This window comes from Vulpes lagopus, chromosome 4 (assembly GCF_018345385.1).
Source record: "Vulpes lagopus strain Blue_001 chromosome 4, ASM1834538v1, whole genome shotgun sequence".
Classification (NCBI taxonomy): Eukaryota; Metazoa; Chordata; class Mammalia; order Carnivora; family Canidae; genus Vulpes; species Vulpes lagopus.
Genome location: NC_054827.1, coordinates 60,185,002 through 60,473,359, shown reverse-complemented (window position 1 = coordinate 60,473,359; position 288,358 = coordinate 60,185,002). Strand labels below are relative to the sequence as shown.

At 47.6% G+C, this 288,358-nt stretch overlaps 2 protein-coding genes and 1 non-coding gene across 4 annotated transcripts; 2 read left to right on the top strand and 1 right to left on the bottom strand.

The window, feature by feature from the left end:
* Nucleotides 1-59,950: 59,950 nt before the first annotated feature.
* Nucleotides 59,951-62,998, top strand: LOC121488778 (translation initiation factor IF-2-like). Its single transcript, XM_041751084.1, has 4 exons — nt 59,951-60,174; nt 60,747-61,196; nt 61,506-61,661; nt 61,910-62,998. The coding sequence occupies exons 1-4, from the start codon at nt 59,951-59,953 to the stop codon at nt 62,022-62,024; spliced, it is 945 nt and encodes a 314-aa protein (XP_041607018.1). The 3' UTR covers nt 62,025-62,998.
* LOC121490281 lies at nt 61,234-61,361 on the top strand. The gene has a single exon (XR_005987601.1). It is a non-coding gene; the product is annotated as a small nucleolar RNA SNORA13 (small nucleolar RNA).
* A 27-nt stretch (nt 62,999-63,025) lies between the features above and the next one.
* Nucleotides 63,026-240,819, bottom strand: EPB41L4A (erythrocyte membrane protein band 4.1 like 4A). Of its 2 annotated transcripts, XM_041753859.1 has the most exons (23): nt 240,613-240,818; nt 168,715-168,819; nt 159,512-159,563; nt 148,252-148,330; nt 139,999-140,096; nt 138,974-139,094; nt 136,270-136,357; nt 134,456-134,544; nt 133,871-133,934; nt 122,588-122,679; nt 121,257-121,334; nt 116,635-116,750; nt 102,499-102,589; nt 99,796-99,879; nt 98,913-99,023; nt 93,405-93,452; nt 92,003-92,080; nt 83,088-83,207; nt 69,063-69,110; nt 68,429-68,497; nt 67,311-67,421; nt 66,201-66,282; nt 63,026-63,614 (listed from the first exon to the last, which is right to left on the bottom strand). In XM_041753859.1, exons 1-23 carry the CDS (start codon nt 240,709-240,711, stop codon nt 63,486-63,488), a joined length of 2,052 nt encoding a protein of 683 aa, XP_041609793.1. In that variant the 5' UTR covers nt 240,712-240,818; the 3' UTR covers nt 63,026-63,485. The 2 variants fall into 2 exon arrangements, with proteins under 2 accessions (XP_041609793.1, XP_041609794.1); XM_041753860.1 differs by lacking the exon at nt 168,715-168,819 and having other exon boundaries at nt 240,613-240,819.
* Between the last annotated feature and the right edge of the window lie 47,539 nt (nt 240,820-288,358).

The window sequence follows — 288,358 nt, the reverse complement described above, 5'->3', positions numbered from 1 at the left end:
AGAATGAAGTACTGATACATACAATAAGGGAGAACCTTTAAAACACTGAGCTAATGAAGAAAGCCAGACACTAAAGGCCACATATTATATTATTCTGTTTATATAAAAATAGCCAGAATAGGCCAGGGACTGAGGGAAAGTGTGAGGTGGGGGTAGGGCGTGCCTATTAATGGGGCTGGGGTTTCTTTTTGGCATGATAAAATATTCTAAAATTAGATTTTGGTGATAGTTACACAATTTTTAAAATACGATAAAAACATTAAATATATACATTTTAAATGAGTGAATTTTAAGGTATTTAATTATATATCAATAAAAAGCATATTCACAGTGGACCACCTGGGTGGCTCAGTGGACTAAGCATCTGATTGTTGATTTTGGCTCAGGCTGTGGTCTCAGGGTAGTGAGATGGAGCCCGAATCAGGCCCCATGATCAGCAGGGAGTCTGCTTCTCTCCCTCTCTCGCTCCCTTTGCCCCTACTCCCCTTCGCACTCTCTCTCCCCAAAGTAAATAAATAAATCTTTTTTTAAAAAAAGCATATTCATAGCAGTAGTGTTTGTAACAACAGAAAATTGAAAATAATCCAAATACAATTCATTGAACAAATAAATCAACTTAAATATATACCTTAAATGTATACCTTACAATGTCCACAGCAGCAAAAATGAGAGAGCTATGTAAGAGTATAAATAGTGAAGAACCACAAAAACATATCCCTGAACAGTAGGAAGAAGGTACAGAAGTACACAGTAATTCTGTGTATGGAATTCAAATGGGTAAAACAATCAGAGTAACTTTTTTTACTTGATTATTCACCTAAAGGGGGACAATCAATGCCATAGTTAACAATTTTTCCATATTATAAAAACTTTAATTTTAAAGTTAAAGATCATTTTGCTGTGTAAAAATACTTTCTCTCTAAAAATAAACACTATCAACATCTTAATTTCATTCCATATTTTATTTTACCAAATTCTTATTCAACAAAAGGTAAGAAAATAAATCTCTTGACCCCAGAAATGTCAACACAGGTGGTGAATAAATACTAAACATTATGAAAACACCCACTAAACATCAAAAACAAAGGGGTTAGTCCATACTCTATCCCACTGCAAGGGATGGCAGGTTAAAGGAGAACAACTGAAGGCAGGAGCCTCTATTCTACGAAAGACTTCATAGAACCTCATGAACTTGAAGATCTTCTGTTTCGAGTAGAAACAAGTTATGAAATAGAAAACCTTCACAAGTGAACTGCCTTTCAAGGCCATTTCTCTTTTCACAATTCTCTACTCGTATCTTTACAGTATGAGTAAATGAGAAATAAAGCTATAGTGCTCCCACACTTACCAATTTTCTAGGTGATTTACAAGGTGATTTGTGTGGTACCCTTCCTGAGAGAGAAGTGAGGGATAAGGTCAGTGGGTTTCTGAGTTCTACTAACAGGAGATTCTGGTTTAATGAGTTTTAAACATCTGGATATTTTAAAAGGAATCACAGGGAATTCTAAGGAAACCACTGAATTAGAGACTTCCAACTCTCAGTGCCAACTTTACATTGTAAAATATGATAACTGTGTGAAGCAACCAGTTAGTTAGCAACATCAGAGTGATACTGGGCTGGCCAGGTCATCAAACCACAGATCTTTGAATATAAACACAGCCTGGTCCAAGATATGCAGAATAGCTGCTTAATCTAGTAAGAAAAACTGAACTCACATCCCATTAGGAAAACCCAACAGGTGCTGAACACAAAATCAGTAGCCACAATGCATTGTTTAAGTAACATACATTCTTCAAGGTACTTACTCCCAGGGAAAATGAGAAATTACAGGCTAAGGAGTCCTCATTCTCTAGGTATGTGGTAATATTTACCTTTTAGATAAGTGTAAATAATCTCTATGGTGTGATTGGGTCTCAGTTTTTACCTAAAGCTTTTCATGCCTTTTTGCAAAAATGGATATTAGGAATCAAGAGAAAATCCAGATTTGTTGATTTCTCTAACTTGGCAATGAAGCAGTAGCATGGTATGCAAATAACAGAACTAAGGCACAGGTTTAACTCACATATCTTACCCATTTGTGGTTATTTAGATAATAGTCATTTCCGACAGATTTCACAGAAATTTTAGAAGTAACTGGATTTTTTTTTTAATGGGTGTCTCATAAAATTCTCACATTCCTTTTAAGGTAGATTCTCTTGGGTTTTTCATGGATGACACAATATAAGCAGACATGTATTGATGGAAAGCCAGAAGAATTACCCAAAAAGGAAGGAAAGAGGGCCAACCACAGTAGTCCAGGCATGTGACAGAGCTGAATCATCTTTGGGGTCTACAAGCTCCCATCCCCAGTACCACCAGGCCTCTCTGCAGCATGGCAGGCCTGCTAGTCTAGTCCCTCTTTCCACTAAACATCAATATGTGTTCTTGGTTTTTTTTTATTCTTTCAGGAAGAAGAAAAATAATATGAGAATAAGAAAACAAACAATTTGATTTAAAAATGGCCAAAGAGGGATGTCTGGGTGGGTCAGTGGTCAAGCATCTGACTCTTGGTTCCAGCTCAGGTTGTAATTTCAGGGTCATGAGATGGAGCCCTGTGCTCAGCACAACTGGCTTGAAATTATCTCTCTCCCTTGCCCCTGCCACCACATTCTCTCATTCCCCGCCCCCTCAAATAAGTCAATCTTTTAAAAATGGCCAAAACCTTAACAGATACCTCACTAAAGAAAATATATAAATGGCAAATAAATATACAAAGAGATGTTCCACTTCCTATGTCATCAGGGAAATACAGGTTAAAACAACGAGATACTACTACATACCTACTAGAATGGCCAAAATCTGGAACACAGACAACACCAAGTGCTGACAGGGACGCAGAGTGCAGGAACTTGCATTCACTGCTAGTAGGAATGCAAAATGGTGCCACTGCCTCGGAAGACAGTTTGGCAGTTTCTTAAAAAACTACACATGCTCTTAACACAAGATCTAGCAATTGTGCCCCTTTGTATTTATCCAAAGGAGTGGAAAACTTATGCACATACAAAAACCTACATATGAACATTTATTGCAGCTTTGTTCATAATTACCAAAAGTTGGGAGCAACCAAGATGTTTTCCAGTAGGTAAATGGAAACTGTGGTATATTCAGACAATTGAATATTATTCAGAGCTAAAAAGAAAAGAGCTATCCAACCATGAAAAGACATGGAGGAACCTTAAATGCATATTGCTAAGTGAAAGCAGCCAATCTGAGAAGGTGTGATGCCAATTATATGACTTGCAGAAAAGGCAAAACTATGGAGACAGTACAAAGATCAGTGGTTATGGGTGGTAGGAGGGCTGAACAGGTGGAGCCCAGAGGGGTTTTTAGGGCAGTGAAAATACTCTACATGATATTGTAATGATGGATACATGTCATACACGTTTGCCCAAATCCATAGAATGTACCCACCACCAGTGAGCCCTAAGGTGCACTGTGGACTCAGGGTGATTATGACATGTCAACGTGGGTTCATACTTAGTTAAAAAAAAAAAAAGCGCCAACTCAGGTGAGTTATGTTGATAAAGGAGGAGGTGTTGCATGTATGGCAACAGGGAATATGTGGGAAATCTCTCAATTTTATTGTGAGCCTAAAACTGCTCTACAATAATAGATCTTCAATGAAAACAAACAACAATAATAATAGTAGTAAGAGGCTGAATGATTTATCAGAATATTAATCTGTGTTTTTATTCTCCTATCCACAGGTATTTTCCCCTCTCCCTCGCAAGGAGATTCCTAAGCTTATGTGTTCTCTTGCCTTGCTCAGACTGTTTTGTGTCCAAATGTGAAACAGAAGCTACTGGTCACCCCGAAGATAATCTCCACTCCTGGCTTTTATATTTAAAAACTCAAACTCATGGAAGAAATTAATGCATCATTCCAGAAAAAGGAGAGAGAGGTGAAGACTTTAAGGTAGGGGAGGAAGAGGTCCTGTGTGAAGGCCCACAGCTCAACTCCACACAGATGTACCCATACACCCTCTCCCCAAAAGGTGACTCGCCCTCTGATACGCCTTAAAGACGACCTGTGGAAGAGTGATGGGCATAGCAACTACGAATCATGTCTATGGGCACCTTGGGGAAAAACCTTAGGCCCGCTCCTGGCAGAGACGTGACAATGATGTATGTGGCTTAGGGAATGAGCATTAAGGACTAAAGATTGAGGAACATAATATTTTGGTCTGTGGAGGATGCTTACAATCTTTGGGTTATCAAGATAATGATTAAGACTGGATTTCTGGGCAGCCCAGGTGGCCCAGCGGTTTAGTGCCTCCTTCGGCCCAGAGCATGATCCTGGAGCCCCGGGATCGAGTCCCACATCAGGCTCCCTGCATGGAGCCTGCTGCTCCCTCTGCCTGTGTCTATGCTTCTCTCTGTGTGTGTATCTCTCTCTCATGAATAAATAAAATCTTTTTAAAAAATTTAAAAAATAGGGATCCCTGGGTGGCGCAGCAGTTTGGCGCCTGCCTTTGGCCCAGGGCGCGATCCTGGAGACCCGGGATCGAATCCCACGTCAGGCTCCCGGTGCATGGAGCCTGCTTCTTCCTCTGCCTGTGTCTCTGCCTCTCTCTTTCTCTCTCTCTCTCTGTGACTATCATAAATAAATAAAAAAAAAATTTTTAAAAATAAAAAATAAATGGCAGCACCAAAAGTTGTGCTGAACTCCCCATTAAAAAAAAAAAAAAAAAGACTGAATTTCTTGGCAGTCCACCACAATAGGAGCTTAAAGGAAATCTATTACAGAAAAATAAAGAAGATACAGTAGTTTCTTATATTCCCTTATTATAGAATACTAAATTTTTTACAATGATATCATTGGTAGAAAAATTCCCTATATGTACACCTTACTTTTTCAGCCCAAGTTTAGATGCTAAGAACTCTTCCATGAAACTACTAACCCATGTTTCCAATTTGAGAAAATCATATATAGAACCATCAAGAGATTTGATGCAGTGGCCACAGCAGAACATACGTTGTGTATATAATACAGAGACTAAAGCACAGTAAATTGCTCCAAGTTACACATACAAGTCAGTCACTTCTCACTTATAGTGGAACAAAACCAAAGAGGAGTGAAATATAAAAATGTCAGACCTCCACCTGTGAAAGCATCTTTTGAACAGTACCTAGGTCAAGAGAAAATGTACACTGACTAAATAAAGGAAAGAGTCGCCCCAAATGAATTCAGTTAACCTGCGATGCAACTATGATTCCAGTATGATTTCCTCCTCCTTTTAAACACGGGACTAAGGAACACTCCTGGGCTCAGTCTCACTGAAATATAATGTTGGAAGTTGGGCTCCATGCTCAACTGTGTATTTAAGTGTTTGAAGTGTTCAAGTGTTTTACAGATTTATTTTGTTTTTGAAGATAGATAGATTGATTTGAGAGAAAGAGCGGAAGAGGGGGAGCAAGGGGGAGGGCAGAGGGAGAAAGAGAATCTCAAGCAGACTCCCCGTTGAGCATGGAGCCCAACTCAGAGCTCAATCTCATGACCCTGAGACCATGACCTGAGCCAAAATGAAGAGTTGGATGCTTAACTGACTGAGCCACCCAGGAGCCCTTAAAAAGAAAGCTATAGACACTCACTCTTTCTTATATCTCCTGGATCTTTCTCTCATCCTCTTGCATCTTATTCACTTCTTGCTTTTATTTAAAATTTTTCAGTTGAGTAAGCCTTAAACATCTAAATGCAAAGCTTTGAAAATATTTTCCTTTTTTAAAAAAGATTTTATTTATTTATTCAGAGAGAGAGAGACAGAGACAGAGACACAGGCAGAGGGAGAAACAGGCTCCATGTAGGAAGCCTGACATGGGACTAGATCCCGGGTCTCCAGGATCATACCCTGGGTTGCAGGCGGCACTAAGCAGCTGTGCAACCGGGGCTGCCCAATATTTTCCTTTTTATACAGGAAGCCAACTTCATCCCAGGTGGACTGCTCAAACTCACCCCACAGGGAGTGAAAACATTCTTCCAAAATTTCACCCTGAATTGCTCCTTCATTGAAACAAGAGTACATGTGGATTTAAAGTAGTTGAAGTTGCTACAAAACAAAGCCTATGTGTCTGTAATGATTTACTGCTCACATAGAACATCTCTGACTTCCATGGAACCACATGCCTGACCTCTTCACAAAGTCCAACGTCACAGAGCCTTTCCCAGGACTTGATACCAAGCATCATATATGGGTAAAATTGCAACACACAATTATGAATTAGACTAATGAGTAATCGTGGGCTGTCCCTGGAAAGAAAACAAAGGAGCATTTCTAACTCCACGGAGAAAACCCAACACTTCATAAGAACTGTCAAAGTACATATCAGGAAGACATAAAATTTCCTGAATTTCAAGTCTGAATTTGTTTTTTACAACTTTAGACACTAAAAAGCCTCCAAAAGCCTAATGAGGTAGACTTGGCAGGACAGTTGCAGCCATCAAAAGAAAAGAATGTAAAAAGTATTTATTCATTGCCTCATTGCCAAGGTCACAGAGGTTGCTACCTCTGTTCTCTAGGATTTTGATGGATTCCATCTCATATGCAGGTCTTTCATCCATTTTGAGCCTATTTTTGTTTATGGTGTAAGAAAATGGCCCAGTCTCATTCTTCTGCATGTGGCTGTCCAGTTTTCCCGGCACCATTTGTTGAGGATACTTTTTTTTCCATTGGATATTCTTTCCTCCTTTGTCAAAAATGAGTTGACCATCGAGGTGAGAGCCCATTTCTGGGTTCCCTATTCTGTTCCCTTGATCCATGTGTCTGTTTTTGTGCCAGTACCATATGGTCTTGATCACAGCTTTGTAATACAGCTTGAAGTCTGGAATTGTGATGCTACCAGCTACAGTATTCTTTTTCTGTATTCCCTTGGCTATTCAGGGTCTCTTCTGGTTCCATACAAATTTTAGGATTATTTGTTCCAGCTTTGTGAAAAATGTTAATGGCATTTTGATAGAGATTACATTGAATGTATAGATTGCCCCAGGTAGTATAGACATTTTAACAATCCGTCATTCCAATCCATGAGCATGGAACATTCTTCCATTTCTTTGTGTCTTCCTCAGTTTCTTTCATGAGTGTTCTATAGTTTTCTGAGTACTGCTCCTTTGTCTCTTTGGTTAGGTTTATTCCTAGGTATCTTATGGTTTTTGGCATTGAGTAGATCCAAATCAAAACCAAATGAGGTTAAAAAAAAAATTTAAAAAAAAAAAAAACCAAATGAGGTACCACCTCACACTGACCAGAATGGCTAAAATTAACAAGTTAGAAAATGACAGATGTTGGTGAGGAGGCAGAGAAAGGTGAGCCCTTGTACACTGCTGGTGAGAATGCAAGCTAGTGCAGCCACTCTGAAAAACAGGAGGTTCCTCAAAAAGTTGAAAATAGAGCTACCCTACCACCCAGCAATTGCACTATTATAGATTTACTCCAAAGATACAAATGTAGTGATCCGAAGGGGCACCTGCACCCCAATGTTTCTAGCGGCAATGTCAACAGCCAAACTGTGAGAAGAGCCCAGATGTCCAACAACACATGAATGGATAAAGGTGTGGTATATACATATATAATGGAATATTACTCAACCATTAAAAAGTGAAATCTTGCCATTTGCAATGACATGGATGGAACTAGAGAGTATTCCACTAAGTGAAATAAGTCAATCAGACAAAGACAATTATCGTATGATCTCACTCATATGTTGAATTTAAGAAACAAAATAGGGATCATACGAGGAGGGAGGGAAAAATAAAACAAGATGAAATCAGAGAGGGAGACAAACCATAAGAGACTTAATCATAGGAAACTGAGAGTTGCTAGAGGGGGAGGGAATGGAGGGGATGGGGTAACTGGGTGATGGGCATTAAGGAGGGCACATGATGTACGGAGCACTGGGTGTTATATAAAACTGATGAATCACCGACCTCTACCTCTAACACCAATAATACACTATATGTTAATTAGTATTCATTTCTTTAAATGGTGGGGCTGTCCTGGGAAATTGCATTGACCATAAAGCAGTGGAGACTGTGGAACACAAACTGAACTAGTAATCAAAAGTCATATCCCAGTAAAAGTGTAACTAAGACCTTCTCTGATTTTCCATCTGTAGAATGGGCATAATAGCTCCAAAGCTACCTATTTCACAAGCACATGCTACAATAGATATATGGATATATGTAAGGCTTTGTTCTTATTAATTAATTGAAGGTTTAAGTCCACTCTTTAACCATTTAGTGATCTATTTAGCTCACAAACAGGCACTTTCTTAGGTTCTCAAAATATAGATCATTCAAGAAATTTAAGTCCTATCTTTGGTTAAAGTTATTCAATGGCTTTCCTTATATACATTTTACTAAACTAAAACAATACAGTCAACAAATTACCTTTCATTTTAAACTATGATTAAATAACCTTTTGTTAGGATGCAACCATCTCTTAAGAAGATGTGTGTATGTGTATCTATTTCCTAGCTGAGCCTCCAAGAGGACCTAGATTCAGTGACACACTAGTCGCAATGAGCACATCTGGCACCCAGATCTTGATTTCTAAACACTATTCTCCACTCAAAAGATCAGGGCTCTTGGGATAAATGGTTGATTCAAAGGCTAAAGTAAGGAAAGTACAAGATGAACTCAGAATATCTTACTGTTTCAGAAAGTAAGAAGTCTAAAAATACGGTTAAAATTGGGACACTGTAAACATTAAAATAAATAATATCATCACCAGTTTATAATCCATTGGATGAAATAAAACTCTTAATTCCATGTTTTTTTTTATTTTATTTATTTATTCGTGAGAGACACGGAGAGAGAGAGAGAGAGAGACACAGGCAGAAGCTAGACACAGACATAGACAGAGACATAGGCAGCCTCCCTGAGGTAGCCTGATGCAGGACTTGATCCCAGGACCCCGGAATCACGACCTGAGCCAAAGGCAGATGTTCAATCACTGAACCACCCAGGCACCATTCTTAATTCCATGTTAAAAGAAGGAAATAAAAGAAGGAAGAGAAGGAGGAAGGGAGAGACAGGGAAAGAGAAACTTTTTTGACAGAATGCCAAATGATGAAAGTAAAAAAAAAAATCCCTATTTTTTAAACATAATAGTAACAATTGATGGATGTATTTCTGAGAGAGCTATGAGAAGCCTGGCTTTGGATGAGGAAACATGTAATCCTGGAGGTAACTGGCAGTCATATTATAACATTTTGTAGCATTTCAACATTCTTTTCAGCTCTCAACTTTAAGATAAAGATAAAAATAAAGAACCATGAAGATAAAATAGGAAAATGGTGGGGAAATGGGTCCTTGATGCTCTTTATGAGTTGGTGAATCGAACCAACCTTAACTCTGCCCTAATTCAAGACTTAGTTACATAAATCCTTATGTTTCCTGTATTCCTTACTCAGTTTTCTTACCTGCATGCAGAACACACTTACTGATACAGACTTGTGATCTCAAAGTTTAAGCTTGCCATTTTATAGGTTTCATTTCAATGACACATTTGAAAGACTCACTCCAAGATCAGTCATTATCACTACACAGACATTAGACTTTTCAGGGCCTCAGTCTCATTATTTGCTAGATGATTTTGAAAATAATAAATAGCTATAGGGATCCCTGGGTGGGTCAATGACTTAGCACCTGCCTTCAGCCCAGGGCGTGATCCTGGAGTACTGGGATTGAGTCTCACATCAGGCTCCCTGCATGGAGCCTGCTTCTGCCTGTGTCTGTCCACCACCCCCCACCCCCCACCCCCCCGCCGCCTCTCTCTCTCCTCTCTGTCTCTCATGAATAAATAAAATATTTAAAAAATAAATAATAAATAAATAGCTATAAGTCAATGGAGATACAAAATGCAAATATTGAAAACCCCATTAGTCTCTGAGTTGAGAGACCTGATAAAAAACAGCAACAGTGATTGTGTAAAAATAGGATTCTAAGTGATGTCCCTAACTCCCGGTAGACAGTCTACAATATAGTCAAAAGTTTTCTTTTACTCTTTTTTCCCCACTTAAAATTTTCCCACAGAAATACATTCCAGGGGCACTGGAGTGGTTTAGTCTGTTAAACGTCCCATTCTTGTTCTTAGCTCAGGTCTTGATCTAAGGGTCGTGAGTTCAAGCCCCACAATGGGCTCCACGCTGGGCATGGAGAAAGAGAAAGAGAGAAAAAGAAAGAAGAAAGAAAGACAGACAAACCAAAGCTCTATATAAATGTGGTTTTGAAACTGAAGGGTCATTCCAGGGGTATGTGTGTGTATGCATTGTTTTACTGTGGGAGAGAACTACAGAAGAATACAACGGCATTCTAGTCTTTGTACAACAGTTATAATCTACTCTGGAATGACTGCCACAGTTTCACCTCCCATATTTTTCCTACTTTTATCCTTTCTTCTTATCTCTTTTCCTATTCTTCTTCACAGTATTTCTTCTTTCCTAAATCTATGATGCTTTTTGGGTCATTCAACAGTTTTCATAATTCTCCTTGGAAGTTTGGTCCTTGGAACTCATATACTTTTTCAATGTCAATTAATAAAGAAGTTTTCATCAAAAAATCATTTTGTTGGCTTAAAAATATGAGAAGCAATAGAATATGAGAACAACCTATTTGGAAATTAAGCATCATTAAAGAATGGAAGAACAAATAAACCATGAAAAGTATTTACATGTCCAGTCTAAAATCCTGGCTCAAATAACCTGTTGCTGAAATAAGGATAAATAATTAATTGTGTAACTTCAGCTAGTAGGACATGTTTCTCTAAAAAAAATGAAGATAGCAAGTTGGCCTTTACATTTTAAAACACATTTTTCTTTCAAACCCAAATAAGGAAAACTCTTACTCACATTTTTTATGAGCTTATTTTGTTACAACAAATATAGTTAGGCTATGCTTTGAAAAATGTTAAGTGATGGGGTGCCTGGGTGGCTTAGTTGTGAAGAGTCTGACTTTGGCTCAGGTCATGATCTCAGGGTCCTGAGATGGAGCCTGGCAATGGGTGCCACAATCAGCAGAGAGTCTGTTTGTCCCTCTTCCTCTGTCCTTCCCCCTATTAGTACCCTCCCTTTCTCTTTCTCAAGTAAAAAATATATTAAAAAAAAAAGAAAAATTGTAAGTGATAACCTTCTCTGGATAGAGAAATGAACCCCCCAAACCAGGATTAACTGGTTTCTATACTTATTTTTGCCCTCTTTAAAAGCCTCTCTCCTCCTGTCTTGAAAGGTTCTTTAATCTTCAACTGTGTAAAAGGAAGCAAAACGTGCTAAGCAGATGAGGAACCTGAGGATGGGAGAGCCCCTGAAAAGCCAGTAAGTATTCATTGGAAAGCACTGCAGACTGACTTGAGAATGGAAGCTAAAATTGGCAGTTTCTAAATCTAAAAACAGGTGAGGGAACGAAATATCCAGTAAACTTGGAAGAGACCAAAGCAGTCTATAAACTGATCACTATGAAGTGATCAGCTGGGGCTCACCTTTCAGAGACCATGCTGGGAGATCAGATTGAGCAGGACAGTGAAAACTGAGACAGGAGGAGAAAAGGCTCATGGGAAGAAGCCAGGAATGCTCAGAAAGCAAGCCACCATATTACTTAATGTAACCTAAAAATAACCCAAGGAGGAACTATGTGAAGCTAGAAATACTATCCTGAGCCATACCTCTTAAGAGTTGAGAAAAACTAGCTTCTCATAAAATTTGGAAAGACAAGAACTGAGGCCAAATATCATATCTTATTATAAGATAAAAAAAAGAGAATAAGGAGCAGAAAAACACTACCAATAATGAAAGCATGCCAAAAGGTGTGCCCATGTATCTGATCAATACTTCAAAATGAGCAAACAGATATTAAGACCTGGTACAAGATATGAAAAGATACCAACAGAATCAGAAAAAAGAAGCTCAAAAATGTAGTGACAGTGCTCATAAAAGAATCAGAAATAAAGTTTTTAAAAAGCATTTCAGTAATGAAGAAAAAACAAAGAGCAAAACCATTTTAGTAATGAGGAATAAACAAGAGGAGCAAAAAAGCAACTAAACATAATACATAATGCCTGAAGAGAATTATAAGGTGGAAATAAACATTACATTAAAAATTAAAAAGAATGAAGATATAAATCAAAAAAGAACAAAGACAAAATTAAAAATGATTTAAGAGACAGTGACAAACACTGAACAAAAACAAAGATACCCATTACTCATAATAGGAGCTTCTGAAAAAAAGAAAATCTAAGCAAGGTTTGAGAACATTTGCTATAAATTGTAAATTCAATAATGGAGGAGGGAATGGGGAGGGAGGGTAAGAAGAGCACATGCAGAGCAAACTTCTGTTTGGAGTAATCCTGGTTGGTAATAGCATTAATATCACTACTATGAGTTTGTTGTGGTACAATGTGGAATAAATCAAGGGGATAATCATGGATGTTCAGCATGAAAGAAATGAGATGCAGGAGTGATAGAAAAGAAACTAAGTAAAAATCCTACAGTACTGGGATATCCACAGTGCTCAGATTGCGGTCTTAAAATATAATTTCCAGTAAAATAAGCCAGGGCTTTTTAGAGCATGCCCTCAATAGTGTGATATCACCACTCCTCACCACCAAGGAAGAGAAATTTGGTTGGGGGTGAGGATGAAGAAATTCTTATATTACAATAGTTTGTGGTCTTCAAAGCTTAACTCTACCTAAAAACAAAACAAAAATTTTAAAAATATTTCTTAATATTTTATTTCTTTAATTAAGGCTATATTAATTTAATTTTAATTTATCACCCCTTGGGGGTGGTGGATAATTTTTTAAAAGGCTGAGAGACACTATCTCAGAAAAAGGCTTACTCCAGGGCTGGAGAGGAAATACATAAAATAAATCTGGAATATTTTGTCATGCCAGAGAGGAGGAAGCTATCAAAGATTATTAGAGTTGTGTTAGAAGGACCCAAGAATCAACTTAAAGAGGACCCCATCTGCCAAAGATGGACAATTTGAGTTTCAATAAAGATAATAGCAATGGACTGAAATCTGCCAAATATATCGTGTCCATAAATTCATAATGGTACTAAAAAGTAGTCATTAGTTACCTTCAGGGATTATTAGGGAACTAATTCATTATTTCATATCCTACCTTTTCATTATGCACTACACCATTATTTTGTGAACTCAGTAAATTAAGAGATACAGACTACTCACAAAAATCACAAAAAACAGAGACACCCAGACATAATGTGCCTCCCACCCCCACAGTCTTTCCAAACACCAGTTAGAGTCTTGCCAAAGGGACTGAACCTGAGTCAAATCAGGCTTCTGGATCCATCTTGCAAATACTATGCCAGGAAACAAAACTGATTTTTAAAAAATGATGAGTTCTTGTCAAAAGGGCACAGAACATCTTAAAGTCTTACTGGCCAAACAGTAAGTAAATTTGAGCATCAAAATAAATAATGATAGTAATGGGTTTTAACTCATTGAATAAGATAACAATCCATGTGTCATGCTGATAGGAAGGAAGGAAGAAGGGAAGAAGAAGGAGAGGAAGGAGGAAAGGAGAGATAAAAGGTAATATTTAATAATATATCCATTTAGAATAAATATGAAAAGAATGATGGGATTAAAAACTGCTGCCATGGCAGTGACAACTGAACCATGTAAACACCAACAACAGATGCTAAAACTAATAGGATAAAGTTTGCTGAAAAACATGAAATTTACATAATCTCAATGCACCTCCCCCCACAAAGTACTTAGTAACTACAGAGGGATTAAAAATAAGTACTTTACATTAAAGAAAACTGAACCTTTACAATAACAAAAACCTTAACCAAGTGATTCCATTTAACAACACTAACAATGGGACAAATTGACACTGGATGGCTCCCGATGTGATACACACGGAGCAGAACACAGCACCTGTGTGATATTCCTGCCAAAAATGCATACATGGAATTTAATAATGAGGAAACATCAGACTCCTACATTGAGGGACATTTGATGGAAACAACAACAACAAGCCTGTACTCTCTTAAAATCTCAAGGTCATAAAAGACAAGAAAGTATTTAGAGACTAGTCTAGACTGAATAAAAATAAAGAGACAGAACTAAAAGCAACATATGATCCCAGCATGGGTCCTGAATCCACTTGTTAGAAAGGGCATCCATCCATTGGGACAATTAGCAAAATTTAAATAAAGTCCCTAGATTCGATGATAAAATTGTGTCAATGTTAATTTTCTCATTTAGATGGCTATACTGTGATTACCGAGGTTGTATTGTGGGTGTTTTTTAGAAACTGCATACTAACCTTTATAGGAAGAATGGCACATCTTGCCTATAACTTACGTTTAGTCGGTTCAGTAAAAGTAATAGTATATGTCTGTGCACATGCCCGCACATGCGGAGACAGACAGGCAGAATGACAAAGCAAATGTGATAAAATGTTAACATTTGGTAAAACTGGGTAAAGATACAGGATGGTTCTTCGACTAGTCATAACTTCTTTGAAAGCTAGATACTACTCCAAAACAAAAGGTTAAAACCAAAAACAAAAACCTCTCTGTTAAGCGACTCTTGGATCAAAGAGGAAATGAAAACCAAAATTGCAGAGTATCTTTTTTAGAAAATAATAATAAAAACACCATATTGCAGCCAGTGAAGAAAATCTATGGCCTCAAATATTCATATTAATTAAAATGAATCTAAGCATTACATCCAAGAAATTAGAAAAAGCAAGCAAAATAAACCCATGAGAAAGCAAAAGAGATCAAATAATAAACATAAAGCCAAAAGTTAATGAATTAAAAAAAAAACAGAAAATCAGTAGAACTAATAAATAAAGATCAGGTTACCCAAATAAAAACAATAAAATAAACCCGAACAGCTTTCTTCAAGGAAATACGCAGGTCACAAACAGCACATACTGTATAATCTGTGCTTTGCACTCCTGCCTCACACTCTCTTGACCCACCTCTGACCCCAGTCACTGCCATGGGGAGCACTGCGCACAGGTACGGTTGTCCCTCATCCCACCGCGGTGTGTTCTGACGCTATGGCCACGACAAAACAAGCCATCTGAGAACTTGGAGAATTCCCAACTTACTGGCCTAAGATTCAAAGCGGTATCTTACCGTGAAGGAGATACAAGAGTGGACACGAGACCACAGGCTACTAGAACACTGGGATGGCTCACTGAGGGCGCAGCTCAGGCACCAGTTCTAGAAAGGTACTGAGTGTGGCCGGGGACTGTCCTTCCAGATGTAGCTGTACGCACTAAACAGTATAGAATGTTATGCTGCCCATAACTGGAACATGCTCTTCAGGGAAACAGGGTGCAAGTAGGACAGGCCTCTCCCACCATTATTCCTATGACCCATTTGCAGAATTTGTGCTTTCTGTCAACCTTATTACTTACTGGATCCTGGCTTCCAGCAGTGCGGCAAGGATTCTGCTGAACCTGAAGCTCTGGCTACCACACAGACCTGTGAAGATAGGCAGAGAGAGAATCACCATATTGGTGGAGGTAACTGACCCTATGCACCCGGGGAGCAAGGGTTGCTGCTGCACAATGGAGGCCAAGGGGAGTGTGTTTGAAACCCAGCAAAACAACTGGGACATCCCTTGGGGTTCCTATATTCAATGTTCTGCCAAATTTCAGCTGCGGAAAGAGCTACAAATACTGCACACGTAGCCTCTATGTGAGGCAATTGTTTGACGTGTATTTTCTGCAAAATCTTTGTAACAATCCTAAAGTATAGGAATTATTTCCTTCACTTATTGTTGAGAATGACAGGGCAGAGATTGAAACCCAGGTCTGTGTAACACCAGAATCTGTGTCCTTTAACCACATCTTTCCCTCTCAGTCAGGCCACATAGAGGAATCTTGAGACATGGCCCCATCCTCATGAGACTCTTGCTGGAAAAAAGTCTCCATCCAGGACTCCCACAGATGTTATCGGCACTTGAAAAATCCTATGCAAAACACTAAAGTCAATGCATCTGGCCTCTGGAATACTCCAGCCTGTTTTTCCTGGACTGATGTAGAAACCCGCCTTTTTCAGGCTTACATTGACCTTAGGTCACCCCTTCATTGACCAGATGTCCTGCCCAGGCCTATTCCTAATTCTGTAAAATTATCTCTTCCTCCATTCTCACGTTTAGTTGAAATTACCATAACCTTGTTGCCATAGTTCCAGCTAAGTGGCATAAAAAACATTTTAAAGGCTGACTCATACTGACATGTGACCAATATACATAGCTCTGGAAACAAGTTTAAAAACAATGCTATTATATCATGACTAAAAGTGAAGATTAGCTATAATTTCCTTCATAAGACCTAAAATAGTACTACAGCATAGAGACACATGAAGATACTCTAGGGCAGTTCTATGTGGTAAATAAATTAGTCGAGCCTAGATTATTTATTTAGAAAATGATTATAATTGTCCCATGAATAAAGTTAATGAATTTGGAATTACTGCATCTCGGAACAAATATGGCCAACTTGGCAACTCAATGTGTTCCTTACCCTAGAGAAGCCAAACAAAGATGCCAGGAGACAGCAGTGGTCTTACAAGAGCACCATCTCTCTAGTAAATAAAAATTTTACATAAGAAGAAGAATGGGCAAAACAGGTATTAAGTGGCAGGAACACATCACAGCTGCAGACTAGTAGGTTCACCCAGTTTCTCACTTTAAGCCCCAGAAGGCACCATCAATTGGTCTTCTTATCCCACAGAAGAAATTAATAGTTTTCTTTGTATGTAGGCTTATGCCAAATACCTAAATAATACAATACACAAGAGGAGCCATGAATAAATAGCATGGATTCTAAAAGCTGTATAAGGTCAATAATCCGCCTTCTGCTCAGAAAACAAAGCTGTACCTTCTGGCAACATGTATTTTACTAAGTACTTATGGACACAATGTTCATTAAACAAGTATTTACTGGGACGCTTGGGTGGCTCAGCAGTTGAGCGCCTACCTTCAGCCTAGGGAGTGATCACAGAGTCCCCGGATCAAGTCCCACATCGGGCTCCCTGCATGGATCCTGCTTCTCCCTCTGCCTGTGTCTCTGCCTCTTTCTCTCTCATGAATAAATAAATAAAATATTTAAAAAACAAACAAACATTTACTGAGTACCTACTATGTACCATACCGGTCATTATGCCTAGACCCTGAGGATACAGTTAATGGTAAGAGCCTGTCCATCCCCTGGGGATCCCTACCCCCTGTTATTCATCCCATATAATCCCCTCCCCTTGAGTATGGATTAGACCTAGTGACTCCCTTCCAATGAATGAAAATGGCAAGTGACTGAATGTCACTTCCAAGGTTAGATTATGAGAACACTGCAGCTTCTGTCTTGGATTCTCTCTCTCTCTCTGAGCAGTCACCCTAGGGAAAGCCACCTGCCACGTAGGGAGGCAGCACTGGCCCATATGAATCAGCTTGGAAGCAGATCATCTAGGTGCCTGCCAACCATCATAGGAGTGAGCACGAGAGCTCCTTCAAGCCCAACCTTAGAAGAGCCCTTGAGCCGGAGCCACCAAGCTACACCACACACAAATTCCTAACCCACAGAAATCATAAGATAATAAATGTATGCTGTTTTAAGCTGCTATGTGTGGGGTTAATTTGTTAAGCAGCAACTGAAAACTACTACACAATGGTTTGTAACACAAAGAAGATGCTTACCTAAGTGCAGCTTGTAACTGAGTGGGTAGAGATGGATAATAAACACGGATATAGATAATAAAAGTTTACATAATTTTAAATGCTATGGAGAAAGTAAAGTAATGGGACATAGGGTGACGACATAAGTGAGTGAAAAGGAAGGCCTCTCTGCAGACACCAGAGTGAAGCAGACCTTTGCATTCAAGGCAAAGAATGAGTGCTATTGCAATAAATTAAGTCAAAGTAGATACAAGAATCCAACCAAACGTTAAGGAAATATGCAAAACTGTAAAGCAATGTCATTCTTTTCAATAAATTTTGTTTTGAAAAATACAGTTATTTTCATTAAAATGTTGTGTATTGGGTATTATTTTTAAATGAACTAATAAATATTTTTTAATTTTGTTCCAATTTCTAATATATTAATATAAATAGCTGTAGCTCAAATACAGTATTCTGAGGATCCTCAACAATGTTTAGGAGTGTAGAGAGGTGCTGAGACCAAAATAAGTAAGAACTACTGGTATAGAGTATTATAGCTCATGGTTTGGAGTAGGATCTTATTCTAAGTTGAATGGGACAAATATCAGCTCAAGGATTTTTAGGCAGGTTGGTATGATCTGATTTAAATTCTTAGAGATTACTTGGGGTCCCAAAAGAAGAATGGACTACTGCGGGAGAGAAATGTGGAAATCTGTCAGTACTTGGCAAATAATCACCCTCAGATGTTTTCACGTAGGCCTGAAGAGGACAGTTCTGAACTGGGGGTTGGATTTTTTACATTAGAAAAAAAAATCCTGTGTGAAAATAACTAATATCTCTATTATGCAACTCAAGATCTGCTGGTACCATATTAATTTAAAAATAGAGGAATAAACAAATCCTAATGATTTCGAATGCAACATGGAATTTCCTTTCACTTTTTCCTCAGGCCCTAGAGATTTATTTAAAGGCCTACTGTTGTACTCTGTGGACTTTACCTAGGCACACCATATAATTTCTAAGCAAAATAGCAAATTATACTTTGGTGACATTTTCTGCAAGATGAAACAATCAGAAAACAAGGCTACCTGCTGGCTACATTCGGCTTTGCATTTGCCATTATGAAATTCATGCTTCTATAAATTGGCAGTAATAGAATTTCACCTGCCTTATAAATAGCACTTTTCAAGTTGGATAAAATGTTATCTCCAACAGCGGTGTGCCACAGAAATAGAAAACAAACAAATCAAACAAAAAGCCCTCTAATTTTTGCATTGCTGGATGAAATGTGGTGGGCTTTTTTTCTGCTAAATATCAACCCACAGAAACAACAGGATCTAGTCTGAAGTTCTATGAAGTAAAGATTTCAGTTAAACTGAAATACTGTGGGTGTTTTTAATATCTTTACTGAGCTTTTCTTCCAACTCTAGGGAATACTGAGTACTGTCAATGACCAGTAAGTCCCAGCTTATATTTTACTCCCAAAGGCAATGTTTCAGGAAATATAACTAAAATATTAGGAAAAACAAAAATTATATGTCTTCCCGAATCCTATGAATTTTTCTGGCCTTATTCATAGCCTCCCTTGTGAGTTAATCAAACACCAAGGTCAGTGCCTACCGAGTATAACCTGAACACCACACCACATATCACTGTAATTTCCCTTATTCACCTCTAGAAATATAAAAAACAAAAACGAAAACAAACAGAAAAACTTCCAGTAATTTTATTCACTCTGAGTAGAAAAGTCTGCATGACAAAAGAATAAAATATAGCAGCACAAAGGAAAATGAAGATCTGCTAAGGATCTGGTGTAGAGTGCCTGATTTGGGCTACAGAGTACTATTTTAGCTTACATTGCTCATCCTGGCTTTCAACACAGAAAAGCAAGCTGAAGAAAGATCAGATTTTTTATTTTATTTTATTTTATTTGGGCCAGCCTCAGGTAAGTAGTTTTAATATAGCTATTGACCAGTGGCAGAAAAGAAATTATTTTCCTGGTTGTGTGATTACAAAATCAAATATGGAATAAATGCAAACAAATCTGGTATTAAAAGGCATAATAGCGGGATCCCTGGGTGGCGCAGCGGTTTGGCGCCTGCCTTTGGCCCAGGGCGCGATCCTGGAGACCCGGGATCGGGTCCCACGTCGGGCTCCCGGTGCATGGAGCCTGCTTCTCCCTCCGCCTGTGTCTCTGCCTCTCTCTCTCTCCCTCTATGACTATCATAAATAAATAAAAATTAAAAAAATAAAAAATAAAAAAAATAAAAGGCATAATAGCCTCCATGAAATAAAAGTGCAATTATTTTTTAAGCACTCTTTTCAACCTAATGAAATTTACCAGAGTGAATTTTAAACAGTATGTCTGAAATAGTACTTTATTTGCAGAAATTCATTTCATGCAAATTTTCAAAACTGTATTTAAAGCAAAGCACATCGGGCTTATTAAATTATTTGCATGATAGCTAGAACAAGGAAACCCTGGAAGTCAGCTTAATCTCCTCTACTTCTCTCCATCCCATACCCTTTTCTTTCACTCTTATTGACAGGCTCTCAAGTTCCTGCTCTGTAGGGTGGTAATTGCTATGTGATGCAGGAAGCTTTAAACAGAAGAGGCATTAAGCAGGCCAGGGCCAGGCTTACCTGGAGCAGCTGCTAGCATCATGTGATTTAAAAGTTCCAAAAGGCCTCCCTGTCTCCCACAAATTTTGCCCAACAGCTTCTACCTCCAAGCCAGAAATTTTCATAGCTTCTACTCATTGACCCAAGGAAGTAAAGAATATAGTGTAAAAAAACAGTATTTCGTAGGAGAGAGAACATAGCAAGTTTAGGTGGAAGGATAAAGAATGGATGTGTAAGAGTTGGGAGCTTGGCAGGCTGGTGGGAGACTCTGAAATCCAAGCAAATTAAAGCGGAAACTTCCTCTACATTATACACAGAAAAGGCGAAATGAAGCAAGTACAGGGTCAGTAACTGCAATCTTGGTGGATAAGTAACACGGTGAGTAACTGAGTGCTCTGCTCACTTTACCAGGAAAAAACTGAATCTTCTCACTGGATCAGAAATCCAAAGCCTTGAGCAAAACCGATTCAAGAGATACAGGGAAAGCTCGGCCCCCAGGAAGCAAGACAGGGATCAGCCATGAGGAACTCTGCCCTGGAGACGTCTTAAAGGCATCGTGCAACCTCATACACTGTCCCCATACACTGTCAGATGTGTGCTGGGGATAAAACACTTCAAGCAGACATGGGGAGTCACTGCTACAGTCGCTTCTGGGCCCTGAATCTCCCTACGGCACAATACCCGCACCCTCTGCCCCCTAGCTTCTCCCATGTTGCCTTGTCTCTGAAACAGCACACGACACCTTTGTCTTTCCAACAATTTTTCACCACAGGTAAAAACTGACAAGTCTTAACAAATATAATCCTGACAAAAGTACAGTTTCGAGAATAATGACAAAATGGCCATGTCCCCAGATTGCAGGAAGCATGACAGGAAAGAAGAGCTTCCGTTTTCCATGCTCCCCTCCTGGGATTCCCTGTCGGCTGAGCATGGGATACGGCTGCATCCCAGCCACGGTGACACCCCCGGACTCCCAGTCTCATTGATCACACATGTGGGTCACACAGCCATTAGAGCCACTGGGTTGACATCTTTATTTCTTTGTCAGGCTTGGGCTGCATGGTCACCCCCGTTTTGCCAAGAAATCAGTGCAGTTTCTCGGCACTTTGTTCTTATTTTGTGGGGCCTCCCACATCTACCCTTCAAATATTCACACTGCCCAAGTTTCAGTCCATCTTTTGTAGACTTTGCAGAGACTTACAGCTCCAAGCCTGGAGTCTTAGCCCTCGTCCAGGCCTGAGAGCAAGGATTAACATCTCCTATTAGACCCCAAGGCTCCCTCCGTGGCTCTCAGGCTGCCCTGCACTAACCTATACACACTCCTTTAGTTTTCTGGATGGTCTCTGGGGCTCTGGCTGTGTGATCCAGCCCCTACCCCAGGCCCATTTTTCTCTATACTTTTCATTTGACTATAACATTTTTTTATTTGAGTGTTGAAACTATTTGACACATCAGATTTTAATAAATTCTTCTCATGGTCCAAGCAACAGAGTGGGTCGTTAGCCCACATAAAGAGAAAAAAAGACAGATGTATTTTGAATCTAATATATTATTAATAAATTTCTAACGGATTACACTAGCTTCACTCCCACTTTTCAAAAGTCTCTCTCAGTCATTATTTAGGTCCTTTTCCTCATCCCACTCAGGAAGTAGCTCTTGACCAGCTTAAGTCGTTTTACACAGAGAGGCAACACGGATAATTAGTTAACTCAGGGGTACGTCCCTGACCTCCTGACCAGCAAAGACACTGAATGTTCTTGCTTCTAAACTGAGCCCTTTGTTTTTGGAAATGTATTTGCATATGTCTTTGGAATCCTCTCTTTGAATGACTTCATTTGTTGTAATACAAGTATTGATTGACTCCATAAGAAGAAAAGTTTGGTCTCCTACCTTCCTCATGTTCTTATCCTCTTAACCATCCTGAGGATGGTTACCATTTGTCAAAAACAGTCTATCCTTAGCAACGCTCTCCAACTGGCTCCCAGATCAATCACCATTCCTGTAATTTTTCTGCTTTCAGCCCTCTGCCCTCATATAAACACCCAGAGGAATAAATGCCTGTTTTTCCAACCACCTTCTGGCTCATTCATTTAGTCCCTGTTCCAAAAAATAACCAGACACATTCCCCCTAAGGCTTTCATTAAAAAACCCTTCTAAATCCTACCAATTCTCCTCTCAAACTATATGGCCTTAACAGAGCTACTGAGTCCAGCGTATGTCTAACTTGCTTCAAAGAAAAAGAAAGTAAAAAAGGGGGAGGGCGGATGGAAGGAGAGAGAGGGGGGAAAGAGAAAGAAAGAAGGAGCAAGCCCAAGCAGCAACGTCAGTCCAAGAGTCCAGGGTACCCACTACCACTTTACCCAAGACTGAGGACACACGTGTGGGTCCAGCCCTTCCCCTGAGCAAAGACTCTTAAGAATCTGCAGAATGTACACATTGACTTGATCTGCCCATGTCACAGATAAAACTGACAGGCAAGAGCTTTTAATTTTTTTTTTTTTTTTTTTTTTTTTTGGCAAGAGCTTTTAGATCACTGCATTCCCTAACCTGCAAGGTGAAGAATAATCATTTATGGCGATAATCTTCTATTATGAAAACTCAATGCACAACAATAATTTTAACTCTTGGTTTATACCCGAAGTTTTTAACTGACCTGGAAGGTTGATTAAAATTCCAATGGGTGCTATGATTTAAAGACAAGCAAGAATGACACCTCTAAGAATACATACACATCCACTTTTTTGAGTCATTTGGAAGGATTATAGAAATAAATGAACTGCACAATAAAACCAGTAGAAGTGAGAATTGGTCCCTGTGGGTGTGTGGGGATTGAGTATAAGTGAGGAAGTGATAAATTGGGAAAGGAGAACAGGATGCATCTCTCTTTAGGCCACAGAAAATAACATAGGAAACTGTTAAAGACTGTAGGAAGGGCTTTCTCCCACTTCTTTCCTCCTGCAGGAAATCGCTAATACTTTCTGAGAAAAGGGATAAGTTGTCCTGCTTTTACCCATTAGTAAAACAGCAATTTCTAGACTTTAGCATATTAGTGAGCACTCTGCTTATAAAGAAAACACCTGACTGTAATCCCTATTGTTTCCAAGGTAAACTCACCCTATTTCAAATGTAACTCCAAAACTGTGACTTTAAAGAGCAGCAAGCAGATTAATACTGGAAATTCTAAGACCTTGCTAAAAACACCTCATTGTAATAATGTGAGCCTTCTCTAGGATCAATGAAGCAAAATGGGCAGCATCAGGAAATTCAGGCTTTGGGGGCACCTGGGGAGCACAGGCAGTTAGGCAGTCTACTCTTGGTTTCAGCTCGGGTCATGATCTCAGGGTCGAGAGATCAAGCCCTACGCATCAGGCTCCACGCCTAGCATGAAGTCTGCTGCAGATTCTCTCTCCCTCTCCCTCTGGCCCTCCTGTTCCTGCTCTCTCTAAAATAAGTAAATAAATCTTTAAAAAGAATTTAAGGGATCCCTGGGTGGCGCAGCGGTTTGGCGCCTGCCTTTGGCCCAGGGCGCGATCCTGGAGACCCGGGATCGAATCCCACGTCGGGCTCCTGGTGCATGGAGCCTGCTTCTCCCTCTGCCTGTGTTTCTGCCTCTCTCTATCTCTCTGTGACTATCATAAATAAAAAAAAAAAAATTAAAAAAAAAAAAGAATTTAAAAAGAAATCTATGCTTTTAGGGAACATTTTAAGTGTGAGCACACAACATGCCAGGCTTTTTAAGAACCTCTGATAGAAGCAGCTGAGTAGAGCTACTTGTGCCCCCATTTCCCTCCTTGTAACCTCTTCTGAATGTGATCATGAGGACAAGCTGGTTCAACTCATAACAGCTGCTGGTCTGGGATCCTTAATCCAGAGCAACACTTTAAGAGGCCAGGCCAGTTTCCATGAACATCTCCCAATCTTCACTGCCCCTGGGCAGGTCCTTATTCCTCAGGCTGTCCCCAGAATTAACCTGGGGGCCCAACAATCAGAGCAGACAGACAGATTTGATCTGGTAAAAACCCCAGGCTAACTTCTCATCTCTAGCACTTAACCACCCACCAACTCGCCCGTAAGTCATTTTCACTAGGTTGTAAGGAAAAAAAAAAAAAATTTAGATCTCTAATACAATCACAACTTAGGGTTCCCAGGATTAAATAATGGCATAAAAATAAGGCATTAATAAGAATAAATAATGGCATAAAAAAATTCCAAGGATTAAATAAGGGCTTCTGATATCTTATGCCTTCTAGTAGTATGTGATTCTCTTCATAGTTCTATTTTTCCAGAGAAACAGGTTCTTAACTGCTTGGCAAATTTGGATTATTATACAATCTTTTGTAATTATTTGGAGATCTCTTCCTACATTTAAAGCCTAGAAAACTACAGAGAACTTACACTGTTGACTCCCATGAAATAAATAACATATATTCAATACAATACTATCTGGAAATTTTGGGATGGGTGTGTGTTGGTTTACACGCATGTGTTGTGACCTGAATGGAAATACCGCTACTACATGATTAAAAAGAATATCTGACTTCCATCGCCATTTGTCATGCAAGGCGCTGGAGGCCCTCTTCCCCCCCATTCTATTTCAGGATCTCTATTCTCTACACACGTGCTAACTCAGTCTGCATTGTTTTCTTGACATGTAGGGGGTGGGAGTGAGGATCTAAATCTTATCAAGTTAGCTTTTTTGCCTGCTAGGAGACTAATATCACTATGCAACATATCCATGTTTCTTGACTAATAATTAAGATCCACATTTTGGGGATCCATGGAATCTCAATACCCTAGAAATGCCATGTAGCATTAAATATTTCTATGTCTTTTTTTCCCACCATTATGGGCTGAATTGCATCTGCCCCTCCCCCCAATTACTCTACAGAAGTAATTACATTAAAGTGAGGTCATTAAGATGGGCCCTAATGCAGTATGACTGGTGTCTCTGTAAGAGGAAATTTGGACATGAACACGCATACAGAGGAAAGATGATGTGAAGAGACATGAAGAAGACAACCACCCACAAGCCACGGAGACAGGCCTGGAGCAGATCCTTCCCTCACAGCCCTCAGAAGGAAGCAATCCTGCTCACTCCTTGAATCTCAGACTTCTAGTCTCCAGAACTGTGAGAAAATAAGTTTCTGTTGCTTAAGCCACTCAGTCTGTGGTATTTTGTTATGGCAGCCCTAGGAAACTAATACACTTACCAAAGGAAGAAGAGTGCAGGAAGTCTGAAGATGCCAAAAGGACAGATTGTAAAACAGTAGGAAATGGGGAAGTTCATTAAGATGACAAGTGGGAGCCAACAGGTTACATAAGAGTACAACTGTTATGCACTCCCCATAAAGGAAAGGATTAATTTTAGGTTCTGCTGGACCATGCAGTAGGTGTAAATTAAAGAAAATTATCTCTCCAATCCTAGGCTTAAAGAAAAAAACCCCACAGAACATTGAAAAGAAATCTGCCATATTGACAGTATATTTGGAATATTGAGTGAAAATAAATAGTCCTAACATTTGAATACATAAGACATACTACAAAGATGTATGTCTTTGAAGCTGTACAGTGGCAATGCTAGGATTTCTTTATAATGCTGAAAAAAAGTCCCACTAAGGCACTCACTAGAAAATGCTAGTAAAAGCAGGCCTAGGATAATTGTAGCACGGTGAAGTGAAGCTAGTAAGAAATAGATTTCAATTAAATTTATAGAATCATTGATAATGGATTTTTCCCAATGAATTTTTTAAAATACCTATAAATTTCCTTTTACTAAACACGATAAATAAATGACAACTTGAAATAAGTCATTAATCAATCTTGGCCCTCTGTTTTCCCATTGGTAAAATGGAAAATATTTGGGTCATAGCTACATAAATATCTGAGATTCTCAGACTGAAACTACTATCTTCCTGGATAGGAGCCCTCAGAAGTGCACAAGCAAAGGGCATATGTTACATGTTACTCCTTTTGCTCTGATCATTCTCATTCCATCGTCCTGTTCACTAGGGCGGAAAAAGGTACCATCTATGTTTCACAAAAGAGAGACATTTTTCTGTCTTTCATGTTGTGGAGAAGTCCGAATTTTCTTAATTATACATTATGCTCTTGTCTTCAGCATCAGCACTCCCCTCAGGTTTTCTATCCATGAGCCAGAACACTGGGTTGATTATTACCCTGCAAGCACGCTCTTTGCCAAGGTTTACCATTATTTTTCATTAGTTTCAATTCTGAAAGGAAGGAGACAGAGACTGTATATGATGATGGATGGGGTTAAAGGCCCAAGGACTAACATGTTTGTGTAAGGAGCTCCTGCTGGGTGATATATGGACACACTGGAGTAACACAGGCTAACAGTAAGGAGGCAGCACGGAGCAGTTGGCAGGACAACAGGCAGCCTAAATTACATCATTCATTTAATAGACCTAACATATGGTAGCTATTAGAGCTCCACAACAAATGCGAGACTAACCAACGCTCTCAGAGAAAAGCAGCTTCCATTCTTAATTTTTTTTTTTTTTTTTTTAATTTATGATAGTCACAGAGAGAGAGAGAGAGGCAGAGACACAGGCAGAGGGAGAAGGCAGGCTCCATGCACCCGGAACCTGATGTGGGATTCGATCCCGGGTCTCCAGGATCGCGCCCTGGGCCAAAGGCAGGCACCAAACCGCTGCGCCACCCAGGGATCCCTCCATTCTTAATTTTTTAAATAAAAGACTTCAGGTCCGAGTTGCTGCCAATTCCAACATGATAATAATACATATTTCTAAATGATATAATATTATAGACCTTGCCAAGAAATTAACAGTTTTACCTGATAATATATGTTTAAAAATGTTAAATGCTCTTGTTTTTGTCTCTTACACACTTTTTAAGGAGCTCTGTAGGAACTCAATGGGATAATTTAATCGTTTTAAGCAGCAATTGAATTCTGTAATATATAAATCAGCTCATAATTGTTTTCAGAATGAAGGACACAGATGCTCTATATTAAAGCTGGCCGTTGCTTAAACCAAGTGAAACATATCTTCGATTCTGTCATTTTCCAATTAATCTTATTTCTGTGTTGCAAAAAAAAAAAAAAAAAAAAAAAAAAAGAAAGCTCCGGGGATCTTTGGAAGACCTAATTTTGTCCTTGTTCTACATGGTTTTCAAATAGTTACCCTACTCAGGGAAAATGGGAAAGTGTAAAAGAGCAAGATACAACCACTATCTCTCTATTAACAATCACTGGAAATTTTTGTTATACTTAAGTAAAACCTTTGATCTAGATGCCGACTCTTCTGGTGAACTAGTCTTAAGGTTTCAGGCCTCTGTGAACACTCCCGAAGGGAAAGGGTCTAGGGCTGAAGGATGAATACAAAACAACTTTGCACTGGGGCTCTTGGGGGCCTGTTGGTTAAGTGTCCAATTCTTGATTTCCACTGAGGTCATGATCTCAAGGCCTGGGATCCAACTCTGTGCTCAGGGGGGAATCTGCTGGAGATTCCCTCTCTCTCTCCCTCTCTCTGTGCTTCTCCCTCTGCTCTCTCTCTCAAATAAATAAGTCTTAAAAAAACACACATGCAGAAAACAGAAAACAACTCTGCACCAAAATTTGAACAGGGACCCAAAAGTTAACTCATTATTTATTACCTGCCTCTACCTTAAATGCTTTATCCATGTCATTCCCAGAATGACCCCAAGTACAATCCTACCTTGTCCACTGAATTTAATCCCATCCAGTTTGGTCCTTTGCTTCTTTAATCTGACTTCTCCCTCCCACCGCACCTTCCTTTTACCAATTGTCTAAGGCTTTACAACACACCCTCTGGAATATCATTCTTCTGCCCAGAAATTACCAACATTTTAAACCTTTTAAAGAATATCATTTCTCTTCCCAGTATCCATTCACCTTTTTCAAGATGCATTCCCCCGATTTTCCTTTGGGAAACAACTTCTTCCTTCTGTCTAAGCGCTTATAGAAAAGTTAACTCTTGGGATCCCTGGGTGGCGCAGCAGTTTGGCGCCTGCCTTTGGCCCAGGGCGCGATCCTGGAGACCCGGGATTGAATCCCACATCGGGCTCCCGGTGCATGGAGCCTGCTTCTCCCTCTGCCTGTGTCTCTGCCTCTCTCTCTCTCTCTCTCTCTCTCTCTCTCTCTCTGACTATCATAAGTAAATAAAAATTAAAAAAGAAAAGAAAAGTTAACTCTAGTCCTGTCTCCAATTGCTTCTCGGCCTTTTGGCTAAGATCAAGTGTAGCCCTGTCTCCAGGAGTATGCAAGAATTGAAATATAATAAATCAAGGAATTATATTCTATCTCTCTCTAACATTCATCCCTTATTTAAGGTGATGATGAGTTTAGGATGGGCATGTGAACCAATCAGATCTAATGAGATCCAAAGAGATGTTTTGGAAATGCTGACAAAGACAAATTCTGTTCTATCAGGCATAACCTGGGAAGATACAGGCCTGGAATATTGGTAGACATATTTCCAATACATGAAACCAAAGGATGAAGCAACAGCGGATGGTACAGGATCAAGAGATGGTACAAGACCATTATGAAATCTCTAAGCTGCCATTCACTTCTTTTTTTGAAATATTTTATTTACTTATTCATGAGACGCACAGAGGGAGAGAGGCAGAGGCAGAGGGAGAAGCAGGGTCCATGCAGGGAGCCCGACACGGGACTCCATCCCAAGACCCTGGGGGCATGCGCTGAGCCGAAGGCAGGTGCTCAACCACTAAGCCACCTAAGCGTTCCTGCTGCCATTTACATCTTACGTTACTATTTAATTTTCTCAGAAGTGGAATTATATATCCCTTGAGATCAAGTTCTTGAATGTTCTTGGTACCTTGACCTGTGTCTAACAATTCTATACTTGCTATAACAAAAAGAAGCAATTATATAAACATAATGATGTGTACATTATAATAAAAAGTGTGTACATCCTTGCCCCACATTCCCATTCACACCTCAAACTGAAAACTAATCTGTAAGATGTAAAATGCTCTTCCCTTGATATACCTCTCATAGTGTGAGCATCTCACTACACTGAATGTGATTCTAGAATTTAAAGAAACTTTAAAGCAATGCTGTCCCTAAACATGAGGAACACTCATATGGAGTGCAACTGAAGATTTAATAAAATTTTAAGGTAGGGGTGCCCAGCTGGCTGAGTCAGTAGAGCATGTGACTCTTGATCTCAGGGTTGTGAGTTTGAGCCCCATACTGGGCAGAGAGATTACTTTAAGGGGGAAAAAAAAGGTTTTAAGGTAATTTCCACTGTGAATGTTTGAGATAAGTTGATTTCATGACCAAACTGAATAAAATGCCATTCTCCTTTATGTGCCAGGCTCACACAGGCTCACCCGTCATACTAAACTCAGAACAGAGATTGAGTGATTTGAGGGTCTGTAGCAGAAGCTTGATATGACATTTTTGATATCGTGCTGTAGGACAAACTTGTCTACTCCTCAGCTTGAATGCTTTGTGTCCTGAAGACCATCCCTGATTGTTAGGAGTCCATGGGCAGCAGGGCAGTAACTCACAGAGAATCTGTAGTAGGAGAATGTATAAACCTCTATGTCCTTATAAGACAGTTCCTTTTCAGCAAGCCCTATACCTCTCCGAGCCTTATGGTGTTTGTCAAGGAGAGCTGATGAATAGGAACACAGGACTTGAAAGTCCCCGTACGTGATATTAGAGTAGGACCTCAGAGGTGTATCAGGGCCCCAGACTGAGACTGACCTGGAGGCACGTCCAGGCAGATGGAGCATGGACACTCACACAGATGCCTGTGTCCCAGCAGAGGATACAAGCACAGAAGACTCCAACGCCGCTAACCTGGCACAGAGAGCTACTGGAGCAGAAGGGGCCATGCGGACCAGTCGCTCAACGTAAAGACTGGAGAGAACATGGACACCAGTGTGGACCAGGCACCGTGGGCAGGTAGGACAAGGTATGGTCCAGAGATCCCAGTGGAGGAAACTGCTGCTTTAAGACCCCTGGAGCACAGGAAAATTTTAAGAGGCTGTTCTGGCCGCACCTGCCAGCCTTCCGGGGAGCCATCCCTAGGAGGCACTCGGGCACTCAGGCTCAGAGCCCCTTTCTGGGACTCCACTCGCTCCCCTCCTCCCCCTCCAGCCCACAGAGCTTTCTGTAATCTTGAGGGAAGCCCTGTTCTCTTCCTCCTCCTACTCTTTCTAAACATTTTTTCCATACCCAAAATACTCCTAGTTCCCTAAGGACTTGGGGCTTGGAACACAACTCTGGAGAGGTTCTTTCTACGCTGTCACTTCCCTTCCTGAGGTGATGAGCTCAGAGCTGACCATCTGCTCCAACAGAGAGAGGGAAGAAATGCCAAAGGAAATAAAATAATAAATCTCCAAGATATTATTCCACCATATTCTCTTCCTGAATTAAACATGTATATTCCTGCAAGTTACTCTACCCGCAAGCATTACTCCTCACCCTCACCAAACGGCCCCTTCCAAACATGCACGCACACAGGTGGAGACCTGGGCCCAAGTCCCAGAAGAGAAGTGCTGCACACGAAGCAGCCCCAACCACAGGAGTGATATTTCCTCCAGGTTCCCAAAGGTGAGATAGATGAGAATATATCCTGGGTGAGTTCTTCCCTTTGGAATGTTCCCTATCTGGGGTTACCCGGGAAATTCTCCCAACTACCATAGAGAACCCCTGGGCTCCTGCTCCCCACATTCACCCATCACTTCCACTGAACTGACAGGAGGCCTTGAGAGACTCACTTTACCGAAGGGGTGAAAGCTATTGCTGCCTTAAATAAAGCAGTCGGTGTGTGACCGGGCTCCCGACCTGAACCTTCACCATGACTTCACTCCTACAATCTCTAAGATCTCTGGGCTTCAGAGGTCTGTGAAAGAAGAGATAGAGGGATTTACTGAGCCCAGACTCCTGAGGCCACAGAGTGGCTCCATTCTCTGGTCCTCTAAGTTCTGAGATGCTTTCCTTCTACCCTCCCCAAGCAGACTTTAGCTCCAACATTAGGGCTAAGGGCTTCATTTAAGGCAATGTCACCATTAAAATGTTCTTTTTTTCCTACAAACAAGACAAAATAGGAGTGTGCTTATACTTCACGAGAGTCTTAGAAGCATCCACCTTCCAAAGCAGAGCAGTGTCCTCTCAAGGCCTGTTAAGGAGTCCTTCCTCAAAAGATGTCTGACCACGGTCCTGGCCACTGCACCAATCCGTAGCACAGTAAAGGGACACCCACTTGACAGAGCACCAGGGTTCTTCTGCTTTGGAAGATACCTTAAAAACAGCCTAGTTCAGGGCATCCCAAAAGAGCTGCTATGATAAGGGTCCATCTGTGTGGTTTGTCAGGCCTGGGCTGGTGCTGCTGGAGTCACTCCTTACTCTCAAGTCCACTGGCTAAAATTAGAGCCTGAGAAAGATGCCATGAAAAGAGTATCTCATGCACCTACCTTTTTAACCACCTTCTTGGTCCTCATAAAACTCAGATCTATCCATTAAGTTTATTAAGGTTAACATTTGCCCTCTTCCTTCTCTCCATCACCCTCCAGTTGCCCCAAAACTTCAAAACATTTTTAGAACTATTGCCAACTAAATTTCACTAGAGTTCGCAGGTTTTCCAACTCACTGGTATCTTGAGCACCTACCTTGTCTCTATATTGGGAACAAATGTTGCCCAAAATGGCTTGACCCTAATTCTGGAGTGTGTCAGCAACCTCTAGTTCAGAAAGGAATCACAGAATTCCAGACAGATACAGGTCTCGGCCCTCAAAGTAAGTGTGCCACCGACATAATACTATTTTTCTATAATTCAGCCTAGCTTTTATTTTAAGCTCCATTTTACTGGAGAGGCAAAAATTTAACCTGCTGATTTGGCAGGTCTTCCTTTCCCGCTCCCCCTTTCCTGGGTTGTAGCTAAGTCCCCAGTGACTGGTCACCTACTAAGACATCTGATGTCTTGTCTGGTTCTCTCGTCACCACTAAGACCTCCCTCACTTCTGTCCACAGGGTGAGTCCAGTGACTTCCTCCTCTTCTTCTGAGCCCTGCTTCAGGGACCCAGGAAATTCTATGAGGTCACTTGTGTCTGAAACACACCACAGTAGCAGTTCCTGTCTTGGTTCTAGGGAGGGATCTATGTCTCCTGGAAAGTGGGGCAGAGTCCTACTCTCTTGGGTCTCACAAACCTATCTGAGGTTGCAAATTCTCCAGGACATTGGAATTAAGGTTCAGAAACACTATTAGTGGCCAACTTGCATCCCTATTCAGGGTCTGAAAGATTATGTAGGGTAGCCATTTTCCACCCATGCCTGAAGAAGTAAAGAAAGCTTGTTCAGGAAAAGAATGAAGCAGGTCCCCATAGGGAAGCGGGGGGGGGGGGGGGGGGCAGAAAATTGATACCTTAGATTCTAATGGTGTTTTGGTCATAGTCTGGTTCTTCATAAGGCTAGAATGAATCCTGGCTTTTAGATGCTTTAATATAAACTTATCTTTCCATAAAAAAATTTATTTAGGAGGTATCTGTTAAAATGGATTCACATCTTACTTCAGGTTTGATTTTAAAATCAGTAGATTTTTAAAAACCACATATAGTAAAACTATCCTTAAAATACATTGCTTTAAAAAAAAAGTATGTATTTTTTTTTACAACTGCAAATTGATTTTATTGGCTGCCCTAATTTATCACTTGTGTTTCACCACTGAGTTCAATTAATTCTTCAGTTTCTTCTTCAAGAATGTGAGTAAATCTATCACCACTGACTTATCTGGTCACCTGAACAATACATTTCTTTCCATTGTCAATGATAAGAATAGTTTTAAAATTAAATCATTCATACATTATTTCCATAGGTTTTGACCAACTTGCACTATTGACTATTGACTATTTCAATTCCCTGGATTATTTAAACTCTCTCTTTTAATCTCTTTCTCTCTTGCTTTCCCTCTTCATTTGGAGAAACTTTGAAGTTGAGTAAGTTAATTATGCATATGATGAAATCCTATTATACTTGCAAACAAGCAAATTATATTAGAAATCACCTACTTTCAGGACTTTATTTTTTTTAAGCTTTTAAAAAAACTTTTTATTTAAATTCAATTTGCCAACATATAGTGTAACACCTAGTGCTCATCCCATCCAATCAAGTGCCCTCCTTCGTGCCTGCCCAGTGACCACATCTCCTCACCTCCTCTCCTTCCACAAGCCTTTGTTTCTCAGTTAGGAGTTTCTCATGGTCTGTCTTCCTCTCTATTTTTCTCCACTCGGTTTCCTTCCTTTCCGTTATAATCCCTTTCACTATTTTTTTTTCCACATACGAGTGAGACCATATGATGACTGTCCTTCTCTGATTGACTTATTTCACTCAGCATAATACCCTCCAGTTCCATCCACATTGAAGCAAATGGTGGGTATTCATTTAGGACAATTTCTATTCATTGTGCCAATGTAGAAACTAAGGCCCAGAGAGCAAGTGCTCGTATTCATTTCAAAAGTATAGAGCAGTGATTAAGAACATAAATTCTGGAATTAGCTACCAGGGTTAAATCCTGGCTCCACTACCTACTAGCTATGTGCCCTTGGGCAAGTTCCTTAACCTTTCTGGCCTCAGTCTTTCCTTCTGTAAAATGAGTATAATTGTAATGGTATCTACCTTATGGGTGTTGTGATTAAACATGAGAGTAAAATGAAGGGCTCCAGGAATAATTAGCACATAGTGAATGTTCACTATAGCAGCATCTGGCAGGCTCAGTTGGTAGAGCATGCAACCCTTGATCTTGGGGTTATGAGTTCAAGCCCCACATTGGCCCTAGAGTTCAAGGAATTTTTTAACTAAATGTTCAACATATGATAGCTATTGGTTTTTATTAGTCCAAGGACATGAAAACCGAGTAGGTGCAAGGCTAAAAGATACACTGAGCTTTCCAAGTACCTGGCTGATGCACTCCCCTGTGCTGGGTTCCTTACTGGCCAACAGTAAGAGTCAATATATGCTAATTGGATGAGTGCAGAGGTGTCTACAGAGCAAAACTACTGTGGGAATTTCAGTGACAATAATCATGAGTCAAGTGGGTTCTTGCTAAAATAATAATTTACTTAGGAAAATACTCATATTTCTATAAATTCCAAAATTTGATAACAATGCTGTTAAATATACATGTAAATAAATATGTATAATAATAATATAGAAGGGGTTCTGGATGATTAAGTTGGTAGAGCATATGATTCTTGATCTCCGGATTGTGAGTTCAAGCCCCATGTTGGGTGTAGAGATTACTTAAAAATTAAAAAAAAAATTAAATTTAATTAAAAAAAATAATATGGAAATTTTGTGCATCAAAATGTTAACACTATGGTATATAATTTGGATTGTTTTCCTTTGGAGTTTTATTCACTTTCAAGTGTTCTGCAGGGAGCTTTTTTTTTTTTTTTTTTTACCAAAAGAAACAAATAAATAAAGGTAAATGGACCTAATTTAAAGATGGGTTGAATACGAATGAAACAATTATTGACAGTATCCTTTGTCAGTAATTCTTCATAATTCCTCAGCTTCATAATACGATTTTGATGGAATTCAAGGTGAACAACTCAAGATTATGAAAGTAATTACATTTAGCTTCAATTATAATTACTAATGGGTTCCACTTCTGCTCATATAATACCTGGTAGAAGTGATGCTCAGGTGGCTGGTCCTAAATAGCCTGTAAGTGCACAGGTGCTAATTAAGAAAAAAAATGTTTCAAAACTCTCAAGTAGACCACAGCCTGGGGGTCAGAAATATCATGTTTGGCTTGAAGCTACATACCATATAATCCTAAATGAGTAAGTAAATAAATGTACAGATGAATAATAATAAGAGGTAGACACCCATACAGTATGTGACACATTGTCAAAAGTTACTGCATCCAAAACATTTAATCCATCAGGGGTTTTTCTTTTCTAGGTTTCCCCCTCCTCTTCTCCCTCTGCCCATTATAACTCACTAACTGAAGTGAGTGAATGTAATAGTGGGATACTGAGTGTGGTAGCCCCAGTTATCATCACCTCTTCCTCTTCAGAATGGCCTTCTATAACCAGCATCCCTGCCTTGAGTGTGGGCTGGACAAGTGAATCACTTGGGTTTTTTGTTTTGTTTTGTTTTGGGTTTGTTTTAAAGATTTATTTATTTACTTACTAAGAGATATACTGAGAGAGAGAGTGAACATGTGCATTTGGGGGAAAGAGAGAGGGAGAGAGAAGAGACTTTCAAGCAGACTCCATACTGCGTGTGGAGCCCAACATGGAGCTCAATCTCATGATTACAAGATCATGACCTGAGTCAAAATCAAGAGTCAGAGGCTCAAGTGACTGAGCCACCCAGGCACCCCAGTGAATCACTTGAAATATATTTATTCTGGCAATAGTGATAGGAAGTCACTTGCAAGACTGTACTCTCCATGTTGGGCACCCTCTGAAAGAAGCCAGCTGCCATATTATTTTACGACTATTCCTGTCCTGCCTGGCAAGGAACTAATGTCTCCATCCAACAGCCAGCAAGGACCTGAGGACTACCAACAACCATGTGCATGAGCCTGGGGAAGTAGCTGCTCTCAGGTCAAGGTTTGAGAAGATTACAGCTCCATCTGACACCTTGACTGCAGCCTAGTGAGGGAGCAGAGGTGCCCAGTTAAGCTACACTCAGATTCCTGACCCACAGAAACTGTGAGATAATAATATTTGCTGTTTTAAGCCCCTAAATTTTGGTGTAATTTGTTATGGAGCAACAGATAGCTAATAGACTGAAGAGCAAAATGAAAGCTTAAACTAATAGCATACAGTATAATAAGTTAATAATTATAATACGGATAAAAACTACAACAATTTGGGCAACAAATAATGTATGATCATAATACTGAATTGGATTATAATATACACATTCATTGATACTGACATAAATAAACTATTGAAGAAAGGAAGGAAGAACTGTCTTAGAGAAAAATTCCCAATAGTACATACTAGCTTCCCCCTGTTACAAGGAAGTATAGCTTAATCTCCCACTTCCTTGGGTGTAGGATGAACTTAAAGACTTGATTCTGAAGAATATAGTATGTAAAGAGGAAATGGTGACTTTACAATGGAGACACTTGGAAAACCCCACTTTATCTAAGTGATCAAGACTAACATGAGCAGGGATCCTAGCACTTGGGTGGCTCGGTGGTTGAGCGTCTGCCTTCAGCTCAGGCATGATCCCAGGGTCCCGGGATCGAGTTCCCCATTGGGCTCCCTGCATGAAGCCTGCCTCTCCCTCTGCCTGTGTCTCTGCTTCTCTATGTGTATCTCTCATGAATAAATAAAATCTTTTAAAAAAAATGACTAACATCAGCAGGGATAAATCATACGGATATATATACCCTTTACCTTTTATGATTAGGGGGGCACTACATCTCTGTGGTATTCGTCCCCAGAATTTATAATCCAGTCTAATCATGAGAAAAATAGTAGATAAACTCATAGTAGGGGATATTCTATGAAATACCTAACCAGTACTGCTCAAGACCATCAAGGTCATGAAAAATAAGGAAAGACTGGGAAACTGTCATGAACCAGAGGACACCATGGAGGAGGCAACGAACGCAATGTGGTGTTCTGGACTGGATCCTGGAACAGAAAAGAGACGTCAGAAAAAGGAAAAAAAAAAAAAAAACAATTCAGGCCTTCTCCTCTTCTCCCTGTATGTCTCTCCTCTGTGTCTTTTTTTTTTCCTGTGTGTCTTTTACAAGGACACTTGTCATTAGATTTAAGGCCCAATCAGATAATCCAGAATAATCTCATCTTGAAATCCTTAGTTTAATTATATCAGCAAAGACTCTTTTTCCAAATAAGGTAACATTCACAGATTCCAGAGTTAGGATGTGGACATATATTTTGGAGGCCACCATTCAATCCACTACCGATGTTAAAATTAGGGGAAGATGGATGAGGTGTAAATAGGACCTTGCTGTATTGTCTTTTCAAGTTTTCTGTACATAAAAAAATCATTCTAGAATAAAGTGTATTTAACTTTTATTTTTAAGCAAAGCTAGCTTATCTTTTATAAGGCCTTATTTATTAAGAGAGAGAGAGAGCCAGTATGTGTGCAAGTAAGGAGAAGGGTAGAGGAAGAGGGAGAGAAAGCATACTAAGTATATTCCATGTTGAGCACAGAGCCGATGCAGGGCTCAGTTCCACAACCCTAAGATCATGACCTGAGCTGAAATCAAGGTTCAGATGCTCAACTGAGCCACATAGGTGCCCCAATTGTCAAAGTTAGCTTATGACATAAAAATTTAGAGACTGAAATAGCAAAAAGAGGTATCCGCAAACAGACATCACTTTGAGGATGGTAAGAGTGGTGGTAGCAGTTACCTATAAATTTGTAACAAATAACACTTAGATTAATAACAATATTGTAGAAGACATCTGGATTGTATTTTGTTTTTGTAAGCGTCATCTAAGTTACCAAAGATGGAAAACCATTCTGATCTTTCAAATATCTTTAACCAGAACTTAAAAGAATGTGAAATTGCTTTCATGTCTGGTTACTTTTCCTACCTTTTTTAATTATAGATTTAGAAGAGGATCAATCACTACAAACATATTATTTGCAGATTCAACAACTCTTTGATTTTGAGTACTTGTCACATCGCAGTAAAATTCCAAACTCTACAAAATCTGCTCTAGTTTATTCAGTGCTTTGAACAAATGCAAGATAAGCAGTTCCAATGGCTGATCCTCCTTCTGTATTTATCAACAAAGGCATTCCTACAGCTCAAATCTGTGATTTAAAAGCTTAAAATTATTATGTGAAGATGCCCTATCCAAAATTTTTTTTTGGTCTCCTTTCTGAGGTACATTCTTATCTCAGGATTTTGACCTATTTTCTTTTAATTTATTTGGGTTTTTTACTTAATATAATAAAATGGGGGTCTGTTTTTTCAAATGGTTTATGTTGAAAAGTGATTTCAAGTTTATATAGAATCCTCACCCTTGTGGCTAGAACTCTGCACCTTTTTGGTGCAGGGGGAAAAGTCTGCAGTCACACGACAGTCAGATATGGACAAAATCCCACGGACATGGAGTACAGGAATGTCAGGTTCCACAGTTTTGGGATCCAGTCCTGACTGCAGACCAAACTTCTCCAACTCAGGCACAAGGACCACCCTCTCTTTCCAGAGTCATCCAGGGCCAGATGGAGATTAATAGAAAAGAGGGGAAATTGATTCTTCATTCCAAGTTTTTCAGTGCTTCTGAACACAGACCATGCAAACCCCCTTAAAACAAACCACACAGGAACCTCATCAGGGGGGTGCAGTCCCTGGCTTTTTTTCATACCCCGCCTTTCCTTATCACCAGGTTCTGAAATTAGAAACCATTCTGCTGTTTAAAGTGACGTATTTACCGTGTTGAAAAGATGAAAATAAAAGATTTCATGATGTTTAAAAACTATACATATCACCTTTTCCCCTAATAGTGAGCTTATGAGTCATAAAACCATCTATTTTCTTTACCAATCCTTAGATATCCTCCGACTTATCCTTTACCTGTCTCACCTGAACCATGTGAACACTCCCTGCCCTTATGCCTATATCCCCTCAAAATAAATGACCTCTGAGAAGTTCCTGAGCACTCAGTTCTACTTGCCTGGTGTTACCATTGTTTCTTAGGAGAGAGAGAAAGAGGGTGCACATGCACGAACAGGGAGGGAGGGAGGGAGGGAAGAGCAGAGGGAGAAGGAAGGAGAATCTCAAGCAGATGTGCTGTTGAGCAGGGAGCTTGAGCCCATGACCTGAGATCATGACCTGAGCAGATATCAAGAGTCAGAGGCTTAACCAACTGAGCCCCCCAGGCGCCCTGACCTAGTATTACCTTCTGAGAGAGGGCCTTGCTTCCACCGCAGGAAGAAAGCTCCTGGCAGTTCTCTCCCTTCATTTCCCACCATCTGCTTCTTTCTATGCTCTTCCGAACTTCCTTTCTTCACAGCAATCATGCATTTTAATCATTGAATTTCATGAGACAAAGTTGCCTATGTGACCACCCCCTCCCATCAACACCCTTAGGACTGTTGTAGAGGAACAATTATAACACTCAGACTTTTAAGCTAGGCATGCAAGGAGGGTTTAAGCTAAACTATTTTGAGAGAGGCACAATGTGGGGCATCTGAGTCTTGCAATGCAATACCAGGCTCTGTACACTGTCTCTTTTCCCCATATTCGATCCTATTGAGGATCCTTAGGGAGGGCTGTCTCTGGACTATTCATGAAGGCTTTCACACTAGGCTATAAGATTTCTCAACTTAAATGGTAGCTACAGCCACTACTACCCTTCCTAGAATCCTACAGGATTGAAGTTCACTGTCCCTTGCCTCCATTTGTTGACAGCCTTCTTCCCATTTACAGATCTCACCATCTTCCAGCTTCCCATTTGCCTGAACTCATTGTTTCCTCATCACATCTATGTATTGTTTAAGAATTTACTGGATACTACAAGTTATTTTATCTATTCTCCCAAAATAACATTTGGTATTTCAAAGCATAGCCATGATGCAAGATGAAAATATGAACTTCCTTTTCTTGTGGGTATAAATATGAATGGAAATGCTTATAAGTGTGGCTCAAGAAAAACCTATTCACGGAAAGTCAATAGCTTTGTTATAATAAACTCTTCATAATAACTGAGAAGTCATTCAAAAGTGATCTAAGAATAGGTCTTTGGAAACTAAGTTGTGACAACTGGACGACACAGATCAATCAGCAAGAAGAGAGAAAGGCTGGAAGAGTGAGCTTTTCAGTCAGAAGATTAAGGCTCAAGTCCTGTCTCTGCTACTTAGTAGCCATGTGACCTTGAGTAAATTTCTTAACTTTTGAAGTATATGCACCTAATACCTTTTTCAGAAAATTAGTTGTGCTCTCATGTTTTCATGCCTCCTTATATCAATTCCCTTTGACTTTCAGGTCCTCCAATTAAAAGTGGAGATTATTTCCTCATTCCCTGAACAAGGGTTGGCCTTGTACTTTGGTCCACAGAATGCAGGAGAAGCTGCAAAATGCGGGAGCCTCCATGCCTTCATCACTCTCCTGGAACTCGGCAACACTCACGTTCAGAGCCCAGGCTAGTCTGCTTGAGACACAATGTCCAGGCGCTCCTGTGGGGCCCAGCTCAGAAAACCACCAAACTCCAGACTTACACATGAGTCATCCCAAACTAGTCAGTCCCCAGAAATCTGCCAGCTTATTGTAGATCCAGGAGTAATCCCATGTGCGCTTAGCTGAGCCTGACCTACATCAGAACAATCACCCAACCCAGCAACAGACTTGGGTTAAATACACTCTTATTGTTTCAAGCCACTAAGTTTTGGGACAGTTCGTTACCCAGTGGCAGCTAACTGATACATACACTACATAGGTTGTGGTAGAGTTTAAATGAAAATAAAACAGGCTCCTGGGTGGCACAGCTGGTTAAGCAACTGCTTTCAGCTCAGGTCATGATCCCAGGGTCTTGAGATCAAGCCCTGTATTGGGCTCCCCGCTCAGTGGAAAGTCTGCTTCTCCCTCTATCCCCAACCCTCTCCTTCTGGCCCTCCCCCCTGCTTATGCTCTCATTTTCTCTCCAATGAATAAAGAAACGTACACAGAATGTACTGATAGCCATGCTTAGCACCTGGAAGATGTTTGATAAATTACAGTTACTTTTCTTATCACACCAAAATCATCTGTATTTTTAGGCTTATGAAGTGACATTTCATAAAAGTGTGTTTTCTAATATTTCTGTTTGAAGTCTGTATTAGGATACAAATGACAGAAATCCAAATCAACTTAGAGGAAACAAACAAGCTGTGGTTTATTAGAGCTGACATCAGACAGACCTAGAGCCAGACTGCAGACAACACTGCCATTCGCCTCCTGCCTTTGTCTCAGGGTAGGCCTCACTCTGACGACCAAGGCTTGTTCCACAGGATGGTAAAATGAGCCATCCTCAGCTACCCTCCCAGTTCTGGGAACAGAGAAGAAAGGCAGCTTCCCCTATTGCCTCCACTCTGAGTCCCAGACTCGGGCTCTCGTCAGCCCAGCTTGGCTCACACGTCACGTCTGAATCAATTACAATGGCCAGGTGATGGGGCGCTCTGACCCCAGCAGGGCTTTTGCTGATCCTCATGTAAAGAAGAGCAATAGAGAAACTGCACTGAAAGAGTAGGAAGAGACAGGCAATGTGCTGGGCTGCAAAAATACTACCACCAGAGGCCTGGAATAGTAACACGTGCAGTTGCCACCCTCTAATTCATTATGTGAACATCTGCCCCCTATTACCACTGGCCTAGATCTTTGGATGTGGTCTGGAGTTCAGGAAGGTGGAAAATAAAGCGCCCCCAGAAATTGAATTCAGGGCTCTTTGTTTACTTCTTTCTCTGTAATCACTCCTTATAATCCTCTCAACCACCATGATATGGAGCAGTTCCAAAAACGCAAGGGAATACTGAATGCATGTATTTTTAAGGAAAGACACCTTGTTACACTTGACTTCCATTCTCTTCCCAACATTTAAGTATCCTCACTGCGTCCTAACAGAGTCTTGGTGTTCTGGATACCAAGATTTTAGAGGCTTAAGCTGCCACAGCTGAATTTATACCTAAGCTTTAAAGATGATGCCTCTTGTGAGCTGAACCACAGGACTGCGGAGAGAGAACTTAGAGATCATTTAAACCTATATTGGGTGAAAATAGCAGAGACATCTCAAGTTATGGGCTTTGGAGCTACGGGTGCCGCAGTTGTTGGTACTGCTGTTCTGGTTCAGTGTAGGACACAGACGCTGCTATGCGTATAAATATGCAGTCCACGTGCAGTGCTCAGCTTTGAAAACCCCTCCTCAGCTATCACTGCAGAGACTGAATGTCTTAAAAATTTTAAATTAACAAATACACTATCTAGTATAGTTTATAACAAACTATTGCTACTGCTCAAGAGATCAATCCCTGCTCAAGAGAAGGATTCCAGCAAAGGACTGAGCAGGTTAAGATAGATGTCGCCTTCTCCTTTTGTCTATTTTATGATGTTCTCATCTCTGTGTCTACTTTTTATTTGGACGAAACAGAATTACTGTATACTTACTATATAATTTCAAATAACTAAACTAGTTAAAGCAGTGATTTGGTTGTACCAACCCTTTCTGGAGCATGTCAGGGACTCAGACAGGAATTTACAGAAAATTACATCACCTTCCAGACCAGTGTTATGAGGAGCTTAAAATTCAAGGGCAAACTAAGTCTATTTTTTGTTGCACACATGAGTAGGAATGTGCAGAACTATCTCACGAATTCCAAGAGGTCTGGGGGATTTTTTAATATTTAATTGTATTTAATTGACTTTCCTCTTACCTCCTTCAGTTGAGCTTGCCTGTGACTTTTGAGCTATGAAAGTGTAAAAACCACATGTAGACTGAATCGGGAGAATTAATATGGGTAAGACTCTTAAAATATATGTGCTCAAAATGCCATCTCCTACTAAAGCTTATCTATATAAAGTTTAGCAGAGGAAAACTACTGGAGGAACACAGGAGGTAACCTTAACACTGTATTCAGGCACAAAGCCCAGTCAGTATGCCAAGAGAAAATGCAATTCAGCTAATGAAATCTTTTCAGAAAAAAGTTCTGGGTATAAATAAATATATGTAAATACTAAATATATCTATATATATCTACATATTTATAAATACTAAATATACCTGTATATTTATAAGTATCAAATACATCTATATATATCTATAAATATTAAATGTATATATCAATGGAAGATATGCTTTGATATTTAGTATTTATGAATGTTTATATATATGACACATATTGCATATGTTGCCTGTGAAGGAAAATGGAAACAGAACCACATGGCTACAAGGAAGCAGGAGATGTTGTACAGGTGAAGACACTTGGGACCCAGAGAGGTAGGGTGACTTGCTATGGACATGGCTACCTGGTGACAAAACCATGTCTAGAATCCGTCCCTGGCCGTGACTCCAGCATTTCCACTCTCTACTAGGTCTGTCTGCACAGGATGCAACTAGAAGGCACCCTTATTCCTTTTCCACCGTCTCTTCAAACCTGCTCTCTGGACTCCTTTTTAAACCCTTAAATGGAAGGTCTCCTAGGTCTCTATCCCTTTAAGTTGCATGAATAATCTTGAGTATTTTAAAAGTCTCTTGTTTACTGTCAAAATTCCAAAATCTTACTGAATTTAAATTGGCTCCCCTGAGCCATCTTCCTAAGACACAGGCCTTGGGTTAGATTCTTGTACCTTTCTTGCTCTACTCCTGCCTGTGATCACACAGCAAAAAAGCAGCAGAGCCAGGATCTGAACCTAGCCTAGCTGGTCTGGCTTTAGTTAATCCTGTTAACGTCTTCCCATTGGCCTCCTGTCCTGGCCTGTCAGTGGTCCCCCCAGCAGCCGATCACGGGCAATCCACCCTCTAGGCAGCCCTGCTGGGCAGTCCCCTCATACATAGCCCCACTTCTGGACTAAGGGACACCTTTGTCACAGCTCTCCCGCGGTGGGGAAGACGGTTCCCAACAAAGTCTTCTGTCCCTTTGGGGCCACTGCCAGGCATGGGTAACCCCCGCCACAGTCTCTTAGTGGCCCTCAGAATCCTTGAACCTCTCAAATCCCAGGGCAGACACATCAGGTTCTCCCAGCACTTCCCCACAGAGCACAGGTTGATCACAGCAGGCCAAGGACTCTCAAACACTCTTCAACTCCACTCTTCAACACTGCTGACTCTTGAACTCCAACCCCAGAGCTGAGTCCTGGGCTAATATGGCCAGAACTGGCTGCCCAATCATTTGACATGACCTGCTTAGGTAATTCCTCTAGCATTTGGAAGTACTTGGTACCTATTGTGTTTACCTTGGCATTGGGGCACTGACCGTATCTCTAAGACAACAGGAATAAAGGTCACGTTTGAAAATCCTGAATTGCCTCTGCCAGCTAAAGAAACTGAAAAGAAAGAAAAAAACCCATATTAGGCTTATTGGGATAAATTAATATTGAGAACTGCTCAAATGTGCCTTTTCTTAAGGATTCCTTTTAGCTCAATAATGGGTCAAGAAGATAACCACAAATCCAGAACTGGAAGAGACCCTTTTAAGTTCACTTAACCATGTCTCAGTTGCTAAGACAGTTCCAAGTTCTTACCCGTCCATGCTCGAACACAGTAACGACGGAGAAATCATCTTTTGAAATAGTTTGTTCCCACCTAGGGTTGCTTCTAACCGTCAGAGCCTCACTACACAAAATGCAAAACTGTCGTTGTACAACTTGACCTTGACCTTAACTTGAACACAGAGCAAGTCTAATCCCAGTCTCGCCAGGCAGATTCCAACATGCAGAGCCAGTGTCGCTCCATCCTGATACTGGATTTTCTAATAACCAGTTCCTTCAGCCGTGCCCCCTATAACAGCTTCCACGACTCTCACTGCCGTGCCGTCCCCCTCCTGAACCGTCCCTAGCCACCTATGCCCCACGGGAGGTACAGCACCCAGCGCTGAGGCAACAGTGGTCCCCCCCCCCCCCCCCCCGCCGGGAGGACAGGGAACCTCCCCTCTCTCCTTTGCCAGGACACACGTTTTGAATGATAAAACCTAAATTAACATTTACTCTGCTGACAGCTATGGTACACAGCTGACTGATACTATTTTCACGGCCAACTATCTCCCCTTAAGTCTCTTCTAGGTATGCTACAGCTAAGATAGGACTTCCCCTGAATAGTTGCTCCTGATTTTAGAACACAGTAGCCTTTGTAAATATTCCCTTTAAAATCATTCTGCTAAAAATAAAAATAAATCATTCTGCTACTGCATGCCAAGTTCAACCAGCCTAAGACTTCACAACTCTGATTTGACCCCTTAATTAATTCTAATTTCATGTCATCTCAAATTGTATCAGTCTGCCTTCTACATCTTCATCCAAATCATGAATAAAAAGGATCAAAGAAAAGAAGGCCGAAGACATCCCTAGAGGCATGATTTGACATCAATCTATTAAGTGGCATCACCTTGGTAGCTAATCAATCGTCAACGTACATAATGACACCTAGACCTCACGTCAGCCAGAGGTGTGTCATGAGAGACTTCACCGAGCGCCTTGTGGAAACTAAGGTTTCTGGGGTTTTCACACTTATCAGCTCTGGATACTTTGCTGAAAAAGAAGGTTTGCTGTGATGGGTGCTGAGCCTGTTCTGGCTTCTCATGAGTGAGTGATGCTCCTTCCAAGGCCTCACCACTCACTCATTTCATACAACAGAATTCAAGCCACGTCTGTTATTATAAGACCACACTTGATGGAAATCACATCTCCTCCTGAAAATCTGAAGGATTAGAATCCTCGGACTTATGTCCTTTAGGCCCTTCTGGGCTCTCCATGATTTCTCACAGGTCCCCACAGAGCCATGGGTGCTCACTTTCAGGTTGTCTCAATACGGAGGACTTAATTTATTCTGTGGACAGACTTCCCATCTCTAATGGAGCAACTAGAAATTCTCTCTCAGTGGCTAAAACAAATATTAACACTAATATAGCTAACACCACTCATTAGAATCCCAGGTTTGGGATTTTGAGCTGTTTGAGCTATTCAATGCCCCTCTGGAGCGCCTGTCTTACCAAATATCCTCCAAAGCTGCCATCCACTCCCCCAAAGAAAGACTCCAGCATCATGAAAGAGCAAAGTTACTGATATGGAAACAGACATCTCTAAAAATACCCCTGGAAGTGCAGGGACATGAAACACATGCCATATACATTTAGTCATAAAAATTTAAAAAAATAAAAATATTTTTATCTAGCAACTATTTATTTCCAGATATGTGACTTAGTACTGCAATCAAGTCATACCTGACTTAAAAAAATATAGACAGACTGAGCTGTCTAACCCACCAAAACAAAACAAAACAAAACAAAAAACAAAACAAAACAAAAAAAACTGTCTATGAATAATTCAACCCCAATTGCCACATATATTTCCTGGCAGGCTGGTTCCTGACTACAGCACCAGCTTTATTTCCCTGATTGGCTTAGGGCTGCAGTTCTGTGGCACAGAGAATCTCACCACTCAAAGATGTTTCACTTTTGTCTGGACTGGAATCCATAAGATGTTCTTTTGGGTTATTCAAAAGAAGATATTAAAACAGGTCTTTCCTGTGCAATGTGACCAGAGTAAAAAAAAAATCGAAGCTTCATCTCTGAAAAACTAGTTTAAAGTCAGATTTAAAAAACACCAAGGAAGATGGGGTGATTCCAGTTAAATATGGATATTCTATTACTAATTTCATTCGAGTTAAAGTACCACTGTGAATTATAGCGATGGTTTTGCGCCTGGCTTGTACTACCACCTGGTGGCACCCAGCTGCTACTAAGTCAGGCCCATTGGATTTCTCAGTATTCAGTTAGCAGTTTTCAGGACCACTGTCATCAAAAACTCAGTACTCTATAAAATGGTGGTGCAGAGACAATTTTACATAAGTTAACCAAGATCAACCACATCTTACCCAAACACACCATTAATATATAAACACATTAAGCATTAATAATTAGTACATTCACAATAAAAAAAATCTGAAAAAAAAAAACTGAAGCCCAATCACACTTTCAAAATATGAACAAAATTAAAGAAAGAGTCAGGCCTCTCTAAACATAGACATGCTTTGCTTTTAGTTAAAAAAAAAAAAAGTCGCATAAATATCAGAAAAACAAATTGGAAATTTAGGGGTCATTGTATATATTACAAGTCAGTAGTGTTACAAAAATATTTTCATAAGTTCCCTTAAGGCACTGATACTTCTTGGTATGTTTTACAATTCATGTTTCTCTTTTATAAAATATCTTTTTTTACCTTTGATTCTACTGGATTCTCACTGTTCACATGGATTAACACGAATTATTTTATTGTTAAGGATTATATTTGTTATACTTACATTTATTATAAGAATTTAGCCTATTTAATTCATGGAAGTTCTAATTATTATAGAGAAATTTTAAATTTTTGCTAAATTAAGATTATCAGCTATTTCCATACTCCTTCCATTTATTTTTAAAATCAATTTTATTTATATTATTTTGAAAAGGAATGCTTTCTCATGATCAAAAAGTCAGATAAACCTCATCATTCATTGTAACCAGTTTCTTGCCACCTTCCAGATAGAGCCATTGATTTTTAACGTTTAGTAAATCCTTTTTATAATCAAGCAAATATTTTTACTCAGCCCTTCTCTGTTAATTTGGCAAGTTTGCTTTAAGACTTGCCAAGATTTAACAAATACTCAGAATAGTTATGTGTTATATCTTCCATTCAACTGACAGATGAGTACCTATGCCATTATCATACTCTAGTTATCTTATAGACTTTAAAATATGGTGTAATATTTAATATTAAGGAAGGAGTCAGTCATCCACCATTACTATTCTTTTTTTAAACTGCTCCAGGTATTCTCAACAGTTTTTATTCCAAAAAAAGAACTTCAGAGTAATTTTGTTAGGTTCCCACAGAATTTGACCAACTTACTTTAAAAGAGGGACCTGGTGAGAATTGCTCTAAATTATAAATTATTTTGGGAAGAATTACTACCTCTACACATAGCTTATTAGCAGAAAAAGCAGGATTAGTGATAAGCTCTTCTGATGTTCTTAAGCTGGATGGTTTTTCAAGGAATAAATTGATGAAGAAACTTAAAAGGTGTTTCATGCCTGCAATATGGCAGGAGAGATATGCAGGAAAAGCCCCTAATTCAGAATAATTAAAAATGCTGGATAGTGTTGCTGTTGTTGTTGTTGTTGTTATTATTATTATTATTATTATTAAGTTTCAGGGTAGTTTGGTGATTCATCAGTTGCATATAACACCCAGTGCTCATTATATATCAAGTGCCCTCCTTAATGCCCATCATCCAGTTACCCCACCCCCCCACCCACCACCCCTCCAGCAACCCTCAGTTTGTTCCCTAGAGTTAAGAATCTCTATGGTTTGCCTCTTTCTCTGTTTTTATCTTACTTTATTTTTCCTTCCCTTTATCTATGTTCATTTATTTTGTTTCTCAAATTCCACATATAAGTGAAATCATATGGGATTTGTCTTTCCCTGACTGACTTATTTTGCTTAGCCAAACACCCTCCAGCTCTATCCATTTGTTGCAAATGACAAGATTTCATTCTTTTTGATGGATGAGTAATATTCCATTGTGTGTGTGTGTGTATATGTATATATACACACACACACACACACACACACACAATGTCAACAATTGCCAAAATATGGGAAGAGCCCAGATGCCCATTGACAGATGAATGAATAAAAAAGATGTCTAAAAGTGTTCCCCGGTTAGCAGTAATACCCAAATACCAAATACCCAGCAATAACAAACATATAATCCTTTCTAGAACAGACCCAAATGGCAGCCACAACTTTAAAAATAAATCAGAAACCTATGAGAAAACAGACAAGTGATAGTGAATTGAAACAAAGACTGCAAATTTTTGACCTACAGAATATCAAATGAGTATGTTTAATGTATTTCAAGAAATAAAACAAGGTATATTGCAAAGGAACAAAAGATATCACAAATAACCTGTATCTTTGAAAAAGAACCAAAAAGAAAATCTAGAAAAAATAATTTCTAATAATTGACACTAGAAACTCAATGTCTGGATCTGATTCAGGATGGCAATATAGTAGGCTCTTGACCTCCCATCCTCCTATGAGCACATCAAATCTACAGCTACATATAGAACAGTGCTTCTGAAAGAAATCCAGAAACTGCTTGAGTGGCTCCTACACTTTGGGTAAATGAGAAAAGACCTCAAACCAGATAGGAGAGGCTAATAAACCCCAGCCCTGGTGCAGCTACACACAACGAGGCGGGAACCTACAACTCCAAATTTCTGAGAAGTTAAATTTTATATCTGAAGTTAGATTTTATATCTGGTGTCCCAACTCTTAAAACCTCCACCTGAGAAATGGATGCCCCAAACACCTAGTTTTGAAAGCCAGTGGGGCTGGCATCCAAGAGACCAGCAAGGTTATAGGAAACTAAGAGACAGTTCTTAAAGTACTCATGAGAATTTACCACAGCAAACTCCCTAGGGACCAGCACAGACCCAGAGAATTTAAATGTGCCCAGTCTTTCTGTAAAGGGGGTCTTTTTGCATAGAACAGTAGCTTCTGATTGGCTACAGCCTTCTAATAGGCTTCTAATGGGCTGACTACAGTACTCTCCAGAGACCAGGGAGACTGGTAGGCACCACTTATATGCTCTCCTGATGCCTCACTCCAGGTTGGCGATATTTCTAGGAAAGGGGCTTATATATACATCCCAGTTTTTGTGGCTGTCATCCAAAGGATGCCCTTCTATCACCTGGCTCTGGTGGCCAGTAGGGCTTATATTTGCAGGTCCCACAAAACTAACAGAGAAGGAGTTCTTGGCCAGCTATCCCCTCAGGGCACTTGCTGATGAGGCCAGACAGAAATGCCCATATCCCAGGCTTCCCCTGAAAGAGGCATATTTGCATATTTTAAAAGCTGCTGCCTCAAGGCCAGCTGCCAATGAGCCTGAATCTAGGTGCTGACTGAGATCCTCCCCTTTGGGACACTCACAGGTCTTGATACATCTTCAATACTGTGAGCTACTAAGAACAAATAAAACTGCTTAGACAATCACAAAGATTTGAGAGACAACCAATAGTTAGGCCAGGTTGAATGATAAGGTTCAACTCCCACATGAGACTGCTAGGAGCTGTGGCTGTTTTGTCTAATGCATAGAAACTAGCACAGAGTCAGGAAAAATGAAGAAACTGAGGGATACATTCCAAATGAAAGAACAAAACATCAGAAAAAGACTTAATGAAACAAGTGATAAACCTGCCAAAGAGTTCAAATGATGGTCACAAAATGTGCACTAAAGTCCAAAGAACAATGCATGAACAAAGTGAGAATTTCATTTTATTTTTTTTTCAAAGTGAGAATTTTAATAAAGGGATAGAAAATATAAGCAAGCACCATTCAGAAATCACAGACCTAAGGAATACAAAATCTGAACTGAAAATTTCAATAGAGGGGTTCAACAGCAAGCAGACTGATTGCAGTGGAAAAAATGATCAGTTACTCAAAGACTGAGTAGTGGGATTGATCCAATCAGTGGAACAAAATACAAAAAAAAAAAAAAAAAAAAAAAAAAAAAAAGGACAAAAATAGCTTATAGGACTTCTGGGATATCATCAAGCCAACCAATATTTATATGATAGGGGGTCCAGAAGGAGAAGAGAGAAAGGGGTAGAAAACTTATTTGAAGAAATAATGGCTGAAAATTTCCCTAACCTGGGGAAGGAAAAAGACATCCAGATTCAGGAATCCCAGAGAGGTCCAATAAAATAAACCCAAGAAGATCCACACCAAGACACATAATTAAAGTGTCAAAAGTTAAAACTAAGAAGAAAATCTTAAAAGCAGCAAGAGAAAAACAATTTTACACAGAAGGGAATCTCCTTGAGACTATTAGCAGAAACTTTGCAGGCTAGAAGAGAGTGGCATAATATATTCAAAGACTTAAAGAAAAAATTGCCAACCAAAAATGCTCTATCTACCAAAGTTGTCCTTTGAGACAGAAGAAGAGATAAAGAATTATCCATACAAGCAAAAGCTTAAGAAGTTCATCACCACCATACTGGCCTCATAAGAAATGTTAAGGTGACTTCCTTAGGCTAAAATTAAAGGGCACTAATTAGCAACAGGAAAACATTTGAAAGTATAAATCTCACCAGTAAAGGTAAATATGTAGTTAAACTCAGAATAATCTAATGTAATGATGATAAGTTAATCATTTATAAATCAAGCATGAAGTTAAAAGACAAAAGTTGTTTAAAAAAAAACCTATAACTACAGTAATTTCTTAATGGCTATATATGTAAAAAGATATAAACTATGACATCAAAAAATACAAAACAAAAACAGGGGGAGGTAAAAATGTAGAGTTTTTAATGCATTTAAACTTAATTGGTATCAGCTTAAAATAGACTGTTATAACTCTAGGATGTTTTATGTAACCCTATGGTAACCACAAAGCAAAAGTCTACGGTAGATACACGAAAGATACAGAGAAAGGAATGGAAAAGTATCAAATCACAAAGGAAGAAAGCAAGAAAAGAACAAAAGAACTAAAGAACTACAAAACAGCCAGAACAAACAATGAACAAAATGGCAATAAGTCTATAACTATTAATCTTTGCTTTAAATGTAAATGGACTAAATTCTCTGATTGAGAGATAAAGAGTAGTTCAATAGATCTAAAAAAATAAGACCTGGACACCTGGCTGGCTCAGTTGGTAGAGTGTGTGACCCTTAGATCTCAGGGTTATAAATTTAAGCTCCACATTGGGTGTAGAAATTACTTAAAAATAAATTTTTAAAAAATAATAATAACAAGACCCAACTAAATGCTGCCTATAAAAGACTTACTTCAGTTTTAAGGACACACATAGACTGAAAGTAAAGGTATAGAAAAAGATACTCCCCAACCTGGGGAAGAAAAGAAACCAAGGGTAGATATATCAGACAAAACAAACTTGAAGACAAAAACTAGTGAGAGACAGAGATGGTCTTTATATAATGATAAAGTGGTGAATCCAAGAAGAGGATGTGACAATTGTAAATATTTACAGACCCAACATAGGACAACCGAGATATATAAAACAAACACTAACACAACTAAAGGGGGTAATAGACAGCAATACAATACCAATAGGGGATTTCAATATCACTTTTATCAATGGATAATCCAAATATATATATATATATATATATATATATATATATATATAAATTTCAGACAAATGCAAATGGAAATACAACAACCAAAACTGATAGGACTCAGCAAAAGCATTTTTAAGAGTGAAGTTCACAGCAGTAAGTGCCTACAGTAAGAAATGAAAAACATCTCAAACAACCTAACTTTGTATCTTAAAGAAATAAAAGAAGAACAAATGAAACCCAAACTTAGTAGAAAGAAGGACATAAGTTCAGGGCAAAAATAAATGAAACGGTGACTTAAAAGACAGTAGAAAAGATCAACCAAACTAAGAGCTGGTTCTTTGAAAAGATAAATAGGCAAACCTTTACCTAGAACCACCAAGAAAAAAAAAAGAGAAGACTCAAATAAAATTAGAAATGAAAGAGATGTTGTCACAACTAATAAACAGAAATACAAGGATCATATAAGACTACTATGGACAATGACACACCAGCAAGTTAGACAACCTAGAAGAAATGGGTAAATTCCTAGAAACATACAACCTACCAAGACCTAATCATGAAGAAACAGAAAATCTGAACAGATCAATTACTAATAAAGAGATTGAATTAATAATCACAAACCTCTTAATAAACAAAATTCCAGGGCCAGATGGCTTTACTGGTGAATTTTACCAACCTTTTTTTTCTACCAACCTTTAAAGAGGAAATTAATATTGGTTCTTCTTAACCTCTTCCAAAAACAATAACGACAACAACAACAAAACACAGAAGATGAAGGAGCGCTCCCAAACTCACTTAATGAGGCCAGCATTACCTTAATACTAAAACCAGAAAGGGGCACTATAAGAAAAGAAAATTACAGGCCAATATCCCTGATGAACATAGATGAAAAAATTCTAAAAAAAAAAAAAAAAATTAGCAAACCAAACTCAATAGCACATTATAGGATCATATGCCATGATCAAGTGAGATTTATTCCAGGAATGGGAGGATGGTTCAACATCTGCAAATCAATATAACACAACCTATTAACAAAATGACAAATAAAAGTCATATAATCATCTCATAAGATGCATAAAAGGCATCTGACAAAATTTAACAGCCATTCATGATAAGACCCTCAATGTGGCTACAGAGGGAACATATCTCAACACAATGACACCATATGCCATTCATGCTACACATGACGAGCCCCTAGCTAACATCATCCTTAACGGTGAAAAACTGAAAGTCTCTCCTCTTGGAACAGGACCAGGATGCCTCGTCTTGCCACTTCTATTTAACATAGTATGGGAACTCATAGCTAGAGTAATTAGGTAAGAAAAAGAAATAAAAGGTATCCAAATCAAAACAGAAGAAATAGAATTGTATTTACAGATGACATATATAAAAAGTTCTAAAGACCATTAAGAAACTTAGAACTAAGAAATGAATTCAGTGAACCTGCAAGATACTAAATCATTATACAACTATCAGTCATGTCTTTATACACAAAACACAAAAAGAAATTAAGAAAACAATCACATTCATTGCATCAAAAATAATAAACCAGGGCAACCCAGGTGGCTCAGTGGTTTAGTGCTGCCTTGGGCCCAGGGCCTGATCCTGGAGACCTGGGATGGGGTCCGGCGTCGGGCTCCCTGCATGGAGCCTGCTTCTGTGTGTGTCTCTTGCGAATAAATAAATCTTAAAAAAAAAAAAAAAAGAATAAAGCACCTACAAATAAATGTAACCAAGGAGATGAAAGACCTATATGCTGAAAACTATAAGACATTGGGTAAACGAAGCTGAAGACACAAATAAATGGAAGGATAGTCAGTGCCCACAGATAAGAATTAACATTGCTAGAATGTCGGCATCACGCAAAGTGATCTACAGATTCCTGTCAGAACTCCAGCAGTAGTTTTCAAAGAAATAGAACAAACAACCCTAAAAGTTGTGTAAAATCACAGAAGACCCCAAAAAGCCAAAGCAATTTTGAGAAAGAACAAAGTTTATGTCATTGAAGTGACTCTTGGTGATCTCCCTTGGTAGTTTCAGGATTGGGGCCGCTTGCCAGAGGGACCAACCTCATCACTAGAGAGCTACCCTACCCCAGCCCTACCCATCCCACACCCTGTCTCTGGAGACATGGACAAGTGGGTCCAGTAACCAGTGATTTAACCAATCATGCCTGCATTGTGGAATCTCCATAAGAACTTCTAAACAAGGAGGTTCAGGGAGCTTCAAGCCCAGAAAAGGCATAGAAGCCAAGCCCACCCCACCCCACCCCTTGCCCTGCGCATCTTATCCATTCGGCTGTTCCCAGGTTATATACCCTACAGTATACTCGTAGTAGTTTAGTGAAGTGTTTTCTGAGCATGACTCATTGTAGTGAATTACCAAAACTGAGGGGGGGGGGGTCATGTGAACCCTCAGATTTCCATCTGAGCAGAGGTGTGAGTAGCCTGGCCACCCCACTGCAGCTGGCAGTGAAATGGGGCAGCCTTGTGGGAGTGAGTTCTTAACCTGTGGGGTCTGGTGCAATCCTGGGGAATTAGTGTCAGATTAAAAAAACCGAATCAGTACTTTAAATTCATCTCATAAAAAAAAAAATCAGACCCGGATAGTTTTAAAAGGATGTAATTTATTTTTTAAAGTAAAGAAAAATTAATTCTGACATTATCTTAAACTTTTTGGAGAAGAGCGAAACAAAGAGTTGCCCAAGTAATTTGGTAAAGCCATTTCAAGCACACATCGCAGAACACTTCCCTGATCGATGTTTTCCCAGTAAACTCTCTCTCATGGTTAATTCTCCAACACCATACGTCTACCTCTCTCAGAACAACATTTCAGCCGAGATTCATGGAGGAAATATTGTATTCAGCACTCCCACAGCTCAATACAACATTTTTACCAGTAACAACAACAAAGGCGTAGGAAACGCCTCGCGCTGCATCACAAACATCTGGTAAAAGGTCCACATCTTGTCAGCAAATCAGAAAGCATTCTAACTGCCAACAAAGGGGACATCCCACATAGATGCCACTGGTGATGAAGAAAACATTAAAACGTGGTCCTCACTGTGAATCACCCTCTGCCATGATTCCACGGTGTCGTTCATATTCCCTATCGCCTTTCCTCCCTAGTTTTGTAGAACAAGAGCTGACAATGTTGAGAAAGTGTTAAGGGGGTTAATTGAGAAGGAAGGAAAGGAAGCAGAAAAGCAGCGACAATGAGAGAGAATGTCACTGCTGACGTGCAACCGTTTGTTAACGACACTATTGTTCGGCAATTCAGGAAACAGAGTCCTGAGTATCCACATCCCAATGCGATGCTGTGTTAGTCAAAAGCACTTCGTTTACCATGTTTTACTTACACTTTAGGAAACCGGTCTGGATTAACAGGTAACATAGCACAATTTTACCACTTAAAATAAAAAGAACTAGGCTCCCAGTTAAGGTTTCTGCACAGAACACCTGATTTTCAGAAACAAATGACTAATATTAACTTGATATCTGTATATAATTTTACATCTAAACCTATCAGAGAGAGTATGAGAAAGACAACCATGGTCCCTTTTCATCCAAGTACATAAGTGTAAAACTTCTAAATAAAAATTTTTGAGGTGACAAATTTGGTTTCTTTCCAAAGAGAAAGACTGGTTCAACATCAGAAAAATGCATTAAAGTGGAGCACCTGGGGCAGCCCCGTGGGCTCAGCAGTTTAGCGCCGCCTTCAGCCCAGGGCGTGACCCCGTGTTCTTGGGATCGAGTCCCACGTCGGGCTCCTTGCATGGAGCCTGCTTCTCCCTTGGCCTATGTCTCTGCCGCTCTGTTTCTCATGAATAAATAAAAATCTTTAGAAAAACTGCATTAAGGCAAGTCACCTCAGCAAATTATAAGAAAAAACATATTCATCTGAACAAAGGCAGATAAGACATCTTAATAAAATTCAACATTCATTTATGACAAAAAAAAAACTATTGGCAAACTAGATATATATGGAAAGTCCTCCAACCTCATGAACAATAGGAAATGCATAAAACTGTCATCCATGTCACACACACGAGCTGAAACTTTAAATGCATCCTATTAAGATGATGGACAAGAGGATGCCTGCTGCCATGTTAGACACCCTCGAGGCCCCAGTGTGCACATTCTTTGTCACACACACACACACACACACACACACACACACACACGGTTTAAGAATCAGAAAGGAAGAAATGAAGCTTCTGCAGACGATATGATTTTTAAAGAAAAGGACCCCCGAAGAACTTACAAATGCCCTTACGTGGTAGGAAGTGTTCACATCACTCAGCATCTGCTGGCCGTCAGCTCAGACTCATAGCCTCCCCCACCCACAGCCGCAGCCCACGCGGTCCGCTAGCGGGGAACCCCCTTAGCTCTTGATGAGGAGGAGCCCGCTGGGGCGGCAGGGGGCAGGGGGGCAGGGGGCAGGGCGGCAGGGGGCAGGGTGGCAGGGGGGCAGGCAGCAGGGGGGCAGAGCGGCAGGGCAGCAGGCGGCAGGGGGGCAGGCGGCAGGGGGCAGGGCGGCAGGGGGCCGGTGGCAGGGGGGCAGGCAGCAGGGGGGCAGGGGGCAGAGCGGCAGGGGGGCAGGGGGGCAGGCGGGCAGGGCGGCAGGGGGCAGGGCAGCAGGGGGGAGGGCAGCAGGGGGGCATGGGGCATGGCGGCGGGGGGCAGGGGGCAGGCGGCAGGGGGCAGGGGGGCAGAGCAGCAGGGGGGCAGGGCGGCAGGCGGCAGGGGGGCAGGCGAGCAGGACGGCAGGGAGCAGGGCAGCAGGGGGGCATGGGGCGGGGGGGGAGGGGGGCATGGGGCAGGGCGGCAGGGGGGCATGGCGGCGGGGGGCAGGCGGCAGGGGGCAGGGGGGCAGAGCGGCAGGGGGCACGGGGACATGGGGCAGGGCGGCAGGGGGGCATGGCGGCGGGGAGCAGGCGGCAGGGGCAGGGCGGCAGGGGGACAGGCGGCAGGGGGGGCAGGGGGGCAGAGCGGCAAGGGGCACGGGGGCATGGGGCAGGGGGGCAGAGCGGCAGGGGCAGGGGGGCAGGCAGGCAGGGTGGCAGGGGGCAGGTGGCAGGGGGGCAGAGCGGCAGGGGGCAGGGTGGCATGGGGCAGGCGGCAGAGCGGCAGGGGGCACGGGGGCATGGGGCAGGGTGGCGGGGGGCATGGGGCAGGGTGGCGGGGGGCAGAGCGGCAGGGGGCAGGGGGGCAGGCGGGCAGGGTGGCAGGTGGCAGGGGGGCAGAGCGGCAGGGGGCAGGGGGACAGGCGGGCAGGCGGGCAGGGTGGCAGAGTGGCAGGTGGCAGGGGGGCAGAGCGGCAGGGGGCACGGGGGCATGGGGCAGAGCGGCAGGGGGCAGGGGGGCAGGGTGGCAGGTGGCAGGGGGGCAGGCGGCAGGGGGGCAGAGCGGCAGGGGGCAGGGGGGCAGGCGGCAGGGGGGCAGGCGGGCAGGGTGGCAGGGGGCAGGGCGGCAGGGGGGCAGGCGGGCAGGGTGGCAGGGGGCAGGGCGGCAGGGGGGCAGGCGGCAGGGGGGCAGCCCGCCTCGTCGTCCGCCCCGCACGGCGCCACGAACGGACACTCGGCAGCGGAGACGACGCGGGCGCCACGCGCGTCTGCGAGAGCCTCGCTCGCCAAGGCCTCCGCAGCCCGGGCCTTTCCTGGGGCCTCGGGGTCCGCGCGCTCGCCGACGCTGCGGGCGGGAGAACCCTCCGCGCTCGAGGAGACCAGGCGTGGGGCCCGGAGGTCAGCGCAGCGCAGGGCTCCGCCTGCAGCCGCTCCCTGCCCGGGGCCCCACGCTGCTCCCACCTGCCCTCGCTCGGCTAATGCGCGGGCAGCGGCCGCCCTGGGGACCACCGACGGGCCGCCGCCCGGGGCACGCAGCCCGCCCACGCCACACAGGACGCCCGCCGTGCAGGCCGGGGCACGCAGGCCGGAAGCCGCCCGCACACCCGCACGTGCCGCCCGCAGACTGGGGGACACCCGTCGTCCGGGCGGAGGCAGACGGGGACACGCAGGCCGGAAGCCGCCCCTGCGTAGTGGCTCGCGTCCTTGCCCCGCGCCTGGGCCTGACCGCGGGCGTCCCCGAGGCCGTGCGAGGCCGTGCGGCCTGCCGACGGGGACACCGACGCGGTGCCTGCCCCTCCGCGGCCCTCGGGCCATCCGGAAGTCGGCAAGGAAACACGAGGGCGCGAACGGGAAGGCGCCCGGTGCGGGAGCAGGGCCACGCGTTGGAAGCCCGGAGCACACGGGCCGCCCCTGACGAAGGGCCCACGCGCGGAGGCCGGAGCTGCGCGTCCCTGGGGAGGCGGGGCCGGGCGCGCGACGGCCTGGGTCCCTCAAGCCCCGGGCTGCCTGCGGGGCGCCGGGAGCAGCTCCTTTCCGTCAGGCACAGCGCGGAGGCCGTACAGCCCCGGGAGGCAGGGCCAGACCCGCACGGCGGGCGTCGCTGTGTGCAGACGCTGCCCCCGGGGCGTCCTGCTGCCCGGGCCCGGGGGGGGGGGGTGCCTCGGCGGGGTCGGGGCCTCACAGCGCCTGCCGCAGCCGCGCCGGCCTCGCGTAGTGAGGAGAACCTTGACCGAAGGGCCTTGGCTGGTTCCGCCCGCTCTTCTGCCGTCCCGCGCCCGCGGGCCTCCAGCTCCCTTAGGGTTCAGGCCACCCTGGTGCGGGGCCTGGGCCGTGGGCGGGACGCGGCGTCTTCCTCCCGCCCGCTCTCTTCGCGAGCCCCGCGGCGAGGGAAGGTGCGGGGTGCGCTCCCGGGTCTGAGGGGGCGCTTCCGGTGCGGGGTGCGCGCTCAGGTCGGTGTGAGGGGGCACTCCCGGTGCGGGGTGCGCTCTCAGGTCGGTGTGAGGGGGCACTTCCGGTGCGGGGTGCGCTCTCAGGGTGTGAGGGGGCACTTCCGGTGCGGGGTGCGCTCCCGGGTCTGAGGGGGCGCTTCCGGTGCGGGGTGCGCTCCCGGGTCTGAGGGGGCGCTTCCGGTGCGGGGTGCGCGCTCAGGTCGGTGTGAGGGGGCACTTCCGGTGCGGGGCGCGCCCCCAGCTCGGTGTGCGCGGGCGCCGCAGCCGCGGGCTCACCTCGCTGCCGAGTCCGTTCCGCGCAGGAGGCTCATGGGGCCACGAGCCACCGACACGCTCTGCTCTCCTCTCGCGGCCATCGCCGCGGACCCTTCGGCCCAGGATCCCGCCTCCCGCTGCCCCACCCGAGGCTCCCTCACCCCTGGGCGCGGGCCCCGAGAGCGGAAACGGCGGGCGGCAGGCGCATGCGTCGCTGCCATGTGTCCCGGCCGAGCGGCTCACGACGTCGACGCCGTGTCGCTTCCCGCACCCCGGAGCCTACCCGGTGCTTCTGTCCGTCTCGGCGGCCGGAACCGCTGCGGAGGAGCCCGCGGCGCGCACCCACCGGCCCGAGCCTGCCTGTCCGCGCCCAGCCTCGGTCCCGCGGACAACGCCGCCGACCGTCCGACTCCTGCACACCTGATGCCCAGGCCGAGGGCGGGGCCTGCCGCTGCCTTGGACCCCACGGCCCCACGGCCCGCTCCCTGATGACCGACCTGCCCGCCCGGACGCGGGGACGGAGCCCGGACAGCACGATGCTCCGCCCTGGGGGCGCCACTTGCAGCTCCCGCAGACCACGGGCCCTGGGGGGGGATACCTCCATGTGTTGACCCGGGGGACGGAGAACGCGGACCACAGTGAGGACACCGCTGTGTGCCAACCCGGGGATGGAGGACGCCGACCACAGTGGGGACACCCTGAGTGCCGACCTGTGGGCAGAGGACGCCGACCACACCTGGGACACCCTGTATGCTGACCCGGGGGACGGAGGTCCCCGACCACACTGGGGACATCTTGTATGCTGACCCGGGGACAGAGGATGCCCACCACAGCGGGGACACCCCGTGTGCCGACCTGGGGGACGGAGGTCCCCAACCACAGCAGGGACATCCTGTATGCTGACCCGGGGACGGAGGACGCCGACCACAGTGAGGACATCCGGTGTGCTGACCCCGGGGGATGGAGGACGCTGACCACAGTGAGGACACCTCTGTGTACTGACCCGGGGACGGAGGACGCCGACCACAGTGGGGACACCTCTGTGTACTGACCCGGGGACGGAGGACGCCGACCACAGTGGGGACACCTCTGTGTACTGACCCGGGGATGGAGGACGCCGACCACAGTGGGGACACCTCTGTGTACTGACCCGGGGACTGAGGACGCCGAGCACAGTGAGGACCACCTCTCTGGGCTGAAGCACGGGGTGTCTAGCATACAGGGGCTGTAGGGACCCCTTGGCCCACCCCCCCTTTCTGGAGCTCCGCCCCCCGCCTTGCTTCCTCCAGGAGCCCTGCCCTTTTTCCTCCTTCCTCCGGATCCTTGTCCCACCGCCAGTGTGTACGCTCCTTCCTCTTTCCTCCCGGGGCCCCGCCCCCTTCCGCCTTCCTCCCGGAGCCTCGCCCCGCCGCCAGCCTTCCTCCGGGGCCACGCCCCTTTCCTCCTACCTCCCGCAGCCCCTCCCCTTTCCTCCCGTAGCCCTGCCCCCTTCTTCCTCCTCCTGGAGCCCCGCCCCACCGCCGGCCTTCCTCCGGAGCCCCACCTCCCCGCCAATCCCTATCCTTCTTCCTCCCGGAGCCCCGCCCCCTCAGCAATCCTGTCCTTCCTCCTCCCAGAGCCCCGCCCCCGCCAATCCTGTACGCCTTTCTCCCGGTGTCCCGCCTCACTGCCAATCCCGACCCCCAGCCAATCCCTGTCCTGCTTCCTCCCGGAAGCCCGGCCCCCCGCCAATCCCAGTGCTCCTTCCTCCGGAGCCCCGCCTCACTGCCCATCCTGGGCCCTACACCCGCGCGCCCAGCGCTGCGTCTCGCGAGAACTTGGCGGCCAGTGGTACAGTCCGTGCCCCCCGCGCGCCCCGGACGGTGGGCCCTTCCGGTCGTAGAAAACCATTGTGGGAGCGGCGCGCGGCCCTTCCTGTCTCTGCGCCCGGGCAGGGCGGCTGGGCGGAGGCTCGGGCGCCGCGAGTCCCGGGCCCGGCCACGTGGGCCGCGGGCCGCGGGGGGGGGGAGGGAGGGGCGGGTCGGGCGCGCACGGGCAGGAGCGCCGCGGAGCGTGGGGCGCCGCAGGTGAGTGCGCGGCCGTCCCGCGCGGGGTTCCGCCCGCGGCCTTTGTGTTGCCCGTTCACCTTCGGAAACTGGTGAACGCGGTGTCAGAAAAGGCGTAAAGCAAGCCCCGGGCGGCGCCTCTTGCCCGGACCGCGGGTCTGGGGCGCGCGCCGCCCGGTCACAGTTCGCGCCCACGCGGCCCGCGTCTCCGTCGTCGGGTCGCGCGTCCCCGCGTCGGCGCCGCGCCTGCGGCCTGACGGGCGGCGTGGGAGGCGGGACGGGCGGCCCGCGGACACGCGCCCTCCAGCTGACCTTTGCCTTGCGTTCTAGGGAGTCCGCGGAGAGGAGGCGGGCGAGCGGACGCCGCGGCCCCGACCAGCGCACCGCACGGGGCCTGCCAATAAGCGTGTCGTCGCGCCGCTCGGCTTCGTGGCTGGCTGACCACCGGCAAAGAGCATTTTCACCAAAACCCCGAAGGGAAACCGGGTGTGTGTGTCCGTCCCCCCCGCCCCCCGCGACTTCCGCGCGGCGGGAGCCCCGTAGGGAAGGCCGTGAGGTCCGGGAGACGGGCCCGTCGCGGCCTGCGGAGCCCCGCGGAGCCCCCGCTAGGCGGTCGGCGTGGGTCACGGCCGCTGCGCCCGGACTGTCCCGGGGGGTAGGCCGCGGACCTTCGGCACTCGCTTTGCAGGAAAGAGTAGCCCGAGCGTTCAGACAATTAATATTGAGTTTTCCAGGGACACACTAGGAAGTGGGAACGCGCGGGTGCGCAACACAGTTCTGCCTTCGGGAGGAGCGGCCGGAATGGCGTCACGGACAGACTCCCCTCGTGACACCGGCCCCTGCAGTTGACCGAGGAGGACACCTGAGCAAGCGCGTGAGCCCGAGGGCGGGGGTCACCTTGGCAGGGCAGCCGGCCCGTGGCCGCCGTCGTTTAGCCCCTACGCGCCCTGGAGGAGCCCGGAGGATGGCAGTTGGGGGCCCGCGGTGCTCCGAGCCTGAACGGGGAGGGGAGGGGCCCGCCTGCCCCCCCGGAGGCCGCTGACAGGGGAAATCAGGACAGGGCTGCAGTGGGCCCTCCGGGAGGCAGGAGGCCGGCCCCTCGGACCAGGGCGATGAAGCCGGGAGAGGAGGCTCGGGGGGCAAAGCTCGCCGGACTGTAATGGGGTCAGGGACTGGTGTGGGGTCGTGCGTGGTCACCAGCCACGGGTCCTGAGTCCAGCCGGAGCAGCATTTTAAAGCAGGGGAATTGGGATTGCTTTTGGGAGATCCACGTGGGACTGTGGACACATTGGTCCTGACTGAGCTTTAAGGTTGTGGCACAAGGGAAAGGCACCCAGAGGGACAGGGCTGAGAGCCCAGCTGGCCAGGTAGGAGGTCAGAACCATAGGAACCATGAGAGCCCACACGTCAGATGTCGCAAAGCAGCCCCAAAGTCCCTGCTGGGATGTGGGGACAAGGTAGTTTAGCAGGGGCTGTGCTGGAGCAGTGGGGGCCAAGCCTATGCACTTCAGGGAGCCTGGGGAGCGGAACAGCTGGCGAGGGATCTGTGGCCTGAGAGTTGGCTGCTTTAGGTGGGAGAGTTCACAGATGAACACCTGGGAGAGTGGGCTCCAAAGCACAGGTGCAGGGACTGGAGGAGAGGGTTTCCTGTTGGGGCAGCTGGGGTGGGGGGGCGGACGGACGTCCTGCAGGACGACTCCTACTCCCTGGTACAGCCCCTTCCCAAGGAACTAGTCTGGGGGTCCTGGGAGCTAGGTGGGCGGAGGACCACTTGTGACCAGGACCACAGTCTGTGAGCTCAGGTCAACTGATCCACACATTCTCTTCTGAAAACACAAGGACACTAGAAATTCAAAGCAACACTCAAAGCTTTATACATTTGTAAATAACCGGTGGGGCTCCCGCCACACACAGTATCCCGAGAACAATTCTCTGCTGAGGCCTCTGCAGCCCAAAGGGGATGTCGGTACATCCGCACACAGGCCGAGACCCACCTACGGTTCACGGGTGGTGCGTCCTGCAGCACCAGCCGCACACCAGTGTCCAGAGCTTCAACCGAGGCCTCTGCCCTCGCTGGTGGCTGCAAGGTGGTGGCAGTTTCCCGGAAGAACAGGGCATCCAGTGAATGAGCTCCCAAGCCTGTCCGAGTTCCCCAATAATGGCCTCCAGCACACAGGCTGCTTGGCCTTTAAAAGATGCAACAGGTTCAGTCTTTCTGATGAAACCTTGCAGGTCCAAGAGGATGTGGATCCTGGATTCACAGTTGGGAAGTAAGGCGGCCACCCCTCCGGCCCAGGCCCTTCCCCAGCATCAGGTCTCCGTCCTGAAGCGGGAAGCTTGGACAGTTTTCACGGTCTTTGCTGTGTGCTTTCCAGCCAGGTTGCTTGTAGAGATCTGAGATTTCTCCTCCATCAGGCTGTCCTTAGATCCGTTCCTTGTCTAGAAGGAAATAAAAGGTTCAGAGGAGAAAATGGCAAAACCAATTTTATTAATTTCAGAAATCAAGTTTTTCTTACATTTAAGACCTTGGACAACAAATGCTCTAGTTACAACAACGTGAAGATGGTTTAAATCTTTCAGGTGGAACCTGGTAACGTAATAGTGCAGGGGAACCGGTTGTGTATTGTACCAGGTGGGTGTCAGTTCTCGCCCGGGTTCCTCCTAAACTAAGCTCTAAGGCAGAATCCAGGGCATTCTAGGGCATGATGTCTAGATAATCCAGAGAAGAGCCCTGCAGGGAGCCAGTAGGGAGGGGACCAGCAACGTGGTAGGTGGCGTCCGTCCCCCCGCCAGCACCAGCTGTGGGTCAGTGCACAGCACCTGTCCTTTGCCAGCGGATCTCTGGGAAGTACAGGGAACTGGAGCCCAGTCACGGACTTCTACAGTTGCTGAGCAAGGCGAGGCATGGACAGGCCGTGCCGCCACCACAACTCAGGCACCGCGGCGGGAGGAGGAAACGGGATTTTCCTGCTTCCCTGTGTGGGAGATCTTTCTCCACGGGGCAACTGGAGCAGGGTTTCCCTTTGGCACAGAGTAAAATCCACACTCTGGTGTCTAAAGCCTGGCTCCTGCCCGCCCCGCTCAGGCCACAATGGCCTTCAGCCCAAACTCCCTTTACATGTAGCTCTGTCTCACGATCCCCCCGCCCCAGGGTGGCTCCCACTGCAAGGTCAGTTTTCCACCCGGCTCTCTTCCACCACGGTCTCTGTCACCTGCTGACCTGACACGCTCTTCGTTTCTCCGTGATGCCTACTGAATACTTAGACTTTGCTGGTTCACTTCTGTGTGTTCCATGTCTAGGCCAGGAGTCCGCAAACCCTCTTCTGAGAAGGGCCAGACTGTGGGCTACATCTGCTCGTTCCCTGTTTCCCCCCCTGGCCCTGGCCCCTTATTAAAAACCACCCTTTAAAAATGTCAAAGCCAGGGTAGCCCCCGTGGCGCAGCAGTTAGGCACTGCCTGCAGCCCAGGGTGTGATCCTGGAGACCCAGGATCAAGTCCCACGTCAGGCTGCCTGCATGGAGCCTGCTTCTCCCTCTGCCCCTGTCTCTGCCTCTCTCTGAATAAATCTTTTAAAGAAAAAAATGTCAAAGCCACTATTAGCTACTGGGCAGTACAAAAACAGACTGCACTTAGCCTGTAGACCAGTTGGCAGACTACGCCCCATCATCCTAGCTGTGCGCATGGGATGTCTGTGGCATTCAGTCAGGTGACTGAGCAGCTCAGAAGCCGAGAGCCACTGATGGAGGTGCATGGGCTCTGCTCTTGTATTCAGCAAAGTGAGTTAGTCTATGAATGTGCATAAGTGTCTTGAGATTCTTAAGTGTTGGTGATGACGGAGTCCAGAGTAGTTGGAAAAGCAAAACTACAATAAAATGAAATCCTTACTTGTATTGAATCCAACTTTGAGTTTTTAGACAAAAAGTCCTGAAAAATCCTCACAGTAAGCCTAAACAGGTTATTTGCCTACATTGCATGAAAACTGGTTTAGAAGTTATTTGTCCACAGTCCTACAAGTCAGACCAGACAAATGCCAGTCCCTCTGAATGCAAACCGTAAACCACTGATCTTGAATATAAATTTTTAGAAGATTATCGACTTGAATGATTTGGACAACCTGTTAGCTGTCCCAGACTAATCTAAAATGAGGCAGACTAGTGGAGGTGGTGACCGAGCACCCAGATCTCCACCTGGACAGAGGCATCCGTCTGCCGCGGCGGGGAGTGCTGGCTCCATACGGCTAAGACCTGAGCCCTTCCAAGGAAGGAGCCTCAGCTGAAGACAGCCTCCGCCTGGCACCTTTTTTCCAGGGACTTGGTACGTGGGGAGTGTGACTATGCAAAGGCCCAGCAGCGTTGTGTCCAGGTGGGGGCCCTGGATGGGCTGTGTCAGTGCTAGAGCTCCCTGTGCCATACACATCAACCCTGGCCTTTCACTTCCCAAGTGTTGATCCTAGGAGCTTTCCAACAGACTTCTTCCTCCAGGCAGACCTCCATCTCTGCATCTCTTCCCAGAGAACCTAGCAAATTAGCATCAGCTTTCTGTCTCTGCTCAGTCAATGACAAAATGAATCAGGAGAAACAACGGGTAGCATATGACGAGTATGGCTAAGTCGGTTTTCTTAGGTTGTCCATAAACCCCCTGAGTTTACATAGAAAACTATGTATGTGCTTACATGCATTTTTATGGGAGAGAAACAGCAGTTGTACGTGCTTAAAATATACTTAAAATTACAGGCTCTCAGGGCAGCCCAGGTGGCGCAGCAGTTGAGCGCCGCCTTCAGCTCGGAGCCTGATCCTGGAGACACGGGATCGAGTCCCACATCCAGCTCCCTGCATGGAGCCTGCTTCTCCCTCTGCCTGTGTCTCTACCCGCCCCCCCCCCCATCATGAATAAATAAACCTTAAAAAAGAATTACCGGCTCTCACTGGAGTCTGAGATTCATTGCCCTACGTCCCCAAGAACTTTCAGAAAAGCGCTTCTGAAAAATTGTCATCAGTACCAACACCTTAAAACATTTGACCAACCTGATGAACCGTGGAGCCACCGGAACCCTGAGCGTCTGAAGAACGGGTCACAGGAAGTGGGGGTACCAGTTCGGTTTTTGAACTGCAGAGAATTTGTTTCAGAATTAATGATTAGATAGAATTAATGAATCCTGAGCAGAGCTGGAAGGTGGTGATGGGACAGCACGTTCTACACCCCTTCGTATCCCTTCCAGGGCCGGCCACCATGGTTTACTGAGGGGGCGGGCGGAGCTTTTGGATTACGTTGAGCAGGTCAAGTAACTTGCCCCAAATCACAGCAAATAAACAGAAGAACCAAGAACAAAACAGGTGTGGTTCCCTTGTGCTTTTGTTACTGTGACATGTATAAATGGCTTTTTTTGTTTGTTTCCACAGAAGCATTTTCTTGGCCATTTATCCTTTTTCTATAAAACCATGGAGCTATAAATAGCCATGCTCTACATTTTACAAACAAACAAACAAAAAAATACACAAAACCTGGCCTCTACCTCTCTGCTGGGTTAGCCTGTCTTGCAACCTACTGATATTTACTAAAATTTTGAGCCTTAATTCAGAGTTCAATGATTCACATTCCTACCCAACAATACCAAGTACCTGATGCATAGTTACTTCAATAATATATTCATTTAAAATATGCCACCTATTGTGACCATATGGTGAGATATGGCCACTTTCCTCAACAGGAAGACTAAACACAAAGAAATGACTGCAACATATGATATCTGCTGTAGTAACAGAAAATGTTATCAGCTCAAAAAGAAACATGCCGCTTCTCTCAAAGAAGGATGCATTATTTGTAACAGAATAGTTCATATATATATATTTTTTTTTTCTAGAAGTTGCAGTGCACACCGTGGAGGTGCCATGATTTAGCCTAAGTATGGTCTAGATCTGTGCCATCCAACATGGTAGCCACTAGCCACACGGGGCTATTTAAACTTAATTCAAATTGATAATACTAAAATTTCAGTTTCTCAGTCACATTCGCCACCTTTCAAATAACAGCCACAGACACAGAACATTTCCATCATTGCGGAAAGTCCCATGATGCTGTGCTGCTCTGGAGCTGGAGCCATGCAGGTGATGACGTACGCAAGTTTGCCCACTTACTTCATCTCCGAGAGGACAGACCGCTCTCCATCTGAACACTGGGACCGGCGATACTGGCGGTAGCTTCGAGGCGAATGGGAATGCCTGATGCGGACTGGATCGCCTTGAGTCCTGAACAAGCAACCAGAAATGTGAAAACAGACCATGCGTCAGAACAGGGTAATTTGGAATTTTCACTTTATATGGAAACCACAAAGGAATAAGACCTTGAGAGTTTAACAAGAATTTGATCCCTCTGTGTTTGGAAAGCCTAAGTGACTTAAATTTCCCAAGCTAACAGTAGAAAGCTGCTCCTTTGACCACACTTGAGAGTGAAACTTGAGTATTTGTACGTGTGTGTGTGTATTCAATGAAAAAAAAATTGTAATGAAACTTTCCAACAGTTGAATTTTTTCCAATACCTACAATGGAAGAAAAAAACCTACAATGGAAGAAGAAAAAAAACCTACAATGCAGACAAATGGCATTCCATTGGTTGGTCCTTGTCCTACCTGTTATTAAGAATTCAATGTCTGGCCTAAAGACAAGGAGGTAGGAGGGGGAGCCGGGGAGGGTGCATACACCTGCCATCTGACCAGAGCACGAGGCCAGTACAGTCATGGCAGGACATAAAGCAATGAAGTAGCATCCCACCATCGCTCAGCCAGCGGGTCATCGTATGCCTCACCCTACACTGGCTGGGAGACTTGTCGGGCTTCCAGGAAGCATGTCCAGTGTGCTCAATCTACAACTGGGCCCATCCGATGGGATTTGTGGCCAGCGTGCTTCTCCCCAGGCATTACAGTGATGAGTAAGAAGGAACACTGTTCCCAATCAAGGACTGCCTCAAGAAATCTTTCCTTTTTAATTTTAAAACGGACATTGATCATCAACAGCCCCTCTGGAGCTACCCCACAAACAGGCAGCTGATGGGGGGGGGGGCAACAGGGGCTGTAGTACAGAACAATAATCAGCTGTAATCCCCCCTTTCCTCCCTCCCTCCCTAGAGTTCTAATTTTAGTTAAAATGCAAAGGCGTATTACAGCACTGCACAGAACACCACTGACGAGTCAGAATGGATCATTCACTTATCAGTATTGATAAAACTCCTGTGGAAAGATTTTCAAAGACATACGCACTCTACTTTAGTATATGGAATCTCTTTTAGTTGTTCTTCAGACAATCCAGAAGGGTCCACGAGTTCCTTTCTAGAAGGAAATGAGCAAGAAAATTAAGGTTATGATGCTGACATGAATACTAGTAACTTTCATAATGGGCAGATGAGTTTTCCCTTCCTAATCTTGTCCCAAAACACATTAGTAAAACTAACAGAAACATAAGCCAGGAACAAAGACTTAAAAAACTAGAATGTCTTCAAGGAAAAATGGGGGGAAAGCTTTTTTGTAGCTCTTCTACCTTTTTCCCAGTTTTCCTATATTTAGAATGTAGATGCCTCTCCACCCATCGCCTCCCTACAAAAGATCTGCTTCTCTCCCCCGTGGTAGGCATCTTTTTTCCTTCTGATTCTCTTTTCCTTGGTATTTATTTGTACACTGTTGGCGTGTCTGAGGCCCATGAGGCTAACTGGTCCAGGAGAGGAGGCCTTGGAGCTACCGGTGGGGGCCGCCGGCATAGAAGGCACCAGCAGAGTGCGGGATCCCTACAGTGATGGCAGTGAAGACTACGTGACAGGCCTCAGCCACAGATTGCCCTCCACGCCGTGACACTACCCAGGTCATAAAACAATAATAACAAGAGAACGATAGTACTTACTGAATGTGCTTCCATAACTCTTCTTTCGCCTGGATATCGGGGCTCCTCCTATAAACAGAAAACCACCACTTGTGTCTGCAAACATGCTTCATCTAATGACCTCATGGCTAGCGCTAGCAGAGTGACACGAAGAGTCTGCCGATGGTGACGGTGTCAGCAGGACGGGGTGGGGAGGGCCAATGTGGGATAGAACACGGTGCCGCATCATTCGTCTGCTAGCTCCGCTTTAGGACAGTCAGAGGAACACCAGCCAGGGCTTTACTGGATGAGAGCCCCGAACTTTGGGAGCACCCATACCTCCGGGGTGAGGTGACGATGGTTCAGGGCCTGTTCCTGCTCCTTCGGGCTATCTCTAAGGAAAGGCAAAGAATTCCTCCTGATTCTACTCATGTTAAAGATTCCCAACATGATCCGGGGTTCCCCAGAAGCAGCAGCGACCACAGGGAAAGGACATGGGCCGTCCAGGCCTGCCAACAGTGCCCCGGACCCACCTTTCCTCCTACCGCTGACGTCAGGTTTCTGGGCCGAGGCGAGGCCCCAGGAACGCCAGCACCTGTGCGTGGCTCATATGGTCACCCTCGGTGTTTCTCCATCTCCCTATGTGCCCCACCAGTCTCTTCTCCAAAAACCACTTGAGTGGAAATTATAACCCTACTTTTAAGGCCCTCGGAGGAGAAGTCTGAAGTCAGCACGCATGCATCCACCCTCCTCGTAAGAGCAACGAATACTAGAAATCCATGGTCGCTGCCATTGTTTCTTTCCTACTGAGAAAACGATAAGCTTTTGTTCATCCTTTCAACAGAGCCAAGGCCCAAAGAAAGGACCCCAAACCCTAACAATTAAAAGGCCTGGAGGTTTGCAGAGCCACTGCTGTGCTCTGTCTGGTGGATTTTACCTTCATAATCTCTATCAACATTTTGGGGCTCAGTACCACTTTCAACATACGATATTATCATTGATTTAATTTTTCTCAGTTACTGAGGCATCGCTGAGGCATTCTGGTAGGGCTTCCTGAGCCCACAGAACACAATGAGCCAATTTTCTAGCAATTAAATAGACTAAGTGGGGTTTCGGGTTTTTCCCCCCTTTGTGGGGAAAAAAAATTGCAAAGGTCTTTTAATCAACTCAAAGGGAATCAAAATACAGAAGATAAGAGGAGGGAATGAAGCCTTGGTCCCAAACATATAAAACGTGCTATTGTTAAATGCTGATGTTCTAGAATAAAACCATATGCTTAAAAAATCTGTGTAAAAAACCTGCCTTTCCTCTATCTGGCTGGTGTGATCCTCCGGTCCATTAAAGACTCTGCCAGAGGAGGTGGTGCTGGCAAAGCATTAAGCTATCCAGCCCATTTCCAGAGGCAAGATTCTGTTCTAACTCAGCAGCAGCGTGGGACGCTCTCAGAAGGTCCCCAGTAATGGGAAGTGCGACATCTGAGCTCGGTGACAGAGCCATCCTACTGATAATCATTTTACCTCTGAAGGAGGCAACAGTGAGGCTGTCTGACTTGGGCCGGCTCCTCAGCCTTGGTGCCAGTGACATTCGGGGCATGTGTTCTTTGCTACGGAAACTGTCTGGGCGTCGCAGGATGACCAGCAGCACCTGCGTCTCCCTGACGACGCTACAGACCTCCCCAGCACGACACGCAAAAATGTGTCCCAAAATTGGCAGACATCCCACAGCGGGCGCACCGGCCCAGACTAGAGGTGGCTGGTCAAAGGTTGACCGAGGAGCCGCGAGGCCAGGTCTCTGGAAAGATCCATTATGTGGACATTATGCGGATAATGGGACAGGGCTGGAAAGAATGAGAGAGGGCGGAAACGAAATATTAGAAGAAGGAAGGAAGGGACCCAGGGCGCAGCTGATGAGTTACGACAAGTGGTGTGATTTTGGTGGCATGAGTTTCAAAACCAGGTGCTTCGAGGAAGGAGAAAGAGGAGGAAAAGCAGAGGGGCAAGTGGGACGTGCCTGCCCCCGCAACCTCCGGACGGTGGCGGGAGGGGGTGAAGGTGAACAATACAAAGAAAACCTGGTTAACGCTGGATATTTCCCAGTGTTGGAATTGCAGGGAATTTTATTTTATTTTATTTTTTATTATTGGATATTTTATTTATTCATAAGAGACACAGAGAGAGAGAGAGAGGCAGAGGGAGAGACAGGGTCCATGCAGGGAGCCCGACGTGGGACTCGATCCTGGGTCTCCAGGATCAGTCCCTGGGCTGAAGGCAGCACTAAACTGCTGAGCCACCCGGGCTGCCCGGAATTTTACCTTATTTATATGTAACCTATCTTTTCTGATTTATTTTTAGCCAAGGGAATTTCTAACTTTAGTTACCAGGGGAAAAAAATAACATACATGTATTTTCATGCTTTAAAAAATTACCATTGTTGCAATTCCAGAGGCAATGCCTTACATTCCCATCTTGTAAGAATTAGCAGAAATGTTATCTTAACCCAAATGGGAACATGAGTCCTTCCAGCCACAAATACTGACCCTAAAAGATTCAGAAATTTAGTCTATATGTTTAAGTTCTATAGTATCTGTAACAGTCATATATTCAAGTTAACTGAGTTCTGAAATGGCCACAAGTTTCAAGCTACTTTAGGGCAGGGAGAAGTTCCAAAGCTAAAGAAACAAATAGAAAAATCTAATTTCCTCCAATTCCTAGACCACCTGTGATTTAACAGATGTAAAGACAGGCAACATACTAATGAGGAATGTATTATTTTTAAGCTTACATCTGCACACATTTAATCAATAATTTAGGATGGATTCATGAGCTGCAGCTCATCACTTTGTGGATTTAGAAAGCTGTGGGATTTTTGACAGCCATTTTTCTTAATTACACAGATGTTTTACTTGAACTCTCCAAATAATTCCTAAGGAAATGGAACATATATAAAAAATACACATGAAGTCCAATATTAGTCCAGTATTATCTCAAAAGCAAAACATCTCTCATCCACGCCTTATACCAATGGTCCAATTTAAATAATTCATTTTTCAGAAAAATTTGTTTGATGAGTTATCATTTAGAATCAGCCTCTTCCTTTCTTCCAAAACCCTAAAATAAGAACACTATTTTGTAAAGCTCCAAAGGGTTTATTTTTTTAAAGTATGTATTTATTTTAGAGAGAGAGAGAGAGAGAGAGAGAGATAGAGACCATGGACAAGTGTGAGGGCAGGCAGGGGAGCAAGTCTTCCAAGCAGAGCCCCCGCTAAGCAGGGAGCCAATGAGGAGCTGGGCCCCACGAGGTCACGACACCTGACCCACGAGCCACCCAGACCTTCGAGATGTCCCAAGCCCCTCAGCATCTGCCTTCCAGTTATATTAACTAGGGGACACTGCATGCGATGCTCGAGGGTACAATACACTACATTATGGGAAAAATAAATGTGGTAGCATTTAAGTTATTATTTTTGTGATCTTACTACTAAATACTGCTGTAAAAGGAAAATTAGAGTTGAAAATATGTCACTAAGAAACCTCTACGCTTACGAAACATCTTTATTTTAAACCTTAAGCCCTTAACAAACATCTCCATCATTCCCGGTCAGTCCTGAGCAGACTGGTTCGTAGCGAGCCCAACCTGCCCCTTCTCCCCATGTCCCTGTGTCAGAGGCAGGGACAGGCGGGGAAGCCACGGGCCAGCCACCCAGGGGTCCCCTGCCAAAGTGCCCTGCTACCTCAGGAGGCACAGGACTCTGCGCCCCAGAACCCATGTCCCCCGACTCACATTGTGCCGGCAGTTTTCTTTTTCTTTCTTTTTTCTTAAGATGTTATTTATCTATTCATGACACAGAGAGAGAGGCGGAGACCCAGGCAGAGGGGGAAGCAGGGACCCTGCGGGGACCCCGACGTGAGACTGGATCCCAGGACCCTGGGGTCACACCCTGGGCCCAAGGCAGATGCTCAACCCCTGACGCCCCCCCACCCCCACCGTGGCCCGTTGGCATCTTTCCTGTAAACACAGTGAGACCGTGTTGCCAGCAGAGGGCGCCCGCGCCCGCTCACCCCAAGCTGAACCTGAGAGAACTGCGGTTTCCACGTCCAGGCAGCTTCCAAACACCCCAATGAGTAAAGGTTCACTCACAGAAAAGCAGCTTCATGAATGTTTTCTGATGCTACGTAAACCAGACGTTATGGCAACGCAGCTGCAAAATGTACTGGAAGGAACCATACTTCTCAAGACTCTGTAGATGAGATCCAACCCTATTTTACTTAAATGGGTTCTTAGGAGAGAGAGGTTTTTGTATTGTATACTATTGTACGTCTCTGGTATTTATAATAAACACAATTTTCTAGCTTTTCATTGCAAATTTAAAAAATCAAAGAACAAATACAATGAATGAAACATGCGTGAATGACATACCGCAGCATTCTCCCCCCCGCGGGTATACCCCCTCCGAGGTCGGTTATGCACATCGCAGCAGGAATTCAAGAATATGGGAGTAACTGAGAGAGAACTGCTTTACTGTCTATTGGAAACACCAAATGCAAGCATATGTGAGGAACAATTTTACTTTCTCAGATGTTGCTCTAGGCACGACTCCCATTTTTTTTTAAAAAAAAGCAGTAGTGGTTCCTCAATTTGCACAGAACCAAACCCCAATCTTCATGTGAGTTGGCCTCACCCTACTCTCTTCATAGCTTCCCTCCTCATCTCAAGGGGGAAAAAAAATCAATACCTTACAGTGTTTCTGGGGATTAAGCATGATCTGGAGAACTTACAGTAACTGTAGTTGCAAGTATGATGTCACAGGTACTTGAATTCAGACCCGAGTTTTCAGCAAAACTCTATCAGAAAGGTATTATCTATCCTTAGAGATGGCGCTGGAGTTCACGGGAATTTAGCAGCCAGCTACCACGAGAGTCCAGAACGCCAACAACGGTCCAATAGCATCTCGCAGATGACTTCCTTGTCAATAAACTTCAGGTTTTTAATATCATTGCTCAAATAAAGGAAAGCCCAGCTTGTCCAATACTGTCATCCTGCAGTGTTCACAGCTTTATCTAGTTGCCTACTTGACATTTCCATTTGATTGCCCACCTGGTTTCTCGAATCTAATAGAACAAAAATCTCGACGCTCTCTCCCCTCACATCTCCAGCTCATGTCCCCCGACCGCACTGCGACCTCATGCCTGCCCACTCCACTCATCAGCCTCAAAGTGCAGATTCATTCAAAAGACATCCAGTGGCCAAATCCATCACCACTGCTTCCACAATGTGTCTTCATCCACTTCTCACCATTTCTACCCACCACCATCTTCTGAGCTAAAGCCACCTCTCACCCTAGCCCATCACAGAAGTCTTCCAATTGCTCTTCCTGTTAGGAACATCTTCTTTGTCAATCTGCTTTTTTCCAAGGACGCAGAGCAACTTCTGAATGAACCACTCTTCAAACAGACGTCTTCCCCCTTCACTTGTAACTCTTATAACTGCACTTTGGCCCTATCAGCTATATAGTTAGTCAACCAAGTTCCGTTACACAGTCACCTCAAATATTTGCTAAATCTCCTTATGGTTTGCTTTAAAACTAAATTCCAGGAAGATACACATCAAACTCCTCATGGGGTTCTCTAATATAATTGTATTTTTCTGAGATAAACCTCTATCCGATCTTATATTTTTATCATGTAGATAAAAATAAAGGTAAGTAAGATTTTAAGTTTAAAGTGCCATTATTTTCTGATGTCAGCTGATTTAATAAAAGCAATACCCAATTTAAAGATATTTCTCTACGGGGGCATCTGGGTGGCTTAGTTGGTTAAGCCTGATCTCATCAAGCTCAGGTCTGGAGTTTGAAATTATTTCTCCACCTCAAAAGAGTATTCCTGAACTTCTGCTTCAGGCCACAACTCAGGAACTAGTATCAGAAGAACCCTTTCTCAAGAATTATAAAGTAAAACAAAATATAACAAAGCAACTGTTTTGTATTGGGCAGCAGACACGATAAGCCTGTGATATGAGAGACAAGGGAAGCACAAGGCAAGACCCCCAGTGCTTCAGTCTGCGCATGGAAGCTCCTTCCCAGTGTGGTAACGGGGAAGTGAAACTCAAGAGGCCAGGGAGGCAGAGATCAGAATGTGAGGCTATTGATAAGGATGGAATTCACAGTGCAGAACAAAATAAAAAAGGGGGGCTCCAGCAGTCTGTATGGGGTTTTCCTTAAGGTTGGTCGAGTATGTGCCCTACACTTCGTCTCTACATAAACAGAGTAAGACTAGGTGAGGTCTAACAGAGGGCAGCTGCTGCAAGGCTTAGGGCTGGAGACACTCCCCAGGGTGTCCAGGGTATGCACACAGAGTGGTAGGGAACAGTGTTCTGACGCTATGGAAAAGCCATGCTGAGCGCTGTGTGCCTTCAGTCAAGACTCCACGAAGGCGGGACGCCTGGGGGGCTCTGAGGTGGAGAGCCTGCTTTCTGCCCAGGGCGTGACCCCGGGTCCCAGGATCGAGTCCCATATTGGTCTCCCTGAATGGAGCCTGCTTCTCCCTCTGCCTGTGTCTCCGCCTCTCTCTCTCTCTCTCTCTCTGTCTCTCATGGGTAAAAAAAAAAAAAAAAAAAAAAAAAAGACTCCATGAAGGCCAGGCTTTAGGGATAAGGACCCAGCCTAAAGTAAAGAACGCATCCTAAGCTAATGACAAAGTCTCCAAAGTCCCACCACCCTATCAAAGCATAAAACCAAATGTACAAAGTAAGATCAAGAACAGCAGCTCAGTCCGTTAAGAGGCTGACTCTTGATTTAGGCTCAGGTCATCATCTCAGGGTCCTGGGATCTAGCCCCACCCCAGGCTTGGCTCAGCATGGAGCCTGCTGTCCCTCCCACCCCTCCTCTGCCCCTCCCCCTACTCGTGTACACACTCATGCGTGTGCGCTCTCCCTCTAAAATAAATACAATCTTAAAAAGAAGGGTAGCCAACAATAATACAGCTGCCTGCCAGAACACAGTTTGACTCCTCAGAGAAAGACAAACCTAGATATTACCTAAAATTTTCGGCATATAATAAAAAATGACTACATATGTAGAGAGATAAGAAAATATCTAGAAAACAATATAACAGTCAATAGAAACAGATTTTGAAAGACACGGATGTGGGAATTCACCTACAAGGATTTAAAACATCTTGTACAAATGTGTGTAACAATTTAAAGGAAAATATGGACATCATAAATTAATAGATGGTAAATCTCAACAAATAAATGAAAAGTCTAAAAATAACAAAATTAAAATTCTAGAACAGGAAAGCATGAAGTTCAGAGTGGCTTTAAGAGCAGACTGGACAACACAGGGGAAAAAGTCGACGAAGCTGAAAACAAGTCATGAGAAATGATCAAAATTTAAAAGGAGAGAAAAAAAGATTTTAAATATTAATGGAAACTTGCTTGTGGGACAAAACTAAATGGTGTAGCACATATACAATTGGATGCCCAAGAAAAGAGGAAGACTGAATAGATCAGAAAAAAGAACTTGAAAAATAATGCCCCCCAAACCCCTGAAATTTGGTGAAAAAACCCATCAAATTACAAAAACATAAATGATAAATACGAAGAAAACCACATATAGCCATATGATACTCAAACAGATAAAAACTAAAGATACTGAAAAAAATCATAAAAGTAGCTAGTGAAAAAAAGACAAGCTCCACACAGGGCCTATAGAATGAAGACTGACCCATCGGAAATGACAAAACCGGAACACAACTGAACAACCTCTTTTACCCATCAACTTGCAATCCTACGGCTGGTGAAATTATCAGCCACAAATAAGGGTTAAAATAAAAACATTTTCAAAAAAAACTGAGAGAATGTATCTGCAGTACATAGGATATGCTAAAGGAACGATAGAGCGTCAGCTCTAGAGGAAGAAACAGAACACCCGGGAAACAGTAAATACATGGGTAACTGTATTCATTTTCTAGGGCTGCTGAAGCCAATTACCTCAAATTAGTGGCTTAAAACAGCACAAATCTCTTATCTTACAGTTTTGAGGATCAGAAGTCTGACCAAGGTCTCACTGCACCAAAATTGAGGTGTCGACAGAGCTCTATTCCTTTCTGGAGGCTCTAGGAGAAAATCCACCTCCAATATTGGAGGCTGGACCATTCTTTAGCTCACAGCCCTTTCCTGCATTTTCAAAGCTAGCAACAGCAGATTGAGTTCTTCTTGAATTGAATCATTCTCCCCCCTCTTCTGTCCCTTTTTCTACTTTTTAAGAACCCATGTGATGACTCTGAGCCCACGTGGGTAATGCAGGAGAATCTTTCTGGCAGAAAGTCAACTGGTTAACATTCTTAATTCCACCTGCGACCCTATTTCCCCTTTGCCATCTAACATAAAATATTACAAGTCTTAGAGATATCTTAATATGGACATATCTAGGGGACACTTTCTGTCTACTACATTAACTAGAACTTTTTTTGGATTCTTTTAAAAAAAACTTACTGTTTAAACAAAGATAATATTGTAACATGGGGCTACTAACATGCAAAAATAAGATATGTGACAATAGCACAAAGGACAAAGGGGATAAATGGAGCTACATTTTTCCAAGATTTCTAAGTTTTACATAAAATATTATGGCATTAATCCTAAACATGCTATGATAAATTAAGGAATCATACTGTAAGCCACTGAGAAACCAATAAAGAAAAAAATAATAAAAAGTATAGGGAAGATGTTAATTAAAAGTAAAGCGGAGTACCAAAAAATATTCAATTAACACAAAATATAATAGGAAAGGAGGAACAAACCAACAAAAAACAGATTCAATAAACAGGAAAAAGAGCAAGATGGTACACTTCAACCCCCAACTGCAACTACAAATATACTAACATTGATTTTAAAAGATAGAGATGGCCAGACTAGATTAAAAAAAAAATCTAACTATACTACAAGAGATCAGGAGATTGATTCTAAATAGAAAGATGTACTGCGGCTAAAAATGAAAGTATTGAGAGGATATAACATGCAAACAGCGAGCATGGAAAACACGTAAAGGCTCTACACGTATGCATCAGAGTTTGGGCGTGTGTGTGTGTGTGTGTGTGTGTGTGTGTGTGTAGCAGACACAGAGAAAGGAGTATTACCAGCATAAAGAAGACACTTCATAATGATAAAAGGGTCAATTCATCGGGAAGACAAAAGAAAAAAAAAAAAAAGCAAATATGTAGGTACCTAATACCAGAGCTTCAAAATAACTTGAAGCAAAAACTGACAGAGCTAAAGCATAAAACAGACAAATCCATAATCCTTACTGGACATTTTAACATCCCTCTCTCAATGACTGAAGAGTAAACTAAGAAATCGGAAAGGACACAGACCACCTGAACATCACTATCAGGTGACTGGATCCACTCGACATTTATAGACAGCATCCAGTGCCTGAGAATACTCATTCTTTTCAAGCCCACCACATCATTTATCATGGAAGATCATACACTAGGTCATAAAACGAGTCTCAAAATTCAAAGGACTAAAATATTACAGATTACTTTTTTATCACAATGGAATTAAATTACAAATCAGCAATACTCATGGGATATCTAGAAAATCTAGTATTTGAAAATTAATCCATACACTACTAAAAAAAAGTTTAAGGTCAAAGAAATCACAAGACATTAAAAATAATCTGAACTACATGATAATGAAAACATTTATCAAAATGTGAGATAATTAAAACTATAAATAGGCTTGGGGAAAATCTGAAACTTCATACTTATATTTAAAAAGGATAAAGGTTTAAAATCAGTGTCACCTTAAGAACATGAAAAAAGAACAAATAAAAGAGAATTAATAGAAGGAAGTAATAAAGACTGGAAATCAATGAAATGGACAACAAATAAAATCAGCAAACCCAAGATTAGTTCTCTGAAAATGTAGATTAAGGGGAAAATTAAGAGAAAACACAAATTATTCACATCAGGAATAAAAGAGGTGATATTACAACAGATGTTAAAAAGATACTAAAGAATTACTGTGAACTAATTTTTGCTAAAAGATTTGACAACTTAGATAAAATGAACAAATTCTTAAACCTATACATAACAAGTAAAAATCTGGATAGCTCAATCAATCAGTATCTGTTCAAGAAACAGATTGTAATTGGTAACTTTCCATAAAGAAAATTCCAGGCAGAGATGGTTTCACTGGTGAATTATATCAAATATTTAAAAGGAAGGAATAATGCTAAGTTTTTACATTAAGTCTTTCAGAAAGTGGAGAAAAAGGGAACACTTCCCAAATTATCTTAAATGATCAGTAAAAGCCGGTTACCAAAAACCCAACAAAGATAATACAAGAAAATTACAGACCAGTATTTCTTAACAAAATAATATCAAATAGCATCCAGCAATCTAGGGAAGGGCTAATACATCAGGACTCTGAGGGCTTATCTCAGGAACCCACAATGTATCCTTCAGAACTGAATCACTGCAATTCTCACTAACAGAATAAAGAAGGAAAACCACATACAGTCATTTCCAATGCAGAAAAAGCTTGTAACAAAATTCAAAACTCATTCATGATAAAAACTCTTACACTAGAAATAGAATGGATCTTCCCCAGTGTTACATACAGCTAGCATCGTACCGAATGTGACAGTAAATGTTTTCCCCTAAGAAAGAGAACAAGCGACGGAGGTCTTTGTTCTTACCCCTTGTGTTCAACACCATAATTCAACACTGAACTGGAAGATCTAGCCAGTGCATTAGAGGAAAAAATATAAATAAGAAAAAAGGAGATTAGAAATAGTGGAGAGTGGTCTCTGGTCACAAACAACAGGATTTTAAGTGTGAAAAATCCTAAGAAAAAATTTTAAAAAGCTTCTGGATATATGAAATCAATTTAACAAGATTGCAGGGTAGCAAGATACAATAGTAACATAAAAAATAATCTGCGTTTCCATCGACTAACCAACAATTGGAAAATAACATTTTTAAAGTACAGTTCAGTGCTATTAAAAATATCAAGGGACACCTGGGTGGCCCAGCGGTTGAGCATCTGCCCAGGGTGTGACCCCGGGGTCCTGGGACCGAGTCCCACATCAGGCTTCTTGCATGGAGCCTACTTCTTCCTCTGCCTGTGTCTCTGCCTCTCTCTGTGTCTCTCATGAATAAATAAGTAAAATCTTTAAACAAATATATTAAGCAGTTAGGATTAAATGTAACAAAACAAATGCAGTAACTCTGTACTGAAATCCAAGGAACATTGCTGAAAGATGTTAAGAGGCTTAAATAAATGGTTAAGAATTTTCTCCAAACTGAGCTATAGATTCAACATATGCCTAAAGTCCTTTTTTGGGGGGAGGGGGGATAAAATCTTTTATTTAAATTCTATTGGCAAACATATAGTCTGTCACTAGTTTTAGGTGTAGAGTTCAATTATTTTTTTTGGTAAAATACAACAGCTGATTCAAAAATTCCCATAGAACTGCAGAAGACCTAAAATAGCCAAAGCAATCTTAAAAATAAAAAAAAACAACAACACTGGAGAATTTACACTGCCTGATTCAAGTCCTACTATAAAGCTCCAGTAACCAAGACAACATGGTAGCTTAGGAATAGACAAATAGATCAATGAAGTAAAACCGGCCCACATCTAAGCAGTCAATTGATTTTTAACAGAGGCCCAAAGGCATTTCAATGAAGATAGTCTTTTAAACAAACGGACCTGGAATACTGCATGAGCTACCTGGAAAACACTTCTCAATATCTACCTCTCGCTCATACCTACTGAACAACACACCCTAGAGGGATGGCAGACATAAATAAAAAGCAAAATCTATAAACCTGCTAAAAAAGGGTAAGGGAACATCTTTGTGACCTTGGGGTAGGCAAATATTCCTTAAGATGTAAAAAAGCCCTAACTATAAATGAAAACAAAGTGATATCCTGGTCTTAATCAAAATTTAAAATGTCTGCTTATCCAAAAACAATATTAAGTGCGTGAAAAGGAAAAACAACACTTAGAAATACACAGTATACACATCTCTGAAAAAGAACTTCTATCCAGACTACATAAAGAACCCTACAAATAAATAATAATTAAAAAAAAAACACAATTCAAGTACAATGGTCAAAAACTAAACACTTTAAAAAGGAAGATATGTGAATAACCAAAAAGCACTGGTTAACATCATTAGTCATCAGGGAAATGCTCATTGAAACCAAAACAGGACAGCACTTCAAGCCAAGTAGACTAACTTGGGACAAATTAAATAAGATAGAACTAAGTATTTGCAAGAATGAGGCAGAATGAGAACTCGCGTCCATCGCCAGTGGGCGTGTAAAATGATACAGCCTCCTTGGAAAGCATTTTGGTAGTTCATTATTACACTTAGTGTGCTAGAAATACCTCTAACCCAGCAGTTCCACTCAGGTATTTATCCCGGGGCACAAGAGTACATACGCGGCAGATATACTTGGACAGAACATTGTAGAAACTTCTAACACAACAGGAAAGAGTGGAAACCATCCATATGTCCACCAAGAGGAGAACGGGTACAGAAATAGTGGTATCATCATATCAAATTTTGCATATTGCTTCCGGGAATTTTTTTTTAACTTCTTCAACATTTATATATAAAACTTTTTCCTCAATTTTATTTTCCCTTTCTAATAAATGAAATTTATTACTGGTATTTAATGGAGTTTAGAATGCTTTAGGAATTATTAGAAAAACTAAATGCTGTTTTTAAGATTTAATGTCAGGTCACTGAGCCTCACGAATCACAAGTCCCTCGTAGAAGAAGATCCCGTGACGGAAAAGTCAAAGTGCAAGATTCACCCATGGGTGTGCTACGTCCTGATCCTGGGATTCTGTGCCTTTTGGTCAAACTGTCAACCCTGATGTCTTGATCCTCCTCCCAGCCCTAAACCTCTCAAAGTGCAGTATTCAAGACAAAGGGAAATGTATCCACTTCTGCTTCAAACTGTAGGTTCTCATCAGGCTCCAGAACAAAGACTTCATGAAGCAACAGATACATCTCTAAGGGTGTGGTACGCCGCGACACTGTTAGAAAGGAAACAGACATCACACCTCCCGATGACCTGCTACCGATAAAGGCAGAAACACACGCTAGGATAACTTCAACTAAAAAAGTGGATGTCTAAGACTGAGAAGCCTCCCTTAGAGCCACACCAGGCTCTGGGACATGTCCTCTAGCCCTCTCCTGGCCTCCTGACCTCAACTGACACCCTGTTGCCTGGCTCCCCGGGGCCCCATCCCCTACCCCCGCCTACCTACAGTTTGTCTCTGCATCCACCCCTTGGCATCCTCCCACCACCCTGTTGAACACCCTGAGCCACACCAGACCTCTAACCACCTAGGGTCACAACGCAATGGGTAGTTAGTCCCATCTCAGACATAAAAGGTACGCTCTGGGAAGGGGCGTGGAGATGGGGGTGTCTAAATCTGGATGATGCACACATTAAAAAAAAAACCTAGAAATTTTATCAGCTCAAAAGAAAATTAATTGGGGGGACTGGCAATCTCATCACGATGGGGTAATTGTGCTCAACATGGCATTGCCTAGCAACAGAAGGTGCAGGCGAATCCCAACACCGGGGTGTAATGAATCACTCACTGCCTACTGCTCACAAATGGCAATTTATTAGGAAGATACTCACATATGGTTCAATCTCCAACAAGACTTCAGAGAATTCTACAGACTCATATTGAGAGAAGCATCAGGTATTTTTTGCCAACAGCCAGGCTCCAGAACAAAGACCGTTCCTATTTACCTGGCTGAATGTACGCTTTGTTTGAAAACAAAACCCAACCTGGTCTTGACAGCCTTGCTCCTGACATTTTGTTTTGGCCATGCTCCAACGTCTACGGCTTCAGGTGCGGTTAATGAACGTCACAAACACGGGATGGTAAATATGACTGACGACGGGATAATCACGGTGGAATGAAAACCACTTTGAGAGACCTCCAAGAGACAGCCCAGTCTGCCCTAGGATCTGCATGCTGCTCCCAGCAAGTGTTGTTTTGAAATAAAAGTATAAAGAGTCCACCTACGAGCGAGATCTGTGTCTGGATCGTCTGTTGTTGGGGTCTGCCTGAGTTTTTTCCTTTTGTCTCCTTAATACAGCTTCCCACTGAGGCGCTGAATCAACCATATCGTTCTCCTGCCGAATTCTGAAAGACAAGACCGTTCATCTCAAGTTAACATTCGCACATGCAGTGCTCTATTTTTCAGCTCATCCTAAACTTGCTTTTAAATTTTTTTAAAAAAATTATTTATGATAGTCACAGAGAGAGAGAGAGAGGCAGAGACACAGGCAGAGGGAGAAGCAGGCTCCATGCGCCGGGAGCCTGACGTAGGATTCGATCCCGGGTCTCCAGGATAGCGCCCTGGGCCAAAGGCAGGTGCCAAACCACTGCCCCACCCAGGGATCCCCCTAAACTTGCTTTTAAAAGTTAAGAAGTCATCAAAAAAAAATACATGAATAAAAAATTTAAAAAGTTAAGAAATTATTAAATAAGTTATTGAAAAGCGATTAAGAAACTGAAAATTATTTAAGAAGTGATTTTATTAAAATCACTTAAAGCTAGAATGTATTGATTGTATTAACATATCCCTAGCAGGTATACACACGCATACATACGTGTGCTAGAATATTAACACAAAAACACAGAAGTAGATACTAGTTTCAGGCTTTTATCTTTGGCTTACAATTTTCTAAGAATAGGCATGTCCAACAATAAACTCATTTAAAACATAGTTAAGTCTGCTACAGGGTTGATCTTAAATCATGAAACTAAGTCTTTTAAAACATACTGATCAAAAAAAAACCATACTGATCAAAATAACAGTAAATAATCTTACTTGAAATGTTCTTAAGAATTCAAATTGTCAGAGTTTTCGTGGACCACAGGTGCCATATATAATCCCCCCTCCCTTTTTTTTTGAGAAGGGGGTGGGGAGAAGGAGCAAGGGGGCGAGAGAGAATTCTGCACAGGCTCTGTGCCCGGTGTCCCCACCCTGAGGTCATGACGTGAGCGGAACTCAACAGTCCAATGCCGAACTGACTGATCCCTCCCATAATTCCCATTTTTAAAAAATATTTTATTTATTTATTCATGAGAGACACAGAAAGAGGCAGAGACCCAGGCAGAGGGAGAAGCAGGCTCCCTGGGGGGAGCCCGATGCGGGGACTTAATCCTGGAACCCTGGGGTCACACCCTGAGCCCAAGATAGGCACTCAACCACTGAGCCGCCCGGGCACCCCTATAATTCCCATATTTAAGAAGGAAGAGCAGAAGTAAGGAAGCCAACGGTGGTGCACGCTGCCAGGCCCGCTGGGTGCTCAGGGCACTCGGGGACGCAGGGATGGAAGTCAGGGACTGCTGTGTCGCACAGCAGTCCTGTGTCCTCACAGGACAGTGTTTCCAGAGCCACTCATTTCTACAGGTAACCTACAGATTTGGGCTTTTAAAGTGACCTCTTCCAGTTCTTGGGTACTGACGCCCCAGTCTGAGTGTCACGGTGCCGTCGGGGCCCAGTGCTGGGGTCCCTGGAGCGCGCGACAGCGGCTCCCACCGTGAGCAGCAGGGCTAGGCGTTCTGGAGGACCAGGGAAGGCGCCCGCTGGAGGCCCGGCTGAAGGGGACGCACCAGGCGGCTGTGAGCCAGGAGCATTGCTTGTGGAAACTAAACACCTGCTGCTTGAACATTTAACCTCTGACCCACACAAGCCCCTCAGGGGGCCGCCCTCCGGGGTGAGCAAGCAGCGTGGAGCCACAAGGGCATCGGCACCAAACCGACGACGGGAGCACGACCGCTTCAGAACCAAAGTGCAAAGGGCAGACAAGGCTGCAGACACCTGTGCTCGGAACAGGTGCGCCTGGAGCGGCCGTGGCTCTGGGTGGGCTGCAGACGCCCCCCCACACGTAACCTGAACACAATGCAACGCGCATCCTAGTAAAAGGAACAGCAGCTGCTGGGTGAACCTCTCTGTAGCACCGTCCGAGCCCTTCGAGCTGTTTCCTCACTGAAGCTTTCATCTCCCAGAGGCTGTGGCACAAACACCTGGACGCACGGCCCAGCGCCTCACGGAGTCAGCCTGCAGCCTGCGGCATGCATGGAGGGCCGGGAAGGCAAGTCCACGCCATGGGCTGGGGCACCGGGAGCAGGTGTGGTGCCAGGACACGGACGCCATGAGGTCCCAGTGACTCGTCCTTCCCCCAAACAAGCGGTTGCACTGGAAGCTGCCCCGTGTGCATGCGCGCGTTTTTGCAGCCAGAACCACGGGTTAGGGCCCTGGGACCCCGCCGGTCATTCCACATGGGTTAGGGCCCTGGGACCCCATCGGTCACTCCCCCCAGGTTCAGGGCCCTGGGACCCCGTTGGTCACTCCCCATGGATTAGGGCCCTGGGACCCTGTCAGTCACTCCCCGTGGATTAGGGCCCTGGGACCCCTTCGGTCACTCCCCCCAGGTTTAGGGCCCTGGGACCCTGTCGGTCACTCCCCGTGGATTAGGGCCCTGGGACCCCTTCAGTCACTTCCTGCGGGGTAGGGCCCTGGGACTCCTTCGGTCGCTCCCCCTGGGTTTAGGGCCCTGGGACCCCATCGGTCACTCTTGGTGGGTTAGGGCCCTGGGACCCCTTCAGTTGCTCCCTGTGGGTTAGGGCCCTGGGACCCCTTCGGTTGCTCCCCATGGGTTTAGGGCCCTGGGACCCTGTCAGTCACTCCCCACGGGTTTAGGGGCCTGGGACCCCATCGGTCACTCTTGGTGGGTTAGGGCCCTGGGACCCCTTCGGTCGCTCCCTGAAGGTTAGGGCCCTGGGACCCCATCAGTCACTCCCCACGGATTAGGGCCCTGGGATTCCATCAGTCACTCCCCGAAGAAGACACAGGTGCTGGGTGCAGAAGGGACAAATGAACACAACCGTGCTCAAGCCTCAGGAAGCAGCAGTGACTATCCTATGCTGAGAGAAACACGGACCGTTAAGCACAGGGTGCCCCCATACCAGCTCTGCTGCGTGTCCCTATCCCCAGGGGTGGGAGAGCCAGAGCTGCTTTTTCGCGCCTCTCCTGCTGCACTTTGATTGTGACGTAGGGACTGACATTCTGAAGGATGAAAACACCAACATTAATACCTTCTAAAAAGTCAAAATGTCATAGGACAGGTAGGCATGAGAATGACAAGGGGAAAAAGGAGTCTGCTGCCGGTTACAGCGGGGATGTGCTCATTTCCAAATGTTGCATTTAAAGTGAACCTCAAGGGCTGCCTGGGCAGCTCAGGGGTTGAGCGTCTGCCTTCAGCCCAGGGCGTGACCCCAGGATCCTGGGATCGAGTCCTGCATTGGGCTCCTGCATGGAGCCTGCTTGCTTCTCCCTCTGCCTGGGTCTCTGCCTCTCTCCCTGTGACTCTCATGAATAAATAAATGAAATCTAAAACCAAAAACCAACAACCTATGTTTTCTCTTGAGGAGGACACGTGACATGATGAGCACTGCGTGTTATACAGCTGCTGAATCACTGAGATTCTGAAATGAATGATGTACTGTATGTTGGTTGACTGAATTTAAATAATAAAGCAAACACCTCTATGTTTTCTCTATTTATATTTTACCTCCAAGCCAGTGCGACACACTGAAAACCACCTCTCCCGTTCAGCTCCAGCACAACGGTGCAGACGACTGCTTCATCGGCCACTCCACCGCTCACAATAAGCCGGCGGGTCCCAAGTGACTGTGGACCTGTGTTTCTCATCTACTCGTTCATTCCTGGATCGCCTGCTATAAACTAATTTTCATCTATTTTTTCAGTAATTTTTCTTCCCTGGGGAAATTTACGTTGGTTCCAGGCATCTGTCGACCTCTTCCCTGAAGACCAGTGAGCAAGAAATTCATTTGCTTTTCCCAACCTACCCACATTGTCGGTAAATCATTCTCATTTGCCCTTAAAAGTGTTTCTGTCTCTTCCACTTATTCCTTATGCTCTCCCTACAAAGATGCGCTACCTCTGGTGCAAATTCCCTTCAAAGTCTGTTTTCTTGATTTTGTGGCCTGCGATGCCCTCGCTCAGTAATCAGACAGCACTGCTCAGTGGCTGCAGCTCTGTACTCCTAGCGTCATCTCTGTCAACTCTGGTTATGCCCTGCAAGCCCTCAATCATCCGCATTCAATACCTAATTCTTTTTTTTTTTTTTTTTTTAGAGTTATTGCCTCCACTTTCTCTTTTCTTCCTCTTTCTTTTTTTTTTATTTTATTTTATTTTATTTATTTATTTTTTTTTTATGATAGTCATACAGAGAGAGAGAGAGAGGCAGAGACATAGGCAGAGGGAGAAGCAGGCTCCATACACCAGGAGCCCGACGTGGGATTCGATCCCGGGTCTCCAGGATCGCGCCCTGGGCCAAAGGCAGGCGCCAAACCGCTGCGCCACCCAGGGATCCCCTCAATACCTAATTCTTGATCGGACTTATTCAAGTGGAAATCAGGAGCCCTTGCAATCTGTACTACGGTGAACACTGCGGCTTTGCAGGAACTGCCCTCTGCAGACCCACAGATTTCACCTCGTTCGCAGCCCCCACTCAAATCAGGGACGGGGCAAGGAATGCTCACAAGGAACCTAACGGCTCTTTTATTTTATTTTTTTGATAAATTTATTTTTTGTGTTCAACTTGCCAACATATAAAATAACACCCAGTGATCATCCCGCCAAGTGCCCCCATCAGTGCCTGTCACCCAGTCACCCCCAACCCCCGCCCTCCTCCCCTTCCAAGACCCCTTGTTCGTTTCCCAGAGTTAGGAGTCTCTCATGTTCTGTCTCCCTTTCTGATATTTCCCACTCTTAAAAAAAGAAAAATGAGAGACTGTGGGACGTATTTCATATTTAAAATCCTCTTACCCCAATATTCAGATGTACATTCTAAAGACATCTAAGAGCAGGAAGAAACGCTACCAACACTTGAGGGACAACGGATTCGTCAGGAACACTGAGTTTTTGTGGAAGGGGGCAGGCCCACTCACAGATGTATGGGGGCTCTGGGTACACGGAGCGGGCTGGGGGCTCACTGAGCTGACAGCATCACTCATGTGGGCACGGTCTGCCTCCGCGGCCCTCCTGGCCTCACCAGGTTGCAGGGCACACACCATCCCCTGTGCGGCCCGGAAATGAAGACTCGGCCAGGAGACCAACCAGCCACACCGCTCTTCCCTGGAGGTCAGGGTCACATCGCCGGCTCCCTCCTCCTGTGCTCTGTTCTATTGTGTGCACACACATGCATGCACACGCACGCACAGAACCCCACATACGTAACTCACGTGTTGGGCCACACGTGCCCCAGGATGAACGAAGGGAGAGGCCCAAGTGGTCCTGCTGCCTACTGCTTCCTGCCGGCTCCCGGCTCCCACCTGAAGCCTCCCATTTCTCTTGCTGCTGTAACCGTCCCCCCGGCTGCAGCGCAGCTTCCAAGTACGGGGCAACTTCCCCCTCCCCGCCCAGATCTCCACACCTCAAAGCCCCACAAGCCTAGCAACCCATGGAAGCTGACAACCTAGCAGTCCACTGGCCCTCGCCTGCGAGCACTCATGGCCCGACTGCCTGTTTTCATCAATAGCACAAAGGATATTTTGCAGCCTCATTTCTTTGAATGTTAAGGGTATTTCATTAAGCCCAAGGTATTTTAAGGGGAATCTTGGCTTGTGAAAGGTTTCACTCAGATCCGACTCCTTCCTTGGTTCTCCGTGAACGTAGACCCTGGACGCGTCCAGAGCCAGGCCCACAGGCTCAGACCCAGGCACATAGGCTGGCCTTCTGACCAAAATTCTAACTGGTGAAAATGGACATAATTGCATTTTCACACAGCCCATTAGCTCCATACTGCCTTGTACTTGGGAGGTTCCCAAGTTGATGAACTTAGTAGGACCGACTGCTTCACAAATCAGCAGAGCAACGTAAATCATCTCCAAAGAAAACCGAAGTATTTTACTGGTTAATCCTACCAGTGACCTGGACGCTCAGTTTCATCTCCCAGAATCCATCCATCCTTCACTCTTTCGATCGTAACGACCACCGTATAGATGTTTGGGGCCACAGACCCTGTTACCAGAAAGCCCTACACTTGGAAACAGAGAAGTTTACCTACAATTTCCTGAGCCCTCTAATAGAACCTGCTGATGAATCAGAGAATAAGGAGGCCTGGTCGGAAAACCAAGTCTGTAAAGGCAGGGAGGTGGGAGCAAGGAAGAGGAGACAACAGGAAAGTGAAGGAGCTGGCAAGGGTGGAGGCAAGGGGGGAAAGGCCCAGAAGAGGCCCGACTTCAAGGCCAAGTGTCAGACCACGTGGTTCCATTGTCAAGCGCTCTCACTTTCTAGGTTTCAAGTGAGCTTTACCATGACCCCCCAGACAACAGAGGTCAGTGTACACCCCACCTTAAGGATGAGCATGCTCAGGACTAAAGCAGTTTCAAGGGGCACCCAGGTGGCTCCACGGTTGAGCATCTGCCTTTGGTTTAGAGCATGACCCCGGGGTCCCAGGATCAAGTCCCACGTCGGGCTCCCTGTGTGGAGTCTGCTTCTCTCTCTGCCTGTGTCTCTGCCTCTCTCTCGGTCTCTCATGAATAAATAAGTAAAATGTTAAAAATAAATAGAGCAGTTTCAAGAGTTGCCCAAGGTCAAATACCAGGACACAACAGAATGGAGGCCCTGACCCACATCCTTGGGAGTTTTTTCTGATGTTTCTCTGGCTCCTAAATGGAGGCAGAACTCGAAGACAAGAAAAAGTAGGAAAGAGTGGAGAGAACCTAAGAAAAGAAAAAAAGAAAGGAACTGAGTGACGAGAAACAACGTGACAAAGATATAAAAGGGAGGCAGGAGGACAAGGATGAAGATGAAGATACGGGTAGGGCTGTGACGGGAGAATGAGCCTTTGTCATCTTAGATGTCACAACAGCAAAGGGTGCTGCAACTCCCAGCTCGTTATAAAAAAGAAAATGAGGGATCCCTGGGTGGCGCAGCGGTTTGGCGCCTGCCTTTGGCCCAGGGCGCGATCCTGGAGACCCGGGATCGAATCCCACGTCAGGCTCCCGGTGCATGGAGCCTGCTTCTCTCCCTCTGCCTATGTCTCTGCCTCTCTCTCTCTCTGTGACTATAATAAATAAATAAAAAAAAAAATTAAAAAAAAAAAAAAGAAAATGAAAAACTGTCCTTTCAAACCTGTAAACCTAGAAAACCGTAGGGTAGCCGTCCAGATTGTAGAAACAGTAAAGGAAGAATGACTAGGATGGAAGGTGTGAAGACAGACATCAATGGCTCACCAGGCAGAGGAGGAGGTTGAGCCGTCTGGCTGCAGGGACGGCATGGAACGGGGCACAGGAGTCATCTGGCCATGGGTACCGCATGGAAGGGGGCGCAGGGGCCATCCAGCGCAGGGACCGTGTGGAATGGAGTACACAGGGGTCCTCTGGCCATGGGGACAGCGTAGAACAGGGTGCAGGGGTCATCCGGCCACGGGGACCGTGTGGAATGGGGCACACAGGGGTCGTCTGGCTGTGGGACTGCATGGAATAGGCGCAGGGGTCGTCTGGCCACAGGGATGGTGTGGAACGAGAGCAGGGGGCATCTGGCCACAGGGACCACATGGAACAGGGCGCAGGGGGCGTCTGGCCACGGGGACCACGTGGAACAGGGCACAAGGGTTGTCTAGCTGCAGGGATGGCGTGGAACGGGAGCAAGGGGGCGTCCAGCCGCGGGGACCTTGTGGAACGGGAGCAGGTGTGAGCACACAGCCAACAACAGGGCCCTCATGCATGTAGCCCCTAAAGCTCTGGACCCAAAGGTCGGAGAGGACGTGTTTACCTACAATCACACTTTTCTAGATAGGAGGAGAATCTGTTACCCGCTCTTGGCTTTGTCTGTGTCGTTGACGGGGGCACGGCATCCGTGAGAGGAGGAGGGGGCACTGAGGGATCTTCCCGCAGGTCACCGTGCCTTGGGCGAGGCGCCTGGGGTGACCCCGGCCCCTAACTGGGCTCCACAGAGAACGTTTCCCAAGGAGATGACCCCTACGTGGCGTCTGCGCTCCTGTTGCCCAGGCCTCCCCACAGGGCCCAGCGTGTGCCAAGGACGAGGGCTGCAGCAGCCGCAGGACCCTGGGTCACGCCAGCTGACCACCTCGTTTTACAGACAGGGAAGGACCCAGAAAAATACAGCAAGCGGGCCAGGCTGCCCCCTGGGGTGGTGGTGGCTGCCGACACCTCCTGGCCCAGACGCCTTGGTCGGGGAGGTGCTGTCCTCTGTAGCACCCGGGCCGACGGCGGCCCCCTGCCCAACCGGGACGATCAAAAACATCTCAGGAAGGACATTGCCCCGCATCCTCGGGGGGGGGGGGGGGTGAGGCACGGCAGACGTGCCTCCGGCTGAAACCCCCAGCCAGACACGGAGGCGGCCGGCACCCCTGTGCCCCTCCTACGTGGCGCTGCTTCTTGAGTAAGTACTTGGGGAGTACGGAGAGCTGATGGCCATGTTGTCATCACTAAAGCCGGTCGCATACCAAGCTCTCAAGGCTGAGCCCTAAAGAATGAGTCTTGATGACAGGAGCCACCCGAGTGTCCCCATGTATGTGCCGCATGTGAACGTAGACACCTATGTTCACGTACACGTATGAGGCGCAACCACGAAACCCGATGCCATGGGTCTCCCGCTTTGGCCGGACACGACACGGTACCGTCCCACACAAAGACGGTTCAGGGAGAAATCCGTCAAGAAATGGTCAAATTCTTACCATCCCCACACAGATTCCCCGCAACGTTGTCCCTAAATACAGATCTTCTTAATTAACAAGAAGGGACCCTCGCTGTCAAGTTATTTAATCATCTCGTTATCTGAGTTGTGCAAAGCTGTGGCTCCCCGACCCCGGGCTCCAGGCCCCGCAGACCCAGAGCAGACAGTGGGGCTGAACCCCGCGCAGCCCGGGCCTTACCTGTGTCGCTTCTTCCGGTGCTCTCTGTGGGAGCTCTCGGACTCGCTGCCGCTGCTCGTGTTGCAGCGAGAACGGGACCTGCACACGGGACACACAAAGGAAAAAGCCCACATTTATGACAAATGGAAACACTTCAGGGAGGCTCACGACAGTTCATCAGGATGAGCCCTGCAGTGACACCAGTGACCCCGACCTGGGGAGCCCATGACCCTGACCTGGAGAGCTGCTGACCCTGACCTGGGAGCCTGTGACCCTGACCTAGTGACCCTGTGACCCCAAACGGGGGAGCCACTGACCCAACCTGGGGACCCCATGACTCCTACCTGGGGAGCCCGTGACCTCGACCTGGGGAGCTGCTCACCCCGACCTGGGGAGGCCATGACCCCGACCTAGGGACCCCGTGACCCTGACCTGGGGAGCCCGTGACACTGACCTGGGGAGCTGCTGACCCCGACCTAGGGAGCCACTGGCCCCAACCTGGGGATCCTGCTGACTCTGACCTGGGGAGACTGCGACCCCGACATGGGAAGCCCCCGACCCCGAGAGCTCCTGACCCGAGGAGCCGCTGACCCCGGCCTGGGGAGCCGCTGACCCCGACATGGGGAGCCTGTGACCCTGACCTGGGGAGCCCCCAACCCCGACCTCGGGAGCTGGAGCCACCCCCCACCACATTGAGGTGGTCACACACCCAAGTGAGTCTGTGACGACCCGTGACGGCAGATGAGGGCCAACATCCCGGGCTCCCCCAAGGGACACAGATGCAGACTCCTGGTGGCTCTGTCACACGGGGAGCCCCGACCCAGTGTAGCACATGCGGCCACACCAGCCGTCCAACAGGGGGCAGCTCACTTCCCTCCCCTGAACCACATCCTGCGACTGGCTTTCCTGATGCACAGACACGGAAGGATGCTGCCATTCCAGAACCATCTGTGTGTGTGGGGGGAGCTCCCGTCTCCTCCCACCTCCCCCTACCTCCATCCCTACAAGCCCGGGGAGGGGACCCTGAGAGAAGGAAGCCCCAGGGCTCCTGCACTGTGCCACACCCCTACTGGGATGGGAAGGGCCACGCCCCTGCCACCTGGCGGCCCCGGGGAGCACCCTGCTCAGCCAGCTACTCCTCAGGGTGGTCGTGGTTCCAGGGCAGCACGCTCCCGAGCAGCCTGACTGGGACAGGTAACCCCTGTGGCCCCCTGGGCTACATGGACGCAGGAAGAAGGAGAAATCGCTAAGGAGGAAGGCTGACGACCACCCGCACCATCGGAAAACGCGGATTTCTTTTATATTGACCTGAAAGTGTCAGTAAAGCACCAAAATCCCCACTCCTGCTTCCAGTCTGAGGAGCGCTAGCCTGCCTCCCACTCCCTGACCCTCCTCCCGTTTTTCTCATTATGATTTCTCTCACCTCCTCCTCTGCTTTAGATCCGAGTCTTCGCCACTGTTCTGGGCCTTCCTGCAAAAAACAGAGTAAACGGAGATGTTAAAGGAAACGGGAAACCACCAAGGGGGTGAGGACAGCACAGCAAGGGGAGTCTCCCTTCAGTTAAGGTGCGTCATCTGTGGCCCCACGTGCATCACACAGCACACCCGGGCGGGAGGGGGGGGGGCATGACACCAACCGGCCTCCGGGAGCCAGGAGCCAGGGGGGCCGCAGGTGGCCCATCGACGATGGCACATGTGTCTGGGGGGCCATGCAGCCAGCCGTGGGCTGTGCGCCATTCCTGGGCCGCAGCCCCGCTGGGTCAGGCCCGCCGTGACCTGTCACTGCTGCCCGTGCAGATGCCGTCTCTGACCCTCTGGCCTCCGGGTCCCTGGACTGTGACTCCAGTCACTTCCGCACAACAGCCCAGCAGCCCACAGCCTCCCAACGTGGGTCTGTGGCTCTGTCCACACCCCTGAGCGGCTGCGATGGGGCCTCCTGGTGGGGCCGACCGCCCGGAGGAGCCCAGCTGCTGCTCGGACCAGGGGGTGGGATGGCAACAGTGACTCCCTGTGCAGAGCCGGAGCTTCCAGGAAGTCTCCGTCCCTGAGGATGAGCCAAGTGCACGGACACCCACAGTCCTCGGGGCGAGGGGCCCCGAAGAGGGCACGTGATGGCACAAGCACTGGGTGTCACACTATATGCCAGCAAACTGAATTTAAAAAACAAACAATAAACAATGGAATTCCATCCTCTTCAGTTTTACAATTTTCTGTCGACTTTTCCACGTACCTGTAGGTCACTTCCCTTCCTTGTTCTTACCCCAAGTCTTCATCCAAACTCTCAGAACTGCGAAAAGCCTCCTGGCTGGGTTTGCGAGGAGCTCCCCGACCTCTCCCAGCACCCGAGCCCTCCCCCCCACATCCGGACCATCTGCCCCAAGCCGGAGCACTGCCATCACTCCCTTCTCTAAGCTCCGGGAGGTTCCTGCTGCTTCTCTGCAAACGGAGCCTGTACCTGCAGGCCTCATGACCGCGGGTTCCGGTTTGGAGGGACGCATCTTCCACTTACTAACACAGAAGGTCTGCCCGGCAGGTATTTTATTTATCTTTCCTTCTTTGGGAGCTGGGACTCCCCAAAATAATTTTGGCACCTGTAATTACCGTTTTTCTGGGCTTAGAATCCTGAATTGAAGAGGGTCTCCCCTCAGCGTTTTGAAGACAGCGCTCACCACCGTCTGCACTGGCACTGCTGCCAGGGAGCCCTGCCATCCTCCTGACTCATCGACCCTGGTGCACCATGAACTTCTGTCCTCATGTTCCTCCCTCACTCCTCAGAGTAGTAAAAATTCTCTTAACCTATGATGTTTTGAGACGTAATGATAACGGATCTCACTACGCCGAGTGCTTCTATGACATTTGATCGTTCGCTCTGGGATATTTTCTTGTATTATGTCTTTAACAGTTTCCTCATCTGCATTTTCTTAGCAATTTGATCACTCAGATGTTTGATATCCAGGTTTGATCACTGTTTATCCTCACGTCCATGTACCTGTTTTAATTTTGTTCTACTTTAGGGGTGATCTCCTAAAATTTATCTTCCAAACCTTCTACTGATTTATTTTAAATTCCACCACCGGGATTTGAAGTCTAAGAATTCCTGCTTGTTCGCCTCTTCTTCAGATTTTCTCTTTCTCAAGATCATTGTACTTTTAAGACATTTTTTCTTTCTTGCATCGTCTCTATTCCTGTGGGTCCAACATGCCTGCTGCTGTGTGTTTCAGCCTCTGTCTTCCCAAACATAGAAGCTATGTTCAAACGCCCAGTGGCTACGGCTCTCTCTTCATATTTAAGATGTAGGCACTGGGATCCCTGGGTGGCTCAGTGGTTTGGTGCCTGCCTTTGGCCCAGGGCACAATCCTGGAGTCCCGGGATCAGGTCCTGCATTGGGCTCCTGGCATGACGCCTGTTTCTCCGTCTGCCTGTGTCTCTGTCTCTCTCTCTCTACCATGAATAAATAAATAAAATCTTAAAAAAAAAAAAAAAAGACATAGGCATTAAAAAGCCTGGAGTCTCTGGACGGTGCAAGAATATTACCTGATGGTTTTATTGCAGAGGTTGGAACAGAGGGCCATGCATGGTGTCAACCGCTTCCGTGGAGGATCCTTGCAAAGTTGGTATGTGCGTGTCTCTTCTCTTGGATCCGTGTTTTTTATGCTGCGATTCTCGGAGACCTAGACCTGGCTTCCCGCTCAGGGGTGAGGAAGGAAGGGAGTTCTCCTGAGTCTTCCTACGGCCACAACTTCTCCGTCTCTTTCCTCTGGAAGTAACTTCCTCCGAAGGTAACTGTCTTCAGCGGAGGCCCAAGAAATGCTGGCGTTTCCCCAGCTCCGTCATGGCCTGATCTTTGCACCCCATCTATACTCTCTCCAGCCTCATCGTGGTCTCATTGGTTCACTTACAGCCTTGAGATATTTGCATTTTAGCCAAGAGCCAATCTACATCCAGACTTACAGCCAACAGTCCCTGTGAATCCCGCACATGGGCTTCTCCAAGATGCCACAGACGCAACATGCCCAGAACCATACTCACCGCTGTCCCTTCCCGGCCTGTGATGCCCCAGGGGTTCCCATTTCAGCGCATCACACTTCAAGTCTGGATTTCATTCCTGACGTCATCCGTCCTCCTCCCATCTTCTCAAACCTCCCAGTCCTATTGCTGTTACCTCCCAACGGGTCTTACCACCACCCACCTCCTTAAATCCCCGCCTTGAAATCATCGCCGTGGCCCAAGCTCCCATGAGCCTTTGCCAGGACTCACATGGCAGCCGCTGGCTGGTCCCTGTTTCCACTGCGGCCTTCTTCCACCTTTTCTCCACAGGACGGTAAGGCTCCTCTTCACACAACACAAAAGCAATCTTGCAACCAGTCCCTCTTCTAAAACCTACTGAGTCTGACAACCCAAATCCTCAACAAGGCTCAGGTGCCCTGAGAAGCGTTTCTCGTGAATGTTCCCGCTCCCTCCCATCCCCAGGTCTCTGCATGCGCTGGCTCCTGCACCTGTCTTCACTGGTCCACCTCAGATGCCGGCGCAAGCATCCAGCCCCCGAGCGCATTTCCCTCAACAAAGCTTCCCACAATCGTGCTGTGCTACCTGTACAGGTGCTTGGGTGGCAAAGTCATCAAGCAGCTATTCTTGGGACACACGTGCTTTTCTGTACACCTGTTAGCTTTCAGCAAAAGCTTTTTCTTACGCCCCTAAGCACCACGTAACTCCCTCAGAAATATATAAAAGTTATATAAGCATGTGTGCTTTTGTAGGATTCATACAAGAAGATAAAGCAAGACTGCCCAGGCAGGGCACTCAGGGCGCTCTCAGCAGAGATGAGCAGAGCACGAGCGTTAACGCTTCCTTGCTGCATGGGGCGAAGGCTATGCCCCCAAACACGCACGCTCAGGAACTCGTGACATCAAGGGACGCACATACACAGATGGACGGCTCCGTGGCTACGGGGACACCAAGGTTCTCTTCCCCTGGACTGTGCAGTCAAGGTCCCGTAGGCACTCTGCACAATCTCTCGCCGTGTTTCACAGGAAGCAACAGACAGCAGCATCTCACCATAGAAGCGTTACGTCTAGATTTCAGAACGTACAGGCTCCAAACCGTTTTGAGCATTTAGGTCGGGGAAAAAATAATGTGAATTTTAGTATATTTTAGCAAAACTTGATAAATTCATTTTCAAGTATATTAACATCAAGATGACGATCCGCTCAACATGTGCAGTTACTGTATTTGGGGGTAGCTATCAGGATACACTAGTGACGAGGGACGAACGACTAGTGGACGAAAGACAAACCTACTCAGCAGTAATGAGGCAGTGCCAGACCCTTGGACCCAGCGACTGCCACTGCCCACACCCCCTCCGCACACGCACAGGGTCACTGTAAGGAATTCCCAGGGGCCTGCCTGGCTGTAGGGGGCCGTCCAGGTTGGACTACTCCTTGACGGAGACAGCAGGAAACCTCTCCACCTCCTTTATCTAATGACTCACTATCCCTGCCTTCTACAGACGTACAGGCCTGGATCCAACCATGAGGGGCCGTCACCTGCGTATCTGCCCCCCTGCCCAGTCTCTGTTCTCCACTGGTACTCGGCCCCATCCCAACCCATCGGTCATCTCCCCTATTCCTTCAAGCCTGAAGCCTGACGACCGTTCTCAGGCCCCTTTGCCAGCGGGGCTGCACCTCCAGAGGTGCTCAGCTGCCCCCTTTCCTCCTGCCTCCAGGTCTCAATCTGGCTGCTGACACCCTTGTGGCGCCCACTGTGCACGGCTGAGTGCAGGGGCCCCCAGCGGCATCAGCAGGAGTCCTTGCAACAGGGTGGTACCTGCGGCGACACTGGCAGGGCCAGCCCAGAGGCAGGGACAGCCTTGATCCCCCAGCCCAGGGGCAGGTGGCACCCAGACCCTGGGGCACCTCCCTGCCTCTGGTGCCTCAGCACTTGGAACACGGTGAGTGTCAACTATTATCATGTCTGGGGGGGTCAAGACGGAGCTGCCCCTTCAGACCTACGAGGGGATGCGGTCACCGACCTCTGTCCTGCACCATCAACAGAGGACCTTGGGGACATGGGGGCCGGTTTGAGAAAGCCAGGGTCAAGACTCCAGAAACTGGCAGAAGGCAAACGACATGAAACAGGGAGAGACCAGGGAGCACGTGTCCACAGGGGCAGAGGAGACAGGAGGGCGGGGGCTAACGGCACCTGAGGACACCGTAAATGTCATGCACGGCGGCCCGTGAAGGTCCCTGGGCAGCACAGCCCTCGGGATGGAGGAGTGGACGGAATTCACCCGCAGGATTTCCAGGTCTTCTCTGGCACCTGCCGTGCTGCCCGACCCACTGAGAACCCAGAACTCCTAGACGTAGACTGTTTTCTTTTGTTATCTTAAGTCTGTGCAGATATAACCAGGAAAACCACTTTACCTGCTGGGTCAACGTAACAGGACCCATTTCCCTGTGTTTTCAAAGGGGTTTTACTCAAGTTTGTACGACATCCTTTTGGAGAACAGGGCGCTAAAGCCTCAGCTAAGGTTCACCTGTAAGCTCGTCCTCTCGGGTCACGACAGTCACCATCTTCTATATGTAAAAATACACCCAGATGTGTATCACGTATGTCACGTTGCACAGACGACACAACAGACATCGTTAAAGATACAGATGTAATGCAGGACCTTTAGCTCATTGGTCTTCGTTGTTGTACAAAAAGCAAGTTTCCGACCAGTATTTTATGAAGTTCTCTGAAACCCAGGCTGTCTAAAGAGAAATCCTTTGGGATCTCTAGCTCATTTTACCTGCCCCCACCCCCCCAGGAAAAAAATCATCTGTGATCTTAGGAGGACAGTCATGATATTCTGAGGATAACTCGACACAAAAATGTGCCCGGGACCCGGTGCTCCTGCTGAAAATGCAAAACCGAGGGGCAATGTTCAGCTCACCTCCTCCTCATCGGCTGCACGGAGTCATCGCTCCCACAGGACGGGTTCCGGCGGCGTGCGGACAGGAACTTCGGGGATTTCACGCGGTCCCCAGGGGAGTTGTAGAGGCCACTGCAGCAGAAGAGGGATGGTCAGTGACACCGCAGGGCCTGGCGGGACAGACCCCCGGTGTTCCTGCTGCCAGAGATGGGGAGCTACTGAAAGAAGAGGGGGTGAGGTCTGGCGAATCAGATCCTGAGTCGTTATCTTTGGGGACGGGCCTGTCACTGACCCCCGATGGCTGGAGCACACCAACGATGGCCATGATGATGATCTGCGTTGGTGACAAAGCTGCCTCCTCCAGGCACACCTCCACACTACGGGCAGGCCCCGAGGTGCCATCACCCGGCCACGTGACAGTAAAGCACGCAGAAATTGGGGACGCTTAGCTGGGGGCCCAAGTAAGGCGGCTGTGAAGGGGAGGACTCAGGATCCGAAGCCCTGAGATGTCGTGTCTGTAGTCGCCATACCCCGCGCCACCACGGGTAAGGCGAGTCAGCACTGGTCTGCGGGTGTGGACGTGGAGAAACTACATACGAGGATGTTCTTCTGGAGCCACTATCCAGGAGAAGCTGTTCAGAGCCCTAGAGCAGCGGGGTCGCCATCAACGGGTCCTGCCCAGGCCTAGACAGTCTCGGCCCAAGACCTGGCCTGGCAGCGTCCCTCCCCAGCCTCACGCAGGGTACATCCCAGGCACTCCGACTCCGAGGGCCTGGGCCCAGGATGTGGGGAGCTGACCACGGCACCACCCCCTGCAACGGCATGCGGATGCCACTCCCTACGCACGGCACTCACACATCCTGCTTCTCTCCTCTCCTTTACAGAGACACTCCCTGCTCCTTACCTCTGGGGCCCATTTTCATCCCACGGCGCCTGAGATTTACTTCTTTGGGCATCAGGGCTGTTTTCATTCTTTGCTTTCTTAAAGCTTTAATTCAAAAAAGGAAACAAAAAACATGGTAAATAAATCACCTAGAGAATAAAAGTTAACTCACATGTTTACTTCTTCCACGAAACCATTGAACAAATGTCTTAAGAACACATTTTTATTTATACCCATGGCTCATTCCACAGAGAGCACGAAGGGGCTGCCTGAAGACATTCCACGTCTCCAGCAAGTACTTTTGGGCTCCCCTCCACCTTCTTTTTTCTAGTTTTATTGCTTTCGGTCAACAAAAGCCAGGTCATCTGTTGTTAAGAAACTTTGAAGAGAGGGGAGCCCGGTGGGCTCCGTGGTTGGGTGTCTGCCCTTGGCTCAGGGCATGACCCCAGGGTTCTGGGATCGAGTCCCGCGTCAGGCTCCCTGCATGGAGCCTGCTCCTCCCTCTGCCTGTGTCTCCGCCTCTCTGTGTCTTTCATGAATAAATAAATAAATAAAATCTTCTAAAGAAAGAAAACAAACATTGGAGAGAGTTCCGCTGTGCGGGACAGGAAAGAACAGCAAGTGTTGAGGCAGGAAGAGAAGAATGCGGACACGGAAGGGCAGCTCCTGAGGCTGGCTCCCTCTGGACTCGGGCCTAAGTCCCTGCAGGCAGGTCAGCTCTGCACAGGTGACCCAAGGCAACCTTTCCGGGCCCCCAGCGCCCGCCAGTCTTGGCTCATCTTCCAAACCAGAACGACTTCCAAGTGCTGCTTCCTGACCCAGTATCGTCTTTCTGCACTAGAAGGTCAATGCGACTGGGCTGCTAGTGGACCCCAACGAACTGCTTCGGACACGCAGAGAGACGCAGAGGAAGGGACAGCCGTGGGGGCAGGAGCCGTGGGCGCATCACCTCTCACGTCCCCGGAGTTGCAGCCTGAGGACAAGGCGGAGCAATGGGACTTTCCAACCACGTCTAACCCTGGCTTCTGAAGCATCCTCTAGGGACTATCCTCGCACATGGTCATAACAGGGCTCTTCACAGCAGCCGACCAAGGGGCAGAGGGCAAGCAGTGAGGCCACTTCCCACAGGGGCACACGGGCCGTATCCCGGTGTCCTGCACCCGTACAGGGATTCCTACGCGCCTACAGAACCACGGACCTGACAAGGGCCCCGACTCCTCGCACTGGCATACAGCAGGGTCACGTTTTAGTTTTTGACCCCCATTACTTGACTAAACTTGACCTTTCGGAGATCAAACGCCCCAAGTAACATCTTTCTTGTGAAGTAAGAAGAGGTAATAAGTACGGGGGACACACAACAGGGCAGTAGAAAGCGTGTGTTTAATTTAAGCGTGTGTTTTCCTTCAGATAGAAAAAGGGAAAGGAGGACGGGGGTGGAGACACTGGGCAGCAGACAAGAGGGGAACTGGGAGCAGGTGAGGTCGGAGGTGCCGCCTGCGCCCTGAGCCCGAGTGGGGAGCCCTGGGCCCCTCGGGCACCCCCCCCATCAGCCAGACGGTAGCGGGGGGGACTGAGCCCCCCCCACCACACATGGGCCGCTGTGCTGGGAGTGGGGTGGCCAGGGGCCCACCAAAAGGCATGCAGAGGCGAAGGCCGCCTGTGAGTGAACCCGGAAGGGGCCACCCGGAGCTGGACAGGGGGCAGCGTAGGTGGATCCCTCGGAACTGTGCGCCTGAACCATCTGCAGGAGGTGCCAGGCTGTGTCCGTCCACGCAGCCCAATCAGGGAGGAAGCCAACGCCGACCGCGGCATGGGGAGCGGGTGACAGCAGCAGCGCCGAAGTCCTGGCCTGGAGCATGGTCACTGTGGGGTGTCACCTGCTCACCTCCCGGTGAGTGCGAGGCCGCCGTGGGGCCCCGAGTGCTGCCCCGAGCCTGACGGGGGAAACACGGGCGCTGCCGTAGCTGACGGGACCAGGGCCACACGTGTGTGGACATGACCTGGTGACACTGGGGAGGCCGGGGCGGCTGGGCCAGTGGGTGCGCCAGCGGGCGGCATCCCCCGAGGCCCCGGGTCGCCGCCAGTGCCCTTGGGGTGACCGGCAGCGCCCTCAGTGCCAGCCTGGAGCCCCTGGGCCTGGGCCCCTCCGGCGGCGGGTGGGCCTGCGAGGCAGCCGTTCAGGGTGCTCGGGGACCTGAGAGGGGACCTGAGAGGGGGCCTGAGGGGGGGCCAGAGAGGGGACGTGAGAGGGGACGAGAGAGGGGACCTGAGGGGACCTGAGAGGGGGCGTGAGAGGGGGCGTGAGGGGGCCTGAGAGGGGGCCTGAGAAGGGACCTGAGGGGGGATGTGAGAGGGGGCCTGAGAGGAGGCCTGAGGGGGGGGCCAGAGAGGGGACGTGAGAGGGGACGAGAGAGGGGGCCTGAGGGGACCTGAGAGGGGGTATGAGAGGGGGCCTGAGGGGACCTGAGAGGGGGCCTGAGAAGGGACCTGAGGGGGGATGTGAGAGGGGGCCTGAGAGGGGGCCTGAGGGAGGGCCTGGAGAGGGCTTGAGGGGACCTGAGGGGGGGACCAGAGAGGGGACGTGAGAGGGGGCCTGAGAGGGGGCCTGAGGGGGGGTCCTGAGGAGGGATCTGAGGGAGGATGTGAGTGGGGGCCTGAGAGGGGGTCTGAGGAGACTCGGAGAGCGTGGACGGCGCCTGCTGCGCTACCTGGGCGCCCACTGACCTTTTCACTGGTGCAGGTGCAAGAACCCTGGCGGCTCCTCCGCCTCCTCCGTCCTCCGCGTCTGCCGGCCCCCGGGAGGCGCCTTGCGGTCCTAGCAGCGAGGGGGGAGGAGGGCACAGCGGTGAACTCGGGCAGAGCAGCCGCGGCTCCGCCGGCAGGCGACTGCCAGCGGGTGGGCCCCTCGGTGGGCCCCTCCTCCTCCCCCTCCCCTCCTCCTCCCCTCCCCCTCCCCTCCTCCTCCCCCTCCCCCTCCCCTCTCCCCCGTCCCCCTCCCCCTCCTCCTTCCCGTCCCCCTCCCCCTCCCTCTCCCCACGGGCCCTGGAGACCCCGGCTCTCACGCGGCCCACAGCTGCGGCGCAGCCCCTGGCACCGGGCTCCCACGGCGGCCTCCCTCCCCCCCCTCCGTGCCTCCCCCAGGAGCCCCCGCCCCGCGCCCCCCGCGCCCGCGGCCCGCGCTCAGGAGCCGAGCCTCGCGGCCGGGCACTATGGCAGCCGCTCCCCTCGCGGGGCCTTGACACGGGCCAGTGTCGTTCCGCCCGGAGCACAGCGCAGCGTGGGTCACGCGTCCGCTTCACGGAACCCACGCGGACCCCCTGTGAGACGAGGGGCGCCCCAGCACGGCGACCCCGCCCGGCCCCAGCCCCGGACCGGGAGCTCCGCCGACGGGAGTTCGCAGACCGTCCGCACCGGCCCCGGCCCCGTACCTGTGCGCGTCCGCGCGGGAAGCACCGCGGCCCCAGGACGTCGTGCGAGCAGCACCCCGCGCCCTGCACCCCGCGGGCCACGAGCGTGGGGAGCGTGGGCCGGGGCGCTGGGCTCCTGGGCGGGCCGTGCGCGCCGCCCCCCTGCGCGCCCTCCCCGAGAGCCCCCCAGCTCGGCAGGGCCGCGGCCGCTCGCTCTGGAAGCCGCGAGCTCCTCCCGTGGCGCGGCTCGGCGACCCACGTGCGCGGTTCTCAGGCACAGAAACACTCTGCGTTCAAACGGCAGCCGAGCCTCAGACACGTGTGGCTCTCGGCTTGACACGTGTCAGCCCAGACTACATTTCTGGCTTTATTATTTTTTGAAGCTTTTATTTATTTATTCACGACAGACAACGAGAGAGAGAGAGAGAGAGAGAGAGAGAGAGAGAGAGAGAGAGGCAGAGACGCAGGCGGAGGGAGAAGCAGGCTCCATGCAGGGAGCCCGAGGCGGGACTCGATCCCGGGACCCCGGGGTCACACCCTGGGCCAAAGGCGGCGCCAAAGCGCTGGGCCACCGGGGCTGCCCAAATTTCTGGTATTATTTACATGTTGCCCATGCTTTTAATTTACATGCCTTTAATTTAATTATCCTGGGCAAGGAGATAAATATGCAACATTAAGTGAGAAAAGACATATTTTGCAAGTGACAGTGTCTTACTCGGTTATATGAGGGAAAGGACAAAGAGCCAGTAAGTAAAGCAGGATTATCATACATAAATGATTCATTTTAAGAGCCCTCTTCTCTATTCTAGACGTTTAGGTTAAGTTTCATGCCATTTATTCCCATTTTCTTACCTAAACTTAAAAAAAAAAAAAACCTAGATCTGATGCTGAAGGCACATAATCAGGACAGATTGTAACTATTCCCAACACAATTACGTATTACATTTCAGGAAAACTAATCTGGTTATATTACCGAACCCAATGCAATTTATCAGGGAAAAAAAAGATATTCATGAGTTAAGGAGAAGCTAGTAATTGGAAATGCAGCTTAGCTCTAGTTGTCACGCCGATGATACATAGTCACTCTGCCTTGGTCTCACCGACTTTACGGCACTATGGAAAAAATGACAAAGTTTAACAGGTCCTGACATAACATTTTCCTAATTTCACAAATTATGGTCAAATAGGAAAATTTGGCAGAACAGCCACTCATTAAATCAGGTAAAACAAAACTGAATCTTGAAAGACAAAATTTGGAATAAACGACTTCTTCAGCATCCAATGGCTAAGTCACTGAAGCTCAAGTGCCTGACTTCAGCTCATTCACTGAAAAGAGGCAACCAGGTCCCTGTTTGGTGGTTTTACTTTTTCTTGTTGTTTTTTGGGTTCTTTTTAGGAGGAGGAAGGGCAGAGGCCGAGGCAGAGAGAACCTTGAGCAGGTTCCATGCCTGCCTGGAGCCTGATGCAGGGCTCGATCTCACAGCTCTAAGATCGTGACCTGAGCTGAAATCAAGAGTCAGATGCTAAACCCACGCAGGCTCCCAGGTGCCCCAAAATCCCCACTTTTCTTAAGAGTTCTGCATTCAAAAATCCCAAGGGTGGAATTTACCATAAATATACAGACTTTTAAGACACGGATTCTGCTTCATGTCAACTGCAAGATCAAACAGGGCTTTCTGCTAAAAAGCTGGAGGGCAGATTAGAAAGAATTGGGCGTGGATGAGAAAGATGCTAGGAAAACACGTCTACACATGAAAGATCCTTTCTCTGGTTGGTCTGCTTCCAATTTTTTCTTCCCCAACCCCGTCCTCTCCTGGATCCCTAGGATTTCCTCATTTCCAAAATAATCAAGTGGAGAGTACATGCTGGAAGGCCTCTGGCGGAGTCACCAAGGGACGCATCCTGAGAGGCAGCCCAGCCACCACATTCGTCCTCCTGGGTCAGGGCGCCAGGTCCAGAAGCAAGAAAGGCACTTGTGGGCCTGGCAAGTCAGCTCTTCAGTCCCCGGGGTGCTCAGAGTAGAATGAGGCCTTGTGATGGGCTCGCGTCGCTGGAGCCCTGCTGGACATGGCGGCGGCGGGGCGCCGTCTTCCTTCCGATGACAACGCCCCCCGTGAGCAGCCGGCTGCAACCGAGAGGGCTGAGGACAGCATCCAAGGGGGAGGCCTGCGCACACGCTCCGTCCTCCCGCGGGCCTCTTGCCATCCCCCCGCCCCTCCAACAGCACCACGCGGCCTAAAGCAACAAACAGCGCATCTTCTCCGGTCGGCTTCTGCCAAACGACTTATCTCACCTGGAACAGGCAGGTGGGCAGTTCCATCTCTGACCTGAAGCTGCTTCTGTTTCGGAGGACTGTGCTAGACCCCTGCTTTACGGGTTTTTATTGGCTGCGATTATAATTGTACATAAGATGGATACAAAACACACATCATTGTATATAAAAGTTGCTTCAGAAAGGGTTATTTAGCTAAGGTGCAATTGGGAAAATTCTTATTTTTTCCCTGCTTCTATAATTAAGCTCACATCTAAGAGGCCTTAACTTAATGTCCTTTCAGCTTTTTACCCAGTACTCACTACAAGAACCTGAAATACTGTGGTGCCTCCGTGTAGGCGTCTAAGGTGATAGCTAACATTTTTTTTTTTTAATCAAAACTTAAATAGCTCCAACTTTGTATAGTGACAAATGGCAGCTAGACTTACCACAGTTGTGAAATGTACTCTATACATTTCATGCTGTATAAAAATATCAGATCACTACAGGTACACCCGAAACTAACAGGACACTGTATGTCAAGCATACTTCACTTTTAAACAGAAGGTTTAAATAAGGCCAAAGAAAGTCATTTGCAGCACATAGTAAATACGACACTTTAAAATGGAATTGTTTCATGACTCTCTTCAATGTATCCAACGCCATAGAATATCATGGGAATTTGATACCCACAATCACCCACTTTAAAAATAGAAGAAATGAGTTTACATTTGGGAATTTCATGGCATTCTTCTTTTCTTCGTGTATTTGAATTTCGATTTCACCCTCTTTGGAAAAATTCATCCCAGAGTAATACGTGTTTAACACCTCAAAGTTTTACTTATCACTCTCTCTCACCTCTCTGTGGTTTAAGAAAGAAAGAAAGAAAGAAATGAATTTAGGTTTTAGTTCCCATGACCCTAAAGCTCTAGAGGTTAATAATTTCTTCTAAGTCATGACAATTACTAATAGATCAAGAGCATAGTAATGCTGATAAATAATTATTACAAGTGAAAAGTAGACATTTGCAAAGTGATTCTTCATGAGATGACTGAGGTAGTTTTGTTTTCTCAATGATAACATTGGTGATATGCAGTGAGGAATATTATTCTGTGTTGAGTCAAACAGTTGAGCAAGAATTCTATTCTTGTTTTTATTTGGATAGATCTCAAGGCTGAGAAATCTTGTTCACCTAGAGTTGTCTGTATTCTGTTGTGAACACGATGTCTTTAAAGAAATCCTAAGACTCGTACGTCCAGCAGCAATATATTATCTACAATTATTTCAAATGTTCTATCCGATGACAAAACAGGTCCTCCTTCAATTCCGTTCAAGGTCAAAATGAGGAAACGACTTAGAAAAGGAGGGCTCGTCGGGGCGTGAGGTGGCTCAGTGGGCGACTGTCTGCGTCCTGGCTCCAGCTCAGGTCGTGACCTCAGGGTCCTGGACGGACCCCTGCGTGCGGGCGGGCTGCCCACCCCGTGGGGACTTGGCGTCTCCTCTCCCTCCGCCCCTCCCCTCACTCCTGCACGTGCTCTCGCTCTCTCTAAAATAAATAAATCAATCTTTGAAAAAAAAGGAAAGGAAAGGAAGGAAAGGGCTGGTTCATAGGTGAAGCTCTTTTGTCTCCAGACTCTAACTCAGGAGGTTTTCATCGTTTAAGCACACGACAGTGGGACGATCCTGGTCCACGTCTTCTGGACAGCGGGAAGCACAGAGAAGAGCCAGCAGGCCTGCTCGGGCTCCGCTCACTGACTGAGCGGAGACTGACTCTGAGGAGCGACTGCATCACAGCTGTCACCTCCACACACCCTCCCAGACGGCCTCCTGCATCTCCAGCAGCACCACAGGGCTTGCAGCCGCGCCCAGTACCCTCCTCCGCGTCCTCGCTCCCTCTGGGCACCCCCCACAGCCTGGCAGGCCCTGCCCACGCCGAGTACGTCGTTGGCCTCTCTGGTCTGGGGGCATGCTGGAAGGCCCCACGCTGAAGTCTCCCCTCTGCCCACTTACCCACCGGGTGCTCTTGGACGAGTTATTAAATCCCTCTGGGCTTCCGACTTCTCATCAATAAAACACGGGCATCACTAACTACTTATAGAGCGAATATGAAGATTAAATAATTCATAGCAAGTGCAGGGGCACCTCGCTGGCTCAGTGGGGGGAGCACGCAACTCCCGATCTTGGGGTAGTGAGTTGAGGCTTCTCACTGAGCCCGGAGCCTACTGGAAATAAAATAATAATAATAAATAAAAGAAACTGTCTATCGCAGTGCTGGGCTTTTAATAAAGCAAAATAACTGCTTTACTATTTTTATACAATGACTTTCCCCTGGATTGGGGTCCACGTTTCATTCATTATTCTGTGCTCCATGGAAAAGGGTCTCACGTCGTGTTTTGTTCAACACCTACAAGCAATTTGATTCTCAGAGGACGGACTACTGGGTGGCCTGGCATTTACCTTCTACCTGGAGCGAAGGTCAGACGGCACAGGTGAACGGTCGGTCCTCAAGGCGGCCCCTGCTCCTCAGGGTAATTTGCTAGAAGGCCTCACAGAACTCAGAGAAACAGCTTCCTTATTATTAAATCCCCAGTTCATCCTAAAAGGATGTAACTCAAGAATGGCCAGATGGAAAAAATGTGCAGGGCAAGGGATGAGCACAGGGCGCCGAGCACGACTCACTGCATCTCCATGAGTTCTCTAGCCCTCAGAGCCCTGTCCTCAAGGGTTATGTGGGGCCTTGGGACTCGGGGGTGACTGCTGACATCCTCAAACTCAACCCAGAGGCAGGGGGTGAAAATGCCAGCTCCTTAACTAGAGGCAGTTCACTTGGCGACCAGCCCCCGCCCTTGGGGCTTCCCCAAAGTCACCTCCACACCTACGCTCAGGTACCTATGAGGGGCTTCCTGTGAATCACAGAAGATGCTCCTACACCTTTAGTGCTCTGGTCACTTAGGACAGGTTTTAGGAATAAATGGAAATGAGGACCAAACACATGTTTCTTACGCCAAACAGGGGCTCAATAAATTATTTTTTTAAAGATTTTATTTATATATTCAAGAGACACAGAGAGAGAGGCAGAGACCCAGGCAGAGGGAGAAGCAGGCTCCCTGCAGGGAGCCCGATGCGGGACTCGATCCCGGGACCCCAGGGTCACGCCCTGAGCTAAAGGCAGACGCTCAACCACTGAGCCACGCGGGCATCCTTCTTCCCCCTTTTAAAAAAGATTTTATCTAAAAAATTCTTATAAACGGAAAGGGGAAAAACACCATTTATGGTAACTCAGTGAAGCTACGCTATCTCATATACCACAGGCCTCTCATCTTGCTTTTCTAATTCCCGCAGCTGTGCGTGGAATGCTGAACGTGCAGGGGAAGCATGAGCTCACTGGCTTCTTAGGGGACATGTAACCGTACGTGCCGCGCATTCAGGACCCTCTACGGAATGAAAATATGCCCCAGCTTCTGGGCAGAAGGGAACGGGGTGCCCGGAGGAGGGGTGCCGTGGGCACTCGTCCCCAGCTGGAGGATGGCTGGATGTCCCTCCTGGCACACTCTGCCTCTGCCACCCCCGCCTTTGTGGCCTAACGCGTCCCAAGGAACTTAGCCACTTTCTTTCCCAACAAACAATGGTGTGACCGGCTGCTGCTCTGCGGGCCTCCAGGGACGTGTACGGACCCCGGAGCCCTGGTGAGGTTGCACCCGGACAGCGGGAGGGGCTGCGGATGTACCCCGAGCAGCTCTGGGCCTCCCGCCTCTTGTCCGCCCGCTTCCCCTCTGCACCGAACATGCGGGCTCGCAGCCTGGCGCCACTTCCTGGCCTGTGTCACCCTGGATACGATTGGTTTCAGGGCGTCCGTGTCCCCACAAGTCAAACGGGAATACCCCCACCTTGCTCATGGGGTCACCGAGAAAGCGATGCTATCGCTGCTCGGGGGCGAGGACGGCAGCTGCTCACATTGGCCTGGTCCTCGGGACGCAGCGGGAGCTCTCAGACCAGGACTCCGGGCCCGTCCCCCTAGGGCTACATGTGGGGCCCTCTGGGGCTCCGCACAGCCGGCCACTCTGCTCTTGGGCTGCAAACCACTGTATGGGGCTGGGCCCGCGGGTGCCTGGGCCGGGACAGTGGGCCCGTGGGCGGCTCTCCCCGCGGGGCTCCGGTTCCGCGTGTCTGGGCAAGGAAACTGGGAGGCTCCTCAGGTGCCCCTGTTCTCCGGGCTGGCCGAGCGGCAAGGCCCGCGGTGTCCGACGGCCCAGTAGGGCAGCTGCTGCCCGAGAGAGCTGGGCCTTTTCCCCTTGCCTCATCCCCTCTCCCATGCCAAGCAAATGGCCCTGAGCTCCGGGGACACCCACCGTGTCTCACGCTGGGCTGATAAGCAAGAAGAGCAGGGGACAGAAACCAACCCTGGGTCCCCCTGGGTGCCCCCGGGCCCCGAGAAGACGCCGACACAGAAAGCACTGTGGGTTGCGAATCCGATCGTAAAACGAGTGCGTGAGACCTTCCAACGCCGTCTGCTCAGCAGATCCACCTGAGAACACCCCAAGCAGTTGTCAGACGCCCCAGAACCTCCATCCGTCCATAAAGAAACGGGGGTGAAAAAGCAGAAAAATCTACCTAAGCACTTTGTGAGATAAAGGCAGAGCCTCAGGAGCTGTGACAGCAAAGCACGGCGCGGGGGGAGCCAGGTCACAGCGCCGACTTCGGAGTGACAAGCAGCCTCGGGAGGGGACCAGCCCTTGGTCACGCTCCGGGGCCAGCAGCCGGGACCACTGTGCACCCGCCTGTCCGCAGGCCCCTCCTTGCCCGGCCTGAGTCCGCACCTATGCAGCAGGGACAATCCAGAGTCATCTGCTCAACTCTGACTTCAAGAAGAGCCTGAAAAACCATGTTACAGCCACGCTCGTTGCAGCGAATTTCGTTCAGTTTGTCGGTAAGAATTTCATTCGAACTTGAGTTTCAAAGAGCTTTTGTATGTATAAGTCTCACACCAAAATGTGGTCTATTTCCAAGGAGAAACACCTATTCCGTGGCCTGGGCCGGTATTTCGTCCGTGAGGCCTCTGAAATGACGATCAAGGTCAAGATTCTCACAGGAAGCTTTCCAAGATCTTTTTTTTTTTTTTCATGTTTGGTCCCTTTAACTCTAGGACGGACAATCCCAAGAAGAAAAAGAATTTTCGCAAGAAGAGGGCTCTCGGGGCGCCTGCGGGGGGTCAGCGGGTCAAGTGTCCGACTCCTGGTTCCGGCTCAGGTCATGATCTCAGGGTCGCAGGATCGAGCCCTGGGTCAGACTCCACACTCAATGGGGAGTCTGCTTCTCTCTCTCTCCCCAAAAATAAACAATTAAGTTTAAACATAAAAAAGGAAGAAGAGGGATCTCTAGAGTTTACGTAACCAGTTCCTTTATCTTACGGCTAAGCAGAGGAAAGATGAAGATGCCGACTGACGTTACAGGTCGCGGCCAAGCATGACCAGGAGCTGCGATCTCCTCAGGTCGGGCGCACATTCTCCTTACCTCCCCCCTGACCACGTGCTTCCCTGCCGAGCCCCGAGTATGGAAGCTGTACCGATTTCTTCCCTTCGTGACCTCCGCTGACCCAGAGACGACCAACTGACACCAGCGGCTCTCACGTCACTTCCCTTCCATCTGCTTCTGAAACCTTCCAATGCAGCTGTGATGCCATGGCCAAGCGGGCTCCTGCAGACATCACGTGTCCCCGGCACGGGCAGGAAGGACCCGACAACCACCACCGGCTCCCGCGGACCTCACATGTCACTGGCGTGGGCCGGAAGGACCCACCAACCACTACTGGCTCCACGGTACCTCTTGGCAGCGGCGAGCCACGTGCCGCACCCACGGCCTGGACGTCACTAGGCAAGGGCACATTTCCGCATCTCCCGCTTCAGGCCTCAGGTCACCAGGCGGCTGCCCAGGCACGGACCATCCCCATGGGGCCCAGAGCCGGGTGGACCTGCTGATGGCAGGAAAGCGGTTGTGCCAGAGTCACCAGGTGTTGGGTGCCACGCGGTGATGCTTACAGGGATGCGGGGGGGTCCCAGAGCGAACCCTGGGCGGAGCGGCTCGGCACGCACAGTGCCGTCAGCTGTCAGCTGGGGTCCCCGGGAGGCAGCCCTTCTGCGTCTGGCCTCAGCAGGTTCTGATGCAGCACACGGGCCTTCCTTTAAGGTGAGATTGCCGGGGCGCAACACTCCGGAAGGTTCACAACAACACTCCAGCAGTACGCTTCCCTGAATACGGGATGGTCTGGCAACACTGAGCGCCCTTCTGCAGAGGGACAAGTGGTCTGGGCTGCACAGAGGGGGCGTCCACGCGGACCCGGGGGGCCCACCACCCTTGGGTGTCATGGCCGTTGCCCCCAGGCCTCCCTGGATGCCCAGTGGGGCCCAGGCCTGCACCATCCTCCCCAGGTGCCCAGTGGGGCCCAGGCCTGCACCATCCTCCCCGGATGCCCAGTGGGGCCCGTGCCTGTACCATCTTCCCTGGATGCCAAAGCACCTTGCTTCTCAGTTGCTCAGGGACCACACTGCAACCACTTATTTCTCTGCTGGTCAGCACCGTGTCTTCAAGACCCTAAAATGCTCCTCAGACCATCCGAGCCCTGTTTGACCAGCCCCAGGGGCTTCAGCCAACCCTTCCTCTCAGCTGATTGTGGATCGGAGCCGCGTCCCGTCCACACCACCTCCCTGCCGAGACCCTGATGAGAACCCACCCATGTGCTGCCAGGAGGTGGTGGGAGAAGGGGCTGCACAACCTGCACTTCTCCCTCCCGTCTGTCTGTCCTGCTGCACCCGCCCCTCCCGGCCTGAGGCCCTGCAGGAATGCTCTGGCGGCCTGCCCTGCCCGGGTGCACCCCTCTGGGCGTGGCCTGCTGCAGGGCCTGCTCCGGAATGTGCTTCCTCCTCCGGGTGCCCAGGCCTCCTCCTAGGACTGCGGTCCAGGAGGTAGAAACACAGTGGCGTTTACCTAGGGGGCGGTTATCACTGGAGATGGAGAGGTAGGAAAAACAAGGTATTTTAAATACGCAGACAACCAAGATGCCAGTTACGGGGAGTAGTCACTGAGACTGGATTATTTTGACTTAAGAAACAGAAGAATGTCTTCTATGGTAACATCTCACACACTGTTTTATGAACTAACAAAAAACAAAGAAGCCTCTTACCACACATTTTTATTACGTACGAATGGTAAATGGAGGTATGAATTTAAGCCTATTAACTCCTGAAACTGTAGTTCTAAAATCTTGTTTTATGGGGAACATGATTAGAATTTAATCTATGAAAATTAACAGCCGCTCTGTTTAGTGTAAAAAAAAAAAAAAAAACCTCCTATTTAAATTTTAACTTCATTTTTGCCAAATCCAATAAAACCTAACCAACCTAACAAAAAACAAAACAAAAAAAACAAAAAAAACCTTTTATTTATTCCTGAGACACACAGAGAGAGGCAGAGACCCAGGCGGAGGGAGAAGCAGGCTCCACGCAAGGAGCCCGATGCGGAACTCAATTCCGGGACCCCGGAGTCATGCCCTGGGCTGAAGGCAGATGCTCAACCACTGAGCCCCCTGGGGATCCCCTAATCAACTTTTCCTAGGTCTCAAATTCAGCTGTCACTTAAATTTTCATTTAAAAATTTGGACAATCACATTAGCTGTGGCAGCATAATTTATGAACATATTATTTTTGTTTTCCTTTGGTCAGTAAAAAGTAATTTAAAAAAAAATAATAAGAGCTATATGGTTCCTTTCCTGCTCTGCCACCCATGAGTGAGTCTCAGGAACGGGGAGCATCTGGGGTGGGGCTGCCTGGGGCTGCTGGGTGGGTGGGGAGGGGGAGGAACAGGTGGGGGAGCTGGAGGGCCTTCGGGGTGTCGGGGGGACCAGAGGCCCGGCCACTCCCTCAAGCATACCCCCCTCACCCGGTAGGCCCCGGGGGGGTTGGTCTCCTGGGCTGGCCTGACCCTGAGCCCCTGACCCCGAGTCCCGCAGGCCCAGGCCCTCTCACACATCCCAGCCCAGCTTCTCGGGGCCGGGCGGGCTGGGACAAGGGCACCCTCTGCACGTACCCGGCTCCAAGTCTGCACCCCACCCTGACCTCCGAGGGCGCACGGCTGAGACTCGGTCACCATGGGCTGGGGCCCACTGGGGCCCAAAGCAGAGTACCTTGAATTAGAGGAGAAAGAGGAAAACTGAGATTTGGAAAAGCTGAACAGCACTGATCCCCGGGTCAGCCGCGTCCTCCCGTGCGTGTGAGCAAGTGCAGCATCGGTGGGGGCCCTTGCTCCCCGGGACAGCCACATCATCAGATGGCACATCCCGCCAGGATCCCAGGGGGCCCTGGAACCCAGGCTGGACAGGTCAGGCTCTGCGCACTTCATGGTCAAAGTGGCACGTGCACACAGCAAAATCCTAGTTTCCAAACACACCATTAATCCCTTTGTAGATTGAAAATGATGCAAATACACTGTTGCTTAAAGGACACGTGATAAATCAGCACGGATGCTTGGAGTCCTCGCGTGAAGGACATTCACGCTGCTTATTTCTAGTCTTTGAAATTTCAAGCAGCAGAAACCCCCGAGAAGTAAGGAGCATTGCATAAACCACGTCCTGTCTACACATGTGTGCCTGGGTCTCAACGTGGTGCTGACAACACTGCAGAAGCTATTAGAGCACACGCAGGACACCCGGGCAACGAGAAACGTGGGTCGTAAACGGCCACTATCCTCGCTTCTGCAGGAAAGACGCACAAACACCCGGGAGGCTACGTAATAACGCGCTAAGGAGCAGGACTGGATGGGACAGGCTTGTCCTCTTGGCAGCAAAGGTTCTTGGGCTCCCGACTTCCTGTCCAACAAGCGTGTCCGCGTGTATTTTCATGTCAGCCCCGCGCCCACGTGGGCCCCGAGATCAAGAGCTGAGGCTCCACCCCAGCCAGCTAGGCCTCCGTGATGACCGGCACATCCTGGGCTGCACCTGTTTGCTTTAAGCAGACTGCACACCCGGCGTGGAGCCCAGCACGTGGGGCTACAGTCGCCACCCTGAGATCAAGACCTGAGGTGAGGTCAGCATTGGACACGCAGCAGCCTGAGCGCCCGGTGCCCCTTCTCGGCTGTGCTCTATGAGGCCCCAGACGCAGAGAGGCAGCCCTTGTGCAGCCGGGCCGTCCCAGAGCCACATCATTCCTCCCTGCCACGGGAGTGCCTGACGACCACACAGGGCCCGTGGGAAGGAGCACGCGAGGCTGTTCTCTGCCCAAGATAAAACCAGAACCATAGGGCGCCTGGGGGCTCGGCTGGTCAAGCGCCTGGCTCTCGGTTCCAGCTCAGGTTGTGGTCTCAGGGCCGTGAGATCGAGCTCCGGGGTCGGGCTCTGTGCTCTGCTGGGGATTCTCTCCCTGTCCCTCTGCCCCTCCTGCTCATGCTCACTCAGCCTCTCTCTCAAACAAATAGCAGGGCAGCCCGGGCAGCCCAGCGGCGGAGCACCTGCCTTGGGCCCAGGCCGTGACCGGGATCCCGGCATCGAGTCCCACGTCAGGCTCCTTGCATGGAGCCTGCTTCTCCCTCTGCCTGGGTCTCTGCCTCTCTCTCTCTCTGTGTCTCTCATGAATAAACAAAATTAAAAAATGAATAAATAGTAAAGAGAGAAAGAGGGAAATGAAAGCAAAGACTCCGTCCTTAACCAGCTCCGTGTATCTGGGCTCCAGGGCAGGGCCGCACGCTCACACGCACAAGCGTCTCAGAGGCGAGCTCTTCGTAGGAGCCGCTCCGGGGAGAAGGAGCAACCCGGGCAGGTTTGCATGGAAAGCACGTGTGAGTCCCGCATCTCGAACAGCGCAAGGTGCTTGAGGGGAGGAACGCGTCTGATGCCCCCGCTGGCCCGGGCCCCTCGGGTGGCTCGGCCCTCAGGGGCAGCCCAGATCTGCAGCCTCCCTGCGGAGTGCAGCGCGTGCACCGGGTCTGAGCGGGGTCTGAGGCTCATCCACAAAGATGAAGACAGAAAAACCAAATAAAGGCATTAAAGCCCCACGGCCAGGCTTCTTATCCTAAGCCAGCTACTTCTCACACGACCCCGGACCAACTGCCTTAAGATCTCCGCTTCCTCCTGGGCCACATGGGTGCAGTGACGATGCCCGTGTCAGGACGTGACCTGAGCCCCGTCGTGTCTTGTTTGTGCTGCCGCAGGACCAGCAGGGAGAGTCGAAGTCCCTCCCAGCTCAGGGGCACGGGGGGGGGGGGGGGGGAGACCCAGCCTGGGGCCCGGGCTGTTCTGCTCTGGGACACGGGGCCCAGCACCTTGGCCGCCCCCAGGCTGCGCCGAGGCTCTGTGGACACGGTGTCTGGCGCTCGGCCGCGCAGGTCAGGCCCTCGGGGTCGGCACTGGGCCGTGGGCTGCAGGCTCCGTGTGGAATGGGCTTGGCCCTCTGCGCCCCCGGCCCCGCACCGTCGCGTGAGGACATAAAGCCTAAAGAGAAGGTGCACAGAGCTCGTAGACGAGGTGACCAACAGCAGGAAACCAAGTGCAGGGACGCCGCGCCACAACTATGAGCTCTGGGCCGGGACACGCACTGGACCCGGTTGGGTGCCCTTCTCACAGAAGCAGCCGCCCTGAACGACCCCGTGTCCACCCCAAGACATAGGATAAACAGGAGGCCGCGGCGGGGAAGCTTCGCAGCGGGGAAACGGACGCATGTTTAGCAAGTGCTGCACTGCACGTGGGGAGCGAGGAGCACCCATGGTGTGCCCGGGACGCATCCCCCGGATGTCGGTGGCAGTGGGACGGGGCCACGCGGTGCTGACAGCGCAGGAGGAGCGAAGGAGGTGGGGACCAGAGCCCGGCAGCCCGGTGGGGGCAGGACCCGTGCGCGAGTCCACTGTGCCATCTACACACGTGTCTCCCAACCAAAGAGCGACAATAACAGATACCCCACCGGGTCCCGTCACCGGTGCTCCCGCCAAGCGTCAGCTCCAACCTCAGGCCCCCGGAACGAGGACGGGCCTCGGCTGGGATTTGAGGGAACCTCCGCAGAAAGCAGGTGTGGTCCCCACACAGCCCTTGGGGATCCCCCAGCCACCCCCCGCCCCCGACCGCCAACCACCTGGGCCCCTGCAGGGTCACCATGAGCAGCTACTGTAAATGCAGGAGACGCCTGGCCGGGTCACTTGTCCCCATGACCTTGTCCTGTGACTTACCGGCTCGCTGTGTCTGTGCTGCCCTCTTGGGGTAAGTTTTGCTCCGACTTCTCGCCACATTCTGATCCGGCCGTGGAAGCTCCACGCACAGACCTCGACTCCTCTGCGATGCCGTCCTGCCACCGGGAAATGCAACACGTCCGTTAAGGCGGGTGGGGCGCGGCCGCAGGCCCGAGGCAGGGCTCCGAGAGGCGGTGGGCTCACGCAGGGTTTGCAGGGGGTTCCTGTGCTGCGTGGACCAAGGGCCCCGGGGGCCCCGCTTAGACTCAAGGGCGATCCCACACGGCAGGCAGGCCGGATCCAAGCAGGTGGCGAGCATGGAGTATGGGGCGCCCTGGCCGCCGAACGACCATCACGCGGGGCCAACGTGTCTTGGCGGCCCGCACCTCGGGGCACCTGGGCCCTGGTGTCAAGGACCTGAGCTCCCCGGGCCGCTGGGGCCGGGCCTCAGTGCACGTGCACCTCCCCGAAAGACCCAAGCACAGCCACTGACACCGGAGCAGCGAACAACCCCGAGGTTCACAGGAAAGACACACCTGTGCCGGACTCGTCACAAAAAGAGCCACGTGTGGGACAAGGACGAGAAAGGCCTTTTCACGGCCCCAGATCCTCTTCCCGCCCTTACAGGGTACGTATCAGCAACTCTCCCCGGAAGAGGCGAGCCTCACGGGCAGAGCCCACCCATGAGCTTCTGTGAGCAGCCTCCCTTCCCATTTCCCAGTCACCTCCACAAGACGCAGGAAGATGCTGGAAACACTCATGGCAGCGGCTCCTGCTCGGGCTCCAGGGGCCCCGGGGACTCACGAGACCGCCCACGAGCCACGGGAGGAGGCCTCCAATAGTCCCTCCTCCCCTTGAAGTCTAGCCTGTTTCTAGGGGCTGTAGGGAAGGGCCCCAAATAGCAACATTCCTGTCCTGGAATCCCAAACCAAAAAATCCCGTATAAAAAGCAAAATTCCATTATTATAAATGGTGTGAGTTCTAAAGAGAAGAGTGACCTGCACCAGGGGGTCTCCGTTACCAGCTTGGGCAGCACGCGCCTCGCTCGCACTCGGGACCCCACCTCGTCACTCAGCTCTTCCTCAGGGGTTCCCGCTCGGGAACAGGGAGCGAGGGGAAGCCACGTGACGTAGCCAACGAGAGCCCGGCTCCGAAGCCTAGGGTGGCCTCTGTCCAAGGCCAGCTCTGCCCCAGAGCGTGGGCTCCTGCAGACTCTCCCAAGGGCCCCGCGCCTCACCTGCCTCAAGGTGGGTTCCTACTGACTCAGCCTGGTCCCCGGCAGAAGGACATGCAGTGTCCTCACCACCCCTGGCACCAGGGAGGCCCTGAGCGATGGGCAGCATGGGGTCCTGTGTGCCCAGGGACCCCGAGGCGGCAGTTGGGCCCCTGCCCCGGCCCTGCAACCAGGGCACAGCCGGCCGCCAGTGGGCAAGGGCTGCTCAGGGTCCAGGGTCTTCGGTTGTGGCACCTTAGGGGGCTCACAGGAGTCGTCGCACAACAGGCCAGGGTGCAAAACCTCACAGGGGGCCGCGCAGACCCCATAGCACATCTCAGGCACCTGACACAGAGGAGGTCCTGACGACAGTGTGGGCCCTTGACACGGGAGGAAACGCGGAGAGCTCCTGCAACGCTAGCCCCACACCTGGGCCCCCAACGGGGATTTCTCAGGCCAGATTCTCACTTCTGGGGTATGAATTCTAGGGGCACCTGGGGGCTCAGGGGTTGAGCATCTGCCTTCAGCCTGGACGTGACCCCGGGGTCCTGGGATTGAGTCCCGCATCAGGCTCCCTGCATGGAGCCTGCTTCTCCCTCGGCCTGTGTCTCTGCCTCTCTCTCTGGGTGTCTCAGGAATAAATAGATAAAATCTTTAAAAAAAAAAAAAAAAGCCTTTTATACAAGGCGCTGATTCATTATCAGTAGGAGCCACCTATAACCTTAACAGGTGGAGGCTGTTAGCGTTCGAAAGCCTCGGAGAAAGAGCTACCCGTGGGCAACCAAACACTTCACCTACGCCAGGCTATCGCTCTCTGACCATAAAACCAGCACCCACAACTCCTGAGGTTCTGGAAGGCCAGGCCATCACTTATCACGAAAGACATCAAACGTTTCCCTTCTTAACAACGGGTTTTTCTAAAGAGACGGCGGCGTGTTCCGGGCCCTGCGCGGGCCCCGTGCGGGCCCCGTGAGGCAGGGAAGGCCGCAAAGAGCGAAGCCGCCCCCGCCGCGCCTGCACCCACCTCTGCAGATGCCCGCCCGCTCGCCTGGACCACGCGGCCGCCCACACGCATGCCCCAGGCCCTGAAGGCCATGTCCAGGGCTCTGCTCCTGGCCTGCGGCACCCCAGGGACCCTTATCCCGCAGCATAGGGTGCGTGCTCCAGGCTGGCTGCCCGTCCTCTCGCCCCTGAGGGCTCCCTCACGATGCTCCACAGCAGCCACAATGCTTGCATTTCAATGAATTTGAGAAGCCAGGTTTGGGTCAACGTGTGGAGACCAACGCAGCGTGTGTCAGACAGCATGATGATGGTTTTAGCAGTGCAGACACGGACACGAGCCTTTGCGGCAGCTTCGTTTCAGGGACAAGGGGCCGACTCACACGTTCTCTCCACAAGCCTCAAAACGTTTTATGTCCCAAGTGGAAAAACAGCCCAAAGGCTGACCAGCAGCTCTCCTTCTAAATATAAAAGTAAACATACTCTTCCCGCAGGTCCCCGATGATCCCATCACCTGGGGAAGAACCTCAACGGCCCAAAGGTCAAGCTCTCAGGTATCCACGCGTCAGCCTCCGACACAGGTAAGGGCACCCGGGCAGGTGAGTCGTACGGCATCAGAGAGCAAGCCTCCAAGTGAACATGGGGCCATCAAGGCGATGAGCGCTTACTATTAGTCGCTCTTTTACTGATTATCTCTGGTTTCGAATTCAGGACCCAAACCCAAAAGTGGGTCGCAGAAGGGGTGTTACAATCCTAACTCTGACCCTGACCCTAACCTCAACCCTAACCCCAGACCCTGACCCCAACTCTAACCCCTAACCCTAACCCCAACCCGACCCTGACCCTAATCCCAACCCCATCCCTAACCCTAACCCCAACCCTAACCCTGACCCTGACCCCTAACCCTGACACTAACCCCGACCATAACCCCAAACCTAACCTGACCCTGACCCTAATCTCAACCCCAACCCTAACCCTGACCCTGACCCTAACCCCTACCCCTAGCCCTAACCCCAACCCTAATGCCAACCCTGACCCTGACCCTAACCCTAACCCTGACCATAACCTGGACTCCTACCCTGACCCTAACCCCTAACCCTAAACCCTACCTCAACCTCTAACCCTAACCCCTGACTCTAATCCTAACCCCTACTCTGACCCTAACCCTAACCCTGACCCTAACCCCAACCCCAACCCTGATCCTGACCCCAACTTCAACCCTTAACCCCAACACTGATCCTGACCCTAACCCCTAACCCTAACCCCAACCCTAACTCTGACCCCGACCCCAACCCCTAACCCTGACCTCAACCCTCAGAGGACAGGCTGCCACACGCCTGGGCTCTGCAGGCCTTGGGACCTGCTGCACCAACCGCATGAGGCCCCACCGCTGCAGCGTAGCAGTGCTGGGACGGGGTTCCCTGTGCCCCTGGGCACCCACTACCTCGCCCTGCGCGGCACAGGCTCCGTCTACCAACAGGACGCACTGAGACACCACGAATTCTTTCTCATGACACAAGGTTCCCGCTTCTCGCACGGATATTGGAAGAAGACCCAGTTGGCCCCGTCCTGCGACGTGCTTGCGTCAGCCTCAAGGCCAAGAGTAGGGACTCTGGAGCTGGGCTGCTGGACAGGGACGCTGCACCCGTCCTGCTCCCGGGCTGGGTCCCCTGGACACAGACCCGGCCTCCCGGAACCCTAGCGTCCTCGCACGTCATGGAGGATACCGTCGTCAAGACAACTGCCACGATTCTGTGAAGCAACGGATGGAAGACCTTTGGCATGACACGTGGCACCGGGGGCACTGGGGACACCAGGCAGCTGCTCAGCAAGGTCCAGGCACGGCCACCGTGTTGCACCCCGCAGGCGGGCCCTGTGCTGCAGGAGACCCGACGGGACCCACAATGCAAGGTACCCCCGGGGGGACGGCAGGGGATCAGGCTGCGCCCAGGGCCAGCACAAGCCCGCCTGGGGATCACGACATTGCTACACACAGGGATCGTGGCAGCAAACGGGCTTCTGAAGATGGTGAGCTTTACCGCATCTGGGAAACCCTAAACTGAAACCTGAAAGGCCATTTCGGTCAAGTTTCTTTTGTTTTCTCCCAAAGATGGGGAGGCAGAGGGCTGGGTGGGGGAGAGGGAAAGAGGGCACCCTGAGCCGTCCACAGGCAGCCTGGAGCCCGTGCAGGGCGCAACCTCACGACCTGACCCTGAGCCAGGACGCCCATCCGGCCGCACAGCCAGGCGCCCCACCAAGGAGCGTTCAATCAACCCCTGTCATGCTTCTGCAGGGAAACCGAGGAAAACAACGTGAGCCCTGGGCCCCGGCGCGCAGGCACGTGGACAGTGGGACTGAGCATCATTCCCTCCCGGGCGCGCCCTCCCCCCAAGGGGAACTCGCCCCTTACCTGCACCGGTGCTTGTAGCCAGCGGATCCGAACTTGCTGAGCCTTCTCGACAGCGAGCTCGATTCATTTTCTGGCATTCTACGCATTTTTAAAAGAAAATCAGACACAGAGGCGTCAGTGTAGGTGCTCAGAAGATGCTACGTGGACAGCAGGGCCGCCCTGGTTCTCGGCAGCTCACGTATTCACTGACACGTCGGCAGGAACCCGTGAAGGCCGCAGCTGCCTGACGTCTGAAGTGCGGCCCCCGGGGCTCACGCTCGAAGCACATGCAAGCGCTCAACATCTGCACCCTGTCGGGCCCATCCTGTCCTTGAAGTCATACCCACCAACCAACTTGCTTTCTCTCCTTAAATTGGGGACCTTGTCCCTGTGCTGAGTCCCCCAAGGCCATGGTCTTCACGCAGACATGACGGTCTCATGCTTTCCTACCCCGGGGCTCGCCTGCTGACTCCTAGGAGGTGACTCGGTGAGGCCCTGCTAACGGCCAGCGATGCCTCGCCCCTGCCGGGCCACCCCCTGCCCCATACAGACCCCGTAAAGGACGCGGGGTATCACATCCGAGCACTTCTCCAGCATCCGGCCGCTTGGTCTGAGCAAACCAACTAGGAGTGAGGGGAGCGACCGAAGCAGCTTTAGATTTAAAAGCAACACGTGAAGCTCGCTACCTCGCCTCACAGGATCCGGGTTTGTCTCTGCAGCGCACGGATGCGAACCCGCAAGAGCCACTACGGGGCAATGGGCCACCCTTCGCCTCGTCTCCCTCAGCCTCCGAGGAGCGCACCACGCGGTCGCGGCCTCTGACTCTCCCTGCCGTGTCCCTCCCTGCTGGCATCGGCCCGTACACTCCCCTGGTCTCGCCTCATCCTCCTGCACTGGCTCCCGCTGCCCTCAGTGCGCTGGGAGGACCCCACACGCAGGCCACGGCACCTGCTTCTGTCCTCGCGGCCTCACCCGGTGCTTCTGCGTCCCCCGGCACGTCTGCGGGGCCAGCACTGGTCCCCCCAGGCGGCCTGCACACCCAGCCGCCCTCCCCACACCTGCACTTGCACAGCTAGTGAGCGGGAGATTCAAAGCTCGCAGGCCCGCAGGGCGTGGAGCCTCCACCAACACCAAAGCTGCGCTTTATCCACATATATATGAACGTCCTTGACCGACCCCTCCTCGAAGCTGGAGAGAAGGAGGGATTGTGTTTTACCGCGCGCCAGAAAATTAGCTCGCTGAAAAAAATAGAGAAACACATCTAGATTTCCACTGCACACAAAAGAACTGTCATAAACGCAAATCGACGTTCATTTGTGAGCGCGACGCACAGAGCCTGCGCAGCAACGCACCTGAAGAACGTGTGATGTTCCACGCTGCACTTCCAAAGATGCTTGCAGGCCGTTTTGCTTCGAGCTTCAAAAAAGAACGAGGTTTCGTTGCACTGGAAGTAAAAAAAAGAAAGAGAATACGAGTGACCGGGGGCCATGATCGCATCCCGATGACAGCAAGTGGAAACCGACCCCTGATGCCAAGGGGATGCCCGTGAGCCCAGGGCTCCACTGCCCTGGTATAGGACGTGCAGGCCAGGTCTACATGGATGACTAGGGATGCCTGGGGGGCTCGGCGGTTGAGCACCCGCCTTCGGCCCAGGGCGTGACCCCGGGATCGAGTCCCTTGTCAGCACGGAGCCTGCATCTCCCTCAGCCTGTGTCTCTGCCTCTCTCTGTGTCTCTCATGAATAAATAAAAATAATAAAAATAAAAATATAATAAAATAAAATCTTTAAAAAATAAATAAAAAACAAACCGATGACTAAAGAGAGTCAGGAGGGGCCGACGTGAGCAGTGCCACCCGAGCAGCTGCAAGGACGCTGGATTCCGCGTCCCGCAGCCAGGCATCAGGTGAATCAGAGGGGATGACGACGACGACTGGATCCCGCGACAGGGGTAAAGTACGTCACGGAACACATTGAGCGTCAACTAGTACTTTAGCCCGGTGGTCACTCACCTACGTCCGACACATAGGAAATAACTCTAATTGCTACACTCTTGAAAACTGTTAATTGTTGAAAACGATTGTAATTGAAGACTCTGATTGTTATATTATACAAAATACTATTTTTTTTTTAAGTGACTGAAACGCAAGTACTCGAATAAACCGCAGGATCTGTGAAGCTCCGCAACGGGCTTTCACCTGACACGGACCTTGCGAGCTCACGTGCAGACGCGCCCCGGGACGTGGTTCCTGCGGGCGTGCGGACACAGAGTTGCCAAGGCCAGGGTGACTGGATGGGCCTGCCCACCCTCTAAGAAGGACACGACAGCGCAGGCATGAGTCTCCCCCACGTGCGCCCGAACGAGAAGCTCATCTGCAGGATGGCAGGCCAGTCCACGCAGCCAGCGGCAAGGCCACCCGGAGCCCCAGAACCTCGCGCGGCCGGGGAAGGAACTTCAGACAATCCCGGGGGTCCGTCCTGGGAAACGTGACCCAGTGAGTGAAGGATCGGGGCTTGGGGTGGCAAGGGGATGGGTGGCAAGCTCAGGCTGCTTCGATTTTGAGGCGCCCACGGACGGGGATGCAGACGCACCGAGCAGCCCCCACCGAGGACCCCACCACGGGCCTGAAGCCCGGCTGCAGGGTGAGGCCACGCGGGCTCCGAAAGGAGGTGACGAGTCTTCAGGGGCGTTCATGAAAGGGGCAGGGATCAGGAAGTCAGGGCTGCGGGGGAGAAAACTCCATGGATTCACAAAGGGTTTCTGCAAAAGCAAGGGACTCGGGGGGCGGGCATAGACGGGAAATCACGGCAGGTCTTGGGGGGCTCTTGGGGGGACGGGAACGCTGGCAGTGGAGGGCCTTCCTCCTCTGCTTCCCTTCCCTTTAACACACAGTGGACGCACACGGTGCCAGTGCCGGCAGTGATCCAGGGGCACGCGGAGAGCCACGGCTGCCCCCACCGTCTTCATCCCTGACGCGGCCGCTGGTAAGACACCCGACCACGACAGCCGCGTGTTCTCGACTCACTGGGTCACCCCAAGAAATGACGCACGGCTGTTCGCTCTAAAATGATTTTCCCTGTGATTCGTCGTCAGCATAAATGGCTAAGAAAGTGCGTACAGACGGGCTGTCCCGTCCACTGCCCAGTCACCAGCTTTCAACGGTGACAGCACCGCCGGGGCCAGGGTGTATGGACGCAACCACTGGGGCTGGGGAATCAAGGATGCACCGCCGGGGCCAGGGTGTATGGATGTGACCACCAGGGCCAGGGCGTGGGAGACATGATCACTGGAGCCGGGGTGTATGGGGATGCGACCACTGGGGCCGGGGCGTGGGAGACGTGAGCCCTAGGGCTGGGGTGTATGGACGCGACCACCGGGGCTGGGGCATGGGGCATGTGAGCACTGGGGCTGGGCCATATGGACGTGACCACCGGGGCCAGGGTATATGGACGTGACCACTGGGGCTGGGGCATGGGAGACATGAGCACCAGGGCCAGGGCGTATGGATGCAACCACAGGGCTGGGGTGTATGGACGCGGTGGCCGGTCAGCGGAGCTCTGCGACACGGACCCTTAAACACTGTAGCAAGAGTGTCCACAAAGGCATTGAGACTCACATGCCCGGGAGCAAACTGCCAAACAGTCACCTCATTACCTATCACCCAGATTTCCAAAAATGGAGGAGAAACCAAAAAAAAAAAAAAAGATTTCATCTTAAAGCAGATCCCCTCACATGTCTCTCGGACGGGTTTTCATTTTATTCTCCATAAACGTCTATATTCTTGTTCTTTTCAAGCGGAGACGCAGGCACAGGACATTCTTATGTTTGTCCCGCCTCCGAGGTCACAGTGGTGACCTTGGGTCCACGCATCGGGAATCGTTCTGGAAAGATCAGTGCTTCTAATGGCAACAGTAAGATGCGGGCATCGTGGGTCCTGGAAGAGCCAGCGGCGGGGCAGGGGTTGCCAACCCCCAGGATCCACGGAGGTCGAGGGGAGGGGACCGGGAAGGCTGAGGGATCCAGGCGACAGCTCGCCGGTGCCTGCACGTACTTGCTGCATGTCCGGAGCATGGCCTGGGGGCCCGACGGCCGTCAGCGGGGACACCACGAGGCAGCCCCCTGCTGGGAAAGCAAAGGCGAGGACCGGAACTTGGGACAGACGCCAAGACAGACGCTGAGACATGCCCTGGGGCCTACGCATCTTGAAAAACGTCACGCCAAACAGCAAGCCTGAATGAGCAGGGTTGAATGTGGCAGTACGGGGGGAAAGTGGGCGCCATACATGACCCCGCGGGCCCGTGAAGGGCCCAGAGCGCGTCCCCCAACACAAACCACCTTCTTCCTGGGAAAGGAACTCGGCGAACTGTCCTCTTACTCTTTCTTTCTGTTTTCCCGTCCGGGGAACTGACAGCTGTGGTGTAGAGCTCATCCTGTGTCCTATTTGAAGACATTCATGGACGCAAACCCAGGAATCCAGACGGGTTCCGGGTTCCTGTCACTCCATCTGTCCCTGGGCTTCTCTTTAGAGAAACCACGGCATTCACTAAAGCGTTGGCATTTCTGTCTGCTACTTGCGGGTTCATTCTTTTAAAAATTTTGTTTCATTTAAGTTCAATTACTTAACATGTGTCAGTCTCGGGGGTTCAGACTCACCAGCCTCCCACGGGACCTGGTGTCCCCCATCACCCCATCACCCCAGTGCTCGTCACCCAGTGACCCCTTCCCCTCAGCCCCCCACCCCCTGGAGCGGCCTTTGTTTCCCAGAGTTAAGAGTTTTTAGGGTTCGTCTCCGTCTCTCGTTTCATCTTATTCAGTTTTTCCCTCCCTTCCACGTGATCATGTTTTCTTCCTACAATCCCACACGAGTGTCATCCTGCGACAACGGCCTTTCACAGATTTATTTTCTTTCTTTTTTTTTTTTTTTTACAGATTTATTTTCTTAAAGGTACCCTTTACTCCCAGTTTACAAACATTACAGGTTCTTAGATAATACGTGTTACTCAAGCTTGTTAAAATGAAGGCAAACCTGGTAAAAATCTACCGACGCCCAATTTAAAAACGTCTTCCAGCAGAATTTTTCCTCCCCCAAAATAAGCGGCCTATGTGATTTGATTATAGAGAAGGTCAAGACATGTAACAGCAAGTGAAGCCGAGGTGAAAACCAGGCGCCGTGGCTTTCCCGCCGTGGCGCCGGCTACCCTGCAGCCCAGACTGGGCCAGACCAAGGGGCCCCAGCAGCCCTAAGCCTCGTGAGGCCAAGACAATCCTGATTCAGAGCCGTGGCCAGGAAGGCATCTATTTTAATTCCAACTTCAGACTGGGAGCATTCAACCTCAAAACAACCCTGAAAGGCAGACTTTGTCGCTCTCACTCTATAAAGAAACAGAAGCGGACAGCGGGGGGGGGGGGGGGCTCAGCGGTTGAGTGCTGCCTTCATCCCAGGGTGTGACCCCGGGGTCCTGGGATCAAGTCGCGCATCAGCATGGAGCCTGCTTCTCCCTCTGCCCATGTCTCTGCCTTGGTCTCTCTGTGTCTCATGAATAAATAAAATTTTTTAAAAAAGAGGGGATCCCCGGGGGCTCAGCGGTTTAGCACCTGCAATCCTGGAGTCCCGGGATCAAGTCCCACATCGGGCTCCCTGCATGGAGCCTGCTTCTCCCTCTGCCTGTGTCTCTGCCTCTCTCTCTCTCTCCAGGTCTATCATAAATAAATAAATAAATAAATAAATAAATAAATAAACAAACAAACAAACGAACGAATAATCTTTTTTAAAAAATAAAAAAAATAAAGAAAGAAATAGAAGCTACACATTACCTGGTGAATCGTCCAAAGTCAGGACAGCAGGAGGCCTGGACCTAAGCCATGCAATTCGACCACAGTCCTAGCAGCCACCACCCAACCTGAGGGACGCCCCGTGGCTGTCATGTGGCACCACGACCCGCACCCCAGTAATGGGGCCACGCTCAGGAACGCCTGCGGGAGGGCGTCACGTCCTCACACGTTGTGCGGGAAACACAGGAGGGCGCAGGAGCTCCAGCCGGAGGAGGGGACGCGGGAACACCTAACAGAGCTACGCGGAGCACTCACACCCACTCTGGGGAGCTTACCCCATAGGCACTCCTGCGACAGGACACACACACGCAAGCACAAAGGCACTGGAGGAAAACGTATGATCGCAAAGTGCCGAACACCAGCTGCCTATGTGCGCGTGAGACACGGAGCGCATGGACTACGTATGCGCCCCCTAGGAGCCCCGCGTCGCCGCACTAAAGGACGGGGAGCGCTCGATGGACTGGACCGTAGAGGGCTCTTACGGCCTGAGAGAACGCAAAGCACCGAGGTGAATGGCAGCACTGCCCTGCGGGCAGGAAAGTTTTCCGTGTGCTTCGCTGAGCAGATCGAAGCACAAGAGGGATGAACCATCCAGCACGGAGGCTGGCGACCCACACACAACGGTCAGGAAACAGGGACGGAGGATGGGGATTAGTCACCCTGCTCTGTGCTTTTGTGCAGGTTTGGCTTTGGGAAGCATGTCAGCCCCGGCCCCTGAAACGGCCCAAAGTCACCCGTGAGCAGTGACCACACCTAACACCCAGATGTGCACCTTTCCCCCCCGTAGACAGAACCAGGGCTCGCTGGAGACGTGGCTGCTGATGGGGTAGAAGTGGGGCAGGCGCACAGTCGGTACAGGATGCACCCGAAACTCCGTGGTGCACCAAAAGAGGGAGAAAATTATGCAAAAAAGGCCAAGGTTAGGTCAAAAGGCCCAGAAGGTCCTGCTGAGCACGTCTATGATGACCTGGGAGCACACAGGTGCGGTCACGGACTGCACCCCCGGCGGGGGAGGCAACCAGTGCTCGTGCAGGTGGGGCAGGGGAGGGATGGCGTGAGGCCAAGGGCTGACTGGTGTGTGGCAGGTGCACACCAAGGGCGGTGGGGGGCGGTCACAGCAGGGGCAGCCCTCAGGGGCCCCTCGGCTTACAAGGAAGTGCTGGAGAGGGCCGGGGTACTTGTGCTGAGTGAAATGACCTCCCCGCGGATTACTTACTGACTGTAAGGGAGGAAAAAGGGAACCAGGAACTATTCAGCGCAAAACGGAGTCGACGTCCCAACTAGGTGACCCAACCCCATGAGACCAGGAGACAAGTGTTCGCCACGTGGCTGCAGACGCAACAGCCCGAGGAGGGCACGGCCGCGGATGTGGCTGCCAGTCGGGAATACGGGACATGATGGGTGCACATGACGGGAGAAGTTTCCTGGTTTGGTTTTTAAAGATCTTGTTTATTCATGAGAGACAGAGAGAGAGAGAGAGGCAGAGACCCAGGCAGAGGGAGAAGCAGGCTCCATGCAGGGAGCCCGAAGCGGGACTCGATCCTGGGACCCCAGGGTCACAGCCAAGTGTCCTGCGGTTCCACCGAGTGCATCCTGCCCTGGACCCACTGAAGCTTTTACAGTTGTGTGACCCCGAGACCCCCGGATCACCCAGAAAACAGCCGTGTGTGGGGAAGGAGAGGAATGGAAAAGGGAAGGCAGTGAAACCCTAACAGGGACCAGATGGGAGGCCAGGGGCGGGACCCCATCCTCTGCAGTACTTTCATTTTTGCCACTTTGTATGGATTTGGCGTTACCGCCACAGGACAGAACATCCGTACATGTTTCGTTCCCCCGAGGGCGTGAAAGCCCGTGAGGCGAGCGAGGTCGCTGGGCTTGTTCACAGTGCAGTGCTCTGGCCGGGACTCCGTGGGGCTGCTCCGCGCTGGGCCGGGCCGTCTCCGCACCGTGGCTGCACCTGCCGCGGACCCACAGGGTGTTCCTCACCCAGCACCTCAGCTTCCCTCCAACCCCCGCCGCCGCCCCAACGTCAGTGGCAGCTGATGGCCTCCATGCCCAGGTCTCTCACAATAGGGAACGTTCCCTGCCCCACCTTCCTGCCTTCACACGGGGTGACGTCCTGGTGCCCCCTGGAACCACGGCCTCCAGACCCCAGCTGTCGCCCCCAGCGTCCAGGGCTGTCCTTCCAGAATCCTCTATGCCGCCGTCACCGAGGTGTTGGATGGACCCTCCTCGTCACAGTACCCCTGGGCTCTTAGTTCCTCCAACTTAAGAAACAAACTGAAACCTCCTGGCCCACTGCCCCGATGGCCACGCTCCCACGTGGCCCCATCACACCGAAACTCAAGAGCTGCCAGGTCACCCTCGCCCGGTCCCACCCCATCCACTCTCCAGTCTCTCCCTCAGAAACACGCATCCGGGGTGGTCTCTCCTGGGAGTGCTGCAAGCACCGCGGCAGGCTCACATCTGCAGGGGGACCCCGCCTGGGGGTTCTCAGGGGGCGCAGCCTGGGGCTCCCCCTGCAAGCTGGGAAAGTAGTCCCATCCACACCCTCCCACCTTCCTGCGTTCAGCAGCTGCCCCATCCCCTCCCGACCTGCCACCTTCAGCCTTGGCCACAACACAGGGCTGTGGTTGGCCCACCTGGTCCAGCCGGTCCCCCTCCCACCCGCCCGGGTACTGCCTCTCGGCCTCCTCCGAGTCGTCCACCGGGTGGCCCAGTGGCCGGCTCTGAACTCCAGGCTGTGCCAGCACTGCTCAGTCTCCGCATCCTGCCCGGGATCTGGTTCTGAATGCCAGACTCGTAGATCCCACTCATTAAGTATCTTCGCTTAGGGACAACGTCTGCCGGGGGGCCCAGCGTGGAGCACCCGCCTTGGGGTCAGCGCGTGGCCCCGGGTCCTGGGATCGAGTCCCGCGTTGGGCTCCTACAGGGAGCCTGCTTCTCCCTCTGCCTGTGCCTCTGCCTCTCTCTCTCTGTGTCTCTCATGAATAAATAAATGAAATCTTAAAAAAAAATAAATGAATACACGTCTCCCCTCACATGCCTAACGGGATGTCAAATGCAACGTGTTACACGTGGGACCCCTGGCCTTCCTCCCCAACCCTGCTCTACCCAAAGCTCCTTGCCTCGCCGGCGAGCAGCCACAAGCTTCCTGTCTTCTGGCCGAACACCGTTGCGTCAGCAGGACTCCGCTGTCCACACCTCCCCACACCCGGGAAGCCGTGCAGCTGCATCCAGAAGCCACCAGTTTCTCAGCACCTGACATGTTGCTACCTGGTCTGAGTCATCAGGCTCTTTTGTCTGGGAAAGAGCATGATTTATTTTTTATGCATTATTTTTATTTTTATGTATCATGTTTTTAAGATTTTAACTAATCCCTACACCCCACAGGGGCTCAAGCTCAGGACGTCGAGCTCGAGAGCTGCTCGCTCTACTGACTGAGCCCCCCGGGCGCCCCTTGTCTGCATTCCTTACATAAGCATGAGCCGCTCAACGGGTGAACAGACAACAATGTTCATACTCCAGGAATTCTCTGAAAAGCAACCATTTGAGACTTTAAAAGAAAATGTAAACCACTTCTAATAAACACGTATCCTTAAAACCAAATGCTAACACATAAGCGGTGAAATAGTGATATTTTCATTAAAATCACGACCCAATCAAGGATGCCGTATATTACTAGATCATGTAACGCCGTTCCGTAAGTCGTGACCAACGCGATGAAATATGAAACATCAACAGCAGAAATGAGAAGATGAGTCGCATTTTTACTTGCAAGCGACATCACTAGATACCTACAAAAATATATGAGAATCGAATTAAGAACCCTTGGCTAGCACCCAAGAATCCAACAACACAGCCAGGGCTGAAATCAACGTAAAATTCCATGATTTTTGCTTCCAGCAGCAGAAGCAGTTGTAAGACACAACAGGAGGAAAAACTGGATCCACGAAATCAAGGGAAAAAAAGCCAAATGCATGAAACTAAAACACATTGTCAAACACCGTGCAGGCACATGTGAATAAATATAATAAAAAAGGACACGGATCCCCGGGTGGCTCTGCAGTTGAGCATCTGCCTTCGGCCCAGGGCGTGACCCTGGGGTCCCGGGATTGAGTCCCGCGTCGGGTCCCTGCATGGAGCCTGCTTCTCCCTCTGCCTGTGACTCTGCCTCTCTCTGTGTCTCTCGTGAATAAATAAATAGAATCTTAAAATAAATAGACAGATAAATATAAATAAATAGAATCTTAAATGCTTATGAAAGGATATTAGATACGAGACCTGTGTACAGAACCGCGTAAGAGGCAGCCTGCCTACATATGCAAGACGTGTGCTAACGGGGCAAAATCTGAAAGGAGCTGCACCAAAATAACAATCACTGCCTCTGACTTTGAAAAAGTGATTCTCATGGTCTTTGTATTTCCCAGACTTTCTACCATCACCATGGAAGCCCTTTCTCCTAAAAGACTTTATTTTCTGGGAGGTACTACTGGAGGCACAGGGCCAGTTCTGAAGCCTAAACAATGCACAGGAGCATGATGGTAACAAGCCGCTGAGCCCGTCAGGCGACCTGGTGTCCGCAAAGATGGGTTCTGAGCCGCCGACAACCGTCGCTCCCTTGAGGACGAACCACCAAACTCGAATGGGACTCGGTTATACCCAAGGAAGAGGGAACCCGTCACTTGCGAGTGGAGGGAGGGTCAGCTCATGCTGGTGCATGCTCCGCGGATCAGGCTGCATCATGCTCTGGGAGACACGCAGTCCTGACAAGCGGGGCAGGCGGTGCTGGTGGCACCGCGTGAGCCCGGGCGGCCCTCCCGTGTGCTGGGCACCCACAGCCTCCCTGCGCACCCGGGCCTGCTGCCTGGGCTGCCGGGGCAGGAAGCAGAAGGAGCGTCCCAGCTGTGTTCAAGCTCTTGGGGACTCGTGGTCCAGGGCATGGGTCCGGGGGGGGGGGGGTATATTCAACCTACGGTCCCCATTAGGCCTAATAATCAACCTAATGCTACGGTTAGGTAAGCGGCTGCCTGACGGAGAGACACCCCAGTGGCGACAGAGGCAGGCTGCCCAACGAGACGGCCCAGGACACGGAGTGCTTTGCTTACATGACTGTCCTAGGGTAAAAAATAATAATAATAATAAATTCCCTTTGATTGGAGCCTGAGTTCAGCACCGTGCAAGGGATTGATGGCACCAGGTAACACGCAGCAGCACGCGACGTCTCAGGCGGGCCCCAGTACCCACTCCTTGTGCATGCTGGGCCAGAGCCGCGTGCGTGGAAACGAGGTCACACCGTGGACACCGCCATTTAAAAAAAAAAAAACACACACAAAAAGTACCAGTTCTGTTATTTTTGTTTTCACCAAATAATGAAGACTCTAAAAGACATTGAAAGTTCAAGTGTGGCTGCAACTACGGTAAAGTTGCAAGGTCTTTCTGAGTCAGGAGACCTTTTAAGGCTGCCTTAGGACAACATAAAAGTGGTTGACCAAAGGGCCCCAGTCATAGCACTAAGGTATACGGGGGAAAATGTCCGTGAATAATAGTGGTGCTGCCACAAAAAGCCTTATTTCTTATAACATTCCTACCAAAAACATGACCTGGTTTTTCCAACACATGGAGGAGGCCTTCCTCCTTGCAGTGAGTCCCGTGAAACCAGGGGCAGGACGGGGGAAAACCACGCGGCAGATGGTGGTTGATGATGTCCTACTCCACAGATGGTTACCATTCAATCCTACAGCGCATCTTTTAAGGTTGACACGTCCCATCAGCAGTTGAACAGAACTAGACTGTTATAGGCTATTCGGACGTGGGTGGATCATTTTCTTTAAAATCTGGAATTTCCCCTCCTTACATGTTAAAACTCATTCCAAGATCCACGTTTAATCTCATCAACGAACAGCCGTCAGTCACAGCTGAGTGAGGGGTCGGGTTTTGTGGGTGCACAGGACACAGCGTCCACATGCCGGGTCAGCGATGGGGGCACGGGCTGCGTGCGAGCACCTGCTACCCATGAGACGTCTGAATCTCAATGTCCATTCGATGCCATCCACTTGGCTGTTTGGTCCACACAGAACCACTACCAAAGCCACACAAGGATGAGTTCTCACACATGGTATTTTCACTAATTTATCCCATAAATGCAGCTCTGAGTAACAGCCCCTCCAGGGAGCGTTACATTCACAGGCGGATTAAAAGGAAGCTTTCACATCCTCGCCATTTTTTTGGCGCCGTTTCTTAAGAGCTGCCTGTCAAGGCCTGAAAGCGGCCGCGGGCTCCCGCAAGTACGTGCCCAGTACCCCAGCGATCCCGTGGGATGCTGCCAAGCTTGGGGCACCTCTGCCTGCCTCACACTCTCCTTTAAAAGCATCCAGGATTTCCCATGCGGTGCATCTACCACACTCAACTAGGGAGACAACAGAGGTGGGACTCCCCACAGGTCCTTTAATGTAGTTTGGGACAAAATCAGGACCCTCTTCGTCTCATGTGCAGCTGCACGCTTCCAATGATACGATCCCACCTTCGTAGATAGGTGACTCTAATCATGACGATCATCTCCTATTTTCTCTTGTGCCCTTGGAAGGGTTTTTTCCTCTTTGCCTAAACTACCAACCGGCTCACTCACTCGTACTCGCTCCCCTTTCCCTTCCTGGACAAGAACTCGTGCACCCGAGTCGATTATCCGGGCTCCACACAGCCGAGCCACAGAACACGGCGGTTCTACTTCCCAAGGCCTTTCGCGTCATCAGGGGGCAAAAACCACTTCCCTCCCATTAAGCCACGCACTCAACGGAAACTTACGTCTTTTCCCAGCACTCTGAGTTCAAACTGTGTCTCCTTGAAGTGAACCTTTGTGATCCGTGGCCTGAAAAACAAAGCAGGTGGTGGGGGTGGCCTGGTTTTGTAAGAATCAAGCTTTCAGCAGTTCGGGGAAGCTTCCGGTAGAAATGAAGGGCTCATCCCCGCTGCTCTGCACGAGGAGGGCAGAGGGTTCCCTGCGGGTCACGCGCTCTGGACGCCTCCTCGACGGGGTTCCGTGCATTCTCCTGGGCTGCTCCAGCGATGCACACAAGCCTGCAGCCCCAGGCCCGGCATGGGCTGCAGTAGCCTGCCCGGCCTGAAGGCCTCCCTGCACAGCGTCAGCACCTACACTGCAACGGGGACGGAACCCGATCCCCCGCAATCTGCAGGGCTGGACAGTCCGGAGCCAGAGCACCCAACATCCACAAGGAAAACGCAGACCGAGATGCACCCGGAGAACACTTACCCGGATTTCACTCCATAATCCATCGACCCCTGGAAATGGTCTTCCCGCCAACGAGCCCCCCGACGCCCGCATGCCGCGCAGGATCCCAGTACCGCCGCTGCCCCCCAAGGTCTACTCACCAGAAATACTTCCCCACTTGCTTTTTATTCTTGTAGACGACGACACCAACTGGCGTTAATCCTAAGAAGTACTCAGATTTGTTTTCTCCCTGCAGAAACAGACACGTGCCTATAATCGACGAATTCATTCGCGGCAAAGCCCTTTGTCGAGCTGAGTCTGGCTGTAATACTGGGTCGAGCTTCTCAAAGACTAGCTAAGCTCTCGTAGTCGCTAGCTTGCTGCTCTTTTTTGTTTTCCAAATTTATAACGAAACATTTTCTGAGTATATTCACCATTCGTGACTTTAAGACGACTCGAAAGAGGTAAAGATACCATCTCCCGTGCTAAAGACTCAAGGCCCTCACTTTGCAGGTAATGATAAATCCTAATGAAGAAAACGAGATTCTGAAATGAAAAAGTCGGGAGTGGGCATGAAGGACAGGCACGCGTCTATATGGGTTTTATTTCTACTCTGAGGTCAAATAACAGCCTGCAAAGTCATATTCCCAGGGAACATAAGGCAACCAATGTGTTTTGAAAGAATACCAGCTGTTGCCCACTTTTAGTTCTAAAAATTCAATCTTAAAGGAACGTACAGAAGATTCTAATGAATCCCGTTCGTTTGCCATGAATTCCTAACATCCACAAAAGTGTTTATGAATCGGGATAAACATTACACAAATGCTGAAGAATTTTGCCGGACGTTGTTTCTTTACACATTTCCTACAGAATGTATTTCTTAAAAAACTAAAAGCCTGATGTGGTTTACAGGTGTCTCTTAAATGGCAGTGACACAGAGCATGTAACAGGTAACGAGACTGGAATCTAAAATATCTGGGAACTCCCACTTCCCTGAAATACATAACTTCTACTTCCATGTAAAAGTACACTCGGGGATGCTGCTGACTCCTTACAAACAACGAGACGATTTCTTGTTTTAGGAAACTCTGATGTGTACAAGACACACTGAGAAATGAACGCACGAATGCGTTACTCGCATTGCGGTTTCATTAAGGTTCCCTAAAAATCACGTAATTTACTGGCCATCGTGCACCCATAACCTGGAGCCCTTCATATTCCTGTAAAGAAGGCGGCACCTGGCTCCTTGTCTCAAATCATTAAATTTGACTGTCTCTAACTAAACTCTTTCATAAAATGAAAGGCGGGACATTTCGACCTCGCTGGCAAAGAATTAACAATTGGTGACCTTAGAGAAGCGGCTTTGGGGCTAAGACTTGGGTCTAGAGCACCCAACACGGACCCGGTGTGACTGTTCGCCGACTGCATTCGGCAAGCTTTCATCAGCTGCTGGGGAAAATCTGCAAAAATGTTTCTACTGCTGCGGCGGCAGTGACTGCAAGGAAGCAGCGCCCCTGACACTTAGGAACCTGCACATCCAACACAGGCCCACCAGCTGCCGCACCCGTACTGGTGCCCAAAGCCTACTTCTCTGGAAGGTGATCTCATGAGTGTTTTTCAGCCATAAAGTCTACTTTTGGAAAATCCTCCTGTTTTCCGTCTAATGCAATCAATTATAGACCCATTTTAAATGGCTCTGACGTTTAGCTAAGCCCTCCAGAGCGGTTATCCAGATTGTGTTTTCAAGCCCAGTTAATTGTCTCCTACACGTGGAAACGTAATCACAGACTTTTAAACAAAACTCATTAGGGTTGAATCCACGCAAGAGATTCTTTGTGCTCAAAGAGCACTGATGGAAAAGCATCACGTGCTTGCTAACCGACAGGATGGCAGCTTTCCTTTGGGGGTTTCGGTGACTTTTTAAGAAAAATGTCATCAGCTTAAAAATATCTCGTGTTAATTAAATGCTACTCACGTAGACAGGATGGAGGTCAACGCCGTACATCTCCAGGGACTTGGCGGTCCTCAAGTAATTCAGTTCTGCCTCGGAAGGAGTCTGACCCCTACACTCAGCATAAAAACAAAGAGTCTGACTTTACTCAACGGTACAGGACTTACAGGCAACGTCCACCATCTTCACCCCAGTCACCAGAACAATAAACCATCCTCTGTGTGAAGCAGACTTCAGTCTTGGTTATTTCAAGAAGCCCCTTACCTTCGTGGTGACACTTGCACTAAGTGCATCTCGTTCACCAAGCCCAGTTTTGCTCAGGATGGCCAATCCCAATGTCCCAGCATCTATTAAGAATTTTGTTTCAGAAAACCCCAAAGAGGTTAAGAATATAAGCACTTGAATTAAAAAGTTCCTCCTTTACAACGAGCTCAGTGTCTCCACCAGGACAAAAGGCGTAAGAATGGTTGCGGGTGGGGAGAAGAGGGTGGGCTCCCCGGCACCTCGCTGGGGTCTTGGGAGACTCTCCTGGGTGCGTACGTAGTTTGAAAATGCGCTAGAATTCATGATTTAAAAAAAAAATAAACTTGCCATTTTCTTGATTCAAAGTATAGAAATCATCCCCACATCTTCATTGGTGATAATACACGTAAATGGTACTAACGAGCATGAGCATCTGCCAGGAATCGCCACAGATGAGTGGAACCGTGTGTGTGTGTGTGTGTGTGTGTGTGTGTGTGTGTGTGTGAATGTAACTAACACAGGAAAACAGATTTTTGTTTAACAAAAGGAGCTATGAAAAAAAAATTTTTTTTTTGATTTTTAAGTCCTGCATGTCAACCACGGTACTCTGCAAACCCAGCAACCACACCGTGATTTTGAAAATCTGTGAAGAATCTTCATTACAAATTAGACACGAGAAAGCTCCCCAATCTCGATCGGGCTTTGATTCTCTTTGAAATAACAGACTGTCAGCACTGTCACAGAAAACACGTAAGGCCCTTTACCCAAAGCTCCTCGGTAATTAAAAAAAAAAAACCCACGTAACTGTCCTTTGAAACTGCAAGAATTAGTATTGTCACGAGGTGCCGAACACCCTGCTCGCTCACGTTGCAGCAGGTGCTCCCTACGTGTCCACCTCAGCGAGGCCTTAAGGCCAAGGGCTCGGTGATCAGGCCGGAGAGCTTCCCGTGGCTGCTAATAAATACGACAGGGAAAGCCTGGGTTCCCTGATTGCGGTTCGGCGGCTGACCTCTGCTGCTACTCACTGCGACACATCCTTCAGGCAAACATTTTTTGTTGACCAGATTAATTCTACATTTTCCCCCCCTTCACTGCAACAGATTGGAAACCAAGCAAACTCAGGAGAGAATGCTGCATAGGAGGCAATAAAGCAAAGTTAATCAGCATAGAGGATTTAACCAAAATAACTATAATTAAATTATAACTCCAATGCTGCAGGCCATTAATTGAGAATCCTGCTAGGGGAGCGTGGATGGTCTCGGAAGCGCACGTGATGTTAACATAACACCCTCCAAGGCTCCACACTGGTGTCGTCATGATTTCCAGATTCATTGCTATCGACTGAGTAGGACTCTGCTTGTAACTGCAAAGGATTTACACACTGCGGACAGACCAAATCCAGAAAACGCTAAGGCTTCTGTGGCCATAAAATAGAGGTTTACAGCTGGAAGAATGAATTTCACAAGTTACTGATAACTGGTAAGACAGAAAATTGTAAAATACAATATATACAGAATGATTTCATTTGTGTGAAATCATACGCACATAAATCCACACATAATAAATTTTCCCCGTGGGAATTTATGCATAGAGAGGGGTCTGAAAGGCCATTAATCAAAAATATGTTGACTTCCAGTATTGAGATTTCCTCTTTCCTTTAGATATTTTATTCTACTTTATTTTACCCTGTTCTATTCTATTTTACTTATTTGACAGAGAAAGCGAGAACGCACAAGCAGGGGGAGCAGCAGAAGGAAAAACAGGCTCCCCGCCAAGCAGGGAGCCCGATGTGGGGCTCGATCCCAGGACCTGGGGTCATGACCTGAGCTGAAAGCAGATGCTTCACCAACCGAGCCACCCCGGGGCCCCTCCTTTACGTTGTTTAAATTGCTTAGGTTTTCTATGAGCATTTTTCCTGTTATAAGCAGGAAAAAAAAAAAAAACTTGAAAAAACACTAAAATGTTCAAGGCACAGGTGAAAATTTTTTCATTCTAGAAACTTTGCATAAGACTGCCACTAGCATGACTGATGGACAATGCCACGTAAGACATGATTTGTTTTCTAGTTTTGAGACACAATTGACACAAAACATCGTGGGATTTTAAGGCGTACAATGTGTTGATCTGATACACTCGTACACTGCACGATGACTACCACCACCCGGTTAGCTAACTCCTTCGCTCCATCAATAAGTACCATGTCTTCTTGCGGGGAGAACATTTAAGATCTCCTCTCCTAACAACTCTCAAATATACCGATCGTCCTTGAGGCCGTTACCCTGAGTGAAATAAGACAGAGAAAGACAAACACTATGACCTCCCTTGGGGTGGAATCTAAAAAAGCCAACTTCCTAGAAAAAATGGCAGTCACCACAGTGAAGGAAATAGGGGCACGTTGGTTAAAGAGTATGAACTTCAGTACAACGATGCTCTGGGGATCCCATGGACAGCATGTTGATTATAGTTGATAAAAAATGATTCTTACATTAAAGTTTTATGAATCCTTTCTATGGCTTCTTCAAGTTCTTCCTTCTGATCAGGAACAAACCGGTACTCCGACACATAGCCCGCGGTGTGTTTATATGGGTCATAATCTCCAAGCTCAGCTGAAAAAGAAATTGAATTTGTTTCCACTTTAGAAAAATATCCCTAAAAATGTTTTAAAGCATTGCCATCATGCAGAAACATTTTCTTCAAGTGTTTATTTTTAATAAATTCATACACAGCTTCCGTTAGTAGAAAACTGTAACGGGCATGTGTGAGTTGTATAAATAAAATCTTGTCTTAAAAACCTAAGTTCTGTATTTTTCCTTTCTGGAAGACTGTAACTATCATCATTACATTATTAAAATTATTACATTACATTATTAAAATTACATTATTATATTATTATTTTATTATTGAAATTACATTAAAATTTTCCTCCCTATGGTAATCCACCTTCCAAGCCCAATCCAGTTCATCTACATGACAGTTTCCTAGGATATTATTTTTTTCTAGACTCTTCTTGGTCTGCAAGTGCCACAAAGGCAAGGACAGGCAGTCTCACTGCCCCCAAAATGACAGTGCAATCTGGAGCTGCCCCACATGGTTGCCATACTGATGCCAAGAGCTGCAACGCAAGGAGTGCCACACGCTGAGCTGCAGCTGGTGTCTGACCACATGGAGTCCCCACAACGGCTACCTGAGGACAGCGTGACCTCTGGAGCATAGCAGCAGGGGGCAGGGGTCAACAAACCAGGGGGGATGTAGAAGAAAAGGGATTTTCAAACCCTCCCACTCGATCAAGAATCAACGCGATTCCTGAGACCAGAACTCCAATGTGACCTGTCACAGGGGCTCGTAACTGGCTTCATTTTTACGTCTTCTGAAAAGACACTGATTAAAATTTGAATTTTGACTACAACTTCCACTAGGAAAATGTCAACTCGATTGGAGGAATTTTTGGACACGAGCTTGCTTCCAAAGAAAGATTCATATTTGTTCTCCGTGTGCTGGAGTGGAGCCTACCCTGGATGGCATATGCTCCCAGCTGGGCAGCAGTGTTGACAGGGCAGGGCAGCCGGCCCTGAAGCACATCTTGCTTGACCTGCAAGAAAAACTGGTATCTAAAAGAGAAATGGGGAAAAAAAAAAAAAAAAAGATCAGTGGCATCTTCCAACACTCGGACCTGAAGTTTCAGACCCTGATAGTCATCGGCAACAGCCCTCCATCACCATTAGTGGAAGAAAAGCCACTTCCTTTTGGTGAGGGAGCTGCTGAGCACACAGGAACTACCGAGACACCCCTGCTGGGGCAACACCGGGGCCGAGGAGTGCGGGCACGCCGTCAGAGGGGCTGCGTGGCCTCCCAGGCTGGAGGTCCCCAGGCAGCCCATCTCCCTGCCGCGCTGGGGCGGCGAAGCGTCTACACCCGTACGGTTAACACGCAGGCGACAATCAGCCATTCTCCGTGCTCCCAGTACTGCCGCCACCATGACCACTACGACTGGCCGTACCTGGAGGCCCGACCAGTGGGACCAGCCTACACGACGAGCTACCTCCAGGGCCACAGGTCATGGGCGCAGGCCAGACAGGCCATCAGGGCGCAACCGCAGCCTGTGGCAGGCCCACTGTCCAGGGCGCTGGCTCGACGCACAGGCAAACCCTCGCCCTGCTGTGATAGTGCCACCCACTGGCCTCCACATGGTAAGTGACCCCTTCCCACATCCAATAGCTCATGGAAGACGCTAGGTCACTACTATCAACACCTCATCGCATGGATGGAGGAAGTAACAGATGCAGAAATGACATCGCTCATCCAAGGAGCAGAGCCCGAGCTGAAACCCGGGCAGTCGGAGCCCAGGGCCTCGGCAGCAGGAGGCTTCGGCTTCACCCGCCCCCTTCACTCTCTTGGCTGGGGCCGGGGGCTTGTGAGCTGCCCACACTGCCCTCAGCTGCCATCACACACACACACACACACAGTAGTCGGCCCGTCGTGGCTTCTCTTTCTTTGGAAGCTGACTCTCGAGGTCACTGCCGAGGGCAGCAAAGGGGCAAAGGAAATGAATCCTAAAGCTCTGCAGTGACAGCATCTCTTCTCTAGATGCTCGCCATCAAGGCCCCCAGTGAAGGAATCCACGAGCCAGATCCTACCTGTTATTACTACTGTTTCTAGAAGACAGATACCAAGTTCAGCTCCCTCACAAGCTCCACATCTGTGCTTCCAGTCTGCCCATTCAGGGGGGCAGCACTGTCTGCAGGGGTCCAAGCAGGAGAAACCGCCCAGCGACATATAACCTGCGCCCACATCCAACCCCCAGGGCTGCTGCCTTCTGGAATCCACACACCTGTCCATCGCCTGGGCTGGGTCGCTGTCCACAGGGCTTCTACGACCTTCCGTGCCCTGCGTCACTCACACCTATCTCCCTTCCAAACAACCTCCTAAGAGGTAAGTGGAATCTAAGAGAAACACGGGATCCCATCACGGCCATGAGCAACAGACACAAGCTTTAAAGACTTCACTTTACTCTCAGAATAAAGTCCGGACCTTGGTGACAGCAGAAGCAAGGGCAGCGTGGTCCTAGGTCGGCCTCCCCATGAACGGACTCCGGGGCCCGGGGTCACGGTTGCAGCCCGCCACATGCACCTGCACGCGGAGGCTGCTTTCACGGGAAATCCCACTGTGGCCCACGGCTACACGGCCGGCGTCCCAAGGCCCAGCTTCATGGCCCTGGTGACGTGGCTCTGGGAGCCAGGAGAAGCTGCTGCGAGCAGCCCGGTTGAGTGAGAGCGGCTGCCAAGCGTCAGGAGGCGTCGGCAGGCCCTAGGCGCCCCAGAGCCCATCTGCAGCCTTCCCCCAGGCAGGCCGGCTGCAGGAGGCATAGGCCAGTGGGTGCTTTTACAGAAAAACACCAAAAAGCAAGTCGAGAAGATCCACTGTTTCCTCTTCAAGTCACACCCACGCCTTCCTGACACCCCATAACGGTGTGTCTTGCACCAAGTGTAAAACTCCAAACAACCAGTGGGAAAAAAAAAAAAAAGGCTCACAGGGCTTGTGCTTCCTGAGCCAGGTCTTTCACCACTGACAGTGACCACGGCAGCTCCCTGACCTCATTCACCTTCCCAGCCTGCTGCGACCATGCCCCAGGCCTGGACGCCCATCCTGGGTACCGACGCCCTTGGTTGCAATCCTCAGTCCTCCTCCCCGAGAGGAGAAAAGCAGAGGGAAGCACAATTAGCAGAATGTAAACGCAAGAGCATATGAACTAAGGAGACGCTTTGCCGGAGTTACTAGTACTGGCTGGAAACCTGCATTCAGTGGCACACTTTCTCTGCTAACTGGGAATTTCTTTGCCTGAAGTGGAATTTTATTTATTTATTTTTTTTAGGAAATGGGTCACAGACACACACTTGTCTTGTTCTACGAAGGCGTTTATAACATCTGACTGAGCAGTCAAATCACTCGCCAAACACAGAACCAGAGGGACCTGATCCACCAGAGTTTGCTTTGAAGGAAAAAAAAAATTGACAGAGATGAAGAAACAGCTTCTCAGCTGACACAGAGAGAAAGGCAAACAGAGAGAAAGAAACGGGGACCCTATCCCATCGGGGATGACAGTCCCAGTGCACAGGTCTGGGACATAGTAACTTCTCAGTAAGCAGTTGCTGACGTGGATGGACATACGAGTGAGCAGGAGACAGATGGCCAAAATGGAAAACACCCAACATTGTTTGCTGTCTTTGAGAAATTCCCAATGAAAAAGAAAAAAGGGGTCTGTTCGAACTTCCCCCAGACAGCCTGTTTCTCAAAGATACCAGAGATCGTAAAGTCAGTGCATTAAGGAAAAAAAAATCCACTAAAATCAAGACAAACTATTTTTAATTAAGAATTTGATTAATCTTGGAACACCTGGGGGGCTCAGCAGTTGAGAGCATCTGCCTTCAGCTCAGGGAGTGACCCCAGGGTCCTGAGATGGAGTCCCACGTTGGGCTCCCTGTATGGAGCTTGCTTCTCCCTCGGCCTGTGTCTCTCATGAATAAATAAATCTTTTTTTAAAATTCTGGAAAAATAAAAGTGTGCTTAATCTGTACCACAGGAAGCATCATATTACTTTTTTATAAGATAAATTTAGAATATAATAAAATTATACTTTCATATGCTGAACTTATACATAACTAACTGCATATGACTTATTTTGTCAATCTTACGGGACTCACAGTCTAATATTTTATTTAAATCACAGATTTAGGGCTGTTGAGTGTTTGCCTCTGTCACTCTAAGCTTTGACTGGATCTCGCGTCCTTGTGTGTCTCTGGTCTTGACAAGGGGGGCCTGCACCCCAGTGGGCCCAGCAGAGCCCTGCTCATGAGCGCTACACAGGCGAAAGCGTGAATGATTCCCCTCCAAGGGTCTGGGTTTGGACGGTCAGTTATGGGGTGGCCCTGGTTATCCTGGGCCCTTACTGGGAGGAAAGAAAATGCTCCCTAAAGATGAGCCACTCACTAGGGACGATTTCCAGACTCATTCTGGCACAAAATGGAGGCATTCTCCAGTTATCCCACGTTCCCTGAAGAGGGCTGCGCTGACACCAAGGTCGCTCGAACCCTTGAACCCCACTGACAAGTGTTGGGGAGAAGCGGACGGCAAAGGAGGTTTGCTTGAAGAAAGGGCAGAGAGACCCCGTTCTGTTCCAGAGCCCAAACCTCAGAGTTCTCTGGGATCCGGAAGCCAGGGGTGCCTTAACCTCCTCACCTGAGGTGGGCCCTCCAGGGATGGGAGGCGCGGCTGGGACACGTGGAGGTGTGACCGCAGTGCCCAGTGTGCCTGACGGAGATGAGCTAAGAGGACGGCAGGATGGATTTCTGCCTCTGCACAGATGGGGCCTGGCACGTGGCCGGAGCCCAGTCGTGACGGGCGATGCCGAAGGGGGGACAGGGGAGACAGCGCGTGTGGCCCGAGGAGGACAACGGTGGAGGGAGCGCATGCTCATGCTCAAGAAGAGGGACCAAACCAGGAATAACGCCTTTGCCTCAAGAGGTAACACTGATGATTAAAATACAGGAACAATCATCTTACATGTGTGCAGTGCTCTGGAACCCACAAATTCCTCTTGCATCCCTACCAGAAGGTGACCCTCGTCCTGACTCTACTGCGCTGTTCAGTTAGAGAAGGAGGGCCGGGCTCTGGAAGCAGATGCGCAGCTGCAGCTCAGTCAGGGGGCAAAGAAGCTAGAACAAGCTAATCCTCACAAAGTGAAAAACAGGGATCACCATATTAGAGTCATAAAATTTTAGAAATAATTGATTAGCTTAAGGTCAGCCTCAAAAAAAAAAAAAAAAAAAAAAAAAAAAAAAAAGCAAACAACTCCAAAAAAAAAACTAGAAAGCACTGCAAACCAAAATCAAAAGCAAGTGCCTATTTTTAAAAACTAGAAAGTACCCATCGGGTACAATTTGTTTGGAACATTATTTTCCTTTTTGGAAACGGTTCCTAGATCCTTAAAGGTTCATTAAGATTTCAATTCGCAGACAGGACAGTGTGCACGGAATGGACGGTCGCTCTGGCTGCTCCTTCCGGGAGGACAGGACCCCTCCCTGTGGTCCCCGCTGCATCTCCCTCGTACCCAGAGCACCGCAGCACCCAGCTCCACATCACTACCGAGCGAAGGTGGGTGGTTGACTGAACTCTGTCCTCAGATACAAGCTCAGGAAACAGGCAACAGGGCGGCTGTAGGATTCGTAATTGAATGAACAACTACACCCATAAAGTGGGGTTTCAGGGGCTGATTTCAGGCTGGAAGACCCACCTCAGGGCTCCACGCTGGTCTTCTCCTCCCTAATTTTTGAGTCAATAACTTGAAAACATTAACTACTTCTCATCCTTTTCACTCTAGCTGTCCCCACCACCCACTGACACATTTTTGTGTCACGGTCACCACTTGGCACGTGTTACCCTATGCATTCCTCTCATCGTCTCTCCCCCTCCCTTCCTCTCATTGTCTTTTTGAAAACAATGATTTCTTTTTTATGGATGAGAAAATCAAGACTTTAGAAGGTTACACAGCTTGTTCAAATTTGCACAACTACTGAGAGGCAGAGAAAGGACACAAACGTCAGCCTGACTCCGAAGCCTGTCTTCCTTTTCTTTTTTTTTTTTTTTTTTTTTTAAGATTTATTTCAGAGAGAGAGCGAGAACACGCACAGGGGGAGGAGCAGAGGAAGAGGGAGACAAGCAGACTCCCTGCTGAGGGGGGCCCGACACAGGCTCCATCCCGGGACCCTGAGGCCACGACCGGAGCCAAAATCAAGAGTGGGACGCTCAACTGGCTGAGCTTCCCGGGTGCCCCCCAAAGCCCGCCCTCCACTCGCTACGCTTACCAAGTGCGCGCGGGACACAGAGCTATAAAGGACCCAGAGTACGTGGAAGGCTCTTGTGATTGTCTGAATCGGGCCTGAAAATAAATTTAACAGACGAGGGCATAGACTATTTAGACGGTCGGCAAAGAGAAGAGATGTTGGGTTCATTCTGCACGAGCCCAGAAAGAAAACCCGGTGCCTACAACAGAAGCGGCAGGATTTCTCACTGGATTTCCCGCCGCTCCCCAGACAGGAAGGCACCCTGTCTTTACCGTGTTTACAAGGAAGCCGACCGAAGCAGCAGGAATGTTGTAGAAAAGGTTCAGGCCAGGGCACAGGAGTCCTAAACGCAGAGTCGTCCTCGTAATCTCCCAATCCTGTTCGTTTCTGAGACCTTTCAGGCCGCTGAGCAGCTACTCCATGTTCGTGTGCTTCTAGTCACTTCCACATTTTTCGTCTCCGGGACCTCACTTCCCTGCGTATCACACTCACCTCTCGTGTTGTTTCCTAAGCTCCACACCCTCCTGGAAGGCTGCGTCTACTATGGGCTACGTACCTGAGACAATTCAAGGCCGGTGGTATCTGTAGTTTTAAAAGAGAACCATCCCCAGGGGCAGGGGTATATAAATCACGGAATACTATGGGGGAGTAACAGACGGGCGAGGGTGGGGAGGCCCGCACAACACGCGTGGGACGGCGTGACGGTCAAGGATGCTAAGCACGTGGAAGGACGGGCACGGGCATGTCGCGATGTTCACTGCAGTGTTACTGCTTCATGCCACAACTTAGTGACCACCTGAGCGCCAATACCGAGTAGGCGAGAACAACCTTCCAAAGAACGGAAGCAGGAGCAATACTCATCGTACGCATGCTGGCCTTGAGCACGGTCTTCCTCCATGAGCAGATACCGCGGGATCTGGGGCTCGGGTCGTAGTTTCTGCTTTTGCCAAACTCCTCTCACGCAACTGGCTCCCTTATCTGCTCGCTTAGATGAACGTGTCCATGCGAGCTGGTGACCTTCTCTTCAGGACACGCTGCAGAGCTTATACACAGAGATCACGCTGGACACACTTTCAACTTACCTAATTCAACTACGTGTTTTGGGCAATGGAAGCCAATTCTTACAGACAGCGCAACCTGGTTCTTGGCTACGTGACCTTGTCTGATATTTGAGGAAGAGCAGGTGTGACGGACATGCCGTGAGGCTGCTTGTTACACAAGTCTATGTGTCTTCCTGACGGGCTGGTAGATTCTGAAGGGAAGGTTCTGCTCATCAAGATCTGGCGAGCAGATTTAAAGTCGTGTGTCGTACGACACTCGCCTTCGCCCTATTAACAATAAACCGAGCACCTTTGGGAAGCCAGCCCTCATTCAAGGTGTAACTCCCCTGAACTGCCAGAGTCAGGAGAGGATGAAAGCCTACCAGGCGCTTACCGACCCAGACACAACGGGCGACCCAAGGCCGACGTTAGTCGCAGCGCCCTCCAGTGCCTACGAAACCTGGTGGGACAGGTGTCTCCAATCTTGCAGCCAAGGAACATGAGGCACGGAAAGTGAAGGGCTTTCCTCGTGTTTTCATAAAATGTTATTTCCTTGCAATTTCCTAATGAGTTACCCTGATGTGTGTGCATGTTTTTACCCCTTGGACTCAGTTTCCCCATGAGCCCACAGCTCAGAAATCCCTCAACTGCAGAGACGACTCAGGAAACTCTAAGGTAAACGTGACCCCTCTCCCAAACGTCCTCCCAACACAGCGGCCCCTCCCCACGGAGGTGTGCCCCCCTCCCCCCACCCTGGTCAAGCAGTTGCAGCAACGTGGTGGTGGGAGACATGAACGCAGCTTGGCACAGTCCTGAAAGGGAGGCCTCGTCGTGCACTGCGGGGGACAGGAAAGGTCCACCCAGCCCTCACTCCTCTCCCTCCCGTGTAAGTCAACAGTCTGAGGAAGAGATGAAAGGACAGAACAGGAACAAAACCACAGGCCGCCCTCATGATGGAAGACGTGATTTCCAATGTTTCCAGTAACACATTCGGCTTCCCCTGAGCCTGAGACAGGAGGTCACTGGGAAAACCGACCACTTAAGGCGTAAGCTGCGGAACAGCCTTCTGCTCGCGGCTGCCTGGCCTTCATAAGCCACCTTCACATGTTGGCGTGGACTCCTTTAACAACATAATACCAATTGGGGATTGTGCCCTAAACAAAATAAAATATTTGATGACGAAGCCCTTGGGTGGCTCCATGGTTGAGCGTCTGCCTTTGTCCCAGGGTGTGACCCCAGGGTCCTGGGATCGAGTCCCACGTCAGGCTCCCTGCATGGAGCCTGCTTCTCCCTCTGCCTGTGTCTCTGCCTCTCTCTCTGTGTCTCTCATGAATAAATAAATAACATCTTTTAAAAAATAAAATATTTAATGACAAAGGTGAAGGAATACATTGTAAAACATTGTGGGGTTTTTCTTTTTCTTCCTTTGTACTAAAAGCAAGTATCTTTTCATTTCCTACACAGGTACGTGAAGGCCCTGGACCACTGATAGGTAAGCTATAACCAATTAAAGAGAAACAACTGGCTGTTCAAACCTGTATTTACACATGCAACCAGAGCCCTAAAATAGCTTTCCTTTCCGCGGTTCAATGACTCCTTTCACATGACTTCAAAGGCTGAAAGCAGTCTTCACAACAATGATACAGAAATATCCCATCACAGCAGATGCAACATCCATCATCACGTCACCCGGGTTCATGCCATTGTCCACACACATCCATCATCGGGTGCTGATTTGCCTCACGTGATGCTAGTTTAACTCTTTTCGTGGAGACACATTACAAAGCAAGCCAGACACCCACCCACTGTCTGACCCCAACTTACATTAAATAAAGCCTTTAGTCTATGCCGCACAGGTACTGTTCAAATGCAAAGTTAATACATACCTGGTTATTTCTTCTTTAAGCTTACACGGATCTTCAGCGTAGAATTTAATACCAAAATACAAAGTATATGGAGGTCCAGCTAAAATAAGAAACAGAAATTAAATTTCATGTTATAAGTTACTCAAAGTAGAAGCGTGATATTTACAATTACTAAAAACTATGCTCACCAAAAATATTTGTAAACTACCTATTGGATAAGGGGTTAATATCCAGCATACACGAGGAGCTCCTATGACTCAATAGCAAAAAAAAAAAAAAAAAAAAAAAAATTAAAAATGGGCAAAAGAATAGAATAGGCATTTTTCCAAAGAAGACACACATAAATGTCCAACAGATATTTATTTATTATATAATTATAAATTATTTTTATTATGAGAAGATGCTCAGCATCACTAAACCATCAGGGAAATGCAAATGAAAAACCACGAGATCACCACCTGACACCTGTAAGAACGGCTGTCAGCAAAGGACAAACGTGTCGGGGAGGATGTGAGTGGAAGGGAGCCCCGTCCGCTGTGGCTAGGATCACAAACTGGTTCAACGACCACACAATCGGGCCATCGCACTACGGGGCACTTATCCGAAGGAGAGGACGCCAGGATCCCGAGGCCGTGTCTTCCCTCCGCTGTTCACGCAGCTCTAATCACCATGGCCAACGTACAGAAGCAAGCCCAGCGTCCGTCGGTGCACCAGGGGAATGAACATAGATGCGTATACACCCAGTCGATGCCTTATCATCACTTCTGCATGGTTGAGCATGTGTGTGTGTAGGTGAGGGTAACACGCACACAATAAAATAGTATATAGCCAGAAAAAAAGAAGAAAATCTTCCCATGTGAGGGGACACAGATGAACCTGGAGAACATTACGAAGGTGACACGAGCCAGACAAAAAAAAACACAACCGCCCGATGTCACCTCCATGCAGAATGTAAAGGAGTCACACGCGCAGATGCAGAGGGTAGGACGGTGGCACCGGGGAAGTGGGAGGGAGAAATGAGGATGTGCTGGCCAACGGCTACAAGTCTCGGTCACACGAGATGAATCAGCTCTGGGGGCCGAGCTGCACGCTGAGACCTGCTAAGACGACACATCATAGATCTTCTTGCTCCCATGACACACACATGCCCACTATGCAGAGGGGACACATTACATCTTCAACTTGCCTGCTGACCTTCCCTCACTGAATACGTGTATTGAAGCATCAAGTTCTGCATCTTTAATGTGTATCATTCTTATACATTAGAGGTACCTCAATAAAGTTCTTTTTTGTTGTTTTTAAAAGATGTAGGTGCTTATTTTGGCGACAGAAAGAGAGTGAGGGCTCACGTGGAAGGGACGGGCAGAGGGAGAGGGACAGGAAATGCCAAGCAGACGTCATGCGGAGCATGGGACCCAGCACCAGGCTCCATCTCACGTCTCCGAGATCTTGATCTGAGACGAAACCAAGAGTCTGGCGCTTAACCACCCGCGCCACTCAGGCGCCCCCTCAATAAAGTCTAAAAAAATCATAGTAAGAACTTCTAAAAGCACAAGAAAATAGAAAATTAAAGACAGGACAGAGAATTGTGTAACAGCAGGACCTCAAGTCTGCAGATATCTGTGCAGGTTATGGGTTTACGTGTTCATAGACACAGGGAAAAAGATCAAATATTTGAGGATGTTGCCTGTTCTTATCCCTAGTGAGGTCATGCACAATTTCCATTTGTTGATAACTTCCCCACTTTTCATGTTTTCTACAACACGTGTTTTTTACACAATGAAGAAAAATCAATGATAGAACCGATGGTTAAAAAAAAAAAACCAAAAAAGATAAAAGAAAAAATTTTAAAAAAAGAAAGAAAAAACCCACCCACCTACTAGTATTGCAAAAAGTACAAAAAATGTATCCGCCTGAAAGCAAGACACAAAAAAATCGGTAGAGCCTCGGAACGTCAATGCTTAGCAGTGGGAGGACCACTGAGGTCTACACAACACACACATACGGTCCCACGACCGAGTACACGGCAGAGGGGCACTGGGTGCTGATTGGGAAAGATGTGCCATCGCCTTCGGGCGCCAGAGGTATGATCCCTTTTTGGTAAAAAAGAAGGTCAGCTATTCAAATATGTTTTCCCCCCAGAAGAATACAACAGAAACGACTAACACCGGCCGGCCTTGGGGAGAACTGGGCCCCCCAGGCCCCGGCTTCCACGAGGCACAGTCCACACATCACGCTGGGATAGGTCTCGAGTGTAAGGTGCGATGGTTCGGGGGGCGAAGGGAGTCCCCCCGCCAGGCTGTGTAGCACACTCCTCCCTTGCGTATTTATTCCTGCATGTGCGTGAGAAAGTTACAGTCCACGCTTAACCAGAGTGGTCATTTTCTTTCCATATATATGTCTCCCTTTTTTAAGAAAAAAAAAAAAACCCACCAGGGAGGCTGTGCGGTGGGAGCACGGGCAACACCGGTGTCACCCCCGCCCCCTCCTAAGAACGTGCCCTTGTGCATCCAGGGACACGAGAACGGGGCTCGGTGGATGGAGCAGCAGAGCCGAGCCACGAGGCCAAGCCAGGGGACACCCCGAGCCTGTCGCCGCCGGCCCACAAGCCTGTTTCTGAAGCCGTTGCCCTGGAAGGCCAGGCACCGACGCCCAGGACCCCCTGAACAGACCCCGGCGTGGCCACTGTCGGAGGAGCACAGGCCGGGCCGCAGGGTGGACCCAGGAGTCACCAAGGCACGCGGCCATGGCCCGAAGGAGGGCACCGAAGGCCGCCGCAATCGCCTCACTGCCGGCCGCTGCCCCGGGGCATAGGGCTTCGAGTGTCCAGAGGTGCCCTGCCCAGGAGGAAAGCCGGGGAGGTGGCGCCAGCAGTGGCATGGAGGATTTAACGCCACCCCACAACAGCTGCGTGGTGCATTTTGTGTCAAATGTTTTATACCTCTAAAAAGATAATTTAGGAGGAGGGGCGAGATGGCGGAAGAGTAGGGTCCCCAAGTCACCTGTCCCCACCAAATTACCTACATAACCTTCAAACCATCCTGAAAATCTACAAATTCAGCCTGAGATTTAAAGAGAGACCAGCTGGAATGCTACAGTGAGAAGAGTTTGTGCCTCTATCAAGGTAGGAAGATGGGGAAAAAGAAATAAAGACACAAAAGGCCTCCAAGGGGGAGGGGCCCCGCGAGGAGCCGGGCTGAGGCCGGGGCGAGTGTCCCCAGGACAGGAGAGCCCCGTCCCGGAGAAGCAGGAGCTGCACCAACCTTCCCGGTGAAAAGGGGCCCGCAGGGAGTTGGAGCAGGACCCAGGAGGGCGGGGATGCCCTCGGGCTCCCGGGGACACTAACAGGCACCTGCGCCCCGGAGAAGTGCGCCGAGCTCCCTAAGGGCTGCAGCGCGCACGGCGGGACCCGGAGCAGCTCGGGGGGCCCGGACGGCGGCTCCGCGGAGGGGGCTGCAGGGCGGGAGCACGAATCCAGCAGCACAGGCTCCGGAGCACAGGGCGCCGGGACACAGCCCAGGACACTGGGACAGGCAGAGGCCGGGAGGGCCCAGGACAGCAAGGACCATCCTTCCCCGAGCTGAGCAGATCAGTGGCCCCGACCCGGAGCCTCCAGGCCCTGCAGATGGAGAGCCCCAGAGCTACTGCGGGAGCTGACTCCAGGGCTGCAGAGCTGGGCCCGCCACTGCGGTTGTTCCTCCTGGGGCATCAGGGGGTAAACAACCCCCACTGAGCCCTGCACCAGGCAGGGGGCAGAGCAGCTCCCCCAAGTGCTAACACCTGAAAATCAGCACAGCTGGTCCCTCCCCCAGAAGACCAGCTAGAAGGACAAGTTCCAGGGGAAGTCAAGGGACTTAAAGTATACAGAATCAGAAGATACTCCCCCATGGGTTTTGTTTTTTGTTTTTTTTTTTCTTTTTGATTTCTGATTGCTTCCCCCACGCCCCCTTTTTTTCACCTTTCTTTCTTTTTCTCTTTTTCTTCTCTTTTTTCCTTTTTTTCTTCTTTTTCTTTTTTCTTTTTCTCTTTTCTTTCCTTCTCTCTCTCTTTTTCTCCTTTTCCCAATACAACTTATTTTGGCCAATCTACACTGAGCAAAATGACTAGGAAAACCTCACCTCAAAAGAAAGAATCAGAAACAGTCCTCTCTCCCACAGAGTTACAAAACCTGGATTACAATTCAGTGTCAGAAAGCCAATTCAGAAGCACTATTATACAGCTACTGGTGGCTCTAGAAAAAAGCATAAAGGACTCAAGAGACTTCATGACTGCAGAATTTAGATCCAATCAGGCAGAAATTAAAAATCAATTGAATGAGATGCAATCCAAACTAGAAGTCCTAATGACAAGGGTTAACGAGGTGGAAGAACGAGTGAGTGACATAGAAGACAAGTTGATGGCAAAGAGGGAAACTGAGGAAAAAAGACAAACAAAAGTCCATGAGGTTAGATTAAGGGAAATAAATGACAGCCTGAAGAAGAAAAACCTACATTTAATTGGGGTTCCCGAGGGCGCTGAAAGGGCCAGAGGGCCAGAATATGTATTTGAACAAATCATAGCTGAAAACTTTCCTAATGTGGGAAGGAAAACAAGCATTCAGATCCAGGAAATAGAGAGATCCCCCCCTAAAATCAATAAAAACCGTTCCACACCTCAACATCTAATAGTTAAGCTTGCAAATTCCAAAGATAAGGAGAAGATCCTTAAAGCAGCAAGAGACAAGAAATCCCTGACTTTTATGGGGAGGAATATTAGGGTAACAGCAGACCTCTCCACAGAGACCTGGCAGGCCAGAAAGGGCTGGCAGGATATATTCAGGGTCCTAAATGAGAAGAACATGCAGCCAAGAATACTTTATCCAGCAAGGCTCTCATTCAAAATGGAAGGAGAGATAAAGAGCTTCCAAGACAGGCAGGAACTGAAAGAATATGTAACCTCCAAACCAGCTCTGCAAGAAATTTTAAGGGGGACTCTTAAAATTCCCCTTTAAGAAGAAGTTCAGTGGAACAATCGACAAAAACAAGGACTGAATAGATATGATGACACTAAACTCATATCTGTCAATAGTAACTCAGAACGTGAACGGGCTTAATGACCCCATCAAAAGGTGCAGGGTTTCAGACTGGATAAAAAAGCAGAACCCATCTATTTGCTGTCTACAAGAGACTCATTTTAGACAGAAGGACACCTACAGCCTGAAAATAAAAGGTTGGAGAACCATTTACCATTCGAATGGTCCTCAAAAGAAAGCAGGGGTAGCCATCCTTATATCAGATAAACTAAAATTTACCCGGAAGACTGTAGTGAGAGAGGAAGAGGGACACTATCTCATACTTAAAGGATCTATCCAACAAGAGGACTTAACAATCCTCAATATATATGCCCCGAATGTGGGAGCTCCCAAATATTTAAATCAATTAATAACCAAAATGAAGAAATACTTAGATAATAATACACTTATACTTGGTGACTTCAATCTAGCTCTTTCTACCCTGGATAGGTCTTCTAAGCAGAACATCTCCAAAGAAACAAGAGCTTTAAATGATACACTGGACCAGATGGATTTCACGGATATCTACAGAACTTTACATCCAAACTCAACTGAATACACATTCTTCTCAAGGGCACATGGAACTTTCTCCAAAATAGACCACATACTGGGTCACAAATCGGGTCTGAACCAATACCAAAAGATTGGGATTGTCCCCTACATATTCTCAGACCATAATGCCTTGAAATTAGAACTAAATCACAACAAGAAGTTTGGAAGGACCTCAAACATGTGGTGGTTAAGGACCATCCTGCTAAAAGATGAAAGGGTCGGGATCCCTGGGTGGCGCAGCGGTTTGGCGCCTGCCTTTGGCCCGGGGCGCGATCCTGGAGACCCGGGATCGAGTCCCATATCGGGCTCCCGGTGCATGGAGCCTGCTTCTCCCTCTGCCTGTGTCTCTGCCTCTCTGTCTCTCTCTGTGTGACTATCATGAATGAATAAATGAAATCTTAAAAAAAAAAAAATAAAGCAATGCTGCCTAGTAGAAATTTCTGCAAAGATGGACTGTTCTACAGCTGCACTAATAGGCTGGTCACTAGCTTCATGTGGTCATTAGCACTTGGCTAGTATAGCTGAGGAACTGAATTTAAAAAAAAAAAAAAGATGAAAGGGTCAACCAGGAAATTAAGGAGGAATTAAAAAGATTCATGGAAACTAATGAGAATGAAGATACAACTGTTCAAAATCTTTGGGATGCAGCAAAAGCAGTACTAAGGGGGAAATACATCGCAATACAAGCATCCATTCAAAAACTGGAAAGAACTCAAATACAAAAGCTCACCTTACGCATAAAGGAGTAGAGAAAAAACAGCAGATAGATCCTACACCCAGCAGAAGAAGAGAGTTAATTAAGATTCGAGCAGAACTCAACGAAATCGAGACCAGAAGAACTGTGGAACAGATCAACAGAACCAGGAGTTGGTTCCTTGAAAGAATTAATAAGATAGATAAACCATTAGCCAGCCTTATTAAAAACAAGAGAGAGAAGACTCAAATTAATAAAATCATGAATGAGAAAGGAGAGATCACTACCAACACCAAGGAAGTACAAACAATTTTAAAAACATATTATGAACAGCTATACGCCAATAAATTAGGCAATCTAGAAGAAATGGACGCATTCCTGGAAAGCCACAAACTACCAAAACTGGAACAGGAAGAAATAGAAAACATGAACAGGCCGATAACCAGGGAGGAAATTGAAGCAGTCATCAAAAACCTCCCAAGACACAAGAGTCCAGGGCCAGATGGCTTCCCAGGGGAATTCTATCAAACGTTTAAAGAAGAAATCATACCTATTCTACTAAAGCTGTTTGGAAAGATAGAAAGCGATGGAGTACTTCCAAATTCGTTCTATGAAGCCACCATCACCTTAATTCCAAAATCAGACAAAGACCCCACCAAAAAGGAGAATTACAGACCAATATCCCTGATGAACATGGATGCAAAAATTCTCAACAAGATACTAGCCAATAGGATCCAACAGTACATTAAGAAGATTATTTACCATGACCAAGTAGGATTTATCCCCGGGACACAAGGCTGGTTCAACACTCGTAAAACAATCAGTGTGATTCATCATATCAGCAAGAGAAAAACCAAGAACCATATGATCCTCTAATTAGATTCAGAGAAAGCATTTGACGAAATACAGCATCCATTCCTGATCAAAACTCTTCAGAGCATAGGGATAGAGGGAACATTCCTCGACATCTTAAAAGCCATCTACGAAAAGCCCACAGCAAATATCATTCTCAATGGGGAAGCACTGGGAGCCTTTCCCCTAAGATCAGGAACAAGACAGGGATGTCCACTCTCACCACTGCTATTCAACATGGTACTGGAAGTCCCGGCCTCAGCAATCAGACAACAAAAAGAAATAAAAGGCATTCAAATTGGCAAAGAAGAAGTCAAACTCTCCCTCTTCGCCGATGACATGATACTCTACGTAGAAAGCCTCCACCCCAAGATTGCTAGAACTCATACAGCAATTTGGTAGCGTGGCAGGATACAAAATCAATGCCCAGAAATCAGTGGCATTTCTATACACTAACAATGAGACTGAAGAAAGAGAAATTAAGGAGTCAATCCCATTTACAATTGTACCCAAAAGCATAAGATACCTGGGAATAAACCTAACCAAAGAGGTAAAGGATCTATACCCTAAAAACTATAGAACACTTATGAAAGAAATTGAGGAAGACACAAAGAGATGGAAAAATATTCCATGCTCATGGATTGGCAGAATTAATATTGTGAAAATGTCAATGTTACCCAGGGCAATTTACATGTTTAATGCAATCCCTATCAAAATACAATGGACTTTCTTCAGAGAGTTGGGACAAATTATTTTAAGATTTGTGTGGAATCAGAAAAAAACCCGAATACCCAGGGGAATTTAAAAAAGAAAACCATAGCTGGGGGCATCACAATGCCAGATTTCAGGTTGTACTACAAAGCTGTGGTCATCAAGACAGTGTGGTACTGGCACAAAAACAGACACACAGATCAATGGAACAGAATAGAGAACCCAGAAGTGGACCCTGAACTTCATGGTCAACTAATATTTGATAAAGGAGGAAAGACTATGCACTGGAAGAAAGACAGTCTCTTCAATAGATGGTTCTGGGAAAACTGGAAATCCACATGCAGAAGAATGAAACTGGACCACTCCCTTGCACCATACACAAAGATAAACTCAAAATGGATGAAAGATCTAAATGTGAAACAAGATTCCATCAAAATCCTAGAGGAGAACACAGGCAACACCCTTTTTGAACTCGGCCACAGTAACTTCTTGCAAGATACATCCACAAAGGCAAAAGAAACAAAAGCAAAAATGAAATATTGGGACTTCATCAAGATAAGAAGCTTTTGCACAGCAAAGGATACAGTCAACAAAACTAAAAGACAAGCTACAGAATGGGAGAAGATTTTTGCAAATGACATATCAGATAAAGGGCGAGTATCCAAGATCTATAAAGAACTTATTAGGGGATCCCTGGGTGGTGCAGCGGTTTGGCGCCTGCCTTTGGCCCAGGGCGCGATCCTGGAGACCCGGGATCGAGTCCCACGTCAGGCTCCCGGTGCATGGAGCCTGCTTCTCTCTCTGCCTCTCTCTCTCTCTCTCTGTGACTATCATAAATAAATTAAAAAATTAAAAAAAAAAGAACTTATTAAACTCAACACCAAAGAAACAAACAACCCAATCATGAAATGGACAAAAGACATGAAGAGAAATCTCACAGACGAAGACACAGACATGGCCAACATGCACATGAGAAAATGCTCTGCATCACTTGCCATCAGGGAAATACAAATCAAAACCACAATGAGATACCACCTCACACCAGTGAGAATGGGGAACATTAACAAGGCAGGAAACCACAAATGTTGGAGAGGATGCGGAGAAAGGGGAACCCTCCTGCACTGTTGGTGGGAATGTGAACTGGTGCAGCCACTCTGGAGAACTGTGTGGAGGTTCCTCAAAGAGTTAAAAATAGATCTGCCCTACGACCCAGCAATTGCACTGTTGGGGATTTACCCCAAAGATACAGATGCAATGAAACACCAGGACACCTTTACCCCGATGTTTCTAGCAGCAATGTCCACAATAGCCAAACTGTGGAAGGAGCCTCGGTGTCCATCGACAGATGATGGATAAAGAAGATGTGGTTTATGTATACAATGGAATATTCCTCAGCCATTAGAAACGACAAATACCCACCATTTGCTTCAACGTCGATGGAACTGGAGGGTATTATGCTGAGTGCAGTAAGTCAATCGGAGAAGGACAAACATTATATGTTCTCATTCATTTGGGGAATATAAATAATAGTGAAAAGGAATATAAGGGAAGGGAGAAGAAATGTGTGGGAAATATCAGAAAGGGAGACAGAACATAAAGACTCCTAACTCTGGGAAACGAACTAGGGGTGGTGGAAGGGGAGGAGGGCGGGGGGTGGGGGTGAATGGGTGACGGGCACTGAGGGGGGCATTTGAGGGGATGAGCACTGGGTGTTATTTTGTATGTTGGCAAATTGAACACCAATAAAAAATGAATTTATTATAAAAAAAAGAAGTGGTCAAATTCTTCCAAGCAATTAAGGGGGGAGCCTGTGGCCCAGAGCGAAAAATGGCAGGGATTTGAGGATAATGGCATTTGCAAATTTAATATCATAAAGCTCTTCCTCTAAGTTTTGGTCCCTGCTGCTTTCTCAGGTCCACTGTGAGACACAGGTTGTAAGCTTTACTGCTTGACCCCAATAATTGGAATCGGGTCTGGAAAAGAGGAGGCAGGCACCAGAAGAATCAGTCACAGAGAAGGATGTTGTTATAGGCTGGATCATGCTCTCCAAAAATTCATTATGTTCAAATCCCAACCTCCAACACCTTAGGAGGTAACCATGTTTGGCCATCACTTATTTGAAGTGGTGATTAAGTTAAAATGCGGCCAATGGAGTTGGGGTCCTATTCTAATAGGACTCGGGTCCTTATGAGAAAAAGAGATTCCAAGGATGTGTATAACCAGAGGAAAGACCATGTGAGGACACCAAGCCAAGGAGAGAGGCCTCAAAACCAAACCTGCCAACATCTTCATCTTGGACTTCTGGCCTCCAGAACTGTGGGAAACAGTGATTGTTGCTTATACCAACCAGGGTGCGGTACTCTGCTATGGCAGCTCTAGCAACTAATATAAGATGTGAATAAATATCCATGTTTCATTACAAAATAGTACTACCAAATTCTAAAAACTGCCAGTTATTTTTGTATGCTAAAATTCCTGTCCCTTTTATTGATTAGTTCTTGTGTTTCGATCTTGTATGCACCACATTTGTATTGTATTTACAGTAATTCACAATAGATTTGATTTTGCTATTCTAAGATGCTTCCTGTTTTGTTTTCTAAATATAACCAACTGAATTTTTCGAAGGGTGTTTTAGGAAAGATGACATTTAGATCTCAAATTCCACATGCTGACCCAGCAAATTCAACCCAAGACCCTGCATCTTTCTCACAGATATGTTTAGGCTGATTAATTAGATGCTTACCACTTCAAGTATCTGACCTTGATGAAATTAATATAATGAAATACTAAAATATGATTAAATATTAAATTTCATTAATAGTTATAAAAAAATAAAAAATAAAAAGATAATTTAAAAAAAGATGACTCCGCTGCACACCCAGGGCCGGCCCGCAGGGACCCACATGCGCGCATCCCTGTGAACAGAAACCTGGGCCCCGGAGGCCGTAGTTACAGAATATATGGCCTCAATGTGGCACCCAGCGACTGCAGAAGATCCCTGCTGGTAAGACCCGAGGCCCCCAAAAACACAGGGGGCCCCGAAGCCATGGAAAGCCCTCGGGACACAAGGGCACATCCGAGCATGCGAGACACAACACGCTCTCGACCCTGAGGAGCTCCAGCTCTTGGAAGGTCAGTGGTTGACCCTTTTCTTCAAATCAATGCCTCTCTGCCTTTTTCTTTTTAAGGTGAAAATATAAAGACAAAAAAAAGTTCTAAAATCCCTGGCAAGTCAAAGGCGGGCAAAATGGAGTATGAATATCCAAAACGTCCCCAGGGTTAGAGGGGGAGTCTGGCCGCGCCCACGACACCCACATCCCCACCCTGGGGCCCGAGCTCATCCCCGGGGCCCCGCGCCCAGCCACCCCAGGACGCCACAGTACCTCCAACACCCCTGAACAAAATTAACACGAAATACCTACTGTTGATCAGTTCTTTGTGTTCAGCGAGGGTTCTTGCAGGATCCAGCCAATACTGTGAGGGGGGAAAAAGGGTAAAATTGTACGCATTAGTTGTTTTTCAACAGCCTTTACTTCAAGCATGCTTGCAAAGTGTTATTTTAAACGACATTGAAATAATAAATATTTGGCTTATCACATGCACGGAAAAATGCAGGTGAGAGCTTGCTGCAGCTCGGACACCAAGAGCAAGACGTCGATGCTCAGCAAGGAGCAGAGGAGGGAACAGCACTCACAGGCCCTCGAGGACGCTCCCCTAGCGACCCAGGTCAGGAACACCCAGGTGCTGGCGAAGGCTGCCTGCAAAGCCTCCCCGCCCCCCGTCCACCCCGAAGGCCCTGCACCCGTTGCTCCTCCTGGGATGCGCTCATCCTCCTCGCTCCCCGTCCCACCCCTTCCAGGCAGCACCAACGGGCACCAGGAAGGGGCTGCAGGACACCAAGGAGAGGCGCTCAGCGCAGCAGCCAAGCGTTGGCGTCCCAGACTCTGTATCTAAATCAATACAATTTTTATTCTCGACCTAAAATTTTCAACACGAGCACATAGGGGTTTTTTTATTTAAATTCAATGAGCCAGCATTCCAGTTTTCAACAATTCATCAGCTGCATATAACGCCCAGGGCTCATCACATCACAGAGCACATAGTTTTTTTAAAAATCTGGAACATCAGTACCCTTAGGATGTTTTTTAAGTAAGAACAGGTCTAGGGAAGCCTGGGGGGATCAGCAGTTGAGCTTGTTGCCTTGGACCCAGGGCGTGACCCCAGGGTCCTGGGATCAAGTCCTGCGTTGGGCTCCCCACAGGGAGTCTGCTTCTCCCTCTGCCTGTGTCTCTGCCTCTCTCTGGGTCTCTCATGAATAAATAAATAAAATCTTAAAAAAAATCAAACAAACAGGTCTGGAGGGTGAGGGTGAGCTGGTGATGTCGGTTCTGAACACGCCGCATCGCAGATCCCACCTGAGACATGTGCAAGAACACTCTTACTCTAGAGCCAATACTTTCCACCACTTGATAGCCCCGGTCTGCATGTTTTCTGCAGGCTTCTGGAGGCCTGACTACTATCCCTTAAAGTGGCTACTATCAATGTCACCACTTCATAAATGGGGATACTGAGGCACAGAAAAGTCAGGAGGGTCGCCCGATGCCGTACGGCCGTCCCTGGGGGTGGGGTATAGATGACTGCAGACAGTCTGGATAAAGAGTCTGCTCCTGCTTTCTGAGACGTGTGGGGTGGAGATGCACCTGGGGGATCACCTGAGCCCTTGATGCACCTGGGGGATCACCTGAGCCCTCGACAGGCATAGAGATATGGAGCTGACGGAGGAGGTGGGAGAGTGCAGCATACCTGACAGTGGGAAATGAGAGCTCCGCCCGGACAGGGGCTCCAGCACAGTCTAAGCTACACAGTGTAATGGTCTGAGGTCAGAATAAGTCACAGCCTTCACCCCTCACAGTTGTTTTTCTCGTGATACGAACTTCTAAGAGCCTCCCTCCCGGCAACTCTCAAAGGACCAACACAGCGGAATCCACTGCGGTCACCATGCTGAGCACTGATCCCCAGACCTCATAACTGGGAGGTCTCACTTTCTGTCCACCTTAACCCCCTCCGCTCCACACGCCCTGGAAGCCACCAGTCTGTTCTCTGCATCTAGGAGCCTGGTGTTTGCTTCTATTTTTTTATTTTTATTTTTTTAAAGAATCAATCGATTGATTGATTGATGATTGATTGGAGAGAGAAGGTGCACGTGCAGGGGGCGGAGGGAGGGAATCCTGCAGCCGACTCTGCACTGAGTGTGAAGCTGGGTGCAGGTCTCCATCCTACCCACCCTAGGATCATGGCCTGCGCTAAAGTCAAGAGTTAGATGCTTAACTACGCCATCCGGGGGCCGCTCTGCTTTTCAGACTCCACGTATACGTAAGATTATACAGTATTTGCCGTCCTCTGTCTTATTTCCCTAGGCTCAATGCACTCAAGGTCCATCCATGTTGTCACAAGCAGCCTATGAAATATGCCATTTTTACAACTGCATGATATTCCATCCTGTATGTGTGTTACATCTATAATCAATCCATGACATACGAGTGTGTGTATATATATATATAAAATCCCACATCTCCATTCATCCAATGATAGATGCTCAAGCTGTTTCCATGTCCTGACTACCAAAGTCTCAATCTGTAATAATCCAGCAGGACAGACTTCCTGTCGTCCTTTCCAACACAGAGAACTCACATCATCACTCACACATCTTATCAGTCATTATAGACACTTGCCAGAACATGAGGTCAGAAAGTGAAACCTCACACTGCAAAATACAGTGAAATCAGGGTTCAAGAAAGAACACCCTTTACCCACAGCGGGGCCTGCCTGCTAGCGCCCAGCAGAAGGGCCATCTCTGCTCAGTAACACTCCGAGTGTTTGGGGGCAGTGGGAAGGATACAGACAAGCACACGGTTTCATATTTTTGATGGAATTATTTCAGGGACAAATAGTGCCAGAAGCAGACACCTTACACGGCCTGTATCCAGTTAGCGCGTTGGAAAAATGACTGACAAAACCATTATGGTGTTTAGGACGAGGCAAAGGAAAAGTCATCATCCAGACTAGATAGGGCTAAGCAGAAGAAAACCTGAAAAGGGGAAAACAGGGGAACTGCTCTCATGGGAGCAAAATGAGATTTTCAAGGACTCATCAGGGTCAATTGAACCCGCAGGTCAAGAAAGGTAAGTGCTCCAAGTATCACTTGCACTTAAGGGCAAGAGCCCCTGAGGACAGTTCCAGTGCCGGGATGGCTACCGACGCTGAACCCTGAGAGGTTTAGGAATGAACAGGCTTTGGGAAGTGGAGACCATGCTTCGTGGTCACACGTGACGTGTGACACGGAGGGATCAATATGGCAGCAGACGGATGAGTGCATGGGAGTGGGGTAGGGGTCCTTTAGCTGGGAGGGACCTGAGCATGCCCAGACCCTGAGCGCAAGGAGGGAAATGCGGGAGAAGCTAGAGATACAGGAAAGAGGTGGTAAGACCCAGGCCGGGGGCACTGGGCTCTTGCATCGCGAGACAGGAAGGAAGGGTGGGTGTGTGCAGAGGACCAAGGAGCTGGGGAGCTACCAGCTGGCTGTTTCTATTGTGTCGATGAAGGAGACAGGAGGTCCCTGGGGGGAAGAGGACAGTCACATGCCGGTGCATCTCTAAGCTTCCCCGCCCCCGACCCCTGACCCCTGAAGTCGTGGGGCAGGAGATCCAACACGCTGGTCCCCAAAGCCAAGCTGAATTCCATATCCTGAGAAAAGCTCTATATATCGAACTTCTGCCCTTGACACAGCAATTTGTACAGGAGCCCCCAAGTCAGACAGGACGACTGTTCATTTTGAAGCCAGAAGCAATTCTGGGACATCGCACTTCTCATTACTGCCTTCCATACCAATTCAGCGCATCTTCAGAAACCTCCGGAGGTCTTCAGGAGTCCGGAGCAGATTTGATCTTGCCTCTTCTATCCTCCCGACTGTTTCCTCCTTTCCCCTCCTCCACCATATATATATATATATATTATATATATAATATATATATATATATTTATGATAGACATAGAAAGAAAGAGGCAGAGACACAGGCAGAGGGAGAAGCAGGCTCCATGCAGGGAACCTGAAGTGGGACTCTATCCTGGGTCTCCAGGATTGCTCCCTGGGCCAAAGGCAGGCTCTAAACCGCTGTGCCACCCAGGGATCCCCATCCTCCACCTTTCTAAACAAGTACCACCAGCAGTAGTTTCCTCCAGCCTAGCTTCGACATGAAAGCCCTTCTCTAGATTCCACACCTTATAATCTACAAAGAGCCTTCATGTTTTCTGTAATTTGGTCCCGTAACCATCTTGAGAGTTAGCAGGGAGAGGAGGCATTATTCTCCTCAACATGCAGAAAAAAAAAAAAATACGTGACTTGAACATTCAGGACTCAGACTTGTATTGTGACTCCAAAGGCACTTACCTGTTCTACTTATAGCAACTTCGGAACACCCAAAGGGAGGCTCAAGTGTCTGCCAGCCTCCGAGTCATTTCAAATTCCCCAGTCTGCATTGTAATTTCAACTCGCTGCCCATCATGAATAGGTCTCATCATCCCTCTCCCAGAGTAAGGAACCTAACTCATCTTGGAAAAGCCACGGATACTGCTCACAGACACCTGGGGATGCATGCACAGCCCTAAACATGGGCGACTCCTGAGTGCCTGCGGGAGGGTGTATACTATTATCATCGAGGCAAAATAACCCTCTTTCGGGTTTCTGCCGAATCGATGAATCCAAACAAGAAAGCCCTTGTATTTCCACTGAGCAAACAAAAATAAAATGCTTCCCACTGTACCCGTGCGTATGAGTCTCTTTTTGCAGTTGTAACAAATTACCATAAACTTGGCCTAAAACAACACAAATTTACCATCTTACAATTCTCAAGGGTCAAAAGTCCAAAATGGTCTCATTGGGTGCAACGGACTGGAATGTTGGTGCCCTTCCCCACCAAATCCATATGCTGAAATCCTAATCCAAATACCTAATATGCTAGAATTTGAAGGTGGGGCCCTTGGGAGAGAATTAGGTCAGGAGAGTAGAGTCTGAGGTCAGGGAGCGACCAAGTGCTCTTCTTTGCCACGTGAAGTCACAAGGAGAATTAGACTGTCTACAACCTGGGAGAGGGCCCTCACCCAAGCACACTGGCACCCTAATCTCATTTTTCCAGCCTCCAAACTAAGAGAAATCCATATACCGTGTTCATGGCACCCAGTCTCAGGTGATTTGTTACAGCAGCCCAGCTCAGCCACGGGGCTGCGTTTCTTCTGGGAGCTCCAGGGCAGGACCTGCTTCCTTGCTTTTCTGGCCACTAGGAGCTGCGTGCACCCTCTGGATCAAGGCGCCCTTCCAGTAATCATACGGCCTTGCCCTCTGCCTCCACTGTGATGCTCCCTCCGTCTTGTAGAAGGAGACTTCTCGTTACAGTGATCCTACGCCAATGACTTCGGGTGATCTCCCTGCACAAGACCCTGAGGCACACCTGCAAAGTCCCTTCTGCTGTGTATGGTGACGTTCACAGGTGCTGGGGACTGGGAGGCTAAGCCAAGAAAAGGCTGCGGACCCATCGAGGCCAAACCACACCGCGGTGAGCTGCGGAGCTTCAGGCCTCAGGCCGAGAACGAGATGGTGCTTCTGCCGAGCGAGCCGTGAAGCTGGCAGCAGGTACTCCGGGAGCTCTGCTGTTCCACATCCAGGGTCGGTACTTGAGGAAATTGTAAATATTTACAGCTAGTAAGTGGCAGGCTCCTTCAAGGAGTCAGGGACTCTTTGACTCTTACATGTGTTCATATAATCCCTCTCATCTACCTTAAATCAGGCTGGGAATTTTCTGTTCTGATGAACCAAGGCCCCGATTGAAAAAAAACCAAAAACAAAACAAAACAAAGAACAAAGAGCTACATCCCCTGCACAGACCAGTGTGGATCAAGACAGAACCAGGACGACACAGGCCAAAGCGGAGCAGAAAGCAGGCGATGCGGCCGCTAAGTGCTCTCCGTTTGTCTTTAGGGAAAGGAACCACGGTGCGTGAACCCCACTGTGACTCTTTAAGGGCCTGTCTGATACAATAAGCCTAAAGTAACACAGGCAGCACGGTGTTGATTCAGTCTCAAGAAGCATGTCTTCACTTCCTAGAGGGTCTTTCACAGACCCAACCTACGAAGTGAAGAAACCATGGTGCCCAGCGTGCCCCACACCAACCAAGTCAGCTTTCTCCATGGAGAGCTTCTCCCTACCCAGGCTTATTTTTGCCTCGCTGTTACTCTGCACACATAGGTGACACCTGAATCCTATGCATTTGTTGCATGAATTTCCCAGGACTTGGTTTTATGAAACCAACTAAGAAAACCTGTATGTTTCATTTAATATTCCAAACAGCAAACTCCCCTTCCCCTGAATTCCGGAGACTATGTGAAAAACAGAGAAGGCTCTAGCATCGGACCTGCACATATCAGGCATTCTTTGCATTGCTACTGAGCAACTACATGAAGGCATAAATACGAGGCCTAAATAAACTCTCTTGCCCAGGTCAATCTGAGAAGTCAGCTTGTTGGAAAATAGCATCTAACTCCTCTCAACAAATCTTATGCAAATTGCGTACAGAGGGAAGCCCTTAGTACCTTAAGTCTGTAGGACCTTTCCATCCTGCATCCAAGTCAGGATACAATAGTGGCTGAAGGTGCCGGGGACATGACGACTCAGGTCTGAATTCCGGTCCTAACACTTGCTGGCTATCTGACCTCGGGGAAGTGGCTTAACCTTTTTAGCTTCCGTTTCTTCATTGCTGACGGAAGGGTGATAATATTTAGTTTGCACAGTTGTTTTGAGCACGTAATGACAGCATATGAAAATGTTCCACAGTTTCTGGTGCATCACGACGAGGATGGTGATGGGTGGTGGTGGTGATGACACATCTAGATCCAGCCTCTTGGCTACCCTGCTCCTCCAGGACAAACAAGTTCCCAGCTCCTGGGAGGTCCATGTGTCCCAGGGACACGCCCTCCGCTCACACCTAGACACAGTTTGGCCTCAAGGCATAATCCACTGCCAGGGAGAAGGGGAACAGGAACCTGGGGCTTCCTGTTGGTATCTCTCTTCCTTTTACCCCTAGCTCTTCTCCTTCTCTTTATCTGCCTCAAGAGTTGACCTAAGATGTCTCTCTTAGGGCCTCAAAGTCTTTTCCACATAGATCTTATTTTAAAGATGGTTACAAAGCTTTAAAAGTAAACTTTTTGATGCAGAAAAGGAGCAAACCAATACACAAAATCCAATCTAATGGATTGTAATTCAGGCATATTCATGGAAATCGTTATTTTTAAAGACAAAAATTTTTCACTGCATCCTGAGCCATTCTAACACAGGGTTATTCTTTAAACATTTGCCGTAAGTAACGGAGAGCTATGTGGGCCTGCTCCTACTAACACAGAGAAAAGGTAGAGAAATAGGATTTGGGTTCATTGACAACGTCCCTAGAAACAAAGCTGTGCCTTGGGTGGTTGCTCTTCTGGAATGAAGGGCCTTCATTGGCCTTTTCCTTGAAGGAAATCCTTAGTTCTGCCTCAATGCCCAAGAGAAGCAAATCAGTAACGGAACCACCTTTCTTACCCTGGTACACGATCAGCCCTCCAGTACGCTTTGACGAGATGATTACCTGGGAGAGGGGCAAGTTTTCATGACCTCCTTACAGCTTCTTACAGTTATATATATATATATATATATATATATATATATATATATATATATATATATAACAATAATATATATTAAAAATAAGTATATATTAAGTATATTTATATATACATTTATGACAATACATTTGAACATGAAAAGACTAGGGAATGTCTACAAATCACCTCTATTTTGTCTTCGTTCACTAGAAAGAACTAAACTCAGGAGGCAAAGAATAGTTTTATGTGATTTGCACACCTGATGCTCTTACAGTATCCAAAAAACATGACAAGAGCTTTCTCCTTCTAACTGTAATTTCTTCTAAAACCTGCATTGCAACCATATCACAAATGCCAACCCTCAGGAATAAAGGTAAGAGGAGAAAAAAAATTTGGTTTTAATATAAGCCCTAGAAAACTGTGAATCAATACCAATTGCTAATTCTTTTTGCAATGATACAGTCCATTGTTCGAATTCTCTGGCAGGGCGCCTGGGTGGCTCAATCGAAATTCTTTCTCTGGCTTTTCATATATATTTTTCTTCCTTTGCAAAGTTTAAAAAAGAGAGAGAGAGAGATAAGGTGTACATAATTTTAGCAAGATAGTCAATCTTTCCAGCGAAGTCTGACATACTAGATAAGATCAGGAAACAGTAGTTTTCTCTACTAGGAAAAATGTTCTTTCAAAACTATGAACGAAATGCAAGACAGCTTCTATAGCCTTCAACTCAACCTTTGAGTAGAGAGTCACAGTCCCTGACCTACGGCCTGTGCAGGACACAAGTCTGGGCGCTCCTGAAGATGCCCATTTCCCTTCCCTTGAAGTGTGCCTTAATGGCCGTTTGCTTTTAGAAAGCCTCTCCTTCCTATGGAAAGCCAACCAACACACACCCCACTTTTTATTCCTGCTTTGTGAAATCCTCTGTGAAACAAAACGGATTATGAAAGTGGCTCAGGGAAAACCACAAGTTACCACCGTCAAGAGCGTCTCTTCTCACCCTAGCACATTCCTGTGACAGGGCACAAAGACCCCACCCAGACCATCAGGTGCCTCGCTGAACAGACCCTGCATGACCCCATGGAGACCCGGAGAACTGATGAAGTAGGAAGAGGAAATCTTGACCCCAACAGGCGTTGAGTAACACACAAAGTAGAAGTCAAACGGGGTCTCTAAGGTGGGCGTGGAAGTGCTCTGCATAGTAAGACTGTGTTGGAGGGTAAGACCATCCTTACGCTGAACTAAAGGTACCGGTGAATGTCCTTTCATACCCCAAACTGTCACCTCCAAAGTCTTTGTCCCCTGCTCATTACTGAAGAAGTAGCTGTTCAGCCTGACACCACACAGCGTCCACCAGCCAAGATCGTGAGCATCTTAGCAACTCTGCCATCCAAGCAGCTAGGAAGAGGCTATATCCTCACGATCAACATCGAACACCAAAGCTTTGGTTTCCTTTATTACCCTTACTCCTTCAAGCCCATGAGCGGAAACTGCTACTTATTTATTTTATAGTTACTCATTCAGCTTCTAAATCTTAGATAAGCACCTTTGTACACTGTGTTTTATCTCTTTAACCATTTATTTTCCAAAAGGCAGGTGAGCAGTAACTGCGGCTCCGCGAGACCAGCCACTTGCCTCCCGACTTGTCTCAGTGGCTCATTCGGTTCTCCTAACAGCATAGAGGGAACGTCCTCTCTGACAGGGGTGCAGACAGGAAGACCTGGGACGTGTTCTGCAAAGAGGAGCGCACACCTGACTCTACACTTTTGGCAAAAGAGGAAAAAAAACGCAAAAAGCGACAGTAAGGAAAAACATGTTCAAAGTTCCCGAAGCCATTTCCAGTTACGAAGAAACGATGTGCCTAAAAGCACGTCGGGGAAGGCGCAAGAGAGGCTGAAATGTTTAGCCACGTGGCCTCGGAGGGAGGCGCGGTACTCACTGTCTGATGGCTTCTGTCGCAGTAACGCAGCCCAAAGTAGTCGATCTCTACCAGGTTTACGTGACGGAACACGTGGTCGAGGACAACGGAGCCTTTCGTTGACTTCTGCAAAAATAATCCAGTCTTAGTTTCTCCAACGAGGTGGGCCGCAGTCCCTACCAGCCTGTCCTCTATTAGCTGCACCCGCAGTTCCTTCGGTTCCGCCTCGATTACAAAGCAAAGTAGGGTTTCACATAAAGTGTATTAAAGAAATTCCCTTGAAAAATGATTTTTAAATTGCAGTGGGTTTTTAATTAACATAAGCCTTTTTTCTTAGGAGATTGTAAATTATCTTCAGGACAAATTTCTCTTAATAAAGACAATCTCTTATGTGAAGAGCATCTGATGGATTCCTTAAAACCCACTCACTGTGGTTAAAATACCACAGTTCTTTCGATTTAAAGACCAGTTTTCACCTACTGCTGTTACTCTCACAACTAACACAGCAGAGACGCAGAATTAAAATAACAATAGCTACGGCTTTTATTTTTAACCCGTAGATAAAAAGTGGCCGAAGTTAATGTCCTGAGAAGCCCTGGTGAAGAAATCCTACTTTATCTCCTGCACATAAGCACGGATACAAAGGGAACATCCCCCGGCTGCTGGCTGAGAGCCAATAGGTTAACTCCCAGTGACAGCATATTACCTGGCCGGGGGACTAGGGGTCGCACAGGTACAACTGGAGGGAGAGAAGGCCCGAGAAATCACACGTGGTGTCTGCGAAGCAGGCTTTCCACAGGGAGTCACCAACATGCACTTGCTCACCCCCGGAGAGTACCCGGCCCGGCACTGCTTCTAGAAAATTGATTTGAGACGTAAGGGCAATGTCTGGACTAAAGGCCTCATCATAACATGGCTAAGAGGTGATGGAAGCAGATGCTGGTGACAAATCCCAGAGGTGTTTGTGTTCTCTGCTCAGTCCCCGTGGTGAAACCTCATCGGGGTCTTCCTCACACTACACCAGACAATTCACAGAGGCCCCGCCACGACGGACCTCTGGTTTGGGACGCGCGCCCCTGAAGCAGCAGTGCCACGCACGGGACCTGTCTCTGTGCTCATGTCCTCCCGTGACGAGCCAGGTCCACGACTGGATGGGACAGCACTCTGAGGGTGCCACACTCCAGGTTACAGCGGGCGCTGCCAAGAAGGCCATTACGACGTGTGCCACAAAGGTCCATTTGCCCACCTTTGCCCAGACCGGGTCGAGCGACACTTCCTAGCTGAGTGAACGAGGAAGAGGGGAGAGGGTGACTTCTGACGTGCACTTTCCTGATACCCATCCGAGTGCCCCACCACCCACTTTCCAACCAGCTGCATCTCTGAGCCCTTGGCCAGGCAGTCTCTAACTTGGCGTCTATGACAAACTCTCCTAAGCACTTATGATACCTGTACTGGTTTTATTTTTTTAAGATTTATTTATTTATTTTAGAAAGAGAGCAAGTGGGAGGGGCAGAGGGAGAAGGGGAGAGAATCCCAAGCAGGCCCCATGCCCAGTGCAGAGCCAGAGGCGGGGCTCGGTCTCACCACCCTGAGATCCAGACCTGAGCTTAACCGACTGAGTCACCCAGGCACCCTTGTGTGACTTCATTTGGTGTCGTTAGCTCTTCATTCTATCTGTAAATTATTTTCGTGCTGAGATAAGGACCTAACTTTGTTTCCAAATGGATAGACATTTTACTGAAAAGGTCATCATTTCTCTTTTGATGTGATAAAAACTTCATCATCTACTAAATTAGCCCTTACTCTACCCCATGGATTATTCCTGAACCAATCCTCCAAGATTTGAATGATTCGGTTATAATGTAGTAGTGGTGGAAGGGGAGGTGGGCGGGGGTGGGGGTGACTGGGTGACGGGCACTGAGGTAGGCACTTGATGGGATGAGCCCTGGGTATTATTCTATATGTCGGCAAATTGAACACCAATAAAAAATAAATCTATAAAAATTTAAAAAAATGTAGTTTTGTTGGTATCCACCTTTCTTTCCTAAAACTGTCTTTGCAAATTCTTAGACAATTTCTCTATTAGAAGTTTAGAACCAGGTCGCTATTTTCTTAAGTTTTTATTTAAATTCCAGTATAATTAACATACAGTGTTATATTAGTTTCAGGTGCATAATACAGTGATCCAACGCTTGCAACACTGGGTGCTCATCACAACAGGTGCCCTCCTTCATCCCCATCACTTATTCCCCCCATCAGAGGTTACTGCCTGTGTTTAAGGTCTCAGATTTAGGTCTTTAATCCATTTTTAAATTATTTTTATGTGTGGTGTAAGAAAGTCATCCAGTTTCATTCTTCTGCATGTGGCTGTCCTGTTTTCCCAGTACCATTTGTTGAAGAGACTGTCTTTTTTCCATTGGATATTCTTTCCTACTTTATCAAATATTAATTGGCCATATAATTGTAGGTTTTTTCTGGGTTTTCTATCCTGTTCCACTGATCTATGTGTCTATGTGCCAGTACCATACTGCTTTTATTACTCCAGCTCTATAATATAACTTGAGGTCCAGAGTCGTAATGCTCCAGCTTTGCCCTGCTTTTTCAAGATTGCTTTGGCTATTTGGGGTCTTTTATGGTTCTTCCCCAGAGCCTTCAAACAAGCACTCAACCAACACCTTGATTTTAGCCTTCTGAAATTAAGCACAGAACACCCAGCCACGCTAACCTGGATTTCTGACCTACAGAATGGTGAGATAACAAATGGGGGTAGATTTCAGCTACCAATTTGTAGAAATTTGTTATGCAGCAACAGAAAACTAATAAAAGTTTATTCTTAGCTATTTTATAGTTTTATTGTTGTCACACTTTCCGATTTCCAATATATTAACAGCTAATTATTCCATATTGGTCTATTTCATAGCCATCATCCTAAACTTGTATCGGTGAGAAGAATTTGTCTGTGGAATCTTTTTAGATAACCACATTTTCTACAAATAGTAAGTTGTTCTAGTTCTTTCTTTTCCAAATTCCTCCTCCATATTTCTTCCTTTTTCTTACTGCATTAGCTGGGGCCTCAATAGGATGACTGGGATGACTGGTAGTTGTGAGAACAATAATCCCAATCTTCTTCCTGACTTTAATGCAACTGCTTCTAAAATTTCATCATTAAGTATACTGGCTGCTATGTATCCCTTGTATATACTCTTTATCAAATAGGAGGTTCCTTTTATTCCTACTTTCTAGGGTTTTGTTTTTGTTTTGTTTTATTCTGTTTTGATTTTTAATTAAGAATGGTTGATAATTTTATCAAGTCATTTATGGGAATCTGGAAAGACAATAAATCTTGTAATATCTATGAGTTACATTAAAATAATTTTTTTAAGATTTTATTTGTTCATGAGAGACACAGAGAGAGAGAGGCAGAGACACAGGCCAAGGGAGAAGCAGGCTCCACACAGGGAGCCTGACGTGGGACTCGATCCCGGGTCTCCAGGATCAGGCTCTGGGCTAAACCGCTGAGCCACCCAGGCTGCCCTAAAAGAATTTCTAATGTCAAATATTCTTCATAAAGAATTTTCCAGTTTAATTCTTTTGTTCTAGTTATGTAATATCAAACCTGTTCCCTATTTGGAAAGAAGCCTAATCATGTGAGTCTTGGTAGATGCAAGAAACAGACTCCATTCCACAACTTGCAGCAGCTGAGCCACAGCACATGACCTGGTTTCAGCCAAGGACTCTGATTTCTGAGCAACTGATGCAAAGACAGAGGAAAAGACTTGAGAATGCAATTCCCGACACTGGTTCCCACTGGTAGGGTGTCCATCGGCAGAGGCATGTGGAGATGAAATCAAGTGGGATAGACAGTAGTGACGACTGATTCCTAAGCCAGGTTTCCCAGCATTCTTGAGGTACTAAATAAAGGGAAGCAGCCAGGCAGTCCACCAGCTTCTCTTCCCTTGCCCCACAGGAGCACTGATTGTGTATATTTGGACCTAAGAGCCATGCCAGGGTCCTCAGTAAAAATCCTAAGAATACAGAAAACTGGGTCCAATGGTATACTAAAAATATCATGAAGACTAACAGTTTCTCGTAGGAATGGAAGTGCAACAGGCAGATCCCCTGGTTGCCAACAGTAGCAGTTGACGCTAAGTAGCCACGGGAGGAGTTCACTGCGAAGACCCTGGTTATCTCACAGCCTCCATGGGCCACCCTGATGGTCGCTTGGGTCTCCTCCTCCTGCCAATACAGCCCCAATCGGTAAGCATGGAGCCACCCTTCATCCATCGCCACCTCCCTCCTGTGATCCTCCTGCCCATATTTTGGGCTCCAGTCTTCACCTACAATTGTTTCCTATTTGCCTTTTGCCTCAGGAATTTATTTTTAAGATTTTATTTATCCATGAGTGACAGAGAGAGAGAGAGAGAGAGCGGCAAAGACACAGGCAGAGGGAGAAGCAGGCTCCATGCAGGGAGCCTGATGTGGGCCTCGATCCCAGGGCCCCAGGATCACACCCTGGGCTGCAGGCAGATGCTCAACCTCTGAGCCACCCAGGTGTCCCTGGGAATTTTTTTTTTAAACCACTTCTGGCTGACTGAGATCTGCCTTTTTTATCTTCCAGGCTGTTGTGGAAAATGCGTGCCTATCTTCCAAAATATTTCTGGAAGGCTGACATACGAGCTAGAGTTCCATCTCCGTCTAATCTCTCCTCCAGATCTGTCCTCCTATCCAGACGCAGACAGGAACAAATAGAGTAACTAGAGCAAGTAGAGCAGCACAACTCCACTGAATTCCTCTAACCCAAGCAGGGGGAAAAGGGCTTCATGCACAGAAGAGGAATGAATTGCCTTGAAATTTCAGCATTGAAATGGGGCAGAGTTTTTAGAAAAAAAATTATGTGTGTGTGCATATATATAAATACATAAATCAAGGCCATCTTCATGAAAAACACATTATGCCTATAATCCCACAAAAATGTTCGTTTCTTCATACATATAAATCTGTTTATAAAGCATAAATAATAGTCTACACATACCAAAGAAAGCTTGGAAAACCAGCTTAGCAGTTTGGGAAGTACACGGAAATAGCAGAAGTTTTGTGCACAGAAGGAATCACCATTTGCCAAAACCATCCCTCCAAAAATATCAGAACATAGTCTGTCAATCCTCTCTAACAGTTTTGTTTGTGCAGAATCTGGTGCTGAAACTTCTTTACGACAGTCACCCCTTAGCCCCTCGTTGTCCTCTACGGAGAACCCCCAGGGAAGCATGTAGGGCCACACAACGAGTCCAGAGCTGACCTATGAAGAAACGCCACTATCTCCTGATCCCCCCTGTATGTTGTGCAGCGACACACGAACCTGGGGCAGAGGCGGGTGGACCTCAGAAATACTACACTTCGGTCACCGCCTCCAGCACATGTGCACGTGAAGACCACCTCCCGTACTGTGACATGACGTGGGTCTAGCCATGAGCGCCAGCAGCCGATGGGGCGCCGGCCTAGGGGGTCCATGTCACCAGCTCCCATTTCTCCCAGTCCTGCCCTAACTGGCCACTGCCAATCACCCTGGCCCCAATTTGTATTCCATTATTTATGTCTCCTGCTCTTATGGGTAATTGTACTCTTCCCGTAGATTCTTCGCAGAGGTTGCCTGTGGCCTGTATTTTGCAGCTGAGACTGATGGCCTTCCGGTTCAGAAGAAACCATCCTTGAACAGAGAAGTTAACAGAGAACAGACGTGGGGGCCAAAGCAAGAGCTAGAACACTGGGCAGGGAGCGGGCCAACTGCAGGACTTATCTCTAGAAAAGGACACCACCACCCATGATGCGATGAAAGGGCCAGGAGATACGGATTGAGCACCCGTCCCATACCAGCAAGCGCTTAGGCCCCGGCAATGGGAGCAGCGCGCTAAGGAACGCCCGAGAACACGATGCGCCCAGAAGGTGATACAAAGCACGCCAGTGAGGGAAGTAGGTCCTCAACCAGTGGAACCTTGGGGAAGTCCTGGGGCTATGCAGTAACTAAGAAACTCCTAGGAAGTGGGACAAAGGAGGACTTGGTTATCAAGCTTTTTCACACATTTGATTGCATTCTACTTGCATTAAAATAGGCTTTAAAAGAAAAAGGATGCCAAGTGGGAACTAGTCATTACCTGCTTTTGTTCACAGAGGTAGCTGTTCCACAGACTCGGCTGATGTAGTGTGAGGCGTTAAGGAGGGAAAAGGTACAGAGCTGACCGGGGATGCGGTGTTGAGCGTCAATGTTGGTTTTTTTGTTTTTTTTTTTTAGATTTTATTTATTTATTAATGAGAGACAGAGAGAGAGAGACACAGACACAGGCCAAGGGAGAAGCAGGCTCCATGCAGGGAGCCCGACATGGGACTGGATCCGGGGTCTCCAGGATCACGCCCTGGGCTGAAGGCAGCGCTAAACTGATAGCCACCAGGGCTGCCCTATGGTGATAGATGAATAATTCACACTTTCCATCCACCCCAAAAAAGCTACTTTCAGCCTTTTTGACCTGACTTCTTCCCGAGCTCTCTGGGCAGGTAGCCCCAATCAGTAGAGACCAACATGTACCCTTGTGGAGGCTACACATCCCCAAAGTCCCTAAAACACTGAGCCATGGGGCTTCACTCCTATGTCAGATGGGTTAGTTTCATTTTAAGTTTAAGGAAATTTTTTTCTTCACTTTACACCTCTTTGAGTACTTGGCAAAAAGAAAAAGAAAAAGAAGCCAAGAACGGGATCGTGTTTAGCACCATCAGTTTTTTTTTTTCCTGATCATTTCTAGAAGTCTCTACCGAAATAAGAAACTCATCAAGATGCTACAAAGTAAGATAAAACTGCGATCACAGCACTCCGCAATGGGTCGGGGGACTTCCACAAAGATGAATAAATTCACAGCATGGGCTCAGGCACGTGATGGAGCTCGCCAAGCAAGACTCGAGAGAATGAGCTGAGCGGCAACACAGCTATCAAGAAAGGAAGCGGCTTGCCTGGAATCTCTCTCCTGCCCTGGCGTCCTCAAAACCCCGCTGAATCCTTCAAGATCCAGTTCAGATGTCACCACCCCCACGAAGCCCCTCTTTATCTCCTCCACCTTGGGCCTCTCCCTCCACCCAACCTCTCATGCTTGCCTGCCTCTGAGGCTTAAACTATTCTCTGCCTTTATTAAAGCTACTGCATGCTTCTCTTCACTTTCCTAATAATATTTAGACATTTTGAAAGCAGGGGCTGAGGACACACTCCCTTTCCACGCAGTTCAAGAACTTACGCATGGTAAGAACTCCCTAAAAATTCTTTGAATGACCAGTCGGAGCCAACAACCAAGAAGAGGGCCGGGAAGGGCTGGGGACGTGGTGGCCTGTGACTCCACCTCGGTCCTGTCCGTCATGAAGACTGCTATCTTCCTGACCAGTCACACCTACGAAGGCAAGAGATGGATGGATTCACTTATCCTGACCTCGTTGCTCAGCTAAGTCAAAGCTGCACGGTTTACTTTTAGTCAAACATTTGTTTCAGTGTCGTGTAATTCCAACAAACTCAATGGACTCCAAAGGCAGTGTAAGAAGGAAGTCTTAGATTTGAAATTTATAAGCGATGGCAAAATAAAGGGGCCCTGTTTACACTTTTATATAGAAATCTTATACAGAAATATATATTTTTCTTTATGCAATAAAATAAATATGATAGGTTTTTTGTTTTTCTATCATAAGGAAGTCGAAAGAGATTGGATAGGAGGCAGAGAACGAAGAAAATGAAGAAAAGATGGACCTGGCTTTTTCCAACTCCATTCGGGAAAAAATTCACTTACTCTTACAAGATATTAACTTAGTTTTCAAATGAGAGTAAATGCCTGTGACATATTTCTGGATTGTGGGTTAGATGCCACTTAAATCTCAGCAAATAGAGACAGATTACTTTTATTACTGACACACCAGCAGCATCCTGGAAAGAACAGAGCTACCAGAGGCTTAAAATCTTGAGAAAGACTCCCAAACAGGACATGTTTCCTTGGAAAATACCATGAGTGAGGCTTTCAGCCAGAACAAAGAATTCTTCCAATGAGTAATAACACCTTTGCAGATTAACATGACATTACAAACCAGAAGGGCAGGTTTTTACCAGCTGCACAGAACGATAACTACTGCATTTCAGGCAGTTTGCTCATTCACAAAGGAGAAATGAACCCTTTAAAAAATTCTTTAATGTTACGCCTTTAGAAATGCACTATATTCTTATTTAGTGTTTTTAACATAACATGTTCCAGGTTCTGCGGGAAAACATAAACCAAGTTACTGTTCTTAGCTTTTTTTTTTTTTTTTTTTTTTTCCAGTTCAGGCCTGTTAGGATAAGGTAAAGTGGGAGCATGGGGGAGAGACCCTCAGGCACCGCTATACCTGCTTCTCAGACCAAAGACTGTTAACCCCCATCTGACGGGTTTTGACTAAGAGTCACCTTTACCCTGTAAGTGACGAATCTAGAAGGAAAAATCCCTTTTAGTCATTTAAAAGTAAAATGTTTAGAGACGCCCGGACGGCTCTGCAGTGGGGCGCCTGCCTTCAGCCCAGGGCATGACCCCGGGGTCCCCGGATCGAGTCCTGTGTTGGGCCCCCTGCGTGGGGCCTGCTTCTCCCTCGGTCTGTGTCCCTGCCTCTCTCTGTGTGTCGCTCATGGATAAATAAAAGAATAAAATCTTTTTTGAAAAAAAAAAGTAAAATGTCTGTTCCTTAAGGTGCTACGTCTGTTTTCCACACATCCAAGTTTGTCGGCGGCGCTCACCGCTCTGGGGCGGCCCACGGCCTAGGGCCCTGTGCACCGGGGAGCCCGCGGCCTGGGGCAGGGCTGCATGTGCCCCCTCCCCACCCCCGGCTGCCTGAGGCCTCCGTCCTCCCCTCGCCGCCTCTCTGGACGGCCTCCCTCCCCGGAAGCACAGCCCATGGAGCCCGGGCCCTGTCGCCTCCTGCTCCGGCCCGAGACCCCACGGGGGGGGGGGGGGGGGGTGAGCTGGCGGGGGCAGCATCCTCAGCAGGAGCCTGGCCGCTCTGGCCCAGCGCCCGCCCCACTGCCAGCCCCTCTCCCACTCCCCCCCTCGTCCTCAAGCGCAGCAGAGGCGGGAGGGTGGCCGCACCGGCCGGCATGTCCTGGTGTCACCTCGTCCACCCCTGGAGGGCTCAGTGAACGCGGCGTGTTTATCCCCATTTTACAGACGGGCCGCAGGGGAAGGCGCTTCGGCACCCAAGCTGGCCCCCCACACCGCCAGCCCCGGCGCGGGGCTACCTGGGGAAGGCAGGGCCCAGCCCACAGAGCAGAGCCAAGGCCCGGCTCCCTGGCTTCCACCACCGGCGCCTCGGCCGGGCTCCGGGCCGTGCTCCAGGAGCAGGGCTGAAACTGAACTCCCCTCAGTTACTTATCATTTCTCTCTCACCCAAGCATAGAGTTTTCCAGAGGCTGCGTGGCGTACGAGCTCACGACACACAATGCACGAGGCAGATGTGCCCATCAGCCATTTTCTATTAACTGAGTCCTAAAGAAATTTGCAAAAAATGTAAGAATAATGTCCCTCTCCTTATCGGAAATTGTATTATTTTGGGAAATACAACTATCTTTATAAAAATATTTATATTGGCATGTAATGGGAATCTATAAAATGAATTAGTTTAGTTGTTGTTTTTTTTAATTTCTCAGTTTTAACTTCTGGTACCCTCACAGCCAAAAGTTCTGTAAGGTCCTCAGGAATTCTTTTTATTTTTTATTTTTTATTTTTTTAAGATTTATTTGAGAGAGAGACAGGACAAGAATGCATGCACAAGGAGAGGGAGAAGGAAATAATCTCAAGCAGACACCCCACTATGCACAGAGCCAGAATCAGGTCTCGATCCCACAACCCAAGAGCACAACCTGAGCCAAAATCAGGAGTCAGACACTTAACTGACAGCCACCAAAAGCCTTGGTCGTAATTCTAAGGCACATGAGGAAATCCTGAGACAGAAAAAGCCCGAGAACTGTTCTCCTATCCCAACGAGGGTGCATTCTTGATGACACGTACTGCAAAATAGATTCTCCTTGATTCTCATGTATTTGGGGAGACACGTGAACCTTCCTCATTTTATAGAGGAGGATACTGGGGCCCACGAGGTGAGAGAGCTGCCCACAGGTCAAGGGCTAGCTACCTGAAGTTCTAGGAATAGAACCGATGCCACTCACTGTCCTCGAACAAACATCTACTACCTCTGCCTCTTACAGATCTTGTCAACGGTTCACAAAAATCTTGTTAGTAACAAAACACAACCAAAAGAAGAAAAACAAGCCATCCACAAGGAAGCTCAGAGACCAAATAATAGAAAGCAGCATTCTCTGCCGACAAAAATCAGAATTTCCAGACTAGGGAGCTATTTTCAAAACTAATATAAAGCAGACTTCTTAGTTTCATCCAATTTGCATTAAACAATTAAGTCCAAGAAATAGATATGCCTATAACACAACTCAAAATTTTATATTTCTCCTGTATGGCTCGAACGTCTTCTAAGGGTCTTCAATTCATGAATGTTATGAATCTCAAAAATTAATCTTTCTAAATGCACTATGGTATTCTGAATTAGATTCTGGACGGAAAAGAGAACATCAGTGGAAAAACTTGAAATCCAAAAAATAATCTATGGTTTACTTACTGGTATTATGTACAGTGAATTGACCGTATTATTTCCTGGTTTTAATAAATACAACATGACTATATAAATGTCAACATCAAGGGATACTGAGTGAAGGGTATTCAGGAACTCTCTTACTCTTTGCAATTCTTCTTTAAATCTGATTTGAAATTTAACCTTTGAGCTAAAAAAATCTCATAGGTAATGAGAGACCCAGAAAGTGAACAGAAACTCTATCAATCCATTCTATTCATTACGGATCAGAGTAAGATAAGCAGTGAAACCTCGGGCAATATAAGACATTTCACAACCTAAGACTTGTTTTTTCTGTAACAAAAAGGAAAAATGGGTTATATATTTTCAAACTGAAATCCTTATGAGGGCAGCCCCGGTGGCCCAGCGGTTTAGCGCCGCCTTCGGCCCAGGGCCTGATCCTGGAGATCCGGGATCGAGTCCCGCGTCGGGCTCCCTGCATGGAGCCTGCTTCTCCCTCTGCCTGTGTCTCTGCCTCTCCCTCCCTCTCTCTCATGAATAAATAAATCCTTAAAAAAAAAAAAAAAAAGAAATCCTTGTGAAATCATTAACAACTTTAGGACGTTTAAGCGATCATCTTTAACCTCTTGAACCTTATAGAGCAGGACACGTGTTAAGCCAAAGATCTATGTTTAGAAATATATAACCCCTTAAGATATAATATTTAAACTTTAATTTGAATGATGAAAAGCTGATTCCAAAATTTTAAATGTACTATATTTTTTATTATTATTATTATTTTAAGTAGGCTCCACACCCAGCTTGGAGCCCAGTATAGGGCTTGAACCCATGACCTTGAGATGGAGACCTGAGCTGAGATCAGGAGTCGGATGCTTAACCAACTGAGCAGCCAATCACCCAAGCACCTCTGTACTATATATTATTAACAATTATAAACAACTAAAAACAATCGATATCCTATTTTGGTTAGAATCTTTAGGTTTTGCTGGATTTTTCTTAATATTTTATATATCTCTTTGAGAGAGAGCGCAAGCATGGGGGGGAGGGAGCCGACCCCTTGGTGAACGGAGGGCCCGACACTGGGCTCCATCCCAGGACCCCGAGGTCATGACTTAAGCTGACAGCAGATGCTTAGCTGACTGAGCCACCCAGGTGCCCCCAGAAGGTTTAGGTCTTAAAAATCTGCACACCTCAAACTCAGTTTAGTTTTTTGTTTGTTTGTTTCAAACTCCTTTTTTTTCCCAGGCATGGGGCAGTGAAGACCGCGGCCAACTTGTTGACTCTCTTCCCATCAAGAGGTGGGTCTAATTCTCCTCCTTGATTCTGGCCTCGCCTATGGCCGCTTCCCCCGATACGGCGGTCGTCCGAGCACTGCTAAGCCAGTTCCAAGGTAGCTTTTAAAACAACTGTCTGCTTCCTTGATGGTGTCTTGGAACCCTCGAGCGACATGAAAGAAGCCAAACCACCCAGCTCAAGAGACCATCCGGAGAAAACCTGAGACTAAGAAGGAATGGGGCTCAGCTGGGCCCACCCTCCAGTGTCCTGCCAAGACATCCCAAACAGCACAGCTGCACCATCAATACCAACAAGTGTCCCCAGGCAGCACCACATGGAGAAACCTCATGCAGCTGAGCCCTGCTCCATGTCTGGACCTACGTGCTTTGCATAATACATAATACAGTGGGTGTCCTGTCAAGCCGCTTGAGTTTGGGCAGTTTGTCATGCACCTGAACAACCACAGACACCCAGACAATGGTCAGACTCAGTTCTCAGCCTGGAAACACAGACTTCCGTGAAGATTAGGCAGAGCTTGCCCCCAACACGCTTCATTACTTCTTGTCTGTCGCCGCACACACCTTAGGCAACACAAGGGTTAGATGGGAAAGCTGCAACAGCTCCTGGTTAGGGAGCCCTGCGTGCCCAACCTCCCTGCACTGGAGCCCCCCTGGCACCTCCATCCCGGGCAGACCTCAAAGCCTGTCCCCGCGGATCACGGCACTAGCCTGTTATCTGGGACTCTTAGGAGTCTCCATTGTGAACATAATAAATATTTGGTTTCCTTAACTAGGAATTCCCATTTGTTACTGATGTTTCTTCCTCCCGAGTGGGGCTCCCGTTGGATAAGACAGAGCCCACGTTCCCAGACTCCTGTAGCGTCTCAATACATTATCATCATCAAGTCCTCATTTTGCTAGAATTTTTTGCAGGATTGGGAAGAGGAATTTTTTTTTATCTTGCACAATATCCACCCATATAATACAAAAACGCTTCCATTTGTGAAAAATGGAATTTTAAGAGTAAAGTGCTGGGAAATAAAAACTCCCGTACACCACACATGATACGGGCAATACAGGTCTCTGCACACACGCACACTCCCTTGTAGGGCCGCCCGCCAAGGGCCCGGGAGCAGAGGCACCTCGGTGCCGAGGACCGCAGCGCCCACACCGTTGGTTTCCAGACACCATTACCTGCCCCCTCCTTAGAAAACAGATGAATATGAGGCTGAGACAGGAAGGTCAAGAGCCCAAAATAATTTTTTTGTACAGAAAAGGGGAAAAGAGTTCTCCAAGAATGAGGGGAACCTTTCAAAAGAACACAGGAGCTAACTTGGGGGGACTCCAGTCAAACCTTGGGAAGGTGAGCGACAAAGGAAGGGAAGGGCAGGATCACACCCCCGGGGTGATTCTAATATACGAACATGTTCACAGATACACAAATCAAGAAGTAGCAGAGAGAGGCCGTCCCTACGGTGAAGTGCCGACCCACCGGCGGGGAACAGGGGCCATGGCCTGCGCTCTGCCCGCAACGCTTCTTTCAGTTCACGATTATTTCTGAATAAATGGTTCAAGAGAAGGTCTCTCCCTCTGCCATCCGGGGACCCCAAAGTTCCCGGCCTGTCCACCCCCAAAGCTCCTCGGTCCCACAGCGGCTTCCTCCCGTCTGCTCGGCCCTCGGTCTCTTCTTGGGTCGCTGTGGGGCTTTCAAGGGGCGAGGTCCCGGGGTGACCCCGAATGCCTCGCTGGAGCCGCTCCCGTGTTCCCGACCGTCCCTGCTCTTCCTTGTCACAGGTCCTTCACGCCCAAGATCAGGGTCCCCTGGCCTCTGCCGGGCCTCGGGGCCTCGAGCAAGCTGAGGTGTGTCCCGCAGGGCACTGGCACCGCAGGGGCGGGGGGCAATAGGCCACCTGGTGCCGGGCAAGGCGGGCTGGGGATGCGGGGAACCCCGGGCGGAGGCGCAGAGCCTGGGGACCCAAGCCCAGGGCGGTCCCTGCCCCGCTTCCTGTCCCGCCTTCCCTGCAAGAGCCCGGCGCCCCCCTGGCACCTCAGAGAGGGGATACCCCCCAGGAACCCTCGGGTCCACAACCCGTTGAGCCACAGGAATAAAAGAAAAGCAGAGGATGCTCTTAGGGAACCTCAGTCTACAATAACGGCCTAAATCACTACTTTGTTTTGTAAAAAAAAAATGACGATACTGGCAATCCACAGCATCCAGCCCAGGCTCGGCCCTGAATTAGCAGTACAGCCTCCGGGGTGACCTTCAGCCCTTCCAGGGTTGCCCGCTCGGACTTCTGCTTCAAGTTACAGCTTTGGGGAGCACTTCTACGGCTCGAACGCACCACAGATACAGCACTGCTTGGCGGGGCGGGGTGGGGGGTAGCTGTTTCTCAAAATAAAAAGAGCTTCTCGAAATATAACACCAACTATTAAAATAACAGCATAGCAAGTTGCTAAAAATTTGCTGAAGTTCCAGCGCCAAGGGGTTTTCAACTGACACAAAATAAAAATTATCTTTTTTTCTTTCGCCAGGTAAAGCAGCCCAAGGTATGGCTATAACATAAACACTCAGCTTCCCGACTTTAAAATTACGTGATTTTTGATGAAATTAATTTGGAGGTAATTTCGAGTTTAGAAGATCAAGTGAGGCTTTGTTAGTATTTTCATTATAGGGGTGCCCGGGCGGCTCAGAGGTTGAGCGTCTCCCTTTGGCCCAGGGCGTGACCCCGGGGTCCTGGGATCAAGTCCCGCATCGGGCTTCCTGCAGGGAGCCTGCTTCTCCCTCTCTTTCTGTGTCTCTCATGAATAAATAAATAAAATCTTTAAAACACACACACACAAAAAGGCTTCCTAAGACCAAGTAACATGACTTCTAAAATCAAAATTTCAGGGCCCCTGGGTGGCTCAGTTGGTCGAGCAGCTGCCTCAGGCTCAGGCCATGATCCAGGGCCCTGGGATCTGAGCCCCATGTCAGGCACCGCGCTCAGGAATCTCCCGCAGCTTGTGCTCTCTCTGGCTCTCACTCTCTCTCAAACGAATAAATAAAAATCTTTTTCAAAAATTAAAGTTCCAATGGACAAAATGGAAAAGGCACGGCCATCACTAAGAACCTTCAGTGTCAAAACAAACAAACACACAAACAAACAAACAAAAAAACCTTCAGTGTCCTCAAAGATCCAACATTGCAAGCAAGAGTGTGAGACATGGAAGACATAATTGGAAGACAGGACACGCAGAAAACAGGTATTCCCGGGGAAGAAACAGTAACGGATGGAGAAGAAATAATTAGAAGGGAGAGAGGCGGAGATCAAAACAAAAGAAACCTCCCTGAGCTGAAAGAAGGGCCGAGGGCTCCCAAGCAAGCTCAGACAACACTAACAAGGCAACAAAAGGCACGTGCCCAGGCTTGTGAACTCCTGAAGCTGAGAAGGAAATTCACCTGCAACCACATACCCTGGTGCGTGCGTTACCGTGATTCACCATTTCAACAAACTCCAACCCAGGAAGGTGGAAGTTTCCCAAAATCTTACTGTTTGTTTCCAGAACTTTCCAAAACCCCGTCCATCTGATAAACAGCTCAACTGCTCTTCATTTGAGTCAACACTCCTTCCTCAGCCTACCAGGCTTAGGTCACCTCACCCAACATCTTGTCTGGTTCCATGTCCTTGCGCTGAACCACCTGTCACCGAACCCTAATAAACCCTATCCATTCCCCATCTCTGTCCTCCCTCGTCTGAAGCGTGCAAGGTCATTATTGCTGCAGCAAACAGTCGAGGTGGCTTGGCCTTGCCTACACGTCATCCTGCAGTCTCGGCAGAGCCAGCGGAGATCCTGCAGATTATAGTCATTCCAGCAAGTTGAACAGAGGACGGACGAAGAAAAATCAGATTAGCACCAGACACCCTGTGGGCAACGCCATAGCCTAGGACAGTCAAACAGGCTCTACGGACAGAAAAAGCCCGACCACCGCGCTCTTCGCCTGTCCTGGAAGACAGAGACCGTTTTCTGAGCATCCGGGGGCTACGAGATTACCAAACCAATAGGCCCGACCCCAGGAAATCTTGGGAAACGTGCTCCACCTAAATGGAGAGCTCGCGACACGGAAAACAAAGGGGGGAAGCAGATGTAACAGGATGAAGTTAACATGCCCAGGAACTTACAGTTTGTCATTGCAATGTTCATTAAAACAGCTACAGGGAAAAAGCAAAACGAAACAAAAAACGATCAAGAAAAAAAGAAAAAAATTCCGACCTGTCTCAGTAAAATCCAAGGTGAGGAAATACTATTTTAACCTGTAAATGTTGATCTAGGATGTTTGATGATTGCTGCTCTGGGAAGATCAGGTGAGAAAGGAACCGCAAGCAGGACGGAAAGGCGAGGACCTCCGGGCTCGTGAGGAGAGGGGTAGAGACACGAGACCACGTAGGCAAACAGAGGGACGGATGATGAGACGTGAGGAACAGCGGGGTAACGGGCGGTGGAGGAGCAGTGGCAGTGCTCCCGGAAAGCGCCTGGCCCCGCCCGCAGGGCCTTCAACAGCAGAGCTCCTGAGTACGGGAAGGTCATCCACCAGGTGACAAACTGGGCGACAAGAGGATAAGAAGTGTTGGATACACGTGCTGAGTGGACCCGATGCCTAGAAGGAATTTCACTTAAATTTCACAAAAGCAAACTAGTGACTTAAATGGCTCATGAGGAATTATGAACTTTTTTCTTTATGCATCTCTGGTTTTCTGGCTTTAAAAAAATTTATTTATTTATTCATGAGAGACCCCGAGAGAGAGGCCAAGACACAGGCAGAGGGAGAAGCAGGCTCCATGCAGGGAGCCCGATGTGGGACTTGATCCCAGGACCCTGGGGTGACGCCCTGAGCTAAAGGCAGATGCTTAGCCGCTGAGCCACCCAGGTGCCCCTTCTGGGTGTTTTTGTTGTCATTTTTACTTAGTACAACAGCATGTTTTGCTTTGGTGACCTCAAATTTCGAAATTTCAGATTTTTCAATTTCTTGAACATCTAGAACAAGAAAAGAAGCGGGGGCAGGGAGGCCTCTGGCGGCAGGAGAGCAGCACGGGGTGGTGTCCAGAGGCAGCTGGAGAGGCGCCGGGGACCAGGGTTCAGGTCGCTCTGCTCCTGACACCCCTGTGACCTCAGGCAAGCTGCTGAGCCCCTCAGGGCCCCTCCAAGCGGACGCCCAAACTGAGGGCAGCATGCAGCTGCACCCAGGCCTCGGGGAACCTCCCCGCGCACCTCTACCGGCAAGCCCCTCCGGGATCTGGCCCTCCTGAGGGCACGCCTCACCCCGCACCCGGGAGGGATCCCCCCGAGTCCCCAAGATGACAGCGGGCCTCCACGTGGCCACCACACCCTGCCGCTCAGCGGAGCCCTGTCGTCAAGCAGGCCCTCCTGGTTCGTAGGAAAGGCAACGGCCACCCTCGCCTCGGGTGCCACTGGCCGTGCCGTCGTCCAGAGATAATTTTAGGAATTTCTTTTCACCTCAAATTTCTGAAAGCACAAAGGGAACAATCACTCACCAACGGCTGCAGCCGTGCACGCCCCGGAACTCCCCATTCGTCCGCGGAGGGGTCCTGGCCCCGCGCCCGCGGCCTCCTGGCCTCCCCCGGGCTCGGCACCCTGGCCCTGTGCAAAGGCTGGAGCTCCGCTCACGCCAGCCAGCTCCCCGTCTCCAGGCCGACTTCGTCATTCCCTCCCCTGCTCCCCAGGTTCAAGGCTCTGCCAGGTGGATGACCCACGCTGCCTCCACGCCTGCACCGTTCTGCGAAAACCTCAGCAGCAGTCACGGGTCGTGGTTAGGACCCGGGCTGGAATTTTTAGAAAAGCCTTCCTTAAAGGAAAGAAAGTCCGTTTCATTCTGGAACCAACGAGACTTTTTATAAAGAAAGGACTCTGCATGTCGAGGGTCAACGACTCTGCGCGTGGACAGTTTTCTAAAGCTACTTCTCAAGATGAACCGTCCAAACTACAGAGCTGCTCAGCAAGACATTCTTTCTGTCAGAGCAGGGACCGCACACATCAGACGTCGGTCGTAAACGGAAGCACCTTGACCCCAGCAAGTGGCCAGCACTCGGCCGAGAAACGGAGAGCGAGGGCGGGTGGGCCGGGCGCCGGGCTGGCAGTGGGGCCCGGCTGGCCTGCTCACCGCGGTGCACGGCTGTCACGTGCCATCTGCGTTAGCCATCTGTTTTGTGTTTGGCTCATATCCTCATTTTATTTCTGAAATTTGGGCAACTTACAGTCCTTTAAAAAGGTGTTAGAAATTAGGAGGGAAAGATTATTAAAATAATAAAAAAAATTAAAATAATCCCCACTTAACAGTTTGACTTTCCCAAAGAAATGATATAAGGAATAAAGAGGGGATCCCTGGGTGGCTCAGCGGTTGAGCATCTGCCTTTGGCTCAGGGCGTGATCCTGGAGACCCGGGATCGAGTCCCACGTCGGGCTCCCTGCGTGGAGCCTGCTTCTCCCTCTGCCTGTGTCTCTGCCTCTCTCTCTGAGTCTCTCATGAATAAACAAATAAAATCTTAAAAAAAAAAAAAAAAAAGGAATAAAGAGCTGTAGTCCGGGGTGGAAAAGGGCTGTGTATCTGATGACCATTTGTTAATGATTATCTCTAAACTCATTTAAAAAAAAAAAAAAAAAGGAAGTGACTTTGGTTATTGCTATGCAAAGAACGAAATAGATCTAACCTAAGCAATTTGCCCCAGAACAGATCCCACCATCCCAGTCTCCCACCTGCTGGATGTTCGGGAAGCAAGCGGACTTGAAATGCCTTTGGTTAACACTCTAAGGAATCCGTTCTCCTCAAATTGAAGAAAAAAAAAGAAAAGAAAAATCAAATTTTAATCAAACGATATTATAATATTAACCTTTTTCTTGAAATTTTAATACTCCTTGATCCTCAAGTAGCAACGCACTTAAGAAAAATTTACTAATTTTTTAGTAATTTTCTAATTCCTTGGATTCTTTTTTTGGGGGGGAGGGTGAAATAGTTAACACATTAGAACGAAACACACACACACACAAAAAAAATAAATGCAGTAAGTACTAAGATAAAAAAAAAAAGAAGGAAACGCAAATGTAGTAGAGGCGATTTATCACCTACAGTCACACAATGAATTATTTTTTTCATGTCAATCACTAGTTCCTACAGCACAGATTTTAAAGGCTGATTTTTCTGTGGCGCTTACGAAAACAGCCCATCCAGTCTCTCCATTCTAAAGGGTGTTAAACCAGAATGTTCAGTGAAATGCTGACAAAAGCCAAGAGGCGCGGTCATTGTCTCCAAACAACGTGGGAAATGTGCCTTAATCAGCTGCCGCCATCCGAGAGCTCGGGGCCCACGCGGGAGCCACAGGCACGGTCCGCCACCGCGCCCCGGAAACACCCCGAAGGGACATGTGCCGCAAACACAAAATACAAAACACAGGCTTGAGGGCGGAACAGAGTCACGGTTACCCGGATACACGCTGAAATATCTTAGATACACTGGATTCAATAAAATATGTCGTTAAGATTCATTCCACTCCTTTTGAACGCGGCCATGGAGAGTCACATGTGTGGCTCGTATTACGTCTTCATGGACGGCACCTCCCGAAGTGTCTCCGGAGGACGGCGCACAGGTGCCGGGCGTGGGCCCCGGGCCCAGCTCTCTGGTGCGGGCCCTCCCCACCTGCTGCTGACCCCGTGCCAAGCCCGCCCAGTGACTGGCCCCCCAGTCCTCGTCCGGCCTGCAGAGCCCAGACGCCGAGGCGTCTGTCAAGGAGGACCCGGAGCCTGCACCTCCTGCCTCAGGGTTCGTGCAGCAGCACCAGGCCCCGTGCTGACTGCATCTGGCCGTGGCCCCAGGACACGCCTCTTGCCCCAGGGGCGGCCCCGCAACACGGCCCCTCCATGCAGCGCAGGGAGACCATGGGGGCACTGAGCACCCGAGCAAGCCTCGCCCGCTGGGGGGCCTCTCCCCACCCCCACCCACCCACAGTCAGTGGCCCCAGGTCACTGCGGCAGCAGAGGGAGGCAGCCCTCCGGGCCCCCCTCCACCGAGGCCACCAGCGAGTCTGCTGAATTGTGGTCGCTCTCGGTTTCCTCATCTGCAAAATGCATCCAGGATTCCTCCCAACATGCACAGGCCGGCTCGCGAGAGCAAGTCACAGCCACCGGAGCCCCCGGGACGAGCCCTCGGGACGCACACAGCAGCACACGTGGGGGGGGGGGGGTGCCCTCGGGGCCCCCTGAGCTGCCCAGGCTCTGCGACGCTGAACAGCAAAGGTACCTCATGATACATTCACTAAATTACTTTTGAGGGGAAAAAATAAGTAGATATAGAGCTCATTATTATTTTATTTTATTTTTATTTTTTAGAGCTCATTTTTTTCAATCCAAAAAAAACCCCACAGCTCACATCCCGGCTGCGTGAGCTCCGTGCTGAGCGTTGCTCTCCCTTCTGAACAGGCTCAGATTCGAGGGGAACAACCACGTGACGGGGCAGGAAGCCGTGGCAGGACAGGACCAGCCCAATGCCTCAACCACAGTTAAAGAGAGCGAGCACCCACGCGTGAACCCGAGCGCCCACCCGCCTCCGTGTGTGCTTCGACCCGCTGTCTACACTCTCCGGGTCTAGTGCGGAGGCGGAGAGCGGGAGACCTCCTAAGCCACGGAGGGAATGCAGGCTGCACGGCCACGTGGAGGGCGGCGCGGGCTCCTCGGGAAGCCAAGACGGCAGCTACCCTGCGGCCGGCAGGTGCACCGCGGGGCTTTATCCAAGGGACACAGACACAGCCACTCTACGGGGCACCGGAGCAGCAAGGCCCATGGCAGCTAGGCCACAGGACGAGCCCGGACGTCGCCGACTGTGAGCGGACGGAGAAGAGGTGGTCCGTACGCGACGCAATACCCCTCGGCCACGTCCAGCCCCCAAGGACCAAGAATCAACAGGAAAGGGTGGACCTGGTAAAGATTTACATGCAGAAAATATCACCACTACCATTCTCATTTTGGGGACCCTATCAATCTAATCAAAACAAATGAGAAATATGAGGAAAAAAAATCACTTGAGCAGGGTTAGGTGCTTGTAGACTTTAACCCATTAACTCAGGGCTGGAGCCAGGATACGAGCGTCCCTGTCCCCATGCCCCGGGCCAGGCACCGAGGCGGCCGCTCCTCCACACATGGACAGGCAGGTGGAGCCTGTTTCACACCGCGTCCCCTGCCCGGATTTTCTATCGTTCCTGACACTGTCCAGGAATCACAGACCACGTAGGTGAGCAGCCACGACCGAACAGCACTGCGCGAGGACCATCTCGGTGGACATCTGGACCCACTGCCATGGCTATGACCATGACCATAACCCCGACCCCGTGACCCCATGGCCCGACCGTGACCCTGACCCCTGACCTTGACCCTGACTGTGACCCTGACCCCAACCATGACCCTGACCATGACCCCGACCCCCAACCATGACCCTGTGACCCTGACCCCGACCATGACCCTGTCTGTGACCCCGACCGTGACCCACCCCTCACCTGGCTCTCCACCTCTGTCCTCTGAGGCTAGAAGTGCGGTCACACCAACTCTCAGAGCAGGAAAACCTGAAACCCACAGACTAAGTGACTTAAAGTCAAACAGCCAGCAGGCCACGGAGCCGGGACTCAAACACAAGCCCGTCTTCCCGGCCGTCCATGTCCTCGGATGATCGCACGGCCCACCTCAAGGCCCCGAACCGCAGGCACTCTAAACCCACCCAGCGGGATGCCAGGAAAAGGCCTCCTCGGGTGGGGGGACCCCGACCTTCCCCGGCCCCAGCTGAAAGCCGACAGTGCGTCTTCCATGTTCGCTTTTAAGGAAGCGTCCTCAAGTTCTACCCACCCCCCCCCCCCACAGCTCCAGGGTCCCCCTCGGAGGGCACGACCCTACACTTCAGCTCCTCAGTGACAAGGAAGCTTATTCGGCTCACGATCCTTTGGTGTCACTGTAACACAACAGCCATATAAAACACTAGGGCGGAGAATGGGAAAACCATCCTACAGCGACAGCAGTCTCAGAAACGCAGCGTGGCCACTGGGGACTCGCTCAGCCCCACGGGGCTCAGCCCCACGGGGCTGCCCCGCTGCCAAAGAGCATGTTACCCGCCTGAGGTACAGAAATGAACGACCAAATACGGGGTGTTGGCCAGACGGGGGGAGACCCAGAGGGTGCAAGGTCACGGCCCCACGGGGCCGTGTGGGCAGTGCTCTTTGCCCTCTTCTGGGCCCATCCAGCTGCCAGGATATGCAGAGTGTTTCCAGGTCTATCTTCTCTCTTCATTCTTGACAGCTTTAAAAGAAAACAAAATATTCCTTAAGGCCCACATGAGTTTCCCAAAGCCGCAGGGTGGCCTGCACACCCCAAGCCTTCCTCTCAAGGCTCCGGAGGCTCCACACCCCAGGCCAAGGCGTTGTGGGGTTGGTGGCTTCTGAGGGCCACGGAGGACCATCTACCCACGCCTCTCTCCAGCTCCCGGGAGCCTCGGCGTTCCTTGGCTGGCAGGTAACATTTTCCCCACATCTTCACGCCGTCGTCCCTCTGTTCATGTCTCCCTGTGTCCACATTTCTCTCTATTTTAAGGACCCAGTCATCCTGGATTACGACTCACCCTAATGGCCTCATCCTAACTTGGTCATCTGCAAAGACCCTGTTTATTGGCAATTAAGGTCACAGTCATAGGGCCTGGGGGTGGGGACTTCAGTTATCTCTTGTAACTACACAACTCAACCCATTAAAATGCTTAGATCACCTTCTTCCAATAAGAAAAGATTTTCTGGTTTTCATGGAAAGACTACATAGTCATAAAAACAGATCCCTTTGGGGATCCCCGGGTGGCTCAGTGGTTTAGCGCCTGCCTTTGGCCCAGGGCGTGATCCTGGAGACCCGGGATCGAGTCCCGTGTCGGGCTCCCTGCATGGAGCCTGCTTCTCCCTCTGCCTGTGTCTCTGCCTCTCTCTCGTCTCTATGTCTATCATGAATAAATAAATAAAATCTTAAAAAATAAAGAATACAATTTTTTAAATGCTATGTAATACCAGGTTAAGGTTTTATCTTTACCTTCACTAGTTCCAATACAACCACATATACCTCTCTGCCAACCTCATTTTGTGATGTGAATTTTGTTTGCAAAAAATCCACTCATTGTTTTTTTAAGACTTATTTATTCATGAGACATACAGAGACACAGGTAGAGGGTGAAGCAGGCTCCATGACCCAGGCATACCGCAAAAGATCCACTTAAAACGGTGTATACCTTAGTCCTTTATCCACTCCCTGGATAAAGATCCAGTTCAGCCAGCAAACCCAAAACATTCGCTCAGCCCTAAAATAACCCTCAATGCCGTTCATAAATCGGTATCCATTACATGTACCCAAGGGCCCCTACCTACTGCTCACTCTGCAAGGATGCTTGCTCTCTCTCCATCAATGAGCCAGATGGTTTGCCTCCTAATAACTTCATTCAGGTTCCTGTCCCAGTGTTTTTGCACCTGAAAGGCTGTCCCCAAACACTGCTCCATCCTCCCCACCCCCCAACACTCCTACCCCCTCCAACCGACTATCGACTATCGTGCATTTGTTTTTCCCTTGTGTAATGAATGGTCTCCTCCCACGGGAATGTAGCTTCAGGGACGGCTAGCTCATTGCTCTGTCTCCAGAGCTGGGCACAAGGACACTTGATAGCTTTCAGTCCAATCTATTCAATGAATCAAGTTCCAAAAATCGCATATACAATTCATTGTATTTGAGGACACTCTTCCCCCTGGAAATGGACCCAAATGTCACTTACCTCCCTCGTAACCGATTCTTCATGGAACAAGTCTACAGACACCTATGGGGTGCGTGCATGTCCATATAAAAATTTTTTTTTGGTTTAAAATTATTTTAATAACAGAGGTCGAACGTAGCTTTAAGTCTAGGACACTTCAGCTGCCAACTAAATACCACAGTAACAGGATTCCCTACCCATTTCATGACCTCACAAATTAACAAGGCATGTAAACCATTATAAACACTTCTGTTGAGGGCTCACATCTAACGATCCAAAGGTAGTTTAAAATATTAAAAGCCACTGAGGTGGACACTTGATGGGATGAGCACTGGGTGTTTTTCTGTATGTTGGTAAATTGAACACCAATAAAAATTAATTAAAAATAAAATAAAATAAAATAAAATATTAAAAGCTATATTGTGCCTCCTTAACCACGTGCCTTAAAAAATAGAATACTCGAAAGAGTATTCTATACTCTTAGATACAGTATAGAGCCCTGTATCTAAGAAGAAACACTGAAAAGTATTTTTTTGCGCAGTGATCCAAAACTCCGCATATCATCTTAGCTCAGGTGAAGACAGCGTGACAGTATCATGTACGCAAACGTAAAACAGCAAGGTTCTCATTCATTTGGGGAATATAAAAAATAGTGAAAGGGAATAAAGGGGAAAGGAGAAAAAAATTAGTGGGAAATATCAGAAAGGGAGACAGAACATGAAAGACTCCTAACTCTGGGAAACGAACTAGGGGTGGTGGAACGGGAGGTGGGCAGGGGTGACTGGGTGATGGGCACTGAGGGGGGCACTTGACAGGATGAGCACTGGGTGTTATTGTATATGTTGGCAAATTGACCACCAATAAAAAATAAATTTATTAAAAATAAAAAAACAGCAAGGTTCCTTCAAACGCCTTTATCTAAAGCCGAATATCAATGTCACCCTCTGGAATGGAACAAAAATAACTCCTAAAACAAATGCTTACCCAAAATTATCTGCAGTTAGAAACTATAAAATTGTCAGAAACATTCTTGGAAGGCACATACCAAAAAAAAAGAAAAAAAAGGTTAAAAACTTCATTTTCTAAAAAAGAGAGGTTAATTGGTAGCCCTTCTTCATTAAGGAGCGTCACCTTGGCTATATGGGCAACAGAAACCGTCCACGCCTTGCTCTCCCTCACCCTCACCAGCCCTCCACCTCTCCCTGTCCTCTGTCCTCCCGCCGCGAGGCACAGAGCCACACCATGTGCCCAGCCCACGGGCAGAGATGTCTCAGGGCTGCAAGCACCAGGCACACTGTCCAGGCCGCTCTGGGCCAGGCAACTGCCCCAAGGCTGAGTCAGTCCCCCGCCTAATCCGACACCCGTGAAGGGACCTGCAGCCCGCGGGTGGGGGGGGGTCCGCATGTTGGTGGCCTGCCGGCCTGCAGCAAGAACACTCAGCTCCAGGCACCTCGGCCGAATGAGCGCAGAGCTGACACCTGCAGGAAGGCAACCACCGGCACCCATAAGGATCTGTGGGGCGCGTCGGGCCGGCAGGGGGCTCCACACATATGGACCCCAGGCCGTGCATGGAGCCGCGGCACCTGGGACGCACCCGTCGCACGGGGCCCCTGTGGCAGCCGCCTCGGGAGCACGAACAAACGCCTTGGAACCCACGGAAGACAAATTATCTCGGAACTGCCCATGGCACTTCTGGCCATGGGAGGTTCCAGGCAGGTTTCTCAGAAGCTTTCTGTAACGTTTCAGTGACTTTAAATAAAACTGTCATGTTCGGAATGTGGCCCGTGGGACCAAAGTCCACTTCAGAGCAGCAGCCGCGCCGAGCACACACGGCCTTGAGACGCGCCGGCCCAGAACAGCCTCTTACGTGCATGAAGTTTTCCCAGGTCCCAGTTGTTCCTCCACCCGTGGCCCCTATAGTCCCAGAAAACCCCTGGCGAAGGCCGGCTCTGCGGCTTCCAGCGTGCTCAGGCTCCGGACGCACGTCTCATCCCCGTGTCCGGGAGGAGCGCCGACACCCTGGGGCTGCCACCGTCGAGACCGGGCTCTCCGGGGGCTGCACACCATGGGGCGGGGGGGGGGGGGGTGCAGCCAGCCCCAAGGGCGAGGTGGTGGCTCCGAGGGCGGCCTGTCGAGGCCAGGCTCTCCAGACCCCGCGGCCAGCACTCAGCTGGCACAACCGAGCCATGCCGTCCAGCCGAGCAGACAGTCCACCGACGACGCACAAGCCACCCAGTGCTGTCAACCAACGGCGCGTTCGAGGAGGACAACCTACGGCTCCGCAGCTACACACCAGCCGACGGCAGCGCATGGCTCTTACCTGTATCCTGGCCCCGGCTACTGAAACAGAATCTATCCCTTTCCCTTATGAAACAGGTGGCGACGCTAACATTGCCTGAATATTTTTATGGTACTAAGGAATTGCTACTAAAATCCGGGTGAGATAACAGGATTTGGGTTACAACATGTAAAAATTTGTCTTAAGCCATGCTCTCCACTAGGACAGTCACTAGCCACAGGTGGCTCTATAAGTCAGTTAAAAATAAAAGTTTAGTTCTTCAGTCTTTGTTAAGATTTCATTTATTTATTTGAGAGAGAGTAGCAGACTCCCAGCTCAGCAGCTCGTTCCCTGCAAGCAATCTCTTCCTACACACATCCCCAGCAGCTCTGTTCCTTGGGGAGCCCTAACATACAGTCTACCTCTGCCTACCTATCCTCTTAGGATGTCTTTTTCCTACACCTCACTGAGCCCCTGTGAAAGAACAGCTCGGAATACCCGACACAGTGCCTACCCCTAAGTCCCAATAGACGGCAACTATTACATTATGTCGTCACTTGCACCCATGCAATCTTATTTTGTCAAAATCCGTAGTTCCTGAGACACAGAATACTCACATGCTGTAACAACTTGCATTGCTATTTTCATTTCGACCTCACTTTATCTCTGACACGATAGGCTCCTTTAGGGGCACGTCTGGAATGGCCCTCAAGCACAGGTTCTTGAATTAAATGGAATCAAACCCAATTAGAATACATTGACACACACACACAAAATATCCACAGCTGAGTAAAAAGCTTTGTGCAATTAACTTCATAAGTCTTATTTACAAAAGCGAAGGGTTTTAACAACCAAAACATCCAATAATAGGCAACTGATTATATAAAACTGGATATATTTGGCAAATAGATACAATGTGGCTAATATACTTAAAGTACATTTAACGACATTTGGAAATTCTCGACACGATGTTAATTTTTTTAAAGTAAGCAATTACACAATGAGCACAGTTAAGATCTCATCTTAAAAAAAAAGTACTATACTAAGGGACGCTTGGGTGGCTCAGTGGTTGAGCATCTGCCTTCAACTCAGGGTGTGACCCCGGGGTCCCGGGATCGAGTCCCGCCTCGGGCTCCCTACATGGAGCCTGCTTCTCCTTCTGCCTGTGTCTCTGCCTTTCTCTCTGTGTCTCTCTCTTTAAAATCTTTTTAAAAATACTATACTATAAGGAAATATACAGAATGCTGACCATGGTTATCCCTGGACTGTGCGATTCTCTTCTGCATTACAGTACAATTTATATACAGACCTAAAGAATGCCATTGGATGAATTTGACAAATATACCCACGTAACCCACAGCCCGATAAAAAAGAGAACGTCCCCATCATCCCAGAAAGCTCCCTAGAGCCCTGAATGGTCAATGTGTACACACACATCCCAGGCGGCCTAGGATTTTTATTTTCTTGTTGCACCCTTCTGTGTTTTTCAAATTTCCAGTGTAAACATGTATCTATGAGCAGTTTGGTATTTTGGTTTTCAAAGAGTTAGGATGGTAGACAGTTCTTTGGTTTCACTGATGGGATCAGTTCATTTGCCCAGAAATCTCAAGTTACTAGAAATACTAGGAACAAGTCCATTAACCACAGCACTCCACAATTATTTTTGCTCTCTCTTTCCAAGATTCTCAGTGTTTCTATATGTCACATCATTTATTTACACAGGTATACGGAAGCGTGGTATTTTCAAACATCAGATAGAAATGATCCTTTAAACAAATTGTATGTTTTTACTTAACAAAAGAAATCAAACAAGAAACAACTCCTAAGATGCCTAAAGGTTCATAAACAGAAACCTGGCAGCCATACCACCATCCCGCAGAAATGTTACTCTCAACGCTTTATCGTGTCACTATGTTATTCCACATAGTGAAAGAAAGAGAATAAAGATAAAAAATAGGGGATCCCTGGATGGCTCAGTGGTTTAGCACCTGCCTTTGGCCCAGGGCGTGATCCTGGAGTCCCCGGATCGAGTCCCACATCGGGCTCCTTTCAGGGGAGGGATTTGCCTTTGTCTTGGCTTCTCTCTCTCTCTCTCTGTCTCTCTCATGAATAAATAAATAAAATCTTTAAAAAAAAGATAAAAATAAATTGTTTTTATTAAACAATAAATAAATTTTAGTGCATATCATCATTTCCCTGTTCTATCAATCCATGTGTTTTAGCCACAGAAATCCTGAAACTTCTCAGGCTACAGCTTTGAAAGGAAGGCTACATCTCTATGAATTCTTAAATCCCCAGTTCTCTTCATAGTTTTCTAAACATCAAGGTGGAGGATCTGAGGATGGATATCCAAGATTTGGCATTTGACAGCTGTCTTCCAAATAGCCAGCTGTAGGTCTGACCCTAACTCCAAACCAAGGTTGGACACAAAACCAGTAACCCAACTGTGTCCTGAACCACAACATGGATTGAACCACTAAGCTCTACACATAGTTCTGAAGAAACACTAAGCAAACAGCCAAGCAACTGAAGCTACAAGTAACACTATCATATAACCACAGAAGTGGGCACAAATAACCAGAGGATCATTAGACACACACATGCACACACGCACAAAGGCACTTTCACAGTATGATCCATTAGGAGGTCCACGTGGTCAAAACTGCGTTCCTAGTAATACTAAGGTGCTACTTGCCTCTTTCACTGTGTTGACACCTGCAATGATGGAAGAAACAGAATGATGAGGAAAAGGATGAGGAACATACACAAGGAATCAACTACATTTTAAAAAACTGAGGAACACTCTGATGGCTTCTGGGTGGCTCAGCAGTTGAGCGTCTGCTTTTGGCTCAGGGCGTGATCCTGGGGTCCTGAGATCGAGTCCCACATCGGGCTCCCTGCAGGGAGCCTGCCTCTCCCTCTGCCTGTGTCTCTGTCTCTCATGAATAATAAAATCTTTAAAAATATATATATATGTGTATATTTATTTTATACATATATACACACACATATATATAAAATTAAATTAAATTAAATTAAATTAAATTAAATTAAATTAATAAAATAAAATAAATAAAAACTGAGGAACACTGTGGCAATGCCCCCAGCAATGCGGATGATTCTTATCTACTTACTGAAATGCAGAATTTAGGCAAGGACTAACATTTTGGTTACAATTGTTCTCTCCATCACCAACTCTATCTCTATAGCCATGACTTTCTAGCATCTTGGGCCTTACATGGGTTATGGGCTCACCTAAGAACACATACTTTCTGTGTTCACTTCAAACATGCTTTTGGGTCTTCATGCAGCTTTTAATTATTCATTTTGTAAGTAGCTGCTCTTCTTCCCCTTTGCTCCCAAAGCTTTGGGCATCCATTTAGAGCATAATTGCTACTTGTGGAGTAGAGTAAGCAACCAAAAGACTGAACTAGTTGCAGTTTGAGGAGAAGCCTAAGTCTAAAAAGCAGAGCATCCATAGTCTCTGACCCAAATCAGAGTGGAGCACAGCCAAGGGCAGCTCGCTTCCCGCCCCCTCGGCGCTCTGCAGACAAAGCCCAGGATCAATCACCCTGGGTTAGCTAGCCCACCAGCCACAGGTGCCCCACCTCAATCCCTGCTGCCAGACGCAGCTTCCCAGTGCCCGTCATCATACCTGTCCTCCGACACCCTGAGGGGCTCCCCAGTGCCATCACATCTGCACTCCATAGGCTGGCATTTGAGGTCCTCCACTTGGTTGCTCAACTTACTCTACCACGGTTATCTCCCATTATCATCCTATTTCCAAAAAACTGCAATGATCAACATAAGCTACCACGTGCACTCCTCACCACCTTTACTCATATCCCTCCCTCCATGTGAACTGCCACCCTCACTCTAGTCTCTGCCTATTGAAATGCTTGCCCATCCTTCAGGGTCTTCCTCAAGCCACCTCCTTCTTGAAGCCTTCTGAGCCACATCCCACCTTTGTCCATGTATCACATTGTGCCTGTATTAGAATCATCACCCAAGCACTGAGGTGGGCACTTGACGGGATGAGCCCTGGGTGTTATTAGGTATGTTGGCAAATTGAACACCAATAAAAAATAAATTATTTTAAAAAAAAGAATCATCACCCAACTGCCAGCTCAAAAGCCACTGCTTTCATGTTTTATTTTTTTTATATCTCTAATAATACAGTCTTCTCAAATTGCTTTAAAAATCATTATTTTCGGGTAAGACCAAAAATAATGTGCCCACTTGAAGTAATGAGCACTGGGTGTTGTGCAACTGATGGGTTACCGAATTCTACCTCTGAAATGAGTAAGACGGTCTATGTCAATTAGACTGAATTTAAATTTAGAAAAAATAATGTGCCCAAACCCCATTTTATGGGAAGCCATTTTGTTAGAAAATATGATTTTAAAAACAAAGTAGATCTGAATGTTTCTTGGCTGCAGACAAAACCTAAAGCATCTGGGAAGTCCCCTGAGCCACCCTGCAGGGCAGGTGGAAAGTCAGCTAGAGGCGGCAGGTGTGTGTATGGGGGTGGGGGCCGAGTTCAAGGCAGATCTGCAAAGTGAGACCCTCTGTGATGAGTGAAAGGACAGGGACACTAACGAAGCATTCAGATGTGGAGACAGAAAATCTACCTTGACAGTGAGCTTCCAAACATCTACTAGAGACTGCATCTGTCCACTCAGAACCACGCGTGTGAATCAAAAACGTGTCTCAAGGTATCCCCAAACGAGCTATTTTTTACCCCGTACATAACTGTGCTCGAGCCTCACCTCATTCCATAACGTTCCTAAGCACACCATTCACACCACATGCCAGGCTTGACACGGACGACTTTTAAATGAAGAGGTGACTGAGGCGGTGTGGGGTCCACACCATATGCGGCATTAGAGTTGGCCACTCTGGGTATGGCAGGAAAAGGGAAAAATGTAAGACAATGGAGGAAATGTTCAGGACAGGGCCGATCAATGGAGGAAATGTTCAGGACAGGGCCGATCGTGAGATCCAAAATTCTACGGAAAAAGAAAGGCTAGGAGCAGCTAACAGGGAGGGACAGGTAAGCGGAGAGGCTGACTGCATGACAGTGAGCTAGAGAGAGGACAGGAGGCCCCAGTCAAGGAGGGATTTAGGAGTTCAAGGTTTTGCAAAGTAGGTAAGTTTCAGGTGATGACAAGGTCCAGGGTTTGGCCTCATGTGTGGGCTGTTATAAAGAATAATAGTCAAGGCCATGGGGTCAAGGCAGCGGGGGGGAAGAGGCAGCTTGGTTGACCAGACCCTCCAACAGACCTTCTGCAGCCATGGGAATATTCTGTCTATAGGGTCCAATAGAGAGTCCCTAGCTCCACGTGACTGTGGACCACTTCACATGTCCCAAGTATGATTGAGGGAGTTTTTATTTACTTCTAGTTCATTTAAACTTCAATAAGCGGGCACCCCCGGTGGTGCCTGCAGCCTGGGGTGTGATCCTGGGGTCCCAGGATCAAGTCCCACGTCGGGCTCCCTGCATGGAGCCTGCTTCTCCCTCTGCCTGTGTCTCAGCCTCTCTCTCTATGAATAAATAAAATCTTTTAAAAAAAATTTAGATAAGCACACACGACCAGAACCTGCCATGCCTCTACTAGATCATGAAGATGTAGAGCAATGATTCCCAACTCTGCTCAATGGAATCACCCGGAGAGACTTAAAACGTACAGCTACCTGAGTCCCACCCCTGCCCCCCAAGGACTGATTTAATCAGTTGAGCACGTATCCTAGGCATCAGTATTTTTTTTAAGTTCCCAAGTACAGGCAAGCTTGAGATCCACCGGCGTAGTCGTTAAGAACATGGAGTCTGGAGCCAGATTACAGGAGTTCAAAACCCAGATCTGCTGATTTTGACTTCTGTGACTTTGAGCAAATAACCTCCTCTGTAAAACGGGGATAATGACTTATCTACCTCACAGAGCCCTTCTGAAGATTAAATAACATATGGAAAAGTGCCTTGTAATAGTGGCTGGCACGTAAGAGTCCCTTAAATATGAGTCATTGTTATTCCAAATGGATGTTGGCATCAATAAGCCTGAGAGCTTACTAGGGGAGAACGGTGGATGGGAGCTGCCAAAGGCCTAAATCTATACTGAGGAGGGATCTGGAAGTCAGGACTTGACGGGGTAGAGGGTAAGAGAAAGCAAGAGAGAACAGTAAAATAAAGGGAAGAGAAACAAACTGGAAGAGGCAGCAACAAGGCCAGAAAATATAGACACTACTCTTTGGCAAAGTGATCTATTCCAAATGGGCAGAAAGAATGTGGGCAGATGTGTATGGGGAAAAAGCCAAATTTTAGTAAGGGAAGAACCTGGGGGGAAAAAAATCCTACCTCTCTGCCCAACATGTTAACATAAGCTAGTTGTTAGTCAAGTAACGTTCTCACATGCTCCCCCCGCCGTAGAGCTCACCATTCGTGAAAAGCATCCAGGAATGACTTCTGAGGGTGCAAACCTCATTTTCTAATTGGGACTCCGAAAGAAACAGCAACCTCTGCACCAATTAACAGTCAATAACCCGATGATTCCTACTTGATCCAGTTCAAACCTGGCTTCATAGGTGTTCAAGTCCTTGCAAACCATATATATGCCAGGGCTCCATGTGCAAACCTGTTTTATTTGCCCTTTTAACGATGTCTTTTTAAGTCTCAGGGAACACTAGCACCATTAATAAACATAGTATATTAACTCCGGGCAAGAAAAATGACTATTACGTGTGACTAGAAGTGTTCTTAGAAATTTAAGAACAGGTAGACATGGAAGGGAAAAGTAACCACCACAAATGTCTTTCTTCTTAACTTCATGCAATGAAGTTCAATGAATTTTTACTCAAATTTCAATGTCACTGCCAGATTATTTCATCAGCTTGCAAAAGAAAATTAGTAAAAAAGTTTTCAGTTACTGGCAACTAGGAAGATAAGTTAGAAGCAGCTCAAAGCTATCCCCCCCGCCCCCAACCCCATGCAACTCAAGTGGCTGAAACTAAGCAATGCAGTGCATGTAGGTTCAGTTTTTTTTTTTAATATACCATTTATTTATTTATTTATTTATTTATTTTTAAAGATTTTATTAATTTATTCATGAGAGACACACAGACAGAGGCAGAGACACAGGCAGAGGGAGAAGCAGGCTCCATGCAGGAGCCTGATGTGGGACTCAATCCTGGGTCCTTGGGATCATGCCCTGGGCCGAAGGCAGGGGCTAAACCGCTGAGCCACCCAGGGATCCCTATTTATTTTTTAATAAATTTTTCATTGGTGTTCAACTTGTCAACATACAGAATAACACCCAGTGCTCATCCCATCAAGTGCCCACCTCAGGTTCAGTGTTTTGGATCAATCCATTAGGTTTAGATTTTTACCTGAACTAAAACTAAAACTAAAAACTCAACCTGAAATTTCTTTACAGATTGGTTATTTCTCATGAGAAAAAAAAACAAACACCTAGGAGATTTCTTTTTTTTTTAATAATAAATTTATTTTTATTGGTGTCTAATTTGCCAACATACAGAATAACACCCAGTGCTCATCCCGTCAAGTGCCCCCCTCAGTGCCCACCACCCAGTCACCCCCACCCCCCGCCCTCCCCCCCTTCCACCACCCCTAGTTCATTACCTAGGAGATTTCTTTCCTACAAGTATGCCTCACACCTCAAAGTGACATCTCACATGTTCTGGGAGTGTGAAGTGTGTTTATGTATCAGCACAAGCACAGTTTCACAGCTGAAACACCATTTCCAATACGATGAAGTTCATTTCTGGGCCCTTATCAGTAGCCAGTTTGAGAGCATCCACAATATAAAAAACAAACACTCTCCCAAGCCCTCTGCAAGGCAACCACAAGCTCTGCAAGAACTGCCTTTTCCACAAGACGACCCTGCACGGAGAGCTCCACTCCTTCGGCCGTCTCCCGTAGCCACCTGCTGGAGCTGGCTCATCTCAGGGCCATACTGAGAGGTCTCATAGTTGGAACAGTGCATGACTGATACACATTCTATTTGCTTTGATTCCATCAGAAAGCAATCCTTAGTTTTCTTAAGTTAGGGTTCCACTTAGCCCTAGGAACCTGAAATACCACCGTCAACCAAAGTCAAGTTTATTGTGGTCAGGGGATTCACGATGCGTTGTCCTCCTCCATCTCACAGGGGGCCCAAGAAATTCATGGACCCCTCCGCCTCCGCAGTTATTTTGCAGGCTCTCAATGCATTAGTAGAGGAAACATCCTTGACCACTGGGACAACGCCGACGATGGCTCCCTGACCACGGAGTATGGGTCATTGTGCTAAGAACGACCAAGTGGAAGTCTCTGCACTTTCCTTCCCTACCAGGACAAGGACAGCAAACCAAAAGAAATGCCACACCCATGGGAAAAATGTGGAGATTAACACTACCACCAAAATCCTGAAAATTTTAAGGTCAGACAATTTTTATCACATTCCTGTTTAATTCCCGTTTTTGGTCTGGGCAGAAAACAGGCAGATCTTGGAAAATGGCCATGGGCTATCTTCAGTCCATTCATGCAGTGGCTCCAATGTGGCCAATTTACCAAATCAAGTACCTTTTCTGAAGCACATCTAGCCTCTAACATCTGATATGAAGCTACTAATCTGGAAAATGCTTTACCAATATGGAAGGAGCACAAGAGACCATTTGCTTTTGTTTTGCAACCTCAAGAACCTGCTTTCACATTCTTGCCGGACGGCTGGAGCAACGCTCTCAGCCGTACTCTAGTCTACAGAGATGCTGCTTGTCTTCACATCCCACAGACCATCACACGGGCCCCTGCACTGATTACACCGCTGACGGCCCCTGATAAACAGGAAGTAACAAATCCTTTAGCCGTCTTAGTGAGATGCAGTCAAGCTTAATGGTGAAAAACAAGACCATGGGGACCCCGGGGGCCTCAGCGGTTGAGCATCTGCCTTTGGCCCAGGGCGTGATCCTGGAGACCTGGGACTGAGTCCCATGTCGGGCTCCCGGTGCATGGAGCCTGCCTCTCCCTCTGCCTGTGTCTCTGCCTCTCTCTCTCTCTCTCTGTGTGTCTCTATGAATAAATAAATAAATAATAAAAATCATAAATAAATAAATAAATAAATAAATAAATAAATAAAATCTTAAAAAACAAAAACAAAAAACCATGAAGATTCAAAGACTGCAGCCTAAGTTTCTGGGAACCCAGTGATCTGGAACACGTTGGCATATCCCCTCCAAAGTGAAATGCAAGTTGCTGAACCCTGAACTGCTTGTCACTAAAAAGAGAGAAACGTGCTTCCTGGGCCTTTTTTTGCCCTTAAAAAACCATTCATACCACATTTAACACGCTGCTGATGACTTTACTATGCAACCTGTAAGACCGTCAGGGTTGAGGAGGGCCCAGTGTGAAGGGATGGCTCTGCAGCAGGAACTGCTATGCCATTTGGGTCTCAGGATGCAGCGAATCCAATTCTTGGAATCCAACAGGACCCAGAGAATCACACCACATAACTCTCAGGTTCTGGAACAAAGACAACCGTTCTGGATTGCCACTAGGCCTCGCAGACCCTGATTAAAGGTTGTGACCAGAGCTGCCTGCAGTAATCTGAGTGTTATCTCACAGACACACACACGGACGTAAGACTGGGCACAAGCGGAAGCAATCTACTACCAAAAGATGATGGTATGAAAAAGATCAGACTCAGTCCTATGTACAGGGCCCAAGAAGCTGCGTGAGCAGATGGCCCAGGGACCTCCAGTACCTCCCCCTACCGCGTTACCACACCTACAGCTTCATAGAGAGCTCCTTATGACCAGCTGCCTGAGAGGGAAACGTGGGCCCGGGTTAGACATGGTCTGCATGTTATCTGTGCACCAAGCAAAAGTGGACTCCTACAGCCTGACATCCTCAATAAAGAGCATCCCTGAAATACTCCGTGAAGGGACATCATCCAGCTGACAACCAGTATGTGTGCCTGTCCCCCCACCCACCACCACCCATATCGAGAAGTGGCCAGAACTACACATCTATAGGGTCATGGGCAAAGGCTAATGTTAACCCGGGCAGTCAAGGATTTGATGAAAAAAACAGGGAAGGAAGGGCACCAGCAGACCTAGGAGGGGTGCATATCGACTGAGCTTTCAGAGTGAGCATAGTGTGTGGAAAATCTTTTTGTTCCACGTGAATGTACCCCAAAGGCCTTGCGATGCAGAAGGGCCTCTCAATAAGCAAGTGAGCAATACGATCAACCTATGGGTGTCAGCGTCTCTCACCAGCTACTCCGGAGCTTCCTCAACAGACTTCGAGTAGAAGCGACCACGCGGCAACGGCAGAGGCTCCGTGCGGATCTCACCACGAAGGCTAAGCTGGCCCCGGTCAGTAACGGGCTTGGTGTCCAGGGACAGCCTTCCCCGGAGGACCGGTCAGCCACTGGCGGCACACAGAGTACACTGGAGCCTTTCCGTCCAGGAGCGACATGGCCTCACTGTTTGTACCCAACTTACACAAATGCACATGCATGCGTGCACATGTGCACACACATATCCACATCATTTATTTTTCTTCCCTTTTCCTTGCTCCGTCCTTTTCAAGAAGGACTGACTGTTAATCCAAAAAGATTAACTTTACAGTTTAGTGTCTAGGTCACAGAATATTGCTATGGAATTGTGAATGAATTAGACAAGATCATTTCACCCAGAGGCAAATACAATAATGGTCACCCGGCAATTAGGTTCTTTTTTTTTTTTTTTACTTTTTTTTTTTTTTTTTGCAATCAGGTTCTTAATCCGATGTCCTGATGGGAGTCCATGGTTAGTCATTAGAACGTAAATGCCCCTGCAATCATATGGGGGTAAAAAACAAACAAACAAAAAACAAGTCCCCCAACAGAATAGTAAAATTTTAAAAGACTGATGATACCAAGTGTTAGCAAGGATGTGAAGCAACTGGAATTCTCACATATTGCTTACTGGAGAGTAAACTGGTACAACCGCTTTGGACAAGTGTCTGGCAATATCGTCTAAAGCGAAACACACGTGCACCCAATGATGCAGCAATCCTACGTCTAGCCATACACGTAAGAGAAATGAGGGCATACATCCACGAAAAGAGCTGCTCAGAATGCTAGGAGCAGGCTCAGAATAACTTTAATTATAATAGCTAAACACGGTGCATCACCAGTGGAGTGGATGAACTGTACTATATTCATACAATGGAATATCACACAGATAGGACAAAAAAAAAAAAAGCACTTCTGCTATACGTAATAACATGAAAGAAGGCCGAAGCACTGCGCTAAGCCGAAGAAGTCAGAGGCAGAAGAATACGTGTTGTATTATTCCATTTATACAACGTCATAAATAGGCTAAGTTAGTGTCCAGCACTAAAGGTCAGCATACTGGTTTCCCTCCAGGCAGGTGAGTTGAGTGGAAGGGAGGGAGATATTGTTTGCAGAGACACAGGGGCCTCCTGGGGCACTGACAATACTCTGTCTTGTTCTGGATGGTGTTTCCATACTTTTATGTAGCTGTAAAAATTCATCTAGCCGCGTACTTAACAACTATGCATTTTACTATAGGTTATATATCAATAAAAGGTTTTTAAAAGATTTATTAAAAAAAGATTTATTAATATGTATTAGAGAATCTAGAGTGTCTTGTTTTGGGGGGGTTTTGTTTTTTGGGGTTTTTTGGGGAGGGTTCTCTAATGGGTCGGTGATCCAACAGAAGTTTTTTTTATTTTTATTTTTATTTTTTTATAACTTTATTTTTTATTGGTGTTCAATTTGCCAACATATAGAATAACACCCAAGAGAAGTTTAAAAAAAAAATTAGATAATTCGCCAAATTTTCAATTGAGTGCTTGATTAGAGAAACTTCCTTTCTCCTGCATCGCCAGAAGTATCCAATCATCTAACACAGGCAATTCTAAAAGCTTCCACTTGCTTATATTCTCTAATGTTACTGTGGCTGGAATAACTTATCAAGTTTTTAATTTGAAACAACTTACTCCTTGCTTGAGTTTCAGGGATAAGTAGGAAAACTGTCCATGAAAGACCTGATGAGTTTATTTTAAATGCCATGCATCATCCACTCCTTCAAAGTCATCCTGAACGCTCATGATACAGCATCTTCACTTTCCATCCTAACATGCCATGTTTCAAATCTCAAAACATCCACTTAAATGCTATAATTACTTAAACATATCCACTTTTATCCAGACTACAAAGCCAACAGAAATCCAATACATTTGTAAAACTAATTACCAGAGAAAATAAGAGGATCTGATTCTTAAAATGTTTTATTATGTGGGACTTTTTTTTTCTTTGCTGACAAGCCAACCCATCATAGGAAACTAATTTGAAACTAATTTGAATTCTTGGCTTGTTGGCAATAATAAACCAAACAGGCTAGCCTAACATTAGACTAAGGATCCTGTTTTAGATTTATAAAACAAACAGACCATTAATTTTAAAAGTCAACCAAAACATTGACCTCAGTTTGCCAATGTTAATGTCAACATTGCTCATAACTGAACCTTGGGGGACGACAGATCAGTCTGTGACACGCAAGTTCCCTAATCATTAACAATGGTCTTTACCCCACTCTTCAAAACATCACCCTCCTAAGACAACTCATCATTTTTAAAATAATAAATGTGGTAAAATGATACCAAGTCTGAGGGCTCATCCCAAATCTGATCTAATGGCTTAGGAAGCTCTTTAAGAGCACTAAATGGCTTTTTCTGTATCTTTGATTATTCTTATCATCTAAGATTTTAAAAGTTTACAGTTCAAAATTAAACTGTTATATAATGAAGCTGATGCACATTCAGCCGTTTCAATTAAAATTGCACGTTAATGTTTCACTTCACCTAGCCTAACTGGTTTCAATGATATGTGCCTCCGAATTTTCAGAGTAGGACTCTCAAAAAGTATTCGATAATGAAATTTACTTTTCAAAAAAAACTCAGCAGGAACTCAGGAAATGTGCCAATATTCTTATGCACATTTATTCTATGTAGAGCATTTATGGTGTTCATATTACATTTATGCTTCTCTTCCAGTTTTATTATATTGATCTGGAATTGCTAATACTGTTTAATTTTTTACCAGTAATACTGGCATTATTCCCAAAGTCCTATAGGATATATATCACGATATGAGCACATTCTTACTAAAAGTAAGGCAATCTGAGAAACTCAAAGCAGGAGTGGGGGCCACTTTCCTGCATACCATAGGTGTGCAGGTTCTTCCCTAAATTACTACATCTGATAAAATTACCTGATTTCTTTTTTTTTTTTTTTAAAGAAGATTTACTTATTTATTTCAGAGAAAGAGAGCCGGGATGGGGGGTGTGCAGAGGGCAGGGAGAGAGAAAATCCTCAAGTAGACCCCTTGCTGAGCACAGCACCTGCCTTGGGGCTACAGCCCACGGCCCTGGCCGAGCTTATAACCCAAGTGGAAACCAAGAGCAGGATGCTTAACCGACCGTGCCACCCAGGTGCCCTTGCAGCTGGTTTCTTAAGAAGGCTTTCTGTCTAAATCCCAACTCTGAAAGAACACCTTAACATTCTCTCACCAGACTTTAACTCCTTTTTTGTACTGGCTTAACTGCAGCAAATAAATCTGTAATATCTCCCAATTCATAATTCCCATCTGTATCTAAGATCACAGCCTCTAAGTCTAGCTCCATCTCTTTTTTTTTTTAACTTATTTATTTATTCATGAAAGATACAGAGAGAAAGGCAGAGGCACAGGCAGAGGGAGAAGCAGGCTCTAGGCAGGGAGCCCGATGTGGGACTCGATCCTGAGACCATGGATCACGCCCTGAGCCAGGTGCAGGTGCTCAACCGCTGAGCCACCCGGGCATCCCAAGCTCCACCTCTTAAATAGAACATAAACTGCAAAATAAATATGCAATATGTATATACGAGGTTAAATGTAATTTAATACATACATGCTTACATTCGTAGAACTCTTAGAACCTAATGTGAGTAAAATAAATCTGAGATAAAGAATTAAGGTAAATAGCCAGAAAAAAAACAAAAGATCCCTCTTTCTTAATGTAAAGAACCTTGTCTGTCTTCATTACTGTATTTCCACAGAAAAACAGAGGATCTCAATAGGCCTGAATTGTGCAGATTTTGTTTCACTTTGGGCCTAAATTTTATCTTCTTCATTTTTTTTAATTTTATCTTCTTCAAATAGCATAGAACATTCCTCAAGCATTACAGAAAAAAAGAAAAGCATGTAAATGTTTTAATAAAGTATTTCTGATTTAATACCGATTTACCTAAATATTAAGGGCTTGAGTCTTTTTAAATTTTAAATGCACATTTTTTAATAGTTTTCACAGTTTACAGAAAAGTGGCAGAGAGAAGAGTTCCCAAATCCGGCACCAGTTCTGTCTACCGCTGAGGTCCGACATCGCTGTGGCACCCTAGTGACCCTTGAAGGGACAAGGGCCAGCAACACTGGCACATCACTGACCAAACTTACACGTTTCATTAGGATTTCACCAGTTCTTCCCCAACGGGAGGACCCTATGCTCGATCCCGTATTGCATTTAGTCGCTGCATTTCCTTGGCCTCCAGTCTGGTCTCAGACAGTTTCTCAGACTTTCCCCAGAATTCAAACCAGTTCACTAGGATGGGCTGGCTTATGGACAAAGAAAAAAATGTCAATGTAATAAAACACTTATTTTGAGAAATGAGAATCAGATCCTCTCATTTTCTCTGATAATTACTTTCACAAATGCACTGGATTTCTGTTGGTTCTTAGTCTGGGTAAAAGTGGGTTTTTTAATTCTTAAAATTCTTGACGACCTTCACATGTAAGAAGTACTGAGCTGAGAGATGTCCCTCAACTGAGGGTCTGCCTTATGTTTTTCTCCCAAGGCTTTGATTTTGACATCATTTCCGAATGTTCAGCCTAATAACTGCCGACAGGACAAAGCACAAGGCAAACATTCTGCCCTTATCTCCCCATTTATTCAACAACAGCAAAAGCATTGTTCTGGGAAGAAGGAAACTGCAAGTTTAAAACCTGGACTGCATAGGGGTGATGGAAGGAGAGGAGGGTAGGGGGTGGGGGTGACTGGGTGACAGGCACTGAGGGGGGCACTTGGCGGGATGGGCACTGGGTGTTATTCTGTATGTTGGCAAATTGAACACCAAAAAAATAAATTTATTATTAAAAAAAAAGAACATACCTCAACATACCTTGACAAAAAAATAAAAATAAATAAAAAAATAAATAAAACCTGGATTGCAAATGGAGAATGCAACCAAGGTGACCATGCCTGGGAGACGGACCCCAAGGTCCTGGGAGAGACGGACCAAGGGCAAGAACAGGTCTCAGGAAAGCCACGTCCCGGGACCCCACGGGGGCTCCGGAAACTGCAGCCACTACCTACGGGCCACTGCGTGCCTTTGCCTGCTCCTTTGACCCACTGCGCTGTAATTGTCCTTTTTGTCATTCGCCTCATCATTTTTATAAAAAGAAGAGTCACCAGTCAGGTCTCAGCAGGAAACCAACACTGCCCAGAGTGAGTAAGAGGGCTTGATCAGGGAGCGTACTCGGGGCGGGGGGGGGGGGCGGGTGGCCCGACGGGCCAGCAGGTTGCGGTGCCCAGGTTGGTGCCCTGGGGTCAGCGGCGATGGGGCACAAGGGGCGGAAGGCCGTGCCAGGGCCAGAGGGTGAATGGGAACGGGCCACCTGACAGGAGGCTGCGGAACAAGCATCCCACCCCAATCCCTCCTCCCCCAACCCTGTCCCCCCAATGGCCAGAGCTCAAGTGTTGAGGTGCTCCCACAGGTCGCGGCCCAGGGCACAGAGCTGGGGGCGCTGGGAGGAGGACAGCAGGCCTGGAGGAGCCAGGAGTCCACCAGGTCAGGATGGGAGGCAGGCCAGGCCCACCCCCTCGTGTGCATTTTGCATGTTCAGGGGCCTCACCCCCGCCGGCCCAGAAGCTCCTCAGGGTCCCAACGGTGCTTCACGGGAAGCAGCCGGGTCCCGTGCACGAGCGTCCTGGCAGGCGCCTGAGGCCTACCTGGGACAAGGGACCCAACAGCCCCATCGCCGCAGGACTCGCTGCGGAGAGCCTGGCACCTTGGGCCCGACCCTGAAGCCCCGCGCGGGCGGCAGGTGAGGCCCCAGCTCGCAGGCGGACGGGGCCCCACGCAGACGGAGGCCCCTGGGCCCCTTCCACGGGCGGGCGGTCACCTGGCTCTGCACAGGCTGTGCCCCAGGCCCCAGGCAGAAGGTGGCTGTAGCGACAGGGACCCAGCACCGGGGACACCCCGGCCGGTACCTCGTGAGCTCCGGAGCCGCCTCTTGCATCTCTAGGTGGAGCAGGAACAAAATAAGGCCTCGGTAGCTCGTGTCCTGCCTAAGACCCTGTGAAAGCTCGCGTCCTTGAGAGGGTCCGGGCCCCGGCCGCGTCTGTGTGAGCAGCCCACCCGTCCTCCCCTGCCCACCGTGCACCTGCAGGCCCCTCCCGACACCCCACGACGCCCCTTCTCTGGAAGGTCCAGGCCGCGGCCCTGCTGCTGCACTGCCAGCTCCTCCCAGGACGGCACCGCCTCCCGCTCGGGACGGCATAGACGCGCACCACAGGCAGGGCCTTCCCATCTTCACGAGCCCATGGGCCGCATTCAGGCGCCTCCGCTCATGATGAAAATCCCTGCGCACGTTTCCAGACACGCGGGGAAAGGGGAGAGGCCAAGGCCGCACGGCACGTTCACGTCTCAGGACGGCGCTGAGCTCCCGAGCGGGGTCTCGCAAACCACGACCGCCGCGCCCAGTTCTCCAGGTGCGTCCAGCTGAACGCCACCTTCCCCGCGCAGAGGCGGTGGCTCTTGCCCTTACACGAACACAGAGCACACGGCCTAATATCGGCATTTATAAAAGGAGAATTTTGACAACCGCCCTTAAGCCCAAATGGGTCTGTACAGAGACCGTTTGGGGGGAAACAGCTCATAAAGCTTAGAGTACGAGAGGATTCAGAAGCAATGAAGAAATAACGGGTCTTTCCTGTAGCGTTTAAGTCTGTTGCTGATCCTGTTATCACTCGGTATTACCTCGGAAGAGAGGGCACGTGGGCTTTGAAAACAGACTGGCCTTTTCACGTCAAGTCTTCAAACCGGTCTCGTCTCTGCCTCTGCTTGTACGACAGTTCCCAAGCATCCCCGCCTTGCGTCTTCACCTGGCGCAGCTCACCTGAGGTCACTCCTTCCACAGTATACCTGACGCCGCTTCCTGCCCCATCTGTCGTTCCCTCTGTCACCAGCTTATGTCCAGTGACAGGTTCTCTCTTTCTAGCCCGTATGTGTGTGTAGGTGCATGTACGTATGGCCCATAACATACACCCACCTCCAACGGCGTGTATAGACAGACACGTGGATAGAGGATGGGCAGATAGACACGCGGATAGACACACAGATAGATATAGATACAAAGATGACACACAGATGGATACACAGATGGATACATAGATAGGTGACAGATGGACACACAGACGGACACGCAGACGCACAGATGCCCTGTATCTATCCATCGCCAATGACATGCTCTTTCCTCCCCCCCGAAAGAGATGGGGGGTGCTCCAGCCTCCGGCATCACGACCTCCTGCCTCCCTCTGAGCCCAGGCCCGACGCCTCCTTGCCATGGCACCTGCTCCCCCAAGGACACCCGGGGAGCTGTGAGCCCCGCCCCCGAGCCGCGCCAGCCCGTCTGGCTGCACCGGCCGGAGGGAGCCTCGCCCTCTCTGGCCCGCGGCCCCGCGGGCCACTGCCGCTTGCTGTCCGTCCGCAGTGCACCCTGTGAGTGCCATCGCCCCTGGGGCTCCCGCTGGGCCACCTGCTGCCTCCAGGCCCACACCCACAGGCTCGGTTCCACCGTCTCACCCAGCGCCACCTTCAAGGTCTCTCCTCCAGCTCCCATGTGGGCTGACGGCTGCAGGCGGCGAGCTGAAGGCATCTGTGGGTCCCCAGTGTCCCCCCCAGCCACCCCTTCCCGGCCCCCCGGCCCCCCGCCGTCCAAGTGCTGGACCACCGCACATGCCACCACCAAAGCCGCCTCTATCCAGCACAGTGCCTCGATTTCCCTTCCCGGCAGAGCGTCTGAGACCTGCTGAAGCCACAAGTGTCCTCAGCAGCCCCATCAGCCCCCTCAGAAAGCTCCCCCACCCTCCTGGCACCCGCATAAAGGTGCCCCGCGGACCCCACCTTCCTCTCCAGACCCGCCCCGCTCTGGACTTGGCCTTTCTCCACAGCACCTGGGCCCACGGCACCTGGAGCCCAAGCACCTGGCACCTGGGCCCACGGCCGGCACCGCCTGTCATCCCTGTGAGCTCACCCCGGCGGCCCAGCCTCCAGTCCTGAGGAACACCCCATGCCCCGGCCTGCTCTGCCCTGCCAACTCTGGGCTGGTGGTCTCCAGAACCGTATCTACCTCTGTTCCTGCCGTAACCTCGTCTGCTTTTTTTTTTTTTTTAAGATTTTATTTATTTATTCATGACAGACACAGAGGGCGGGGGGAGGGGCAGAGACACAGGCCAAGGGAGAAGCAGTCTCCATGCCAGGAGCCCGACGCGGGACTTGATCTCAGGTCTCCAGGATCACGCCCTGGGCTGAAGGCAGGTGCTTACCACTGAGCCTCTGGGGCTGCCCACCACGTTTGTTTCTCTGCAAACCTGGTACCATGTCCATCTTTCAGGACTTACTCCAAAGCTCTAATCTGTTAATGGCATTATAGATCTTTCTTGAATTTTTTTTCTTTCTTGAATTTTTAAGGATAATGTTTTCTTTTAAAAAAAGTCTCACTTTCTTTTTTTTTTTTTTTTTTTTTTTTAAATTTTTTTTTTTTTTAATTTTTATTTATGATAGTCACAGACAGAGAGAGAGAGGCAGAGACACAGGCAGAGGGAGAAGCAGGCTCCATGCACCGGGAGCCCGATGTGGGATTCGATCCCGGGTCTCCAGGATCGCGCCCTGGGCCAAAGGTAGGCGCCAAACCGTTGCGCCACCCAGGGATCCCAAAGTCTCACTTTCGTAGCATTTGTAAGCACACGGATGGAATGGATGTGCTCATCTTACCATATTTGTAGACCATGCTCATCAACCATCCGTCAGCTTGATCTACGTTAAATACAAATATTCATGGATCTTAGAAAAAGACTGAGTTTTCAAGTCACCAATCCTCAATTAAAAAGGGAGTTATGTTCCAAAAGTCTGTAAGCTGGTTGTCTGGAACACAGATTTTTTTTTTTTTTTTTTTGCCTGTCAGAAACGGTTTTTTCGTTCATGTGACACCGACCATGCTCTAAAGCACTATTTTAAATGGAGTCAATAAAACAGACAAGGCCCCCAGCCCTTATAGTCTCTGTGATTCAGGCAACCTTGGCTTTGAACAAAGCTTAGCAGTGGGTGAGACCTACTGACGCCCTGGCGGCCGTGACTCAGCACTACGAGCCCTCACCAGGAGGTCACACTCCTGCTTATTAGCACTTTAAACATCACGGTTTTATTTTTTAATAAATTTATTTTTTATTGGTGTTCAATTTGCCAACATATAGCATAACACCCAGTGCTCATCCCATCCAGTGCCCCGCTCAGTGCCCGTCACCCATTCACCCCCACCCCCCGCCCACCTCCCCTTCCACCACCCCTAGTTCGTTTCCCAGAGTTAGGAGTCTCTCATGTTGTGTCTCCCACTCTGATATTTCCTACTCATTTTTTCTCCTTTCCCCTTTATTCCCTTTCACTATTATTTATATTCCCCAAATGAATGAAATCATATAACGTTTGTCCTTTTAAAATCAACAGAAGGCCTGTTCATTAGCGAAGGGCCTGCTACAAACGCCCCCCTTGGGGAAAGGGACACAGGCTAAGATAGCGTGCTCGGCGAGGAGCTACCCTGCGTGGACAAAGTCCACGTCTTCAGGACAGGATGTAGAACAGCTGACAGGCCCAAGAATCTGTGACCAGTAGCCCCCGCCACGCGGTACCAGGACCTAGAGCCCCTGAACCCCGCTTCTCTCGCTCCTCACTGCCTCTGCCCCGGGAGTGGTGGGTGCTGGCTGCTCTGGTCAGCGGTGGGGAGGAAAGGGGGTCGGCGGGTTGGGAGGGAAGGGGGTCAGCAGGTGGGGAGGGAAGGGGGTCGGCAGTAGGGATGGGAGGGGGTCAGCGGGTAGGGAGGGAAGGGGTCAGTGGATGGGTAGGAAGGGGCCAGCAGAACGGGCGGCGAGGCCCCAGGAGAGGAGCTCGCCGAGCACCTCAGCCGTGATGGGAGAGGACGCTCCAGCACCAGGAACTACAGGTGCAAAGACCCCAAAGCAAGACAAACAGGAAGGGTGCAATCAGGAGATGATAGACCCATGGGGCTAAGGAAAGCGAGTGGAGGGGGCGGGAGGGGGGCGGCTCACACGAGGCCACAGCCTCGGCAGGTCCCGGTCGTGGAAGCCCCGGGGCCCACGCTCCCCCTGGAGCGCCCACGCGGGGCCACAGCAAAGCGCCCCTCCGGCATGAAGTGCCAACAGCCGAGGCTCGCGCTTCAGCATTTATCCCAGAGAAGTGAAATTGCATCCTCACGCATAAAACTCACCGAGGGTTCGTGGCAGCTTTATTCATCAGCCCCAACTGTGAGCCCGGATGCCCTTCAGCAGGTCAAAGGCTGAACAAGCTGTCCTGCCTCCAGACCACGGCCACAGCCCGGCAGTAAGTCCTGGCATGGGCAAAACCCAGAGGGTCTGCAGAGCGTGCCGCCAAGCCAAGGAAGCCAACGTAAAGGTACGATTGCAGCGACGCAGCCTTCCTGACAGTCAGCAGCTGCCAGTGTCCTGCCCGCGGGACCGGCCAGCAAGCCCCACCACTGCCTGGACGGCCACATCCTCTGTGGCTGCCACCTCTCTCCTCTTGCGCATCTTCAGAGAAAGCTGCCAAAATGCTTAAATCTAAATGCCTACGACCCTCCAGCATGTCTTTTAGACGAGCATCTTCATACGCCCTGGAAGTGAAGCCACCGGGGCTAACGACCCGTCTTCCGTGTTATAATATATGCGATTCTCCAGGCGAACACAAGGACGTGACCCCACCGCGCATCTAGGACAAGAATTCCTCGGCGGCTCAGCGCGCACTTGGACTCGGGATGCACGGCTACCACGTCCAAAACTGTAACAAAAACCATGGTAATCTTCACTTTCTACCCGCAAGGACTTAAAACTCCTCCAGACAGGAGAACCCACGCACCCCGTCTGCAGGGAGAAACAGATTCCGGCATGGAAGGCGAAAGCCTAACCTGGATGGAAAGCTCTCCAGAAGAAAAAATGAGTGGGAAATATCAGAAAGGGAGACAGAACATGAGAGACTCCTGACTCTGGGAAACGGACTAGGGGTGGTGGAAGGGGAGGTGGGCGAGGGTGGGGGTGACTGGGTGACGGGCACTGAGGGGGGCACTTGACGGGATGAGCACTGGGTGTTATTCTGTATGTTGGCAAATTGAACACCAAAAAAAAAGTAAACTTATAAAAATAAAAAAATAATAAAGTTAAAGAAAAAGAGGGGGAAAAAGAGGAAAAAAAAGAGGGGGGAAAAAAAAAAGAAAGCTCCGCAGGGATGGAGCATCTACAGCCCATTCTGATGTTCCACAAGCTCCATGTGACAAGCCATGCTGTCTTCTGTCCCGCGTCCCGCTGAACATGAGGTCTGCTGCCCTTCACAGCTGTAGAAGCTGAGCTGTGCAAAAATTTCAGCCACTCCTGAGAATGCCAGCTTGTCCAGGCCAGAGATGTAGGACATTTGATGCCAACTGAGCCAGAGCAATCCGTGAGATAGTCGGACACAGAGCAGGAAGTGTCACAGGCCACTCCTGTTCTCTCCATCCCATTTCCCGGGTGCCTCTCTTAGGTACGTGTTCAAACACGGAGTTTGATGCTAGTGGTTCAAGTGCATTTTTTGCGCAACACAAGAGCCTCTAAACATAAACCTCCTTCTTTATCTGATACTCCTAGAATATACAGTAAGGATTCCAAATCAAGAGGAAACATGGGCTGTGTCTAATGGCCAGGAGGGCAGTTTCTGTGGGGGAGCCTTCCTAAAGGGTTTTCTTTTATTTATTTATTTATTTATTTATTTATTTATTTATTCATTCATTCATTCATTCATTCATTCATTCATTCATTCATAGAGAGAGAGAGGCAGAGACACAGGCAGAGGGTGAAATGCAGGGAGCCCGACGTGGGACTCGATCCCGGGACCCCGGGGTCACGCCCTGGGCTGCAAACAGCGGTAAACTGCTGCACCACTGGGGCTGCCCATAAAGGGTTTTCTTGAGTCTAATTCTGACCAGCACTATTTTTACCTCTGGGACTGAGTCTAAACCATTCCACTGCGATGGGCCCCCCCTAAACCCTTACCTGTTCTCCTGCGACTTGGCTGTGCGCAGGACTACACAGGGGTACGGGTATATGAACAGGTTTCTAAGACGGCGGAGCACCGTGGCCAGCACCGAACCAGTGTAGACACTCGCTCTGAGCGACCAGCAACTGGGGAAGCCAAAGCCACTAACCAGCTTTCAGTGGATCGTGAGGAAGGCAAAGGCACGTTTACATTTCCCCTCAAATATTCACAATTTTACTCTTAAAATTAGTAAGAAGTATATAAGCATTTCCTTTATGTAACAAAAACTGTAAAACAGCAGTGTTAAAATATGTTCCCTACATATTATGAACACCTTAAAATGTCTTTTAAAGATTTTATTATTTGTTAAATAGAAAGAGAGAGCACGCGCACAAGCAGGGGGAGCAGCAGAGGGAGAGGGAGAAGCAGACTCCCCGCTGACCAGGGACTCTGATGTCGGGCTGGATCCGAGGACCCCGAGACCATGATTCGAGCCGAAGGAAGACGCTTAACCCGTGGAGCCACCCAGGTGCCCCTAGAATGTCTTTATTATAAAACAAGGCCTTGTATCCCAAATAATTAACAAATAAAGTTGGGAAATAATCTCAAAATATTTTGGAAAAAGGCGTGGAGGTCTGAAATGAGCTTTCTTTCATAAGGACAGGTTTTAATGAAACAAAAGGCCGGGCTGAAGAAATGCCAGCAAAGAACAGGGGGGTGGAGAGTCTGGAACAACACGGTGCGACCATCACCAGGAGTCTCCCCATAATTAAGGGGAAGAGAGAAGCATTCACGCCTAATCACTCCTACCTCCTCGTCTGTAAAGGAAGAGATCTCACGGCAGCAAACTGCATGACAAGACTGTCTGCCTGATCTCAGAGGAAACCCAACCACTCTGACTATGGGCAGCATTTCCCAAACGAACCCAGACTTTGATCTCAGGCTCAGCCAACGGCATGACACAGTCTCCAGCAGTTAACATGAGGGTATCGAGGTAACCGCCTCCCGGAACCTTTCCCAATCTAGAACCAATCACTTTTGCCAAGTTAGGATTCCTTACTATAATTTTACGGGACCTAAGAAAGGCTTTTTGAACTGACTTTTGCTCAAAGCACTGACCTACTCGAGTTTAAGACTATTTTTTTTTTAATCGAAAGCCATAGGTTTCTCTATTTTAGGATCTTAGGTAGGAGCATAAAATTTAGGAGTCAAAACTGAATCTACTCATCATCTACCTGAAGAAGTGTTATGTCATCAAAAGCATCCTTCCTAGAGGAAAGGTCAGTCCTCGTCCCGGAAAACAATGCAACAGCCAAGGAGCCAGGAGTACCTAAGAGGGTTCATACCAAATTAAGAAATTTAACCTGAATCTATGCTACCAAACCCTGAGTTTGGTAAAACCAGTTGATTAAGAAGTGACTGGGGCGCCTGATTGGCTCAATTGGTTAAGTGTTGGACTCTTGGTTTGGCTCAGGTCATGATCTCAGGGTCCTGGGATCGAGCCCCACACCAGGCTCCGTGCTCAGTGCCCTCTCCCTCTCCTCCCCTCACTCTCACGAGCTCTCATTCTCTCTCCCTCAAGTAAATCTTAAATAAAAAAAAGTTGACGTTTTCAGATTGAAAGCTTATGATTGAAAGCTAAGGAAGGCAAAGCTGCAGAAGCCATGACCAAGGTCAAGTCCTCAAGTCAAGATGCTTCCACTGGCATCTCCGCAACTGCTCCCTGCTATGGCAGGACATGTATCAGCACTGGACTCTTGGCAACCACACACAGAGTGAAAACTTTCTAAACTATCTCTCAGTCTTTATAAGATTCAAAGTCCCAGCACTTTGGTTGAGCCTCAGCCACATTTCTCTGGGCTTCCACGGTGTGAAAACGGTACTTTGTCCCCCAATTCCACACAAAGGAGGGGTGGTGCTCGGAAACCGGACAGCCTACCTATAAAGGGTGTGACAATCTAGGATCCTGAATAAAATATTTGCATAATATATCCAATGACAAGCAATAAAGTAGGACTTATTCCATAAATACATTTTTAAAAATTTATAATAATTCAATTAGTTAAAAATTTTTTTAAAAGAAGTCATTTGAAAAAATAAATAAATTAATTAATGAAGTCAATTGGTACTTAAAAAGGTATTTGATATAATTTAACATCCATTCTTGATCTTTAAACTCTTAGTAAGTTAGGAAGAGCAAGTTCGTTCTTTCATCTGACATTTTTCACCTCAATTGAATCATATTTAAAGACAAAAGGCCTTTCAATTAGTCACCACCACTTTCCTATGTCATTAGAAGGGTCTAACCAGTGGTGGTTAGAAAATAAGGGTTGCAAAATAAGAGAGCAAACTGTCATTATTTGGCAGAGGATATGACTGCATGGCTGTAAGGAAGATGGAGACTAAAATCCACCCTTGGGTGTGGCCCTTGGATGAATCCTGCATGTGTGGATCAAGCATCTGGCTATTCTTGGAAAAATTCTGACCCAGTGGAGTAATTCAAATGCAGCTATTAAGACTCAACGTTAAATATTCTATCTTACAATGCAGAAGCAATGTCAAAGAATAATGAACATCTTTTGAGTGTTTAGTTTCTCTTGAGGGGATTAGAAACTTGAATGGTGCCCAGGGATTCCGTGAAAGAGGAAAGGAGAGGGGACTCTCACCTGGGGGTCGGTAATCAGCTAAAAGAGACAGTGGATAGGAAGCAAGTGTGTCAAATCTCCTTTCTTGCTTTCTATTTCTTTTAGGTTACCCTAAAGGCGAGAGCCGATGGATGCCAATCAAGACAAATTAATTTCCAGGATCGAATGGTTTCTCTGGTGATTCTACCAAACATTTAAAAAAAGAATTAACACCAATCCCTCTCAAGCTCTTCCAGAAAGTTGGAACACTCCAAAACTCATTTTACAAATCCAACATTACGCTGATACCAAAGCCACATAAGGTTATTGATAAGCATAAGTTGCCAGATACAAAAATATATAAATTAAAAAAATCTGTTTTTTCTATACACTAACAAGAAAGGACAAAAAAAAAAAAACAGGACAGATCAATATGATGATAGACACAAAAATTCATTAAAATATTAGCAAACCAAATTCAATAGCACATTAAAAGGATCATATCTCAAGTGGGATTCATCCCAGAAAAGGAAGGTTCAACATGTGCACACAAAGTAATAACCACCACACACATTAACAAAATGAGCAATAAAAATCATGATCATCTCTATCGATACACAAAAGGCCTTTGACAAAATACAACATCCTTTCATGATAAAGACCCTCAACAAATTAGGTATAAAAGGAATATACCTCAACATTATAAAGATCATAAGTGACAAGCCCACACCCAACACATTCAACACTGCAAGGCTGAAGCCCTTTTCCTTAAGGAAAGGAACAGAGTGGCCATTAACTACCCCTGTAGTACTGGAAGTCCTAGTCAGAGCAATCAAACAAGAAAAAGAAATAAAAGTCATCCAAATCACAAAGGAAGAAGTTCAACTATCTTTGTATGCGAACTATAGGATAATAAATATATAAAATTCTAAAGACCCCACCAAAAAACCGTTAGAACTAATGAATTCAGTAAAATTGCAGGATACAAAAATACAAAAAAATCTGTTTTTCTATACACTAACAATAAAATATCTGAAAAATAAAGAAATAACCCCATTCACAATAGCACCAAAAAGAATAAAATACTAAGAATAAAATTTAACCAAGGAGTTAAAAGACCTGTACACTGAAAACTGTTAAGACTTTGACGACAGAAATTGAAGAGGACACAAGTAAACGAGGATATCCTGTGTTTATGGATCAGAAGAATGATTATTAAAACACATCATGTTACCCAAAGCCATCTATAGATTCAATGCAATCTCTACTAAAATTCCATTGCATTTTTCACAGAAATAGAAAAAATAATCCTAAAATTTGGGTGGAACCACAAAAGCCTCTAGTAACCAAAGCAATCCTGATGAAGAACAAAGCCAGAGGTATCACACTTCTTGATGTCAAACTATACTACAGAACTATAGTAATCAAAATAGCATGTTATTGGCATAAAAACCAACAAATACATCAATGGAATAGAATCAAAAGCCCAAAAGTAAAACTTCACATATATGGTCACCCAACATTTGACAAGGGAGCCAAAAATGCTCAGGAAAGATCAGTCCTTTCAATAAATGGCGCAGGGAAAACTAAGTAATCACCTGCAGAAGAATGAAGCTGGACCCCAATCTTAACTCACAAAAATTAACCCAAAATGGATCAAAGGCTTAAATGTAAGATTGGAAACTATTATAGTCCTAGAAGAAAACATATAGGAAAATCTCCTTGATATGGTGTTGGCAATGATTTTTTTGGATATAGATGCAAGCAGCAAAAGCAAAAACAAACAAGTGGGACTATACACACTAAAATGTTTCCACAAAACAAAATAAACCATCAAAAGGCCAAAAAGGAAACCTACTTAATGAGAGAAGATATGTGCAAATCATCTATATGTCAAGGGGTTAATATCCAAAATATGCAAGCAACTCATACAACTCAAGAGCAAAATAAACAATTTTAATGTAAAAAAAAAATTAAAAATGAGAAGACCTTTTTCCCCAAAGACACACAAATGGCCAAACAGCACATGAAAAAGTGTGCAACATCACTAATCAACAGGGAAACATAAATCAAAACCACTATCACCTCACACCGTTAGGAGAGTGAGCATCAAAAAGACAAGAGGTACCATTGGTGAACGTATCCTGGCACAGCCATCACAAAAAATGGTGTGAATGCTCCTTCAAGACTTAAAAATAGAATTACCATGGGATCCAGCCATCCCACCCCGGGGTAAACCTCTAAATACAACACAATCTGGGTGTCAGAGACACCTCTGCGCTCCTATACTCACCGCAACCTATGTATAGGGCCAAGACATGGAAATAACCAAGTGTCAGGGAGGGATGAACGGATAAAGACATGGTTACTCTTACAGTCATGCACAACATAAATATACGTATTAGAATATTGTGTCAAGCAAAAGAGGGAAGTCCTGACACTTGTGACAACACAGATGGACCTTCAGAGCATTACCCCAAGGGGGGTAAGTTGGAGAAAAACAAATACCGTTTGATATCACTGACACGTCGAACCTTTAAAAAGCTTAACCTGTAGAACCATGGTTTCCGGGGACTGGAGAAGACAGGGAGATGTTGGTCCAAGGGTACAAACTTCCAGTTTTACGATGAGTAAGTCCCAGGGATCTGATATACAGCATGGTGACTACAGTTAAGAAAACTGTACTATAATACTTGAAAGAGTAGATTTAAATGTTCTTATCATAAAAAAAAAAAAACACAGTAATTACGTGAGTTGATGTAGATACTAACTAATCCTGACGTGGTAACCGTTTTGCAATATATAATTTATCAAATCATCATGCTGTAGATCTTAAACTTATACATTATATGCCAATTATGGCTCAGTAAAAGCTGGGAGTGGGGGGGGGGTGGGGAGTCAACACTCTCCCCACAGGGTCCTCAGAAGTGTGTGTAGGAGGGTAAATGAACACCCTTCAGTTATGTAGGAGGTGCACTGGGTCTTTTAGGAATTTAAAGAAAGTAGGACTCCCAAAGGCTGGAAAACTTGGAATATTCAAGAAATTTCAATGGAGCCCACTTAAAGACTAAGGGCAGCCAATAATCAAGTTTAGCATAATAGAGAAACAAGATAAAAACTTTAGCCTACCTATATGCCAACAACACTCTGCTTTAAAAAAAAAAACAATGGAATAAAATAAAATTTGCATTCAAAAGGTAACTAAAGGGGCGGCTGGGTGGCTTGGTCACTTAAGTCTGACTTCAGCCCAGGTCATGATCCCAGAGTCCTGGGATCAAACCCTCCCATTTGGCTCCATGCTCAGCGGGGAGCCTGCTCCTCCCTCTGCCTTATCGCTGCTCATGCACTCTCTCTTTCTCTCTCAAATAAATAAAATCTTTTTAAAAATTAAAAAAAAAGGTAACCAAAATGTGACTTTAGGAATAACCCTAAAAAGAAAGATGCAAGACTTCAATGACAAAAAAAAAAAAAAAAAAACTATAAAACTCTATTTGGAAGACAGAAAAGTAAATGTGAATGGTCATAGCATGTTGCTGAATGCCACGTCTGAATATTTCAGTTCTTCCAAAACAAAATTACAGGTTTATCACAATCAGATTTAGATCTTAATGAGAATATTTAGAAAGAAAGGTGTTTTAAGGCTTAAAGAAAACAGAGAAAAGAAACCATGAGGGAACTGCTTAAAAACAATTCAATTAAGTCATGAGAGGAGGTGCTAGCTAAATCAGAGAGTAAAATGGATTTTAAATCAACAATAATTCAGACAACGAATGGCACAGTAACATACTGATCAATAAAGGGAAAAAAATGTGAAATAAATCGAATGTATAAGACTAAGATTTGGGGGCACCCGGGTGGCTCAGCCAGTTAAGCACCTGACTCTTGATTTTGGCTCAGGTCGTGATCTCAAGATCCCCGTGTCTGGGCTCTGCACTGGGTGTGGAGCCTGCTTAAGAGTCTCTCTCTTCCTGTCTCTTCCTCTCCCCTTGCCTCACTAGCACTCTTTAAAAAAAAGGTAAAAAAAAAAAAAATCCACAGAGAAAAATAATCATGGACATAATTACATTAAAAATTAGAACTTCTTTAACCGGAGCATAAAGGCAAAAAAAAAGAAAATCATAAGGATGTGTTTGTAATAAACAGGATAGAGCAAAGCTATTAATAAGATAACCCTGTTGTAAAACAGGTGGTCAGTAAAGTCCCTATTTAGGGCCTGAGAACTTTCTACCACAGGTAAATGTCTGCCACAAATACATACGGAAGCTGATGGGCATGGAAAGCATAGGTTACCTGGAAGATGGTATTGATATCTGCATTTTCAAACTAAGGAAGAATGAGTAACCTGCCAAAACCTCACTGTAAGCACCTTTGTTTATTAAAGAAAAAGAAAAGTCATAAAGGATTTTGTCTGGGTTTGGAGATTTCAGCATGGACAGTAAGTAAATTTTTTCCTGGGCCTCAGTAATACACAGAGCTGGCCAAGCCATACACGAGGGTGGGATCTCTGAAATCCCCACTGTGGCTGCATGACCCCATGCATGACCCCAAGAGCCCTCAGCCCACTGCGGCTTCCCACGGGTAGGAAGAGACTAGAAATAGCACATTTGATCCTTGGTTTCAGTTTCATTTATCATGAAGAGCTAGTGATGCTCCTGCAAGCGGAGGCCACCTGGTTGTAGACCCTGCTAGGTACTCCCTCTACAACCCACAACGTGGCCGGTGGGGAAGGACCTCTGATGGGCATGTGGGGCCTCTGGGGGAAATACTCAGCTCTGATAGAAAGAGCCATGCCCCTGGCAGTCAGGGCCCAAGGAAGAAACACACTTGGGTAGTTTGGGCAAAGTCTGACAAAGGCAGAGGAAAGCACAGGTAGGGTGGGGAAAACCATCAGAGGGAACTCAGAATCCCACAGTACTTAAGGAGCTTTTATCCACCGTAAACCACCATGAGAGAAAAAAGCCAAGAAACTCAAAGAACGGCCAATCCAGAGCCCTGCATTGTTAAAAACACTGAACCAATCCTGAACTGCCTGCCTCCAGATTTGTTATTTTGGGAGAAAAATAAACCCTGTCACCTAAAGCCAAAAACATAGTCAATAAAAAGAAAAGAGACAAAAACAAAAAACAAACAAACAAAAAGAGACAAGAAAAATCCATCGACCGGTCTCTGTCTCTGGATCCACCGGAAATAGCTCACTGATACTAAAAGAATTAAAATTGTGACCTAATCTAGCACATTTTAAGAAAACCCAATAGACCGAAGGACACAAGACTCAAAGAGGAAGACAAATGGGTAACAGCCAACCTCGCACGTTGTCTTATGGGCAAATCTACGTTTTTCAAATCATCAGGTACGAATCAGTCAGAGATGATGAGGCTCCAGTTTCACAAGGTCCCAGTGGGCTTCTAAAGTTCGAAGAACGGGGGATCCCTGGGTGGCTCAGCGGTTGAGCACCTGCCTTTGGCCCAGGGCCTGATCCTAGAGTCCTGGGATCGAGTCCCACGTTGGGCTCCCGGCATGGAGCCTGCTTCTCCCTCTGCCTGTGTCTCTGCCTCTCTCTTGTCTCTATGTCTATGATGAATAAATAAATAAAATCTTTAAAAAAAATAGAAAAATAAAAGGGGGCACTTGATGGGATGAGCACTGGGTGTTATTCTATATATTGGCAAATTAAGCACCAATAAAAAAAATTTATTAAAAAAATAAAAAATAAAAATAAAATAAAATTAAAAAATGAATAACGTTGATTTCAACAGATTTCAAAACGTGTACGCATCTACCGCAATCATTTTAAGGAAGGCAAAGAGATTTCTGAGGTCCATCTATGGGACACAGTATCGATTTAAAAGGACGCTCGGGGAATGAAGTTTTCCGGGTAATTGAATTTTCCAGGTTGTTTTAATCTAATAAATGATTGTTGGATTTAATGGTCAGGCTCTGAGCTGTGAGAGCCGGAAGAGATGGGAACGAGCACTAACCTCAGGACATATTGCAGAAATAAAGTCTTAAAATGAATCTCTGGTATCAGCTTTCTTCTTAGTCCTGTGTTTAGGATCAGAAATATAGGACACATGGCATAGTTGAGGATACAGATTCCAGTCGCCGGGGGCGGTCGGCTAAAGGGAGCGACCAGGCACAGGAGCTGCCTGCCCGTCAGCTCTATGAGCAAATCCCCCTTGGGACCCCTTTAAGATCCCGTGCGGCTCAGGGTGCGGTGGCGCTAAGGTCTCTTCACGTGCACCCTGCTCCCAAAGATCCCTGAACCAACTCCCGGCCTGCTGCTGCGATGAAGCAGCTGCGCGAACCTGGGCACACCGACCGCCCCCAGCGGGACAGCCCAGCTGCCACCGGGGCTCCAACGCCTCCCCCATCACTTCAGGTAATCTCCGAGGTAGGAAATGCCACTAAAAACAGGTGTCAGGCTTTGCTGGGCTGCTCCCGGGATTTCTTACCAGGTGGTGACAGTTTCAAGAAACTACATTACGTAAATTTTCCTTTGGGTCGCAAAACGACGTTTAGATTTACCACGAAGGCCTCCAAAGTGCAGATTTAGAAAGCTTCCACGTTACCAAATATACGCGATCCATACGCGAAGCTGTGAGACAGTTGTGTACACGGAGTGTGTCGCCAACGCGCTAAGGCACCATCATGCCATCACGTCAAAGAGAAGGATTAGAAATTCAGATTAACCCTGAGCTGTCTTCAGACCTCATGAAATACACTCCTAACCTTCCGCCTTTTCCGTCCTTGAGAAACGGACACGTTACACACCCGGTTTTTAACAACCACCATAAAGGGGGTGGGGGTGGTAAACCTTCTCCGTCTCCTATCACCACACAAGGCTCAGCAGAGGGAAACTTTAAGATGCCAAACCCCAAGAGTTCCTCTCTAGGGCCCATGCATCCGAGGCAGGAGCCTGGAGGGGCGCGACCACCAGCACGGCAGGGGCCCGGCTGGTCCTGGGGAGGCGCTGAATCCCCCGCCGCAGCTTCTTTCAGCTTCCTGCAAGCCCAGATCCCACCAAGCACCTGATGGAACCCGTGGCTGGGAGCTCCCTGCAGGGCTGGTTGTGCCCTCGGGGTTCGGCATCCCAGCCTGCGGAATGGGGCGAGATGGCCGCATCCGAGGAGCCTGGGTCCTGGCCGGGTGCAGACGACGCGCAGGGCCACCCGGTCCCCCTGGGGCACAGTGGCAGCGCGGCCAGTGCCGGGTCTCAGGCCGGCTGCAGGGGCTCCACGCCAGGGGGCCGCAGACAGACACACGTCCGAGTAAACTGTCGCTCGCGGGCCTCGGAAGTGCCTGGTCCTTAATTTAAGGAGCGTAAACTTACATTAAAGCAATGCGAAGAGAACCCAGAAAAGAAGTAGCCCCAGAAGAGCACTGCTGGACATGGGGAATGGGGATGAGCAGGGGGTCTAGAGCACAAGAGCTGCGGGTGGCAAGGGGGACCACGAGGACGGGAACTTAAAAAGCAAAGTTCTACCATTTCCTAATATGAGAAATTGATTTGTTCAAGACATCCCCTATGTCAGGAAACCTGGAAAGCCACGTGCAGAAGACGGAAACTGGACCCGTTTCTTACAACATACACAATAGAGACACTGGAATATTACTCAGCCACTAAAAAGAATGAAATCTTCCCATTTGCAATGATATGGCTAGAGCTAGAGTGTATTATGCTAAGCAACAGGAGTCAATCAAAGAAAGACAAATACAGATTTCATTCATGTAGAATTTAGGAAACAACACAGATAAACAGAGGGGGAGGGAAGGAAAAATAAAATGAGATGAAAACATAGAGGGAGAGAAACCATAGGAGACTCTTAATCATAGAAAACAAACAGGATTGCTGGAGGAATGGTGGGTGGGGGGATGAGATAATTGGGTGATGGGCATACAGGAGGGCACTTGATGTAATGAGCACTGGAGGTTATGTGCAACCGATGAATCATCAGACTCTATCCCTGACAGTGTATGTTAACTAAATTGAATTTAAATTAAAAAAAAAAATTTAAAGCTAATGAACTTTAGCTGTGGGGAGGCTCAGGGGTTGAGCATCGGCCTTTAGCCCAGGTCGTGACCCTGGAGACCCAGGATCGAGTCCCGCGTTGGGCTCCCTGCATGGAGCCTCCTTCTCCCTCTGCCTGTGTCTCCGCCTCTCCCTCTCTCTCTCTGTCACATCTCACATGAATAAATATATAAAATCTTAAAAAAAAAAAAAAAAAAGAAATAGCAATCCTCTTTAAAAAAAAAATGACGTAGCGTAAGAAGCACTTCATGTCACAGGCACCATGCGTGATGCTCGCCAGGATCTAGGGTTGGGAGGGGGAGGGCAGCGCCACTGCAGGGGAGGAAAGTGGGGGCACCCGGGGGCCGCCACATGGGTGTGCACAGCAAGGCCCCGACGGCCACCTCGCAGCCGGGCTCACCCGCCGAGGTCTCCGCAGCCCCATGTCAGGGTGCTCCCGCCCCAAATGGAGCGGTGGGCCTCACCGTCCCCCCACCCCAGGCCCAGCACACAGCCTGAGGCCAACAAGGTTCCGGAATCTGTGCAACGGGTGTCCGGAGCTGTACCTGCTGTGCCCCAAACTGCGGCCCAGCTCTCCCCCCACCCCGCAGCCCAGGGCCCACAGTACCGCCGGGCTCCCCCTTGGTCCCTTACCACCCTCCAGCTGTTGCCGCTGTCACAGTCTCCGGGCTCTCCCCACACGTTGCCAGCAGCCTCCCCTCCATCTCAGCTCCGCGGGGCAGCCTGAGCTCCTGCGCCCCAAAACCACACGGGGCCTCAACAGTAAGATTCAGGGCGCACGAGGTGGTGCCTCACTCGTGCAGGACTCGTCTACACTGAACCGCCCTGACGGTTTCACAAATGTTCGCCCTGCACACCCACAGCTGGCGCAAGGGGAGGCCGCGAGCCCTCAGGGCACCAGGTGGGGAGGCCCGGGCAGCGTGAGCACCTCCCCAGCAACCGCCCTTACCTGGTCCCTGACTTCAATGGCACCAGGTGGGAAGCATTTAAACACAAAGGAATTCGTAATGAGAGTTTTCAGGAAAATCATTGAGTAAAGTAAAGGTACGCCTTACGGAACGTGCACACGTTTTTCAGGAGCCCTGATTTTCATACTTTAAAAAATGTATACATATGGGCTCAGGACATGGCATCGCTCAAGCGCAGGTGCCCCGAGCGCTAAAGCTGTGCTTAACACATCAGGTCACGCAGCGTCCTCCTCCGTGTGCAAACTCCAGGATTTTTCACCTGCAGACCTGCAAGACGCCCAGGTCTCTTCACCACGACGCACGGAATATTTGTGCCGTGAGGGGACCGATGTGCTGTGAGCCTAGGGTCCACTGTCCCTCTCTCCGCGAGTCACCCTCGCACCTGCACCAATACCTACGCTTCCGTGACACCATCACAGCCTCCTCTCCCGGGCGCGTCAGGGCTTACAGGCCATCTGAAGGCAAAGTTCTTCAGGGTTTATGGGACAAATGATTCTAGAAAATAATGATTTTTTTTTAATTTTAAAGATTTTATTTATTTATTCATGAGAAACAGAGAGAGAGAGAGGCAGAGACACAGGCAGAGGGAGAAGCAGGCTCCATGCAGGGAGCCTGACGTGGGACTCAATCCTGGGACTCCAGGATCACGCCCTGAGCTAAAGGCAGGGCAACCATTGAGCCACCCAGGCATCCACGAAAATGATGATTTATCAAAGTTCTCATGGTCCTCAAAATAAGGCAATTCAGATTTTTGTATTTATTTGAGAGAGTGTGCCGTGGAGCGTACACGGCGGGGGGTGGGGCATGCAGAGGTAAAAACAGACCCCCACTGAGCAAGGACCACCGTGGGGGGCTCCACCTAGGTCCCGGGGTCATGACCGGCGCCAAGGCAGACGCTTGACTGCCGTTGCGACCCAGGCACCCTGGCAATTCAGATTCTTACAAAGCCTAAATCATCATCAACTCGAAGTCACCATCGCTGAGATGACAACCACGAAACCGCAGGTCCTGAGTCCTGACTCAGAATTCTAGTCCTACGGGGAACTGTACCGAGCACGTCCTGCCAGATTTCCAAGCCAAAGCTTCATTCTAGGGACCCAAGCAGTTGCATGGCCAGGATCACCCCACGTGACGCGGCCCCTCATGCCAGGTGAGCCCACGGACACATGCTGCCCTCCACGCGAAGGATGCATCTTCAGCCCCGACCTTTGGAAGTGTGGCAAGCGGCACACACCAGAAAGAGAGAGCGGCGGCGGGAGGAAGCTGGTCCTTGTTCCCCAGGTGGTCTCTGCCCCACCCAACAAGCCAGTCCTCGGGTCCCTAATGCGACACCAATAATAAAGGCCTTTCGCGGACTGCAAGTTGGCTCACTGTGTAGAGCCCCGTAAAGACCTCCTAAGTCATCTTTTTGCTTTTTACTCTCCCGACAGCCTTGCGCCATGTGCCTAATACCTACGGGGTCTTTGTCACATCACGCACCAGGCTCCAGCTGAGCTCCTACGAGGCTGCGGCCTCATCCCCCTCACCTCCCTGACATAGGTAAATAACCCGCCGAAGGCCCCTAGCCAGCAAGTGTTGGAGCCGCAGGACGCCCATCACTAACACTCCACCGCTCTCTGGGGCTTGCAGGAGCTTCTCGGCCATTATCACAAGGCCTGTGAAGCCGAAGGAATAACAGAGCATCGCTTTAATGTTACAAGGGACCAAGCAAGGCTCCAAAATACGGACTTTTCCCAGCTAGGAAACGAAAGCGCTGGAGCTGGACGCCGGGTTTCCTGAGCCCATATCCTCTCCTCCCGTGACACAGGCTGCCCTTTTGATTAGACGCTCCATCAAAGTATTTCGTCAAGCACAGATTATTTCTAAATAAAATTCTAGGCCTCTCAAAGCATGCCTGTGGCTCCAGATGGTGACGATTGCATCTACACCCCCCCCCCCCCCCCCCCCCCCCCCCCCCCCGGCACCAAGGGCGCTGCCCGGCACATGGCCGCTGCGCCTGGCATATTCGCACACACCCCTCTTCCGCAGCCGATGCATTCCTTGATGTCAACACCACCTTCCACCCTCAACGGGCTTCCGAGACCCAGTCCAGCCTCACAAGTCGTCACTTTGATGAGACCAAAGTCTACGTAGGTCGACACTCTCTCTCTCCACAACCCAGAACCCAGGAAGACTGGAAAACTGTGAGTTTTATCTTAAGTCGGATGCCAAACCTCAGTTGATGACTGTGGCGGTTGACCATCAAAACAGCTCCCAGTGACCCTCACCTCCACTATTCAGGCTCACACAGTTGCTCTCACATCAAGGTCAGCTGGTGAAACCAAGGGAATATGGCAGGAGAGTGATCATGTTAAAAAGACTGTGGCTTCCACCTCGGCTCTGTCTCAGCAACCAGGTTTGGTAGGGAAGCCCCACTGTGCTGCAGGAGCACTCGGAGCCCAGGACAAGGCCCAGGGGGTGGGACCCCACCATGCACGGGAGCACTTGGAGCCCAGGCAAGGCCGGGGGGGGGGGGGGGGGATCGCACGTGTGCGGGAGCACTCAGAGCCCAGGCGAGGCCCACGTGGTGGGAACCCAAGGCCTGCCAACCTGCCCGTCAGTAAGCGCAGAGCCAGCTTGAGCCCCTGACGTGATCGATGCTCACACTCAGCCTGAGGATGACGTCATGAGGCCCTGACCCTGAAGCATCTAGCCTGGCTGCTCCTGGATCCAGACCCACATTACCTGCAGGTGATAAATGTTCTTTAAACCCTTCTCCTGGCTGGAACGTGCCTCATTGAATCGGCCCCGATCAGGGGACGTGTCCGTCCCACCGCAACATGCACACGGCTTCTCAGAGTCTCTGCTCGCCCCACACGCGAGTGTGCATATCCTGGTGGTGAGCTGCCCCAGGGTCACGCGCTCATTACAAGGTAGTGCCGTGAGCCGCCGGGGCTGCCACAGGACGCGTGGTCATCGTACATATCATCTTGCCAGAATCTGTAAAGTTCTGAGTCTGGAAACACAGCCACCCAGGAGTTTGTCCTAAGACTCTATGTCACTTCCCCTAAAACAGCTTTTGTCTTAACCCTGCCTCGGCACATACGCAGCCGGGACAGCCGCAGGGGCCCCCCACCGGCCCAGAGCCCTGCACAGCCTCACCCGCCAGGCCCAGCGCATCTTCAAACACCTGCCCAAACCTGCTTCAAACACGTGACATAAAACTGTGTAGGGGAGGAAAAGTGGAAAAAGTGGCCATCCGAGGAATTGGGGAGAGTCCGCACAGCCTCCAGGTGCCCCGTAACCGCTGCAGACGGCGAGATCGGTTATGGGGCGGGGAGCCCGCCAGCGCCCTGCTGGCCCTGGGAGCCCACGGCTTCACCCTCTGCTCCCCCACAGCCTCCCTCCAGGAGCGCAAACGGTCCCTAACCAGGTTTTAATTTTCTTTCCTGAAGAGATACTCAGATCGGAGCTAGAAGGACTCAGGGTGAAAGCTTTACAAAATAAAGACCAAACAAAAACTCCAGACCTTTCATATAAATCGGCATTTTTTTTTTAAAGCTAAAAAATTAAAATGCAACAACACGGTGTTGCTCCAAAAAGAAATCCCATGTGAGGAAATTCTTTTTTTTTTTTTTCTTTTTCAATTTAGAAAAGATTCCCCGGGACAAAAGGGCGCCTCCTCGAATTATGTACCTGAAAGGAGTGCCAGAGAGCCACATTCCTCTGGAGGGCAGCAGGAAATGAGGCCCGAGAGCCACCGAGATTTAATTCAGGGAGGAGGGAGGGAGCAAGGACAACTGGGGGGGGGGGGGTGGAGGAGGGAGGAGGAGGAAGGGGGAGGGGGGAGGGGGAAGAGGGAGGGAGGGAGAGATGGAGGAGGGGGGAGGGGGGTTAGAACCTGGGAGGGGGGAGGGAGGAGGGAGGTGGAGGGAGGAGGCTCAGAACCTGGGAGGGGAAAGCAGGAGGGAGGAAGGAGGGAGGGCGTAGGGAGGGAGGGAGGACAGAGGGGGGGGTCAGAACTTGGGAGGAGGGAGGGAGGAGGGAAACAGGAGGGAGGGAGGGAGGGGGTCAGAACCGGGGAGGAGGCAGGCCTGGCAGGAAGGCCACTGGCTTTCCATCAATCCCGTCCCTGTCCTCCCCACCGGCCCCCCCTCCCCTGCCCCGGGGCTGCCAGGAGCCGGGACCCAGAGAGGCTCCTGAGGACACTGGCCCCTCACAGCCCCTCACGGTCCCTCACTGGGTCTCTGTCCCCCCAGAACAGGCAGCCCGGCGACGTGCCAGATGCGCCCCGAGACTGGCCTGCCCTCCGGCCAGGCGCCTGCTGCACACCCGCGGGCAGGGGGCCGACCGAGGGCTCGCGCCGGCAGGACCAGGTTCCAACGGAGCCTTGTCCCAGGGGGCACCGGGCAGGTCCCCAAGCGAGGTTTTCCTCCCTGGGGGCCGCCCGCAGCCCGCAGGCCACCGGGATTCCCAGGTGTTGGCTGCTCCAGCTCTGCCGCGCGGTCCCAACGCTGCCGCTGCCCCTACAGCTCCACCACCACGTCCCCATCAGTCCCCAGTCCCGGAGCCTGCCCTCCTGCCCGAAGCCCAGGAGCCAGGGCGGCGCGGTGTCCTCGGTGGTCCCCGGGCACCGATGTTGCTGTCCCAGGAGGAAACCCCGTGCCGCACTACATGGGACCAACCTGCAGCAACTCCTCGCTGTGTCTCGGGGGACAGGTCAGAGCCACATGCGTGTTCAAGGATCTGGTTCCCGGACGTGCTACATCTTCACCCGCAACAGCGGCAGGAGCACTCGGGACCCAGGCAAGGGCCGTTGTCCAGGCCTCGACCAGGCGGCCGCAGGAAGAGCGCACAGCATGAATGCGGGTCCCCTCTGCGCCACGACAGCGACAGTCGAGGGCCACGCAGGGTGCTGGGAACCCTGACCATGCAACCGAGTGAGCCCGTGACGCGGCAGGCCCAGCTCCGCTAACGCTCCATCAACCGTTCCACGCGACCCTACCTGCCGACGCCACCCACGTGCCTGGCACCCTTCCGGGTCCTTGAGGATGTGACAGTGGATACGACAGCGCTTTACTGCCCCCGGGAACTTTGAGGGATTTTTCTTTCTTTTTCTCAAAATATTACACGTCAGATTTAACAGGGATGGCTCTTTGCTAAATGACAAACACCCGTTCCCTTGCCGAGGAACTGGCAGGTGGGCCTTCGGAGCACAACAGACAACCGAGGATTAATCTTCTGTTGATTGCCGATTGATTTTCGATCCCGGTGTCCAGACGATTCGGTAGGGAGCTCACAGGCCCGGAGCTAGGGGTGTCACAGGTGGCACCTGGGAGCGAGGGGGAGCCTCGCCGCCTGTGAGCAGCGCAGGCCGGGTAACAACTGGCCCTGGGGGGCCAGCGTCACATGCCGGGGCATCCAGCACCAGCAGGGCCCCCAGCGCACGATGGATCACACACAGTGTCACGAGCTGACACCTTCACCCCTATGTGCCCACGTCGTCGCGGCCTCCCGGTCGTCCCCGGTCATCCCAAGGCAGCGGCCACAGCCCAGCTCGCCCAGAAGGGACCGACCAGCCTGTTCCAGGGAGGCCCACCCAGTCGTGGGCACAGCGGCACGGGGACACGGGCAGACACAGGTGACCGCACGCCCGCGGAGGCTGGGAGCCGCGAGAATGCTGGACGGGAGCCAACCTGACGATGACAGATAAGGCCACAGAGGCCCCAAGGCCGCCTGGCAAACTGGGCTCCGGACGAAGCCCAAGGTGGGGCCTGGAGGGCTGGAGAACCCGCAGGGGCTGGGGGCTGGCTCGGGAAGCTGCCTCGGTGTGGAGACAGTACCGTCCCCCAAGGCTGGCCAGGTTGTCACCTCCCTGCCCCCGGGTCCCCGTCCCCCAAGGCTGGCCCTGTGGGTGGGCTGGGACCAGCGGCCCCGTGGGTGGGCAGCCAGGCTCGCACTCAGCACCTCTGGCCCAAATCCCTCGTCCTAACTTCCTCCTGGCACCGCGACATCCCTGAAAGCAAACTTCTCACACATTCAGAAGCCGTTGCCAGACCCTTCATCTCCGGTGATTATTCAGAAAGCCCCCAGGGGGACCTCCCAGCAACGGGCTGCTTACAGGGCAAGGGCGATGGACTCACAGCACGGAGGAACTGTGCTCTTTGTCCCTGAGACAGCAGAACAGGGGTGCCTGGTGGCTCAGTGGGTCAAGTATCTGCCCCCAGCTCACATCATGCTCCCGGGGTCCCGGGATGGAGCCCCGCACCTGGCCCCGCACCCCGCCCCGTACCTGGCCTGCATCGGGCCCTGCACCTGGCCACACACCTGGCCCCACACCCGGGCCCCGCACCTGGCCCCACACCAGCCTGCATCGGGCCCTGCACCCGGCCCCATACTGGTCCCCACACTGATCCCCACACCCAGCCCCGCGCCCAGCCCCTCATCAGGCTCCCTGCTCAGCGGGGGCCCTGCGTCTCCCTCCCTCTGCCGGCTGCTCCCCTGCTTGCCCCCTCTCTCTCTGATATAGAACCAAAATCTTTAAAAAGCAGAACAGGAACACACACAGCTCACGGGGCCACGTGACCCGCGTGTTCTGGAACGGCACAGACTCACCCAAGTCCAGTGACAGGCTTTTCGAGTCACGAACCACCCTGGCTGGTTCTCGACCTCCGCACACCCAGGCCACAGCTGAGCAGGTCACGGCAGGTGGCTGCTTGCTCTCTGCACGCGGAACGTAGAAACCAATGTTGTGACGCAGAAGAGGGCAGCTGCCCTTCAGAACCCCAAGCAGGAACACCCGGGGGGCCCAGCGGTTTAGCACCGCCCTCAGCCCAGGCCATGACCCTGGGGTCCCGGGATCGAGTCCCATGTCGGGCTCCCCACATGGAGCCTGCTTCTCCCTCTGCCTGTGTCTCTGCCTCTCTCTCTCTGTGTCTCTCATGAATAAATAAACTCTTTAAAAAGAAAAAGGACCCCAAGTGGGCTCGCGAGGGACGTTCCCGTGCACTACACCTGCGGCTGAAACACGGGAGCCGCACGTGCAGGCTGCCAGGCCCCAGCCCCATGGAGGCCGCGGGCACGCCAAGTCCCACCCCGACCGGCCAAATCTGCTCCCAGCCTGCAGAAAAATACACGGTACACAGGAAGGAAAGACTTGTCATTTGTCCCAAAAACCCAGTATTTAACTTGTTGACACCGTGTATGCCCTTAAGCCTCAGAGCCGCGTCCGATGCAAGACAAGCGGTGGCCCCGCAAGACGGGCGCTTCACCGGCCGAGGACTCCGCTGTCCTCCCGTCACGTAGAGCAGGAGACAGGCAGGAAGGGGACTCGCGTGGCGACCTGCCCTCTGGTCCAGAAACACGCTCTACTTCCCCAGGGGTCCCGACCCTCCTCTCTAGGCTGACCTCCATCACCACCCACGCTCAAAAGCAACCAAAGATCCGTATGATTATTCTTTCCCCCAGTAAGTCTACTTCCAACACAGGGCTTGAACTCATGACCTCAAGGTCAAGAGTCACATGCTCCTCTGACTGAGCCAGCCAGGTGCCCCCTAAAAGCTCTGCATTAGTCGAAGTCTAGTTCAAAGTCAGTTTAAGCTTAGCTTTACAGAATTCAAGAACAATTATATTAATGGGACTTTAAAAAAAAAAAAAAGTGCAGTCCACCAAACATGCAGGAAATCGCAGTAGAGAAGCACAGCCGTTGGGTGCTGGAAGTAACCAGCCATGCTTCTCCCCTTAAGTTACTCTTAACTCACTCGCAAACCATGGATGATAAATGGTATGTTTAATAATGTTCTCCAAGGAAAAAGACATCTACGATTGGGGCGTTTACGGTTCGAGGACCTTGGTAAGGCTGCATCACAGAAGTTGGCTAAGAGATGAGAACTTACATGTTCCCACCACAAAAGGATGGACGTGTTCGTTACCTTAATGGGGGGATAGTGGGACGCCTCCCGCAACTTACACTCTATCAAATCACATTGTCCAATTTAATCTGATTTTGTCAATAAATAATAAATAAAGCTGAAAAAATACTATGAATGGTTTTAAAAGCAAGCAGCCATTGGTTTTTGTTTTGTTTGTTTGCAAGCAGCCACTTGAAGGAACAGTCATGCCACCGTCCGTCCGTCTCAGACAGCCACGGCACAGATCCCCTATCCGAATTTCAAAACCCAGATGCGGCGTCGGCGAGGGGCGCTTCCATCCCAGTCACATCTAACTCGGCCTCCAGCCAAGACCCGCAGCACACTCACCTTGACAGAAGCGCGGGTGCAGAACTACCTGCTTCAACCTATGGTTCCCAGGTCCCTGACTCCGGACCTTAGGAGGCGATTCATGAACGCAGGTGTTTACGCACACACGTCATCCGATTTACGAAGCGCTGGTGCTTTGCCCAGTGTTCCCAATCGTCTTAGCCGCTTTCTTCACCAGCCCAAGAAGAATGAAGTTTACAATTCTTGGGAAGTGAGATGCATATAATTTAAGTCCCCGCCTTCTAACCGTTCTTCTAGTTTATTAGGAAGTTTCTGATCAAAGCATCAACACTGACTCACAGCATTTTTTCAGAAACCTCGCGATGATTACGAAGTCACTTCATTTAAAAGTTAATGGGTAAATTGTACACTTCAACTGTGTGAATTGTATATCTCAGTAGCACCTTTAAAAAAAAAGTTAATGGAGTTTTCATCTTGCTGTCATGTTGGTTTCATTAATTTCATCAAATGCAACAAAGGGGAAAACGAGCACCTCGGTGGTTATTACATCGCCGCTCAGAGCTCTAAAACCGCGCCGAAACAAAGACATTAATCTAGGTCGTGTTTGCAGCAGCAACTTTGAGGACTAAATTTATCATCAAACCTTGTAATGTTTTCCCCCTTAGAATCTTTTGCTAATCAAATAACCACTTATACAAGTACTTTGCACCACAATCAAATTTTGCTTTTTCAGGGAACAAAAAGAAAGGTCTCTACCCACCCACCCCAGCACAGAGAACCACAAAGGACGAAACAAAAGTTTCCCTGAACAAACATTACTCAAAAAACCGAAAGACCAACCACAGCAGAAATTCTTACTTAAATAAACAACAGAGATAGCAGCATAGAACAAACAGCTAAAAGCTATTGTGGGGGCCGACACCAAACCAATAGCTTTGGGTTTATATAAACTTGGGTTCTCAAGTCTTGGATGGGGCTCAAACTGCCAACTCCGTGCCAAAGACTTCCCGCTTATCAAGGTGAGGTCACCTCTAAAGCAAGTTAAGAAGCAAATTTCTATATAACATCAATACGAATGCAAGCATATTTTACTGCTTAAATAAAAAATGGAAAAATTATTTTCCATTTAAATGCTACTCATCTTGACACATAAGATGTGCAACTATTATCTCTAGGCTAAAACGCTTTTCATGGGAGCAGACACATCAATTTTTTTTTCTAGTCGAAAGATTTTGAACTAAACTGCAGGAAATCACTTCATAAGTAACTTTTTAAAAAAATTTTCTTTCATAACTTTTTAATTTGTAATTTGGTGCATCAAAAAATCCAAAACGTGGGCTTTTCTTCCCAAAACAGCACACAAAAAAAATGTTTTTACCAAGCTTCTCTGATATTTCTTCTATCTGAATTTACGACACGCAATCGTTTTTTAAACTCACAGTAATACAAGCAAATTACTAAGTAACTAGGAATCAATAAATTTGCTTCCTTGAAGGGATGCAGGTGAATAATCTTAATGCAAAATGAACTCTCTTCATTTCATTTGAGACAGAATGTGGAGAAAGGTCATCTCAAAATGTTAGGAAACACTTTTGAAAAATAAAAAAGATTTTTGTATTTTAATTTCAGGGGAAAATGGGATAACTGACATCATATGCTTAATTATGACTTTCATTAATAATAAAAGTTACCAAGTGTACTCTCCTGGGGGAAACACCCTAATAGTAGCTATTGGCTATTCCATTTACATTTTGGTTTACTATTTCATTTACAAACTAGAGTTAAAGAAAATGCAAAGTGTGTATAGAATAATAACTTACACATATCCATTCAATGTTTGAACACCATCTACTCGTGAGATGCTGTTTGTACCTTACTGCGGTTATAAATACACACATGTGTTTAATTTAGGACATACCACAAGTAGATAGGTGCTTAACACATGCATTCAATGGTAGCCTGCTAGTCACAGATAACGTGGTTAACTTCAACAGACAGCATCTGTGTTACACATATGGCCATCAAAATAATCGTGGCATGCTGTTGTGACGCTGAAAGAGGCCAAGCCTGTTGCAAAATGACTACTTCCAACAAAAGCCTGCTTCCATTATTGTTTAGTTGAATGGCATGTATCCAAGATAACAGCATTATAAAGTTAGTTGCTATTGCCTTGGAATCACTCACCGATTTTCGATTTTCAACGTATTTGCAAAACAAGAGAAGCACCATCAGGTTATAAAAAGTAATCACGGATCAGGATTCTTTTATTCATGTTTCTTTGACAAAATCATTCCATCTGATCTCAAGTCCTGGCTGCTCTCTTGACAGAATAATGTACACGCTCCAGGCCGGCAGGGGTACGGCTTTCATGGTTAAATAGGAAGCTCACACTCAGGCTGACTTCAGATTTTGCACTTCAGAAAGATTTCTTTGTTGTTTTTGTGTCAGATCACCCGTTACCTTTTTCTAATTGTTTCTTTCCCCAAGCCCAAGAGAAGCTATGCATCATCGAAATTTTACATTTTGTGATTTTTTTTTTGTTTGCCTATTTGCACAGGACACCAAACAACTGCTATATCACCACGAAAAGTTCTTTTCCTGATTTCATGGTGGCGGGGGAGGGGGGAAGTGGAACATATAGAAAAGGTGAAAATATAAAATATGAAAATATGAAACACCCTTTTCTCAAGAGTCTTTTATCGGCCTTGAAAGGAAACAGCCACTGGGAGTGTGTTGACTTGCTTCTTATAGTTCCCGGGAAACAATGCTGCAAACACTTTCCTACAGGGTTTAACTCGCTCTGCGGCTCTGAGGGCGTAGGGCCCCTGTCCTGCCGGGGAAGGGCGTGTGAACCGCGTGCGCGGCGGGAAGCTGGGCCGCAGGGCGATGCGGGAGGCGGGCGGCGGGCCTGGCTCCTGGCCGCCCTGCACAGAGGGGGCGCCTGGGCCTGCCCGGGCTCCGGGTGCTTCTCGGGCCGCTGCGCCAAGTGTGGGGAAGAGGACAGCGGGACGTCGCGATGGCGACCCCCTGCGACCGCCTGCGACCCCCTGCGCTCGCCTGTGACCCCCTGCGACCGCCTGTGACCCCCTGCGACCGCCTGCGACCCCCTGCGCTCACCTGTGACCCCCTGCGACCGCCTGTGACCCCCTGCGACCGCCTGTGACCCCCTGCGACCCCCTGCGCTCACCTGTGACCCCCTGCGACCCCCTGCGCTCACCTGCGCTCACCTGCGACCTGCGAGCGCCGGCGGAGCAGGCGAGCGGCAGGCGCGTCCGTGGGGGGTCGGGCGCAGACCCGCGAGCCCAGGGCAGGGGCAGGGGCAGGTTCTCCGGGGCCACGGCAGCACCTGCGCTCCCAGGACCCGCAAGCGGGCGCCGGGAGGGGGGGTGCGCTGGGGCGTGGGGCGCGCTCGCTCGGGCCGGGGCGGGGCCGGGGCCGGGGCCGAGTCCGTCCCGGAGGAGCCCACGCGGCGGCGGGAGGCTGCCCCGGGACACGGCCGGCGGGCGCGCCTCGGGGCTGGGGGGCGCCGCGGGGCTCGGGGGCGGGGGGCTGCGGGGCTGCGGGGCGCACCTGGGGGCGGGCCCGCGCCGGGCCCGGGGTAAGGGCGTCAGCGGGCGCGGCGCACTGCCCTGCCCGGCCCGGGAGCTGCCCCCGCCCCGCGACGGCCCTCCGAGCCCCCAGCCCGGCCCCGCCGACCCCGCCGACCCCGCCCACCTTGATGCCCTGCTGCTGGCTGGTGAGCGTCAACTTGGCGTCGTCGAGCAGCAGAACTTCGCAGTAGAAATCCTCGGGCGCCGCGCAGAAGCAGCCCATGTCGGCCGCCGCCGGGAGCCGCGCCCCGGGCCCCGCCCCGCCCAGGCCTCGCCGGTCGTCCGCGCCGCGCGGGCCCGAGCGCCGATCCCGGGCGGGGGGGACGGGGGGAGGGGAGGGGGCGGGGAGGGGGCGGGGCGCCCGCGGCGTGAGCACCGGAGCCGCGGGGAGGGCGGCGGGGCCCGAGCATCCTGCGGCCGCGCGGCTCCGGGGCGGGGGCGGGGCGGGGAGGGAGGGGCCTGCCGGGACCCCGCCCCCCCGCGCCCCGGGGCGCGACCCCCCGGCCCCGGAGGCGCCTTTGTGTCGGGGCAGCGCGGGGCGCGCAGGGCCGGGGCGGCGGTGTCGCGCGGTGGGTCGGCCGCCTCCGCCCCGGGCGGGTGAGCTGGGGGGGGGGGCTGCCGTCCGGGGCAGTGGGGCTCCCGGGGGGGCGGGGCTCGGGCTGGGGCTCCTGGGGGGCTGGGGCTGGGGCTCCTGGGGGGGGCTCGGGCTGGGGCTCCTGGGGGGCTGGGGCTGGGGCTCCTGGGGGGGGCTCGGGCTGGGGCTCCTGGGGGGCTGGGGCTCCTTGGGGGGGCTCGGGCTGGGGCTCCTGGGGGGCTGGGGCTGGGGCTCCTTGGGGGGGCTCGGGCTGGGGCTCCTTGGGGGGGGCTCGGGCTGGAGCTCCTTGGGGGGGCTCGGGCTGGGGCTCCTTGGGGGGGCTCGGGCTGGGGCTCCTGGGGGGCTGGGGCTGGGGCTCCTTGGGGGGGGGCTCGGGCTGGAGCTCCTTGGGGGGGGGCTCGGGCTGGGGCTCCTGGGGGGCTGGGGCTCCTTGGGGGGGCTCGGGCTGGGGCTCCTGGGGGCGGGGGGGCTCAGGGCTGGGGGCACGCCGGGAGGCGGAAGCCCGGGCTGGAGGCTGGGAGCTGGGGGCGCGCCCCGGGCGCAGGCGGCGGCTCGCGGGCAAGGTCTCCCCCGGGGGTAGCGGCCCGGGTGCTCGCGCAGGGGCCGGGCGGGGGCGGAAGGAGGAGCGGAGCTGGGGGGCGGGTGCTCGGCCCGGGGCGGCCAGGGCTCCGGGTCCGGGGCCTCCGCGCTGCAGGCACGGCTCCGGGGCGGCAGCGCCCCCTGGTGGGTGCCGGGGGCGGGGCGCGGCGCCGGGCGGAGCAGGTGCAGCAGGTGCGTCTCTGGGTCGCGGGGCAGCGGGGGGTGGGGGGTGTGACGCCAGGCTTCCCGGACACTTGCCGACCTCCTACCGAGCATTAGGGCCCGAGCTTGGGCGTCCCTCCTCTACGACTTACAAGATGGTTGGTCAGAACTCACAAAATTCGCCTAAAACCTTTAAAATGTTTAAATTTAAATGGAAATGAACAATTTGCAACTTTGAAGAGAGTTTCCTTCCACGGTGATTTGCCACCGAGTACCGTCTAGGACACCGGCTCTCCCGTTGGGCGCATAAACGTGACTTAGCGCAGTCCCCTCAGGGCAGGGGCTGGACACCCTCCTGTTCCCTGTGAACTTTACCCAAAGCCAAGCAGCAGACCCTATTGCATCTTCCAAGGCTTCCGTGAAATGGAAGCAGGTGTTGAATTCCTAACGAAACTCCGTGTCCAACTTTGGGTTGTGTTGTCAGTGTTTTGCCTGCCGTGACTGACACATTATTCTGGATTTTAGCGTCTTTACCTCTAGAGGCTTTTCAGTAACACAACGTTCCTGACGTTAATTACCAAGCGTGATGGAAAAGCTTCGAGAGGGCCTTCCATCCTCCAAGAGGGTCACCTGTGCTTGCAGAAACAGAAGATACAGTCCGAGTGTAATCATTGGCTCCCCGCTTCTGAGTTTTGCTGCCATTTGTTTTTGGCCCTTTGACTTTGGTTTGTTTTGCTTTTGTTTTACTTCCAAAGGTAATGAGAAGGCTGGGGGCTTGGGGTGGGGGCAAGGATTCTGTTCCAGGAGCCTCCTAAGGGAAGATACAAAGGCATGGATTCCCATATGAATGACAGCCCTTTCTCAGTGAAGCACTTTCTCTTCCATTTCTTTCAGAGACTGGAAAAAAGAAAAAAATAAAACATTTTAACACAAAATTGGAGTTTCCTAGAGATCGTAGGAAGATTCCACAGATTGTTTGTTTGTTTGTTTGTTTTAAAAAACAGCCTTATTGAACTATATACTTGGCATCCAGTAAACTGCATATATTTAAAGTATACAGTCTGGTAAGTTTGGCGTATGTATACACGAAACCACTACAACCATCAAGCTAGTGAATGTATTCATCATCCCCTAAAGTTTCCTCCTGTACCTTTGTGATTTTTTCCTTCTCATTTCTCACCACACCTCACCTCCCAGGCAACCGCAGATCTTCTTTCTGTCACTATAAGGTCTCTGCACCTCCTAAACTTTTACAGAAATGGGGTAACAGTGACAACTCTTTTTTCCTTGTCGGTCTGGTCTGTTCAGTCAGCATGATTGAGATTTGTCCATGTTGCTGTACGCGTCGACCGTCCATTCATTCCTATTGCTCAGTAGTTCCTTAATGTGTGTGTACCACAACTTGTTCATCCATTCATTTGTGTGGTTTCCAGTTTTTTTACCGTTACAAGTAATACAAATTTTATGAATCCTGCTGTGAGGGTTTTATCAGTCAGCTCAGGCTGCCATAGCAGAACGCCGCAGACTGGGTGGCCTACACAAGAGACACTTCTTTCCTCATAGTTCTGGAAGCTGGCAGTCCACAATCAGAGTGCCAGCGTGGTTGCTTTCTGGTAAAACCTTCCTTCCTGGTTTACCGATGCCATCCCACCGTGTGCTCACATGATCTCCTTTTTGTTGGGAGGCATAGGAATTAGCACAAGCCCTACAGAGTCTCTTCTTATAAGGACACTACAGCTATCTTATCAAGGCTCCACCCTCATGACCTCTTTTTTAACCTTAATTACCTAGTTATAGGCCCTGTCTCCACATACGGTCACACTGGGAGTGAGAGCTTCAACATATAAATTTGGAGGGGACACAGTTCAGACCATGGTAAGGATCCATGTCTTTGTACAAACATGTGCTTTCATTTAAGTAAAAAAAAAAAAAAAAGGCAATTGATTGAATCATAAGGTAGCTAAATGACAAATGAGCACATGAAAAGTTGCTCAACATCATTAGTCATTAAGGAAATGCAAGTTGAAATTACCGCAAGTCACCATCGCAGACCTGACAGGAGGCATGATACCACGCCACCATTCCCAGGGTCGGTAAGGACGTGGAACAACTGGAATTCTCCTCCGCTGCCGGCGCGGACGTAAGATGGCATGAACCCTCCGGGTAACACTGACAGCTTCTCAAAAAGTTCCATGTGCAGCTTCCACCGGATTTTGGAGAGAAACTTCTGCCTATCCACAGAAACAGATTAACAAGACACTATTCGAACACAGTTTTCACAGGGAAAATAGTATCATTTTCAACATGTGCATCCCACAGTACAGTCTATTTAAAACCTTTGATCTCTCTTCAGAAATTTTTAGAAAAGTACTTTCTTTGGTCAAGATGACATTTTGTCATAATAGGCCGATGTAGGTGAGTCAAATGACAAACAAGTTCATAGTAGGTGTGATATTATGGAAATATGTAGACCATCTGTGAAGGCCTGCCCCGACCCCATCCTGGAAGAGGCAACTTCCCTCCACCTAGAGCTGGCCCCCGACCCCTTGCCGAAACGTGCACTTCAAAATGCCAGACGGAATTCTTTTGAAAGCACCGTATTCTTCTTAGGGAGATGTCTTTAAACAATCCGTGTCTTTCATCATCTTTTTATAATTTTGCATTTTCCAAACTCTGGAAAGTTAACAGTAATTTGCAAAGAGAAAAGAAAAAATCTTTAAAACATTGACAGTAAATAATATAATTATTTGACCACCCAAAGGCAGGGCGGGAAGACTCTTTAAAACACAGACTACTGGCCCCACCCCCAGAGTTTTAGACCCAGTACTATAGAAGTGGAAACTGAAATTTTACGTTTTTAACAGATTCCCAGTGGATGCGGATGCTGCTGGTTTGAGAACCACTGCTTTAGAGATTATCTTTCGGATAGATAATGAAGGTTGGACCTGATTACCTATAAGTAATTTTTTTCAAAGGGGGTGGCTCACTCTTTGCCCCCTATTAATCTATCTCATCCATCAAAATAACGCCTGTCCAAGAAAAGACTATTGAAGACCCTGCCAAGTAGGTTATGTCAGAAAGAGTAGTTTTTAAGGAAGGTAGATTACCTCGGTTTTAGTTTCAGCATACTACTGCCCGTTCTATTCAAACACTTTACTCATTTTTCTTCTGATTATAGTATGTGCTCAGGCACATCCAGTTTTAAGACCATCCTGCCTCTGACGCACTGCGTATGTATGTCCCTAACCAGCCTGCTCCTCCGCGGGGGCCTAGATCCTGCGTGCTGTGACGCCTCGCGGGTGATTTCCAGAGAAGTCACCCCCCAAGACACAATCTAAGCTGTTTCTTCATCTTTGTGCTCTCCATATAAACGTTCTTTGGGGTTTACCGAAAATCCTTACTTTGCAGTTTTCAATCCGTGTTGGCGATGCATGGATACGGCTTGTATTTAGTTTAAGTGGTTTGGAGTTGGAGCTTTCGCTCTGAGAGTCCTCTGTTCCCCCTTCACTGTTCAGATGGACACTATCACAACAATGGGGGCGGGAGAGCCGGCTGGGAAGTCTAGCCCCTTTGGGGACCTTTTATGGTTTTTGGTTTTTAAACAACTGCTTAAAGCTGATGATATTAAAGCTCTTTCACAGTCCACACACCCACAAATAAAGAGTTGTTACATTAATTCTAGTGTATGCATGTAATAGGATTTCCAGCAACTGTGAGAGAAAACGGGGTGGGTATATACGCACTGACACGGAAAGTGAGCCAAGGTAAGGAATGAGGCAAAAAAAGAACAGCTTATATAATAGTGCCTATAGAATTGTCCATTTCCGTTTGTTTTTATTTTTTTAAGATTTTATTTATTCATGATTCTGTTTGTTTTTAAAAGAAAGTTTGGATTTTTTTTACAATGAGCATGAATTAATTTAAGCAAAAATTGTTTCATGTTAAAAGACTGACATTAGTGGTTAACAAAATTAACCTTCATTTAAAAATGAACTACTGGGGATCCCTGGGTGGTTCAGAGGTTTGGTGCCTGCCTTCCGTCCGGGGCATGGTCCTGGGGTCCTGGGATCGGGTCCCTCGTCGGGCTCCCTGCATGGAGCCTGCTTCTCCCTCTGCCTGTGTCTCTGCCTCTCTCTCTGTCTCTGTGTCTCTCATGAATAAATAAATAAAATAAAATCTTTAAATAAATAAATAAATAATAAAATAAAAATGAACTACTAAAATAAATAAATAAATAAAATAAAAAATAAAAATGAACTACTTTTCTAGGTTCTAACCTGGACTCTAAGGACTGTTTTGTCCGGCTCATGTATTCGGATCATCAACTTCATTTTACTAACATCAATTTAGTGATACAGGTGTTAATCCACCTCTAGATATTTGAGGAAGCGATGGGGAAATTAGTTTTTAGTTATTCTGCAATTATTATCATTTTTTGAAAAATGAGTTGGAATAAGCCTATAACCATTGCTCTATATTGAAATGTGCACTTAGAGGCGCCTGGGTGGCTCTGTGGGTTAAGTGTCTGCCTTCAGCTCAGGTCATGATCCCGGGGTCCTGGGAACGAGTCCTGCATCAGGCTCCCTGCTCAGCGGGAAGCCTGCTTCTCTGTCTCCCTCTGCCGCTCTCTCCCGCTCATGCTCTGTCTCTCAAATAAATAAAATCCTCTTTTAAAAAAATGTACACTTTAGCCGTAGGGGTTCTCCTTGCCCTGTGCATTACTGGTTCTGCGGAGCTTGGAAGCTTTATGGGTTATTTATTTTCTGTAGAAATTAACTTGGATGAGCAATGAGGTCAGTTGTGAACGCTCTAGATGTTTGTGCAAACTTATAGGCCGGAGTTTGCCTTCAAGTTGCATTGAGTAAATACTGAATGCCGTCAGAGGTTGCACCTGAGCTGATAACCAAGCTGCTACTGCTCAGAGAGGCAGTAATCTGTTCCTTTGTTGAGGCTTCATTGAGTTGCCCAAGATGAGGAGCCATCGCTAATAATTCATTTAACTTAATCTAGGCCATGCTCTACTGAAATTATGTGGTCATTGTTTGTGACATAAAACAGAAGCAAACCAGACAATTACGTAGGACCTGTAGCCTATGAAATCTGGAAGGAACTTTACTGATCACCTAATCCACCCCCTGATTATCTTACGAATGAAGGGATCAAGACACAAAGAAATGAAGTGTCTAGCACTTGGCAGAGTTGGGTTTGACCACAGGACTCCTGCCCTCAAGTCCTAATTATTTTATTTTTTAAATATTTATTTAAAAATATTATTCTAAATATTTATTTAAAAATATTTATTTATTTTTTAGATGATTTGCCACTACTTGTAATAGAACCCCAGCCAGAGCTCTAAGAAAGTGTGAAATTAATTTAAGCTTTGTCTTCTAAACATATAATCTATATGTCACTAGTGTATATCTGAGTAGGCTTAATCCAGATCGTACATAAGATGAAGTTACATTAAAGAGATTTACGTCCAATTTTAATTAAATTACTGTATCTCATGGACACTAAGACGCCACCGATTACATTAGTGACTTATTTTGCTGTTAGGAAAGAAAAATTGACAATTAATTGAAGATACTATCAGTTATAGAAGGTAGTAATTTCAGAAATATTAACGTGAAAAAAATGTCAACTTGAAAATTGAAGAAGTATTGTGTTCATTAGGACTATGTGTCTACTACTCTCTTTTTGCTAAAATAACCTATTTTTAAAATTTTATTTATTTATTTGAGAGAGAGAGAGAAAATGCGTGCATGGAGGGGAGGGGCAGAGGGAGAGAGAAACTTAAGCAAACTCACTGCCGAATGCGGAGCCCAACATGGGGCTTGATCTCATAACCACGCGATCACAACCTGAGACGAAACCAAGAGTGAGACGCTCAATCGACTGCACCACCCAAGCATGCCTAAAATAATCCATTTAATGCTGTTAATGTCTCTATATTTGTAAATACAAGTGATGGACACGCATCACGTAATAGATGCAGATAGGAAAGAATGCATGTATGTAATAGGTTTTTTTTGTAAATAAAATGATATCAGGATGCTTTTGAAAACCCAACTTAAAGCAACCTTTAGAATTTATTGGGGCACCTGGGTGGCTCTGTTGGTTAAGCATCTGCCTTGGGCTCAGGTGGTGATCCCAGGGTCCTGGGATGGAGCCCTGTGTCCGGCTCGCTGGTGCTCTCTGCTCACTCACTCGCTCTCCCTCCGTCATATAAATAAATAAAATCTTTTATTTTTTTTAAAGATTTTATTTATTTATTCATGATAGACATAGAGAGAGAGAGAGAGGGGCAGAGACACAGGCAGAGGGAGAAGCACGCTCCATGTCAGGAGCCTGACGTTGGACTCGATCCTGGGACTCCAGGACCGCGCCCTGGACCAAAGGCAAGCGCCAAACCGCTAAGCCACCCAGGGATCCCCAAATAAAATCTTTTAAAAAAATAAAATAGTTTATTGCCTCCCTGACTACAAACTTCAAACCGCATCCAAGAACGGACTCTGACTCTCCCTGTCCTTTCACCTGTGGCCCCTCCATACATTGGTCTTGAACTCGGCCCAGCTTCTCTTGAAACAATCAGCTGCTGGAACGGCTCCAGGGCTCACATTTGGTGTCCACACCACACAGAGAAAAGGGAGCCAGCTTCCTAAGCCTTTTAGGTGGAGACCCAGGGTTTACCCTGATTGACCAGCTCCAGTCGTAAGTGGTTCAGGAGAGTCATTAGGATCATGGGTTCCAGAGCCCACCTGCCCCAGCGCGGACTCCAAGCCCCCTCACTGTGCACCTGGCCTGTGCCTCAGAGCCCCAGAGATGAGGCGTTACAATAGCACCTCCCTCGGGCGTGGGTCGTGAGGATTCCTCGGACCAACGCAACGCTTACAGCAGTGTCTGGCACTTGGTTAATAGCCTGGACATGTTGGCGGTGAAGATGACAACGCAGGTGATGGTGAGGATGCCATCCACCCCGAAGCAAGGGCCGTGGCTAAAGGGACGCTGGGCCGACTGGCTTAGCCCAGGGCGAGAGGCACCTCCAGAGCTGTAGGCAGGATTTGCTTCTGTGGAATCACACGAGTCCCCAAACAGGGGCCCTGGACGGAGTAAGTAGGCTGTTGGGGCCTAAGAACAGGCGGGCATAACCAACAAAGGTCTGCGACGCAGGTCATCGCTTAAACACGCAGGGCTGCTTGACAGATGCTGCTCTAAAGTGAACAAAGAAAAAAAAGGGGAAAAAAAGTGAACAAAGACCACGTTTTCACGGTAAATAGTCATTCGACGTCTCACGCTTTTGACAAATCTGTATTTCCATTTCCCAGGTTTCCACCTTATATAATTTAGACATTTTAGAGGCACTACCCGCATACTTCCCCTCACTCGGCCCCTCAGTCCTTGCTCATGGACTGTCCGCTGTGTGCCAGGCCTCACAGGGAGCAAAGCGGACGTGCTCTCTGGTTGCGTGAGCCTGGTGGGACGACGGCTCCCCGCAAGCACTCCTCTGCCCGTAGCTAAGTCACTGTCACAGAGACTTCACGGTCGGCCGCAGTCCGGGTCACAGACAGGCCCGTATCAGGCTCTGGGCTCAGCGAGTGCCTGCTTGCGGTGCTCTCCCTCCCTTCCCCTCTGCCCCTGCCCCACTCCTAGCAAATAAGACCCTAGAAAATCGACGTGTGAATTTCTTTTTATTGAGTATTTTTAAACAACAGTATTTATGATTATGAATGCATTTCACATGTCTGTCTTCTCTATCAGACAGTGAGCTGCCTGAGGGCAGAGGCCACACCCTATTCAGTTTTCATCTGTAACACCTAAGATACTGCCTGGAACATCCCACATATCTACAGCTTTTAGTTCACTAACTTGGCCCATACTGCAAGCAGCAGTGTGCACGGCTGGAGGGGGCAAAGGGAAGGAGGAGGCAGCTCCTGAGCTTTCCAGGAATAGTATCCAAAGCACACTGCTGATTTTGCAATTTATGACAACTTGAGGCTGAAATTTTCCTTCCCGTTTTCCACATATCAAAGCAAAATATGGCACATAATCTACCTGCGAAACTAAGCCCCAGTTGTCCGTTGGGCATTTTCTCCAAATTTCCTTTCAAGTGGTTCAGACCTGGGCCGATGAGATGAACATGTTCAATATTAAATCGTACTTCCTGAGAGTCTTTTAAAAGTCTTTAAAAAGAAGGAAGGAGGGAGCGCAATGGCTCTGTCCATCCTTCCAGTGGCTGGAGCTGGAAAGGGATCGACTGGGGTGCAAAGAGCCATGTAGAGCTGATGGTAGGGGGGCAAGAAAGGAGCCTGGATGGCGAAGTATGAGCGCAGCACTCCAGCCTGCGGCAGCCGATCTCTGGGCTTCTTGATAAGAAAGGAAGAAGGAAACATCCATCTGTTCAAATCCCTGTTGTTTTGGGGCATCTGTTTGCTCGTTTGCTATGGCGACCTAATGTAATCCCAGCTGAAATCCAGCCCGTCCATGTAACTGTGTAAGGTTAACAAGAAACCAGAGAACCAACATAATTCCTTTTAAAGACCCCCTTGCTTCTGCGCTGCACGCCACTCCTAGAAATACGTTTTGTCTATTATCGAAGGAAAATATTTAGTTTCTCTGATTCTGTGCATCCTTGAAATTAAGAAGTTTATTTTCTTGGCAACTGTGTAATGGAATCTCTTGATTCAGAAAGAACCAGAAGGGAAAAGGGATCTCTCTGTGTGCACAAGTCGCCTGTAGGAGCAGCCTGGCCTGTCGCTGCCTCTCCTGGGCCCTCTGGGCTTGGGAACAGGAAGGGGGCCCGGCAGCCGGGTTGGAGAGAAGGGAGGGACGGAGCAGAAGGACGCGTTCTGGGGCGTTCTGGGACGTCATCATGATCACCTTTAAGACCACGGCCCTTTCCTCCAGGGCCCGTTGCATAATTAACCCCACTGAGCTTCCAAACCCTATGCAAAGACAGGACCAGTCTTATGGTCCTCTCGGTATCAGGAACCCCGGGCGCAGACAGGGGACAGGACTTCAGAGCATGTGGCGCCGCCGGACCACAGAACACCTGCAGCAGTTGCTCCCACACCCCTTGCTGGAGTGAAATGGAAAACTCCCAACGGCCTGCTTCTCCTCCTCGGCCTGATTCCACGAAGGCCCCCAAGGGACCCTCCACAGTGGAGCAATAAATACCCATCCGATCGCCCCTCCTTGGGGTGCCGGGGAGGCCCGTGCATGAGGGCCCCTGAGCGAGGAGGCCCCGGCGTGGCTGGAGCCTACCCGCACTTCAGCTGCACCTGCACACGGATGGTGTCAGGCCGCTGTTCACCTCCATTGAACGTGGGCAGTGCTTCATCTATTGATTTATTTATCCAGCAGGCAATTAGGCGTCACAGAGCACGATCCTTTTGTTCTCTATATGGTTGCTGAGTATCAGAGCCTGGTAACAGCCTTCAGATGGGCCGTCCAAGCCGAGCGGGCCACGCCTGCGAGCAGCCGCTTGTCCTGGGCCAGGAGACAGGGAAGCGTGCACACGTGCACCATGGGAGGATGGGGGCATATCCGTGTTACCTATGATCATGATATGCCGGGTATGTATGGGAATAGACCATTAACGGATCCTATGTATCATTTGAGAAACCGTATATAGCATTTTTTGTAAGGTTTTTATTTATTCTTTTTTTTAGATTTAATTTAATTTTGTTTTTTATTGGTTTTTGGTTTTTATTTATTCTAAAGAGAAAGAAAGCACAAGCAGAAGGGGTAGAGGGAGAGCCCAGTGTGGGGCTCGATCCCAGGACCCCAAGATCATGACCAGACCCGAAACCAAGAGTTGGACGCTAAACCGACGGAGCCACCCAGGCGCCCCTCTTTTTAAGTAGGCGTGTCAATATATTTGCATTTTTGGTAACTTTGAGAGGCATTTGCCAACAGAAACATTATACAGGAATATTATTTTTTTTAAAAAAAAGCAACGTATTGAAGTTAAAAATGAGAAGTCCAGGGATCCCTGGGTGGCGCAGCGGTTTGGTGCCTACCTTTGGCCCAGGGCGCGATCCTGAAGACCCGGGATCGAGTCCCACGTCGGGCTCCCGGTGCATGGAGCCTGCTTCTCCCTCTGTCTGTGTCTCTGCCTCTCTCTCTCTCTGTGACTATCATAAATAAATAAATAAATAAATAAATAAATAAATAAATAAAACCAGTCTTTATAAAAAAAAAATGAGAAGTCTGAGCTTTTAGTTCACTTACAGATCTTACTACTCCGTTCATAAAAGTAGCCAAGTCTAACAAGCACTCTTAGGAGCTTTAGATTTCTGTGTTCAATTAATATATAAACTTAATTAATGAAAAATACCCTTAAGCATTTATACATTTTATTTCCAAATTGACTATTTCAGCTATCTAAAGAACAAGGGAAACCTTTTTAAGAACCTAAATTACTCTTACACGTGGACGTTAAATGTTTCTAAAATGTTTTAGAACTTTAGAACTTGGTGAGATATTCTTATGTTTTCCAGCTTGTACCACAAGTTTTTTATTTTATTTTATTTTATTTTATTTTATTTTATTTTATTTTATTTTATTTTATTTGTACCACAAGTTTAATGATTCCCTTACAGATTTGGAAACAAGGCTGCTTGTTTATTCGAAAAGGCCCAATTCCCTTAAATACGACAAAGACTCAAGTACCAAATATGCACAGGTCCCTTTAGCACAAAAATCACTGATTCCTTGGGTTCGGCCCCATACTTAATTCTGAATCTTCCTGAGGTCTTAAAAGATGCCCTAACATTAAGGACATGATGTCATCCCAAATAATTTTAGAGTTACTCTCTGAGCATGCTCGCGTTTCTCCAAGATGACAGACACTAGCTGGGATGTGAGGTTCGGGGTTCGAAATCTGCAGCACCGTTTCCCTCCCGGCCCCTTCCCAGGTCCAATCTGCTTGACAGCCTCTGTCAGCCTCAACCCCACAGGTGGCGGGCTCTAGCCGCAGCTGTGCTGCAACCCTTCCTACCTTGCGGGCCGTCAGCAGACCTGGTGCCTGAGCCCGTAACCGGGAGAAGTTCTCTCTGTCTCCCTCAGGCTCCAACCTGTCGGTGGATCCTTGCTGCGGCACCCAGAGCCCCCGAGGTGTCTGCCAGCCCGCCTCCCCGCTCCGGCTGGAGGCCTCCCCGTGGGCCTTGTGTCTAGCTACTCAGTGGCCCGCTCACTGGGACGGCGACAACCGCCTGCCACCACCAGCGCAGCAAGGCAGGTCTCCCGCATGTGCCACCCCACAGGCTGCAGCAGCAGAGCCTGCAGACGACCCGCAGATTGAAGGCGCAGAGGCTCAGAGGGTGTAAGCACGTCTCTGAGGCCACACAGCTGGAGCAGAGACAATCCAGGATGTAAGCCCAATGCTTAGGGCACCTGCTGGCTCAGCGGTGGAGCCTCTGCTGCGGCCCAGGGCATGACCCTGGGGTCCCGGGATTGAGTCCTGTGTCGGGCTCCCTGCATGGAGCCTGCTTCTCCCTCTGCCTGGGTCTCTGCCTCTCTCTGTGTCGCTCATGAATAAATAAATATCTTTAAAAATTAATTTAAAAAAATGCCTAGCAGTTCTCCACACAAGACCATCACCCTTCTCTGCCTAGGACAGTTCTACTATTTTTCAAAACTGCATTCGTGGACCCTGCCCCCGAGATGATGGTCTGCGCCTGAGCCTACTCCGCTTTCTCTCCGCCCTGCCCTCCCGCAGCCCTTCATCAGAGCGCTGGGCACGGCTCACCATGAACAGTCAGTGATGCTTCCTCGCCTTGCACTCTTGCCCAACACACTCAGTGAATGGGAGCAGGCTCCACCTTATGACTCAAGGAATGGACAACGATGTACAGTTTTTACTATGTGGCCACTGGTTTAAAAAATGCCGACTTTGTGTTTTCATTCAGTTTTGTGGGGGAAAAGGGACTCATATGTAAAGTTGATTCCTGCTCCCCCAGAATCATGTTAAATGTGGCTAACAGTGTAGGTACAGAACTGTAGTTAGTTGTGCATTTGTGATTTTTATCACTCTCTTATTTGTTTGTGGTTTTTTTTTCCTTTTTGTTTGTGGGGTTTTTTTTTCCTTCAGTTATGATCTCACCTTGTTTCTTACAAGAAAACCAGGGTCCTTTCTTGGCATGTAACATGTACGTATTTCTGAAATATTAAATAGCTGTACAGAAGCAGGTTTTATTTATCATGTTATCTTATTAAAAGAAAATGCCCAACAAGCAGTAAAACAAACAAACAAACAAACGGCTCCTCCTTATGACCCAAGCCCAGATTTTATTTCATTTTTTTAAAGATGTTTATTTATTCATGAGACACACAGAGAGAGGTGGAGACGCAAGCAGAGGGAGCAGCAGGCTCCATGCAGGGAGCCCGAAGCGGGACTCGATCCCAGGACCCCGGGTCACGCCCTGGGCCGAAGGCAGCCGCTCCACCCCTGAGCCACCAGGCATCCCAAGCCCGGATTTTAGAGACCAAAAGACTCCATCGATTCCTGGCCCGGTGACCCTGGACAAGTCATTCAACCTCTCTGACTTCCCTGCAGTGATTAAATGAGAATAACTCCTCCTGCTGCGTCACTGCGAGCCGAGTCCCAGTACAGCCACAGGGTGCATGTCAGACAATAGGGTCGTGGAGCAGCTCCTGTGACCCAGACCCTGTTTCCCCTCGCGGCCCGTAGCCGACACGGGGAGTCACGTGTCTCCCGCGGTGACATGCAGACAGACGTTTGCTGAGCGCCGACTGGATGCCCGGCACGAGGCCTCGAGGGAGGTGCGCTGGGCAGGAGCACGGGCCGTGGCCTGTGAGACATGGCTGTGGGTGTCCCGGGCCTTGCCTGGTGCACACTCGGGCTGGACGGAGCTGAGGGCCCAGCGGCTGCCAGCAAGCAGGGCACCTCCGAGGGCATGGGGCGAGGAGACCTCAGTGCGCTGGGCTGGGTGCCCCCAACTCGGGGCGAGTCCGGGTCTGCAGAGCCCAGGGCAGCAAGGGCGGGGGTGCGGGACCCCAGGCCGGTAGCCGTCTGGGTGCCCGGCTGCTGTGGCCAGACCCGGGCTCTGCTTGGGGGCGAGTCCTGCACTGAGCACAGGTCACCCCAAGGCCACCTTCAGTCTCTGCTTTTCCGCCGCCTTCCAACCTTTCCGGCTTCTGGATCTGTAGGGTCGTCTCGCTGGAGCCTCCCAACCAGATGCGGCTCTCGGGCCCGTCCTGCCCGTCACCCGTGTAGGCGCTGCCTGTGCTGCGCGCTGCGAGCCGGGCTTGGGCCTGGGCCTCCCCCAGGGGACCCGCGCGCGGGCTCTAGGGTCACCTGGCTCCTTACCTTCCCCGGGGCCAAGCACAGGACCAGCCAACACCCGGTGCTTGCTCTGGGGCGACCTCTGGCCGCAGCCTGGGGCCTGAGGCCCAGTGGGACCCGCCGGCCGCCCCCGAGACTTGGGGCCTATGGTACCCAGGTGGGCTGGGTGCAGCACCGAGCCCTGGAGCCGTCGGCCCAGGTGCCCCAAGGGTGAGGAAGTGCTTGCCGCGACCTTGAGCATGTCCACAGGTGCACCGGTGCGGCCTTCCCCGCTCGGCACCCGAGTAAGAGCCCTGCCTGGAGCGGCCATGGAGGTGCCCCTGGACCTCACTGCTGGGTCTGGGTGCCCCCCACCCCCTCCCTCAGGCCTCTCACCCTCGTTTCCCTGCGTCTGGACCTCTCTCCTGGCAGCGAGGACCCCGTCTCTGACTTCAGCGCTGCTTGCAGTGACAGCGTCACTAATCAGGAGACACTAACCTGATCTTCGGGGCCCCTGGGACTGAGCACCTGCCTGTCACCTCCAGCGTAGGTCGACGTTTTTTCATACGCTTGCTGGTGATTAGGATTTCTTCCTCCCTAAATCGCCTATTCGTAACCCTTGCTCGATTTTCTCTTGGAGTGTTTTTAACATCCCATTAATCTGTGTAAGCCCTTTGTGACATTCTTGATTTCCCAGTAAATGCAATGGTACCGTTTACTGAGCGCTGTTACGTGCTGTTTCCCCAGCCGTACGTCTTTTAATTGTGTTCACATTGCATTTTTCTCGATATAAATCAATAAATGTTTAATGAATAATAGATACATGAATGAATGAAACGTGTGAATCTCATCTGCCCCCACGGACTGGCTTCTTGATCAGATGCTATTTCACGGCAGGATTCCTCTGTCTTCTCTTGTGCCCCTTTACCTCCTTTCCCTGTCTCTCCATCCACCGTTCTCTGCCGGGGTTTTATCCAGGTAGTGGGTAGGCCAGTGACGCCTCGTCAGTGCTTCCAGAACGGGAATGCCTCTCCCTCCCTTAAATGCTGGGCTTTGGGAACCCGTGAAAAGTACGAGAAGAAAGCGCTTTCTGCTTTGTGACCTGAGTGGAGGGTGCAGCTATGAGTCACCCGAGGATGACAGGCCTGCGTGTAGAGACGCAGCCGAGCTTGGCCATGCAGTGACCGGGTCGCAGGATTTTTTCTGGAACACGCCACATCCTTCTGGGAGGAGCTTAGACTCCTCTCTGGCTTATTTATGAAGTGCTGACCAGCTCGCAGGACTCCGGAGAGATTCCTCCCTCTCCCAACTTCTACCAAAAGGAGCAAAATCTGTGACAATTGGGGAAAAGTAGGATGGCAGAAAAATATTACCCCAGAACGAGAGATTTTTACCCCCAAAGCATTAACTGGATGGTTTTCTTTTCATTTTAGAAGAGCTTTCTGTTTAAATTTACACCAGCATATGCCCCAGTGTAATTCAGGGTTAAATTATTGCTTCACGACCCCAACCCCGCTGCTCCGGCCCCTTTCGTCTCACTCTAGCCCCCCCCCACCCCGCACACATCCAGGTTCCCTTTAATGGTCCTTTCTCTTCGATGACTCACAAATTAAAGTCCGTGCATTTGGGACACACTGCGTGTTACTTGCAGATAAAACGCTTAAGTGTTTCATGTGGATTCAAGCACAGTTTCCTGAGGAAATAACTGAAATCATAGAATTGTTGAATAAGCTGATAAGCAGGTCAGCAGGCAAAAGTCATCCTTTTTTTTATTTTTTATTTTTTTTTACTTATTTATTCATGAGAGACCAGAGAGACAGAGAGAGGCAAAGGACAAGCAGGCCTCATGCAGGGAGCCTGTCATGGGACTCGATCCTGGGTCTCTAGGATCAGGCCCTGGGCCAAAGGCAGCTGCTCAACCGCTGAGCCACCCGGGCTCAAAGTCATCTTTTTTTGAACAAAGAATCTAAAACAGCTTTACAAAGACACACAAACAGCGAGACCTCCGTCTAGAAATCGCTCGTAACACAAGGCTTAGGCGATCGGAAAGTAAAGGTCTCGAGAAAAACGAAGGGCAGGGCCAGGCCCTATGAGCTCTTCAGGAATAACTACAAACGCTGCTTCCCGGAGACGGGGCCACGGCATCTGGCTTCGAAGTGCACCTGTGTCCCGGCCAGGAGCAGAGGTCTAAGCAAGATGATCAAAACCCCGGCCCTATAAGGTATTCTAGCCTGAGGATGATCGTGACCTTGGGCTTTGGCGAACCTTGAACAGGATCAATTCATTCGTCCATTCATTATTCAGTGACTATATCCATAGAGCACGGACCCCGGAACGATGCATCATGCCCTTGGTAGGGGAGGGGCGGGGATGGGGGAGGGGGGAGGGCAAGTGAAGTCCTGCAGGGGCCGCAAGGACGAGGAGGCAGGCGGCGGACCTGGGTGACGGTGGACACTGAGTAGAGGCTCCGCCTGGAAGGGCCGGCCTCTCTTCAGCTCCATTGATTGTGTCCATGAGGTGGTGGGGGTCAGCTGTGCACACGTTCCAGTTTTCAAAGAACAAGCCTCAACTCCCAATTTTATTGTGAAATTTCTTCCTTTATTCAAACATTGGCAAGAAAAATACAAACTTTAAAAAAAAATGCCATGTCAGCAAAGCAAAACATGACTGCAAGGGCACGTCTGAGCTGAACAGCCAGTTTGCAACCTCTGACGCGGAACAGCTTATAGGATTTTAAGAGCCTGAACAATGAATTGCACAGCATTGCCATTTCCTTCTCCATCTCCTCTCAACTCTTGGAAATTTATGGAATGTGGGACAGCTACTCTTCAGATAAGTTTGACATGAAGCCAGCTTTTGTAAAAAAAGATTTTATTTGAGAGACAGAGAATGAGCAGCGGGGAGCCTGGTGGGGGACTCCATCCCAGGACCCGGGATCACGCCCTGAGCCAAAGACAGATGCTCCAACACTGAGCCCCCCAGGGTTTCTAAGTGGCTGGAATACAAGTCTGTGAATCTCTCCCCCACCACCCCCACCCCCATTTTGGGGGTCTATGATTCCCTGTGCAGCCACTGAGAGTAGGAACCTCCCTGATCCAGGGCCCCTACCTCCTGCACATCGTTGGTCCTCCTGTGGCGAACCACATCCTCTGGGACCATCTCAAGATCGAGACACGTGTTCTGAAACTCGGGTGCCCTGGGCACTCTGAAGCCTCGCTCATGGCTTTTTTTTTTTTTTTTTTAAGATTTTATTTACTTATTCATGAGAGACAGGGAGAGAGAGGCAGAGACACAGGCAGAGGGAGAAGCAGGCTCCATGCGGGGAGCCCGACACGGGACTCGATTCCGGGTCTCCAGGATCAGGCCCTGGGCCAAAGGCAGCGCTAAACCGCTGAGCCACCCGGGCTGCCCCCTCCCTTTTTTTTTTTTTTTTTTTAAGATTTATTTATTTATTAGAGAGGGAGAGAGCGTGTGCAAGGTGTGGTGGGGCAGTGGGAGAGGGATGCTGAAGGGAGAGCCTGACACGGGGATGAATCTCAGGACCTTGAGGTCATGACCTGAGCTGAAACCAGGAGTCCACCCCCCAGCAACCCCTCCTCGCTGACTTTTTAAAGGGAAAGGTAAGTTTTTCCTTCTTCTGTAGACTGCCATCCTCTCTCTCTCTCTGCTCCTGGAAGGCTCCTGCTCTTGGCATTCAGGCTCAGTCAGAGGGCTGCACCCACCCTGGCAGCATGGGCTCGTACCCCAGCTGTGTGCAAATAGGACAAGGGTTCCTTGACAAGGCACTTCACTAATGCTTGCTAGAAGATGTTAGAATGTGCGTTAGAATATCAGAATAATTTAATCCTAAACATTCTCCCTTAGAGTTGTGCAGTAGACAAGCTATACGACAGCAAGGAATGCCTCCATGCCCATCCCCTCTGAGGACTTTCTTTCCAATCCATCCCCAGATCCCTTTTCCTTCAGCACCTCATAAACCCACGGCCCTTGGTTTCGGACTCCCGGTGTTCCACAATTAGCCAGGCAGTCAACAATGAAGGACCTAAACCATGTGCACCCATCCCTGCCCCAGACCTAGCTCTTGTACGGCCCTGACAGGCAAGACTCCGCTTCATTGGGATCTGTGAGAGGGATGGTTTGAACGAACTGGAACAAAGGGGAGTCAATATGACATGCGGCGACCCTCCAGGAATTCCTGAGCCCAGGCTTCAGGGAAGATTGAAAGTTGGCAACCACAACTGCACACTAATTCAATCTACCCCAAGACTGTATTTTACTTATTTTTGGTTTTGCCTGCACCTTTTTCCTAATGTTGAATATTCAAGGTTTTAAGACTTTAACCACTCACTCTGGGTGAATCAAGAAACAGGTTCTGGGCAGCCCCAGTGGCCCAGCGGTTTGGCGCCGCCTTCGGGCCCTGGGGTGTGACCCTGGAGACCCGGGATCGAGTCCCACATTGGACTTCCTGCATGGAGCCTGCGTCTCCCTCTGCCTGTGTCTCTGCCTCTCTCTCTCTCTCTCTGTCATGAATAAATAAATTAAATCTTTTTTTTAAAAAAAGAAAGAAACAGGTTCTGCCATTAAGACACAAACCCCGAGTAGCAGTGGTTTTGGTGACGTGAATCTGGCTTTCTCTCATGGGCTGTTGTTCAGCATGGACGGTGCAGGGTTAAGGTGGCAGATCCACGGTACGAGGGGCCCGGGCCCCCTCTGTGTTTTTGCTCAGTGATCCCTCAGGCGTCATCCTCGTTGCAGTGGCCCCAGATGGCAGTCCGCCACCCGGGACGGGTTCCTGCTGAGGGAGAGAGAAGGGGGGAGCGTGTGCGTTTTCAGACGTTGCACTCATCACCGCTGCTCGTCCCTCGTTGGCCACTCACTAGATGGCATCCTCAGACCGGGTGGTATACACGACCGACGCTTCTTCTCCCGGCCCCGGGGGCTGGGAAGTCTGAGATCGAGGTGCCAGCTGGTGTGGGGCTCTGTTCTGGCGAGGGCTCTGTTCTGGGCTTGCAGACGGCCACCCTCTTGCCGTGTCCTCACGGGGTGGGAAGAAACAGAGACATCTTTTCCTGTTCTTCAAAGGCCACAGTCCCATCAGATGAAGGGCCACCCTTATGACCTCCTTTAACCTTAGCTATCTCCTGAAGACCCTATTTCCAGATACAGTCACGGGGTATGTGGAGGGAGCGATAGTCATATAACGTGAACCTTAGGGGGACACAGTTCAGCCCATAGCACGTGGCCTCGCCTGGTTGGAGGGAGCCTGAGGAGCCTGGTACACGTCCTGAGCGGGATCCTATCACTAATGCTCAGTAGTCACCGGCCTGGTTCTCCTCTGCAGTTCCTTCGGCAACAGTGTTTCGGTATCTTTGTTATTTTATTTGCAGTTTTCTGAACCCCAACCCCACAGCCCTATCTACCTTCAGAAATGCACATACATCTCAGAGACCACCATGGTGATGTTTTCCTGCCCCCCACCCCAGGTCTCCCTGGGGCTATAAATGAATGTTGATTTAGCATCTCAGAAAACGAAAGTGACCGGTGAGCCGACGCTAATTCTATAAAACCATCTTAACTTAATAAACAAAGGAAAGCAGAGCCGCATTTGTTTTTCCACTAGGGACTGGCCTTGCTTCTGCCGTGTAGTCTCATAACCTGACAGAGTGAAGTAGTGTTCAAAGTCTCCTCACTTCCTCACTTGCCTCGGAGAGCAGCGCAAAAAAAAAAAAAAAAAAAAAAGCCTGCAAAATCAGATTTTTTAAATATGCAAATTAAGGTCAAACAGCTGCACATCTGAGATTTAATGGCTAATCTATTCAGACAGCTGCCTCTTAGCTATTAAATTACAAGGCGACAGGGTTCATTAAGATTTTCACACACAGCTAACTCTTCAAATTGTGTTCCGTACTTTCTTAGATTTTCATGGGCAGAGCTCGTCAGATGAGCTATGGTTATAGCAGAAAGAGCCGATCTGTCGCCGTTTGTTTTCTAATAGACAAAGGGGCATTATTTTCAGGTTGATTAAAACTGGTCACTCAAGCCAAATTCCAGGATGAGGTCATGAGGATCAGTCGCTGTGGGGCTTATTGCCGAAGGCAACTGGGGAAAGAGTCCAGTTTTCTTTGCTTAAAGACATATTGCCAAAAATTCAAATTAAACTTTAAAATTACGTTGCCTTTGTCTGTGTTTTCCTGCACGGATTAAAAACCGTGAAACCAAATGCAAATCCTTGAACACGAGCCTTATGTGTGGACATTGTTTAGTATTTACACGTCATTGGATTAGGTCAGGCATTGTTTCTTATGGTTGCCATTCTCCATCCTGTCCCCTGACAATGGAAACCTTATTTGTTTTATAAAACTACATTTATAAGCAAAATAATGTGGAACATGCTTCATTCTGCTCATACAACTCATTTAACATGATCTTATTATTAAATATGGGAGAATCTTAACAAATGATTATGTCATGACTCAAACTTTTTCATATAGAGTATAAGCCACTTTATTTGCACAGAACTGTCTGGCCAAAAAAATGAAATTACCCTGAGTTTTGAGTCTTGTACCGTAAGCCTGTTGTGATAAAATCTCACAAACTGGAAACGATAAAGAAATGGCTATTCTACTAAGTGACGATTCGTAACTGAGAAATGTTTTTAAATGCAATTATTCCTAGTACAGCACGTATGATATAGAAATAGGGAGTAAAATGAACTAACATCATATGAACCATAATTATTCACTGTTTCCACAAAACAATTTATTGGTAAAACCAGAAATTGAAAGCCCGTAGAATAAATTGTTAATATGTGAGCTTTTGATTTGAAACACGCACACACGCATGCACACACACAGTGATCAGCTTTTGATGAAACTGCCTTTCTGTTTTTTCCCTTCCTGCCTTTCTTTTCTAACCAGTAAGAAATTCACAGAGCAAGAAATTACTTCAATTAAGTAATAAGAATTAGTAATATTATTAATTAATTTAATAATTAACATTATTAACTAATAATAATAAATTAATTGTTAATTACCTTGAATTATCATGCATCCAAAATGAAATAATCACCAGACTTAAAGCAGTTCAATTGGTTCTTGGAATATAACCAAAGGAAATAAACTTTAAAAATATTGAAAAAGTCCTATCTACGTGCTTTGCTCTGTATAAGTGAGAAAAACTGTTAGTAATCTAGACATCTTTATAAGATGTGGTTACAAAGTCATTTAAAACTACACTCAGAAGAAAACGAGAGGTACATGGGAAATAATTATGATAGAATGTTTATATAAAAAAGCAAATCCTAAAAAAAAATTAAAAAAAATAAAAGCAAATCCTTAGATTTTTTTTTTTTCTCCCAAAGGAGTGAATTGCTGAGGTGGGGAAATAATTTTGGTCGTCATTGATGGAAACGATGAGAACAACCCCTGTTTGACGTCTCCCAGTCAGACTCTATAATTCTGATAGTGAATAGGGCCCCGCAAACACCAGTTCATGTTTTCCCTGGTGGGGCATCTCCTTTCCATCCGCACTCGTCACCTCCTTCTTCCAGCTTCTCTCCGGCATCCCGGCTGTAGCGTGGGCCCCACGGGGTGCAGACAGGAAGCACATTCATCTTTCTCCCACTTTGATGCTCAGATATGTCCTCCATTGGATCTCCCTTCTCAGCCCCCGGAGGAGAGCTCAGCAGATCGCGTGGATTTGCAGCCCCTTTCAGATATTAAGAGGTTGTATTTTCAGGCACATTAACAAGTCCTATGGGATACAAAGGAAAGCTTTCATCTCCCCGGCTTCTCCCTGCCTCCGTCCACGGACCAGCGGGGGCTACTCTCGTCCTCAGTTTCCCTGCCTGGCTCCTCCACCTTTCGTCTGCGCTCACTGTGGAGGAGAGGAGGAGACGGCCGGGAGGGGATGGGTGGGGGGCAGCTCACGGGTCCCAAGGAGTGACCCACAGGGGCCCCTCGGGCCCAGGGAATCCCCTGCACCATAAGGGGAGTGCGGCACCTGCGCCTTGGCTGCCACGTGGCCCTGCCCCAGAGGCAGGTCCGGAGAGTCTTGAGCTCGGAGGCGTCTGGGCAGGGGTCTGTCCTGGATGCTCCAGGCTCTGGGCCATGTGCGAGCCCCCGGCCCTCAGCACACTGCATCCACTCCGGGGCCTCGGAAGGGCTCACGGGCCCCTTCGCTGGCTCGGGGTGTGGGGGGAGCACCCTCCTGTGTGGCCCGGAGCTCCACCCCTACCAGCCCCGAGAAGGCCCCACTCAGGCCCTCACTGAAGCCCAAGCGGGGAGCAGAGCCGGCTTTGAGTCAGTCTGTTGGGATGGGCCAGCACCCCTCTTTACCATACAGGGGACACGCGCCATCTGCTTTTCTCAGCCTCGTGGACTCAACTGAAGGTAAGATAACCCTGCTTTGGCATCATACACGGTACCCTCCCCGAAGAAATCATCTTCCTCCATCGCCTCCACCTAATTCCAGCAGATTTATCCTGAAAACCAAATGGCAAGCCAGCTTCGCGGGCCTGCGGTGGCTACTCAACACCCCCAGGTCCTCTGTGCGAGTGGCCTCCGGCGGGCTGGGCCAGGGCGTCGTCGGCAGGGGCCCCAGCCCGGGTTCGACAGGCCTAGGGTGTCCCAGGATGCGCTGGCTGCAGGGGGCCAGGGGGCCCAAGTCATGGGGGGCAGGGCCCGGGCGTGGCGGGGTGCCAGGGATGCTCCCTGCCAGGCATCCAGGTGGAGGGGCCAGAGGGCAGCATGTCCCCAGTGGCCTGGGCTCCGCGGGGTGGCCATGCCCTCCGCACCCGTCAGTCCAGCTGCACCCCGAGGCCCAGCCTCTTCGTGTTTGGCTGAGCCAACGACCCCTGGAGACCCGTGAAGGGAGGAGGGAATGAGTTCATAACACCTGCTGTTGGGGGGGCAAGAACACTGTCATCCCTGGGCTGTGGCAGGTATTGCCTCTGGTGGGGTCGGGGAGAGGCTCCGTGGCGACCCCTGGCCCCGGCAGCTGCTCCAGCTCCTGATCCTGGACGGTCTGTCCTCTGCACACCCATTCCCGCGACCGTCGGCTCTGCCTCCAAAGACGTCCCTTGTCTGACAGCCCAGAACCACAGCAGTACCTGTCCCTGGGGACACTCCTGTGGCGGTGGCCCCGGGGCCCGAGAGCTCTGAGCCATGCTTCGGGGACTCCCAATCCTGTGGCTTAGGGGGCGTCAGTGTCCCGGGCTGTGAACCAAGCCTCAGACCCACCCGAGTCACAGACCTTGCAGACGGAAGCTGGGCCTTGAAATCCTTTATCCTCCCGACAGGCCTGGGTGCCAGGGACGAGTCATGGACCCCACTGGCCGCGGCCCCAGGGTGGTTTAAAACAGTAGCCAGCAGCAGGCCAGCGACCATCGATCTGTCCCCTCCCTGCAGCCACATGCAACCACAGGGAGACGGGTCGTCCCTTTGCATGGAGCAGGGGCTGCGTGGAAGGGCTCAGGGAACCCAATTTCTTCCAAGACTCATAGTATCCCAAACTATGGCTCTCGCCTCTCTCCTTTCCTTGCACCAGTGTTACACTGGAGAGACAATTTGTTTTTCGCCCCCAGACATTATAGGAAATGGATCTTTAGCTAAATTATGCACTATAAGTAGAATAGGTTTTTTTTTTTTAGCAAAGTTTTGTTTCCTCCCCCTCTACTAAAGGATTATTTATTGGAGCATCATTGTTAATTGGATGTCTAATTAGTGTTTATTACAGCTAGCTGATAGTTCATGTACTATGCATAAATGTACATCATATTTAGGGTCAACTGTATAATTTATAGAGTCCAGCACAAGGTGAAAATATGAGGCTCCGTGTTAAAAAATAAAAAGTGCTATTAAAAGTACTAAAATACAAAGCTTTTTCTTTTCTTCCATGGTCTCTTTTCTTCCGTGGTCTCTCAATTTGTCCTGCATTTTTAATTTTCTATTTAATGTCACTCTATGTAAAGAAAACTCCGATTTTTAAATTATTAGCATGAATTTTACCATTCATTTTTATATTATGTGATGCCAGTTTTCAATGCAAATATAAGAGCATTTAACTTGTATGCAGAATCACTGAAATTACAGATCAGAAAAAAAAAAAAAAGAAAGAAATTACAGATCTGTACTTCATAGCCCATCCAGAAACCTGCATTCTGGTCGTACCAGAGCAGTAGAAACAGCACAGAAATAACTGATTTATTTTGCTTCTTTTATGTGCATGTTCCATCAAAATTCTTTACCTTTGGCTTACTTATGAGGGAAGAAGGATGGAAAGGAAAACGAACTGTGGGTTACCCTATCTTTCTCTCTTTTCTCATAATTTTCCATGTAAGTGGTTTGCTACTAAGGGAAACGGGAAAGATATGACAGGTTCCTTTAGTTATGCATATTTCTTAGAACGACATTGCATTTCTTCTGCATTTAAAACAAGTTGAGAGGGATCCCTGGGTGGCGCAGCGGTTTGGCGCCTGCCTTTGGCCCAGGGCGCGATCCTGGAGACCCGGGATCGAATCCCACGTCGGGCTCCCGGTGCATGGAGCCTGCTTCTCCCTCTGCCTGTGTCTCTGCCTCTCTCTATCTCTCTGTGACTATCATAAATAAATAAAAATTTAAAAAAAATAAAATAAAACAAGTTGAGATATGAGAGAATGCTCACACTAAATGAAAATCAGGATACAGAATTGTTTATATGGCACAATTTTAGATTTATAAAATACATGTACACACACACACACACAAATCAAGAAAAACTCATTAAGGATGTTGAAAGGTCAAAACAGTGATCTGTGCAATAAGAGCTCATGTGTGGTCTTTAGTTTCTCCTTTATTTTCTTCCAAAATTTCTAAATTTTCTAACTTAACATTAACAATAAAATGTAAGTATTTTTTGAGATAATAAAAAGTATCTGTAATAAAAAAAAAGAAAAAGAAATGGGTGATGGGCACTGAGGTGGGCACTTGACAGGATGAGCACTGGGTGTTATTCTATATGTTGGCAAATTGAACACCAATAACAAATAAATTTATTAAAAAAACCAAACAAACAAGTTTGGTTCAAACAGAAAGCAGAGCCTCCGGGGGCCGTCAATGCCATCACTTACTACGTCATAGATGTGATGCGTTTACTTTGTTCCTGCCTTGACTCTTGCTCGACTCCCTTGGCCCGGGTCCACACGCCGGGAAGCCCATCTACTTACATGGTCTCAAGGGTTCCCTTGCTCTCTGGCTCTCTGTTGGGTTTGGCCCATGGGGGGAATCTGCACAAGGTCACGGGGCAAAAAGCAGAGTGAGATTAGAGTATCTTTTCCCCCTAGATCTCTTTCTACTGGGTGGTATGAAAGGTCACAGCTCCTATCAAGGGGCCGTCTCTTGATTCTGATCACTGTTTCCTCTCCTTGCCTCCAGTGGCTCCCGGTGTTACCTATCTGGGGTGCCATACCATCTCTCATGATTTCCCTATATCCTCTTCACATCTGTCAATAGTCTCTTTCTCTCTCTCTTTTTTTTTTTATTTATTCATGAGAGACACAGAGACACAGGCAGAGGGAGAAGCAGGCCCCATGCAGGGAGCCCAACGTGGGACTCGATCCTGGGTCTCCAGGATCATGCCCTGGGCTGAAGCCGGCGCCAAACCGCTGAGCCACCAAGGCTGCCCTCGATAGTCTCTTTTAAAACTCTCCCCAAATTAACCCAGATCCTTGTGCCACCCACTTCCTGCCAGGATTCTAACTGCTACAACTCCCCGCTTATTTGCTTCTGGTCAAGCATGTGCATAGGTATGTATGTTCAGGGAAATTGCATAATGTCATGACAAGTTGTGTAAGATAGTTGGGAAACTTGAAATCCATCTTATACAGTAGATGAGATGAAGAATCAAACCAATAGTCAGATCACCATTATCACAGAGCTGATTGTTGTTATATAGCTGAAGGTCATGTCGATGTTTGAAAGTAATAGAATAAGGATACAATTAAGTGAATGATTTACTATTTAACTTCATGAACGGTTTCATATATTAGTGATAAGTGTACTTTTATTATTTCCATCTTACAGTTGAGGAGAGTAAAATCCGGAGAAGTAAGTAACTTGGCCATGGCCAAACAATTAAGCAAGAGAGTTGAGATTTGAACTCAAGGCATCTGGCTCCAAAGCCTGATTTCTTAACTCCAACCACTGATTCTCAGAGCAATTACCTGCAAGAAGTTGGACCTGCAAGCAGGCTCAGGCATAGCACATATATTGGAAACCTCAGATCCTAAGTCTTGACACCAGGTGGTGTCCTCTAATTTCTCATGGTTAAGTGGAGACATCATCTTGGAGCTGGGGGAAAAAACAAACAAACAAACAAAAACAAAAAAACAAAAAAACCCAGATCTTTTGAAAACCACAGGATTCTGTGACTTTTAGAAACTTGCCACATACAGACTGAGTTAGTTCCTCCCTTCTCTGTTCCCATAACACCATGAACACATCCCTGTTGCAGATTTTATTACGGTGTTGTCATTGTTTTTATGTGTCTGTCTTCTGGACTGCGAGCTCTTCAAAGAAAGAAATTGTCTAATTCATCCTCATTGATGCCCTATAATAAGACATTTAATGAAGGACCAATTAATATCCAATCTGTTAATATCCGTATAATCATCACTTACCCACACAAGCAGCCACAATGTAGATGAGCTTCTTTGGGGTTTATTGTCATTAGCAATGATGTATTAGGACCTAATTAGTGTTTTTACTTTTATCAGTATTGAAACAAATATTAAGATTTTTAAAAATATTTTATTTATTTATTCATGAAAGACACACACACACACACACAGAGGCAGAGGCACAGGCCGAGGGAGAAGCAGGCTCCATGCAGGGAGCCCAACGTGGGACTCAATCCCAGGACCCCAGGGTCACAGTTTTGATTTGCATTTCCCTGATAATGAATGATGTTGAGCATCTTTCCATGTGTCTGTTGGCCACTGGATGTCTTCTTTAGAGAAATGTCTGCTCATGTGTTTCTGCCCAGTTCTTCATTGGATTATTTGTAGATTTTTTTGATGTTGAATTGTATAAATACATATTTTGGAAAGTAACCTTTTATCAGATATGTCATTTGCAAATATCTTCTCTCAGTAGGTTAACTTTTAGTTTTGTTGATTGTTGCCTTTCTGTGCTGAAGCTTTTTATTCTGTTGTAGTCATAATTGTTTTTGCTTTTGTTTCTCTTTTTTGTTTGTTTGATTTTTTTGTTTTGTTTTGTTTTGTTTTGCTTTGCTTTTGTTTCTCTTGCATCAGAGACATATCTAGAAAAATGCGGCTGAAGGCCACATTATGGCCTAGGTCAGAGACCTAGGATGCCTGTGCTCTTTTCTAGGATTTTTATGGTTTCAGATCTCTCATTTAGGTCTTTAATCCATTTGAGCTAATTTTTGTGTATGATGTAGAAAAGTGGCCCAGTCTCATTCTTCTGCATGTAGCGTCCAGTTTTCCCAGCACCATTTGTTGAAGAGATTGTCTTTTTCCCATTGGACATTCTTGCCTCCTTTATTGAAGACTAATTGACGATATAATCATGGGTTTATTTCTGGGCTTTCTATTCTGTTCCATTGATCTGTGTGTCTATTTTTTGTGTCAGCTCCATACTGTTTTGATTACTATGGCTTTGTAGTATAACCTGAAATCTGGAACTGTGAGACCTCCAGCTTTGCTTTTCTTTTTCAAGATGGCTTTGGCTGGGGCACCTGACTGGCTCAGTTGGTAGTGATGTGTTTCTTGAGTTCAAGCCTCATGTTGGGTATAGAGCCTATTTTCTAAAAATAAATAAATAAATAAATAAATAAATAAATAAATAAATCTATTTAGGAAAAAGTGTTTTGGTCATTCTGGGTCTTTTGTGTTTCCATACAAATGCTAGTATTATTTGTTCTAGCTCTGTGAAAAATGCTATTGTTATTTTGATAGAGATTGCATTAAATCTGTAGATTGTTTTGGGTAGTATGGACATTTTAACAATTTTGATTCTTGCAATCCATGAGCATGGAATTTCTTACCATTTGTTGTGTCATCTTCAATTTCTTTTATCAGTGTTTTATAGTTTTCAAGGTAAAAATTTTTCAAATCCTTGTTTAAATTTATCCTAAGTATTTTATCATTTTTGGTACCATTGTAAATGGGATTGTTTTCTTAATTTATCTTTCTGCTGCTTCATTATTAGTGTATAGAAATGCAATGGAATGCTGTACATTGGTTTTGTATCCTGTCACTGTACTGAATTCATCTATAAGTTTTGGTAGTTTTTGGTGGAATCTTTTGGGTTTTCTATATATGGCATCACGTCATCTGCAAACAGTAAGAGTTTTACTTCTTCCTTACCAATTTGGATGCCTTTTTACTTCTTTTTCTTGTCTGATTGCTGTGGCTAGGACTTCCAGTACTATATTGAATAAAAGTGGTCAAAGTGGACAATCTTGTTTTGCTTCTGACCATAGAGGAAAGCTCTCAGTTTTTCTCTACTTAGTATAATGTTTGTTATGGGTTTTTAAAATATAGCCTTTATTGTGTTTAGGTATGTTTCCTCTAAATCTACTTTGTTGAGGTTTTTTTTTTTTTTTATCATGAATGGATGTTGTACTTTGTCAAATGCTTTTAATGCATCTATTGAAATGATTATATGGTTTTTGTCCTCTCTCTTGTTTATGTTATGTTATCACATTGATTTGTGAGTGTCGAGCCACTTGCATCCCAGGAATAAATCCTACTTCATTGTGGTGAATGATTTTTCTTAGTGTATTGTTTGATTTGCGTTGCTAATATTTTCTTAAGGATTTTTGCATTTATGTTCAACAGACATATTGACCTGTAGTTCTCTGTTTCGTAGTTTCTTTACCTGGTTTTAGTATCAAGATAATGCTGGCCTCATAAAATGAATTTGGAAAAAAAAAGGGGGGGAAAATAAAAACAAAAAAATGAATTTGGAGACTTTCCTCCCTCTTTTATTCCTTGGAATAGTTTGAGAAGAATAGGAATTAACTCTTCTTTAGATGTTTGATAGAATTCACTTGTGAAGCTATCTGGTCTTGGACTTTAGCTTGTTGAGAAAATTTTTTTTTATTACTGATTCTATTTCATTTCTAGTAATTAGTCCATTTGAATTTTCTTTTTTTTTAATAAATTAATTTTTTATTGGTGTTCAATTTACCAACATACAGAATAACACCCAGCTCATCCCGTCAAGTGTCCCTCTCAGTGCCCGTCACCCATTCCCCCCCACCCCCCGCCCTCCTCCCCTTCCACCACCCCTAGTTCATTTCCCAGAGTTAGGAGTCTTTATGTTATGTCTCCCTTTCTGATATTTCCCACACATTTCTTCTCCCTTCCCTTATATTCCCTTTCACTATTATTTATATTCCTCTTTATATTCCCCAAATGAATGAGAACATACACTGTTTGTCCTTCTCCTATTGACTTACTTCACTCAGCATAATACCCTCCAGTTCCATCCACGTTGAAGCAAATGGTGGGTTATTTGTCGTTTCTAATGGCTGAGGAATATTCCATTGTATACATAGACCACAGCTGCTTCTTTTTTTTTTTTTTTTAGACCACAGCTTCTTTATCCACTCATCTTTCAATGGACATGGAGGCTCCTTCCACAGTTTGGCTATTGTGGACATTGCTGCTAGAAACATCGGGGTGCCGGTGTCCCAGCGTTTCATTGCATCTGAATCTTTGGGGTAAATCCCCAACAGTGCAATTGCTGGGTCGTAGGGCAGGCCTATTTTTAACTCTTTGAGGAACCTCCACACAGTTTTCCAGAGTGGCTGCACCAGTTCACATTCCCACCAACAGTGTAAGAGGGTTCCCATTTCTCCGCATCCTCTCCAACATTTGTGGTTTCCTGCCTTGTTAATTTTCCCCATTCTCACTGGTGTGAGGTGGGATCTCATTGTGGTTTTGATTTGTATTTCCCTGATGGCCAGTGATGCAGAGCATTTTCTCATGTGCATGTTGGCCATGTCTATGTCTTCCTCTGTGAGATTTCTCTTCATGTCTTTTGCCCATTTCATGATTGGATTGTTTGTTTCTTTGGTGTTGAGTTTAATAAGTTCTTTATAGATTTTGGAAACTAGCCCTTTATCTGATACGTCATTTGCAAATATCTTCTCCCATTCTGTAGGTTGTCTTTTAGTTTTGTTGACTGTATCCTTTGCTGTGCAAAAGCTTCTTATCTTGATGAAGTCCCATTAGTTCATTTTTGCTTTTGTTTCTTTTGCCTTCGTGGATGTATCTTGCAAGAAGTTACTGTGGCCGAGTTCAAAAAGGGTGTTGCCTGTGTTCTCCTCTAGGATTTTGATGGAATCTTGTCTCACATTAAATGTCTCACATTTTGAGTTTATCTTTGTGTATGGTGAAAGAGAGTGGTCCAGTTTCATTCTTCTGCATGTGGATGTCCAATTTTCCCAGCACCATTTATTGAAGAGACTGTCTTTCTTCCAATGGATAGTCTTTCCTCCTTTATCGAATATTAGTTGACCATAAAGTTCAGGGTCCACTTCTGGGTTCTCTATTCTGTTCCATTGATCTATGTGTCTGTTTTTGTGCCACTACCACACTACACTGTCTTGATGACCACAGCTTTGTAGTACAACCTGAAATCTGGCATTGTGATGCCCCCAGCTATGGTTTTCTTTTTTAAAATTCCCCTGGCTATTCGGGGTCTCTTCTGATTCCACACAAATCTTAAAATAATTTGTTCTAACTCTCTGAAGAAAGTCCATGGTATTTTGATAGGGATTGCATTAAACGTGTAAATTGCCCTGGGTAACATTGACATTTTCACACCATTTGAATTTTCTGATTCTTCCTGATTCAGTTTTGGTAGGTTATATGTTTCTAGGAATTTATTCATTTCTTCTAGGTTGTCCAATTTGTTGGCATATAACTTTTCAAAATATCCTCCTACAATCTTTTGTATTTCTGGAGTGTCAATTTTTTTTCTCCTCTTTCATATCTAATGTTTATTTGAGTTCTCTCTCTCTCTCTCTCTCTCTCTCTCTCTCTCTCTCTCACTCTCTTTTGATGAATCTGGCTAAACACTTATCAATTTTGTTGATCCTTTCAAAGAACAAGTTCCTGGTTTCATTGACCTGTTCGATTGTATTCTTTTAATTTATATTTCATTTATTTCTGCTCTAATCCTTATTGTTTTCTTCCTTCTACTGGTTTTGAGTTGTTTTTCTTTTTCTAGCTCTTTTAGGGGTATGGTTGGATTGTTTATTTCAGACTTTTCTTGCTTCTTGAGGCAGGCCTGTATTGCTATCAGCTTCCCTCTTAGAACTGACTTTGCTGGGGTGCCTGGGTGGCCTGGTTGGTTGACTTTCCAAGTCTTGATTTCAACTCAGGTCATTGTCTCTGAGTTGTGGGATTTCTTTTTTAAGATTTATTTATTTATTATTCATAGAGACAGAGAGAGAGAGAGAGGCAGAGACACAGGCAGATGGAGAAGCAGGCTCCATGCAGGGAGCCCGATATGGGACTCGATCTCAGGACCCCAAGATCATGCCCTGGGCCAAAGGCAGGTGCCAAACCACTGAGCCACCCAGGGATCCCCTGAGTTGTGGGATTAAGCTCTGTGTTGGGGTCTGCACTTGGGGGGTTGGGGGGCATCTGCTTGAGATTTTCTCCCTCTCTACCCCCTCCCATTTGTGTGCTCTCTCTAAAATAAATAAATACACCTTTAAAAAAGTAGAAATGCTTTTGCTGCATCACAAAGATTTTGGACAATTGTGTTTTGATTTTCATTTGTCGCCATGTATTTTTTTATTTCTTCTTTGATTTCTTGGCTGACCCATTCATTTAGGAGCATGTTATTTAACCTCCATATATTTGTGCTCTTTCCAGATTATTTCTTGTGGTTCATTCTAGTTTCATAGCATTGTGGTCAGAAAAGATGCATGGTATGACTCATCGTTTTTTATTTTTTTTTATTTTTTAAAAGATTTTATTTATTTATTCATGATAGTCACACACACACAGAGAGAGGCAGAGACACAGGTAGAGGGAGAAGCAGGCTCCATGCACCGGGAGCCCGACGTGGGATTCGATCCTGGGTCTCCAGGATCGCGCCCTGGGCCAAAGGCAGGCGCCAAACCGCTGCGCCACCCAGGGATCCCGACTCATCGTTTTTTAGATGAGGCTTGTTGAGACTTGTTTTGTGGCCTAATATATTATCTATTCTGGAGAATGTTCCAGATGCACTTGAAAAGATTGTGTATTTTGCTGCTTTAGGATGGAATGTTCTGAATATATATCTGTTAAATCCACCTAGTCCAATGTGTCATTCAAAGCTACTATTTCCTTGTTGATTTTCTGTCTGGATTATCTGTGCATTGACGTAGTTGGGTATTAAAGTCCCCTGATAATACTGAGTTACTATCGATTACTTCCTTTATGTTTGTTATAAACTGTTTTACGTATTTGGTTGTTCCTATACTGGGTGCATAAATATTTATATCTGTTATATCTTCTTATTGGATTGTTCCCTTTATGATTATACAATGTCTTTCTTTATCTCTTATTATGGTCTTTGTTTCAATGTCATTTTGTCAGATATGTTTTCACAACCATTTGCATGATAAATGCTTCTCCATCCCTTCACTTTCAACCTGCATGTGTCTTTAGGTCTGAAATGAGTCTCTTGTAGGCAGCATATAGATGTGTCTTGTTTTTTTTTTTTTTTTTCTGGTAATCCATTCCATCACCCTATATCTTTGATTGGAGTGTTTAGACCATTTACATTCAAAGTAATTATTGTTAGGTATATATTTGTTGCCATTTTAATACTTGTTTTATGATTGTTTTTGTAGTTCTCTGTTCCTTTCTTCCCTGGTTTCTTTTCTCACAATAAGTTGGCTTTCTTTAGTGATATACTTGGATTCCTCTTTTTTATTTTTTGCTTATCTATTACTGGATTTTGATTTGTAGTTACCATTAGGTTTGTTTATAACATCTTCTGAATACAGCAGTCTATATTAAGTTGATGGTCACTCGCGTTTGAACCTGTTCTTTATGCTTCCCCCCTCTTTGCTCCCCACATTCTGGGCATTTGGGATCATACTTTATATTTTTTTTATTTCATGAGTCCTTTGACTGATATTTACAGATATGCCTATTTGTTATTATCTGTGTGCTTCCTACTTTTCTTACTCTTGTTTATGGTCTTTCCACTCAAAGAGTATCCTTTAACATTTCTTATAGGGCTGGTTTAATGGTCATGAATTTCTTTAACTTTTGTTTGTTGAAACTCTTCATCTCTCCTATTTGACTGATAGCCTTGGTGGACAGAGTATTCTTGGCTGCATATATTTTCCTTTCAGAAGTTTGAATATATCATACTACTCTCTTCTGGCCCCTGATAAACTTAATAGGGTTTCCCTTGTATTTAACTGTCTTCTCTTTTGCTGCTTTTAATATTCCCTCTTTATCACTACTTGTTGCCATTTTAATTACTATGTGTCTTGGTGTGGACCTCCTTGGGTTGATTTTGTTGAGGGAAATCTCTGTGCCTCTTGATTTGGACTTCAGTTAAATTTCCCAGATTCAGTTAGTTTTCAGCTATTATTTCTGCAAATAAATTTTCTGTCCCCTTTTCCCTCTCTCCTCCTTCTGGAATCTCTATAATGTAAATGTTGTTACACTTAATGATATCACTGAGTTCCTAAGTCTATTCTCATTTTGCATAATTTTTTTCTCTTATCAGCTCAGCTTGACTACTTTCCATTACTCTGTCCTCCAGGTCACTGATTCATTCTTCTGCTTTGTCTAGTCTACTATTAATTCCATCTAGTGTATTTTTAATTTTATTTAATATGTTCTTCATCTCTGAGTGGTCCTTTTTTATCTCTTTGTTAAGTTTCTCCCTGAAGTCTTCCACCCTTATCTCAAGTCCAGTATCTTTATGATCATTACTTTAAATCCTCTATCAGTCATGTTACTTATATCAGTTTTGCTTAGGTCTCTTGATGTGATTTTGTCTTGTTCTTTCCTTTGGATCATATTCCTCTGCCTCTTCATTTTATCTGTCTGTGTCTGCCTCTCCATGTTAGGAAAGTCAGCTACGTCTCCTGCACTTGAAAGTAGTGGTATTGTGAAGAAGAGGTCCTGTGGTGCCCTGTAGTGTACTATGTAGAACTGGTGGAAACTGGTGCTTCTGGGGTGTCTCTTACGTGTGTTGCATGCACCCTCCTGTTGTGGCTGAGCTGCTGTTTCCTTCAGTCCAGTCATCTGCAGCAGCTGTTCTGAGCAATGTTTGGTCCCTGTGGTATTAGTGGGCCAGCCTGGGCCACCTGGGGCATAAGTTGAGTCTGACCACACATTTGCCAGAGATGCAATACCACCAAACTGCAGGGTGCTTTCCCTGTGTTGTCCCCTGAAAAGCTTTAGATGGTGGGCAGAGCCTGCAGTCAGACCAGCTGTTTGCCCCCAGTTCACTGCTAGGGCCACAGTCTGACTGTAATATGTGGTTATCTCTCCCTCTCTCCGGTGCTGGAGTCCCTCTGGAGTAGTGCAGCTTGCACTGCTGTGGGGCTGCTTGGACACTGCCAGGCTTGTGGCATCTCTTTGTGTGGACTGTGGCCGAGAGTAGAGTGGAGGGGGCTGATCTGCTGTAGCATGGAGGCATAGGGTGGCAATGTTAACAAGTAAGGTAGTGAGTCAAAGTTGCACTGATTCCCCAGGTGGCCATGTGTTTATTTGAGGGACTTGGGAAGGAAACCGTTCCTGCCAACTCCTTTGATTCTAGAAGACTCTCCCAACATCTTTGTCCCTCCTGGACATGCTCTGAGATAAGTAAAGCTCTCTCCCTCCTGTGTGCCCCAGGCATTTTTCAAACTGCTGCTTCTATGCTATATCCCTGCAGGCTCTTTGTTGTGCTGTCTCTTTGAGGGCAGGGACTCAGTTTCCTCTTATCCTCCCGTCCTCCTTGCTCTCCCAGAACTGAGCTCATTGATTTTTTAAATTCCAGGTTTTAAATCCCACTGGTTATAAGAACTCACAGAATTCAGCCCTTCTGGTTTTCAAAGCCAAACATCACAGGGATTCATCTTCTCCATGCAGTCTTCCCAGTGTGAGTCTGTTTCTCTCCCCTCTCCATGCCCCTGGGTGCCCTCTCTTGGAGCTCCTGCGGGTCTCCCTTCCTTACCCTCTTCAGTGCGATCACCTGTCTACATTTAGCTGTGGAGTTTGTTCTGCCAATCTGAGGGTCGTTCTGGGTTATTTACACTGAAGTGGGTGTGATCTGGTTGTACTGGTGGGATGAGGTGAGCTCAGCAGCCTCCTACCCTGTAAATGGCATTGTATTGTCAGTTTTGATTTTCATGGTTCACTGCAGCATCATGACCAGTGAGTGATGGTGAAAGCCCTGAATCTCTTCGAGGCCTTCTCTGAGATGGCTCTAGAGAAAGGGCAAGGGATAGAAGCCCAGGCTCCCTCCTTGGCCTTCTCTGACACCCCACTGGGAGTGAGTACTGAATGTCTCATTAATGCCTCACAAGTGTGGAAGTCTAGGCTCCTCATTTGGCCTCTGCTGGCATGCGTGGGAGTGAAGCCCTAGTGTTTTCTGTGGTGTTTGGCTGGAGTAGAGTTGTTATTGTCTGAAAGTTTTCTGGCTTGCCAGGTTTCCTTTTTCTTAGTCCTTTGGATAAATAGTCCTTTGGATATAGGCTTTTGTTGGGGCTTTTTTTTTTTTTTTGGCTGCCTATTTGACATTTCTGAGTTGATTCCTCCTTCAGCTCCAAGTTTGGGACATATGACACAAAAAGAAAAAGCAGGAAACTCACCACTGTGTTATTTTTTTGTGCCCCTAAGTCTTTAGCCATTCTGCCTTTTTCTTTCTTTCAAAATCTTTTTCCATTTACTTTTTATAGGGAATAAAATATATATATTCAGGATTTTTAGTTTTACTTGGCAGGAGAAATATGGAAAAACACAACCTACTCCATCTCCCTGGAGAAAAACTAACATTTTCAATAGAGATAAAATGTTGCCCACAGCGAAGCAGGTTGAGTAAATGAGGACTGACATGATGGAAATAGGTTTCAGTCTAGCTTTCAAAAGTGGTAAGTGAAGAGAGTAAGAAAGAAAAAAAGACCAAAAAATAAATAAGTAAATGTAAAGGAAGAAAGAAAGAAAGAAAGAAAGGAAGGAAGAAAGAAAGAAAGAAAGAAGAAAGAAAGAAAGAAGAAAGAAAGAAAGAAGAAAGAAAGAAAGAAAGAAAGAAAGAAAGAAAGAAAGAAAGAAAGAAAGAAAGAAAAAGAGGGCACTTTTAAGAGGACATGGGGTTGGGAATAAATCTCTGGACCTGTGAGGAGACCAGCTTGACTAGTTTGAATAATTCATATTAAAGTAGAGTGAAGATAATAATACAAGAACATTCCATTTGTTTGTTGCTTCATACCTTTCAGGCATTCAGCTAACAGTTTGAAATATATTGTCTTATTTACTTCTTGCAGTTATTAGAGGTAAGTACTAACATATGTGTTTTATAGATGGAGAAATTGAAGCTCAGAAAAATAACATAATGTGTCCAGGGTCACATATTTCATAAATAGGGAAGCCTTCGATTGCACTGAGGTCTTTTTGATATCAAGATTATGTTTTTAACCACTAGATCTTACTACTTGATAGAATGCTAAGACTGTGAGCTCCTGGAAACTCAAACAAGGAATTTGAAGTCAGTACCTTAGAAGGTGAATAAGGTGATAAAATTGGTATTAAAGGAAGATTGATCTGTTAGTGAAAGGCAGTATGTAGTAAAGCTGGGAACATAAAATCAGTACATGGCTATAGAAGGCTTATTTGTTCATTTTTATGTGTAATTCATTCATTTAATAAATGTTTATTACATACTGCATTAGTAAAGATTCCACCAGAAAAACAGAACCAGTAGGACACACACACACACACATACAAATAAAGTCTCTGAAGATGTACTAAATTAAGATAAGGTCATACTGGATTAGGGTGGGCCCTAAATCCAATGTCCTTATGAGAAGAGGGGGTAGAGACACAGGGGAGAAGGCCACATGAAAATGGAAATAGAGATTCCGGTGATGTGTGTAAAGGCCAAGAGTGCCAAGCATTGCCAGCAGCCACCGGAGGACGGAAGAGGCAAGAAATAATTCTTCCCAAGGGCTTTTGGAGGGAACGTGCCTGTTGACATGGTGGTTTTAGATTTGTGGTCTCCGGAACTGTGAGACAATACATTTCTGTTGTGTTAAGCCAAACAGTTTGTGGTAATTTGTTACAGCAGCCCAAGGAAACTAATACAGAAACCAAGTCCAGTGAGGGGTGTGAAAGACCAGAGAAGATCCAAAAACAGAGACAAAACTCAGAACTAGGAATGAGGTACAATTGCCCAGAGCAGATTTAGGCAGAAGGGATTAATTTTCTTGGTAGGTAAATAGAACTACAGTGTCTGTGCCTTGCACTCCGGCCCTGGCAGGTCAGTGTGACAGGCTGTTTCACTTTGTGTTTGAAGATATGATTCAAGTACTTAGACTTTAACTTACTGAGACATAAGTTAAGAAAAATAAAAATAATAATTATTATTATTTTTTAATAAATTAATTTTTATTGGTGTTCAATTTTCCAACATACAGAATAACACCCAGTGCTCATCCCGTCAAGTGTCCCCCTCAGTGCCCGTCACCCATTCCCCCCCACCCCCTGCCCTCCTCCCCTTCCACCACCCCTAGTTCATTTCCCAGAGTTTTTATTGAAAGTTACTAGTGACTATTTTAGTGATTAAGTGGGAAAGATGGAAACAAGAAATCTGTCTGATTTAACAGAATTTACTCCCTCTTAAGTAAAAGCAGAATGAGACACATTCAACTAGTCAAGCATTTGACAGGACTTGGCAACACCTGAGTACATTTTACTGACTCAGAGGGTAACTGCCACATTCATCTCAGCCAGAATCTTTAATATAGCAGAAGTAATTTATGATTACCAGTTAGAAACATCTTATAAAACAATGGAATGATAAAGCTCTTTAGGGGAATTCAGAATTAGCTGGTAGGTTTACAAAGGCTACCATGCTTAACTTCCAATATGTGCCTATAAGGAGACCACTAACATTTGCCAAATAATGGACTCAATTATATTCAGTGTGGTTTATCCTAACCCATACATCGCAAATTTGTCATACATTTCACGGAAAGTGCTGATTTATTTTTTGTTGAGAAAACATTCAAATGCACAAGAGCCTAGAGTTGAAAAGGTTAATAATTTTTATATCAAAATAATACCATGTGAGGCTAAATGGTATGTGCCTCCAAAGCTGAATTGTATCAGTTCCTCTAGCATTAGAGACAGCATTGCTGGCCTGCGAGGTACTTCCTCTGAGCTTTAGACAAATTGCTTCAAACAAGATCTATGGTTCTTTATAACAAAGAGAAGTCAAGCATATACAAGGAGAAATGTATGACTCAAGAATGTGCCTCTGGCATTTAATCCATTAAATTACCCCCATAAAGTCTTTCTTTGCGCTTTCAGATAGATGCTTTTAGGACACCTCAGAGTGATTTGTGGGTACCTGAAGCAATTTGGGAAGTGCTAGAAAGTGCCCTAGATTACCTATAGGTATTTTTCTTGTCTCTGAAGTGAAGATTATACTTACCAAATAAAGTTTGTTAGATAGACTGAACCCTCTTCTACTAATGTATTCTGTGGCTCCAATTTCTTCAAATTTTCTCCAGTATTTATTATTGTTGTTGTTGTTTAGTATGGTGATCCCAACAGGTATGAAAAGGTTTTGATTCGCATTTCGCTAATGGCTAATGATGTTGAGCATCTTTTCATCATTTCTTGGCCAACAGCTGATTCAAAGTCCTTGTCTAGTGACTTCACCATATGGGCCCCTACCAGGGACTGTTATTATTAATTGCTACTTTCCCCCTCTGTGTTTGGGCCATATTTTCTTATTTCTTTTTTTAAATAATAAATTTATTTTTTATTGGTGTTCAACTTGCCAACATACAGAATAACACCCAGTGCTCATCCCGTCAAGTGCCCCCCTCAGTGCCCACCACCCAGTCACCCCCACCCCCACCCCCGCCCTCCTCCCCTTCCACCACCCCTAGTTCGTTTCCCAGAGTTAGGAGTCTCTCATGTTCTGTTTCCCTTTCTGATATTTCCTACCCATTTCTTCTCCCTTCCCCTCTATTCCCTTTCATATTTTCTTATTTCTTTGAGCATCTTGTAATTTTTTGTTGAAAACTGAACATTCAAATAATAAATTGTGGCAACTCTAGAAATCAGATTCTCCCTCCTTCTTGGGATTTGCTGCTGTTGCTGTTTATTGTTTGTTTTAGTGACTTTTCTGGATGATAAAGTCTGTGTTCATTGTCATATGTAGCTGCTGAAGTCTCTGCTCGGTTAGCTTAGTGATCAGGTAATGGTTGAAGCAGAGATTTCTTTAAATGCCTGGAATCAGTGAGTCTCCCAAGGGGCCATGTGTCTGTGTATTAGAACTTGCCTTGAACACTCAGTCAGAAAGTTAACAACTCTTGTGGTGTCTGGGTGGCTCAGTCGGTTAAGCATCTGCCTTTGACTCAGGTCATGATCTTGGGGTCCTGGGATGGAGCCCTGTGGTGTTGAGGTCCCTGCTCAGCAGGAGTCTGCTTCTCTCCCTCCCTCTGCCTACTGCTCTCTCTGCTTGTCCTCTCTCCTGTCAAATACATAAATGAAATCTTAAAAAAAAAAAAAAAAAGAAAGTTAACAACTCTGCCTTAGGCTTCACTTTCTATTTGCATAGACCTTCAAGGTTATCCAGAGCTAAGAGCTTAGGGTCTTCTCAGATCTTTCTCAGCAGAGTCTTGGGCATAGACAGCCCTGTGCATGCCCTTGACCTTCTAGATTCCTAGGGATATGTCAGAGCTTTTCAAAGTTCCTATGGCTATTGTATTCCCCATCTTTTCCTTTAAACTTTTGGTTAGCCTATTTTTTATCCTAACTTTGTCACTCCTGGCAGCCACAAATTTTAAACAATTGCCACTAATTGTTTTAATAAACACTGCTGATGTAAAGGCTTTTTCTACTAGATGAGCTCCACTCTGAGTCATGTCAAATAAAGACAGCCTTGCAGATAGAATCTTTCAGGGAACTCCAGATAAGTCACTGACAATCCTCTGGAACTGAGGTGTTGAAGGAGGCCCATGTCCATTCCGCAGCCTCCAATGGCTACCAGGTTGCCAGGTTTTAACATGATTGGAGGTTGTTTATTTCAAAGCTATCATGGAGCTCAAAAGTGGGGAATGGGAATAGAGCAAGTTAAAATGCCATGAATCTCACTGTTTTTACTGAGAGTCAGTTATTTTTCTTGAATAAACGCTTCCCAGATTGCTACAAGCCTTTCATTAAATGTCTAAAGTTCTGAAAAAGTTGACTCGTGATTTTTGCCAGTATTCCTCTTAATTTTATGAAGATTTCTTGGAGATCCTTATGCTCCCATTTTCTCTGACATTCCTCCTGTGTAGCTTTATTTGAGGCGACATAGTTTGCTGTTCAAACAGTTGTGTACAATTACTGTATTCTTGGATAGCTAACTCCTACTCATTTTAAAACTCAGCTTAAGGGTCACTCCCTTGAGCTATAGAATGCTTTCTGCAGATTAAGTCTGACAAAGAAGCTGATTAATTGAATCAGATGCAATCCCAGCTGCTCTTGTTCAATGAGTGAATGAGGAGAACTGGACCCATGCCAGGTCAGCATTCACTTTTTCTGGCTTCTCCCACCTCCCCCCATGCATAGTACTCCTTGAAGCACTGCCTTTGAGAGCCTGAGGCTCTCCAGATCATACATAGCATGATCTAAGCTAGATGAATGCTTCGTGAGGATTTCAAAAAACAGATTCAAACAGCAGGCAGTCTGTTGGGATGGAAAGCATGTAGATCCCTTCTAAACTATATTTTCTTGACTGAAAAAGGATGAATACTTATTCTGATGATTCACTAAAAAGGCCATAATGCTTTTTAGAAAATTATGGAAATATGTAAATTACTGATTCATGCTCCCCAAAAGAATAGTTACTACCTATTAGAAATAAGAAATTTTTCTTGATTGATTATGAAGAAACTTGTGGAGAAACATTGATAAATGAATCTTGGAGACCATTGGCACAATATATTGGCTACCACTGCTCTGGATCATATCTTAGTTTTTCATATTCAGACAATTAGTATGAATCAACCTGAACATCCCCTGGGACATGTGAGCCCTATTTTGGAGACCATAGAATTGAATTATTTTTAAGTGGGCTCTAATGATATTTCTAAGTGGATTTTTAGTATTTCTAATATACAGAATTTAGAAAACTGGGCATTTATTGGTTTTATGTAATTTATTATATAGCATAACACATTTATAGACTGGCATGGTATGTTCTAGAGAAAAAAACTGTTGGAAAGTAATGTCAAAAAATAGCTGTTCATTTGTGGTACTAATGATATTTCAAATAGCTCATACACTTTTGAGACAAAGAACAAAAAATTTGTAAACTTATGGAATTATTATGAAAAAATGTTCTTTCTTATCTAAAGTTCTAACGGAAAGCAAAGAGAAATTGAGGTTGGCCAATTATCCTCTGAACTTTGTCATTGAAGAAATCTAGCCTAGATGACTCATGAGAGAATAAAATGCTTTTCTAAAAACAGATATTTTTGCTTGACTAATTCAGGCAATTTCATTGATATTTCAATTAGCATTATCCAGAAAATAATTTAAGAAGTTTTAAAATTAGAACTTGAGCCATTCAAGACAAAAAGATAAGGCATTCCAAAGCAAAATGAAAATTTGTTGATAATTTTAAAAATAACTTTAAATTTTGAAATAGTTTCAGATTCATAAGAAATTGCAAGAACAGTTCACCTAGCTTTATCCAATGTCAATAAGAGTCTTACATAGCCATTATACATGTCAAAACTAGAGTTGCATAACTCTTAAACTCCTCATCCACATTGAGCACAGGAAAGCATAAGGTTGCTGGAGATCCAAATAAAGAATTTTTGAAGGATGATATTACTTTGGAAAGAACTCTGGATGTGCTTCGTGTCCTCCATAATGCTATATCCACAAGTGATTGCAGATATGTGACAAATGAGTATTTTCAACTCTAGTGGGGAAAAGCGCTTACAGTAATCTTATGGGTTTTTTTTTTCGTTTTGCTTATTTTCTTAAAGATTGGCAGCTTTTACCATTCTCTAATTCAAGAAAGTATTCAACAAACAAAAACTATTTTTTCAAAGTAACTGAGATATAAGATTTCAAAGGCGAAATTTCTTTCTCCTTAAATCTCTCGTAGGGAGATCTCCAGTTCTATCATTACTTTGTGGTTCTTTTATCCCAATTTCACTTTAGCAAAATTGTCATTGAAACCTACTTAGGAAAGAAGAGGAACTGCCATCATGTGCTCAAGGTGGTTTTTATCTGTCTGAACACAGACCAAATGCCTGCAGGACTATATCACTGAGCGTTCCTCTAGCCAATCCACTTCCTACCAACTGCATCACCCATGTCCTCCTCATTCAGCTGAAACTTTTTCTTATTTACCTTTTTAGGTTTGGATTATTCCTAGATTTCTGTAATCCCTCAAATCTCGGACCTGGTCCACTGAAATTAGAACGTGTTTTATTCAAAATCCAATATCTTCCCTTCATTCTCTTTGGGGAAAATTAATCACTTTCTTCCTTATGTTAGTGCTGTTGATCTTGTTTGTAATTTATCTCTGTATTTCCCACTTTACTTAGCAGAATGCCTTGAACATAATAGGAACTCAATGAATGTCAACTGAAAGGATGGATTCCTTTCATAAAGAAGGGAGCTGAAAGGATGACTGATGAAGGCAACATTTTAAAAAAAATTTTTTTAAATTTTTATTTATTTATGATAGTCAGAGAGAGAGAGAGAGAGAGAGAGAGAGAGAGAGAGAGAGAGAGGCAGAGACACAGGCAGAGGGAGAAGCAAGCTCCATTCACCAGAACCCGATGTGGGATTCCATCCCGGGTCTCCAGGATCGCGCCCTGGGCCAAAGGCAAGCGCCAAACTGCTGCGCCACCCAGGGATCCCTGAAGGCAACATTTTTCTCTAAAATGTTTTCTTTAAACATTTTAGCAAGAGTTTTTGTCAATTATATGGATACTTTATTACACAATATCATTCTTTGCACATGTGTGGGACCCAATAGTTGTATACGAATGTAGCCTTACAAAAAGCAATTAATACCAGTGGGATTAAAAAAAAAATCATAGAAAATAGCTAAGTGAATACAAAAGATACTATTAACAGTGTTATTTCTGGGGAGTGAAGAAAAAGAATTGTTGGGTCAGTGGGGTCACTAAATTTGTACTTTTGCTGTACACTGTTTTAATTTTTATAAGCATGTATTACTTTTCCATTTCAATTTTTAAGAGTATGTTAACTAAGCAGAAAACTAAGCAGAGGTCAGAAAACTAAGCAGCGGTACTGTGATCCTGAACTTTTGAGCTTGTGTCTTTCATTGATTCACGGTAGAGGATACAAAATCAAATGCCTCCAGGGCACAGGCAGGTGATGTAACTAAGAAAATTGGATTGCATGTTGATTGTGAAGAGTGAGGCAGCTCTGCTCTGTCGACAGCAGCCAAGGACTAGACTACCCAGGTCCAGCCAATCGTTGCCATACAAGAATATGGATCTAATGCTGACAGATCACCCAATCTCCAAAGAAGTGAGAAGTCTAGAGATTTTTGGAGGGCAAAATTTCCTGATCTTTAAATGAAAGTTAATTGTTTTAAAATTTCAGTTTAAGATGTAGACCCAACAAATCATGTCAATGGCCTGAATCTAACCTGTGGGTCACCGGTTTGTAAACTCTGACTTAGGTAGTAGTCTGGAGTGGTTTCTTTAAAAACAAAACAAAACAAATAAACAGATGAAGATGCTTCAAGAAACTGGCTCATCTCTTGCTCGTTTTCCTCCTATCTAAAATATTGGTTATTATTCCAGAGGCTACAAAGGACCCTAGGTATTTTCATGATGACTAAGCAGTAGGACCCACAAACTGTCAAGCTTCTGCAGGATTGTAAACTGATTGCCCATCAGCTGAGCATTGTGGAGCCAGTCATAAAGAATACAGTCTCAGGCCTGCGTAGCAGTGTTTTCTCACAGGGCTGTGAAGACCAAGAGCTGAAATGAGGTTAATAGAGAAGAATCAAATTGCTGACAGAGAGCAGTCTTCAAATCCTAGAGTTGTGGTTAATTGGATTATAAACTCTAAAATAGTCATGAGGGTGAAATTCAGGATATGCCTAATGTGATATTTGGATATGAGCAAAGGTCAAGATATAAAACAAACATTTCTTTCTACATAAAAACATTGGGAGAGCATACACATCGGAGGGAGATCTAGTCTCTCCCAACTTCAGGACCAGAATTCGAGACTGAGCTGTAAGGGAAGGCTAATCCAGAGTGCCTCAATGGAGTTTTATTTTCCACTTAAATCATTTGTCACAGTATTCAATAAAGACCCTAAAGAGAGTCCAGCCAGCTGGCAAATGAACTCTCTTGACCCACTTGCTCAATTAAGGTATCATGCCAAATATTTCCCCCCTATATATAATAATTCCCACCCTGCAATTTACCAGCACTTGCTATTGAAAAGTTGGCTAAAAACCAAGAAATAAACAACCAATAACCAACCAAGGCCTTAAAAGCATCCAAAATCATCTTCACAAGGCCAAACAATAAGGATCACAAGGCTGATTATAGGAACACCTCCACCTCCAGACAGCATATGAGGATGGTACTTGGCAGAGTAATGGACTCTCTGGTTCCTCAATTAAAGTAGTTGAATGCAGCAAATAAACACAACAAGCACTTAGCTTGGTGGGCGCTCCGTGAATTTATCAAGTAATGATTGTGAGTACCAGATGCAACACATAGCTAAAATTATTAGCCAGTTACCTAATGGGGAGAGAGAAGTAGATACCCTGAAAAGTGACAGCAGACTTAAAATAACATCTGCATCTAAAAATACGACGGGGGGGGTGGGCAGCCCTGGTGGCACAGCGGTTTAGCGCTGCCTTCAGCCTAGGGTTTGATCCTAGAGACCCGGGATCGAGTCCCACGTCGGGCTCCCTGCTTGGAGCCTGCTTCTCCCTCTGCCTGTGTCTCTGCCTCTCCCTCTCTCTCTCTCTCTGTGTCTCTCATGAATAAATAAATTAAAAAAATAAAAATAAAAATACAACGGGTAGGAAAAAAGCTCCTGAGACTATCACTCTGTACTGCACAGGGCAAAGTCACTGCTCCTCCTTGGTTGGAAGGGTCCACTCTGGGGCCAGGACACCCAGGTTCTTTTGTTAGCAACTGGCTGCGTGAAACTGGACAAGTGGTGTAGCCTCTCTTAACTTGGGCCACCTCATCTATAAAATCTGTTTCACGGGGTGGTGAAGATTCAATGAGTTAACGTTTATTTAAAAAAAAAATCTTAGAGGAGTGCCAAGTACTTAAAAAAAAACTCCATGATGTTACCTATGGGTAAGGATACCATGGCATCCTGCAAAGGAATCGGTTATGTTCCGGATAAGCTAATTAGCAAGGCAGGAATGGAGTAACCTACTTATGGAAGACCTTCTTCTAAAATTATTTTTTTCTTCTAAAATTATTAAAAAGTTTTGGTTTATAGAGAGCTAATTCTAAATAATAATTTTACTATTAATAATAAATTAACAAATAATTGTTGATTATTAATAATGAATTTTATCAATAATAATAATTCTCTATAGAGAGCTAAGTTAGCTCTGTGTGAACCAAAGCGGTCAAGTTTTGGTTGAAATATTCCAGGGATGAGCATGTCAGCGTAGCTCAGCGCAGCGTTCCACGGACTGCTGGAAGCAAGGCTTGAGTAGAATGTCCTGTCCCTCATCACTAGCCGTGGAGCTCTCAGGTCACCTAAGCATGCTTCGTACTTCTCCTCTATGAAGTTAAGATAATGAAGCAGTTGTTATTAGAACAACATTATGATTTTTGTGGGCCCTATGTATGCTTGCCTTCACGGGCTCCTCCTACATAAAGCAATATCAAACATTATATTTTGCAGCTGCACAGGTCTAAGGGCAGGTAATCCAGGCTGGATTCCTTATTACATAGCCGTAACATTACATTCAATTTTTTGCTCCTGACTTTGAAAAAAATTAAAGCTTTCTGATTTTTTTCATGGACCATTTTTTTCAGTGGCCATTTGACTTCAGATGGACCCTCAACCACACATAAAACAAGATTAAAACACCAACCGCTGTTTAAATTTATATTCAGAAAACCTTGATTCAAACTCCCTCCTTGATTCAAGCTCCCGCGTCCACTGCCCTCCCTGGCCCCATACTCCACCTCCACCCTTGCTACCTGCTGCGGCCTGCTGTCAGCCTAGCTCACTCCCCCGATAGTCATTACCTCCCCTCTCATTGGTGTTGGCTACACAATTTGTGGGACCTATGCAAAATGAAAATGTGGGGCCTCTCATTTAAAAAGCAGAAGAAAAAGCTTTTTCTTGATTTTGTGGTCTCTTTTGACCTGGGGTATTTGCTGTTTGCTGTTGCACTCCCTCGTGCTCGGGGATACTTGCGGGATGAATGAGGCCCAGTCCCGCAGCTCGACAAGTGGCACATGTGCAGCATGAGCATACCTATCCCAGATGTTCCTGCCTCACTCCGAAGCCCCAACCAAGAGCACAGGCGCCAATAGTTGCTGGGGGCGCTGGCAGCTGAGACGCAGGGAGCAGGAGGTGGTTAAAAACAGGATTGTTGTGAGCCGCGCCCCCAAGTCCCTGGTCACGCTCCATGGTCTCATCTGACTTCACTTAATAAACCATAAATTCAAAAATAAGATTATTAAAAATAACCAGGATAACAATGCAAAACCCTAAGCATCAAGCGTGGGATCCTTCTGAGCAGTGGACCCCGTACAACAGCCCTGGCTGTGTGCTCATGATGCGTGAGCCCTGCCTTCCACCTTTTTTTTTTTTTTTTTTTAAGATTTTATGTATGTATTCATGAGACACAGAGAGAGGAGCAGAGACGCAGGTAGTGGGGGAAGCAGGCTCCCTGCAGGGACTGGATCCCAGGCCCCAGGGTCTCGCCCCGGGCCACAGGCAGGTGCTCCCCCCTGAGCCCTGTGGGCGTCCACCTTTGGGATTTCCACCTGCACCCAGGAGCTGAGAACCAAGGCCCA

Bases quoted from the DNA above. Each gene is read 5' to 3' on its own strand.
- LOC121488778 (XM_041751084.1), top strand. From the start codon at position 59,951: ATGCCCACCACAGCGGGGACACCCCGTGTGCCGACCTGGGGGACGGAG. The intron at 60,175-60,746 runs GTACTGACCCGG...TCCTCCTCCCAG, and splicing joins CACAGTGGGGACACCTCTGT to AGCCCCGCCCCCGCCAATCC. The intron at 61,662-61,909 runs GTGTGTGTGTCC...TGAGTTTTCCAG, and splicing joins AAACCCCGAAGGGAAACCGG to GGACACACTAGGAAGTGGGA.
- EPB41L4A (XM_041753859.1), bottom strand. From the start codon at position 240,711: ATGGGCTGCTTCTGCGCGGCGCCCGAGGATTTCTACTGCGAAGTTCTG. The intron at 121,335-122,587 runs GTGCGTTGCTGC...AAAAATGCGTAG, and splicing joins GAACATCACACGTTCTTCAG to AATGCCAGAAAATGAATCGA. The intron at 68,498-69,062 runs GTAAGTACTATC...ATTTCCTTCTAG, and splicing joins GAGTTATGGAAGCACATTCA to AAAGGAACTCGTGGACCCTT.